Here is a 288358-nt window from a genome sequence, read left to right as displayed (position 1 = left end):
GCAGCTGTGCCCTGCAGGCATTATCCCGTGGTGGGATGGGAAGTCCTGGGTAAGGCAGCTGAAATGGTTGCTATAGGGGTTCACAGTGGGAATACAGACTCAGCTGGATGTGATCCTGATTGCTTATGCCAGGCATTTACTACTCAGTTGAAAGAGTAAACAGGGACTTCAAAGCCTCATCAAGCTGCCAATCAGATATATCCACAGCTGGAGAGAGGCTGTGCACAGCAGAGGATGGGAGGAGATGGGCAACATCAACCTGAGCACGGGTCTGAGGAGGAGCAGCTGGGAAAGGGGCTCATCCTGGAGAAAAGGAGCTCAGGGGGGACCTTCTGGCTCTGCACAATTCCCTGAAAGGAGGGGACAGCCAGGGGGGTCAGGCTCTGCTCCCAGGTACCAAGGGACAGGATGAAATGGCCTCAAGTTGTGCCAGGCAGGATTTAGACTGGATCCTAGGAACAATTTCTTCACTGGAAGGTGGTTTAGGCATTGGTACAGGCCCTCCAGGGAAGTGGTGGAATCACCATCCCTGGAAATTTGGATGTGGCACCAAGGACGTGATTTAATGGTGGGCTTGGCAGTGCTGGGTTGACAGCTGGACTTGATGATCTTAAAGGTCATTTCCAACCTTAATGAACCAATAGTTCTGTGATTCTAAGAGAAGAGCTGTGAGCATCCCCCCTCTGCACATGGATAAAGGGTCGGAGGAACACCCAGCCAGGTTTGCAATGACCTCCACAGCCAGCACCAGTGGCATACAACCTTTAGGTGTTCCTGTAAGTGGCCATGTTTTCTGAAGCCTTGGTGACCTGAGGTGACCATCAGTGTCACAGAATGGCCATCAGTGTCACAAAAAGGTGATTCTCAGGTGCTCTGCCCACACTTACAAATCAGAGCAGGGTTATGGTCTCCATTTCAACTCAATGCTCTTTGAGGTCTTTTCAAATTTTAATGATTCTGTGTTTTCAACCCTGACAAGCTCTGAGGACAGGTCCTGCTGTGTGGGGCATCCCATTGTTGTTGTCTGAGATTCTTGTGGGCATACCCTGTGATCTGCAGTTTTGTGGCGAGATTCGCAGCTTTGTGTCAGAAAAAAGTGTGAGTTGCCTCCAGCTGCAGTTTTTAATTTCTGGTGTCACCAAAAAGAGTGTCTTCTGGGTCTTTGTAAAGCCTAGGCAGAGAGAGGGACCCACAGGGAAGAAGAAAGCTGCATTTATATAGTTGGCATTCCCTGATGTATGAGCTGGGACGCTCATTGTAAGCGCTTTGCTCACAGACAGAAAATAATCACTAACAGGAACTTTTCCCCTTCAGCTCATCTGAAAAAAAAAAAAAAACCCAAAAAAGTGTGCCAAGAAAACTCCTATCCAGAGCCTCCTAGACACTTTCCCAGTGCCAGAGGATGATCTTTGAACATCTGTTACAGCTCTGCACATGAAAGGCTCACAGGCACATTAGTTTGCATGTCCAGCCATCCTATCTCCAAGGAGGATGCGCTCATGGCTGACAGAGCTATCTGCAGGATGTGATTGCTCATGCTGCACCCAGGTACTTGGCAAGTCAGGGCAGTGACGATGTTCTTGGCATCATCGCACCTGCCCCGTGTGCTGAGCCACGGGTGGGCGGGATTTCCACATCGCTGTCTCCCTGCCCGGGATCGGAGCGGCTGCGAGCTCACCGCTGCAGCTGGCCGAGCCCAGCAGCTCCGGAGGAAGGGTTTTTGTCTCTCCTTTCAAGGCAGAGCTGTGAAAAGACTCGCACTTGATGGGTTTTTCCTCTCCAGCTAGACTGAAGGTGCTCAGTGAAGGTGCTCACTTGGTGGTCTTTGGTCTTTGCTTCAGCTTCTGATGTTTTTTAGGTGAAGTATTCTTCTTCCCTTGGGGTGACTTGCAGGAAGTAACACAGCACCCTGACCCCTAAAATGCAGCTGTGGAGCTTTCCTGTTGATTTCAGAGCAGCCCCAAAACCACCAAGGCACTGTCAGGAGCTGGGCCCAGCTGTTCTCAGCTCCTGTTTGTTTGCTTTGACTACAAAACCCACCTTCACCAGAGCAGCATCCTCGCCTCCCTGTCTGCCAGCAGGACACCAGTTTAGATTGCTGTGAGTTTTACAGCCCTGCTTTTATGCCAAATTGGCTAGAAATCACCCCAGAAGGGTCAGCTGTCTGAATGCCTTGTGCTCCTTGTTATTTTCCCAGTCAGAGCTGCTCAGTGATCAATGCTCCCCAGGGCAGCTCTTACAGGTGAGTCAGGCAGGGTCATGATGCTTTGGTCATTTGTCTCTGCTCTTCTCTCTTATCTCCTCTAAATATTTATTTCAAAGAAAGTGTTTGGGCTGTTCTTAGGGCAAAGTTCAGTTCAGTCCCCTGGTATATCTTAGAGTCACAGACTCATTAAGGTTGGAAATCCTGCTAAGACCACTGAGTCCAACCATTACCCCAGCACTGCCACTGTCCCCACTAAACCATGTCCCCAGGTGCCCACATGTGTTTTGAACAATTCCAGGGATGGTGATTCCACCACTTCTCAGGGCAGCCTCATCTGCAAGTGCCTGAGCACCCTTTCAGTGAAGAAAATTTTCCTAATATCCAATCTAAACCTCCCCTGGCACAACTTGAGGCTGTTTCCTCTTTTCCTATCACTTGTTACCTGGGATGATCCAGCAGTGTATCCATCTTATACTTGGATTTAAGAATTTTTGCATGGTGTAAGCAAGGCAGAGAACAACACCTGGTTTCACACAGGGCACCAGGTAAATGCCACACCAGTGACAGCTTTTGGTCACCAGTGGTAAGGGCTGGGGTTACATCTCATTGCTGGGAGATAAAACATTTTTTCCTTGGCCAAATGCTGATCTGTGTGGTTGTGGGACTGCCTTCATCAGAACAAGGAAACACAGAGATGGGGCAAAACTGCATCCTAAATCTTACCACAGTACCAGTCTCTCTCTCTCTTTTTCTCAGCCTCACCCCGTTTAATTCAACTCTTACTTTCCAATTTGCAACAGTGCGTTATTTTTGTCTCTGCAGACACAAATCCAAATCCTGATCTCATTAATGTTAGTGGCAAAACTTCCAATAACTTCAACTGCACCAGGACTTGGCTCACTGTGAAGAAAATGTTGTTCTGAAGGCAATATGTAGTGCCACAAGGCTTCAGACATCCATAAATCCATCAGGCCAATGAGCATTTCCATCTGCCATCCAGCATTTGGAGTCGTGTGTGTTAACAATATGAGCTAGAGAGTGAAAGTTACCAGCAAATGCATTTCTGCAACCATTTCTCCCCCTCTTATTGATGAGGCTTTTGCATTTACTGGCAGAAGGAGAAGGAACAGCTTCCAGAGCACAGTAGTTTCTGTGTAGGTTGGCTCTTGGATGTCAGTGTGATGGACACCTTGAAAATGTTGTAGTAAGACCTAAAAAGGTTGGTTTGGTTCTAGGAAAGCTGAGCTTATTTCCCAGCTCTGCCACCAACCTCCTGTGCGTCCCAGGGCAAATCATTTGATCTCACTGTGCCTCAGTCCCTTTGCTGCAACATTTCTGTCCTTTGCCTATGCAAAATTACAGGCAAGGCTGTAATACAAATACAAATACAAATACAAATAATAATAATAATAATAATAATGATAATAATAATAACAATGAAAATCTGGTTTATACACTGCATCAAATCTCAGCCACCTGCACCAGGCCAGCTACATTCTGGCAGGACTCCCACAGCTGAGCAGCACACACGGGAATCCTTTAGCTGGGAAAAAAAAAATCTTTCCCTTTCCTGGTGAATAATTTTAGGACTAGACTGGTAGCAAAGCCAGAGTGCAACCTGGAGGCAATTTCACTGGCATTCCGAAATGAGTTTTATTTAAGTCCATAAATGTTTTTGAAAAGTCTGTTTTAATAGAGGCCAGAGTGCCCTGGGGTGACTCTCTTAAAGAGCTTTGTTTGGTTAATAATGGTTTGTAAATGCTGTCTGTTGGAAGTGCTGCTGCCACTATCTTGGAGAAGTCTCTGCTGGGGAACACAGGTACCCTGTGTTTGCTGAGGGGTTTTCCTTGTGTTTGCTGAGGTGTTTGAATGTTTTCCTTTCCAAAAACACCTGCCAGTGCCCAACCCTGTGTGGCCACAGTGGAAAAATGCTCAGCTGAATGGCCATGGATGTGCTACATCCACACACCCATTTCTTTGGTGGCACGTGGGATGTCACCATGGGAGAAGATGGCATTGCCCTGTGATTTGGGGTGCTGAATACCTTGGAGAACTCACTAGATTGTTTCTAAGGACAGGTCCTGGCAGATCCCTGCAACTGCAGCTGGATGTGCTGTGGTGTGAACAAAGGACCCATCCCACCTGCCAGGGGTGAGATTCAATTCATGGCACAGGGAGGGTCCTGCTGGGATGGTGAACAGTTGCCATGAGGATGCCCTGAACTAGGAGCCAAAGGCACAAATCCTGGCATTAACTGTTAGAGAAAGGACAAAATCAGTCATTTCAATCTCTTTATTTGTATTCAGTGGGAAGCAGGACTTCTAAATGACCTTGAGAAATACTCAGAATTGTACTTTCTGCTGCTACCTCTGCAAGCATGGACTGTGTGAAAACATGATGCCTGCTGTTCCTGCTAAAATCCCACAGTTTGGTTTCTCTGCAACCACTGGCTTCTCTGCAAGCCTCTGGGTCCTTTCAGAGGGCCCAGCTCCATCTTGCAGGGATCAGCAGCACTATTTCCACCCCTCAAATCTACTCCAGCAGCTTCAGTTTGGATAAAATTACAGCAGCCATCAATCCAGTGCTCGTACTCCAGAGCCGACGCTAATCACCACAGAGGGGAAGGAAGCAATTTTCTTCACACTTTGTTACTGTGCACCTCCATACTTAACAGATCTCAGTGCTGCTCTTTATTCTGCATCCTTGAGGAGCATCCATCACCACCCAGTGATGGAAGGGCTGACAGAAAACCAGGCTGGACAGACCACTGCACTGGCCAGGCAGGATTCACCTGACCTAACTGTGGCTGCCTGCAAGCCTGGCTGATGTCAGATATCTTTTTCTAGTTGGTGGAGAGAGTAGGAGACACTCAGGGGATGATTCATCCCATGTTAGGAGAGATGTCTGAGGCAGCCAGGATAAATCACCCTTCAGAGGCCCAGTTCTGTAGGTGGAGCCCATATGATTCACCCCTGTGAGATTACAAATTTCCTGATGGTTGTAGTGGACATAGGTGTTCCTCATCTCTCCTGGCCATGGGTGCTGTACTCCTGACCCTCTGCAGTAGTTCTTCAGATGAATGAAATTCCAGAAGATTTGCTTTTGCTTAATACAAAATTGCCCCAAGCATGCTGCCTCTTAGCAGGTTGATGCAGGACACTAGAGCAATATGGATGTGCCATGATAATAATAATAGTAAAAAAGATTGCTGGTTTGGAAAAGGGAAATATAACTGAAACTCAGCAGAAGGGGCCAGTGAGAAGCCCTGTTTCAAAATGATTGTGCACTGAGATGATGTGGAAGAGGAGGGGAAGTTTTATTAATTATCGTACTTAAACCTGAGTGCAACGGCAAACACTGCTGCTTTTAAAACTTCCCAGCTGTTCCTGCCTTTGTTCTGGTGACTGCTTGGAAGTTTGAGCAGTGATAAAAGCAAGGGCTCTTAAAGCAGTTTGCAAAGTTGTAGGAGACTTTAAACAGCTGGTATGATAAAACACCCACATTTCCCCTGACAAATGTAAGCTCCACCGGTAGCTTTTAGTACAGGGATCTGTACCAGAGCCATAAAAGAAATCAAATGGTTAAGTGTGGAGGTGAGGTCCTGGGTTTTCCCAGCTCAGTAAAGATATATCCAACCAGCCATTATCACACAGGTGCACGTATATCATTCAACATCAGACATCAAGCAAAAATAATCGCCTGGAGCGAGAGAGTAAAGTTCAATGAAAGTTTGAAAGTGTTACACACCAGCACTCCAGGAAGGATAATCACACACACACACACACAGAAAAAAAAAGAAAAAAATCACTCCCATGCTTTTGTTTGGTTGATGAGTTTGGGTTTTCTGGCTGCATCAAATGAGATCTGCAAATCCGTCTTCATTAGACTTCTTCTAAAAACAATTGTACATTTCCTGGAAGCTCATTAACACAGGAGCATTGCCAGGCTCTTATTCATAATGACCCTGATTCAACAAAGTAGTTGAACATGTGCTCTGGGACTGATGATTTATAATAGAAAGTATAAAAGGAACCCAGATTTCTTCTAAGTTGTAAAAAAACTAAGCCCACATTTCATTTTTAGTGAAAATTCTGGTGAATCCCTCTTTTCTTTGATCTGATTTGTTTTAAATAATATGTCTAATATCTACCTATCTATTATTTCATCACTCATCATAAATTCAGGCTGAGCTTGAAATACTTGATGACTCCATCTCAGTATCTACTGATTCCTCCTTCTCTCTTCTGAAATCCTTCAAATACTCTAGAGACTGGCAGGGCAGCAGCTGTTACCTGTTGAGCACAAGGATACAGAATCATGAATGATTTGGGTTGAGACAGGCTGGAAGGTTCAACTGTTCCAACCCCCTGCCATGGGCAGGGACAGCTTCCACTATCCCAGGTTGCTCCAAGCCCTGTCCAACCTGGCATTGAACAATTCCAAGGATGAGGTATCCACAGATTCTCTGGGAAACTTCTGCCAGGGCCTGACCAGCCTCTGAGTAAAGAATTTCTTCCCAACAGCTAATCTAAATTGCCCTCCTACAATATAAAGTCATGTAGGTAAAGGTCTTTCACGTAGGCTTAAATTTATTTTTTAATAGTTTAAATATCTTTTCCTATTGCAGTTACCTCGGCAGAAAAGATTCCCTGTTCCTGGCTGAACTGTGATCCAGCTTTGGTTCTTATTCCAACCACCTCCAAGGCATCAGCATCTGCTGCTTTGCCCAATTTATTGCTATTTCACCATTCCTGTTCCTGTAGGATGATAGCCCCAACAGTGATTAATCCCTTGCTACATCCTAAGCTCTGTACAAACATGTAGTAAGAGATTTACATCCCTCTGAGAAGCCTATAACCTAAATAGATGAAATAAATTAGGAGGTGAAGTGATTTGCCAGGAGGAAAAGCTGATTTTTGGATTTGCACCTGACGGCGCCAGGTCTTGGTGCCTGGTCATTAATCCCCCATTCCCCAGGGGAGCAGGAGTGTTACCTGCTGGAAGTCCTCAGCTGGAAAACGTTCCAGCTACAGCTTTCCTACTGCAGTTCTGCTGGAGACAGATCACTCCTCGCTTGACACATGGAGTTGTACGAAGGCTCATTACAGAAAATGTTTTATGCTGTCGATCTTCCAAAGCGTCGTCGCTGCCAGCAGGGCACTGGCTTCAGAATGGGTGGATTGTGCTTCCAAAAGCTAATTAAAATCATTAGTGGCTCCCTCAGATCAGTTGCCAGAAGCTATCCTTCATGACAGCAACCTCACATTCCCCTTGTCTGCTTGGGTACATTTAAGAGTTATTCTGAAGTTTATTATCTACCTTTTTAAAAATAATTCATGGTTATTTTATGGTGAGGGGAGACATCTTAAAATGATTATGTATACCCAGATAAGCAATAAAAATCACAGAGGTCAAGAAAGAGAGGGCCTGTTTTGAATGTTACAAGTGTTCTGTATCTGCTGCTGGGTTCAAGGCCAGAACCTTTGCCAAATCCCCTGAAGTCAGATATTTTTCCACGCTCTGCCTGTTACAAATGGAAGCTACAAAGCCGCTCAATGGGAAGGGGATAGAAAGATGAAAGGGGAAATCTCAACCAGAAAACAGTCACGAGACAGTATCACTATTTAGGATTTCTTTTTCTTTCCCCTGAATGTCTATTTCCCTCATCCTCCACCATTACCAGGTTTGTATCCTTTGGAAATTGATAGAAACAGGAGTTTCATGCAAGCAGGTCTGTAACGTGGATAGAAACTTTGACCAGGATTTATACTGCTTACCTGCATACCAAAGAGCAGAGCTGCATTAAGTGCCTGGACTGAGAAGGGTGGTTCAGTTCACTGAATACAGGCTGTGACCCTCAATAAATCAAAGTAATACTGCTCTCCTCTGAACCCTTTCTTGTCCTGTCTGTTTCAAGTATATTTTATTTTCCTTCCCCCGTTGGTACAGTGGATTCTCCAGGTGCTGACACAAGGCATTTCAAGATTTGTAAGCCATGTTACACCTGCAAAGTGCCTGGTGACAGCTGTGAGAGGTGCATTTGTTCCAGCTCTGCTCAGAGCTGCTGGCTACAGCCATTTGTATGGAATACCTTTGAGCTGTAGTTATGTAGATTTAGACATTAGGAAGAAATTCTTTACTGTGAGGTTGGCAAGGCCCTGGCACAGGTTGTCCAAAGAAGCTGTGGCTGCACCTGGATCCCTGGAACTGTCCAAGACCAGGTTGGATGAGGCTTTAAGTAACCTGACCTAGTGAAAGGTGTTCCTGCCCAGGGCAGGGGATTGGAAATGGGCGATCTTTAAAGTCCCTTCCAACCCAAATCATTCTATGATTTTGGCTGGGAAATTGGGTGTCTAAAACAAAGGATTTGATGCTACTGGGAGCAGTTCTTTGTGTGGCGGATTGCTTTCATGGACATGGAAACTCATGCTGGAAACATGGTTTTAATAATTAAATTCATTTGGATATTTTATGTAGAGTGTCACTTTAGCTTTGTAATAATAAATTCCAGTTCTTCTTCTGTTTGCAGCAATTTAACTCTTACTGGAAGAATCATTTCTGTTCTACTTCTGCTTCCCACTCAGTAATTAGCTCTAGTGCCAGAGATTTATCCCCCTACATAGTTTTTAAAAAGCACAGGATCACCAGTAAAATGGGGCTGCCCATTGCATCTCTGCTCAGGGCTGCCAGTGATTCCAGCACAGCAAAGAGCAGCTCTGAGTGGTTTTGTCCAAAAAAAGAAGATGGAAAGAATGTTTTTTGTGCTTGCCTCCTACAGTGAGCATCTTCCATGGTGATGAAAGCTCCTGGTCCACTTCCTGCCTTTCCCACCTGGAATGGCTACGTAACAAGAATAACATTCCCTGGCTTTAGCTGTGTTGCTGCTCAGGAAGGATTTGCTAAAATTCACTGAAATAGCCATTGAAACCCAAATATGAGCAGAAGTTTCTGCAAGTCTGATTTTTGCCATGCAGAAAGGCTGTACCTGTGGCAGCTGAGGCACCCTGCCCAGTGACAGCCACCTTTGCAGCCACCCTGCAGGGAAGCAGCAATCCAGCCACATTCATCAGTTCATAGTGAATGGCCACAGTTGCTCTGCACATCCCTCACCTAATGACAGGCTGCCTTCAAAAGTTTTACAGCTTTTTTTGCCTTTTTTGCCTTTATTTTCTTTTTTTTTTTTCCTTTGGTAGTAGGAAGCATCCTTCCAGTGAAAATAAGACCATTTGATGTTACAATAAACCATTCTGCTGGCTCAAATCAAAGATGAGGCACCGAGGTGTTGTAAAAATCTTTGAGTCAACGAAAGACAGCTGGTTGAATCATTTCCCAGATTTTCATATGACTCATAAATTTGTTACATAGTGAGGAAATTCCGTGAAAGCTTCTTGGCAGGCACCACCAGTCTGACCAGTAGCTAAGAAACACATAACCTTCCAGTTATAGGGAGGGAGCAGTGTGTGGAGGAAACAAAGAACACTCTGCCTTCAGGTTTGAGCCTGGGGTCACTTGGAAATGCATTTCTGCCACCAAAGCCACAATCCTTGTGCACAAGGGAACAGGACATTGAAGTGACAGCTCTGGGCCGTTATGACAATGTCCAGAAGAGTCTTGTCTCTTCCTCTCTCTCATTCCACCCCACTGCACTCGAGCACAGAAACACACATGTCCAGACTCCACAGCGGTGACCTGGTGGTGCAGATACTTGAATCAGCCAAAGACATAAAATTATACCTTATCCATGTTAACCAAGAGGTATAAACTCATAAATGTTTTGGGTTGGAAGGGACTTGAAATATCAACTCATTCCAATCCTCTTCCATGGGTAGAGACCCCTTGCAATATCTCAGGTTGCTCCAAGCCCCATCCAACCCAGTCTTGAACATTTCCAGGGATGTGGAAGCCACAGCTTCTCTGAGCAACCTGTGCCAGGGCCCCACCATCCTCTGAGGGCTAGTGAAACACTGGAGTAAGACAGGTAGCCCAAATCCTGTCTTATTTGGGCATCTAACGACAAAATTTGAGATGCTTCTGCTACCATGATCCACATTTATTTGGGTAATAAATGGGGAACATCTTAGAGAATCTCTAGAGGGAAAAGTCTGGCTACTGTGAGCAGGTAGGCTGGGTACTTGTGTTCCCTAAAAAATCTTCAAAGCTTTGTTTGGCTTTTTCACTCTCACCACTTATTGTGTGTGGACAGAAAGGTCTTGCTTCAAGGGAACCAATTAATTAGACACCTACAACCTTGGCACAGATTGGGGCACAGTGATGTGGACCCCAAATTAAGCTGTATGAACAAATACCAGTGACCATCTTGTGCTTGTGTTGACACAAGCATTGGGCCAAGGACACAGCTGGTACCTCAGAGATCATTTGAGCCTTTAGTTGTCTCCATTACCCCAGCAAAATGGAGTTTATTCACAAAACTCCTCCAACTTCGGAGGTTGCTGGTGCAGACAACTGCACCTGAATTTCTCAGTGATCCCTGCTCTGTGTCCAGAGGAAAAGAGGAACAGGTTCCTCTCATCCCAAGCTATTGAAGCTCCATGTGACCTCAGGCATCATGCAGATAATCTCACAATAATTTTCATTCATGTCCCTGTGATATATAGACAATAAACCCAGGACACACTCTTGAAAGTTGGGGTGTAGAATCATTGGCAGCTCTGCAGTAAAACTCAACAATGCAGCATTTGGTTGTTCTGTTGGGTCTCTAAGTTCTTCACCTTGTTATCTTTTGAGGAATCCCCAAGGCATCTGCAGGGGCTCTGCACATCTCAGGTTGTAGCACAGAATCTGAGGTGCTCTGGGGTGTTGGCAGACAGGTCAGCTCAGGGTTTTTCCCAGTCACTGGGACCAAAGCCACAAAGCCACAAAGCCACAAACCACAAGGAGTAATTGACTGCAGCGTGTTAGGTTGGGTGATGGAAGTGAGACTGTCCAGGTTAGAGAGTGTGAAGGTGATGGGGACCACCTTGCAGAGACTTGGGGACCACCAGAGAGGCGTGGGCTCCTGTTTGGGGCCCACCAGTGCCAATATTTTAACCAGTGCTTAAGCAGAAGATGTGTGACCTGGCAATTTGCCCCACAGAGTTTTCACACATTTAATTAATTCATCAGGTAATTCAAGAGCCCTGGATGATCCCAGATAGAAGTCCCACTGAAATCCCAGTGCATAGTGAGCACACACAGGCCCAAGCACACCTAATGGAATGCGGCTCCCAGCTCCCCAAACCCTGCCCTGCTTAAAATGGCCAAAGGAAACACAAATGACATTTTGTTTCTTCCCTGTGAAAAAACACTTGCAAAACCCTGACCGGCAAGAATGGATTGCATTTCAGGGACTTGTTTATTCATCCGAAGCTCAAAAGATTTAAGAGTTTAAATAAAACACCAGAATGAGGCTCTGAGTATGTGAGGCTCTGAAATGCTCTTTTTAAGAGACAGACGCCTGACGCCTTGGAGGAGCTCCTCGGTGGCAGAGAGGGGTTTAGCGGCTTCAGTTGGCTGCAATTAAAGCTGATCAGGGCTTCGAGCTGGTTGACAACACAGAAAATCATGTCCAGTTCAGCCCTCCAAAATGCCTCCCTGTGTCACATACTTGTCACAGCTTTAGCTTCAAACTGCAGCATGAAATACACAGCCCATCGCCAGGTTAGGGGTAAAAATGTTCCTAGGAATTCAGAAACTTTACCAAACCGTTATTCTGACTGCTTTCCAGATTAAGCCTCTTTATTTTTTTTTCCCTCTCCTTCTTTTGGTTGCTTTAATTTACTAGAGGAAGCAAAGGCAAATAGTTTAATCATAACCATCCCTAGGGGCAATTTAGAATCATTTTCTCATTAGTGCCTATAATATGCAGTATAAGTAATGTTCAATCAGATGGTGGCTACAAAGGCCTGTGCAGACAGTGAAATGAAATGTACTCCAAAGCCAGGAATAGATGAATGAGAATAATCTTGTCTTTTTGTATCTTGCCCCTTTGCTGGTGGATGAACAGGATTTCCCCACCCCCCCCCCCCCCCCCCCCCCTTTATTCTCTTTCTGGTTTGGGGAGGATGAATCAAACTTTCTCCTAAATAGTAAAATCAAGTTATAGAAGTGGAGAGATTCCAAGACTGTTAAGGCTCCAGGGAATTCAGTCACAGACAGCCAAAGGCAGGAAGTATTTGAAGGGGGAGAAGAAAATAAAAACATGAGGGAGCAGGAAATACGTGCTCCATAAAGATGACTTAAGTGGGAGACATGTGTCACACATCCATAAGGAGGATCCAACAGGAGTACCTGAGGCTATTTTGGGAGAGACAGTAGTTTCAAAGGCTTCTTCTTCCCCAAAAGATTCTCAACCTGAGATGCAATTTCTCCCATCCCCAGTTTCATCATACCACCTCGTGTGGGTCAGGATTGAAGTCAGATCATGGAAATGACTCCCATTAAAAAACAAGCTATGAAGACTCAAAATGGTGGGGACAGGAAGTTCTTGCACCATCTCTCCTTCCAAAGCTGGCACACATGGGATTACTCCCCTGAGTGTAGCTGGGTAGATAAGCAGAAGTAAAATTGTCATTATTGGATGGCCACCAGCTCAGTGGTTGCCCTTTTGCTCCTGTCGCATGGGATGTGCTGCTCAGTGACAGCTACGCCACTGAAATGGGATCTCATGGATCATCCTGGCCATGACGGGGAGCCCAAAGAGCACTGCCTGTGATTCCAGCACAGGCTGGAGCTGAGAAAGGTAAATTCTTTCCTCTTTCCAGGGAAAAAATCAGTAAGACTCTTAGTTGTGTTCCTCTCCGTATTTCTCGGGAGGCTCAGGGTGGTACCTACTGGCTTTGATGGACCTTGTCTGGGAGAAGGGCAAATTCTGGGATTTCCTGCTTTCCAGCTGGCCCAGGGTGATGACTGAGATTGGATATTATCTCTTGAACAGCTCTACATTAAAACAAATGTAGTGGCTTCACTTGTCTGTCTTTTATAGGTTGGAAGAGACACTGGTGCTGCTCCCACAGCATCCACAGAGATCAAAGGTATGAAATTGGACTCCATAGCAAGGGGTTTTGCAGATCGTTTTTCAGGATCATTCAATGAGGGTTTGAACCTCCCAGGTTTCACTTAATTCTTCATAACTGAATAAAACCAAAAATTCAAAGTGAAACTCAACCCAGAAATCCACATTCAGCTTGGATTTGGATGGAAACCAAAGGAAATCATTTAATCCCAACATGGTTTCTACCAGAAGCTCTGCTTTGGTCTGGGTTTGGTTGAAGCTCAGCTTTTGCTTCCCTTTGCTGAATAGTTCATGTAAACTATGGGATAAAAAGAAACAAATTCAGGAAATACTTGTGTATTTTCCTTTAACGGTTCGAAAATATCCCCTGAATTCTATCAAACACATCAGTTCCATGAAACTCTAGAAAATACATCAGTCCAAACTCTCTGCAAATTACAAAGAAGAGGAATTTGTCACTGTTTATCTTCAACACAAATACAGATACTCCAGCCCTGGAAGAACCTGGATATGTAGCCTGCATTTTTTCCTATAGGTGGGGAAAAAAGACAACTTTAGAAAAGATTATTTGATTTGATGAACAAAAATGAAAGATGAAAAAGCCATAAACAAGCTTTCCTCTCACTTTTACAAAGTCTGAAGCAAGCAAAAGCAGCAGATTTGCTGCTACAAGAGACTTGGAGGATGTTTTCCCCAAGATCACAAAAATGATGGTAATAATACAAATATCCTGTTGGGCAACAGGCTTCAAGTGATTATGGACAAGCCTAATTATTGTCTTATTGAATGGATCATGGCAATGAAAAATCTATTAAATAGAAGGATGGCAGGACTGTTCAGATAGTGAATAATGGGTATGGAAAATGGATATTTCTTATTTTAGCATGTGTTTGTGTAAGTCTGTGTAAGGCTTGTCTGTTTCATATCCTCTTGACCATGAGAATGTGGAGCTTCATAGGAAGGGACAAGAAACCATAATTTATGTTTATGGCATGAGCAGTTTTTTAGTTCAGCCAACAATTAGGGGCAGCCTGAACTCAGAAGATGAAGTTCTTGCTCTTTTGGGCTCACAGATGAATTGGGGTCTGTAGATCTGGATTATTCGAGGGCAGGTTGGACAAGGCTTGGAGCAACTTGGGATAGAGGAAGGTGTCCCTGCCCATGGCAGGGGTTGGAATAAGATATCTCAAAGGCCCCTTCCAGCTGAAACCATTCTGTGATTCTGTGATACTACTGTGGACTGGTATTCCCCCTTAGGCATTCTGGGTGGTAAAAATACTTGTTTACAGAGTTTGCGGTATGATTGTTGCTCCACAGGGAGCGCTGGGTATCTGCAAACTGTGCTTGGCAAACTCACACCCTGGAGATATTTCGTGGAAATTCCACTCACTGGTTTTTTGGTTGTTTCTCCACAAATTCCTCGTTAATACATTCTCCACTAATAAATCTTTTCATTGCTCAACCAGCTCTGCAGAAAACAAAAGTACTGTTGGGAGAACGTTTGATTGCAACATTTCTTTCTACAGAAATAATTATCATCCAATAAAGTTGGAAGGAGCTTGGCAAAGTAAAATCCTCCACTGGGATTGGATCCCCTTGAAAAGACTCAAATTAATTTTGCTGTTGCCATGATTTGATTAGATCTTGTTTCACATGTGGTTGAGCTTCAAAACAGAGATTTATATCTGTGCAGCTAACCTGTGCAACAGCACTTGTTGCTCCTTTTAACTTTATTTAATACATTGAATGCAGTACATAAGCATATTTTATAGCATATAAAAAAGCAAACCTAAGGAAAATATTTAAAATACTGACTCACACACATGATGTTTTGTGCTTCTCTTCTTACACTGTCTGCAAAAACATCATGTGTTTTGGCCAGGCCATTGTCAGAACAGAGATTAATTACTGCAGCCATTTGTTCTGTTACAGAAAAGATAAAAATAACTCATGAGTCATGACAACAGTGAACAATGTGGAGCCAAATCCTGCATCTTATTTGCCATTTTCTAGCCTCAGTGTAGAAGAAGAGATATGATTTTGAAAAATGACCTGATGGTATCTTCAATCCCTCTGTGGTATTTGCACAGCCAGGGAAGCCAGTGCCTGGCACTGCCTTTAGGGACACATAGATGTGGCTCAGGGGAGGCTGTCCTGCTGTGGGCTGTGGACTGAGCCCACACCTCAAATCCTGGGTCTAGTTTTGGGCCCTTCATGACAAGACAGACATTGAGGGGCTGGAGCATGTCCAGGGAAGGGAACGGAGCTGGGGAAGGCTCTGGAGCACAGGTCTGAGGAGGAGCAGCTGAGGGAGCTGGGAAAGGGGCTCAGCCTGGAGAAAAGGAGGCTCGGGGGGACCTTCTGGCTCTCCATAGCTCCCTGACAGGAGGGTGCAGCCAGATGGGGGTCAGACTCTGCTCACAGAGAACAAGGGACAAGACAAGAGGAAATGGCCCCAAGTTGCACCTCAGGAGGTTTAGACTAGACCTTTGGAAAAATTTCTTCATAGAAGGGGTGGTCAGACACTGGAATAGGCTGCCCAGGGCAGTGGTGTAGCCACCATCCCTGGAAGTGTTCAGAAATTGTGTGGAAGTGGCACTGTGGGACACGGTTTTGTGGTGAACATGATTGTGGTGCTGGGTTGATGGTTGGACTTGATGATCTTAGAGGTCTTTTCCAACCTTCATGATTCTGTGATTCTATAAAAATCCACAGGATGTGCTATAATAAGCATGAAATACATAAACATAACACACATGTGTCACCAGTGTGCTGGACCCAGGGTCTGTGTTGTGTGCTCCCTTTGCAGCATGGATTCCTAGGCTTTCCTCAGATGTTAGCAGGGGCCAGGGCAAATTTCTGTCATAGTTATCATCCTGGGAGAACCAATTTAATAAGGTCATGGGTATAATCCATGCAAGAGACAGGGATAGGTCCGGCTTAGTTTCTTGGCACAGATCATAGAATTGTTGAATCATAAAATTATGGAATTATAGAACATTCTGAGTTCAAAGGGGCCCACCAGGATTGTTGAGTCCAGCTTTTGTCCCTGCACAGGACAAACCCAGCAATCCCATCCTGTGCCTGACAGCATTCTCCAAATGCTCCTTGAGCTCTCTCAGGTTTGGTGCTGTGACCACTCCCTGGGGAACCTGTTCAGTGCCCAGCCACCCCTGGCTGAAGAACTTTGTCCTAATGTCCAACCTAAACCTCCCCTAACCTGGCTTTAGGCCATTCCCTCAGGGCCTGTCAATGATCCCCACAGAGAAAAGATCAGTGCCTGCCCCTCTCTTCCCCTCATGAGGAAGGTGTAACTGCAATGAGGTCTCCCCTCAGTCTCCTCTTCCCAGGGCTGAACAGACCAAGTGACCTCAGCAGCTCCAGACATGGCCATGTCCTGCACAGAGCTCCCTGTGACCTCAGAGGGACAGCCAGCAAGCAGAGAGCAGCTCTGGACTCCACACCCAGGCCTGAGGACTGCTCAGATATTTTTCATTTAACAGTGACTGGATCTAATAAACAAAGACAAATCTGACTGAAGTCTCCCAACCTCTTCCTTGATGTGTTCTTGCCTGTCTGGCTTGGGAAGAGGTGAAGAGAAGTTGAGTGCCTTGTTGCTACAGTGCAAAATTGGGCAGCTCCTGGTCCAGGCACTGCTCAGCAGCAGAGAGTTATGATGATGATGATGATGATGATTCTCTTCCAGCTGTGCTTGTCCCTTCCCTTGTTATTTACTGGGCCAAGTTCTCTGTTGAGGAGCTTGAGCCAGAGATGGCCAAAGACCAAATACGTCACCTGAGTCCCATCATCCCTGGGAGTGTGGTGATGCCAGACAGAAGGCATCTGAGGTCAGCCCTGCACGTGTTACATGAGCAGAGAAGTATCAGGACTCACTTTTTATTATTTTTTTTAAATTTTGCTGGCACACATCTTGCGTGTCAGGTCGTTCCTTCACACATGCACATGTGTGCACTTCATTACAGCTTCTTGTCTCCCTCCCTTCCTCCGCCTTGCCCCGCTTCCCTGCAGTATCCTCCTTCCACCCTGGGGCTTGGAAGCTGTGCTCAGCCTCTGCTGAGCAGGAAAACTGCTTCCAGCTGTGTGCTGTGACACGCTCCCAGCCGCTGTGCAGCTGTTCCCGGGCTCCTGCTCCCCAAACCAAGGGGATGGGTGGGGAAAGGCTGATCTGTGCTGCTGCCTGCCTGCCTTCTGAAGCCTGACTCTGGGTTTGGAGCCCACTCTGTGCCTGAGAGCACTGTCCAAATGTTCCTTGAGTTCTGTCAGGTTTGGGGCTGTGACCATTTCCCTGGGGATCATGTTCAGTGCCCAGCCACCCTCTGAGTGAGGAACCTTCTCCTAATATCCAACCTAAACCTCCCCAGACACAACATCAGGCCATTCCCTCGGGTCCTGTCACTGGTCACCAGTGAGGAGATCAGTGCCTGCCCCTCCTCTTCCTCTCCTGAAGAAGATGTAAACCACTGTCCTCGTGGGTAGGAAGGTGCCTCCCACCCAGCTGACATCCCTCAACCTCTCCTGGCCATGCCACTTTTTGTGGTCACTTTTTGCTTGGTGCTTCCAAGGCCATGTGTCTGCCTGGCCCAAGCTCCTCTGTGAACCCTTGTCCTTCTGGCTGATTCAGCAGTTTTTTCAATTACAGTCACAGCCACATGGGCTTGGCTGTGCTCCTGCCATGCCTCAGTCCTGCTGGAAGAAGGGGAGGCAGGCAGACGTTTGTGCATTCTCTGGTGATGCACAATCCCCATCCTGTGGTCACCGGGTAGCTGTAAAATTAAATCAGATCCTTGCTGTTAACCAAAAGGCATCTGCAATGAAAGGAAGTTAAATGCAGAGCTGGAGGGGTTGTTCTGCTGCTAACAACACATTACAGGACCTGCTAGGAAATCAAATTCACTGTTCTATCCTCACCCACATGATTAAGTTCACTCCCAGCTTAATGTGATTTAGGATTAGGTGGGATATTTTATATTGATTGTAGGTTCAAGGACCCCTTTTTTTTCCCCTGGACTTTGGTAACATTGCCATTATTAATGGCATATAAAATGGCCACAAGTTGCACCACAGGGGAGGTTTAGAGTAGACATTTGGAACAATTTCTTCATAGCAAGGGTGGTCAGACACTGCAACAGCCTGCTCAGGGCAGTGGTGGAGTCACAAGCCCTGGAAGTGTTCAGAAATTGTGTGGGTGTAGCACTGTAGGACATGGTTTAGTGGTGAACATGATTGTGGTGCAGGTTGGACTTGATGATCTTAGAGGTTTTTTCCAACCTTAATGATTCTATGACTCTATAAAATCCACAGGATGTGCTATAGCAAATATTAAATACATAAAATATTTTTTTCCCTGCTGTATAATCCTTCCATGAGGTAGAAAGTGGCCAGATACTCCCATCTTCCTCTCTAGAGACCATGCAGGAAACCAGAGACAAAAAAATTCTGCCTTCACCAGAATTTGGGTGTTTTCCAGGCAACACAGTGATGCTGGGGGAGGGCTGATCTCTGGGACTGGCAAAAGTGTGACCAAAGGTCCAGACCTTCCAATCCATGACAGGCTGAAAGTTTGGCATCTCTCCCAGAAAGGGGGGGGATGCACTTTGTCATAGTAAAATGACACAGTTGTGTGACTTAAATCTGCAGCAACAGGGACAGAAACTGCTCAGGGCCCTCTAAAGAAATGCCCAACCATTTATTATGTGGGGTGAAAGCACCTCATGGGTGTTCCCACCAAACTGCTGTTCCTGGTTTTGTCTTGTTTTCCTCTAAACTTGAAGCAAGATGATCAGCACTGTCTCTTTGCCACTAAAGCACCAGGAAAATGGGGAACAAAAACCCTGGAGGTCACTGTTGGAGCCAGGATGAGCTAAGGATGTAGAAGCAGCAGTCTGAAGGGAGAATATCTTTGAATAAACCAGCTGGAACAGGGAGGAGAGTTTCAGAGTTCAGGGTCTTATAAATATCTGGGTTCTCCACCTTTCTTATGAAAGACCCTACCTCTTCCCAGACCCTTGGAAGCACTTGGCATGAGCATAGATCAAGGAGGGAGAAGCCTGTTCTGTGCTAGAGATTCATTTGGTTGAGTCAGAATTAAGAAAAAAAGCGGGGGAACACAATCTAAGGAACAATTTAACTTTTATTTATAGTTATTTTATGGTCTGCCATGGAGCCTAATTAATGTGGTCAGTAAACTCACTCTTTTTTTAAGACCCAGCTACAGTGATGGCCCTGCCCAAGCCCTAAGATAATTCCTGAATAATTATAGATAAGAGAGAGACAGCTTTGAAATCAATGTTTTACACAAGAGCCAGATATTACAAAGATCAATGCAATAATTAGATTTTTTTAAAAATAAATATATCATACCGTTGAATTACTCCAGGGGTGCCTTTGTGTCTGAGGTTCAACCAGTGGATTCTTTTAATCAGAATTAGTTCTGGAATAGATTTTGCTGGCTATGGAGCTAAAAATGTAATCCTGGCTGGCTCATTCAGCTTTATTAAGCATTCATGACTATTTTTCAAAAGAGGATCTCTTTCTTCTCCTCACAGAAATGCTCATCAAATACAGAGAGGAGAGGAGAGGAGAGGAGAGGAGAGGAGAGGAGAGGAGAGGAGAGGAGAGGAGAGGAGAGGAGAGGAGAGGAGAGGAGAGGAGAGGAGAGGAGAGGAGAGGAGAGGAGAGGAGAGGAGAGGAGAGGAGAGGAGAGGAGAGGAGAGGAGAGGAGAGGAGAGGAGAGGAGAGGAGAGGAGAGGAGAGGAGAGGAGAGGAGAGGAGAGGAGAGGAGAGGAGAGGAGAGGAGAGGAGAGGAGAGGAGAGGAGAGGAGAGGAGAGGAGAAATCTCAGCTCTATTGAAGCTGAAGCCAAATCTCCCCTTGAATTCACTGGGGCCACAGTCTCACCTAAGCTGCATAACACACTTGAAATTGCTACTGGCCTGATAATTATACAAAATAGACCCCACATTTCTGTCCTAGGAGGGGAGAGGGAGAGGGAGAAGAGGGGAACCTAAGACACATCTGTCTGATCCTGTGAGGCATTTACCAGTAGCATGTACTTGGCAAAAGATGTGATGTATGAAGTGAATAAATAACAAAACAGTCTGTGTTTCCTTGTGTTGCAATTCCTAAATGCTTCCAATGCACATAAATGATCCTAAAAGATGAACTTGCACTTCCTTTGAGGAATCCTTGAGGAATCCAAACACATCAGCACCAGGGCTGTGACTTGGAAACCTGAAAGTCATTGAATGAGGCAGACCCTGTCTAATCTGATCTGTGAAAAACTTTTGACTTGAAAGCAAGACTTTTCTAACCCTGACACTGAGGCTTCTCACAATGAATCACAGTAAACCCAGACAACACCCCCCAACAACTGGCAAACAATCAAACCCACTATGAGTAATCACACCAGCAGCAATGATGCTGTAAAACTCTGCCATACCCACTTCTTTACCTTTTCACCTACCGTGTGCATCACAGTCATCCCTGAGGCAGCAGGAATTGGTTAAAGCCACCTCATTTAAATACATAAAAAGCTAATGAGGCTTGCCGAAGGGGAGATGACTCACCCAAAGTCATACAACCAAAGTTGCATGTAACCAAAAAAGTTAAGCTCCTCTTTTTTTCATCCACAGCTACTCCCCTTTGCTTCAAGATTATTAAAGTCTCAAAAGTGCTTACTGTGGAACTTTCAGAGGGTGAGGCAATTGCATGTGTTTAGGGGAGATACAGGGCTGCATTGGCTTAGATATGTGTCAAATGTGTCTTTTGAAGTCTTTTTCAGGGTCTGATCTCACTCCTAATGTCAGTGCAAGTCTTCAAGATCAGCAGAACCAGGTATTTTTTGTTGGTAAGGAAAGGTAGAAACTGGAGCCCTGGAAAGTCAGAGCACACAGGTCTGGAATCAGTTACAAGGACACTCTGCCTTGAGATGAGTATCTGGCTATTTTTCAATGTGCTTTTCACTCAGCTAGGAAAATGGGGGAAATGCTATTTGATACTCCTCTTTTAAATCCTGCTTGGGAGACAGGTGTTGCTTTGAACCCACATTATGGAAGATAACTGCAAGCTGATTCCAGAGATGAATGTGAGGCAGATTAAGTCCAGACCACAATAATCTCTCTTCTCCAGCAACATCACTGACCGAGGATACTGAAGGCAAGCCAAAGTTCACACACTGGTTTATGATACTGTTAGCAAGTCTGAAGCCAAAACGAAAGTTCAAACATGGGTTTTTATGCATTTTATTTAGAAATCTATGCTCCGGCCATGATGACAAAAAACAATGAATTTCCAGAGTTTTCATCAGGGGCACAGATCCAGCTGAGTCTGTCAGGGACTTAATTGTGGGTAGTTACCTCATGTCAGCTACTGGCCCTGGAGCACCCAGCCCATGTTTCACACTCACTTTAGGCAGACAATGAAGTGGGACATCCTCTGACAGAAGCAATCACAAGAATCATTAAGGTCAGAAAAGACCTCTAAGATCATCAAGTACAAACATTAACCCAGCATTGCCAAGCCCAAAGCTAAACCAGGTCTCTAAGCACCACATCTACATGGTTTTTGAACACTTCCAGGGGTGGTCACTGCTCTGCTTCCCTGTGCAGCCCATTCCAATGCCTGATCACCCTTTCAATGAAGAAATATTTTCCAATATCCAAGTTAGCCCTTCTTGGTGTAATTTGAGGCTATTTCTTCTTGCCCTATCACTGGTTACCAGGGAGAAGAGCCTGACCACCACCTGGCTGCCTCCTCGGGCCAGGGAGTTGTGAAGAGCCAGAAAGTCCTTCCTGAGCCTCCTTTTCTCTAGGCTGAGCCCCCCACAGCTCCCTCAGCTGCTCCCTTGTGCTCCAGAGCCTTCCCCAGCTCCACTGCCCCTCTTTGGACCCTATTCTGCCCCACTTCCACCATCACTTGCACTTCCTGCCTGGAAATGTGGCCCAACTCACGTCTGCTCTGGACAGGGGATTGGACAATCAAGCTGGATGAACATATTTGAACCCAAATGTGCTGCCCCAATGCTTGTCTCAGCAAACAAGGGTGCAAAAGGCAAACAAGCAGCAACAGGCAAAGACAAGATGCTCCTGTTGGCACTGGAAGTGTCTTTTTAAGGCAGCCAGAGAGCTCTGGTGTGTCTTGGCCACCGCTGGCTGCCGTGACTAATTACAGTGTTACACAGTGCTTTTTTCTCTGGAGATTTGCCAGGTTTGGAAGAGCTGGCTTCAGCTCTGTTGGATTTCTCACAGGGAAGCTCCTTTGCCTCTGAGGAGTCTCCCCCTTACCCTGAGCTCAGGATCTCTGTTATCTGTTGGGTATGGATGAGACACCCAGCTGTTATAATTTAGTCCCCTTGGCTTTCCCAGGTACTGGAATCCAAATCAATTGAAGTAAATGACAGCCTTATCAACTCCACAGACTTTGAAGCAGGCTCCAGCTATGGGATTGATCCAATACATAAATGCCAAGTTTGATTCCAGGAAGGGAGGAAAATCAGCAGCTGAAATTATTTAAAGGCTTGCAGATATATTTTGGCATGCTGAATGGAAATGGAGGAATTTCTCGGGGAGAATGTTAAATAATTCTCAAAATAATTGTTAACACACACAGCACAGCCCCCATCCCACCTCTGTCACACAGGTTAGAGCTTCCCCACTGTAGTGAAATGTTCACAAATTTGCATTGTTTATGGTTATACTTATTATTGTTCCTGGAAAGAAAGATCAAATCAGTGGCCGGCTCCAGAATTTTAGAATAAAAATTTGTTGCAAAGGTGTGCTGGTCACTCTTGTGTCCAACAAACATCTGCATGTAGCTACAGAGTCATTTAGACAGAGATTCAGGGAGTGCTGTTCAGGACATAAATTGGGCCTAAGCCCAAGAAATAGATCTGGCAAGCCCCAGCTCCATCATCACCTGCAGCTGGAAGCACTGGCATCTACCAGCATCCAAATTTGCTTGGACAGAATTCCTGAGCACTCCAGTTTAAGATCCCACACCTGAATGATCTCAGGATGTTTTATCCAGGCTCTGCTGCTCCATTCACGCCATTCTGGAACCAACAAATGCACAGAGCACCCTGTGTGAAGTTTTTGGGGTGATTTCTGCAGATCTATGACTGCCTGCCCTAGAGCAGGCAGCTGAGGGCAGGTAAAAAGCTAAAGCAGGGCACAGCCAAGCTCTAACTAAGGAAAGAGACTTTATTAGTTTTCTTTCATTAGGACAAAAACTCTGGTTAAAGACAGGGAAAACTGTGAACTTGCTTAAGTGTTGTGTGAACAAACTGTACTACAGAAACACTGAGCAAACCACCTGCAGATACTTCTCAAATAGAACCACCTCGTGCCTGCTGCAATTAATGACTGGTTAATTGCATACATTTCAAGAAAGAAAAGTCTTTTGTGACTGATCAGTCCTTCTGAATTTTTCATTTAAACAATTTAAGGCAGAGTATGAATACCTGTCTAGCTCCAAAGCTGTCAAAAATACAGGGCACATCAAAGAGGCTCTGCTGCAGCCCTAAAAAGAAAAGAAACAATTGTAGTTGTGGTATTGGTAAACCTACAAGGGTTTCTCTGTTAATACCTCCAGCTACCACACAACCACAAGAACTGACATGATTTTTCCTTTTGGGTATAACCATCCGAGCTAAAATACCCCATATGCTGCAAGATTGATGCTTAATACTTCATTCCAGATGTGTTCTGGCTCAGTTAAATATTTAACACATTTTTAGAAGAATGTAGTCTATAATTGCATTAATACTTCAGAAGAATGATGTCCTGGTGAGTAAAGGGAAAGCTATTCCAAGGCTGGCTGTGTCCCTACTCCTGTCAGTGACAGCAGGACTCACCCAGGTTACATTTAAAAAAATCTGATAATCATTAACCTCTATGGATGGCATTGACAGAGCTACACAGGCACAGCCCTGACAGTGTTCCCCAGTAACATTTCCAAGGCCTAAGCAAAATGACACTGCAATCTGGTGAAATTCCAGACAGCAAAATCCCCATCTAAATTTCAAATCTATCCAAGCAAAATTGCACGATGCATGTTACTGGATGCATTTAATTGCTGAATTTTATGCTGTTAACAACAGTTTTGCCTTTTTCCCTGTGCCTTTCCACAAACTATAGCTCAAAAAACCCAAAGTGTAGGCACATTCCCACCTTTCCATAATTCTATCCTTACCCTTCAAGACAAAGCAATGAGACACTTAAATCCTGTTGGGATGTGGTGAAAGGAGGAGAAAACACAGACCTTCTTTCCTACCCCACACCATGGGCCACAAAGCAGTAGATGATTTATAAAAATTAATACTTAGAAAATTTAACAGTACATTTTCTACTGAAATCTATGGTTCCATTAGGTATTAGGCCATCTTTATAAAATTTATCCCTGCATGGGTCCAGGATGGGGAGATTATGCCAGTATGACCATTAGAGCACCTAGATAAAGCTGGGAGTGTTTATTCACAGGCACAGAGAAGAGTTAGGAACATGGTATTTATTATCTGGACATCAACTATCCTGAACAGGTAATTCCTATTACAAATCATTCATGGAAAATAAAGGCAGCAGCAGGGGGAAGGGAAGACCAGAAAAACAAAGGAGGGCTGGGGTAGGTGAAGATTCAATTTTAGTCAAAAGACAGACATTATTACTTCATTGTTTTTTAACATTCCAGATTTATTCAAAAGACATTATTCTGCATGTATCTTACAGGTCTTAAGACTGGTAAAACACTAGGAATAACGTGATAACCCTAGCAAATGAAGACATGGCTAAAATCATACCAGAGTGATTTTTCTTTTCTTTCAATAAAATTTTGGACATTTCAATCCCATTTTTAACACTGGCCAGAGCTATTCATACCTAGAGCATTTGGAATAGTCCATTGAAGGAACAAAACTTGACAAGATGGAAACAGCAGACTACACTTGATTTCTGCAACTGCTGGCAAAAGCTGCTGGAGAAGTATCTGCACACTTTAGAAATGTTGCATCAGTGACAGATGGAATTTTGCGCTTTAATACTTTGCTTGAAAAGTCTCTTTATCCAACATGAAGTCAGCAAATCTCTGCTGGAGTTCCTTTTCTCTCTCCTGCTGTCGCTGCACATCTTCCTTCAGACACTGTAAGGAAAACATCATCAAACAACCAGTCAGTCAGTCAGTTTTCCACCAGTCACACCCATGAAGATCTTTACCAAAGGCTGTATTTTAGTTCCTCCAGAGGAAGAGCTCAGAATTAAGACACAACATTGCTGAAATTACTTACTTTAAATATAAATGTAAAACAGAGCAGTGGATGTAAAGTATCAAGAATCACAGTTATCTTATTTCAAATGTCAGGTAGCTCACCCTGTTTTTGACAGCAGCTAAGATCAAATGCTTCAAAAGGAGCGACTTCAAATTGGAACCTTGCCATTTACTAAAAACAGGTGCTATTAGCAGCTATCAAGTGATTTAGTATGTTTTAACTGTTATCTTTCAGTAAATCAATTAATCACTTCTGAGTCTGTAGACACGTCTATCAGCATTATCTAAATCATCTTCACAAAATCAGTTTTAAGAACTGATGCATTTTATCTTTTTTTAGCAAGTAGTTGAGAATATCTAAGCCTCAATGGAAGCCTCTGTTCTGGAGGAAAACCACATTACAATAAAAATTGTGCTCAGGTGAACACTTATTCCTTGGAAAGAAAGGGTGCTGCTGGTTCAAACCTAGGACTGAGTCTTGATTAAAGGCTGTCTCATTAGCTGAATAAAAGGAGAATATCCTGGAGATCCTTAAACTAAGAAAAGTGGCTCCAAGGTAGTGATTTCAAGTATATACCAGCATTTAGTCTGCTGGCTTTTAAGGAAGAAGGAGATTCTAGATAAGTTTTACATTTACCTAAAGCTCTAAGAGTAATTAAAACTGAAACAAACCAAATCAAGAGAGAGATGAAACTTGTGCTGATACGCATTGCAAAAGACTTATAAAATAAACCACACAAGGAAATAAAAAAACCCTAAAGTTAAAGAACACACTGCCAGATTAGTCCCAGCCTCTAATATGTGTATCACAGAATCTTTGATACTGAAGTAAAAGACAGATGAATCTGGTAACAGCCAAAAGTGTGATTTTAAGAGAGCATTAAAAACTTGATACCAACTCAGGCTGTTAAGGTCAGTGTTGGGGAAGATGAAACAGGAAAGCCTTATAAATATGATTGCCTGGCAAAAGATTTTGAGAATATGGAAACTATAAGCAAGATTGAAATGAAAGCAAGCTTTGAGACACCTTAGTTACCGAACAAGTGGAAAACAATGGTGTGCTTGCAGACAGGTCCAAGAGTCAGAGCAGACCCTACTAGCTTGGCAGAAGGGGTCCAATGAGTAGTTTTTAGGGTTTAAAATGTAACAGTGTGGTAATGTAATGATTCTTATAGGCTGTATGTAAATACAAATAGGATTTGTATCTTGTACTAGATTGCTTAGTGAGAATTAGAATGTTCAACACAGAAGAAGACTTATTGTATTGTAATGGGAACCTCACTCTCTTATCCTCTCATCCTCTCTCTCTCTCTCATCCTCTTTACCACTATCTTTACTTCTCTCAGGCCTGCTCTGAGCTGTGGCTGGCAGCTCCCAGCAGGGCCCTGCACCCAGGCCCTCTGCAATAAACCCCAAGTTCCACAACCTGGCTTCAGGTCTCTCTCGTCTCCATCCGTCCCGACTCTCCTACCCCCCAACGCTCCTACAGGTCAAAGCTCATGCCTTGTAAAAACATCTTTTCCACAAGGTGCCTGTGTGTGACCTCAGGTACTGGATTTTGGAATCTCACCTCCAGTCTCCGAGGGATGGCAGCATCCTCGTGTTTCTTCAGCTCCTCAAAGGTGCGCAGCTCCAGGTGGGCCTGCTCGATCTGGTCCCACAGATCGTTCAGCTGTTTGATGAGCCCCATTGCTCGAGACTGGTAACCACCAAGAAGGATCTTCAGCTTCTTCTCCATCTTGGCAGCCCTCTTGGCTTCAGTGGTCATGTGGCCTCTGTTGATCTGCCAGAAGGAACCCAAGAGTTGCTTTAGTTACCCAGAATTCAGAAGTCAAGAGGGGAAAAAATAAGTAAAAATGTATCTGTGGAATGGTGTTGAGTTGATAAAGTTCTTTGATCTTTGATTTCTATTAAAATAATCATATTGCACATTTTACAACTATCTAGACTTCTGGATTAAAATCTTTGTAATAGACATAATCCCGTAATAATAGACATAAAACTGTAATCCAGACAAAATCCATAAACAGACAAGTGGCACAAATTACAAAATTCTGTCACCTGGGACACAACACCAATAACTCAACAGCTCTGTGTTAATATGTTATAAATGTTGTATAAAACATTTATAAATACCAAAGGTAACAGAAGTCTTTGTGTATTTTTCCACCTGGGGTAAAATTATATGGGCACTAAAAGAATGAAATAGCTATCAGAATTTTTAAAGGCATCAAAGAAATCTTTAACACTGAATCCCAATCACAAATGGCCTAAAGATGAAGATTAAATTATATTAAATATTTGGAAGAAATTGTTGCCTGTGAGGGTGGGGAGGCTCTGGCACAGGTTGCCCAGAGAAGCTGTGGCTGCCCCATCCCTGAAAGTGTTCAAGTTTATGGTGGACAGGGCTTGGAGCAACCTGGGATATGGAAGGTGTCCCTGCCATGGCAGGCACTGGAATGAGATGACCTTCACAGTCTCTTCCAGCCCAGGCCATTCTGTGATCCTCTGAAACCAAGGAAGAACAAAGGCCTCCACCACTGAGCACAACTGTGGAGAGGTGTGACAGCTCACATCTCTCAAGAGGGGCATAAAGTTCCTTGTTGAGGCTTTTTTAATGATACCTCCTTAAAAAAATATAACCCAACAAAACAAAATTTTTTTAGAAAGGACTGTGTGAAGAATGCCAAGCTCAAGAAAAAACTGAACTTCTCATATTTTGATTTTTGCCACACTTAATGATATATTAGTGCACAACTTGAAATATGATATGAAAGTTTCTCAAGTATTAAAATATAAAAGACTAATTCAGAACCACAGTGTCTGAGTCACCAATCCTTGCCTCATTTCTTTAAAAATCAAAGCTTTGCTGGTGTATGTTCTCATATACAAAGAAATTACCAATCATCAACCAAAATGCAGCACCTTTTCACTGCTACAATTACTCAATATCTCATTTATTACCAATGAAACAGAACTCCTTTGGGGAGGAACTACTGAAGAGGGATCTGCCCTTCACAGTGATAACTACAGTCAGCCATCACAGTCTCACACACCAAGCTACTGCAAAGTGCATTTCATCAGCCCTCCAACTGCACTGAAGTACCCTCTGTTACACAGCTGCAGGTTTCTGTAACGGGCCCTCCTACTCCTTAACAATTTATTCACTCATTTAGAACAGTTTTAGCTGGTGGTGCAGAGATAAACAAAGTGAATGGTCAAGGGAGCAAACTGTTAATGGGTGAGTGAAAGAGAAATTTGACTTTCTGAGCTGTCTAGTTTGCTCCTGGGGAGAGCCATGCAGACTGCTACGCTTTTCAAACTCTGCTGGCAATGTAGACTTAAGCTATGCCCAAGGTGCTTTAAGCATACAGAAAGGCGCCTCTTTTTCAATATTTATATAAATCTAGAGAAAATTAAATAAATAGATTAGGGATTTGTGAGGATACTCTCTGATGGAAAAGTATGAAAGCTTTAAATGTCTTCATTGGTAAATAATATGCTATTACTGCAACAACAAATACAGCTGTGCGGTCAATGAACTATTTTCCAATTACTGTTTCTTGGATGAAAAATGTGTGCTGAGCACCACTGACATTTAGAGATCATGGAATAGATGGATGCACAGGCAAACAGAATTTTGTTTGTAACAGAGGCCTAATGTAAGAAAGATCAACTGTCCATGTTGCTCCCAGCATTACAGACAATGTAGAGTATGGCTGGTATGAAATGAAACTCCCATTGCAATGTTGCTCTTCAGAGAAGACTAAAAAAGACCATTTAGAGAAGTTCCACTCTTCTGTCATCCTGAGTGAAGATCTCATTCTTTACTGTGAGGGTGGTGAGGCCCTGGCACAGGTTGCCCAGAGATGTGTCTGTCCCATCCCTGAAGGCCAGGCTGGATGGAGCTCTGGGCAACCTGGGCTGGTGGAAGGTGTCCCTGCCCATGGCAGGGGGTTGGAAGGAGCTGAGCTTGAAGATCCCTTCAAGCCAAACTATTTTGTGATACCTTGATCGCTCAACAATCTGATTTTCTAACAAAATTTTAAACACTGAGTACCTGAGGGCATAAATAGAGTTATCAGCACTATCCCCACCATACAGAAAAGAGACTGGATCAGGGCACTGTGGTCACAAGCCCTGAATTATCCCCATGCTCCAAGTACCACCAGCAATGGCAGTACTGGCCTGGTCTCACAATTTTACACTCTTCAGGTGGGATTCACTTTGCTTGGCTTTAGACATGAACATCTGGGTTTGTCACAGGCGCTCTTTCTGTCATCAGGAGAGAAACTGGCAACTCCAGAGCATGGCTCATCTGATCCAGGGCCTTGGGACAAGATTAAACAGCTCAGTGAAGGGCTCTTCACTGATGGTGATGGGAGCACACACTGTCTGTTCAGACCCTGTTATCCAAGACCAGGTAGATCAACCCCACCCCAAGTGTGTACTATCTGAAAGTGTTAGATATAACAAAGCATTTTAAAATTTACAGCTTCTAACAAAGCCAGTTCAAGTCTAATACTTATTACAGTATCAGACCCCAATTATTTAGGCACTCTTGAAATTTTCAGAGAATTTGACTTAATATTTCTGAGTTGGTCTGGATATTGGACTCTTAACTACTAGAGCTCCTTAGGTTATATGTTCCTATATTGCTTTCCTACTCAGTTCTTTGTCCCATCTTGGATTATCATAGGCCTCACTGCTGTGAAAAGACAAAAACAAGAAAAAGAAAAGAAAAAAGCCTCCCAGGTTTCTAAAACCAGAAATAACAGCCCTTTCTTCCTTCTCTGCTTAGGGAGAAATGTGAACACTCACCACCTTTTCCCCTCCCTCCCAACTACAAAATTTTAGGACCTACTATGAGAAGGTCAAAAGGAGGTCTCAGCTTTTGTAACAAATACTATTTATTAAAAATTGCTGACTGCTGCATTAGTGCCAACAACTGCATATAATTTGAGTTCAAGCTTCATAAAATTTTAAGGCTCAGATACCAAGCTAAAAATTCCAAGCAGTTATGAAGAGGTGTGTTTAAACAGTAGTCTACATTATTTGCTTAAAGCAAAGAAATAGATTTGAGTAAAATCTGACAACCATTTCCCCCTGAACCTAACAGAAAGAGTAAAGATATTTGAAAGATTTCTCCACTTATTTATTTTGTACTGTTCCTTGGCCAGCTTTGGTTCTGCTGACTTTTATACCAGCAACAGCAAAATGAGAACAGCATGTACAGACACGGGGTAAGATGATATATGGTGTTAAGGCAAGTGTGAGAGCCTCATCCCATCCCAAATCTCCAATGTAAAAGCTTCCCTCATGACTCGTAAAGTGGTGTTCAGTTTTCAGTACTGCACTAGAGAACCAAGGAAGAGAAACCAAAACAAGCAGCAGACAAAAGAGCCAAAAGAGCAACAGACATAACCAGAGGTTTATAAAACATGATCTAGAAAAGGGAGACTGACTGGAAAACCAGGGTTTGTTTGATTTGTTTTTCCTCTGCCGAACAAAAAAAGAGAAAAAGAAGACACAACACCCTGCTTTAAATATCCCAAAGTTAATTGTGAAAAATTCATCTGTTCTTACTGCTACTGAGAAAGGAAGAGGGACTTAAATTTGGGAAGGAAATTTTAGATGTTAGTTGTAAGGTTTAACTAAGGACAAGAAAGGACAGAGAAGGACTCCTTATGAGAACAAACATCCACTGGGAAAGATTTAAGAAAAACTGACCCTGAGGAAGGAAGAGCTCAATTGCTTTAAAAACTTCATTTTCAGAATTCTCATCTCACCAGGTCTACTGAGGACACCCCTCCTCAGTTCCAAGGGTTTTTTGCTGTACTGACTGGTTTGTTTTCCTTCCCTTTAATGTGGAGCTTCTGGTAATCCCTGAACAGCATTAAGCTCTCTTGTCTTTTAATTGATCTTCCTAATCACGCTGGATGGATTAAACAAACATGGAAGAAAAACTGCTACATGTTCAGAGCAGAGGCACAGTCAAAGTAAACCAACCTGTTCCGTGACCTTGGAGAATCAACATCATCACAAAGCTGCCTCGCTTGTGCACAGAAATCCCCTGCCAGCTTCAGCCACGCGGGCTGAGCAGAGCACTCCTGGAACATACATAGGACTACTCTAAATGTTACTGCAACTTCCTTCCTCACCTCAGACCCACACATGGCCCTCCCAAACTCAGTTCTGCTGGCAGGAGATGGAGTGACTTAATTGGAATGGCAGGTTTGTGAGCTTGGCTCATGCTGGCTCAGCTGCAGTGTCTGCAGTGAGAGTGCTCAGCTCGACAGCAGCTTGTGCTCCAGGCCAGGCATTTCCAACCACTTCAGGGACAAGAACCTCACACTACAGAATCCTCTGGCCATGCTGGGGTAATCTGCCTTTACAAGCTTATGCTGCACCCAACAATAGTATACTTTAAAAATAAGTCATTAATTTCTCTACTTCAAAATGCTTTTTCAGTTCCAAGCTCTTGGACAAAATTCTCCATTTTTGGCTTGAAACACTGGTTTATCTGTCTAGAGTTTGACCAGGCAAAACTCTCTGTAGACCCCTGCCTGAGTTACCCCCAAGTTAGTAAAATATAAGTCAACTCTTGGAAACTGAGGCTTGGAGTTAGTATCAAACCAAAATTGCATGTCCAGTGTAGAAAAATAAGGCCTCAATCTATTAAACATTAGCTAAGCTCATTGACCAAAACCACTTCATGGGCTTGACACAATTTCACATTTCTGCTGTGGCACTAAAGATCACAGAATCAGAGAATGGGTTGGGTTGGAAGGGACCTGAAAGATCAAATCATTCCAACCCTCCAGCCACGGGCAGGAACACCTTCCACTAGACCAGGCTGCTCCAAGCCCAAATCCAAGCCCAAGCTGGCCATGAACACCTCACCTCCAGTAAGGTGCTCTACTTAATGTACGAGGGAGAATGAGGATCATGAAGTAAAGGTGCTGATCAGGGTCAGAGCAGTCAAAGAGGGACTGAGCTTGTAGCTGGTAAGAAAAAAAAGAAATTCATTCTAATTGACTGGGATCACACTAAATTTTTTATGGATTCACTTAAAAAAATCTTCAATTTAAGGCACTGCTGGTAAGCAACTACAACTTCCCAACTGAAACTAGACCAGATGTTCAAAGCTTGCATAGCAATATAAAGCTGCCTTTTCCCAGTTTACTAGGGGAGCCCCAGATAAACTCCTATATTGTACTTTGTCACGTAGATCATGTACCATTATGACTTAGTGATATCTGCAGAACACTGTTCTCTCTACTCACAGCCAAATTTAATGACCCAAGAGCATGCTCCCCCTGAAGTATTGTTCCAGAAATTATAATGACTTGTCTTCAAACACCCTGAGTCAGTGTGACTGTTGAGTAAAAACAATACGGGGTATATGAAAAGCAAGTGTTCCTACAGGGGCTCACAGCATCCAGCTAGAACTAGAATAATCTAGGAAAGTTACTGTGTAAGTCAGTAGTCTTTGCTGGTCTGCAGCCATGACATGAAGGTTCACTTTGAAGATTTTTATTTGAAAACTGCTTGTAAGACCAGCAGTTTTATGAGTGACACCCATGTATGCTCCCTACAAAGAAAGGAGGTTGTACTGAGGTGGGTGTCAGTCTCTTCTCCCAGGTGACAAATGACAGGATGAGGGGAAATGGCTTCAAATTGCATCAGGGGTGGTTTACACTGGATATTGGGAAAAAATTTTATTATGGAAAGGGTTGCCAAGCATTGGAACAGGCTGAACAGGGGAGTGGTGAAGTCACCATCCCTGTAACTGATCAAAAAATGTGTGGATATGGCACTTGAGGACATGCTTTAGAGGTGAACAAGATGGTGGTATAAGGTTGATGACTGGACTTGGTGATCTTAGAGGTCTTCCAAATTTAATGATTCAAGGATCCTATCTCAATCACAGCAGAAACATGTCTAGAAGAGCATAGTTTATGACGAAAAATGAATTAATTTATTTTTACTGAACTTTTTTGGAAACTCTCTACCACTCATTGGAAAGAAAAGCCTTGCATTAAGATCACAGACAGCAACACCCACCAGAGGCCAAGAGCTTTGATTAAACACAAGCAAACATGGGTCGCTGCAGTGTCTGGTGAGGTCACTGGGTAATTACCTTCAAACACCACTCCTGCACAACCAGAGTGCCTGCACTGGCCTCTTCTAGGGGCTGACAAGGTTGTGGAAGCTCAGGCAACAGAGGAGCTGCCAAAGAGCCTGGCTCCCTCTCAGTACAGCAGAAGCTCCATGGTGATCCTGCAGCACTCAGTTCTGGACAGTGAGGGTGTGCAAAGGCCTTTGCAATGAGAGCTTTGTCAATGCTGACCTTTACTCCTAAGCACACTAAGTTTGCAGGTTCTGAGCAATCTGACAGTGAAGACCCCTGATGCCTCTCTGCTGTCATCCTCTGGTGCCAACTACATTCCCAACAGACCTTATTAAAAGAAGTGTATTCTACAAATGCAAGACATTAGCACAAAATGAAACATGTGACCATAAAAGCAATGCTACTCAGGATTTTCACCGTATTTTAGTTTTGTGAGTAATTTCTCTTGTTCCTAGTCCTATAAAATCTCTTATTTTCTATGAGTGCTTTTTGAGTACCAGCACACCTGAAAATGCAAAAGAAACTGCAAAGTTTAGCACATAAACTAGAGAGAAATTAAAAGACAATCTCCAATAAACTGAAGTGATACACCCTGCAGCAGAGTGTACCATGCATCCTATAAAACTCCACCTAAGCAAGCTGTTTTTAATCTGAATTAATTCAGGGGACTTGGGCTGCAATTAAAAGCAAACATCAGCACTTTGATAAATGATCACCTTGATGTATCTTGGATACTGCAAAGAATAGTTAATTTACTAGATTTTGCATATACAGTGTATCTTGAACTTTTCCCCTGTAGGCTTTCAATAGCATTTATAATTTAGTAATCAACTGAAATGATAATGATAACTACAACGATTTTAATTAAAGTATTTGTATTCTGCAAGCCAACTTCATTAACTGTCTTCAAAGGAAAAGTAAAGATGGCAGGAGGTTTCTATGTTGTGAACTACAAAGGGAAGCAACTAGCTTGTTAAATAGATGCCTTTACTATCTCATTTCATCTTATAATTTTCCCAGTTTAACATATGTTAGTAGGAACGCTTTTCTTTATAAATGTATTGTTTGGAAGAGGAGGGAGCAAAAGGTATTGAAGAGAACTGAAGCCATTACTCAACACAACTGCAAGCATCAGAAAACTTCAATTTCTGAAATCACTTGCTCTGCAGCATAGCCTAACCTTGGAAAAATACTCTGGATTTCTAAAGCTACTGGAAAGATCAGAAAAATCCACAAATCTAAGGTGTACCAGAGCCACATACACTGAGGTCACAGGGATTCACCTGCACAGACCTGAAACTCCCCATCTGTAATGCAAGAAAGTTCACATACTAATCTTCTAACACTCTTAACCTACATTAAGTAACACATTCAAGGAGTCCAAAACCCTCAAAACAGAGCAATGAAAAGTTTTACTAATACACAGCAGTACATTCCAACATCAGAACTACTGATGAGCTGTGCATTATTGATGATGCCTGGACAGGATACCCAGCCAAACAGAAGCTCTTCACAACGGCTCCACTTTGCTTCCTCAAGTCCATCAATAATGGCACAAATCTGTTTGTGATATCAGCATCCATTTGAGAAAGATAAATGTCATGTCAACATAGAATGCCACGACTAAACCACTCAGGCAGTGAGAACAGGACAATTAGAGAAAGATGAGTGTGTGTCCACACCATCAATCCAGCCAGGAATCTCTGAGTGACAAAGACAGACCCAGAAACAGCTTGTTTTTTCTGCACAGGATCTGCAGGGTGTCAGCAGCCCCATATGGAAGTATTAGACAGTGACTTCCCCATGTGCAGCTGTGCCAAATATCACTACACTCTCATGGCTTTTTCCCTCTAAAAATCTTAGTGCACTAGAAATGGGAAGAAGCAGCCCCCAAAACTGACCAACATCAATTGCTGCTGCTGGTGTACTCTGTTTCACAATTTCTACTCTTCTCACAAAGACAGCTAAGAGTATGAGCAAGTGTCTTGGGGTACCGAAAGCCGATCTAATATCCCTGTGTTTCATTAAGCTTGCCTGATACTTCCCATTAAAATATCTATTTCAACTGATACTGCTTTCAGACAATTTTAATTGGAAAAACATTAAAATGAAGGTGGGTTTTGTCATTGCTGAGAATGGGGTAGGAAAAAAAAATCTGTGCTTTTTTATTGCATATTCATTTGTTCATTAAACTGCTACGCTTTTTATTTATTGTTTAAGAAATGATTCAGCAGGTGAGCTATGCTTAAAAAACCTTCCTTTTAGGAAGGGCCTTTTAGGGTCAAGTCACAGAGCTGCACTAAACTGCATTTTGCACACACTTGGGAGAGATTTTCAGGTCAAATTTAACTTTGCACAGAGTCCACCTGCACTCAACAACAGTGAGTTGTGAGAGGCAGCACAGTGCTCACTACACCTGCAGGCATGGGGCTCTGCTGGCCCCACTGGGGTGGAATTTTGGAACACAGGAAAATGGGAGAGCAGGACTGTGTGTGGAATTGCACTATGAGTCTCATCCAGCAGCACTCTGAGCTCCCAGGGGATGTACCTACATTAGTCAGAGTCTCATGACTGCAGTGACTGATAACAGACACAGGATGGGTCAGGTTGGAAGGGACCACAGTGGCTCCTCTGATCCAACCTCCCTGCTCAAGCACGGTCATCCCAGAGCACAGAGCACAGGATTGTGTCCAGACATTTCTGGAATATCCCCGGTGAGGAGACTCCACAGCCTCTCTGGTCTCTGTTCAGTGCTCAGTCACTGCACAGGAAAGAAGTTCTGCCTCCTGTCCAGGTGGAACTTGCTGGGATCAGTCCCTGCCCGTTCCTCTGGTGCCATTGCTGGGCCCTGGAGCAGAGCCTGGGCCCTGCTCTGAGCCTCCCTGCACACAGGGACACCCAGGCCTGAGGGCCCCTCTCAGCTGTGCCTCCTCTCCAGGCTGAACAGCCCCAGCTCCCTCAGCCTTTCCTCATCAGGGAGATGCTCCAGTCCCTCCATCATCTTTGCCACCCAGCACTGGAGCCACTCCAGGAGCTCCGTGTCTCTCTTGTTCTCAGGAGCCCAGAACTGGAAACAGCACCCCAGAGGTGCCTCAGCAGGGCTGAGGAGAAGGGCAGGATCACTTTTCTAAGCTTGATGGGACACAGCTAACAGGATTTTGTTATGTGTCTTTCACAGAGTCCCATGCAATGTTGGCAGAAAATAAAACCTTTCTTTTTTTTTTTTTTTGGCAAGACCTCAGATTTGTATTTTGCTTCCTGGGTGACTGTCTTATGACTGCAGAGCAAAGACCATTTAGAACAAACATACATGAGCTTGATAAATGATAAACTTGACCTTACTTTGCTTCAGTATCCTTAATATGCATTCCATCACCAACTACTCATTCAAATATTGGGAAGAGAAGGACAGAAATCAACAGCACAAGAAAGCCCACACAGAAGTAACCAATTTAGACTGCAGAAACAGTGCACAGGATAAAGGCACAGGGCCACACACCAAACAATTAAGAGAAAACAAAATATTCAAGAGCTACTCATTAAGCAAGTACCATCCACCCTGTGCAGTAAATGAGTCTGTGGAAAAACTAGGCTGCAATCATGAAATTAAAGACTGTCTCAAAAAGCATATGCACAGGCAAATTAAGGCTGTTCGTGCATTCCCTAACTTGGATTGTTTGACTTTGCAACTTTAATAACGCCCTTCTAACGTCGTTTTGGACCTAAGATATTTAAATTTCAAAAGGATTTGTACACAAATTAGGTGCAGCCCTCTGACTTCTGGCACGCTGCCTGCCAGGCCAGGCTGCTGCTGAGCTCCCTCACGGGTTTGGGAAAGCAGAGCAAGTGAGAGTCTGGCAGGCAGCGCTGGGCAGGGCAATGGTGCTCTCTGCTGGGTGAGCAGCAGCACGACAGGGGCTCTGGAGCTCATACTAAAGCCCTACTACCGGGATACACGCAGGTGAGCTGCTCCTGGCCCGGAGCTGGGCTAACAACTGCGGGAGCTGCAGCTGGGCAACGCCCTTGACTGACAGACTTCACAAAACACACAGTCACGTTGTATTTCATGTGTATGAATCAAGTGACAATTCAGCCTTTCTGGACTCTAGTTATTTCTGGGGTAGCAGCTGTTTGGGGAGGTTTACTTCTAGCAACAGTAGCTATGTTGATGTTAAATACAGAAAAATTTTGAAAAGTTTCCTTTCACCATGGGGAAAAAATAATCTGATTCCTGCATAATTTAGAGAGACTTTTAGGCTAAAGCAGTATTTTAGAAAACATTTATGACTTACTGCAAGTCAGAACAAACATGTTCTGTGGGAAGAAACTGTTTCAGACCAGCTTACTTGTTATTATGAACATTGTCTATTTTTGGTTTTTTGTATGGAGCGTTTGGGTGAAAATCTAGAGAGAGGAATGGGCAAAGGAAATCAGTGTCAAAGGCTCTGACAAAGAAAGTCAAATGGGATCACAAACATCCATTGTTCCCTTTTTTGGAAGGAATCTCTGGAACTGGAAAAAGATGCCAGCCTCGAAAGAATTCAAGACTATCTAACCTTCATGTATGTAATAGTCTGTCAAAACCCAAAATTAAGTTGGAAAGAGAACTTGAGAGGAACTTTGGCACAGAGATATTTTTTTAAGCATCATTCTCTGAGGTTTCTCCTCATCCTGGCCACAATCAAGTGCAAACTGAGGAAGATCTGATCCACTCACAGCAGAGATTAAGAAAACATCAAAAAATCCACATGTAATTAACAGACAGCAGAACCTGACCTTCTCTCCAGTAGAGAATGGAGTAGATGAGCTGTGCTACAGCCAACAATGCAGAGAGAAACTTTGTGTGGGAATACTCTGTGTGGGGATATTGTAAGGAGGAAGATGAGAGAAGGCGATTTAAGCACCTCAAGAACATCTACAAACTCCCTAGGAAAACTCCTCAACAACCAACCTTCTCAAATGAATCCTTTCAAAAGACCTGACTGAACTCCTACAAAGGAAAAAAGAACAAAAAAAACACAAGGAAACTCAAAAAAAGGAGGCGCAAAAGGCAGAAAGAAGTGACACTGACCTCGAGTCTCTTTTCAAGTGACTCTATCCTGTCCTTTTTGCTGGCCAAGTTAGCCCTTGTGTAGCGGCTCTGTCCAGGCAGGTACAGCACTTGGCTGTAACATTCTTCCCACACCTGGTTATAAGCTTCACTTGACAGCTCTCCATGCCCCATTCCTTGCTTTACCACCTCCATCTCTTGTGCCAGTAGATCCTGTGCCTGTTGGAAAGGATGAGAGAAGTTGCAGTTACAATACACAGGATACAAGGAAATTTCTCTTCTTTTCAAACCTTCAGTGTGCAATTCATGGGGGCAGCTTTTCTTTTCATACTCAAAGCTCACCATCAGGTTAAGCTAACTATGAAATCGAACACAGATGCTGTGGATTACAAATGAAACCCAGGCTAGAAGGCTCCTCACAGCACAACTATCCCTCATTTTATATAATTTGGCCAAACCTGACATCACTCTGGCGTGGCTAATGAAAGCTGTGGCACAGTGAGATACTTCATCTTGCTCCACAAGAACAGAGATAAAAGCAGGGACCTTGAGGGGAGGGAGAACTGTACAGACAGAAGCAGCTGTCCTATGAAACAAAAATCACTTTTCATTTCCTTTTTCTTGCCCTTCTCCACACAACCTGGAAAGTCAAGTCTAAACATTCCCAGGGTGAGCTGTGTAAGTTCTGCTGCAGGAAACACAACTCTGACTGCAACTAACACTGTTCTGTGGCTGAAGAACTGGTGATATATGAGTACTCTGTTGCTTACAGTTTAGTTTTCAAAGTTTACAATGAACTGAAAAGATTCTTGTTGGTCTCACAACTCTTAATATTTCTGACAAAGAGCCTGGCCCGCAAAACGAAACAGGCACACAAGTCCTTCTGATTTTATTAATAACTAAAAAATTAAAGCATCTTTGCCAGTCTTGACTTCATTGTTTATAAGAACATGTCCATCTCCTCTCTTTCAACAGCATTTACAGGTGCAGCACAAATTTCCCTATCAGCAGTAGCTATCTTACTGCAAGCAGATGTTATGTTTTGCAACTGCACACTGACCAGGTAGAAATTCAGGTATCACCAGATTAGATGATTCCACAGATACTGGGGAAGAGAAAATTAATTATTTGTTCTTGATGGTCAAGACAGATAAAATAGGAGTAACACAACCACACCTGACAAAGCTCAATGTTATAAATTTCAATTAGCCAAGATTAGTACACTGTGAGGAACTACTTGAGGGTATTTACTTGTGGCACCAGAAGTGTTTCCCAGCTCCAAGAGCTCAGCACACCCTACCCAGCACCACTGCTAATCCTTGCTAATCCTTCCCAGAAGAGAACTGCACATCAGGAAAAGAAAGAGTATTTTATGAAAGGGTTTTAGGATGAAGATGTTCTAAAAACAAATGAAGTAAAGCAAAATAAACAAGCCTCAGATGAGATCACAGAGATAGAAAAATTTTCTGGTTTGAACTGGATTTTAGACAAGAGGGAATATTGTGCTGAATGTTAGAGAGCAAGCAGGAGCAGGGATGCAAAAAAACTTCTGCCCATCAGTTAGGAGACAGAACTTCCAGGGACTTTGAAGAAAAGTTTCCAGACAAAAACTACTGGAGCGTGTAATAGTCTCTAAGGGAAGTGATAGCAAACCTGATTCTTGCTGCACTTCAAAACAACCAGAGAAAGCACTCAGAGAACATTCCTAAGGGAACAATCTGACACTTTCACTGGCAGGGCAGTGAAATTCATGATCTAACTGTATTTTCCATCTTTAACGTCTCCTGGTAAGAGATTTTGAAGTATAATTTTTCATTTCACAGCAAATTGGAAGTACATACTGTTCAGTGTTTCTCCTTTCAGGCTCTATATTCATTGGTCAGATATGGTCAAGGACATGGATTTAAAATCTGCTTGTGTATCTTTAGAGTCATCTTAAAGGTATAAAAGGGATTTAGGTGCAGAGATACAACAGATATTGTCAGAGGACAAGTCTAAAGAGACAGACAACTTGGTGGCACGTGATTTTGCTCTTTTCATTCATTTTTATTCTTTTAGGCATTTGGTCAAAGGTTATTGGCACAGCTTCATAGGTGAAGCTCTTTGAAAGAGCTAAACCACAGAATTGCCTATCTGTCACTTGGCAGCAAAAAGCAACATCTGTAGCTGCTTAAATAAATGAACACCCTGAACTGGAACCCTGGTCCAGAGAGGCTGTTTAACTTGGGATTACAATGCAAAACAGGACACAGTGCCCAGGCCGCCCACTCACTGCAGCCAGCCAGGGCCCAGTCTGCCTGCTCAGCACTTCTGGACCAGGTATGGCTGCAAGATCAGCTGCCACAGCCCAGCAGGCTCTGCACCAGCACAGCTTGCCTGGATTGAGCTTGACAAGCATAATTAAGCAACTTGATTTGCTGCTCCAAGGTACAAGTTGAATACCATTGTCCTATTCAGTCTGCACTGTTTTGAAGAAAATGCTTTGTGATTCTGGATTAATAAAATTCAGAGGCAGCAGAAGATGGGTATTACACCTGGTTAATGCCTCAATGATTTAACAGCAATTTACAGAAATGGCAAAGTAGAATATGGTAGCTGTTGGGGTATTATTCCTCTTACCCTTATTTAAAATGATAAGCAACCACAACTGTATCTCATTGACAATGTCTATGGGCAAATACAGCATCCTCATCATTCTGCTGAAAGCCCAGATTAACATCAGCTCACAGAAAGCAGAATGTGCACTTAAATCATCCTTAATTATTAACTTATCCTTACTTAATGCTTGGTAGTGCTGGGTTAATGATCAAATCTGATTATCTGAGAGGTCTTTCCAACCCCAACAACTCCATGACTATAGCCCTTCATACAACCCTCTGGAGACCTCCCAACTCAATTCTGTGTAGGCTTTTTCCTCCAATATTACAGAACTATGCCCTAAGGAGACTTGAGGTCTCCTCAGGCCACACAATTCTCACCTTCTTGAGATCCTCTTTGGAGAACTTCTCATAAGGATTTTGTTCCAAGTAAGCCATGTGCTCAGCGTTGTTGCTTCCAAATCCTGGGCCTTTGCCTTTCTTACCAGTAAACTGTTCTCCAAATGGATGATGTAAAAGATCAAAATGAAGCATGGTAATCATCTCTTTCTTTATGAGTTCTTCACTTTTCTGCAAGTCTGTTAGGGGTGGTTCCACATTTAAGGGTCTCAGTATTGTTTCGTTGACCTGTCCAGGAATAAAAAAAGTTCGTAAATATAATATACACCAAAGATAATATTAAATTCATGTATCTCCACTCAAGTATAAATTTTATGTATCAGCTAAACCCCACAGCAGAGGTGCCAAAACCCTTGTGACACATGCAGCAATCTCAACATCTGTGCAGATGAAATACCACATAGCAACTCTGTGGGGGAAGCCTCATGAAAATCAGCATAGTCAAAGATTTCACTCTCTCATGATTTCCTTTTACTGTATTTCCTCCTATAATGGTTAAAGCCTTTATTTTTAATTTTTGTCCCTTAACAGTGAATTTTGTTTCCACTTACTTCTGAGGGCCGTGGTAGATTCTTCTGCACAGCTTTGTGCATTCTCTTCAGCTCCTTGGCACGCTCTGCTTCTCGGAGAGCCTAAACAAACAAGCCAAGTGTTACTGCAGCCACTGTAACTCAATCAGATGCTGCCTAGGAATGTATGGGATATAAAAACTAATTGATTATTGAAGCAAAGATTCCTTCCAGTATATAGACCTCATGTTAGAAAGCCAGAGCTAAATAATGTGATGACAATGTAATTCACTGCCTCTAAAGTGAATGGGAAGAGCACAGCAGAAAAGAGATCTTCCAAAGTCATTTCCAGGCATCAAATTCTCCTTCAATCTCAACTGCAGCAAGATTTCGTTCTTTACACATTTCTCTATGTGTGACAGCTGCTCTAATTCTTCAGACATTAAATCCACCAGGAAAAGAAAGACTCTTAAATTAGCAGCCATGACTCTGTTTCTCATCTTCAATGACTTAAAGTACATATTTCACTAAACCAATACTTGTTAAAGTGGAAAAACATGAGATTTCTCTCTACAATACACTTTCAAGCAATAAATAACATGAAAAGCCAGTGTTGTCAGGAGCTTCAGGAACAAGGACCAACATCCTCCATGTTCTAATCCCAGCATGCAACATCACATCTTCTCTTGAAGGCAGGATGCTCTTCTCTTGTATGATGGTACAACTCAGATTCTTTCCTCTATTCTACACACATACACTACTTGTATTTATTCAGACTTTTTATTAGGGTATGTGTGCTCAAGACATACAAATACACGTATAAAACATGTTCCTCCCCAAATAGGACACATGAGGAATCAAATTCTGGGAAATGCTTATCCCAGTTAAAGATGAAAACATAGGATTTTTTAAAATATTTTGTTCACTTGTCAAGGCACAGCCATTTTCACAAAGTTCTCTGGACTCAAAAATCTCATTTATTTTTATGAAAAATGTGTATTTATATAAGGTATATAATAGAAAGAGATTTGCAAAACAAAATTTAGGCTTAGCAATAAATAGAAAAGGAACTGTTTTTAGAAAGATTTAAAGTGTCTCTGGTTACTAGCCAGTACAGCCAATTAACTGGCAGAATTTAGGCTTGTACTTTGTCCAGTCTTCCTTGATTCTAAACCAAAACACAACAACAAGGACCCATTCACAAATTGGCTGTCTGGGTAATCCTCTGGTAGTGGCCAAGGGTGCCAATTCCCTGCATGGCAGATTTTTATCTGTGTGCTACCAGCCTGCCCGAGTTTGTATACACCTGTCTAATCTTTCACAAACAGCAACTTTTAACCTTGAGAGAATAACCTGAAACTGAAAAAAAAGCACAGTTCTTATGTGCTTAAAATCAATCAAGTGCCATTGTAGAAAAAAGGTTTTAATGAAATATTTGTCTTCTGGGGGACAAACACAGCAGGCAGGACACAGGCACTCTGAGGGACTCCATGGTAGAAAACAATGTGATACATAACATTAAGAAATTAAGAAAATTATTTAGAGAGAAAACTGATTTGGCTTCTGAGTGTGTATACTCTGATAGCAGCAGAGAAAACAGGTAAATTTTACTTTGCTATCCTGTACCTCTCCATTGAACAGGTGTGAAATGATAGGAACCATACAAGGAACACATTTTATTTTACACAAAAAGCAGCATCCACATCTCACACACTGACCTGCTTGCGGGCTTCTATATCAGCAGCATCTTCTACAAAGGTTTCATCTACTTCATGTTCTTCAAGTTCCTTTTCAGCATTTTCAGGCAGAACAATCTCAAAGTCGTTCTTTGGAGCAGGGAGGGCCATGAGCCCCAGGCGCAGGTGCTCCCGAGACTCCCTCTCCTGTGGGAAGAGCAGGGAGATGTGATGTGATGCTTCTGGATTTATACCCTGAGTGCAGTGCAATTCCCTGAGTACAGCACAATCAGACTCCACTCATCTGCATTAACAGACAGAACAACACACTAATTATTCCATGGCCACCTTAGTCTGCTGCAAAGCCAGAAAGCACCAGATCTGGAAACCAGGGAAGTCCACCAGGGATTTGAAGCCTCAGTTTCCCTTCTAGCAGTAAAAAGTCCTTTTACTATAAAAAGGCTAAGAGAGAACCAAAGCATAACTACATTAAATAAACCTTCTCCTTCAAGCTAAGAGGAATTCTGGAATTTTGAAGTTGAAGAGTTATTTTTGTGAGAACATGGCAAACACTTAGAGTGGATATCTTAGCTAGGCCAAAAAGAAAACTGCCAATAGCTCAGGTGGGAGACATTCAAAGCTACAGTCAAGGCTGCAGAATCAGCCACATAAAAGGAGTTCCCAAAGTGCTACCTATTAGGTATATGCCCTTTTATACCATGTCTGATTGGCAGGGCCCATCTGGCTGAATCTCCAAGAATGGAAACATCTGTTGCCAAAGGTAATGGAAGAGTCTGGATGGGACTCAGATTTCTGAACATCTCAAACCCCAGTGCTCCTAACAGCAAAAATTAAACTCCTTTAGCTCAGTGTTGTCAACACGACAAACTGATGAAAAGGTCCTGTAGGTAAATCAGGAAGTCAAGATGATGAGGAATTTGAGGATTGTGTAGGATTGCAAGAAAAATTAATCTTTGCTCAAGATGCATTTCCTGCTCAGCTTCAAAGATAGAAATAGGATGGAAACTTAACTATGTCTTCTCCAAAAAACAGTTTTAGTGTGTTTACTGAGCACATTGAAAGCCATTCTAAGTGGCAAGACTTCTGTTCTTTTGAATAAAGACTGTATTTTATTATGTGATAAGGACAGACCCCTAGACAGGTGGAAGCAATAACATTTTATTATAAAATAAAATTATTTTCAGCAGATGAGAACTAAAACCCTGAAAATTGATAGAGCACAGATTTCCATTTCTTAAGTACTACTCACCATTTGTTTTGCATAGGATGGGTCACTGTAATCTGCCATTCCCTCTTCTGGGTTGATGTTCAGTTTATCCCGCAGGGGAGTTCTCCCAGGAGTTGTGCCAAGGGCAGGTTTGGGAGTCAGTCCTCCTCGAGGAGTTAAGCCCTCTGACCCCTGAGAGGGTGTTCTAGTGAAGTGCAATTAGTCATTAGTTTTTTACTAAAGAACTTACTTACAAAAGTCTGAATGTTGGAAAAAGTTACATAAACAGTCTATCCATTCAATTTAGAGTTTTTTCTTGGGAGGCAGTGAAACTGTAAAGTGTAATTACAAGAATACTAAGAAAAAATTATTTAAGCCTGTCAAAGTGCAACCAAGGTCCTATCAAGCTGAAATCTAGGCACATCATAATTTCAAGAGAAGCTTTAGGAACTCCACCAACACAAAGTCCCACTGCTGCTTTTGAGAGGAGCTTGTCCAGTCACCAGGCATTATTCTGGGATGCAGTAACCAGGGTTGAATTGCAAGCTCTAATTTCCCCACTACCTGGGTAAGTCATTTGCTCTGAAATCATCTGGCCCAGCAGCTGTCCCATGCTGCAATTGAATGGATCATCCTAAAATACCTCTTTGCTTTCACTGACTATTGAAGAAGTAATTACATTATAATAATTACTTCTAAGCATCTATGCTTAGACAACATGGATTAAGTCTTAGATTTTGTTGGCCCCAGTTGCTTCTCCTCTAGACTAGGAAGGAATATTGTTCTCTATTCCAATGACCTAGTACATGAATGAGGGGCTACCTCATGGATCGATTAATTTTTCCCTCTGCTCAAGGATTGGATTTTCCCACTGACAGCATTTCTGCAAGCAAGCCAAGTTGACCCACAGGTAACATATTTACATGTGCAAATCTGAACTTCAAAAATTAAAAAACACCACAAAAAAAACCCATACAACAAAATTAGAGCATCTCTACTTTTTAAAATATAAAATAACACAAATCAACAGGCAGATCACTCCGGGTCAAATTCTACGTTCATTTTGCACCACACTGACACCAACATATCTTCAAAAAAAGCACTCACTGCTGGAACTGCTCTTTTTAATTAAAAGATCGGGGCTTTAGCACACAGCTTCTGAACAAAATAAAGCTGCTTTGGAAAAGCAGCTATAAAGGTCCTTTTTATTTCATTCTCCACTTTTCCTACTAACATGATACAAGTAAAATTAGAACCTAGGTGGAAAAATCTGACACACAAAATGTACCAATTGTAAAATGTTTTAGCTGTATGTTATTTGACATTTGTGGGATATATATTTGTTCACTGTAAGAGTTAAACCAGCAATTCTGTACTATTTAGATTGGCAATATAAGAAATATTTTATTTTGGATATATATGGCTTATAAAATATTTACTCCAGCTTTTCAAAAATTCAGTGTGGGTTTGGCTGAGGGACCTCCCACATCTTTGATTCCAAGGTAATACTTTGAAAAGGCCAGGATCCACATACAGAATTGACACTCCAGCTTACTATTTATACTCTGCATTAGCCCAGAATAATTTATACTGCTCCAGACCACAGAAGGCCACATTTTGGATCAAAACTCCAGTGAGCTGTATGAACACAGATGAAGAGGACATGGCTGAGTTTTCTAAAGACACAGAGAAGGAGCAACTTGTACAACAAGGGCTTGAAATGAAAAGTGAGTTTCTTTTGAAAGTCTAATCATGACAGTATTTTACACATCAAAATCTGCTCTGTTCACCCATCTCCAAACAGACACATGCCCACCCAGGCACCCATCACAAAAGGAGTCTGTTTACCTGAAAGGTGTGGAAAGCACAGTATTTGGAGTCTGAACAACCTGTTTCTGTGGTGTTACCCCTGAAAAGTCACTTTCATGCAAGGGAGTATTAAGACCTCCTTTCAGGGGAGTATCCACATTTGTGAGAGCCATCAGATTCTGGGCCTCCTGTGTAACAGACAACACAAGCAGTGCTTCACCAAGACATTGACAGTAACATTTGACAGATTCAATTGCACAACAGCTACTGCAGCAGAACAGCAGAAGAGTTATTTGAATATCAGTTTGTGGAAAATGTTTAAAATTTCTTAGCTTTAACACCCATACACTGGTATTTATAAACCCTACTGTTCCACTGAGAGGCATTTGAACATCATTTCCAGTAAAATATGTTATAAACTGGAGTTGCAAAACTGAGTGTGTTACTCATTGTTTCAGCTTCCTTCAGTTTGCCAGACTCCATAAATCTCCAAGATCTGTTAGTGACTGAACACTCAAGTAATCCTAAGAATCCTGATTTTAAAAGGGAAGAGCACACTTGAACTCTGAAACCTGAATTCAATCAACTTTATCCAAACTGCACTTCAAAGACAATGTTCCAGAAGAGATGGTCACTATTCAGATTTTTGGTCCATGACTCAGCTGAGGCTTTTATGAACAGCCCCCTTCTTTATTTCATTTTTCCTTATTACAGTGAAGAATTAAGTCTTCCTAAAAGTGAGCTAATTATACGACTGCAAATAGCAAATATATTCCCAGAAGACCACTAATCCAGCTGTGCATATGCATAATGCTGTGGCATTTATAATAAACTCCATTTGAAGGTGGGCCTGACCATTCCTGCAAACATTGCACAGACTTAGGTTATGATTTGCAGAGCCAGGAACTTTCTTTTTTGTCCTATCATGGAACTGCTGAAATACAACTCATTGTCAACTCAGAGGGTTTTTGCTTTGGAGTGGGATTTTTGGGGTCTTGTTTTGTACTACACACTAGCTGCACTGATTTAATGTATCCATTTCCACATACTTAACAATATGTTACTCAACATAACCAGTTTTTTGAAAAATCCAGGCAGAGTTTGCAAAGGCAGGTTTTGGTTCACCTAAGTTTTAAGCCAATAAAGTGCTATGAAAACATTCTTGCATTGTTGCAGTTAATTACTACTTGCTATTTGAAATAAAAGTTGGACAACATAAAATACACTGTTTTAAGGAGATGAACTCATACATTTTCAGCACTGAGAGACACACAAGAAAGGGAAAATTATGCAAGACTCCAGGAGAATGGTTAAAAGCTTCACACAATATATGACTAAAAGAAAAAGAATCAGAATGTTTCGAAGCACAGTGACACTTGATTAAATAGAAGCAGGTCTGCTTTATGCTGTTTAGTGTGTCCTGAAGATTGGGATTGCTTCAAATCCCAACACTGCACATAATCTAAGGAGTATTTCTCTGGCACTTACACCTTCTACTCAGTTGAGTCCTGCTCCAAAACTTAAAACCCATCCTGTACACTTATACTCTACCTGCAGGATCCTGTCCTGGGCTGCTGGAGTTTTGGGAGTCCTCAGAGCTATGCTGTTGTTGGTTACATTATACTCAGAGAGAAGAGTGCTGGAAGCTGAGTTTGTGATTCCAGATTCCTCAGCAGTCTGCCGTGCAATCTCACTTGCTTGGCCAACTTTTACAACTTCTTCAAGTTCTGTATCAGATATCTTTGAAGGAGAAAATTCCAAGGCACAGTAAGATACAACGTAACTATGAGATCCATTCCACAAAACAAACAGCACTGTTTGGTATTGGCCTTATAAGTTGTTTATCATCAGTAAAAACCTCACCTGAGGAGCTGGAAGCACCAGTTTACTCCTTTTCTTGGTGAACTCTGACACTCCACTGGTCTGCAGAATAGCTGAGGGCAAGTCTGACTCTTTTTTCCGTTTCATGTGCTGCTTGTCCTTTTTGCGCTCTCTTCCCTCCCTCTCACTGTTATTATGGAAAACAGGATCATTTCAGAACACACAGAGCAGCTACAGAGCAAAGCAAACAAGCCAAGAGCAAAAAGGCTGTACCCTTTTCAAACACTGGATATGCTGAAATAAAACACTGCAGAAAGAGTGGAGCACCTTGTAGGTGATTGGATGTGATCTGCAGATCTTGAAGCAGAACATACTACAGGGCAGTGTAATGCTTTTAAATCATGGAATTAGCCAACAGATTTAGCTTTAGGCTGAAAAACTACAATAAACAGGGTCACTGGATCAATAAAAAAATGTCAGGTCAAGAATTTAGATAGTAAAAATAAGAGCCTCTTTTTCTCCAGCAGCTGCTAAGGTAAGGTGAATATTTTCTTTTGTGGAAAGTGGGAACCAATTTCTCTTCAGTCTTTAATAAAAATGGCATTTCCTTCAAACAGCAATGGAGGCAGTCAGTGCAATCATAACCTTCAGTCTGAAGCTCCTGCCTGACCCTCTGAACAAAGAGCCATGAAGAAAAATCAGTTAGTAACACCACGTGAGTTAATAAATCAAATTGTACTTGGCACTGAACTCAGTAAAATGCAGTTTTGGCAGTAATGGGAAATGCAACTGTACAATTAAGTATGTACCCAAGAGTGGCATTTAACTTGTCAACTAAACTTTTGGGGATTTTTGGGGGGGATGGGGAGAAATTAAGCATTTAAAGATACCAACTTAAGAACAACTCCATCAGAAGTAATACTACAAATCTACTCCTATAAGCAATCATTATAAAGTTATTATTTAAAGGACACTAAACACACAAACAAATAAACTGCTAAAAAATACAATCTCAAAAAAATAACATTTCAACTTAAATAGCAAGTATATGTGTGAGAAACATTATTCTGATAAAAGGTGAACTAGAGGAAAGAAAAGAGGTGATCACAGACAATAGGTGAACTAGACCTTCTGCAAAGACAAACCACAAAAAGCTGAAAAGGCAGAGGCCACCTGCACTTTTATCTGTCCCATGGAAAATACATTTCCCACCCACATTATGTTTCCAGGACTTAACACACAGACATATGGGTTGCTTTTTTTTCAGATACGCTGTTCCCTCCTGTTCACTTCTTATTCCAACACACACTTACGATCTTAATTCTCCATCCAGGTCTTGCTGACGCAGTCTCCTGAAATCTGCATCCAGGGACTGATAATTTTCTTCTGATGTATCATAAAAACCAGGGGCAGGCTTCTTTTCAAATGGAATTTCTGCATTGTAATCCACACCTCTCTTCTTTTTTCTTTTCTTCTGGATCTCAATTCCAGCAGCGCGAAGTTCTCGTCTTTTCTGGAGAGCAGCAAGGCGTCTAAAGAAACAGTAACACCACATGATTTCAAGTGTAGAGTAAAGAAAAGAAGTCCCAGGATATGAAACCAAATGCAAGTTTACCGAGCTTCTTCCAGCTGCTTCTCCCTGGCTTTCCTCTTGGCCTTCTTTCCCTGTGTATTTGCCAGACGTGCTCGAGCCTCAGACAGCATTTCAAGCTCATCTACAATAGCACAAATAAATACAGCAGTGAATCTGCACTTAAAAGATGAGAGTCAGGAAAAAGGTGACATTAAAATCAGAAAACCATCTTTAAAAACTCAATCAATCAATCAGTCACAGGCATTCTGTGTCATCACTAATCTCCAAGTTATTCCAATGTATTTACTGAATCACTGGCCAGGTGAAAAGAAGATTTTTAGGAAAAAAGCTTCATGTTGAAAATCGTATCAATAAGTATCAACACCAAATCAAAATATTTACATAAAGAGGCCCACTGACCACATTAATGAAAGTAAAACTTCATTTACATCTTTATCTGAGAGTATTTTCTTGAAACTTGTTAATTGCATTTACTTCCAGAGCCGAGAGTGCTGTTTTTGTGAACTTGTGACTGTTCGAAAACACCGACTGTCCATTCATGGAATTTTAACCATGTGCACTTTTCAGTTTACAACATTGCTTTGTGCAAGGGAAAAAAAAAGGAAGTCAGGCAGTCCTGTGCTTCAGCATGGGTTCATCTGAGAGGCGTGAGCTGATGGAAAATGATGAAGATAGAGAATGCAAATAAGCAGAGCAGTTGTCAAAGTAAAGAACAGCCAGTCATGGTAACAGATAAGGAGGCAAAAAATGCATCAAGAAAAGAAAAACTGGAAAAGTATAACTGACTGGCCAGATACAGAAATAAGACAAAATTCACAAGTAAATTAATGACCAGGTGGTGGTGGAAAAAAAAGAAACCAAAGTGCAATGGCTGTGTAAACAGAAAAATCAAACAGATCAGATTTCTGTCAAAAATGGAAAACACACTCCTAACTCACCTTCATCCATGTCAATGGGATCTGGCCTGGCAGGTTTGGTTTCTGGATTTGGATCAATTTCTCCAGGTTTCAGTTTCCGAGGATCATCAGCAGTTTCTTCCTCATTGTCTCTCTGAGCAGCTTTGTCCCTTAAAAACACATTGTAGGTATTTGTTTTCCAGCTCTTTGTTTTCCCCCAGACTCATAATAACCACCCCTTAAATGTCTCCAAAGACTGATGATAAAGCAGTACCCTTGTGCTCTGTACTATACAGTAAATCTGTTATACAATTCACAAATGTGGTACAGTTCCATAATCTTAAACAAGACAAGAGAAAGAAACCAACACAGTATTACATTACAACAATAAAATATTATATAAAATACAACACTAATACAACTAGTAAAGAAATCACCTCAGGTAATCTTTAATAATAAAAACAAGAATTCCAGCAGTGTGACAAAATTAAAAAATCAAGTTTTATATGATGTTTTTTCTACTCAACCAATTACACTAGAATTAAGAATGCTCACAAGGGAAAACATCACATTCTTTCTCTTCTCGTGGCCAAAAGAAACCCCTTGTAGGAGAGATGGTATCTGCACATTCAGCCATTTCAACATGTTTTATGTCTCTTTACTTTCTCACATACCCACTCCTGCTGATCAGCCAGTCAAAAAATGCCCAGACAGCCTAATAAAAGCATAAATCGAGGCAATCCCTTAGCCAGAATGACCAGGAACAAGAAGAGATACACCTATCTCTATCCAAGCTGCTCTCCAGGTTCCAGGAGCTTCTTTCAAGCTAGACACAAGTGACTGAAAACAATGTTTAAAGATTTGCTTACAGAAGGACTCAGTCAACTTGAAACCACCCTAATTTACCAAAGGAGAAAGGAATGACACACTGCTACAACTCCACAGATTTTTTGGGTATTCTTGGCTAGACTTTCCTCTAGACAAGCAGAAACTCACAGCAGAAATTCATAGTGTTCCAAGCACTGTGCAGCAGTTCTCCCAATGATGGGGGCAATGGTTCTCCACTGGGTTGGCATCAGCTTGGCCAGGTGCAACAGCTTCTCCTCCTCCTCCCGAGACCACTCTGTCTTTTTGATGCTTGGGTCCAGCCATTCGTACCTGTAGTAAGGGAAAAATTAAGGATGACAGATCCAAGTTATTTCTTAATTTGTCTTCAAGAGGGTTTTCATGACATGTGTATTTGAGCTTCAAAATGTATTATTTATCCAGTACTTTTCATACAGATACTGCCTCTTCTTCCTTTTCCCATCTCTATTCTGGCAAAGTAAAGAGTCACAGAATTTATCCTGAAAATAAAAGTTGCAACTATCAAAGATAGAGAAATGGCAGAATTGTTTGGTCTGGAGCCTTCAACAATTATCTTACAAATACCCAACTGTGCCAGTATTGTTATCTCTACGATAAGTATTCTATTAAATATGTACTTGAAAAAAGCAAGTCTGATTCTCAAATACATTTATGCTGCATCAGTATTTGCATCAGTATAAAGCTCCTATTTTTCAAAAAATACTAAATTTCACAGTGCAATTTCTTAATGTTTATTCTCAAGCCAAACTCCCATTACATGAAATTAGAAAATTATATGTAAGAGAGATTAGTATCTTACAATTTTACTTCCTTGGCAATATCCACTGATTAAAACATGTTTAAATAAAGGGAAAAACTAAGGTTCATAATTTAAACTGATCCTGCATTTGCTAACACTGCAGTCACTGGCAAACAGAAAATCTGGCTATTTTTTTTCAACTACTTTCAAGCAACAAAAATTTGAAGTTTCCATGATAAAATCAAACTGTTAAAACTGTTGTTGGTCTGTGGGCATAAGTTAGTCTGTGGTAACATTTTTTCCTACATTTCCACTAATTATGAAGGTCATATTCCCAGGCACAGCACCTCTCACTCACCATCTGGCTTTGCACTGCTTTGCTGATTTCCTGTGCAATAATGAGGCAATTCGAGACCACTGGTTCTTGCCATATTTCATAACAGCTGCTTTCAGAATTTCATCCTTGAAAAAACCATAAATAAATACTCTTATGGACTGCAAAACAGAAAGTCTGAGCTCAAACAAAGGAGAACACGGTAAATTTCATGGGCTGTCCCAGAGGAAACAGCATAACACACCATAACACTGTTACTTCTGTTCCATTTTATTCTCAAGAAAAATGAGGATTTGTATTTCAAAGGTCAATGAAATCCATAAAGATTAAATGAAATAGACACATGATTATTGTTCCAAACTTCATATAGCCAACAGAATTTACCAAATGATTATTTTCAATGCTCTCTAATGCATTAGTGTTTAAAGGCTCTGTACATCTTCCCTCAAGGACAGCAACTGAGGTAAGGAAGTGTTTGTCTGGTAATGACATCACAACTGGGAAAAAAGTAGAACTGGCAGATATTCCTGGCTCCTTGTTTTAAATAATACCATGAAATTATCTATTTTTCACATTTTAATACAACTGGAATAAAAATGTAATACATTCAGCTTGGGAGCCAGGTTGTTCACCTACAATGAAGTGTGCACTGAGTTTGATCAAAAGCCAGAATTGCAATCAATTGTCTGTCAATCCATCCATCAATCCCTCTCTCCCTTTCTTCTCTCCCTTTCTTAATAGATGGGTTCATTATTTCTGGTTTATTCAGAAAAAGTGGTATTTTAAATGCATTAAAACTATTCTTACAGCCCTGCCAACCACAGATGTCCCCTCTCCTGTACCCAGTGAGAGTTCAGTGAGTCTGACACTGACACCTCCCAGGGAACAATAGCTTTAACTGTGAGCTTATTTATCTGGCTTGAGCTGCTACAGGCAGCAATTCATGTGATTACTGTTCTGAAAATAAACAATAAATCCTCCCCTGTGTGGTTTTTTTTTTAACTTACTTGGTGCTCTATGGCACACAGGAGCTGTACCAGTGACATGAACAGGTTTTTTTGCCTGTAATGGGTCATTTTATGAATGACTTGGTATCACCTGATTCCCCTTTCTCTGTCTTTAATGCTGTATGTGTAATCAAAATGTTAAAAACAAAAAGAAAATCCAACACCTCTTTTATCTCTGGTACACAAAGCCCGGTGAACTAGGGATCTACTTGCCCACTGGAACAGGCTCCTCAGGCCAGTGCCCACAGCCCTGAGCCTGCCAGAGTTCAAGCAGCATTTGGACAACGCTCTCAAGCACAGCGTGGGGTTTTTGGGGTGTTCTGTGCAGGAGCTGGACTTGATGGACCTCGTGGGTCCCTTCCCACCCAGGATATTCTGTGATTCCATTTAATGCACTGCTCTTTCTCTTCAGCTGTCACCAAAATTTTTCAAGTATGGAAGACCCTAAGAATGGAGTGAAGACAATGTGAGTTTTCCTGTCCTCTGCTGACCCCAAATTTAGCTGCCTCCTGGCACACCACTGATACAGCACAAGTGCTTAAAAACACACACAGCACATTTTATCTTCTATTACTTTTTCCTCACTGTTTCCTGGAACCATGTACGTGCCTGGTGTTCACAGTATGCAGTGACAGAGTTCTGTATTGTACAGTGCCAGGTACGTCCTCTTGCTTTCAACATGCAGCTAATAAAACTGACATCCTTGATTTCTCATGTTATTTATTTCTTTTTCATGACCACCTGTGGTTCTAAAAGCTTGTGATAGAATTGGAGGGGGGTTATTCTTTTTTGGAACAGTAATTTCTGTGTACAGGATTCTTGAGGCTGCAGATGAAGAGCCCACACACATTGACAAGAAACACACTGAAGTTGCACCACGGGTTTAGATTAGTTATTAGGATTTTTTCTTTCCATGGAAAGGGTGCTAAAGCATTGGAACAGGCTGCTCAGGGTGGTACTAGAGTCACCATTCCTGGAAGTGATAAAAAACCAATGGATGTGGCACTTAAGGACAGGTTAAATGGTGAACATGGTGGTGGTGCTGGGTTGATGGCTGGACACTTGGTGATCCTTAGGTCTTTGCCAATCCTAAAAATTGTATGACTTTGCCTTTGTCATTTCCACATTTGGAAATATCTTTAAGGGCAAGAGACTCCTGCTGCCTCATTCCCCTAGAGCATAAGAAACCTGCCTATGCAGTACAGGTCACACTCTAGCCTGTGAGAGGGACATCTCCAAGCACAGCACAGCCCATGCTTCCACTCCAGGGGCAGTGGGAACAATTCCTCTGGGGAAGAAGGACACAACACACACATGGCTGAGCTTCCCAACCTGCAGCCCAAGGGATAAAACACCAATGTGACCTTGTGACCTTTGCCTACTGGAAGGAGGAAGGCACAGGTTATTGGGGAATGTACCCAACACAGAGCCAAGGAGTTAGAGAATCAGTTAGGTTGGAAAAGACCTCTCAGATCACTGAGTTTAATCTACATCTGATCACCACCATGTCAATGAGGCCATGGCACTCAGTGCCACATCCAGGCTTTCCTTAAACACCTTCAGGGACAGCGACATCATCACCTCCCTGGGCAGCCCATTCCAACACTTAATCATCCTTCCCTGCGAACAAATTCTTCCTAACGTCCGACCTAAACCTCTCCTGGTACACTCTGAGGCCATGTCCTCTTGTCCTGTCACTTGTTGCCTGGGTACAGAGCCCGACCCTCACCTGGCTCCACCCTCCTGTCAGGGAATTGTGGAGAGCCAGAGAATCCCCCCAGGCTGAGCCCCTCCATCTCCCTCAGCTGTTCCTCATCGGACCTGTGCTCCAGACCCTTCCCTGCCCTCGCTCCTGTGGTTCCCAACCCCTCCGATGTCCCGGCACAGCGGCTCCGGCAGCCCCGACCCTGCCCCGGGATACCCCAACCCCGGAGCCCCCGCGCAGGCGCACACGGCACCCGCCCCCTTCCCGCGCCTGCGCACCAGTGAGGGCTCCCCCACCCCCCCACACCTGCCCGGCCCTGAGGGGGGACGAGGGCTCGAACCCGCCGAGTCTTACCTCGGTGTTCCGCCATACGCCGCCTTTAATCATAATCCGCGGCATCTTGGCGGCGAAGGGAGGGGGGGACGAACCCCTGGAGCGAGAGAATGGAGAGGGGGCGGGAGCGCCACTGGTGTCAGCGGGGCCGGCCGAGAGGGCGCACGGTCGCCCTCAGCTGCGGCGGATGCCGGGGGCGAGGGAAGCGGGGCCGGCTGCTCTGCCAGAAAAGCGGGAAGCGGGTCCGGCGGCTTTTCCAAGGGAAGTGAGGCCGCTGCTCCTCCAGGGAAGCGGGTCCGGCCGCTTCGCGCATGCGCAGCCGCCCCGCGTGTCCTGAGGCGGCGCTCCGCGCTAGCGCCCCCTGCCGGCCGGAGGAGCGCACGGCGGAGGGGCCCGGGCGGCGCCGAAAGGAGGAACTGTGGGCGTTCATTAAACTCTTCAAATTCCCCCAGGGGACGCTAAAGGGACGGCGGAAAGAAATCACATCTCCCCAGTTTTTTGTTAATTTCAGGAAAAAGCCCCATGCGTTTATGTGTGGAATAAATTCCTGGCTGTGAGGGTGGCGAGGCCCTAACACAGGCTGCCCAGAGAAGCTGTGGCTGCCCCATCGCTGGTGGTGTCCAAGGCCAGGCTGGATGGGGCTTGGAGCAGCCTGGGATGGTGGAAGGTTTCCCTGCCCATGGCACGGGGTGGAACGAGATAATCTTTAAGGTGCCAATGTAAAACTATTCTGTGGTTCTACAAGAGAGCAACATTGATAGTGTTGCTCTCTTGTAGAACCATAGAAAAGTGCATTTGCATATTAACACACACACACCAAAGGAGTGTATATAAGCTACATACTTGAATTTGGGGAATTTTCATAGGCAGGTACTCATGTCACTCTCAAGAGGTGAAAGATTGAGTCTCAGGGAGTGGGGATCTCAGCTCAGGACCTGTCACTGTCCCTCAGCTGTGGTCCCCCAGGGATATCCAACCTGGGAGCTCTGTGGCTCAGAGAGGCTCCACTCAGAGGGAGGTGCTGGCCTCAGCTCGCTGCATTCTGGAGAGCTCACACGCAGGTCTAAAATACCCCTGCTTAGAGAGTCACAACAGACTTGGCTTTGCTCATAGCAATTTTCCACCCTGGCTGTAATTCAGGTTGATAACTTTCTCTGCAAGTTCAAAACCAAAAATGTTGTTCCTCCTGGGTGGTTATTTGGGTAAGAAAAATAAGTTCCCAAAGGCTCTTAAAACCCAGAGAGCTCCTTAGCCAGCCAAGTTCTTGGGAGCAGACAGTGTTTCAGATCAGCTCAAGAGGAGCTCAGCTCAACTTGTCAAGGCTAATGAGCATTTCTGAGACCACAGTGTGGCCCAAACAGGAGGATGCACCACCAGATCATACAGGTCTCACTCACTATTGTTCATTTACAAGTTTAACTTGTATTCATTTAATTAGCAGATGCACAGCACGTGAAATGAAAGCCTTTTGCTCAATTTGTCTTGTTACATTTCCTTGCTTGGTCCAAATTCAGGATATGTCCATGGAGAAAATTATGAAACCTTTTTGGTTTAAATAGGAAACTTCATAGTATGATTTAGGAAAGGCTTTGATTTTTGTTTAAACTGCAGGAATAAAAAAAATTACACTTCTAGCTACCAAAAAAAATAATTCCAACAGCAGCCCATGTCTTATTTGAAACTGAATATGCCTCAACCATTAAATTTCACTGACTTAGCAGACTGGATTACCTTTGAAACCCCAAAAATCCAGTGCAGTGCATAAGGAACAGAAAGCAACATCAGGAGTCATCGAACTGCTTATTTTTATTAGAGGCAGTGGCTAGGAATAATTATTTTTATAAAATCAAGCTCTAACTGAAAGTACCTTCTTGTTCTTACTTAAAACTTGAAAAAACTCACATTTACAAACTCTTTCAGAAATTTACTGCAGTTAATTTATCCCCCTAAACCAGGCTGTTTTCATCATTGGTGTACACCATGCTTTTAAACAACAGTGCTCTATCAGATTTAGCCTTTCTAGTCTCACCTAATAGAGAGGCTTACAATTCCTTCAGTATTTTTGTTTTCTCTTTGTACCTGTTCTTTTCAAATCAATGATCAGAGTTGTAACATAACACAGGTAAAAACGCCTCCAAGCTTAAGTAACCATTAATATTTCCCAGAAATGCTTTTCTTTCTTCATACAGGATAACATTCTTCTTTCTCACAACTGGATTAGGTGGCTCCAAGGTCTAAATCACCATGGTTCAGGCCCAGATATTGTCTGACTTTACTGAAGCTGCAAAGAACTAGATCACTTGAATGTCTTTGCTGATCTGGCCTTAAATACATTCATCTGTCCTTGAGTTTCAACCCATTATTGGAGAATTGTCCTCCAAATCACAAATGGCTGCAGGGGTCTGGAAGACAAGCCCCTGCTCAGGAAGGGCCACCCAGAGCTGGTTTTCCAGGATTATATCCAGATGGCTTTTAAATATCTGAAAAGAAGGGAACTCCACTACCTTTCTGGGCAGCCCTTCCCAACCTGTCTCCTATGTTACTCTACAAGACATCCGTATTTCTACAGAAAGACACACATCCAGAAGCAGAAAAAAAAGCACTGAGTTCCGAATTTACATTCTCTAAATTAAACCACAGGTTTGTTGTGCTGCTCCGTGGACTGAGCTGTAGCATTGGGACAGTTTGCACCAGGCCTTTGCTGTTGTCTTTCCTCACACAAGGGGATAACACACTGTTATTAAAACCACTTACCACACTCAAAGAGTTCCTAGCACTGCATAACTCCAAAACAAACAAAGATTTGTCTAGATTTGAATATAAATTGGAAGCAGCATCCATCTGGGTTCACCATACCCTGCACCAACTGCTGCATAGTACAATGGTTCTTACACACGATATTTTAGACTAAGAGTAAAGTTCTTAAACTAATTTTAATTTCAGATACTGTGAAGGTCTTCAATGTAACTAAACAGCATTCACAATTATTAGCAACTGCTCGTATTAACAGAAGTCATTTGGAAAGTGTTTCATCTATTTTAACAAACAACACAGTAACTACCAACCTGAGAAAAGGTAAGGCATTTTGTACTAGATTAACATTAGACATTCACATAAAATTGAAGAGTTAAAGATTCCCAGTATCATAAAATAGATGTTTCTGGACATTACCATTTCTGTTGGACTACTCAAAAAATTATCAAAACTACAGACAAGGTAACAGCTTAATAAACATCTTATATATACAGACACATGTCAAACATTTCAGTATCACAATTACCCAGTGATGACATGCATATTTTGTTTCTGTAATTTGGTGAGATATTATTTTCTTCCCTCTTACAAGTATTGCAAAAGCACCTGGGAGTAAAGGAGGCAACTTTCAGCAGATGGGAGGTAGCATTTAGCCTCCTGATGCACTGATAATTTTATATGAAAAGTTATTACTACAAAATATAACATGCCCTTCCTTCCCTCCTGTTTCACATTATTTCAGTTAGAAAAGAGATTTTTTTTTTCTTACTAAATTTTTACAAGAAAGTAAGTGGTGCAGAATAACTGCTTAAACACAGATGAACACTGGCCAAAATAACTGACCTCTACTGAAGCAGTTACTCAGGGATGAAAAAGTGTCTCCGAGATCTTCAGCACAGCCTGTGCTAGAATGGATGTTCCCAGAAACACCTGCAGCAAACCAGTACCCCAAGTGTCACTCTCTTGACCAAAATGCTGCATGCATCCATTACCAACCATTGTTCTGGGCACAGCAAAGGAACATAAAGCCATGAAAAACTCGGGACATGCAAACCTCTCCAAAACCAAGCAGCAGCTTCCAATTCTCAACCTCACATTCCAACGTCGTGCCGCTGCTTATGCTTCTCCAGCAGTTTTTTGGTGGGCAGCACCACATTACACTTTGCACACCTGTACTTCTTTTTGTGTGTTTTAATGTGCTTTTGGAAAGCTTGTTTATCCACCGTGGAGTACCTGCACCTCCTGCAGTGCAGCTTGAGGTGAGTCAGCCAGTGGCGCTTGAGGTGGCTGGAGGTGCGGAAAGCCAGGGAGCACTGCCCGCACTGGAACGGCTTCTCCCCCGTGTGGATCCTCAGGTGCAGCTTCAGGTTCCCGTTGTGGGCTGTGCAATAGCCACACTCCTCACACCTGTATGTCTTGACAGGCAGCTCCTTGTGCTCGTAGAAGCAGCCAGGAGAGGAGGTTCCCTCCCCGGTGTGCGAAGCCAGGTGCTGCTTCAAGGACAGCCATTTGTTGGTCGAGTAGTCACAGCTCGTGCACTTGAAATGCCCCACGTTCAAATGCGTGAGTCTGTGCCTCTTCAGGTGACTGGAAGTACGGAACTTCTTCTGACAAACGGGGCAGCTGTAGGGCTTCTCACCTGTGTGAGTTCTGATGTGGAGCTCCAGGTTGCTTAAAATGCCAGTAGCATAGCTGCACTCTGAACACTGATATAATAGTGGCTGACTTTGTGCTTGCACATCATTTGCTGTGCCCCTCTGAACACCTTCCTGAACTCCCCAAACTTCTGAAACAAGCAAGGAGCTGTTTGAGCCTTTGCAGGAATCCAAATCCCTTTCTGGGTATGTGCCTCTCTGGACTTCACGATGCAATTCAAGTTTCTCTAAACACCTCTCTGCAAAGAGGCAACTTCCAAACTCCTCTCCATTTTTCACATGAAGAAGGCTGTGTTTCTGCAAATGGTTTGATGTTTTAAATGTCTCATTGCACTCTTTACACACGAATGGTCTTTCATCCGTATGTATCTTTAGGTGCAGCCTGAAGTTGTTAGGAACAGCAGTAGCATAACTGCAGTGCTGGCATCTGTATGTTTGGAATGTATTTAAATTAGAAGGATGTCTATCCTCCAAGTTTTCCACAAAGTTATGAAATGAAGCATTATCTTGCACTTGTGAATGAGAGGTCTCTGACTTGAAGAAAGGCTCCTCTTTGTAAGTGATGGTGTCCATTTGGTAAGAGGTCCGAGGAACTTCTGATCTGTTTCCAGCAACAGCCAAGCTGTTGCTTCCTTGGCTGTTTTCAAGGAATTTCTTTCTAGGGCATATTTTCTTATTGTCCCACACATCACCTTCTTGCTCAAACTCCACTTCTGAAGCCAGGATTCCCCTACCCAAACAATCATTTTCTCTACCAAAAAGAGAGTGAGAAACATGTCCCGGAGAATCACCATCAGCTTTGCCTTTTGTGCTTGCACAGTATTTATTGCTCTGACTCCTGTAACCATCAGCCTTTAACTGTTCATGAAATTTCTTGTGAAAGCTGAGATGTCCCTTGGTGTAGAACACCAGGTTACATTCATCACATGTGTAATTCTTTGGAAGATTTTCAGTTCTCTTTCTCCCACTCAGGCAGTTGGGTGGCTGTGCTTGGCACGTTTCTGTCTCTGCATGTGTCCTCCTGTGTCTCTCCAACCCTGAGGTGCTGGTGAATGCTACCTGGCAGAGCTCACAGCAATATGGTTTATCCCCTGTGTGGACATGGCTGTGCCTCACCATGCTTGCAAAATACAATGAAAAGAAGGTGCAGAACCTGCACTGGTAGAGCTTATAGCCAGCATGCCAGTACATGTGATTTAACAGGTAGGACAAGCTGCTGCAGGAATAATCACACTGAGGGCACTGGTAAGGTGGTCTCTCCTTGTGTCCCTTCATGTGATGTATAAAACTCCTAGGACTGGATGAAACAAAGAAACAAATTCTGCAGGAAAAGCTAACTGGCACATCCAGAGGTGTAAAGTCCCTTTCAATCTTAATGAAAAATTTCTTGTATTTACTTTCTTTTTTCTTGGTCTCAGATTTTCCTTCAGATCCTTTCTGCCTCCCTTTCCTCGCACTTATTCTATTTTTTCTTGCCTTTTGCAATCTAGCAATCTTCTTATGAAATTTAAGGTGATTCTTAAGATTGAAAGAAAAGAAAAAAGTTTTTTTACAAAAGCAGCATTTATGTATTTTCTTATCTTTATGAGCTGAATAAATATGTTTCTTCAGGTGTGCACTGCATTTAAACACAGAACTACAAAACCTGCACTTGGAACTCGATCTTTCATTCTCCTTTGCAAAACAGGATGTTTTAGGAAGAGGTGTGATGGTCACACCATCATTCAGCCATGTTAAACCTTCTTGCTGGCTCTGGAACTCTTCTGGGCTTGCATGAGAAGAAACAACTTTTTGTTGCTGGTATCTTTTCTTAGGGAATGGTGTTAACATCTTGTAAATATGCTCTCCAGTAGTATTTGTTTCAGCAGAAGTAGAAGCATTCATGTCAGGTTTCCCTACATCTTCTACATGTTCCTTAAAAGTAGAACATTCATTAAGAAATGGATCAGGACAATTGTAGGTAAATTTCTCTTCTTCTTTCAAGCCATGTTCCAAAGGAGAACTCAGAGTTTCATCTTCAAATTTGCTTATTTCCCTGTAATCAATTTCATCATCTCCATTCTTTGAGGAATCAGAATCTACAAGGAGATATAAAAAGTTAACATTTCATACAATCACAAATATTCATTATTAATTCATAGTAATAATTCCAAATTGCCTAATGACTTGCTTGCTCTTCATTACTTTGCTTCCTTAGTTCCTCTCTCCAATTTTTTCCCTAATGCCTCTCTTCAAGCTCCCCTCTGCCCCCAACATTGAAATGTTGCTCCTAGTTAGAAGCCACCTTCTCTCCTACTATTTTCACTCAAGACTCTGAATTTCACAAGACACCATCACATTCAGAACACCTTCATGGCAGAATTCCTATCCAAGTACTAACACCAAACTTTTCTAATGCTCCATTCTCACAAATACCAGGCTTTTTCTGCATTTTTATTTTGAGAACATTTCCCTGATGAAAGGACACCCTTGTTCTCATTGGAGAAGAATGACAAAATTTTGTAGTTTCACTGCCTTTCACAGGAGTCTGTGAAAGAATTGAGCATACTCCAGGCAATATTCTCCTTCTGTTGCATTTATGAATCTAATTCAAAATACTTACTCTAAAAGAAATTGATTTCATAGCTTTTCTATACATTTATTTATTTCAAAAACTTGAGGTTTCCCGTATTTCTTAAACTCATGCAATAATCTCATTAATATATTACCTTCCATTTTAACAATTATCTCAAATTCCTTGTGGAGTTCTGCTTGTGTCTGTGGACTGCCGTCAAAAAGAACACTTGCAATACTGACAGGTTCTTCTTCATGTTTGAGTGCCACTTCCAATGTCTGCAAAGTGTCAGCTCTGTCACTGTCAGCAGAGGAGAGGACAGGAGGAATCCCCCGAAAGCCATCATTATCAGCACAATCTTCTCCATCACTGCATTTCACTATCTCTGGAAGCTCTGTTTTACAAGATGATGTAGGTAACATGAAATCTGGACCATATCTATCCGTGTCTGCATCATGGACATCACTTAAAGATAATTTCGATGTGTTACACACACTCTCAGCAAGCCATTTCTCTTCGGAGTACTTAATACAATTTTCTTCATTTGAAACAGTCTTGTTTGCATCCCAATTGCCTACACTGCTGCTGTCATTTGAAGGCTCCACTTCATTTCTTAGGCAAATATTGTTGTTTAATTTAAACTCCTGCTTCACTTCGGGAATGGACGTTTCCTGGTCATTATCATCATCCTGGAGAAAATCCTCATCGCTCAGCACCAAGACAGTGATTGGCAGCACAATCTCAAACACCTCGGGCTCTGAGAGGAGAAGTGGACATAAATATCGCAATTCCCCCCAAAAAAACACAAAAACCCCGAAACACCTGACGGCACCGCGTCCACCATCATCCCCACGCATGCCCAGTGCGCATGCGCACGGCCCGGCGGGCCCGCCAATTCCCCCCGCTCCCGCCGTCCCCACTCTCCGCGGTCCCTCGGGCACCGCCGCTCCCCCGGGAGCCGCGCTGGGTCCCTGCCCAGGCCAGCAGCACCTACCGCTGTCGGCGGCCGGTGGCGGGATCCGCTCCGCGCCCGCCTGCGCCACTCCCAGCTCCGTCGGCATCTCCGGGCCGCTGCGCCGCGGGACTCGAACCAGCGGCCGGGCGCGCCTGCGCAGGGGGCGGGGGCGGCGCCGCCGCCGCCTCCCGGCTTTGAGGGAAGGAGGGGGCGCGGCCTCAGGAATGTGTGGCCTGGGACTCGAGACTTTGAAATACGCCTTAAAATTCAGTTTTTAACGTGCTCATAAGTGGTTTTAAAACTCCATTTAATCACCCACCTGGGCTAGGGAGACCCCCCCAGCCCTGGGCAGAATTATTCGGATGCTCTGCGAAACCTATTCCCGGTTTAAGCAATTTTGATCGGTTGTTACTTCTTTTCCTGTAAAATTAGATCTCAGCTAGTACCAATCATACTCTTAAGATTGGAATTGTACCAACAATAAGGCGCTCCCTTGCTGGGTACAGAAAGAATCACAAAATAATTGCAGGCAGGAGTCACAAAATTCGTGGAAATATAAAAGAGCACCTTTGGTTTCATCCAGTTCTCCTTGGCTGTTCGGGCTGAAAGTGGAAAATACATGAACTTGTGTGCAGACATATTTACATTATAGAGATGTAGGTCTTTATATACATCTATAAATTTATATACATGCAGGGTGTCCCTGCCCATGACAGGGTGGTTGGAATGGTCTATGAGATCCTGTCCAACAAAAACCATTCTGTAGTTTTGTGGCTTGGGGCTGGAAGGGAGGTCTGGAGATCATCCAGTCCAAACCCCCTGGCAAGGCAGGGTCACCTGGAGCAGCTGACACAGGAATGTGTCCAGATGGGTTTGGAACGTCCCCAGAGAAGGACAATGCACAAAATCCCCGGGCAGCCCTCTCCATGCTCTGTCACCCTCAACGTAAATAAGTTCTTCCTCGTGTCTAGGTGGAATTTGTGTTCAATTTTACAGTCACTTCTCCTTGTCCTACTGCTGGGCACCACTGTAAAGGGCCTGGCACCATCCTCCTGGCACCTGTTTTGGAGATACTTACACAAATTGTTGAGATCACCTCTCAATCTTCTCTTCACCAGACTAACCAGGCCCAGTTCCTGCAGTCTGTCCTCATGAGAGATGCTCCAGAGGCTTCATCATCTCTGTGGCCTCTCCAGTAGTTCCTTGTCCTGCCATCCCAGGGTTCCCCCCAGCTCCCTGTTCCTGACATTATTTTATCCCCTCCCCCAGCTGTGATCCCACATTCTGCACTGCTAGAGGATTCCCAGTTTCCATTTTCCAGGCTCAGCACTCAGTAGTGTCTCCAGAAGAAGGTGGAATGTTTAGCCACTCCCAATGAGAGGAATTTTCCCTATTCCCTGTCTTCTTCCCCCAGTAAAAATCATGGAACCAATTATCTGCCTTAATTTCAGAGCCTTGCACTTCTTGTATACGGAGCTGCACCATTTGTAGGAACATTTGTTCAGTTTGTGAAATTTAGGTGGCATCTTTTTAATTTCAAGTAGAACTGATGAAGGCTCAAGGGAGGAGCATTTCCAAAATCCTCCTACCTGGGAGTATTGAATTAAGAACAGGTGAGAGGAATATTGGATTCTGTGTTTCAGCTCTGAGGGAGTTTGGGAATCTCTACAGAGTGAGAAGACTTGTTGGTGCTCCAAGGTGAGTGAAACAGATGCTGGGGTGAGCAGCATGTCTTGTGTAGATTTTGCTGCCTGAGCAAGCAACATGTAAAAAAACCAAAATAAAAGTCTCCTTCTGGCAGAACTTTCTGAGTCTCCCCCACAAGATGGCTCTGCAGCCACGGCTCTGCAAGGAAAGAACCTGGAAATACTGGCTATTTCTCTTTTTTTTCTCTCTCTAACATTAAAATAATCTCATTTGAAAGATATCTGCCTCACTAGAAAACCTGCAAAATTCTGTGAAAACTTTACAAATATGTCAATCCAAGCCTTTTTCTTCAAAAGTGGCTCTTTCTACTCTTTTTCTTAAAGCAACAGACTATTTGTTTTGCAAATTCAGCTTGCAATGGAGTGATCTGAACCTGCTGGCAACTGTGCTTATGCCCACATTCCTGCATGAAAAAAGTTGTGGAAAGTATCTTGTAAGGAATAGGAGGGGGGGGAGATGGCTTTAAGATGAAAGAGGGTGGATTTAGAATGGGTATTAGGAAAAAAAACCTCTTCCCTCTAATGGTGGCAGGGGTTTCCCAGAGAAGCTGTGGCTGCCCCATCCCTGGAAGTGTTTCAGGCCAGGCTGGACAGGACTTGGAGTAACCTGGTCTAGTGGAAAGTGTCCCTGCCCATGGCAGGGGCTTGGAATGAGATGATACTTAAGGTTTCTTCCAACCCAAACCATTCTGTGATTATGTGGAATATTAGATACTATGAGAAATTGAAGGAATCCCAATAAATTGTGATTATTTGAAGTGTGGATTTTTGACATTTTTATGGCCAGAATGGAGGCACAGAGTTACCTCAACTCACATAAGATATTGACCTAAAAAGTGTAACTTGAGAGTGTAGTCACTGCAAGTGGTTTTTATCCTTTTGCATTTAATCCTGTAGGTTGGAAGGGCCTGTGCCAGTAATTTTGTAAGGTCTTACATCAGTGTCCTTCACTTTACAAGCCTGGGCACATAAGAAAAAGTCAAGCTGGAAATATTGAACAAAAAGCCTGAAAGTTGAGGGATAAAAGATAATGTCACTTTTAGACCAGAGAGAGTCAGAGAATTGTTCCTGGGAAACTTATGTTGTGTAGGTGCATAATGTAAGTGCATTTGGTCTGGCAATAAGAGAAGTGGTAGCTGAATACAAATCCAGCTGGAAAAGCATAGAGAAGGCTCTGGATAAGTTGCAAATGAAGTTATTGATCAATATCAGCTACTATAAAGAGGGAAATATCTCCAGAAGGATTGCTCAGCCCAGTTTCAGGTGGGAGCTTTTTAACAGCCCGGATGCTGCAGTAACAAATCAAGGCTTAGTAACTAAATGGATTCTTTTACTGTAAAACCTGCTGGTTTGTTTTTCTCTTTCTCACACTGCCATTGACTCTTTTATTTTTTTTTGTCCCTTTTTGAAAACAGCTCCACTGAAGTCTGCTCCAGAGGGAAGAGAAGAAAACACATCAGTGAGGACAAAGAGCTGAGCAGCACTTAGGCACAGAGCCTTCTCACACCAAATGCCCACAGAGAGAGGCAGCTGAGGATTGAGAGTCACACAAAATCCCAGCACGCTCTTCTTTCCAATCCCTTCTGCCCCAAGCAGATCTCCTTATCACTAAGTTTACCTTGAACTTGTGGAAACTGCAAGACTAGGAACAAAATTCAGTCTTATGGTTAGGGCACAGGAGCCAGGAAGTTTGATTTCCATTCCTGTTTTTTCTTCAGATTTGTGAAAATCCCTATTGTTTGCAGAGTGTTTCAAGCTCTTCACTTTGCTATAAGAGAACAGAGCAGAGCTCTTATATGTTTTCAGCTCTCAGTGTTGGAAGCAGGGTTTGGTTTATTGCCATACACAGCATTTCCCTTAATCTGGAGACAAATATATCTAAGGTAAAAGTCAGGAAAACCTGGGAATACAGAGCCTTTTCTCTGGCAAATTGAGCAGGGTCCATTCTACTGATTTTGCTCTTTTTCTCTTCATAGAATGGTGGAATTGTTTAAGATGGAAGCACCTTTTAAATGACTACAACTCCACTGCCACAGACAGGGACACTTTCCACTAGACCAGGTTCCAAGTCCCTTCCATCCTGACTTTGAACACTTCCAGGGATGGGGAAGTTCCTTGTGCCTTTCTGATGTGAAAGGCAGAGAACTTCTGAATCAAAAAGTACTGTTTTTTATGAGGCCACACTGGTCTGAACAAAGTTAGCCCAAAACTGAGTTATGGAGTTTGTTGCCATTTAAGAGAGAAAAAAATGTGGCAAAGGAAATTTTGGCTTGAAAGTTCCAGCATAGCAAAATCTTAACAGAGGGTGTTAGTGCCTCTGCCTCTATAATAATTTGAAAACTGAACATTAAAATACTGACAGTAACAGAGAGTAATGATCCATTGCTTGTCAAAAATAACATGTAGGAAAAGGTCGGCTCTTTGGGAAAGGAAGTGCCTCTGTATTGACAAGGTTAATCATAAAAATAAGTTGTTGCTGCCAAATTGCCAGTTGCTGGGTAACCCACAGGTAAAGGGAAGGGTGTTTGCTTAGTGGCAGGAATTTAATGATTCACCATCTGGGTGAAGTTTTCTTCAGTGGAGTGTGTAAGGTTTTTATTCAGACAATGCAGTTTCAGTTTGCCTGCTCCATTTGACTGTCTCTAGACTCCATTGATAATATTGGCTGCAAGTTTAATTCACTTGTCTGAATGTGAATAACAATAAAAGGTCTCTTTTTGGTTTTTCTGTATCCCTAATGGACTTAACTTAAAATAACACATCCACACCAGATAAGATAAAATAGCACCATTAGTTTGTGGAAAAGGTGCTTCCTAGGCACAAGGTTTAAGACCAACCTGAAAACATAATAATTTTTTTTTTAATTTTTTTTTTTTAGAGCAAGGCAAAGGTGCCTCAGTCAAAACAGAGAATTTTCTATTTACTTTTAACTGGATGTTAATTGATTGTTTAGATGTTTTTTCACATGGTTTTTGCATTAAACTCTTCCCTCTGATGATGGTGAGGCCCTGGCACAGGTTGTATAAAGAAGCTGTGGCTGCCCCATCCCTGGAAGTGTTCAAGGCCAGGTCGGACAGGGCTTGGAGCAACCTGGGATAGTGGAAGGTTTCCCTGTCCATGGCAGGGGCTGAAACAAGGTGAGCTTTCAAGTCCCTTCAACCCAAACCATTTATGACTCTATGATTTTGTGTGGCTTTTCTGCAGGTTGGAGGCCTTTTGGTGTGATCTGGTCATGCCCTATTGTGAATTCTTTTTATCTTCCCAAACTGGGTGATTAGGGGCACCTTCCCCTAGCCAGGTGACTCTGACTTGGATCCAGGCAAACAAAATTTCCAGGTACAGCTTAGGAGTTAGCATGGGCCAGGGCTAATTTCCCAGAACAGAAATAAACAGAAGGAATGAGCAGAGAAGATTAGTGCCTGTACAAAATCAGATGAGGAACTCTGGCACTCATGATGCCATCTAAAAAGATGTTTGCTATAACATGCAAGTAACTTTTTGTGTGTTTCAAAAGATTTCTTAAAAAATCCCCCAAAACCTGAACTATATGGTGATCAGATGTAGTTTATGGAATTATAGTCAGTGTGGTTACTTGTCTGCAGCTGGGAGGAGTCTTTCAGCTAAAAGCAAAATAGATTAATGATCTTTCAACTGATTTTCAATTTTGTTTTGTATTCTGCAGCTGCTTCTAAATCCCAGCAAAAATCAACAATATTATTCATGCTGACAAGATTGAAAATAATGAAAAATTATGGAAAAGGAGAAGCCAAAGCTTTTTGTGTTTGCAACCTTTTCCTCAGCTAAACATGTCACGTCCCTCCTAGCTTATTTTTGTATTTTCCTTCCAGCTTAGATTATTCCATCCTAAAATATTTTAGGTACTTTTGCACTTTTAGCAAGAGCAAAACAATGTTTTTTGTCCCTGTAGTTTTGCCTTGCATAAGTGGCAGTTACACAGCACATTGGAAGTGATTGAGACATTCACCAAGTGGTATGGATTTCTCATTAAAGTAGGATCATTACCAGGGTGACTGATCAGTCTAAAGGCATTATATTTATATTTTTCCTGGTGAGGGTGGTGAGGCCGTGGCACAGGTTGCCCAGAGAAGCTGTGTCTGCCCCATCCCTGGAAGTGTTCCAGGCCAGATTGGACAGTGCTTGGAGCAGCCTGGGATGGTGGCAGGTGTTCCTACCTTCAGGAATCTCATTCCTTGTCTGAATTCATTCCTTACCTGTATTTCTTTATGGAATATTTAAAAAACAGAAATCCAGATCTTGCCCAAACAGGTCTGCATTCCTTGATAGAGGCTATGAATCCATACATCTCATATATGTCTGTTAAGTTCACAAAGTGCTCTGAGATTTCAAAATACAGCTATTATGGAAATAACCATTGTTATTCTTGTTTTTAATAGCTGCTGACAGTCAGAAATATTTTGAGGTAAGTGCCAAGTTAGAAGCTGTGATTCTGAATAGAGTTTTTCAAATACTCAAGGGGTCTGTTATGTTTGAGGTAATTTGTCTGGACTGTCATCCCAGAAACATCTGGTGGAAGGGGATCAGACTGGCACAACAAAGACTGGCAGTGGTACTCACATGTCCTCTTGTGGAGCCACTTTATGGGTTTGGTTGTGCTAAAGATTTTGAACACTTTGCAGGGCATTACTGAATTTTCTTGTGCTGTCTGAAACTCAGCATTTCCATTTCATGGCAAATGTCAAAGTTTCAAAGTATGTTTTTATTCTCAGTGTGAACATACCCACAAGTATAAAACCTTTCCTGCCCATTTAGAAAAATGTTGTTTTAAATACTAAATATATCTAGAGAAACTTCACTTTAAAATTAAATTACTAGTTCAAAGCTTATTTTGTTTTGTTTCTAATCTTAGGATGAGGTGTTGGTGCATGTCTGAAGAAGAACAACAGAGCTGGGGCAGGGTCTGGAGCACAGGTCTGATGAGGAGCAGCTGAGGGAGCTGGGAAAGGAGCTCAGCCTGGGGAAGAGGAGGCTCTGGGGGGACCTTCCCACTTTCTCCAACTCCCTGACAGGAGCAGCCAGGTGGAAGTTGGGCTCTGCTCCCAAGGAACAAGTGATAGGATAAGAGGAAACAGCCTCAAGTTGCACTAGGGGAAGTTTAGATTGCATATTAGGAAAAAATCTTCATTAAATGAATTATCAGTTATTGGAATGGACTGCCCAGGCCAGTGGTAGAGTCACCATCCCTGGAGGAATTTAAAAAACATGTAGCTGTGGCACATGGGGACATGGTTTAGTGACAGGCTGGGCAGTGCTGGGTTAATGATTGCATTCAATGATCTTAGAGGTTTTTTCTACCCTAAACAATTCTGTAATTCAATGATTCTCTCCTGACACAACAGTTCTAGAGGCTTAGGACATGGCCTAGCTCATCACACTGTATCCTGTCAGGATAAGAACCAGGTAAGGATGCTATTGCTGGGCAACCACGAGGGCAGTTTCTAGATGAGAATCATCAGCAATTACCTTATTTTAGGTGGCTGTTCTTGTGTCGTGACTACATTGGAGCTTGAAGGCCAAATTCCTGATTTGGAGAGGATTTTCTACAGCCAAAAATGTGTAGTCCAAGTTAGTCTTAAATTAAATACCTCTACTTAGACAACTGATTTCTTGTCTCCATTGCCTATATTGAGTCATTCTCCACTAAGCATAATGGGAGTCTGGACTGTTGTATCCATGTCCATAACCACAGCCATAGCCATTTAGGTTTGAAGTTGGTGCTGAATTTCCCCCTGTTCTGTTCACCAGTGGGATGAGAGCTTTCTGAGAATTCCTTGGTGGCAATAACTTGAAGCCTCTTGTCCACTTATTGTTATTATATTTATAATATGCATTATACCATTTTGGGCCTGTGATCCAGAACATGTAACCAGAGCAGGGTACATCAAAGTCTGTCTTGTCACTGGAATATTTTTTAGTTGGTAATATAAAATCCTATTGAGGCAAAGCTCTGTAGTTCATGAAAGGCAACTCAAAACCAACTGGGTTCATCTGAACCTGTCTCCATTAGGATCTTGTGTTGACTTTGTTGTTGGATTTAGCAATCAGCTATAAAAGACAACATTTTCAAAGCCAGTCTAATGAAGATACTTAGAGTGATATTCTTCCAACCACATGTTTGAATCTGAGAAAATTACTTCAGGCTTTATTCCCTTTATTGTTGATGGGAAGAAGCAGGAATTTAGATGTGAGTCATCTGACCTATTTTAGATGTCCATTTTGGAGTGATGAATTGCAGATGAAATGCTGATTTCTCCTTATTGGGTACTAGAGGGCCAGAGGGGGATTATCTGAGATGCAGGTGACTGATGGGATTGGAGAACTCATCCCCTCCTGACTACAGGGTACAACGTTTGGCCTTATCAGCAATGGCTTTATCACCCAGCAAAGGCCATGGCTGATATGGGATCTCTCCCAGGACAAATCTGCATGGAGATGAGACCAGCCACTGGAACTGGAGCTCCATTTGCACTTGAGAATTATTCACTGAGGTCAAAGGGAATCTTTCCACTGGCTTCAATGGGCTTTGCAAACCCCAGAGTTTCAGCATACAATTATTTAGCAGCTGGGTGCCACAATTTAGGATAACATCATTCTCCTGGGTTTTATTGTCAATGTTTTGTCAAAGGTCAGAACTCACAGCAGAGCTGGCAGACCAAAGTTAGCCACAGACCAATACAGCAGTTCACCTGGTCATAAAAGCCGCGCATGTGCTACTCCTAACAGAATTTTCTTTCCCTTGGTACCTGAGTCTCCTCTGCTTTGGTTTATCTAGTCCATAGTCTTCGTCATCATAGAAATCCATACTTAATCCCTCTGTCCATCTCCTCCAAGGCTGCCAGTGGTCTGTGGTTTACAAAGGGCAGCCTCCCCATCCAATCCCCACTCCCTGACATGTAATCTCTGTCCTTTCAGCCTTTGACCACCTTGAGGCTGCATCTCAGTAGCAAGTCTGGTAGATTAAACAAATCATTTCTGATAAAGAGGGAGCTGAAAGTACCTTTGTAAGAATTCAAGGTAGACAAAAAAAAAATTGGGGTAAAAGCTGGATGTTCTTCCTTTCTGTCAGGCAGGCAGAGATGTTGCTCATTTGAAGGAAAACTATTAAGAGAAAATTCAGTATTGAGTTGTATAACTGAAGCTTGAAACTTCATTAATTAAATAACTTGATTAATTAAATAACTTGAAAATCTATTATAGTTTTTGGGGTAAGTGAAGACTTCGGAGAGAAAACAGAAGAGTTTAAGTATTTGTCTTATTTTTGTGGCATTGTGGGTGCTTTTGCAATACTTATACTTTTACTCACCCCACTGCCCCAACGTCCTTTTCAGCATCTGGGAAAAATTATTCTTTTAGAGTCCATAGAGTGCTTCAGAGGACACATTATTGCCTTACCAGAAAAGCCTTACAGGTACCTACAATTTTCTGCACCAAATGAGGGGAAAACTCATGTTCACTGTGTTGGCCAGGTCAGTGTGATGTGACTTTCACAGTCAAACCCAGATCATCCAAATGCTAATAACATCATTGTCCTGGTTATGTTTCTACAGGAAGGAACTGGTAATTAAAAAACCTTTGGGAAAATAATGTTAAAGTTGGACAGCTAAAATACTTTGTTTTGTTTTAAATAGCAAGCAGGCTTTATGACCACTGCATGCTCTGAGGAATTTCAGTTTTGGCAGTAATGGGAACAAGGGGAATGTAACACAGTTGAAAGCCTTAACTCAAGATTTGAGACCATATGTTTCAGTTCATCCTTTGTTACAGGTTTCTTGTGTTTCTTAGAGTGTCTGTCAGGGCAGGATTAAAATCAAGCAAATTTAGCCACCTCAAATTGGGTGCTTTATTTAAGACACCTCTCTTGGCTCTCAGTAATCCCAGAATGGTTTGGGTTGGATGGGACCATAAATATCATCTTGTGGCACCCCCTACCCTGGGCAGGGACACCTTCCAATATCCCAGGCTGCTCCAACCTGGCCTTGGACACTTCCAGGGATCCAGGGGCAGCCACAGCTTTTCTGGGAAACTGTTCCAGGGCCTCACCACCTTCACAGTGAAAAATATGGTATTATTATTATTATTATTATTATTATTGCTGTTATTGCTATTATTAAATTTAATGTCATTAGACACTTCCAAATAACAACTGATCTTATCCAGAGAAGGTATTGATATTTCTCCACCAAGAGTGTCTTTCACTTCAGTGATCTTTCATTATTGACTCCAGGGGAAATCTGGATGACCAGTTTCGACCAGATCTGAAACTTTTACATGGTTTTATTTAGCTGAAATACATTCTCTGGTGAAGTTAGGGCTATAAAATCTATTTAAGTACATGTGATAGATTTTAATATAATTACAAGCCAATAAATGTTTGCTTCAAATGTTCAGGTTATAAAAACCATTTCAACATCTGTGACAGGAAAATATTTTAAAATACTCAGTTACAGGCAAAAGTAGATTGGTATTACTCTGTGAACTCCATGCATTAACATGGTCACAAGTCAATATGACACCAATGATGAGTGAAAAAAGGGTCATAATTATGGTTCTTTATTTACCTCATGGTTATTGTGCCTGTTGTATTTATGCTCTCAGAGTGTTTCTAAATAACCATAATGGATAGAGATAGCCTAGAATTTCCCCTTCTGAATGAATACAGAGTTTCTCTCCTGATGAGGATACAGAGTCTACAAACAAACAAACAATGTTTGCAATGCAGACTGAATAGAAAATGCAGTTTCACTTCCAGATAAGCCCAAGTGAGCCATGGGGACCTTTTTTCCCCACATCCTGATCCAGGTTCATTAAGCCCCCAGCACCAAACCTCGTGAAATTCAATGAGGCCAAATGCAAGGTGCTGCACCTGGGTCAGGAAAACCCCTGGTATCAACCCAGAGAATGGATTGAGAGCAGCCCTGCCAAGGAGGACCTGGGGGTGGTGCTCCATGAAAAGTTAGGCAGGACACAGCAATGGCTGGTCACTTCTTGCACTTGCAGCCCAAAAAGCCAACTGTGACCTGGGCTGCATCAAAACCAGCCTGGGCAGTGGGTCAGGGGAGGGGATTCTCTCTCTCTCTCTGTTTTGCTCTTGTGATATTTCACCTGGAGTGCTGCATCCAGCTCTGGGGGCACCAACACAGAGAAAACAAGCACATGTTGGAGCCAGTCCATAGGAGAACACAAAGATGCTCCAAGGGCTGGAGCCCCTCTGCTCTGGAGCCAGGCTGGGAGAGCTGGGGGTGTTCACCTGGAGAAGAGAAAGCTCTGGAAGATCTCAGAGCCCTTTCCAGTGCCTAAAGGGGGCTTCCAAGAAAGCCAGAAAGGGATTTTTTTACAAGGGTATTTAGTGACAGGTCAGGGGACAATGGCTTCAAACTGACAGAGTTTATATTTGGGTTAAATATGAGAAAGAAATTCTTCCCTGTGAGGCCCTGGCACAGGTTGCCCAGAGAAGCTGTGGCTGCTCCATCCCTGGAAGTGTCCAAGGCCAGGCTGGACGGGGCCTGGAGCAACCTGGGATAGTGGAAGGTGTTCCTGTCCATAGCAGAGGCTGAAATGAGATGAGCTTCAAGGTTCCATCCAACTCAAACCATTCTGTTCCCATGAATGTGTGACAGTGATTTAGAAGATATCAAAAAGAAAGCTTTTATTTGCATCCATAGTTCATTTCTGGGGCATTAAATCACAGAAAGATTTAATCCCTGGCCAAAAAGCAGTGACAGGAAGACTGTGGCAAGGCAAAGATCTGAACCCAGAATGCCCCAGGGCCCTCACCACAAGCCTTTTTTTTCTGAGGGTACGTTCATCTCCATTTTTTCAGTGTAATTGAGTGCAGGAAGTATTCACAGTCGCTGTTGCTGTTTTTAAGCACGGTCTGTTAGAGAATAATCTGAACCAGCCTCTTAGAAACAAGAAAATACTTTTCTGATGTACAGAAGATAACACGAGCAGCAAAGGAATTGATGTCATCCCTACCTGAGATGAAGGAGGCTGCAGTGATGCTTTTCTGAGGCTCTTTCTTGTCTTAGGAGTTTTTCACTGTAGAATGGCCCTGGAAGGCAAGCAGAGGGATAACTCAATATTAGCAAAACAAACTGAGCACTGTGTAAACATGGGGGAAAGAGCTGGAAGTTTTTCTCTGTGAATGCAGGGAATATCTACTAAATATGTAACTTACTCCCAGTTCTGTTTCCTGTCAAGTATCAAGAGCAATGAGCAGAGGACCTGGCTGCAAGTCAATAACACTTGTGGGATTAATTTTTTGCAAGTTTAATGATCTCTTATATCCTTGCAAAGGGCATTTCACACCACTGCAAAGGAGTGAAGTGCAAAGAAGTAAAACATAAAGCACTTTACAAGGTGTGGAAAATGCTCTCTGAAAGCAGCGTGTTGCTGCAGTTCAGTTAACCATGAAAACTCAAGCAATTAAAATGCTAGTGACTAAGAAATAATAATTTTGAGAAAGTAGTTTTTCTTCTTTCCCTCACAGTCCTACTCTGTGCCATATTTGCAGCCATCTTGAGCTGACAGTTTTGTACAGGGGGAATTAATCTCTACTTGGCCCAAAGTGTCAAAAGACCTCAGAAAGAAAGTCAGGACAGAACAGCTGTGACTTCTCTCACTCATATGATTATAATCTGAAGGCTGGAAAAGGAACCTGAACATGATTTGATGAAGAAAATGGCAGAGGGTCTTGACATGAGACTTCTGGTACTCTCCCTGCTGCTGGAGATCCTTAAATTCCAAGCAATGTCTTTCACTGGAAATTAAAATCCAGGGAAGTTGCCTCAGCAGTAGATTGCTGTGATAGTTGTCAGTCAGGCAGCTCTGCTCAATGCTGTCCTCAGCAGGGTCATTGTTAAAGAGCTGGTGATGCCACCACTGTTTATTGCAGAGCAGAAGCTTTGTCTTCCCCGTTCTACCTAATAAGAGATTTGATATCATCAAGCCTCTGTTGTGCCCTTGTTTCCCAATCTTTTTTCTTTCTCCATTAAACTCTGTGTTCCAGATTGAACAAGGAAACCTGCTCTTTCCCATCCAAGAGAAGCATCTTCATGAATTTCTACTCTTATCTGCCTCTATTTTTTTTACAGGATTTGGTCTCAGCTATTTTTCTTTTCTCTAAATAATAAGTTGTAATCCTGGCATTTTTGAATTCCCAGCATGGGTCTATTTAGAAATTAGTAAGAGTAATTCTAATATGAAAGAAAATTGGCCTTTTTAAACTATTGTTGTGTCACAATGGTGCTGAGAGGCACAAACCAACAACGGCACTGCTTTGTTACCAGGCACTGGGCAGAAATAGCTGGAGATCAGTCAGACCTTGGGAAATGTACAATTGCAGAGGGTCAGTCAGAGGCAGCAAGAGGAAGGAAGTGACTTGAGGAGTGTCACACAGAAGGCAGCAGCAGAGCCAGGGCAGTGACACTGAGTTCATCTGTAGTGCCATAGGATTGCACCCTTGAACATCCCCACTGTCTGTGTGGGATACACAGCCATGCCTGCTCTGGGATCACATCCCTGGGCTGCTCTATGCCTGCCTTGGCAGAGAAACTGGAACAGGGAATAGAGCTGGGTGCACCCAAACAGTGTTCAGAGAGCCCATGGTGTCAACACAACTGGGTTACACTATTTGGGTAAAGATTATCAGTCCCCAAAGGTTGTATAAATACCCTGATCTCATCTTCCACTCTGGTAACCTCTGACTACCTTTAAATAAATGTAAAAATTTTCCTTCAAAACAAATCCCCTTTCTCCTCTTCAGTGAAGCAAGGAACAGCAACACCAGCTGCAATCAGTGAACTCTTTTAGAGGCAGCACTGGGAGGATTTCAGTGTCCTCATGTCAGTGTCCAGGAGAGCCCTGCAGTGTTTGCTGTCCCATGTGACCCTGCATCCCAAACATCCCACCACAGCCTGCTTTGTCCTGTCTCCATTCTGCCAGATCCTAGTCCTGCTATCCAAGTTAAGGAGCAAAGAGAAGCACCAGTTTCACCTGTGCTGCTGGAGTGGTTCTCAGCATGGTTCTGGATTTCCTAGCAAAAAGGAGAGGGTTGAGTTTTGTTATTCAAAAGAGGAAGGGGTGAGCCCAAATCAGCACTAGGTCAAACGAAAAAAATGTGAAGGAGCAGAGCTGGGGTTAGTCCTGAAGCTGGGCAGACTCTGCAGAGCTGGCCTTGCTGCTCCTAGTGCTGCTGGAAGAATCTGGGCAGGTTTGGTCCCAAGCCCACACACTGTGGTCCCTTGTCTCCCAGCCATGTTTGCTGTTTTGCTGCTTCCAGAACACTTCTGATCTTAGGATCACAGACAATCACATCCTTGTTGCCATCATGCTACAGTAACACAAAACTGGAGAATCTTAAATGATCCAATCTGTTGAATCTGGCTTTTTAGAGGGTAGAGTGTGCTCCATTCTACAAATTGTGGGGGTTTTCCCCATTGTTTGAATGACACAAAGGAATCATGAATAAATGGAGTGCAGGACCAAAATGCAAAGGAAAAGTCAGTGGAGCTTGCTACCAAAACCTACATGTCAATAAATGGTTGGAAAAAAACTGTAAGAAAGTGTCCCTGTGTGATTACTTGTCCAATATCCAGCGTAACAGAGCATGGTTTTGTCTTTGAGCCCTTTAAAATGGAGAGTTATTGCTGTTCATACCAGTGTTAAACTGAGGTCTGGGAACATGGTCATCATATTAAATATGAGCAGCTTGGCAATGTCAAATTCCATACCATCACCATTTTATTCTTCTCTTTTCTTGACACAATAGTAGCTTTCATTTTATTTTAGCACCTATGGTGCCATTTCCTTTCCACTCTTAATGTATTAGTGTCTGTCTTCTCACACCCCTGAAACAGCTGTAGTATTCTTCATACTTTAATGTTGAATTAACCTCCAATCTCTCCTTTCTCACCTCCTGCTGTGTTTCTGCTTTGCCTTGTTTACTCAGATTAGAACCTTTCATTGCAAATTTGAGATGCTGGGGAGGAAAAAAAATTGTCCCTGAGAGGGAAGCCTATTGCCTGGTTTGTCACGTCAGGGACGTCTTTACTCCATGTGTGAATTTCCTCACTGCATACCTGGTATTTTTTTCACCAGTGCAGTGTGAATATCATGGTTCAACAAATAATGACTTCGTTTAATAAATGTGAGCTTCTGGCTTCAGTTCCACAACCTTTTCCCAGCTCCATTGCTCTTCCCTGGACACACTCCAGCCCCTCAATGCCTTTTTTGTCCCAAAGGGGCCCAAAATTGAGCACAGCAATTGAGGTGTGGCCTCAGCAGTGCCCAGCACAGGGGGCAGTCACTGCCCTGGCCCTGCTGCCACACCATGGCTGGTACAGCCCAGGTGTCTTTGGCCTTCTTGCCCACCTGGGCACACCTGGCTCATGCTCAGCTGCTGTCACCAGCACCCCCAGGTCCTTTTCCAGCTTTCCAGCCACTCTTTCCCCAGCCTGCAGCACTGCAGGTGTTGCTGTGACCCAAGTTCCTCACTTGGACTGGGTTTACCAACACCCAAGTTTTATGTATTAAACTGGTTGTAGTGAAAGAGCAAAATGTATCGATCAAAGGGGATTCTTCAGTTCCTGCCAAGGGAAGTTAGGGAGTTTAGTGTCCCTAGACTGAATTTAGACTTTGTAAATAACCCCTCAGGCAATAACATGCAAGTCACTGCAGGCAACTAGAAGAAAACAATTTAAAAATTACTATGCTTGAGGTTGCAAATACCAGCTTAAACAAGATTTAGTTGTTGAAAACATACAACTTCATCAGGAGACTGAGAATTCCACTTAAATGCTGGTTCTGATTTTCATAAATAGAGGTGAAAGCTAGAGAAGCTCAGCTAAAGGTCTCAGCTCAAAGATGAGCTTCAGAATTAAAACTGCAAAAATAAATGAATGTTATAAAGGAAGAAAGTTGTAGGAATTCCTGGAGAATGCAATGAAGTTGTCTCCTCCAAGGAGTTTGGAAAAGGTGGCATTTTTTAATCAAAAAGCCTGAGCTGTGCATCATGGCAGATGTGTTTTGCAGCAAGGAGAGGGCACTCAGAAGGGCCTGTCCCCACAAACTGTTTGCACACTCTCTGCTCACTCGAGATCTCAGAGTCTTTACAAAGAGAAGATCTGGACCCAGCAGCCAGAGATAAACAGGAATAACAAAGTCGTGTCCTCCTCTAAATGATACATGACTATTTTTGATAGACATTTCTGATAAGGACCCAGATTCATAGCCCTCCCCAGATATCAGGAAATATCAGTGATTTTGGTATATGGTACCAAACACAACCCAGTATTCATGTCCCAAACAGCTCCACACATTGAGACATTTTTCTCTCAAAATGAACCCCTACACAGTGGCAAACTGATAATTCAGACCAATTCCCTTGTTCCTACAGATTCAGAATACTTTTTATGTTTTTCCCTGTGGAAAGTAAAAATAAACACATAGGGAATTCTCACTTGGAAGCATCAAGTAATTCCTCAACTCATACCCTGTTTTATACCAGCAATGGGAACTATTTTAATATGTATGTCCATATTTATATCAAGGATATATAATAGTTTCATGATGAGTTCATTTTTTGCTTAAAGTTTCACATAACCTTTCAGAAATGAGTAGGGATCAACTTCATCCTTCATCTGCCTTATTTCATGACTGCTTTATTAAATCGAAAGTAAGCTTCACGAAACAATTCTAAAATATGATCCCCCCCAAGTCTGGGTCTGTCAAGATGTATAACCTTAGGCTGTTGTGAACAGATCATATGGCTTGATCTGATGTGCAGGAAGATGGTGATGAGCACAACTTGCTATTGTTAAAGTACACATGAATAATGCACTGGGTTTGGGACCTGTCAGCTCTTCTGGTTTTAATCATTCATTTTCTTTTCTTCCATTTCGTAACTGGGCTGTTGATGTAATCCCACCCCATGTGAATGCTAAGCTGAGGGTTTCACAATAAATGAAATGCCATCTAAACCAGCGTGAAAGAGCCACACAGTGTAATCTAAGGTGCCCACAAGAGCTGGCAGAGGACTGGGCTCCTGATGTAGCCAGTGGAGCCTCCAGTAATTAAATAATAATTAGCAATTAAATTATCAGCAGAATGTTTTAATCTTGCCCTTGGTCTCCTTGCTTGCCTGAAGAAAGGCAGTGTTTTATTTCAGTAGAGAGAAGATGGACCATGCAACAAGTGGGGAAGCAGGAGATCTGGCTGGGACTGGGTGACATCAGGCTCCTTGAACTGAGCCCTCTGCCGTGGCTTCACCAAGAAAGACCAAAAAGAAACATTAGGTGAGATGACTGCATAGTACAGGCCAGGAATTTTATCAAGAAAGGGTTTTATCAGAATTAAAAGCTCTATTTGAGAACTTTAAAACAGTCAATCCTCATCCAATGGCTTCACCTTGACAATCTAAATGTTGACACTCAAGAAAAGAGCAAAACCCATGGGCAACATCTGTGCCAGGGAACAAAACATTTTGTTTTCAAAGCTGATGATGTTACTGCTTGTGGGGAACAATCCTGGGCTCGTTTTATCCAATTTGAGCCTGGGAAGGACAGGACAGTGCCTGGACAGTGCCAGCTGGCCCAGCCCAAATCAGTGCCAGGAGCTGTTCTGTGAATTTAGCAAGGTGAGCAGTCAGATTCCAGCCCTCTTTGTGGTGATCTGGCATTGTTTAATTTACCAATACAATGGGTTTGTGTGCTGGATGAAGTGACAGAATGTGGCAATTTTCTGCTTTCTGCCACAGGATTTGTGTCTTTTGCTACACTATCAGGCATTTCTGCTTGTGGTTCTGCCCAGGTGCTATGGAATCACCTCCAGGTCCTGGCCACTGTAAAATTAACCCTGTCCTGGTCAGAACCAGGACACTCCCTCAAAATGCTATCGAATGGTAACCTCTCTTCCTTGCACAGACTGCACTGAATTGACCAAGCTGCTTGAAACTCTCCATACTGGGCATGTTTTTGAGACATCACCTCTTCCCTTTCTTATTCTGTTCTGATAGAAGAAGAACTTCCTCCTATGATTAACACTATATATCCTGCTTTCCTGTGTTAAATTGAGTCTTGCTTGTACACCCATGGCTTGAGAGCATTGCAACAACCACCCACATTCTTACAGCTGAATCTCCTCTGCTGAGGATGTTCAGTGAAGGACACTTGCCCTGAGCAGCTCATGATTTCATGAGCAGCTGCTGGATTTCATGAGTTGGATGCTGTCTTTGTTCCTGAGCTGTGTGAGACTTAGAGCAAAAAGGCACTGGAACAACTCTTGTGGAGTCTCCATGCTTGGAGATCTACAAAACCCTGCTGAAATGAAAGGCTTTTAAAGTTTCCCAGATTCCTAAGTTTAGGCTGTTACTGCTATACTTGAGCACCTAAATTCCACCTAAATCACACCTGAGATGCCTCCATACTCTTGTGAATTTTAAAATCCCTTACACAGTATCACAGAATGGTTTGGGCTGGAAGGGACCTTAAAGACCATCTTGTTCCAGCCCCCTGCCATGGGCAGAGATGTCACCCACTAAACCAGGCTGCTCATTATGGTGATCTTAGGCTCAGATATTATAAGGAGAAGGAAAACACAGAGGTGAGGTGTGGCTGTTGGCCAAGTCAGAACTTTGGAGTGTCACAGAGTGACCTCAGAGGTTGCTTCTCTTCTGGTACACTACACTGGACAGAGCATCCTCTAGTTCTGCACTGGAGTAGCTCACACAGTCCTGTCTCCAGCAGACTTTGAGTCTGCTGAGCCCCTGCAGCAAACACCTTTCCTCTAACACTTCCACTCAGAGACTCCTGCCCCAACCTCCTGTCTCCCACACTCAGCCATAAAGCTGGAAAACAAAACTCCCAACCTTCCTTCCCTTGCCTGCCCCCTCAGCCTGGCTTTATTTCCCAGGGCTGCTGGTGGTTGAAGAACAATTGGTTTTTGCTCATCTGAGGGGATTTGCATTGTGAATCTTCTCGACAAGCCAAGGAGCAAAAGGGTGGGAGAGGAGGGGTGGGAGGAGAGATGCTCTGCCAGCCAGGCAGGCGGGATCGCGCTGGCAGCGGCTCTGCCTGGCTCTCACTCTGCCTCCCGGGGGAAAACCCTTCCTCTCACTCCAGGCTTCTGCCCTCCACTCCACAGGCAGCACAAGGAGGCAGCAGAAGGGTCCCTGCACTGCCAGCACCCAGCACCAGCCCTGACCTGCAGCAGGCAAACCATGAGGACGAGCTCTTTGCTCCTGCAGCGCCTTCACCTTTGATTGAAAACCTTCAGGCATCTCCCCAAGGGACCATGGAGGAGCAGTACATTTCCAAACTCCACCCAGTAGTGGATTATGGAGCTGGGGTCTTTCTTCTCATCATAGGTGAGTTCACAGCCTGCTGGTTTGCTTGGAGCCAGGGAACAGGATACAGGGATTCCCTGTCTGTGCTGTGGTCAGGCAGCAGAACCTGGAGGGAAATGGCAGCAAGTATTCCCCACAGCTTCCCCTGCTTAGTGCCCTGGAGTTGGTTGGCAGCCAGGATTATTCTCCACTCTTGGATTTGGAATCTTGTTTTGGTGCTGAAGAATGGCCAGCACAAATTTGCCTCTGTGGCATCACCAGGGTTTGAAATAAGTTTTCTGTCACTTTCTGTGGCATCTGAGCCCTGAGAACTGAGCCAGGGCAGCTCCATCCATGGGCCTGGTCAGGGGGAAGCAGCTGTGGGCTGGCCCGGGGTGGGAGAGGTGTCATTCTGCTCTGTCTGGGCAGGATGCACTGCTACAGAACAGCAAAGGGTTTCCAAACAGCAGTTCTGGGGTTTGCAGCAGCCTGTTTGCCCTGCTGCAGGCAGATTGAAAATTAAATAAAAGTGGGGATAGCTACCAGCCCATTGCTTAAGTGTGTTCTTCCTTGTCTGCTTCTTGCATGTACACAGGCATTTTTTTTCTACCCTCGTGGATTTGGAGAGGAGTGGAACTTGTTTAGGCATACTTTCCACCTGATTTTTTCCTAAGAGTCCTTCCTTCAACTCTCTTACAAACTCAGTTTGACATAAGAAAGACAAACCTATATTTTCATGTGCTTTAATACTGAGGCTCTGGGCAGAAGTGCTAGACTTTAGCACTTCTTATTTCCTCTTGTTCTGCACAGCAGAGCACAACTCAGGGTGAGAAAATCCCTGTTTACAAAAAATGAAGGGCTTTTCCAAGTCAGGATGCCAGCTCCCATCTCTCAGAAATGCAGATACATAGATGCACTTAAGGCACAATGGGAAGGGGCAGCAAAAAAGGGCTGGGGGCTGGAGCTCCCCATGTTTGTGTCCCACCATGCTGCAGTCTCACACCTCTCCTAAAGGACTCTGAGGCACTGAAATCCAGGCACAGCTTCCAGCAGGGATCCAGAGCCCTGTGTGGCAGCCAGGTTCACTGCATCCTGCGGGGACTCTCAGAAATAAAGCAGTGAGCTGAACTGAATCAGGTGCTGTATTTATCCATAGCTTTGCCACTCACTGGGGCTGCAGGTTTGTGCCCTGAAATGATGTTTTTTATTAGGAACAAGGCCTGGGCATGGGTGGCAGCATTCACCACCAGCTGTTTGGTCACTGTCCCACAGTTATGGTTGTGTCCTGTGCCAGCCAGGCTGTGGGATGGAGGGGAAGAGCTTCTGTCAAGGGGAAGGAGGGACTGGGGGTCACCTCTGATGACAAAGCTGCTTCCTGCATCTTGTGTAAGGGCTGGGCTCTTACCAAAGAAAGTGAATTGGGTTCATTTTTCCTCCTGAAGCCTGAGGATGTTGTTTTGGGACCTTCACCGTGAGAAACAGAATGAGGGGCTGGAGCATGTCCAGGGAAGGGAATTGAGCTGGGGAAGGGTCTGGAGCACCAGGAGGGGCTGAGGGAGCTGGGGAAGGGGCTCAGCCTGGAGAAAAGGAGCTCAGGGGGGTCCTTGTGGCTCTGCAAAACTCCTGACAGGAGGGGACAGCCAGGGGGGTCGGGCTCTGCTCCCAGATAAGAAGTAACAGGACAAGAAGAAATTGCCTCAAGTTGCACCAGGGCAAGTTTAGATTGGATTTTAGGAAACATTTCTTCATGGAAAGGACTGTGAAGCATTGGAACAGGTTGCCCAGGGCAGTGGTGGAATCACCATCCCTGGGAGGATTTAAAAGCTGAGTGGATGTGGCATTTGGGGACGTGCTTTAGAGGTGACCTGGTCAGTGCTGGGGAGTGGTTGGACCCAATGATCTTAGAGGTGTTTTCCAGTCCAAAGGATTCAATGATTCCATGGTTCCATGTCCCAGCCTGTGGAGAGAGCTCTGCCCACTGAGCCCCAGGCTGCTCTGCCAGCCAAGCCCCCCTGGGCATCATCCCATGTGTGCAGACACAGAGACCTGAGAGCTCAGGGAGCCCTTCAAGGGCATCCAGAGGTGGCAAATGAAGGTGTGGGGTCAGAAAGGGAATGAAGGAGCGACAGACGGTCTCAGATTGGTGTCCCCATTTCAGTTTAGCCTTCCTCTTGACACCTCCGAGGATTTTGTACTTATGCCAATAGATTTATTCCACTTTATTGCATGGGCCTCTATTAACTCTTCTGTGGGCACTTTAAGTGGTACCTGTGGGCAAATGCAGCCTTCCTGCATTCACAGCCACAAGGGAACAGGACAGAACCTTTTCCTGTCTCCCTCTTCCACATCTGACTTTAGAGGACTCCTTCTCAGGAAAACCTTTCATCAAAATATTGCTCCAGCACCATGTTCACTAGAAAGAAGAGAGAAAATGAGTTGTTTGGTGCGTGTACTTCTGGCACTGCTGTCACCAGCACTTTGAAGCCCTGTGGCACAGCTGAATAATGTATGTCTGACAGCTCCTTTTGCAAAGCAAGCTCTGGGTCTGTTGCAGCCCCTGGCTAAACAACTCCCATGGCCCCACTGCTCTCAGAGCCACCAGAACAGTCATGCTAATTCTCAGGGACCAGCAAGGGCTCTGAGCTGCCCAGGCAGCACATGGCCACCACCCAGGCAGCTCAGAGCCCAGTGTTGGGGCTCCAGTTGGAGGTGAGGGGGTCACACAGAGGGAAGGCTTTGGGAAATGCAGGGGACAGGTGGCCAGGATGGCTGGAGTACTTCAGCAGGAAGGAGAAGGGAGGAGATTCTTTCTCAGTGGAAGAAATACGTGGACCTGCTAGAGTGGGTCCAGAGGAGGCCACAAAGATGCTCTGAGGGCTGGAGCACCTTCACTCTGGAGACAGGCTGGGAGAGCTGGGGGTTCTCTCTGGAAAAGGCTACAGGGAGACCTCATTTTGGCCTTCCAGCACTTAAAGGGAACTTATAAAAAAGACAGAAAGTGACTTTTCACATGGGCAGGCAGTGACAGGACATTCCAAACCCTGCCATGGGCAGGGACACTTCCCACTATCCCAGATTGCTCCAAGCCCTGTCCTACCCTGCCTTGGACACTTCCAGAGATGGAGAAGTCACAGCTTCTTTGGGTACCCTGTGCCAGGGCCTCCCCATCCTCACAGGGAAGAACATCTAATATCTTATTTAAACCTGCTCTCTTTCAGTTTAAATCCATTCCTTATCACTACATAATCTTATAAGAAGTCCCTCCTCAGCTCTGTTGTAGCCCCTCTCAGGCACTTCACAAACTTCCAGTGGATTTCCCAGGTGTGTTAACCGTGTGATATTCCTGTCTGTGTTGGTCCTTCCCTTTCAGCCATCCTGACAATCCTTGGGAATTCAGCCGTCCTTGCCACGGCTGTGAGACGCTCGTCCCTGCTGAAGCCACCCGAGCTGCTCACAGTGAACCTGGCGGTGGCAGACACTGGCATGGCCCTCAGCATGTATCCCCTGGCCATTGCATCTGCCTGGAACCATGCCTGGCTGGGGGGAGACACCTCCTGTGTCTACTATGCCCTGATGGGTTTCCTCTTTGGGGTCTGCAGCATGATGACCCTGTGTGCCATGGCCGTGATTCGATTCCTCGTCACCAACTCATCCAAATCCAACAGTGAGTAAATCACCGATATTGTCACCTGGTGCTGCTGTGTTTGGGCTGGGCTGCTCTGGGAGGTGCTTTGTGGAATGCGGCGTGGGTTATCAGGTCAGTAACAGCAGAATAAACCTCAGCTTTTAGTGCAGTGTCAAATCCTGGTGTTCCCAGCAGGACCTGATTAAATTCTGTATGAAGCAGTGAGGTTTTTCATTTCTCAGTTTTTCCAAGTGAAATTACCTGAAAATGGAGAGCACAAATGTTTTCCTTGACAAAACCGCCTTCCCTTCCTATTTGTATCCAAGCAGATACACTGGAACTTAAAGGAAGGAATATTCTTCTGGCTTTCCTGGGCTGGGACCACTGCACATTCAAGGTGAAATTGATCTGGTAAAGCTCCCTGCCTTTTTAAGCTCCAGATGAGCACTGAGGGCTGTGTTCAGGTCTCATCCAATCCTCTGACAATGCTTCTCTAGAAGCCCCAAGGTTAGGGACCTGCAGCAGCAGCCCAGGTGTGTCTGGAGCCACCATCCTTCTGTCTAAGGAGAAGTTATGGCAAACCCCCTTGTGGCTGGCATGGGATCCATTCATGCTTGCTCTTCCTCTTTCTTGCAGGTAGCAAAATCACCAAGAGCACTGTCTGCATCCTGATTGCTTTTATCTGGCTCTACTCCTTGCTCTGGGCCATCCTGCCCTTGGTGGGCTGGGGCTACTACGGCCCTGAGCCCTTTGGCATCTCCTGTACCATAGCCTGGAGCAAATTCCACAACTCCTCCAATGGTTTCTCCTTCATCCTGAGCATGTTCCTCCTGTGCACGGTGCTGCCTGCACTGACCATCGTTGCCTGTTACCTGGGGATTGCCTGGAAGGTTCATAAAGCATACCAAGAGATCCAGAATATTGACAGGATCCCCAACGCAGCCAAACTGGAGAAAAAGCTGACCCTGGTGAGTTATCCCTGTGATGGGAAGAGTGTGCAGTAATCAGGAGCTGGCAGAGAGCTGGCTCTGCTCATGCACAGCTCACAGAATCATGGGATTACAGACACCTATACAGAAATTCTGTGTGGAAACAGGATTTTAATAGATTAATATTAAGTATTAATATATTATTTTTTTTTCCAAATATGGACTTCAGTTGTGCATTTCTTGTGGAAAAGAAGAATTGATCCAAGCTTTCTAGAGGCCAGTCATAGAATCACTGAATTATTAAGGTTGGAAAAGGTCTCTAAGATCATCAGGTCCAACCATTAATTCAGCACTGACAAGTCCACCACTTAACCATGCCCCTAAGTACCATAGCAACACATTTTTTTAATATTGCTAATTACAGTGACTCTACCACTGCACTGGGCAGTCTGTCCCAATGACTGACAACCCCTCCCATGAAGAAATGCTTCCCAATATCCAACCTAAACACCCCCTGGTGCAACCTGAGGGCATTTCCTCTTGTCCTTTCAATTTTTACCTGGGAGCACAGCCTGATCCTCACCTGGCTCTAGCATCCAGGGAGTTGTAGGGAGTGATAAGGTCCTCCTGAGTCTCCTTTCCTCCAGGCTGAGCTCCCCCAGTGTAGGAGCATTGGGGGTAGGACAGTCGGGATGGATGGAGATGAGAGATCTCTGAAGCCAGGTGGTGGAACTGGGGTTTATTGCAAAGGGCCTGGGTGCAGGGCCCTGCTGGGAGCTGCCAGGCACAGCTCAGAGCAGGCCTGAGAGAAGAGAGGGGGAGAGAGGATGAGAGGGTAAGAGCGAAAAAGGGTAAGAGAGCCAAAGGGTAAGAGAGCGAGGTTCTCGTTACAATACCATAAATCTTCTTCTGTGCTGAATATTCTAATTCTCACTAACCAATCTAGTACAAGATACAAATCCTACAGCATTTACATACAGCCTATAAGAACATTACATTACCATACTGTGTTACATTTTAAACCCTAAAAACTCCTCTTTGGGCCCCTTCTGCCAAGCTGGTAGGGTCTGTCTGCTCTGACCCTTGGAGCTGTCTGCAAGCAGAGGGAATTGTTTCATCAAAAGGGGATTACCTTCAGCCAGCCACACCATTGTTTTCCAGTTGTTCAGTAATTAAGGTATCTCAAAGCTTTCATTTCAATCTCACTTATAGTTTCTATATTCTCAAAATCCTTTGCCAGGCAATTGTATTTAGAAGGCTTTCCTGTTTCATCTTCCCCAACATCCCAGCTGCTCCTCATCAGACCTGTGCTCCAGGCCCTTTCCCAGCTCAGTTCCCTTCTCTGGACACGCTCCAGCCCCTCCAGGTGTCTCTTGTCACAAGGGCCCAGCAAGCCCAGCTTTCGGTGTTGCAGTTCAGGTGTGTCCCACACACACCTCGCGTGCCAGGGCATCCAGCCCTGTCTGTCCAGCTGCAAACAGCTCTGTTCCCTTGCAGATGGCTGTGCTCATCTCAGTGGGATTCCTGAGCTCCTGGACTCCCTATGCAGCCACCAGTTTCTGGTCCATCTTTAACTCCAGCGACTCCCTGCAGCCCGTGGTGACGCTGCTGCCCTGCCTGTTTGCCAAGTCCTCCACGGCCTACAACCCTTTCATCTACTACATCTTCAGCAAGACCTTCCGCTGCGAGGTGAGGAAGCTGCAGTGCTGCTGTGCCTGGAGGGTTCCCTACTTCAGCTCTGACAACTCCATGGAGAATCCCGTGTCCACCATGTGGAGCGGGAGGGACAACGTCCGTCTGTCTGCGGCGCCGAGGGTGCAGAACCTGGGAACTGCAGCTCCCTGAAGAGCGGCCGTGGGGTCAGCCTGGCCTCACTCCCAGGGATGCAGCAAATGAGGTTGTCACTGCCTATCTCATGTCAATACAGAGGTTTAAGTATATATTTTTAATCTCAAATATTGTCTGTAAGCCTCACGGAAAAAAAAAATTAAAAATCTATTTTTTCCCCAAGAAATTCCATTTTAGGGGAAATAGATTTATGTACCAAACATAAAATCATGTAAATTAAACTTATTTTCAGGTAAAAAGAGAATTATTATTTTTGTTGATTTTTTTTTCCTATACTTTTGATTTTATTTAATGCAGTCTATCTGCCAACTGTTGGCCTACCAGTAAAACAGCCATCAGAGAAAACCATAGGTTGCACACAGTGTTACCAAATAAACACAGCTGAGTGTGTAGTTTTCCAGAGATTCCGACTGAAAACCATATGGGGAGCAAGAAATGTTCACTTCCAGGAAAAGGTGAGAATGTGGCTGCTCCCAGATGATACAGAGATCTGGGGTTCCTTGCTCTCCCAGAGGTGCAGCTCCAACTCCTCCAAGCACAAGTCCAAGGAGCTGAGCAGCCTTGGCTGGATGAGGTTTGGTGGGAAAGTGGCAGTCAGTGAAGGATGCCCTGTGTGTCCCAAATGGCACAGGGAAGGGAAGGGAAGGGAAGGGAAGGGAAGGGAAGGGAAGGGAAGGGAAGGGAAGGGAAGGGAAGGGAAGGGAAGGGAAGGGAAGGGAAGGGAAGGGAAGGGAAGGGAAGGGAAGGGAAGGGAAGGGAAGGGAAGGGAAGGGAAGGGAAGGGAAGGGAAGCTCTCAGCAGTTGGAACTGTGTTCTTCAGCTGTTGCTGGCTGAGGTACAACAGCTCTTCTGCCACAGAAGCTGTTGGAGCACTTAAGGATCGGAATTGTTAAGGTTGGAAAAGACCTTCTAAATCATGTGCAACCACCAACCCATCACCACCGTGTTCACCACTAAGCCATGTCCTCCAGTGCCACATCCATGTATTTTGGGAACTCTTTCAGGGATGGTGGGTCCATCACTTCCCTGGGCAGCCTGTTGCAGTGCTTCACCACCTTTTCTCTGCAGCTGTTCTCTGTAGAGGATGACACAAGGCATTCCCCAGGTGACCGCCCTAGCAGGGACACCCTGCAGATGCAGTCCTGGCTCTCATGGCTTCCATGGGAGCTCCTGAGATCCCAAATTCCCCCCTTGCTAGAGCACTGACATGACTGCAACTGAGAATATTTGCTGATTCAGTACAACCATAACACCTGGTCTGGTTGGTTGTTGTTTTAAGTTTTGAGAAGGTAATTTATGATCACATTACAATTCCATGGTTATTTCCTACCCAGGCCTGGACTGTGCTGTCTTTTGAGGATGCAAGCACTGAGTTCAGAAGCGAGTCTGGGCACCTCATGTTTGCAATCACCAGTGCAACCACCTCAATACAAACCAAAATTTAATCTAAAAACTCCCAACAGATCAGACCTCTCACATATTAGGAGTTTTCTCACCACTCTTAGGAGGTTTACAATGCAGACACTCAACCTGAGCCAGCCACCTTTGCCTTCTTTCTTTCCATTGAGGACAAATGGAGCTCCCTATGGAGCTAACTATAAAGTCAGATAATACCACTAGAACTCTGATTTGTATTAAAATAAGTTCAATTTCAATGCCTTACATTGAAAAACTTCTAGGCAGTGTTTGGATATTGAGGCATAGGAATAACTTACAGATTTTTTATAGAAAATTTCTGTTAATGGTCAATTTTCCATCTATAAAATTAAATGTGACTCACTTCAGAACAAAGATCAATTATTTGAGAGAGGTCATTATTCCAGAAGTTACAGCACAAGGATAACACTGCAAAGGCTTGGATTCCACCCCATTATTTTGCCAGTAATATTGTGCAACCTAAACTTTGTCTTGGGTTCTTCTCTCATCCACATAACAGATACAGTTTTGCTGCTCATGAATGTAAAACACAAGTTGTTTGATGAACAACTTCATAAAATCACAGAAACACAGAATCAGAGAGTGGTTTGGGTTGGAAGGGACCTGAAAGATCATCTTGTTCCAACTGCCTTCCACAATCCCAGGTTGCTCCAAGCCCCATCCAACCTGGCCTTGAACACTTCCAGGGATGGGGCAGCTATAATGTAACACTCTTAACAAAACTATAGGTAGATAAACCATCATTTTTGAATTTCATGGCTGAGTAAGATACAAATGGTGTAGATGGCAGTAGCCTGTATAGGAGCAGCTGTGCACTGTGCTCTGTTCCCATCACTGCCCTTCCCTGAGAAGCCACCATTTCTCAAACCAAAGTGCTGCTGGGTTCAATCCCATCTCTGCTGAATCGGTGATCCTGCCTGAAGACTTCTAGATCCACTATAACTGCCAAAAAAATTCAAAACATGTTTTCTGCGTGCAAAAGAGATCAGGCAAAAGCTGTTATTTTATTAATCAGTATATCTGGAAAAAAAACCCCAAACACACTTATTTGAATTCCCTTCACTTCCTGAAATCATAGTTCTAGAGATAAATTTTCTTGTGGGTACCTATATAAATAATCCTCAAATAGAACAAGCAGAGAGTTTAGAACTTTCTTAGAAAGCACAAAACACGAGGCCAGGGGGCAGTGGGAGCAGAGGTTTGTGGTTGGCCATCCCTTGCTGACAATCAGGTGGTCAGTGTAAGGCTGCTGAGTTGTGACATTTCAGAGTCACATGGATTGCTGCCTCTTCTCCAGGCACTTCTCAATGTCATCCAACACCTGCACTGCTGCTTTTGGAATACGAGTGCCTGGACCAAACACATTGGAAACACCAGCTTCGTACAGGAAGTCATAATCCTGTTGGAAAAGAGATGTAAGATTATAGTTAATAGTGAACAGAAAATGGGTAATTAATTTATAACTGGTGCATGCTCTGTCCTCTATGCTGGGCCTGAGAAAGCAACAAGTTCCAGAGAGAGGCAGCACAGCTTCAAGGAGATGGTTGGAAGTTAGAAGGTAGAAAAAAAAATACTAAAAAATATCCACAGGAAAGGGTTTGTATATTTATTTAGAATCAGACTAATGGCAATCCTTGGGAAGTATTCAAAAGTCAACTGTATATGAGTCTGAACAACCCAACCTAAATTTGATCTAACTTCTAATTTTGAAAATATTACTTTAAACAAGGGCTTGGAGCAGATGACTGCCAGTGGTCTCTTGCAATCTAGAGTTAATCGAATTTTATGACTGTCCTGAAATTTCAAAAGGACTTGGGAAGCAGTTCTGTATTCTCTCCTTCTTCTACATAGGATATATTACACCTTTACCAACCATAGAATAGTAGCAGCCCATTGAGAGATACTGGACAGACAGTATCTCACATTTTTCTCCTAGAAAAATACTGTGAGTTTTGTTTGTTCAGTTTATAATTCTGTCATTCCCAAATAGTTACCTGACTGCCTAGAAAAGGGAGAGGTGTGGAAAAAGGGAATAACAGGAGTTTTATGTGCAAAATCAGCTTCGATCACTATAGACAGAGAATGGCTGTAAGGTGATGGAGACAGGCAAATTGTGCATGAGCTAAGGAAAACTTAAAGATGAAAGCAAAGATCTGACTGCCAGGGAATTCAACAAACTGCTCAACAGTTTAGGAGAAAGCAGAGGGAATGAAAGGCAACACCTGCCTGATGATGGGGAAGGTGAGGAGAGGCTGAAAAGTGAGTGAGATGTGCATTCTAGGGGTGATGGGACCTGCCAGAGGCTTTAGTCACTGGCTGTGGCTATTCCCAACCATTGCTGTAAGTCAAAAAGTCTCTTAAGACAGAATCCAGCCTGGTGGCCAGCAAGGACTGCTGATGTGAAACAACAGAACTTAAAGAACATCTCCCTAAAGCTCATCTTTTCACAACACAGCTCCATATTCCATCCCACAAACACTCTAAGTTACACCAGGGCATGGTGTACAGAAAATCAGATGGGGGATCCCACCTTACAGAGCTGTGCTGGCCCTGCTGACTGTCCAGAGGAGCCTTCAGTGCTCTGACATTAGAGAACACAGGAAACAGCACACCAGCTCAGACAGAGATAAATCAATCTCTTAGCTTGATGGAAATGTGTGGAGACCCTGGGGGGACATTCCCTGGTCTAGGGAGCCACAAGAAGCTTCCCTCAAAAAGCTGTTAGACCCCATTGGCTCCTTCCCCTGTTCCTATGTCTGTTCCCATGTCCCTGAGCCACTCCCCCCATTCCCTGATTGGCCCTCAGCTTTGTACTGCCCGAGACCAGGGTCAGCCCCTAGGGCCCGGTAGAGAGAAAGTGCGGGTGCAGAGAGGGTGCTGGGACCGGATCGTCTCGCCTGGGCTGAATAAAACATTTGTGGACATTGTGCAAAGGTCCTTTTTGCTTCCTCACCCTGGGCTATGCCAGCAGCAATTCGGATGCTGCCCATACCTGGGGGGGGATGACTCCTCCACACATGACCAGGATGTCGGGCCGGCCCAGGGCATTGAGCTCCTTGATGAGTTCAGGCACCAGGGTTTTGTGCCCCGCGGCGAGCGTGCTCACCCCGACGCAGTGCACGTCTGCATCCACGGCCTGCTGCGCCACCTCCCGCGGGGTCTGTGTGCGACAGCGGTGGGGCAGGGCATGGGACACAGCCACGGGGGCTGAGCACGCCCCCGGGAGAAGGGATGCAAAGGCAATGAATGGATGAATGAATGCTCTGGGTGCTGCTCAGCCCTACCTGGAAGAGGGGCCCTATGTCCACGTCGAAGCCGATGTCAGCGAACCCGGTAGCGATGACTTTGGCCCCTCTGTCGTGGCCATCCTGGCCCATCTTGGCAACGAGGATACGAGGCCTGCGGCCCTCACGGTCCATGAACTTGTCAACTCTGGTGGGAAACACACAATCTGTCAGGGCAAGTCACTGAGAATCCTTGGAAGTATTTCCACACATAAAAAAAACCCATTTGCTGCAAGCGTAGCATAATTTCATAAAATAAAAAGATCTTTTAAGTCATGGTTTGGCTGTGCAGTCTGCACACTATGGTAATATTCATGTTCTGTTATTATTAACTCACTTCTTGTACTTAGCAGCCTCAAAAATAAAATATTCTTTATTTAAAAAAATCTTCCCCTATTCTTTTGCTTTCTAACAGGTAAAATACTCAATTCTCTGAGGGTTTAACAAGATGAATTACAACTCACCAAAACACATTTTTTAGTTTTTAAGAATAATTATGACCTATTATTTCAAAAGTACTTGCACAGAGATGGGTCCTGTATATCACATTGTGCATTATAATTCTACTGGGTAAAAATCTGTCCATGGAAGGATTATTGTATCTCCTATTCTGTGCATTCATTCCAATGCCTCTCTTTTTTGGATACTGGCAGTTCATATTTCTATTGTATTGATGCTACTCTGTAATCAGAGCCTCACATATTAACCTGTCATTGTACTGCTCATTATTCAAGTACCATCAGCATCTCTCTGTGGTTACAGGCTGATCTTGAAAGTCTTTTCCAACCTAAATGATGCCGTGATTCTATGTAAGAAAGGGAGCTACATCTTGATTTTCAAGGGGTTAGTTCAGCTCTCTTTCACATAAAAGCATAATTAAAAATAGTTAAATTTAAATAGTTAAATAAAAGAACAATGGTGACATTTCCTAGCACAACTAATTTCAAGTCAGTCTAATCATCACCACTGCAAAGCCATCAGTAATTCCCTTTCAGGAGAGCCTGAGCTCTGAAATGGGTAAACCCCAACACAGCAGGGACTGATTTGTGCTGCATCATCTCCCACAGCAGCAATTCAGGCTCTGTACCCCTGAGGGCAGCAGTAAAGGCAGAAGCTGAGAAAAGACCCAAAAGGCAACTGTTTTCACACATACCAACATCTAGGGATGCCTTCTCCATCGGGGTATGAGTAATACCCAAAGACTGGAGGCTGTATGTGGATATCCAGACAGATTTTAGCAACAATTTTAGCAACAGTAAGAGTGAAATTGCAGGAACAATTTATGGGTAGATCAAAACAAGGTTTTGTAGTATGAACTCCTGGAATCATTTTAAAGATGACTATTACACAGCCTTTAAAAGATGCAACCCAATGTACAGGGATTTCAGGCAATGTTTCTCAGCTCCTTAATCCTGTGGCTGCTTAGACTATATGAACAAAACTCTCAAATCATAACTTCACCTCAGTGAATGCTGTTTGCAAGCAAATACAATTTCAAAATTAATTAAATTTTGACTTTGTCTTATTGTACTTAATCCCTGTCATTCTACTTTCCTGTTTATGAGAGTGCTTTTGCAGGTCCAGGGATTCCCCAGGGATGTCACCCAGGTCTGGGAAATGTTTTTTTATGGCACAGTCAGTAGCACATGAAGCTCCTGGGTTAAATGTGAGGCTATTACGTGTTTGGCTACCTGGGAAGAGTTCTCACCTCTTGATGGCATGAAGGATTTCATCACTCTCCCCAAACTCCTGGCGATAAGCCCCGCTCACCATGCGGTCGCTGGCTTTGTGCTCCCCGAACACCTTCTTCATGGCATCTGTTATCTCCCCCACAGTGCACCTGAGACAGACAAAAACCATTCCTCTTATCAGCAGGTGGAAATGAAAACAGGACACAGACACTGCTGCACTGGCCCAGCCATTTGCCTTGCTGCTGGACAAATTTACTTACATTGGTTTCCCTTTCAGTGCTGCCACTCTGAAAATCCAGCTCACCCTACTGCCACCCACTGACAGAACGTGCACAGGCATTTTTAAGAAAATACTTTATTGCTCATGTGTAAATTGATTTACAATTGGCAAGGCAATGGGGAATGCCAAAATGATTCAGAAAATTAAATCAGATTTTCTGGATGGAGATTTTTTTTGGGGGGGCGGGGCTCAAACTGAAAGATCCTGCTTTGGGATTCATGCCAAAATACAAAATATAAATCAAGAGGGGACAAAAAAGGGAAGAACACACAGAAGAGACTGAAACCTAACATTTTAACATCTATTTACCTTTCCCTTGATGCTTTCATTTTAGTGTTTATTCTTCTCTACTCCTGACACAGCTCCTTTACTGACTAGATGCAGAAGAATCTGGGAAATTTATTTATGTGTAAGTTACAAGTTTTGTTTGCTGCTTGTGAAGGGGGAATGGATTAAGTTTGAAACCTTTTCCCATGTTGCCCCCAACAGGAAGGCTCCCTGTACATGTTCCCAGAGCTCACAATCCTCCTTCAAACTCTGTATCAGATGCCACAACAGTTTCTTTCTGGGGTCACGTCCCATATATAATTTTGGGGCAGAATTGCATTCTCTTTGGAACTTACAAAGTGAATCTCCAGTCTATTAATGTTTTTACAATTAATAAAAATGAGGTCACCAAGGAGAGAAACTAGGAGTTAACTGGTTAATTTTGCTACAGAAGATATGAATCCCTTGTAAATCCAACACTGCCCTCCTGTGACCTCCCCAGTTCAAAGACAGATGTAGACATACTGTTGGAGATTCCTGACAGGCTGTGGTTAAATAAATTTAAAATACAGTTATTAGGTATTCCAGGAATGGGAATGAAGGAATTGGAGACATGACAGTAAAACAGAGCAGCACCCCAATAAGGAGGGAATTTGGTTTGCTCATATTTGGGCCATTTAGTTAATTAAGGAACAGACACATAGGATCTATTCTAGAGACTGATGCTGACCTTGAAACAGGAAAGAAAACAGCCTCAAAAGCACTTTGGCTGAAAAAAGGAACTGTTCCACTGGACACTAAGGATGACTCACACTGCTCAAATACATTTCTTACAACTTTGCCTGATTTCTCCTTCAGCCAAAAAATGTTTTCACACCAATCTGTGGTGCAAGGAGAGAGGAAGCAACAGAGCATGATAAGACTGTGAATATCCATTTTCACATCTCAGACACTTCTTAAACTCCTTCACCCATGAAAGAGCTGAGTGACAGAGAAACTCAATTATGTCCTGGAACTGGTAAGAATATGACTTGTAAACAGCAGAATGTGTACAAACAGCCTCATTTCATATCAGATTCTTTATATCAGTAGTGTTCCTTGTGAGAAATCAAAGCATTGATTATTATATTACAACTCCTTAAGGAGTTTTAATATAATAACAGCGTGTCTTATAATTTGAAACTGCAGCCATTATTTACTTCCACCTCTAAAGAAAAACCCCAAAACTCCAATCTTGCTGACCCTATGCCCAAGAAAAGTCAAAAGGTGAAAATGAACCATCAAATTTTAAATAAGAACGGGCTGTCCAACCCCACCCCCAGTACCTGGCACGTGCTGCTTCCACTGCCAGAGCAAGTAAGTTGCCTTCCCCAGTGGCAGCACATTGTGTGAGAGCAGCCAGGGACTGCTGGGCTGCTGCTTGGTCTCTGCTGGCTTTCACCTAAGGTGCAGGAGAGAGACATTCAGTTCAAAGAAACCACAAAGTGAAATGGGAAGTCAAGTGTGGAAGACTAATTTCAAATATTTTATTCTGGATGTGGAATTGTCAATATCCACTTCCTATTTCAATGAGATTAGAAGTCAAAAGGCAGCTCAGACCTCAAAATGTGTACAAGTCCATAACATAACCCTAAACCAATTTTATCTATGTTTTCACTGATTATGAAAGGGATGTTGATTTCTGGTTCTGTAACCCTCAGCAGCACTTGACAAGAAGCCCCTAACAGTGAGTGATTAAGCAATGTCACAGGCTTTTAGAGCAAAACATTGCATAGATGGTTTCCATCACATTTTCAGAACCTGTAAAGCTTTCAATTTTTAAAGGTTGGATATACAGATATATATTCCAGTTTCTCCACTAAAGACCAGAGTGGACTCTAAGAAACTGGAAGGTAAACTTCTGGCAAGCTGCCTTTACTCAGTCTCTGTCTGCAATTACAGTAAGATTCATTTCCAAGGTTGTTCTCACCTTGTTGATTTTCTCAATCTGCTTGGCACGGACTACAGAGTTATCAATGGCCAGAACTTCCACTGCCTCCTCTTTCTCTAGCTGGTGCTTGTTCACTCCAACAATTACTTCAGACCCTATTTCCAGTGGAAACACCAGAAACTCAGAACACATTTGCAAATTACTGTGAAAAGACACAATGTTAGCAGGACAAGAAGATTTTGAGCATTATTATGCATTGCTTTGCTTATATATCCACATACATTTCAAATATGTAAAATCTGCTCTTATAGAATGGATTTAAGTCTGTATTTTCCAGATTTTATGATAAAAGACTAAATGCATGAACATTCAACTCAGTGAATACTGCAGCAGAAAAAAAAAAGAAATAGAACAATATTTATCTTGCAAACTGATTTAGTAATGAGTCCCTAAAATAGATTAGCTATTTTCCTCTTTTTAAGCTGACATAAGTGTGTCTGACAGAACTAAGCAGAAGTGCTGGTCTCCTGCTCTGCATTTACTTTTCTGATTTAACAGATAAGAAAGTGAAGTTCCTACCTAAAACTACTCCATGTGCATAAAAGTTAATTTATCATGTTGGAAAATTATATTTTAGGTTTGAATCATTATGGACTTATCAGATATTTTTATTTGTAGTGCCTGATAACATTAATACACTCTTTGAAGCAACATGAAGTAATTTACCTTATGAGAGAAAACATAGAACTTTACTGATTATTCTTTATTGGTCTTAATTAAAATCTGCTTCAAATTTATGCTCCATACAAAGAAGTCCATGTAAGTCCTTTCGTGTTTGAGTTATCCCTAGTTTCTGTTCCTGGATTACTACTGGAATGCAGATTACAAAAAGTGGAATAGAGTTTTAAGCAGACATGTATAAATATCTCCACAAATACTGACTCTATAAGTATATACACATATGTACAGCAAACAAGGAGCTGTATCATCCTCTGCTATGATTTGACCATTCAGGAAAAATGGGCAGCTCTCCAGAAAACCCAGGAATTTGGCCAGCTACGGTGAGTATCGCCATCTGGTGGCATTTCTGCTTTTAAACTCAGGAATCACAGCTTAAAGCTCCTATAAGAAATCAAGCCATTCACTACTGAAGGCTCCAAACACACTTTTAAAATGGTGTTTCTACTGCTTTGCCTAATCTAATCTTGAACATGTCAAGCAAGACTGGTACTGTATTTTGTACACTCTGTCTCTTTCCAGAGCTTTCACTGACATAAAACCATCACCATTCATTCTAGCACTCATAATCTGCTACTCCTAAACTGAGAAATAAAAAACCACAATGAACATGTGAGTAAAAAACCTTTATACTGAAGTATTCTATTGGCAGTTTGCCCTTCTTTCATCCCCCTGCTCTTACCAGAGTCAATCCTGGCTTGTCTCCGGGCTGCGCACTCTTCAATACGAAGTTTGGGGATCCCCTCAGCAACAGCTTTGGCCATTCCACCCATCTCTTCTATCTCCTCAATAAGCTGAGACATGAAGAGGATTGAGATACTGAGTAGGAGCAAGGTTTAAAAATTGAGCTTTGTACTTGTGCTACCACTCACATTTTCATTATACTTTTTTTATACAGTTTTGTGCTCTAAACTGTATTTTGCAAAGCTAATTTACAAAGACATCACTGAAGTGTAAAATAATTCCTTGATTAGAAGTTACCAATTTATCAAACAAAGAAGACATTAGAAGTCTTTCCCTTAGAAAGACATTTCTCAAAACTCCTATCCCTAAAAGAAAGACATTTCTCAAAACTCCTATCCCTAAAAGAAAGACATTTCTCAAAACTCCTATCCCTACAGTTTTCCCAGAGAAGGTTTTGCAAACTGACCTTTAAAGCAGCTTCATAGACTTCGTTGGTGAGGCACTCCATGAGGTAAGATCCCCCCCAGGGATCTGCCACTTTGGGAATCCCTGATTCCTCCTGGATTATGATCTGTGTGTTGCGGGCGATGCGAGCACTCTTCACTGTGGGCAGCCCCAGGGCTTCATCGTAGGAGTTGGTGTGCAGAGACTGCGTCCCCCCGAACACCGCGGCCATGGCTTCGATGGTGGTGCGGATGACGTTGTTGAAGGGATCCTGCAAGGAAAAGGGGAGCTCTGAAGCTCAGTGGTTCTGCCACTGGTTAGTCATTATTGCAAAGAAACAAATACAAAATTCCCCACTGAAATGCTGTAATCAGAACAAAAGCTGAAAAAAACCCAAATCAAACTGATTTATCACTTGTCGATATCCTAACAAAGAGATTAGTCCATAAAGAAAGCCAAAATGATCACTGTGCCAGTAAACTGCTCACAGTAACAAATCAAAATCCAGAATTCTTGAAGCAGTGAACAGTGCATGTGTCAGACAAATTACTAGTCAAGATGTGTTTTGGAATTAAATGTGCTTAAATATTTTCATTCATGACAGCATCACATGTGATTTGGATAGGTGAGAATGTAAAACATAATTTATGGGTAGATACCTATCTAAAGGCATGTTAAATATATATGCCCTCTGAAACCTACAAGGAGAAAATACTGCACACTGAGAAGCTATACTAAGATAAACCAGTTTGTTTAGGCAAAGAGTTATGATCTAGCCAGAAATATATTTACACTGGACATTGCAAGACAATTGAATATAGTTTTGGTAAGAATTAACATTTTTGCACACCCACAATACTTTTAATTGGAGGACCCACAAAAGTCACTGTTCAGAAAATTCCATTGTTTTACTTTTACTGTGTTGTTGTAATGTAAGTAAACATTACATTTATTTTAAAAAAAAACAAACAACCCAACAAAAAAACCAAGGCGTGGAAGTCAATACTTACAATCACAACCTAAAAATAACTCCTATTACATGACTTTGATTGAGCAGCAGGCCTTGGGATCAGAGCTAGGACCCAGCTCTGACCTCACCTGGGAAACTGTGTGCACTCCAATGATTGATCTCCTTGCTGCAAGGTAAATCAGCAGGAGGAGCAGAGAGTGCACCCAGTTTCAAAGGATCAGATGAGCTGTAACCATTACTTCTCTCTTCAGCACTGAGTGTCAGTGGTGTGAAAGACTCCCTTGGCTGCTGAAATGAATTCTCAAGCCAGTGATGCTGAGAAAAAAAGTTCCTCTACTTGCTGACTGAACTGCATTTTGGAAGGATAACTCACCAGACAAATCATAAGAGAGCTTCATCCTCTGAGTCCTGAATTGACATAAAGGTGTATCCAGTGCCAGTGTGTGCATTTGTCAGAGTGAGAGGACAGTGCTGCACCTTTGTGAGTAACACCAGCAGCCCCCTTTAACACACACACCATAAGAACACCTTTAAGTAAGGAGGTTGATGAGAGTCCAATTTCTAACCTGCTCAGTGAGTGACCAGCCCGAAGTCTGACAATGAGCTCTCAGCAGAAGAGATTTGGAATTCTTGGGCTTAAACATTTTCTCAATCAAGTGAGCCCACAGCCGCCTCCCAGCTCTCATCTTTGCTATTTCCATATAGAAGTTCATGCCAATTCCCCAGAAGAAAGAGAGCCTGTAATAGGAGAACATGAATAGAATATAACATTGAATCATTCAGGTAACTCTGGATCGGTAATGGAGAAGCCTGACAGCAAGGTCTCTGATTAATGTCAGATGATGGGAATGTTCCTCCTTGCTTATATGTGTAAAAATACTCAATTTGATATTAAACTCTATAGAGGTTTTACCAAAAGTGAGTTTTATACTAGCAAATTTCTTGAGCTCACCTAGGTGCAAATTCATCAATAGTGAGGCCAGCTTTAAGGCCAGTTCTGCAGTACTCCAAGCCATCTGCTATGGTATAAGCTAATTCCAGGATGGCATCAGCTCCTGCCTCTTGCATGTGGTACCCACTGATGGAAATGGAATTAAATTTTGGCATATACTGAAAAAAAAAAAAAGAGATACAACAGGATATAACAGCAGAAGAGAGGATCAAATACTTGTTCTATCACATTAACACAGAATCACAGAATGGTTTGAGCTAGAAGGGAGTTAAAGGTCATCTGGTTTCAACACCCCCTGCCATGGGCAGGGACATTTTCCACTATCCCAGATTGCTCCAAGCCCCTCCAACCTTGTCTTGGACACTTCAGGGATGGGGCAGCCACAGCTTCTCTGGGCAGCCTGTGCCAGGGCCTCCCCCCCCTCACAGGGAAGAAAAGTTTTCACTATTGGTGTAAAAGTTTACTCTCAATCTATTTTATAAACTTCCCTTAGTTACATGATACAACGAGGTTTTCCTGGAGCCTTCCCCAGGCTGAACACCCCCAGCTTTCTCAGCCTGTCTCCAGCCCATTCTCTGACTTCCTCGTTGACTGCAAATACAACCCATCTCTATGAAGATGTGTTTGAGTCGTGGTGCTTGAAATTTGAAGTTTGACTCAAACTTCAGATTTATATTTTAAATTATGTTGGATCTTAACTTTTACTGGGCCTTTCCACAACCATATTACTCTTCTCTATGACATGTCTTCCAATCTTTCATTTGTTCTCCAAAGTGACTCATAAACACTTAATAATAGAAGTTATACATTTAAACAATGAATACCTTTGAGGTGTACTGGAAGATGTCAGCAATGATCCTCATGGATGGTTCTGGAGGGAAAATGTAGGTATTTCTGACCATGAACTCCTTCAGGATGTCATTCTGGATTGTCCCTGTCAGCTTGGCCTGAGGCACTCCCTGCTCTTCCCCAGTCACAATGAATGTAGCCAGCACAGGAATGACTGCCCCATTCATTGTCATGGAAACTGACATTTTCTCCAAAGGAATTCCATCGAAAAGGATTTTGGTGTCTTCCACTGTGTCGATGGCAACTCCAGCCATTCCAACGTCTCCTCGAACTCGGGGATTGTCTGAATCATAACCACGGTGGGTGGCTAAATCAAAAGCAACTGATAATCCCTGCTGGCCAGCTACATGAAAAAGAAAAGAAAAAACCCAAAAAACAAAAAAGAGGGATAGGTGGAGGTGTTGAACAGACTTGTATTAGTATGGGATTTAAATTTATTAACTCTATTTTACCTGATTCAGGCTTGAATGGCAAACTAAATTTTGATGTTAAACATTGTTCCCTCCCCAAACCCGTTCAAGGTTTAGTAGTCTTAAACTTTAAATGAAGAAGTTTTTAACTGGGAGAAAAAAGCCAAAAGGGTAATCCTTACTGTACTTTAAAAACTGCTGAATAACAGCTCACCCACAAGTCGTAAATGCACCTAGATAGGCAGTATAAGAGCTTATACACATAACTCAGCTTGGCTTAGCTGGGAGCAGAAGTGTCATAAACTCTGTCACGTTACCTTCTCTTTATCACAAACTAAACACCACAGACTGTTCCCTGGCTCTACTGACACATGTTGTTATTTGCAAAGCTGCAGTAATAGAAAATTATTCATATAAAGCAGGGAACAGGACAGCCAGAGCGCTTGTTGCTGCAACCTGAAAGCAGAACCCAAAACCCTGCTGTCCCCAGGCATTCCCCTCTCTGACCAGTGACTGGGCTGTGCTACCAGCTAACCCAGATTACCACTTCTGCTTCAGCTCCATGATCTCAGCTGCTTGAACTCTGGGATGGATGCAAATTATGTCTATGTTCTATAGTGCAATAACCAAAACCAGCATTTAACACATGTATTCTCCACAGCAAAATGAAACAAAGGCATCCCCACAAACAATTCAATTTCCCAGTAACAAAGAAAGACAGTGCCACTGGGAAGACCTTATCAGAAATCCAAACTCACAGTGCAGAATAATCACATTTGCCATGTAACTGACTGAATTCATGTCCCCCATTGCTTCACAAGGCAGTGCTGTTTCCCAGATCAGCTGCCCCACCTTTGATGTTGTCCTTGTAGAACTTGTTGCTCTCCTCCACTGTACTGAACCCAGCGTACTGGCGGATGGTCCAGGGCCTGTATGTGTACATGGTGGGGTAGGGCCCTCGAGTGAAGGGCTTCATCCCCGGCAGCTCCTCAGGGAAGTCCTCCGTGTCTCTTTTGGAGTATAAAGGCTTGATGTCGATCCCCTCTGGGGTGTGCCAAATTAAATCCTTTGGGTTCTTGCCTTTCAGCTGCTTCTGAGCCAGGGCAGCCCACTCGGGGTGCAGGGGCTGCCTGTGCAGGGCGCGCCGGGCCAGGAGCGAGCAGCGGCGCGGCCGCAGCCGCAGGACGGCATCCCCGGCCCTCAGCATGGCTCTGCTCACGGGGTGGGACCAGCTGGACAAAACAAAAACGTGAACTTTGCATTATCATAGGCATCTAACAGCAGATGTGAGGATGGAGAGGTCATGCAGTTTGCTAAATCCCAAACAATCCCTCAGGAGAAAAGTGAAATGTGTCATTCACGCAGTGATGTGACAGACAGCCCTTCCTCTTGCCTTTCAACCAGGAAGAGAAAAATCCTACATTCAAGAAAAATCCTACATTTTTCTCTAACCAAGGAAAACATTTCCTCAACGTATCTACATTCACATCTGAGATGTGTAACTTATTTCAGTCGCTCAGCATCACTGTCATTAATCAGTCACTGAAAAGCCAGAATGAGGCATGAAGATGGCATGGCCAGCTGCCCTCTCACCTTCACATCTCTCTCATCTAGGAATTCCTTCATGTCAAAGAGTGATGCTTTTCCAGGGATGGGGCAGCTCAGCTTCTCTGAGCAACCTGTGCCAGTGCCTCACTACCCTCACAGGATTTCTTCCCAGTATCCAACATCAAGGAGGCACTCTGCAGGAAGTGAGCTGTCAGAAAATTGCTGATATAATCATACACTTTGGAAAAGATAACTTGGGCTGGATGGAAACTAGAGATAGGTAGAAAAAGAAAGGAGAAAAAAAATGCGGTATGTGAGAACACAGGGACAATACAAGCTGCAGAGCTTGTCCCACTGTGCATGAGACTGATGGGGGGCAACAATGTGAACAATTCCCTGTGAGGGTGGTGAGGCCCTGGCACAGGTTGCCCAGAGAAGCTGTGGCTGCCCAATCCCTGGAAGTGTCCAAGGCCAGGCTGGATGGAGCTTGGAGTAATCTGGGATAGTGGAAGATGTCCCTGCCCATGGCAGGGGTTGTTATGAGATGATTTTTCAGGTCCGTTCCAACTCAAACCAGTCTGTGAGTGCGGTAACTTCTAAAAGCTGTAAACACCTTTGCTTCTGCTCTCCATACCCTATCCTTGCACTTACAAAAACAAAATGTTTACAGCTTAGCTCCAAGGGTCAGTCACTTCCTCACTCTCTCATCTCTTTCACAACTCCCAAGAAATACAAACTTCCCTGACACCTTTATGAGAAATCCTTTACAAGATACAGGAAAGCACCTGTACCACTGCAGCAACACCCTCCAAACATTTGCTTCAATATATATGCTAAGTGTGGTATGCCTATAACTGAGGGGCACAGAGGAGCTCCTGAGGAGCACTCATGCCCAGTGGGGATGTGATGCTGCAGCCAGGACAGAAGGCAATCTGGACTCACACCCCTGCATGGGTCACAGGATGGGTCAGGTTGGAAGGGACCACAGTGGCTCATCTGGTCCCTCCTCCCTGCTCAAGCAGGGCCATCCCAGAGCACAGGATTGTGTCCAGACAGTTCTGGAATATCCCCAGTGAGGGAGACTCCACAGCCTCTCTGGTCTCTATTCAATGCTCGGTCACTGCACAGGAAAGAAGTTCTGCCTCCTGTCCAGGTGGAACTTGCTGGGATCAGTCCCTGCCCGTTCCTCTGGTGCCATTGCTGGGCCCTGGAGCAGAGCCTGGGCCCTGCTCTGAGCCTCCCTGCACACAGGGACACCCAGGGCTGAGGGCCCCTCTCAGCTGTGCCTCCTCTCCAGGCTGAACAGCCCCAGCTCCCTCAGCCTTTCCTCATCAGGGAGATGCTCCAGTCCCTCCATCATCTTTGCCACCCAGCACTGGAGCCACTCCAGGAGCTCCGTGTCTCTCTTGTCCTGAGGAGCCCAGAACTGGACACAGCACCCCAGATGTGCCTCAGCTGTGCTGAGCAGAAGGGCAGGATCCCCTTCCTGCTGGCAGTGCTCTTCCTAACGCACGCCGGGATTATTCCTTTCCCTGAGCCGGACGCTGCATTTACCCGCGTTCAGTTTCGGACAATTCCTCTCTGCCCATCTCCCATCCCCGCCCTCTCTGCCCCCCTCCACACCTCTCTCTCCTCAGCACCCACAGCCGGACACGAACGCTCCGCTCTCCGTGCCGGGACAGCGCCCGCCGCTCCCGCCCGCCCCCAACACGCCCCTCGGGCGGCCAATGGGGACGGAGGGCGGGGCCGGGAGCTGGGACAGGGGAAAAGGACAAGGACAGTGGCAGGGCTGGGGGCTGCGGACATGGACGGGGCCATGGAAAGGGATCGGGATCAGGATCAGCGATGGGATCCCCCCGTTACCTGCCACCGGCCCCTCCGTCAGCGCGCGGCCCCCGCGCACGCGCGGTGGGCGGGAGCGGCGTTGCGCGTGCGCCGCGGGAAGCGCGGGTTTGTTTGGTAACGTCCCGGCCGGCTGAGGCGGGGCCGGCGGCAGCGCTGAGGAGAGGGAAGCAGTGCCGGGAAGGTGAGGCTCGGGGCGACATGAGCCCGCAGGGGAGGAAGGGTTTTGTGGAGTGTCGTCCATGATGCTATCCGGCAGCACCGGGGAGCGGGCATTTGGGGATGTGAGGGCGTATGGGTGAGGACTACAACTCCCAGAATGCACCGCGATGGAAGAGAAGCTCCTAGGCGGCGGCGGTGGGGAGCGATCCATGCTGGGAGTTGTAGTCCATATCTTATTTTCGGTTCGCTGCGAAAGCTGTCCCACAACCATGGGTAGTTATGGAAGAGGGGACATGCAGGGCTTATTTGCTTGTTTTAGGGCTTATTTAGCCGATGTGGAGTTTGTTTACCTGGTATATGGTTTATTTACCTGTTTTAGGCCTCACTAGCCCTGCCGGGCCTTATTTGTCTGCTGTCAATTTCGACACTTGCCTGGCGAGAAGTGACAAGACCTGAGTGAGGAAAGAGTGGCCTGAGGGGGTGAGTGAAAAGCTGAATAAATTTGAGTCGTGATGCTTGAGAGACGAGAAGGGTGGTGGCGTTTGTGGCTACTCCCGTGCGACAGCTTTTCCCTCTGTTTCTATGGTAAGAAAAGAAATTGTAGACTTAAACTGGATCAGAGGCCACTGTGCTTATGTGCTAAGGTAAAAAGTTCTGCTAATTGGATGACTGTGCTGAAAATTAGAAAAATGAATCACAGAATGGTTTGGGTTGGAGGAGACCTTAAAGATCATCTATTTCTAACTCCCTGCCATGGGCAGAGGCATTTTCCAAATGGGGATGCCTTTTTAGTGGTTCTGCATTTGGGTAAATTTACAGGATTTTGGGCTCTAGCTTAGCAAATATTCAAACATTTAGTCTCATTTAGGCTCATTTGGGGCTTATTGGGTTGAGCTCAATTTCCTTTTTTTCGTTGTTTTTAAAGTATGGTTTGCTCTGTATGGGTTATAATTACTGGATTTTAATTTTGTCTTTGTTTCCTCCTGTTCCCACTGGTTTACAGATAATGAAACCCCGCCACACACCTTCCAATAAAATGGGGAAGCCAGCTGGTGGGAGATCAGCAAAAAATCCTTCTAAATCACAAAATCAACAAGGGCCTTCTAGCAAAAAAAAAGGAGCAGATGAACAAGGAAGAAAACAAGGTCAAAAAAGACAGGTATTCATTTTATTGGAAGGGGAAGGGGAACAAGGTATTTTTTCCCATTTTTTAAATTGGAATTTATAGAGAATAATTCATTGACTAAGAATAGTCCTCTCGAGGAAATGCCCAGTGTGAAGAGCTCTTTTGAGCAGCCTTCAATAAAGCTTTTTGGGCTTTTTTGTGCTCAAAGACTTTTGTCAGACACTGGCATAGTGAGTTCACAGGAATAGATGAATGATTGCACAGCAGAGGATGCCTCAAAATTGCCACATTTGCTGTAAATTTTTCCCTTCAGCAGGTCCCTCAGACAGGCAAAAGGGGAGTTAAGGAACTGAAAGACTCTTCCCCTGCAGGTAGGGTCCTGTTCTTTGCTGTTAAATTTGAACTATTTTACACCTTTGACTCCAGTCTGACTGAATTGAGTCACAAAGCTCTCTGTCCAGGTTTGACAAGTCATATTTCCTATTTTTCCTTTGTGATAACAGGAGAAAATGGTTCTTCAAAAAAGGTGAAGCTGTCCAGTGCTACAATAAGATCTTGGCAGCCTCTCTCAGAGAACAGTAGGCTGTTCCTGGAAAATATAGTGGAATCAGTAGTACTGTAAGTACCAAATACTCTGGTGGTTCTTCTTTATTTCCTCAAGGAACAAAGTAAAAATCATAATATTACTTGAAGTGGAAGCCAGTGTGGTTTTTGACGTGTTCTCTGTGCTTGCATACTTTGTGATGGAAATTCTGCCTGTATTTTCTTTTCAGATCTGTTTTGTCCCAACAGAGAGAGGGAAAAGATGATGTTCAGAAGCACCTCAATGTACTAAAAAACAGGTAAGAAATTATAAATTAAAAGGAAAGAGGGAGAGAAAAGATTTCTTCTACCCTGTTGTTTTGTACCATACTTTGAGGGTGAACTAAAGCTCTCCTCTGACATATATATATATCTAGATATATGGAGAAAGATGTATATCATGTTTCATAAAAGCATTTCCAGGTTTTACTAAAATGATCATCATTTGGAAGCAGTTAAAAATCCTTCTCTTAGAACTTAATTTGAAAAGCAGAAGGGTCAGAACTGGGAAAATATTAGGAAAATATTAATTAATGCTAGTTTATAGTGAGGAGTATAGAGGCCAGTGGAATATAAACCACAAAAGGCCACTGCAATAGAAAGCATGAGAATTTTGGGATTTCTTGTTCCTGGTTCTTTCCTTGGACACCTACTCCACATGATTTTGGAAAGTAATTCAAGGCAGTTTTTCTTTCCCTCTGCAGTCATTTACTTCACTGGCAGCATTTAAGTTTAAAACTATAGTGAGATTAGTTTTTCCCCAGAATTTTCTTTTTGCTTTGCATAGAACTCCAAACAAGTTATACTTTTTTTTTTCTGTAATTAAAGGGTGCTGAGAAGTTTCAAGACTTTAAATGTGCCTCCAGGGAAGCTGGCCAACCTGAAGAATATCCTGGGCCTTCAAATGGCAGAGAAACAAATGCTTGAGACAAATGAGGAGTCTTTGGTACAACTGCAGGTATGAAAAACAAGGAAGGGAAGAAATTACCTTACCACACTGCTGATCGTGCCTGTGCTGTTGTGGAGGAGTGTCCAGTGTTCATCATTGTCAGCCACCTTTGCTGCAAAGCTCTGTTTCTTTTTGGATGTTTTTTCAGTGACTCAGTGTGTTCTGTGGGAAAGATTCACCATTTCTAAAGTAAATTTTCATCTGGTTTTCTCTTGTTTTTGTTTTAGGAAGAAATAAATGAAGCAGAGAGATCGGCAGAGCGCATTGAGGAAAATATACAGCAGCTGAAGTACAAAATCCAGGTGCTCAAAAACCAGTTAGAGGGAGATGAAAAAGATGCCAGGAAGGTATAAAATAATAAATGAATAAATAAATATATAAAATAATTACTTGTGTACTCCTATAATCTAGAGGAATGGGCTGACTTCCAGAGCTTTTTCAAACAAGCTGTTTCTCAGGTAGTGCCATTTAAGGAAGGCCTCGTGCTTTTGGGAATGGATCTTCATAATCTTTCCAACTTCAGTTGCAGAATTAAGTTTGGTTTCAGAAGTTGGACAATGACAGACAGGTTAATTTCCTACTTGTGTTCCTGATATTTGGGGGTTTGGATTGTTTCTTCATTCTCTTCTTCTTTTTCTAGGTATTCCAGGAAAATGGCACTGGAGCACTCCAGCTTCCAGAACTCCCCAAGTGCAGTTTGCAGGCACCCACTTTGCAGGTGAGTGTGGAATATATATTTGTCTTTTCAGAGACACTTTGGTTATGAGGAGGAAGGCAAGAGAATGTGCTTTTGTCCCTTAACCTCTGCCACAGGGGGCAATTCTGAAAATTCAGAAAATTTGAATAGATTTTCATTTTCTGTGTTATATTTTTGTGATTTTATTTTTCATTGAGAACTATATACTTCTGATTTAAAACCAGGACAAAACTTTAAAAACCCTCCTCATCCCTGGAAGTGTTCAAGGCCAGGTTAGATGGGCCTCTGAGCAGCCTGGGATAGTGGAACCTTGTGGGAGGCAGAGGCTTGGAACAAAGTGGTCTTTAAGGTCCCTTCCAACCCAAACAATTCTGTGATCTTATGATTTAAAACATCACCTGTCTTTTCCTAGAAACCCTATGGCCCTAGGGAACTTGTAATTTCTGAAATATATCTATAATTGCTGGAGGGAAGACTCATTCTGTGACTTTGAATCCTTTTTTGTTTAAGCCGTAGCTGGCCTGCATGAAGATGAAATTCCTGTTGTACTTGATAAAAGCTGTTTTTTTATTTGTTGTCTATGATTCTTTCCTTCTTTAGGAAGAAATTTTGAAAGTGAAGAATCAGAAGGATCTTTTAAAGGATATGAATGCTATTCAGCAGTCAGCTGACTTGAAGAACTTGTTAACCCTTGTTGAAAAGACCTATGAGAAGGTGGATTTGCTTTGAAAAGCCAAAATATGGAGTCTCCATGCTGAGTTTGGATGGAATCTGCTTTCTTCCTAATGGCCTTCCTGTTGTGACTGCTGCATTTCTGTTAAAACATTTTCTATTAACATTGGTATATATAAATGTGTAGATACATTTTGGGACTCAAGTGATTTAAGTCATCTGTCACGGTTCTTTGGGGTTTTTTTGACCTATGATGAGTTCTAATGATGATATATCCTGTCATAGGGAAAAGGAGGGAAATGGATCCTGGGTTATTTGGGTGTTTTTACAGAATAAGGGAACTATTCCATCCTATTTGCACTTCTTTATCTGTGAATCACTGAAGGCTGTATCTTCTACCAAAGTAGTTTCTATTTGGGAGTTTAAACCTGAAACAGGTAGTAAAAATAAGCTTATCTAATACTCACTTGTAAATCCCCTGTTCAACTTTCTTATTATTTTTTAACAAAAACCTTCCATTGAAAAAATGTAATAATTTTTATCAAATGTACAAAATTGCTTTTACATTTTTGTCACTTAATACAAAAACCAACATCAAACAGCATGAAATACTTTTTCAGGTAAATTACCTGCTGAAAGATAGCAGTGCTCTTTACACTGACTTGCTTCAAAAACTCTTGTTCTTCTGTTTGTAAGCTGCTGCTACTCTTAATGAGACAAAAGCTAATTATCTCTCTTCTATGAGGGCTTGAAAGCCTCTCTGGAGTTATAATCATGGAACATCTCAAGTTGGAATGAGCCTGTAAGGATCTCTGAGTCCAGCTCTCTACTCCTCACAGGACTATCTAAACCATGTAGGATCAGGAAAACCAGACCAAGTACTTGCTTTATACTGAATCACAGGAAAAGGAATATAATTATTTAGAAGTATTTCTCAAATTTGTTATCACTTGGCAAGGGAAGCAGTTACTGATATAACCATTACCCCAAAATAATTTAATCCTGAGCATGGGTTAAGGATTTTCCTGCATGCCAGGAAGAGGTTAAGTAAAGATATACTCCTTTGCTTTCATTAAGGTGATTTATGTGTGGGTTCTGAACTTCCTGAACCACATAGAGACCTTTGCCTTTGTGAAAGTTTTTTATTTTTAAAAGAAAGTGTAGAGAAGGGCAGTGAGTAGGAGTCAGATTCAGCTTCCATGCAAGGAGGTTGAAATAGTAACTGAAGAATGAGCTGCTGCATTACAGCACTGGATAGACACAGAGGCAAGTCATAATTACTTTCATTTAATTTTTTTCCCCGACACTGGGTGATCTATGATAGGCTGGCTGTGAGTGTTGTTACTTTGGGGTTGTCATGCACACATAAACAGGGTAACATGAACCAGGGAACATAAATCCAGACATTTAGGAGGTGGTCTTAGCTCGACTTGACAGTGGATGCCCTTGGACAGAGTTGCAGAATGATCAGATGGTTGGTTTTGATGAGATTTGAGGCCTCTTCCAGAAGGTTCACTGTTGATCTGTGTGTGTGGAGCTGTGACCACAGCTGTGTGATTTGACCTGGGAGCACCTGAAACTTCAATTTCACAAACCTTGGCTTTAAGTAGGTAAGACATTTTCCTCTGTGCGTGTATGCTTTATGTACTGAGTCTATCCATTTAAGGAATACTCAGGGAAAATCTTAAAGAATTTCTGAATTCAGGTCAGCTTAGCTTAAGGTTTTGCCTCAGAAGTGACCTACAAGTACAGAACTATGATTTCTTTGCATATGGAAATGGAGTAGGGAGAAGAGCCAAGGGAAGAAGCTGCACTGAGGCACTGGGGGACATCAGGATATCCAGTCCAGCTTCAAACCCAGCTGACTGCCAAAATCAAACAGCACTTCTGTTCTGACAGCCTCAAACTCTGAACATCCTGCATTTATCTCCTTGTACAACCTAAGCACAGCTTCATAGTCCATATGTCTTTGGGAAAAACCTGGACTTGGGAGCACTTTTTGAGATATGCTCTCAACAAACAGTGAACATGGCAGCAAGAATAGGAAAGCTGAAGGCCTTATTATTTAGCCAAGATTAGGTGATCTAAGAGATTAATCCATGAACCATCAGTTACTTCACACTTCTGGTCCATTTCTGCCCTCTCCCAAAAAGTAAAAAATAAAAGAATACTACTTTGGTTTAGAAGTACTAGAAACCTTAATTGAAATATGGATTGTTTTGGTAAAAGAATTAGGAAGACAGAGGCCATGGAAAAATGATTTAAACATTTTAAAATCACAATGGATTAGAGCTCTAGGAACGTGCTACAGCACACATTTTATAGGGTTTGGGGATGACATTAAATGAAACAGCAGGGCTGAGGTCCAGGTCTGAGTTGGAAACTCCAGGTGGAGGGAGGAAGTTGAATCTCTGCAGGAGACTGGTGAAGAAGAGGAAGAGCTCCATTTTGGCAAGAGTCTCCCCAGCACAGATCCTCCGCCCTGGAACAAAGGCAAAAGCACCACAAGAGAATCAGTGAGCTGCTTCTTCAGTATTGGAAGAAAAAAAGCCCTTTTATCAGCTCTTAACCTGTAAAAGGTCAGTGGAAATCCAGAACATTTGCATGTTATATCCTAGGTATGAATAAGGACCACAGATTTTAAAACTCTTGGGTACAAGTTAACAGAGAAAGAGGAATTTTGATCTTCAGAAGTATCATAGCAAAGCCAGCTGGTGATGGTTTTTTATTTTCCTTTGTCTAAATGCTTGCATTTGGAGAGAAATGTATGGAAATGTAGTCTGAATTCCTTAACTCCAGTTTTCAATAAAATCTGAATTTTTATTTCCTTTTCACAATTTTCTTCTACTTGGCTGAATTTTTGGATCCCAAACCAACTGGTTTAGTCTAGACTTTAGGTCTGTTAGTCAACTCATAGGCACTTTTTTATACTAAAATTTGTCAGCAAATTCCTTGAAGATTCACAAATGCTGGCCAGTGGGCATGAGAAGCAAGGTGGAGGAGATATTCTGTGAATATGCAAAAGTGCTGTAAATGTAAATTCTGTTAAATCCAGTAGCTAGTAAGCTGCCTTATTCATAGCATGATGATTCAAGGCCAGAACTAAGAAAAACCTGATCTAAAATATGGTGTTAGCACCCTTCTGTGATGGAAATGGAGAGCTATTGCATGGCTGTGAAATGAAATAAACTCTCCAGGGAATGCCCAGACCTGACATTCCCTGGATGTGCTTTCAGCTGGGACAGCTAAGCTTAAGTCTGGTAAAGAAGACCTGAGAAGTGGAAGTGTCAGAAGTTCTTCTAAAAAGAAAGAAAAAAAAAATTATGGTGTACTGGATGGTGAGTATGACAAGAAAAAAATCTTATTCAAAGATCATACAGAGTTGAAAAAATAGGGTTGATAAAAAAATGGAGAATATTGTGGATATGATAGATAAATTAGCCAGAGACTGATGTATGGGAACTTTAAAAGAGCAATTACAGAGCCTGCAAAGCAGGAGAAATGCCAGAGAAGGAGCAGGGTTGGAATCTCCCATGTTTTGGCAAATGGTGCAGGTGTGTAAATTCAGGTGAATGTCACACTCTGGGGAAGCCCCTTCTTTCCTTTGATTTTACACAGAATTTGGGTGTTTTTTTGTTGTCACACTATATGAAAACTTAACCCAGTTGACATTTTTTGTGACTTTTTAAAAGGAACATGGAAAAATGAAGCAGGAATGCACAGAAGCATCTTTGCTGTGTGTTCTGTGTAAATATAAAAGAGAAAGCACCTGCTGAGAAAGGCATGAAAGCATCTCTCTTCACAAATTTCCCATTGGCATCAAGGAAATGCTCAGGGTAGAACATGTCTGGTTTCTCCCACTGCGACTCGTCTTTCAGGACTGAGGTCAGTAAAGGGATGATGTAGGTTCCCTGCAAAAAAAGGCCAGAGGAATGAATTCCTGGACAAATTCAGAAAGAAGAAATGTTAAAAAAACCAATCCTGTAGGATCCCTCACCTTGGGGATGAAGTAGCCTTGGAGGGTGACATCTGCAGCAGTCTCATGAGGCAAATCCAGTGGCAGGATATTGGCAAACCTCTGAATTTCATGGATGACAGCATCTGTGTATGGCATCTGAGCTCGGTGCTCGATCCGCGGGGGGTTGGAGCCTATAACTTGCTCTATCTCATCTTGGACCTTTTCTGAAGAAAGAATCAACTCTAAGATGCAAGGACTCATTCACCCCTGAGACACAGTGTGCTTTACTCATGTAAAGTGTGATAGATCTGGAGTACAAGCCATAAATTCTCCAAAAACCTTTTTTTCCTTTCAGAAATAATGGGAGGTGAACAGGACTACAGTGTTTGATTGATTCTTTATCAACAAGAAACCTTAAGACTTTTTTCTTTCTATCTCTACTGTCTAAAGATCCATGTTCTGCCTGAGGGTTGTCTCAAAAACCCCATTTGACTCCAAACAACTCTGTACCATCAGCTGGAATGGAGATGCCAGACAAAGGCACTTCCATGAATCTTCTCAGGCCCCTAAAGCCTCAGTACAGTTCATTTAGCATCTGTGCAGACCTTTAGTTTATTGACAGTTTCCGAGGGAAACCTGGAAAAGAATCATTGACCAACACAGGACATCTCTTTACTTACTAATTAATGAGATTTCCCCAAGCAGAGGGCCTGGCCTGTATGAACTCTGCCCCACTGGGTCTGAACCAGAGGGCACAGAGACAATAATTGGCTGGAAATCTCAGCTTTTTGTAACTTGGCCTATTAACAAATGTGTTGGTCCTCCAGGTTCCTGTTTGGTCACTAATTCCCTGAGTGTAACAGCATCTATCATTAAACCACTTACTCTGGATTTCAGGGTACTTTAGCATCAGCAGAAAGCCCCAGTTTAGTGTGGTGGAAATGGTCTCAACACCAGCAGTAAACAAATTGCTCACCAAGCTTAGCAAGTTGCCATTATGGAAATACCCATTGGTAGTGGATTTCTCCTGAAAAAAGTCGTTGAGATAAAAGGATGAAAACTCAAAGCTTTCTACGTGAAAATGCAATTTATCTAGATAAATATTTGCTAAGATATAAATCCTATATTTTAAAAAAGTGTGAAAGGCAAGGAAGAGCTTTGGGCTTGTGCCTGGAGGAGAGTGCTGACCTATCTTTGTATTACTGGGACCATCTGCAAAGGGAGCTGCCTTCCCCATGGGGAAGGTGACCCAACCATATCAGAGACCCCAAATAAGTCCCACTTAAGCCCAGGCAGTGATTCCATTCTGTTATGTTTTATGTTTTCAAAAGAGCCAGAAGAACTGGGACAACAGAGAGAGCAGATAAAAAGAAGCAGCCTTGGTAAATATATTTATACAGTCTGAAGAAAATAAATAAGGATAAATGTTCACTGATTAAAAGAGGTTGGAATTTCAACAGCATGAAGTATCTGTTCAACTCTACCACTTTGTCATATGTATTTTCTCAAAGACAGCTTCCCTAAAGAAATTCAGCTGTAATTGTAAGGACTAAGAGAAAATTCCAAATGTCTTCATAGAATCATAAGAGATGGAATCAACAAGAAAATACTCAGTTACCTCCTGCTGTTTAACCAAGAAGGCATCAATAAAACTTCTTTGGTCATTTTTGTCCAGGTTTTTGAGGTTCTCTACAAAAGTAACTCGTACAAAATCATGGAATTCATCTCTGTTTCGAAGGAGAGCCTTGTTAGCCCTTAGGAGGAATCCAAGGTATGGGAAGATATTGTACATCTACGAGAGTGGAAGTTGTTAGAGAGAGTTTATCAGCCAGAGCTCTGAAAACACTACCGAAACAAATTAACAACATTTGGCCTTCCTTGCAGATACAAAGTCAAAAACTTAAGATTAATATTTTGTTTTTAGGAATGTGAAAAACTGAGTGGATGACTTGTGGTAGAAAATTCATCAAGGACCACCAAATAGAGGTAAAAATCTTTTAAAATTACTATTTTTCAGGAGTAGTGTAGGTGTCAGGCTCAGACAGCTTCAAGCTGCCACCAGGCAGATGGAAATGTTGGCCAGCAACTTTTTTTATTGTTTTGGCCTGCTCTTCCCCTAACATTTTTTTTTCTTTTTCAAAACCTAGATAAGCATAAATCAATCCAGAGTATGGCAGCATTGCATGCAAGTATCCAAAGGTATTTTTCACTGGCTAGCACTCTTCAAACTCTATCTTAAATATTTTTTTTGAGAGACTGGGGTCTTGAATGTTGACTTCATGATTCCCAAACTGTCTCTCAAGGGTTTTTTGTCCAAGAAACTGCTTTGTAAACCAATTATCTCTCAAAGTCTCAGATTTTCCTGTTTAATAGAAGAAACTGATCCCCAGTATTGCTATTGGTGTGCAGTGGAACAGCAACATAAACATGTGAATCATTACCGTGACCAAAGGTTTCCCAGCAAGCCTCATGTTTTCATTGGTCATATTTACAAGTCTCACAAATCTGGGGTCTTTGTAGTCAAATCGTTTTCCAAGCAATATTGACACAATTATATTAGCAACTGCTGCATTAATTATTTTGCTGGCATCAATGGGATTTCCTAGACAAGGAACAAGAGAATTTGTTACATTGTAATAAAGAGATGTAATTTGTAAATGTAAATTTATTATTCAATATTGTTATTTATTTGTTATGATTGATTGCTATCATTGATTATCATCCAGTGTCAGAATACCACAGCAGGACGCAAAAATGCCAGAGGAGCCAAATTCATCAAACTGATGTACATTTCCTAAAAAGGTCTGAACATGAGAATGCTCAAAAAGCCTTTGCAAAACCTTAGAGGTAGTGAGGCCCTGGCACAGGCTGCCCAGAGAAGCTGTGGCTGCCCCACTCCTGGAGCTGTTCCAGGCCAGGCTGGACAGGGCTGGGAGCAGCCTGCGTAGGGGAAGGTGTCTGCCCATGGAAGGGGCTGGAGCTGGATGAGCTTTAAGCTCCCTTTGAACCCAAACCATTCTGTGACTCTGTGATTCCATGGGTTTGCAGAATGAAAAGCCCACCTGTCGGAACCCAGGAAATTCCTCTGGCTGCCCTGGAGGACTTGAGCCCCTGCCCAGGGGGCTCAGAGACCTTGGCACAGAGCCCAAGACCCCTGTGCCTTTGAACTTGACCCATGGAAAAACAATTACCAACCTTTATGTGAAGAATTACAAGTCAAGAGAGTTTAAGTAGAATAATAGTTTGTCACAGGGTGAAAAATAGATTTTTGGGGTTTTTAGAATGGGGGTTCAGAAGGCAAGATGGAGGAATCTGGGCGTGTCCAGTCTTTTCCTTCTTCTTCTTGGCCTCCATCTTCTGCTGTGATGTTGGCACTTCTAGATTGGTTTAAGGTAGAAACTCACTGTCTAACATAGGTGATAGGTATGGGGAAGTTATGGTAAATAATGCACATGTAGATTTTAGTATAAAATGATAACACCACCCCAAGGGCAGCCAGTGTGCCTCAACCCAGCCTGCCAGACAGACCTCAGCAGGCCAGAGAAAGATTGTTATAGATAAGAAATAATAAACAACCTTGAGAATGAGAACAAAAGAATCCTGACTCCTTCAACAGCTGGGCTGGGAAAAAGAGACTTGCACATATCTCAGAGTCACTGTGAGCAGCAGAGGCTCTGAGAGCCACCCACCTTCCTGGGAGGCGATGGAGTCTGCCAGGTGCCCATACTCCTCCACGATCCGATCCTCAATGGCCTTTTTGCCCATCCCAAAGTCTCGCAAGGCTGTGAGGGCAAACCTTCTCATCACCTTCCAGTTTTCACCATGGGCAAAAACAACCCCTGAGACCAAAAGAACATTTCAATGGGGCACAGGATTTTAAATAATTTTGTAAGCATAGAATGGAGCTGTTTTGTAGCAATCACTTCTAAAACAAGTTAAACTGCATCCAGATGAGGAAAACCACGTATCTGTGCCTTAAGTATTCTCTATCCTCAACAACAGGTTCATTACACAAGCAAAGGATAAATATTTAAGGTTTATTTAATCAATCTTAAGAAGAATATATATACTCAAAGACACTTGCCACTGAAAGAAAGCGGACATTGGAAGTTCAAGTTCAAACTGCTGGTCATCATAGTTTGGAAGTGGAATTGAACTAAGATCTCTGATGACTGCAAGAAAAAATTAGGCAGGAAAATACATCTTAAAAGTTATGTTATGTCTTAAAATCTCCACCATCAATTTTTTTTTCACTGTATTTTTTCTTCACACATTTTTTTTTTTTCATTTAACTGATGACCTCAGCTATGTTTTTTTTCCTAAATAAAAAAAAAAAACAAAAAAACAGTGAAAGGTAAACTTCTATGCAATAATATGATCAAAAGATGCAGCTGTTAAAATGTTCACAGAATTATTACTGAATTTTTCCAAGGATCCTTGGAGACATAAATATGAAATTCTTATGCTAAATTAGAATGAAGTGTGGGTGTGAAATTCTTATTTTGAAACCCAGCTCATTAGAGAGTATTTTCCTTTTTAAAATAAATTCACAGTTTTCTATGTGCTACAGGCTATCTATTGTCACATTCTGAATTTAAAAGCACCATTTACCACTTAAATGATGAGCAACAGTAGAATATTAGTTTCAGAAGAGTTGTTCTATGCTAAACCCAAAACCCCACAAGTTCAGAGCCGTATCATGAGAGCTAGAAATGCTTCTCTGGCAAGGATGCCCTGTTCTAGAAGGATCCTGGAAGTGTGTCACTATCCATTTTCTGTTGCTGTAGTTTAGAGTTATGGTTGTTTTGTTGCCACTGTCAGTAGTTTCAAAGTTGAATAAGTGTGCTAAAGTCAATGAAATTGCTCCCTCTTTCCAATGCTTTTTGTGATCTCTGATCCAAAGTGTTGTTCCAGCTCCTGCTTTGTCTATAGGGGGAAAAAAAAAAGAGTAGGTCAAGCTGATAAGGAAGAATAAGACCAACTTACCATTTCCTTTAGTCAAATCTTCAAAGATTGGGATTTTAGGTCTCTCTGCAAATGCATCTGCTTGGTTTACAAGAGCTTCCTTCACTGTCTCATAGCCAGAAATCACTACAACTTTCCTGTGCCCCATCTGAACACTGAAGACTGGGCCATATATTTTGGACAGCTGTCAGGAAAAGAGAACAATGATTTACAACTTCTACAGCCTACAGAGAAATTCATTACCTGTTCCAGGGCTGCTTATTTTCTAGTCCTGCCTCTGGGTTACTCGCCTGGTGGATATTTTCCTGACTACAGGGAAAGGCACTTGATTTAAATGATGGGAAAGTGCCAGACATTGTGGTGGATAATGACTAAATGGAATAGTTGGGAGAAGAGTTCTATTGTGCTAAACTGAACAGGAGTATCAACAGCTGAAACCCCAAGTCAGCAAAGGATGCACTGAGAGTTGCCCTCAGAAACCTTTTTAAATTCAATTTTTGACTCATTTTTTCACACTTAGCTCCATGCTACTGTGTTTCTTTTGTGCACAGGCTACACCTGAACAACATGTTCAAATGTTTGGTACCATTATTTTATTAAAAATAAATCCGTCTGTTTCTGGGCCAGGATTTAGCATTAGATACATTCAAACTTTTTATACATGATTACATGCACCATGAATCTGACTCAGAGACAATGTGGTAGTTTTTTAGCTGGTACAGGTAGATTTATTTTTATGTAACTCAGTGTTCCTGATTCTTCTGACTGCTAGAGAGGGGTTTCCTGACTGCGCTCATTTTCTAGTTGGTTTTCAGAGAGAAACAGAAGGCATCTATTTAGCATCAAGATGCAAAATGTCCAGCAAGTGGTAAGCAAGTACAGCCAGCTGAAACAACAGAAGCAGACCCATATCTGAATTGTGCTCAAGTCAGATAACCAGCATCCAGCATCAGAAAGGAATCACTGAATTACAGCAGATACATGTTGGTTCTGCTGGCCTGAACTTGCTTTTGTCAACACAATTGTGCTGTGTAGGAGAGCTACAGTGATATTCCAGATATTGCATCTAAGCAGTCTTTTGATCTGTGGGTACAACATCCATACAGGTTTGTTGGTGCAAATATTCCTTTCAAAAACATCAGCAGGGAAGATGTGTAATTTTAATGTCTAAGCAGAAAAAACTCTTAAGAAAGGAGCAGGTTCTATGAACTCTTCTCACTCAAAGTCAGCAAAGCCCTGCAATAAACTAGGTAAAGAAAGCACTAGAAGAAAACTGAAAGATTTATTATTTTGGCAAAGGTTGGCCCTGAATATTAAGAGCATATAGTTATATCTTCAGCTTTTGGGGAAGAGGAAAGGGAGATGAGAACGTTGATAAATCAGTGAGGCCAAGATGCTGCAGTCACAGATCAAGGTACATCAATCAGCTGAAGGCAGAGAGGGTTACACCACATATCCAAATAATTCCTGTTGTCTTTTTCTCAAAACTACCACCAAAATAAGGTGGATTCTTGCTATTAATTTGAAAGTTGTGGAAGGCTGAAACCTGGATAAAATATCACAGTAAAGAAACCATGCTACATTCAACATTTTCTGCTCAAATAACCATCTCTGGGTCCCTGGCTAAAGGCTCATGCATGGATGCAATACATTGGATGCAACAGGAGAAACTCTCTGACATCTTGGCCTATGGGGCTTGATTGATAGGACCAACAGAAAAGAAAATGAGTACCTGTAGATAAGTCCTGTAGGGTCTCTTCAAGTCAAACAAAAGAAGGTTTCCAATTATAGGTAATGGTCTTGGACCTGGAGGAAAGTTCTGTCTTTGGTCATTGTTCCAGAAACCTGCTGTTTTCAGAATGGAGAGAAAAGCCAGGATCAACACTAAAACAGTGGAAGTGCTGCTGTTCCAGAAACCTGCTGTTTTCAAAATGGAGAGAAAAGCCAGGATGAACACAAAACCAATGGAAGTGCTGCTGTTCCAGCCCATCTCTACTCAGCTGAGTATTTGCCACGGAAAAGAGAAAATGTGGACTCTGGATTTCTGTCCTCCTGAGATTGTGCTTGAGAGGCTCTTGTGTTAGTCCATAAACCTCTTTTGTATGTTTTAATCGTGGCTGGTGACCTGTTCTCTTCCCATGTGCTTCCTAATGAATCCTCAGAAGGGTGCAGGGGCATATATATGCTTGCTAACCAATGTAACTGGGTGAGTATGGGTCACTGGGCAAGTGTGAAAGTCCAAGAACAGGGATAACTTCAGGTCATCAACCTGACATTTGCTATAAAAGCCATAAATTCTGCACGCTGTCCAGGTTACTGATTAATCATGTTTTTGCCCTTAGCACAGATATCCTCGATACCCCTGAGGAATCAAAATTCCACTGCCCAGGAGTGTAGTGCAAAGAGATTAATTTTTTTTAAAGTGTGTGATGTATGAATGTGAGACACAAGCTGAGAGCAGATGTATCTGTTTTTGCAGAGTTAAGACAGTACATATATGCTTAGTGTATGAATGTGAGACTCACAAGCTGATTCATCCCTAATGAACCTGTTTTTGCAGAGTTAAGACAGTACTCACACACTTAGTGTGAGAATCTCTGTTCAGTTCCTCACACATAACCCAGTTGCAGGCCTCTAATAAACCCATCAGCCTGACAGTCTGTTATTTTTCTCAAGGTTTGAGGAAATAGGACACCTTTCCTGATTTCAGATTGTGTAATTGCTTTCTCCCATGCTTCCCAGGCCTTTTCACAGAACTGTTTATGGGTGGCATAACTTTGATTCCATTGAATTCATTGGGAATTTGAAATCACAGAACCACAGAATTACCGAGGTTGGAGAGGACTCTGGAATTTGTCTGGTTCAATCCCCCTTTCAAGCTGGGTCACCAAGAGCCACTTGCCTCAGCCGATGTCCAGACAGGTTTTGAACATCTCCAAGGACCTAAAAAAATTATATGACCCTAAGGAGGGAGACTCCACATCTTCTGGGCAACCTGTGCCAGTGCTTAGTCACTCTCACAATATGAAAATGTTTCCTGATGTTCAGAGGGAGCCGCCTGTGTTTCAGTGTGTGTCCATGGCCTCTGGTCCTGGCACTGGGCACACACTGAGGAGAGTCTGGCTCTGATTTATTTGATCCTCCCCCCAGGTGTTTATACTGATAAGATCCTGCTGAGCCTTCTCTCCTCTAGGCTGAACTCCCACCTCTCTGTGTTTCCTCATGTGAGAGATGTTGCAATCACTCCAGCACTTTTGTGGCCCTTTGCTGGACTCTCTCCAGTCTGTCCATATCTCCTTGGTACTGGGAATCCCAGAACTGGACACAGCACTGGGAAAAGACATCTTCTGTTGGCTGAGGAAAGGGGGCTGAGGTACAGCTAACTCGGGTGTCTCAGAGAGTGAACAGCAGAGGAGGACGTGTTGAAAGAGCAAGCCAAGGGCAAGACTGGACAGAAAAGTTGAGTCACAGCCCACAGAACAATGTTTGGAAGAGTTTTCTGGCAGAAATCTTGAACATAAGTTGCATGTGGCCTTGAGGCCAGAACCTGAAAGTTGTGTGAGGTGAAGTGCCTCAAGGCTGAGCCCCTTGTCCTCCTCTCCCAAAAGTGTCAGGGTCCCTGCAGAGGCATGGCCAGAGGCAGAGGAGAGGAGGGAATGGGGGCATTCCCCAGGGAATGGGGCAGCAGAGACCTAGAAGAAAAGAGCCCTGGCACATGGCTGGGAGCCTGGGAGAGGGGCTTGAGCAAACCTGGGAGAGGGGCTTGAGCAAACCTGGGAGAGGGGCTTGAGCAAGGCTGGGAGAGGGGCTTGAGCAAGGATGAGACAGGGGCTTGAGCAAACCTGGAAGAGGGGCTTGAGCAAGGATGAGACAGGGGCTTGAGCAAACCTGGAAGAGGGGCTTGAGCAAACCTGGGAGAGGGGCTTGAGCAAACCTGGGAGAGGGGCTTGAGCAAGGCTGGGAGAGGGGCTTGAGCAAGGCTGCTCTTGGCCTGGCTCACCCTGAGCCTGTTGCTGACCCCAGGGGCTCTAGAGGAGACATCAGGACATTTCACCTACCTGGAAGATATCCTGGAAAAAGTCCATGGTCAGCGTTCAGCTGTGCTCCAGTTTGCCTGATTCTACTTGACTTTTCCAGAGTGGGTAAAAAGGCACTGAAAATGTCCAGTTTTCCACATATATCTGGAGTTTAACTAATAGCAAGGAAATGAGAGGAATCTGAAAGGTAAACAGTTTGCAGGAGGCTTAGAAGAACAGGGAGAGCTCTCCTTTGGCAAGAGGAGACATATTTTGTTATATATATTTTGAGAAATAATATATAGAGAATATTATATTTGAGATAATATATTTGATAATATATTTTGGGAAAAGGTTGATCCCAGTAAGAGAGAAAGAAGACACCCCCAAGAAATGTTAAATAAATACAGTTGGCCATCTGATCATTCAATTAACCCATTTATTCAGCAGCAGATTTGAGCACAAATGTTAAAAGGAATTTTGTAAGCAAATATTCAGCCAATGGCTTTCAAATACATTTTCTTTTCATTAAGGAAATACTGCTCTGACAGAGGTAGGAATGGAGAACTATACAGCAGCCTTCAAAGCTATGGTCACCCACTGGTATTCTGAAAAGGGTTGACAAGTAAGCCTGACCTTTAGTTAGTTTAAAGTGAGTTTGACCTTTAGTTAGTTTAAAGAAGAAATCATTGAAGTTTTACTCATTAAAAAAAAAAAAAATCAAAAACAACAACAAAAAAAAAACCACCACCCCACAACACTTTATTTAAGCTCTCTTAATGTAAAAAAAGTCAAAGTAAGAACAAAGGTATGACAGGAAGAGTGTTGAATGGTTGTTGGAAGGGATAAAACATTGCCAGTCTTTTATGAGAAAGAAAAGAAATGCTGATGATCATGTGCCTCAAATTTAGGGTAGTTGTACTTTAACTTTTGTTGACTTTTCAGTTCCATCCTTTAAGCTCATCCTTCACTCCATGTCTTGTTTAACTCTTACTTTCCTTTCCTGCCAGTGTAAGGCTTCCTCGTGGAAGAACAAAAGGGTTTTAGTAAAATAATTTCAGCTTTTGTCTTTTAAGCATCCAGTCATGTATTGCACAGAAGTTGCAACTAATTATTAATGAAGCTTTGCTGATTCAAGGTATTCAAAGCTTTGATTAATTGAGAAATAACGAATCAAAGAAAATGCCCTAAGCCAGAGAACCAAATGCTACTGGCATTTGCAATGTGGATGTGAGCAATTAGGGTAAAAAACCTTTGGAGAAACACGTAGTATACTTCAAGGGCACAGTCACATGGAAAAAAACCAAACATTTAAAGCTCTGGTTAAACAAAGGGATTCATCTCCTTACTCCATTTTTTGAAAGACCCTAAGGGACTGATTTCTCTGGGAGAGGAATCTTCTGAAAAAGAAGTTTGGGGACAATGAGTACTGAGAGGATGAGGGTATGGATTACTATGGAAAGATTATAAGGAGAACTGGAGAACAAAAATGTACAATTCATTTTTTCCCTTTTGGATTTTAAAAGAACCCCTAAATGCATTATTGAGGGCATCAATCACCAGGGAAGGATTAAGTTGGATATTAGGAAAAAATTATTCACTGGAAGAGTGGTTAAACACTGGAACAGGCTCCCCAGGGAAGCAGGGGACTCACCATCCCTGGAAGTGCTCTAGAAGTGAGTAGACATGGCATTCTCAATGTGGTTTACTGGCCTTGATGAGAATCCATCCAAGGTTGGACTTGATGATCTTGGAAGTATCTTCCAACCTTAAGGATTCTATAATTCAAATTATTAATTTACTGCCAGTGGGTGATGCTTCCTCACTCAGGTACTCCTGTGTGGTCAGCACTCAAAACTAGTGAAATTACCTCACCTGCTTTAAGGTGAATGAAAGACCCTCTGAACTCCCAAGCAGGAATTTGAGGGGTGAAATTCATGTATTGAAGATGAGATTTTTACAGGCTGATCAGAGATGGAATATTTTTCAAGTACTTCAATACTTCATAAAGTATGCACAAAATACTTCTAAAATTTTTACAAATGCAATATTTACATTGTTAAATGCTTCCCCAATTTTTACAAAAATGAATGTGTGACAGCTTTGAGAGGATAAAGTTCATCTTACAGCCAACAAGGTAGAAAAGAGTCAGTCATTGCACATCTGCAAAAGAGCTTATCTGGACTAAAGTGTGATACAACAAATGTATTTTTATTAATGGATAGAAATCTGACATATGTAGCAGTATACAGCAGGTATAACATATGGGACAGCCCTACCTAGTATCTTTCTAAAGATTTTCAAGGAAAAATACATGAGCAGAAATGAAAATGTATGTGCCATTTTATATGGGAGGAATTTTTCCCTTAAGTCTGATAAGTAAAACTTGAAATAAGATCCTAGTATTAAAAAAAAGGTTGAAAGTTCACCCTCTTTGGCCTGTTATTCAGACATCAGCAGTAGCTTCCCATGAATGATGGATTGAGGCACTGTGTTCCTTCTGCTTGAGTTCCACTTCCCATCCATTGTCTCTCAATGGATTATCCCATGCACCAAGGCACCTCATGGAGTTCCTTCAGACACCTCAGTTTTTGTCTCTGAACTGAGCAGCTGCTGTCACCACTTCTCTGATGAAGTTAATTTCCCTTAATTTAGCTTCAGTTTTCTTCTTTTTGCTTTCACTTCTTTTAGGAGAAAGAGACTTCAGAGTCAGTGACTCGCCCCATGGAAGCTCTCTGCCCAGTCTTCTGCAGGTTGAACATAATTTCTTTCCAATTAGTTCCAAACAACTCATGTTTTTCTGGAGCTGGCATTAGTTCAGGTTATATTTCTTGACATTAACACTGCTACAATCCACTTATGACTGTTGAATAGAATAAAACCTATTATGCAATCACTTGGTTTTCATAGCTCCTACTCAGTTCCCTTATTATGTCCTTGAAACTAACTAAATCTATGACAATAAATAAATAGATCTATGACAATAATGAATTTTTTACAATTTCACTTTCTTTTCCCTTTCAATAAACATACTAACAATGAATCTTGATACTCATATTGCCTTATCAATCACTGTATTCTGTGCTTTGACATAAGAATTATTTCAACATTTTGCTTCCCGTCATAATCAAGCTTCAAAATACAGCATGCTTTCTCCTCCATCAGAGAACAGGACAACACACTTTCTCAAAAATGTAAGCTGGGATACTCTGGTGAAAGTTTGTTCGAGTCCATATAAAAATATCAATTAATTTCCTCTTGATTACACCTATACAGTTGAAGGATGTAACTCAGAAGTCTCACAATTAAATATATTGTCCTGTAATAATCTCGAAACCCAAAGTTTATTTAAACAGCTATATTGTTGTCAGCGACAACAAAAGATAAAATATAGATAATTTTAAAGAGCAATTTGTGGTGCCTTTTTCTGATGAACAAGGACCTAATTTATTCACCTGAGCTTGGTATAATGACTAAGTAATCTAAAATCAAACTTGTTTTCTTTTACAAAAATATACATATCTTCAGCCTTTCCTTGAAAATCTGGTGTGGCTGGGACAATACTTGGATGTTGTTTCATTGTTTCTTAGCATTAGAAACAGAAAAGAGCATCATTAGGACAAATACTGCAGATTAATTATTTTTCTACATGGCAGCTTCAAATCTGCTGTGCTCATCACGGTGGCTGGAGTGAATTTCAGGCACTGTCTCCTCCTCTGGGACCTGCCATGAAAAACAAAGAAGAGCTCAGTTAAGGATATATAGAAGAGCTCAGTTAAGGATATATAGATTTGCTTTTGCCATAAAAGAAGACTAAAGTGTGCCAAAAATGTAATTCTATTTGTATATAATATATGTCTGTTTATTAACATTGACACAGCCTGACATGAGCCATCAATTCTGGATACTGAGGGATGAACTCAGGGTTTTTCTTCATAGAAAAAGGTGTTTAATTCATTGAAAAAAGTGAATAAAATTTCCTTTAACTTCACATTTTATTTACAAGGAATGTATATTATATATTCTTCCCTTGCCTTTTTGGGTTTGTCCTGGCATAAAATGATAAAGTTCAGATTGCCTAAATTAAGAATATGTCATCAGTCTCTGATAAGGAAGAGGATACCTGATACAGTGAGCACATAAGAGAGAGATAAAGGCCTCCACTGTGATATCAATTTGTTGTCTCTATTTCTGCTTTTTGTTCAAGGTGAGTCCAATACAAAAGGCATAATTACCTAAGAAGGCCAAAAATTATCCTGAAGGTTCGCCTGGCCTTGATAAATTCACAGCCTGAGGTAGAGCAGGATTTTTGAATTTTGAAGAGGCAGCCTTTCTGACTCATGTGTGCAAACCACAAAGCCCAGGAGAGCAAGGCTGCAGTGACTGTACATCCTCCAATATAATGAAAATAAAAGGAGTTGTGTCTTACCTCCCAATAAGCAGAGTCATCAAAGCAGTTCTGGTCAGATACTTGTCCCAAGAAGGGGATCTTTAGAATAGCACCTGCAGGAAAACCAGCATCAGAGGTTTAAAAAATGAAGAAAATGACCAAAGAATGTCCCTCAGATGTGCCCTAGACATCCAGATAAATTTCCTGACTGATTTCCTCATCTACAGAAATGCTTAACCATCCTGGGGACATCAGGTCAATTACTCTGAGAGGTGATGCAGATTTCTTCATACAAACATAAATAAGAGCATAAATAACAGCTTGCTTTTAATTGACCAGATTACAGACCAAAATTTTCTATTTCAGCTTGATTTTCTGTTTGTTTATTCACAAACACATGGAAACGTGTGACACCTCATTGAGTAGGTCTTGATCTCAGACTAGTTTCTGTTCAGAATTTGAAGTGTCTGAATCTGGAGAAGAATTCCTTCCAGAACAACACCTTTTTATTCTTATAAATATAAAACCCAGTATCTTCGGACCATGTATTCAGTGAGATACATAGAATCACAGAATCATAGAAACATTTAGGTTGTGAAAAACCTCCAAGATTATCAGGTCCAATCCTAGTCCAAACACCATCTTTGTCAACCAGACCAGAGCCCTGAGTGCCACATCCCGTCACTCCTTGGACACCTTCAGGGATGGGGACTCCACCACATCCCAGAGAAGCCCCTTCCAATGCCTGACCACCCTTTCAGTGAAGAAATTCTTCCTGACAAACCTGAACTTCATTTGAAGATGAAAACATTGGAGAGCTGTTTTTCCATATTTGAGTTTCTGGCATTGGGACCCATTATTTCAATTTTGTATTAGTCACACAAAATTGTTGATACATTAAGTTCTCCATGGAGAAGCCTCTAAATTCACACATATTTTTAGTCACTATAAGCATCACACTGACCTGTGAGTGCTCCTCCCACAATTGCAATTGCAAGTGTACTTCCCAGGGCAGCAGCCTGCATGGCAGGAGTAAGAGCGTGACCATTCCTGAAAAGGGTAGAAAACCAAACCATTGCCCATCAAAAAATTGCTACACTTTGAGACTGATGATCAGTCTCAACTTGTACTTGCTGCATGCTGGACAAGGTGACTGATAGGAAAATATCCTAGAATCTTTATGGTTGGAAAAGATCTCCAAGAACATTGAGTGCCACAAATCCTGCCATTGCTGTACACAAGACAGAAGTCATGACTTTAACGTTCTTTTGGGCTACAGTTGAAAACAAGTTCTTTGAGAAGGTTATTAATGTCCTGTAAGCCATTAGAGAATACTCCCTGTTGTCAAAACAACCAGCATTTCCTCTTTTTGGAGTCTTATGAGCTAGTGGAAAAAAGCCATTTTGCCTTGATTTTTTTTTAAATCTTACAAATACCAACAGTGCAATTGTAGAGTCATATTAAAGGTTTTTCTATGTTTGAATGGTTCAGTGTGCTGTTTCTTTTTGATTATTTAATTTATTTATTTTTATTTGAGCTTTTAGTCTGTAACAAGCTTGGCATTTAAACATTGTGTTAAAGGCAGGAGATCAAGAAGAATGCAAATTAAATGAGAATACAATGCCTGACATCAAATCAGTGATGCATTTCTGAAAAAAAATCATAATCCAAATAAGGTAGCAAAAATAATAGACCTTCAAAAATCAAAAAACTTTTCTCTCTTCTCTCTATAACTCACCTAGTTTCTGTTTTTATCGCAGTCACTACAATGCCAGCAATGCCCCCCAGAATTCCAGGTAGACCATGTAAGTTATGAACTCCACAAGTGTCTTGAATTCTCAACTTGGATGCCATCACAGGCTGAAATGAGGGGAAATAGGAAGTTTATAGTGAGTTTATGGTTTTCCATGATCTCTGGATGGTATGCAAAAGAAAGAGCAGAAGTACGAGAATCAAATCATTAATAAAAGTCACCATTACCTGGATTCACTGTATCTATCCTCCCTTTGTAGCAAACCAAGGGAGCTCCAGGAAAGCCAAAGAGAAATAAAAAATGGGAGCAGAGCTGGGTCCCCAATACTTACAGTCAGGAACTGGAACCCAAGGACAGAGACAATTCCAGCAATGACGCCAATGAACATGGCAGAAAAAGGGTGGATTTCCAGGTCAGCACAGGTACCCACTGCCACACCTCCTGCCAGGGTGGCATTTTGAATGAGAACCTGCAGAGGGGACACAGAGCAAGGCAGAGGTGACACAGGAGGAGCAGTGGCTTGCTTTAGGGCTGAGTGCCTCTGAAGGCTCCCTTGCACGTGCTGGGCTCAGACAAATAACTGCAGCTGCTGGAAAGGAGTGGATGAACACTGAGTTGGATTTTAGGGCAAGGGGACAGAAGCTGATTTGGTTTTGTCTGTTGTGGCATGTCACGGACATATTTTATGAAAAATCCTTTTGCTAGGATTTTTCTCCTGAGAAGCTGAGAGGCCTCAGAAACAAAATGTAAACAATAATTTTCTGCTGCTGTGGAATGCCACAGGTGGATCTTTGATTGGTCTCATGTGGTTGTTTTTAATTAATGGCCAATCACAGTCCAGCTGTCTCGGACTGCCTGGTCAGTCACGAGATTTTATTATCATTCAATTCCTTTCCTTGCTAGCCTTCTGATGAAATCCTTCCTTCTATTCTTTTAGCATCGTTTTAATATATCATTTTCTTTTAATATAATATATATCATAAAATAATAAATCAGCCTTCTGAAACATGTAGTCAAGATTCTTGTCTTTTCTCTCGTCCTGGGACCCCTGTGAACACCACCACAGTGGAGATGCACTGAGATTGCCAGGGAATGGCTCATTTCCTTGAGAGACCTATTTTAGCTGTTGTAATAAGGAAACTCAAGTAGAAACTTTGGAATAAGATTCAAAAATCCACCTGAACACTGGACTAATGTCTCTATGGTCTGGCAGGTTCTGTGAACGAGAGAGAATCATCACAGAATCATTAAGGCTGGAAGAGACCTTTGAAATTAATAAATCCAACTATCAAACCAGTACAACCAACATGTTCCCAGTCCACTACACTGCTTTCCAACCCTTTCTGTGAAGAAATTTCTCCTAATATCCAGTCTCAATCTGCCCTGATGCAACTTGAGGCTCATGCTGTCATTTGGTATTTGAAGAAGAGACCAAGTCCCACCTGGTTGAACATTTCCTCCTCAGGGAGTTGTAGAGAGTGAGAAGATCCTTCCTGAGCCTCCTTTTCTCTTAAGCCCCCCCAGCTCTCTCAGCCACTTCTAATTGGACTTTAAAGGTTTTACAAGTAAAATATCTCTAATTGTGACCATAGTATGAGGAAAGGCTCCAGATAGCCTGGACAGATAGATGGACACTGGGAATCTGCCTAATCATCCTTATTGGAGAGGGTTGGCTCGATTTAAGAGGGGTTATGATGTGATTCTTACCATACTGAATTTGCCTCTTTTATCCACCAAGCTGGAGAGGGCGAATGTTACGATGGTACAGGCAGCCAAGGAGTAGTAAGTGTTGATAATGGCTGTAACCTGGGCTTCTGCAATGGCAGAGTTAAAACTGGGCCAAAAAAGCCAAAGGAACAGGGTACCTGCATGAGTAGAAGTCAAAACAAAGCAAAAGCTGTTTAGTCACAAGGGGAAGTATATCAGAGCTACAAAGAAATGAGGATGACGATTAATGAGAAACATGGAATAGCCAAAATTCTGGAAGAAATAATAGAATATGCAGAAGCTTTTCTGACACTGCAGCTGGGATATTGACACATGGTCTCTTGTCAAGTCTTACTGGAAGGCTTTAATGACCCCTTGTAATGCCCAGTTTTGGTGAGCACTGTCAGAGCTCACCACCACTGTGAAACCCTGGCCAGAGCAGGAGGCAGAGGCAAAACAATTCACATGCAAATCCTTTATCATCTATCAATACAACTGAAAGTTTTAGCTGGTGAATTGATCTATGAACAGTTCTCATGGACAGATAGATATATGGTTTCTGATATTCATTACCATGACAGGCACAACTCAATCATTTTAATTATGGACAATTTCTTTGGAAGTACTGCTGAAAAGTACAAGATTTAACAGAAAGGAAGTCACCACTAATGCACAGTGAAAACACATATTTTATTTGATCTTTCCATCCTTGGAAGCAAGGAAAAACTGTAAAAATATGTGTGCCACTGAAAATATGGTGCATGCATGAGAGTAAAAGGAAAAATTTGTAAAAGTAAAGTTTGAGTAAAAGTAAAATTTGCCTCCAGAAGTGTACTTAGGAAAAATAATGTAGCATAATAATAAGTAATCAGAAAAAAATAGGGATGGGAGAGGGATGAACAGCTGATCAGCTTTTGATATTACTTCACTTACCAATCATGGCAAACATGTCTGAGTGATAGGTGGATTCATCATTATCATGTTTGTTTGTCAGACCAGGACGGTACAAGACGAAAGCTGCAGCCAAACCAAAATAAGCTCCAAAAGCATGGATAGTCATCGAAGCTCCAACATCTGTGGCCTGAAACAGGGACCAAAAATAATGCCAGAGACTTTTTACAGCATAAAGACAAGGGTCTGATGAACAAGAAGTCTGGAGGACTTAATGGTTTAATTCTGTGGTAGAAATAAGAGCCTAGCATAAGAAAATTGGAAGTATAAAAAAGTGAAAGCATTTGTTATAAAGAGAAAACAATGATTGCTAAATAGCTGTACCTTGAATACTTTGGTAACTAGATGTTCATTGCATGCAAACATTGTGATCTCCAGAAGAGTCAGGATCAGCATCTGAATGGGACTTGTTTTCCCCAGGAGTGCTCCAAATGAAATCAAAGCAGTTGCTGTACTGAAGTCTGCATTTATCATGCTGAAGTTAAGAAAAAGAAAACAAAAACAAAAACCCAAAACACAAAAATAAAAGAAAATAAGTTTAAAAGCTGTTTAATACCTAACATGCCATTAAAATGATATCATTAAAATTATAGAGCTTTAACTCTTCAGATACAAAATTATCAGGTTCATCTTCATGGATAAAAATGAAATCAAACCTTCCCAAAAGGATTTGTAAGGATCTTACCAGCCAGTGAAGGGTAAGTGTAGAAGGTTTCTTCCTGCATACACCATGTGCTTAGCTGGTTGGAATTATGATGCAAAGGCAGAAGAGAAGCGTATGGGGATGTGCAGGGATGTCATGGAATCACAGAGTCATTTAGGTTGGAAAAGGTCTCTGGGACCATTGAGTCCAATCACAGAATCATTTAGATTGGAAAAGGTCTCTAAGACCATTTTACCCCGCACTGCCAAGTCCACCACTAAACCATGTTCCTCAGTGCCACATCTGCAGGTTTTTAAAAGCACTTCCAGGGCTGATGACTCCACAGCTTCCCTGGGCAGCCTGTTCCAATGCCTGACCACCCTTTCTGTGAAGAGATTTTTCCTAATATCCAACCAAACCTCGCTTGGTGTGATTTCTTCTTGTCACTTCAGGCTATTTCTTCTCGTCCTGTCACTCATTTGTGCAGAGGGAGCAGAGCCTGACTTCCCCCTGGCTGTCCCCTCCTGTCAGGGAGTTGTGCAGAGCCACAAGGTCCCCCCTGAGCCTCCTTTTCTCCAGGATGAGCCCCTTTCCAGCTCTCTTGGCTGCTCCTCATCAGACCTGTGCTCCAGACTCTTCTCCAGCTCCTTTGACCTCTGACATGTTCCAGCCTCTCAATTTCCAGCCCTGACTGCCACCTAGGCTTCAAAGATGACAGTGAGGTCTTTCTTCAGATGGTTTATATAATCCTGGAAGCCTTGCACACCTGTCTGTCTCTGTGCATCATCTTTGCATAAGCTGTCAGGCAGGACCAGTGTTAATGTGTTTTGGGGATTGGCAAAGGTAAATTAAACCAGAAATTGATCAAAAACTTAGAGCACAGAGAGGCACTAACCTGTGGGTCCCTCTAGAGATGCCTGCCTGTAAGCATTAGGAAGCTACTTGTATCATTCCTTCTTTCCCCTCAGTAATGTTCTGACGCTGTTAGTTGCAAAAGTGTTTACAAGTTGTCTCAAAAAACAGAACTGCAGATGTGGAAAACACTCTGAGACCTTGGTAGAGGCAGGACAGGTGAAGAGGAGGGGCATTAAATGTGCTTAGAGACATTGCCCATGAGGTCTCTAATTCTGTGATTGGTGTTCAGACCCTGCTGGAATATGATGCTCATGGACATCCTTCCTTGAGAAGTAAGAGCAAACCTTGTGAGTGCACAGACTTGCTGCTCCAGCCTTTCTTCTGTGACCCCATGTGTCATGGAAAGACAGATCCTTCCATGCCTGCTGGGTGCAGGATGTGCTGTGCTACTGCTGGAAATCTTCCACAGCTTCAGAGATTCAGAGCAATCTCTCTACAGGACCCACACCTCCCACACACAAGGTAACACCTCAAATTTCTTCACAGACTTTGGCCCAGTGCACCAGGAGTGGTCCCCGCAGAGGTGAAGGGCAGAAGGATGTGGAGAGGTACACAGTAAGGCTTAATGAAATTCAGGTTAAGTCTGACCCCATAGATGTTGTGATTTATGGCTTCTCCTGATATCTTTAGGCATAGAAATATCAATTTTTGTGAATTCACACATACCTTTCGATGTTAACAGAAATTTTCCCTCTTTCCATATGCCAAAATCCTTGCATCAGGATTCCCCACTGGAGACCGAAGGCGGCAATGAGCATGTTGAAACCAACACTGCTGAATCCGTATTTCTTCAGAAAGGTCATCAGGAAACCAAATCCAACAAATATCATCACATGGACATCCTGAAAGTCTGAAGGGAAAACACATCTATGTAGAGACTGTGAAGAGTGACTGAGAAGGGTGAGAATCTGGGGACAAAGGCAGCTTGAGTAGACAAGAGTTCCAAACTCCAGTCATGCTTGTGATCCATTCTTCCCACTTCATCACCAGTCTGCCAGCTGAAAATGGAATGTCTGGAAAATGCCGCACCTAATTATTGATTATATTGATTCCTATATCATTATGGAAAGCCACTGGATCTCTATACTTGCAAATTTACTTGTGTCTGTCACTGTCCTCTCTTGGTGAAGCTGCCTGGAACATCATCACAGATTCATGTCTTTACAGGAGAGTTTTGTTCCCCTTCCAATCAAGGTGGTCAGAGCCAGTGTGTTCTGACTAACTCCAAAATTGTACATGGGATTTGTTTGGGTGAGTGCTAGGTGTCCCAGTGCCAAGGAATCCTTGGAATCCCTAAAAATTACTGTCAGAGACATTGATCTTTTTACATGGATAAAAGAAAAGTTAATTTTAAGACTAAGTTTAAATTTAAAAATTAATATAGGTAATCAACACACCATTAGTCTTCCTTCAAATATTTGGTTGTTTTTTGAAATATGAGTTTTTTAAAAATATGGTTAGTTATTTTTCTACTTTATAAAGTTATTACTTAAATTTTGTTCTTTATGCTTTTAGAACAAACTGAGTCTATCACCACAACATGGATACTTTATATTTTAAAATATTTTTTTACTTTAAGGCCTTATGTGATTTAATTGACTCTAAACCAGACAGGTTTGAGTCCAATTACAAGACTTTTTTTTTTTAATTGCAACTTTTTTCTATTGCAACTTTTTGTCTGATTTCACTGTTAGTAAGAACCTCCAGTGTAGAGATACTGTTTTTAAAAATTTGTATTTAATTGCTCTTGCATGCCAATAAGCATGAGAAACATGAGCTGGTTAGTGTAACTTTTGGCTTGAAGTTGCAATTCCCATTACTTGAAGTATTCCTCATTTTTGCATTTCCAAGTTTGGCCAAAAGAGGGCCCAGAAGTATAAGAATTTAGTGGGGATTCCTAATAAACTCTTTTATATTTGCAGTGTCATATTCCAGCCCTGCCCTAGCCAGTAAGAGCCTTTACTTTGCATTTAAGAAACAAAATTGTTGGTCGGCTTGGGATTAGGTGATAAACTTTCAGGTCCTTTCCAACCCAGGCCATTCTGTGATTCTATAAAAATGCAGGTGGTTCACAAACCTCTCCAGCCCTTTTGCTTCCTCTTCAGGCTGGAAGCATTTTAAAGCTGTCTGGACTTATTCACATAAATGGTTTAAAATCCTGGTTAAAACTAGGTTAATTCATGGGTGTTGAGAACAAATTCCTTCTAGTTTAGCCTGTACCTTGAACTTTAACTGTCTTTTATGTATGATTTTAAAGAGTATGTCTGGCGTGACTTTAAATGATGAAGAAAACAGATGATTTGAACTGAACTGTTTCAGTAACTAGTTATGTTTGACAATATCTGGTACTTCTGGGAGAGAGGAAAATAAAGATTGGGAAAAACACTCCAGCAGATCCTGGACAAAGCCACTGCACAGAATTCTGCAAGGCTGGCCAAGAGCAGCACATTACCTCCCCTGCAAGGTGGTCAGTCTCAACACAAAGATGCTTGTGACATACTCTAGAACTGATCTGGCTTGGCCTAGAGTTGTAAACCATAGAACCCTGAACAAGAGGCATGCATAAGTTTTCCTAAGCCAGGAGTCATGGATGCTCACAGGACAATGCAAATAGGATGCCAACATGAAAGAAATCCTCTTGCAGTGCTCTAAGAACCATCACACCCTTTTGTTCTCCCATTCCAGTGGCACAAAACACCTGAAATTGTCCATCCAGTTTGCCATGCCAGTTTTTGTACCCGCCAGAAATAGATAAAGTGCAAAGCTGTGCTTTGGGAATGATCTCAGCTTAGCCCTCCTTACCTGAGTGCAAAGCTATGCTGATCCTCCACTATTATTTTTAGTTTTCTTCTGTCCAAAACCACTGAAACAGCTTGAATTCATGCTGCTGAGGTGTCTAAGGCATACAAAGTGCACTACTTGCACTGTAGTCCTGAGAATATAAATTACCTCCTGGATGAAAGAACTAAATCTCTGAGATACAGATGGGATAACATCCTAAGGCATAGCATGGGAAGAAGTTTGAACCCATCATTTAGGGACTCAAGGGAAGTTCTGGCTCAAGATACTTCCTAATACACCTATACAACCATAGCATTAAATTTCTGCCAAGTCCTCAGGGAAACTGTATTTCTGTTTGCACTTTATACAGGTAAATTTGAGAGTAAGAGGTCCTAGAAGTGAAAATATAGGTATTGTGAAAATCTACTTTTTTCCCCAGTCTTTATTGGAGATGACCTCTGTGAGGCCAATATCTAAAAATTCAATATGACATCAGTGGTGTTTGCTTGGTTTATGTATCTACTGGTAATCTGAACAACCTGGCCAAAAGAAATATATGTTCTTCTCTCCTAAAACACTGTTCCCACCTTAGAGTAGTCTCTTATCCATGCTATTCCTAAAGCCAGGAGGTCAAGGGGCCAGTTTGCAGGAGCCCAAACCATTCCAGAAGGCTGCTCACAGGTCAATGGTGTGGGCAGCCAAGGGACAAGCATGCAGGAATAGCACAGTCATACACTGTCTGTGCAGGGAGATGTGGGAGACAGCAGGAAATTCCTCCCACACTTTTTAGACACTGATATTAATGAAGAAATAAGCATAGGTGATCTCTAACTGGGTAGGTTACATTTGAAGATCTGTATTGTAGTGTTAGTACCATTACCTGTGCTGTCAAACTATTCTTGTGGGTTTTGGCATAACTTTTACCTAGGCCAGCAATCACCTCCTGGGTGACAGTGGACCAAGAGTAATTCCCAATACACTGTCTAAACTTAATTTAGGAACTTGGATAGTTCAATACAATTGGGATAGTTTAATATGACTCCAGCTAAGAAAGATTCATTTGTTCAGCATGGAGAAGAGAAGGCTCTGGGGAGACCTTAAAGTACCTTCTAGTACTTAAAGGGGGTTATGAAAAAGTGTGAGAGTGGCTTCTTAAATAGGCAGGTAAAGATAGGACTAGAGGAAACAGTTTTAAATTTAAAAAGGAGAGAATTACATTGTGTATTAGGAAGAAATTCTTCCCTGGGAGGGTGGGGAGGCCCTGGTAGAGAGTTCCCAGAGAAGCTGTGGCTGCCCCATCCCTGGAAGTGTCCAAGGCCAAGTTGGATGGGGCTTGGAGCAACCTGGGATAGTGGAAAGTGTCCCTACCTGTGGCAGGGGGTTGGAATGAAGTGATTTTTAAGATCCCTTCCAACCCAAACTTTGGCCCTTTGGCCCTATGAACATCATTGACATGGCCAAACTCTCACGGAGAGTGGGCTCTGGCACAGCCCAAGGTGCCATAGCTCAGGGATACTGCCACACCTCAGTGGGGATAAACTAAGTGTGAGCAATGAGCCCCTGATGTCCATCAGCAGCCTTGCATCTGGAGCTGAATAATGCCCTCATTTGCTGTTCTCTGACCCAGGCAATGCTCTCTGTGAGAATACACAACACACGATTACTCCAACCTGATTTCACATGCCCCTGTAACAGCCACTGAAAGGACAGTTAGGATGAGAGAAAAAGAGGGTTCAAAATGACAAAATTACATTCAAAATTACACAGGTGCTACCTGCAGGCAGGGAGTTCTGTACTCTATGGTCCTCATCAAGCACATTGCAATTGGGGCTGCAAGTCATTGAGGCCTCAGAGACATAAAACTGAACAACAAACCTTTAATACCACCAGGAAAACACTGTTTGCAGCTCTCTTTGCTTTCTAATAATTCACAATAGTCTTATCTTTGCATGAGAGAAGTGAGCAACTTTCTCAGGCCAGGAGCTTTTTCTGATCTTCACCAAGTATTTGCAGAGCAACAAATCAACAGAAACATTCTCAGGCTAAACCATTGCTCCCTAATGGAGCCACTGCTTTGGAAAATGGCAGGGGCTTATCCACCTTGTCACCAAAACTATGGCCCTTTTTGGAGTCCAGGTTTCACAAACATTTTATAGCAGTTATGCATATGCAGCTCAATTTCCATTTCTCATAAGACACCTTTTCCAAACCTGGATGGTTGCAATGAAACATTCTATTAATTTTAATTATTTAATACATTAATAATGATAGAAGGTCTGGCAAGAAACACTTCCATCTGTCTCTGGAAAATGCTGGACTCTTTCAAAGCAATACACAGTTCTCCAAGTCTTAACCTGCTGTGCAAACACCAGAACTATTTCTCAGGTTCTTCTCTCCCAGAAAAGTAAACTTCTCAGCAGTGAGGTGCTTGCAGAATTTTGTATCTGCTCAATTTGGATTTGTCTTTGAAGCCTGTTGCTTTCACACCTCAGAAAAATGTGCTTGCCCCAAAACACAACTTTCTTTTCCAGCTTTGTCAGTAGGTCTCATAAGTTATTCAGAAACCTTGCTAAGGATCAGTTTAAAGAAATTTCAGCTTCTATAGATCTTAGACAGAAATACTTACGTGGGTATAACATTCTAGAAGGATCTGAGTCATAATCCACAAATATCCCATACAAAATGATGACAATCACTTCCAGAAGAAGCGCCAGGATCGAGAACTTGAACTTCATGTTGGTGTCAAAGTCTGGAGGCATTGCTGGAGAGCAGGTGGCTGTGAGAGCTTGATAATGAGTGTTTGCCTTCAGAGGAGCTGGCTAATTCCGTGGATCTGGGTGATATAGTAAAAAAAAAAAAGAAACAGAGACGTGAGCACACCGTCCCACCCACTATGGGAGGGAAAAAGTGCGGGTCAATATAGTGATTTCGATTTCCCAGGGTGCTTCTGTGTCTGAAATGCTGGCTTGTATGTGGGTTTTTTTCCAGTTTGTAATACAAACCAGCTCATTCAGCCACAGACATACTTCTCACTGCCTATATGCATTTTAAAAAGGAAATAGCCTTTAAGAAAATCTCACAGAGCCTGGTTTGCTGCACACAGTAAGGAGCAGTGACTTTCAAGTGTGTTGCATGTAGTCAATAATATTTTCAAGTTGTAGCTCTTTTTCCAAAAAGTAAATAATTTTGCATTGCAAATAAAACATGGAAAATCAACTCTCTTCATATAGGCTGTGATAAGCCAAGAGAATTTCTTTCAACAATGAGTACTTCATTGCACTTATTTTGCAGTGAAGTACTCATTCTCAGAGCACAAGTTCTCATTGTAAAGTTTAATTTAAAAAGGAAATTATTGTACTTATTTAAATGTAAAAAGGACATTCATAGCTCTTAAAAAGGAAAGCTGCAATTACTGAATAGAGGAATTTGAAGAGAGCAACTCCGTTTTTCATTTTAATGATTGCTTTTTTTTTAACATTCCCCTTAGCTAAGACAATGGAAATAGGTCAGAGACCAAATCTATTATATGGTTTAAAAAGCTTAGTTTGTAAACTTTCTCACAAATGGAGGAGAAAATAGTTTACTGTTGAATGATCTTTTGCTCTTGAGAGTCTAATTGCTTCTCTAATATAGAGTTAGACCATTATCCAAACGAAGTTCAAAGTTCTCACAGCTTTTTCTCCTTGAAAATGAGTTTTTGCATTTGGAAGGGAAACCAAAATATTTAGCAAGAAAACTCTTGTCTATCACATAATCAAGGCTGCAAGTGGCAAAGCTAAAATAAGCACATATGTGTTTTTTCCTTCATAGCAACTGTATTTCATCAGAGCAGCTCAAAGAGAGGAAACAGAGCTTTGTTAAAAAGTGATCATTCATCCTTGTTGCATCACAGGATAGGACACACAGCCAGCTTTGATTGTGAGGACCTGTGAGCTCCTACACTTGCTCAGAAGATGATTAAAAATGGACAAACTCATGAGCAAAGTTGATTGATTTTTTTTTTTTACTCATAGCTGAGCCACGAATATCCCATATATTCATTGCATAGAGGTTTTCCTACTGAAGATCTCACATGACATATATGCAATCCTTATTGCACACTGAGATGTTTTAGGGGTGCAGAAAAGTTTCCTTGCTGGAATCTTATCAGGAGAAGAGCCTTTTAATAGTGTTTAGATTCTAAAATGGGTCAAGTCCATTCAATCAGGACTTTTTCTGAGGTTATTATTTTATGTCTTAAATCTCAGGCAGGTATGTACACACACAGAGGCACACAATCTGTATTGGAAGAGTGTTTATCCATGTCTTTTTCCTTTTTCCTTGGTCAGGAAGAATAACTTAGCTATTTTCCCAGTGAGGTCCAGCAGCCACAGTATCCCTAGACACGTACAGATGATTTACACACAAAGAGGGATACTGAAGAAATTATTTTCCAGTATTTAGGCACTCTAATATTTGTTCTTCTAAATAAATGAAACATTTCTCTCTCACCACTAACAAGGCTGAATCTGTCACAAATTATCTTCAGGTATTGCCAGCTTTAAGCTAAAAGGGCTGACAACACAAACTTCCAGAAAGAAGATGCTTTATCCAAGGTTTGGAGCTGGACTATTTTCCTCACTGGACCTTTTGGGAAAACCCAGTTTGGCCTGAATTACTGTCTCAGTTTTTGTTTGCTGATAATTGTGAATATCCATACCCTGGGTACACACACACCCAGTCACAGCATCTGTGGAGAGCACAGAATGTCTGTCCTGTTAAATCATGAAAACAAGATCTGGATCTTTCAGCCCTACATCACAGTGGAAACTCTGTACACAGGAGGTCCTACATTTGGGTCTGATGTATTTCCCAGCAGAATCAACTGCCATGTAATTCCCATTTTTTTCCTGAGGTCATTCCCATTTTTTTTCCTGATTGCCTTGTTTCTGACACAGCCTTTCCAGGTGATGGGGAACAGCCACTTCCAACATCTCCTTTCAAATGCCTTTGTGTGTCCATCCAGCTGCTGCATAGGGCAATAGAAATACATACAACTTGAATTGTTCCTCTTTAGGAAATTCCCTTATGTCTCCTTATTTGATTTATCCCAATCCTGGTGGCTATTAATGCAAAGGAGTGAGGGTGTTTGACAAATATTGTTGTATACCTTTATCTACTAAATAGCTTCACAAATTTGTCATTTAAATAGCTGTTGGATTTTTTTTAATGAAGCTTTCCATCTAAATAGGGTGTTGGTGACATATCACAAACTTTATGTAAATAAATGTGAGCAGTTATGGCAGAGTTTTGAGCTTCTGAAATGATAAAAGTAAGAAATAAAGGGGTTCCTTGGGCATTATCTGACTTAAAGAATGAGAAAGAATGTTCATTTAATAATCTTCCTACAGAATGCCCTCAAGCATCATTAGGAGTGGCATTCAGCTGACCAGACACACTCTGCATTTCTGTGTCTGATCTAACCTGCAGTGTTTTCCTTTTAAATCATGGACTCATGGGATCATTGAAGTTGGAAAAGACCTCTAAGACTGTGAAGTCCTACCCTTAACCCAGCACTGGCAGGTTCACCACTGGACCAGCACCACCAACTATACTCCCTCAGCACCATATCTGCAAGTGTTTTCTATTTATTTTCCAGAAGAAATAGAAACTTCCAAGAGCAATTGCTTTCATGGTAAAGGAAGTTCCCTTAAATACATGGCTAAAGAGGCCAGGTGAAAGAAAGTGCCCTTTTTGGTCATGTTTGTTGGCTGACACAGTTTAAATTAGGGCCAGGATGTCTCCTAGAAGAGGCTGATATTATTTAACACTCTGAGCTCAGTTCACTGAAGTCTGAGCTACAAGGATTCCTCAGTCAATGTGGATTTACAAAGCATGACTTGGGTGCACATTAATCTTCAGTTTTCTTCCTTGGTGTGTGCTCTTCTTGTAGCCACAGTTGTGGAAACCAGGGAGGTGGAATAAGGTGCATATTGCCTCCACACTGGAACGAAATATTTCTTAGATCTCCTGAACTTTGAGCTAAATTTTCTTGAGAACATTGACATTTATCCCATTTCTGCAGTGTTCTGGAAGAAACATTTTTTTCATTAAACATTAACTTCAATTCTTCGAGTCAGCAACCCTTGTCTCTCCTCAAGTTGAAAGCTCATCCATGAAAATGCAGTTTGTCCATGCAGTCCTTAAATAGCCTCCTTCACATTAAAGACAGAAGCAATATTCAGTGGATTTTCAGACTCCTTAGATAGCAACAATAAGAATCACAGACTGGGTCAGGTTGGAAGGGACCACAGAGTGGCTCCTCTGGTCCCTGCTCCCTGTTCAAGCAGGGTCATCCCAGAGCACAGGGCACAGGATTGTGAACAGAACAGACAGTTCTGGAATATCCCCAGAGAGGGAGACTCCAGAGCCTCTCTGGGCTCTATTCAATGCTTGGTCACTGCACAGGGAAGGAGTTCTGCCTCCTGTTCCTGTGGAACTTTCTGTGCATCAGTTTCTGCCCATTGCCCCTTTGTCTTGACTGGATCCATATCACCCCCACCAGTCTCTCAGCTGATTTCTTGTAAATGTGGGTTGATATTGCAGTGTCTCTTTCTAAAATAAATGTGGGTTTTTTTTTCCATTTGAAATCTCACAGACTTTTTTCTCTAAGACCTTACTTGATTACTAGACCATATTTTTAATCTTTCCAGAACATAAAGAACATCAATAGAAGGTAATACTAGAAGGAATGATATTTTTTTCTTTCCTCTAAATAAAATAGGCCAGATAATTACATCCAGTTAGAAAAAAAGGATATTTTTTTCTTTCCCCTAAATAGAATAGGCCAAATAATTACATCCAGTTAGGCTGTGTTCAGCTAAAGCATGACTTGTTGAAGAGGAGCATGTTTCACTTAAAAACTTCACTCTTTCATTTCTGCTTTTATTGCATGAGTGTTGCAAAACAGGGGTTAGATGCTGAAACAGAAACTTTTGGTGGAGGTGTATCCCAAAGCAAGAAAGCTGTTTACTGGAGATAACAGGGTTCTGCTCCCTTCTACAAGGGCCAGCCTCTCTGAACTGCTCTTGTGATAAAAAGGAACCTCAGCTAAGATGGATGCTTTGCAGAACACCCAGGAGCTCTACCTATTATTTTATGAAAGCAAGAAGAAATAATAAGATGTCTGTGTTTCAGTCTCAGATGGTGTCAGTGGTGAATCATGTATTTTTATTGACTTTTTTTATGTTAATGAGTTTCTCTCGCTCCCCATCAGTCCTCTGTGCTTACTTGTAAGAGGACATTTGATGTGGCTGTTGCTGCCCATGTGAAATCACTCAGAGTCTGGTTCTAAAGGCAAGCAGGTATTAAGGTTCTGAAAAAGCACAAGGAGGTGACTTCAGACATGGCAGGCAATCATCTCAGTTGTCTTTCCTTACAGAAGGAATGTCTGCCTCTAGGTTTGAAAATCCACTCCACAGCTGTGAGTACACCTGGATTTGTGTTCACTCTTTGCATCACATCAGAAGAGCACTAGGAAAGGACACTTGTAAAGGAAGGTTGTCACCCTTGAGCCAGAAATGACACAAATTCATTCGAAGGCTGGTTTGCAGGAGAAGATTGTTTAACACAAAAAATCCTCTCTTTTAGAGATTCAACACATTCTACTTGATTGGCTAACAAAAACATCTTTCTCACAAACAGTCCTTGAGAAGAGTAGAAAAACAGAGTAGGAAAACACCACCTGCAGGTTGTTTATACTAACAAGATATCATCGTTTTTCTACAACTCCATAAAAGGTCTCATAAGTCCTCTGTGAGAAAATGAAGCCTGCTTTCTCTTTTTCTGAGCTGCTGCATCCACAGAAGGTGAAGAGAATTGCATTGAGTCTTGGATATTAGGAAGAAATTCTTCCTTCTGAGGATGGTGAGGCCCTGCCACAGGTTGCCCAGAGAAGTTGTGGCTGCCACATCCCTGGAAGTGTCCAAGGCCAGGCTGGACAGGGCTTGGAGCGACCTGGGGATAGTGGAAGGTGTCCCTGCCCATGGGAAGGCATTGGAAATGGATGTTATTTGAGGTCCCTCCCAATCCACACCATTCTGTGATTCTATGATTCCATAAGTCTTTTGTTCCTCAGGGACCTTTCATGATGCATTCCTTACTTAAATCAGCAGGCACAAACACAGGTCAATCTGAGCAATCCCAGAAAACCTCCTGCTCAGTGTGGCTCTTCCATCATTTGTACAACCACCAGCCTCTGGAGGCTGAGCTGGGATGTTCTCAGTGGTACAGCATCAGGGTGTGGTTAAGTGGTAGCATGAAATAGTTGATCCACAAAAAAATCTGTCAAGCCAGAAAGAGACAGTAAATACAAAATTTCTATGACTCAATGAGTGCTGTAAACTCTGAGCCACAGCACAAGTTAAACCCCAACATAAACTGTGCCTTTTGTCCATGTGTTTACACTGACCCACCAATTCTAATAATTTTGACCTTGGCACCAGTTGCAAATGTGGGTAGAACAATTAGTACATAACAAATTCCTATAAGAAACTCCCATATTGTTTGTTTTTCCTGTGTACAACTAACATCTCCTCCAGCTGGCTGAGGAGGTTAGGCAAATGGGAACTTCTTTGTTTGCAGCTTAAATGCTGACCTGATGGAAGACATGATTTGTCACCTTAATAATTAATTTACATGCCTGTTTTTTAATTGCCAGGAAGTAGGTGCTAAATCACTGAATATCCCAAAGTAGTCCTCTGCTATTGAGCTGACAAGGTGAATTTATTATTTCCTCACAACGGGCCAAGGACAAATTCAATGAACAACTACAACTTAACTTACTATCTAAAATACAACACCCCTTCCGGGACAAGCCAACACAGGAGGTACTACAATGAATTGGGAGCAAATAAATATGAGTATGGAGGGAAAAATTACCTCAGTGGAAAAATCCAGTCTCTGAAATGTTCATACCAAGCTGTGAGAGGCACAGGTTTTTGTGCTATAGCTCATTGGATGCTACATTCTCCTTAGAAAACTCTCATTTACCTCTAAAACATGCAGAGAGTGTTAAATAACTCATATAAAGCTGGATAAAAATCTTTATACTGGTTTGCACAACTGATCTGACTAGATCTGCAATGACTCTAGTGCAAGGCTACTGGAATAACCTGAGATCCAAAGATTTAGGCTTGGTTTATGACACATTATGGTTAATATTATGTCAAAATGGTCTGGATTGGTTTTCTGTTTCCAATGAACCCATCCTTATATTTATTGATTACAGAAAAGATGGTCCAAGGCTTATCCAGGAGGCTTGTCAAAAAGCAAGACTAGAGACAGATTGAGCCAAAATGGTGCTCCTGGGCCATGGGCAGGTGGTGGGAGAGGCTTCAAGGAGGCTAAAACCTCCTCAGTGCTCGTTATTAAATACTAGACTTGGACGATTGTTGATATTTCTGGCTTTTTTTACCTGTCCAGCAAATTTCCACATCTTTGGGTGGTTTCTCCCTTATCACAAGGTTTGTCTCCCTGCCTTCACACTCTGCATCTCATTTTCATTTCACCTTTCCCCTCCAGGTTCTTTACAAATTTCTTTTCCTTTGCCATTTTTCTCCTTTCCCATTTATAAACTGAGTTCCTCATGAACACTGAGCCGCTGTTATCTGTGGAAGAAGCATGATTACTGCTTCCAACACCTAATTTATTATGACTGACATTTTCTACCTCTTCAATCACCCAGCATTTGTCTCTTCAGCAGCATGGAATTTTTAGGTCATTGAGGACTTTTCCTGTAATTGTAGGTAGGTTACCACATAGTACCTTCAAGAAATATTTTGCTTTCTATTTGTAAAATTTTTATGTCCTTCTTCATTCAAGTGGAAGGCTGCTGTTGACCTTTCCAGTTTCAATGCTTAGAAATTGACTTCACTAAATTTGACTTCACTACAATTCTTAATGAATTATATATACACACACACACACATATATGTATATATATATATATTGTTTTTGTGTAGAAAATAAAGAAAAAAAATGCAAGATGTTGAGAAATATCTCCTGCCATAAGAAATAGTGGCACCTGCACAGGAGCCACTCCTAGAAAGAAACCATCAACTTAAAGAGTCTCTTTTAGGAGGTATTTTCTGGTGTGTTGTTGGGTGAGAGTGGAAAATCACCTCCATCATCTGACTGGAGTTGCACAGCCATATTTACAGAAGAGGTGAATACATTCTTGGGTTGAATTTACAGAAATTCTGTAATTTCTGTGCTTCAGAAACAGTAGTGCTCAGAAAATGTCCCTGACTTCTCAGTGTGTCAGTCCTTTGCAAAAATCACAAGGGTTACAGTTCAATTTTTACCAAAATAAGCCTCTTATGACCCTTCAGCAATCACTTTGTGGGAAACTTATCATATGTGCTTGCATAAAGAATGCTGTCACTAAATAAAAAATAACACATTTAATATAAGATAACACTTCCTTTTTTATCTTTAGTGTAGTTTTCTGGAATTTGTTTACATTGGAAAAAGACGTTTTAAAGAAGGTAGGTGAATGGTTTTGAATTCCCTAAAAAACCCTGATGGCTTAAAGTCAGTGCTTGAAATAAAAAATCTTCTGGTTCATTCAACAAAATAAATAAAAGCCATAATTGGACTTTAGTGTGGCACACAGGGCTGTTGTCTTTCAGCACTTCATGGAGCAGTGGGAAAAGAGAAGAAAATAGAGGAGCGTTAATGATCAAATGAAAAATATAATTTGATTTCAAATGGTCATTTCTGTGGAGAAAAACCCAAGCATCTGATGATAATGATTTTTAAAAGTAATTTCCAGTTACGTGTGTCGATCTTGGGCTCTCCATCAGTGACTGAATGAATATTTAACATGGCCCTTTTCCATGCCAGCTTGCTACCTCAAATTTTCCTAAAATTTGCCTTTCTTCCAGCGTTGTCATTGATGCTGGTGCCAGAGTATCTGTCAGTCCTGGGCAGCAGTCTGGGGCTGGCATTTCACAGAGCCCAGGGCAGAGGGCTGAGCCCAGTGACCAGCCCATGAACCTCAGACGTCACCGGTGGGTCAGGAGGGAGTGTCACATCCTCACTTCTATCTCCCACTGCCCCCTGTCCCCTTTGCCTTGTGGTTAAACTGAGATATAATTATGCTGGAGGTGTGGCTATCAAATGTGATATTATAATTTACAGGGCCTAGTGCTTTGTGGGCTCTTTCTCAACGTTCACTAATTAATCTTCCTTGCCCTGGCTGCGTGGGTTTATCTCTGCCTTGCAGTCGGTGAGGCTGAAGCTCACAGGTCAAATATCTTGCTTAGAGTTAAAAGTCTTGCTCACAGCCAAGAGTGGAGACAGGAGCTGTCAAGAAAGTTCTTAATCACAGAGCTCATCTCCTGTTTTTCACAGTTTAGCCATGGCCTTTACATTTAGAGGAATCCCATTTTTGGCAGCTTGGCCTGGATTGACGGGAGCAGCCCAGGGGTGGGGAACATCCTCTCCTGTCCCTGCTCTGATGGACCTTGTTTGCTTGGCCTTGCTCAAACATCTTGCCATGAATTTATTTTATGGGAATAAATTGGATATTCTGACAATACAGGTTTCTGATGTCATGTGCCTTCTTTTTAGTATGAGGTTTTGAGGGAGTAGCCTCAAGTTGTGCCAGGGAAGGTTTAGATAGGGTATTAGGGATAATTTCTTCATGGGAGGGGCTGTCAAACATTGGAATGGGCTGTCCTGGGAAGTGGTGAAGTCACCGGCCCAGGAGGTGTTTAAAAGGCATATGGAAGTGGCACTGGAGGTCATGGTTTAATTGTGAAGGTCTTTTCCGACCTTAATGATTCTGTAATTTCATGTTAACCTGTTGGTAAGATTTGTCAAGAATAAGAGTGAGGCTAGTTTTGGGGAAGATTTGTTCTAAAATAGCAATAGATGGGGAAAAACAGGGAAGATACTGGCCCATGGCACTCAGCAAGACATTGGGATACTGAGAGTGATGACCTTCCCTTTAGCCCAGAGGCCAAATTTGGCCATGGAGCTGCTGCAGTTGGTGCACTTTAAATATCAAAAATATTCTTTCTTCAGAAACTGTCAGACTGCTAAGTTACTTCATAACCTTTGTTCAAAATTGTGTTTAAGGCCCTTGTCATGTCAGCTAACAGCTGAAGAGCTCTTACACCCCTCTCCACAGATAAGGCCTAGACTTGTTCTCTAGTACTTGCTCTTATCATCTCTCAGCACATGTGCTTCTTGTGAACCAGAATAGAAATTGTAAGAAATTCCTGCTGATATTTGCTTCTTGCTTGGACTAACACCTAAAAGGTAGCACAATTCAGCACAAACCAAAAAGCACATCCTAGTGTCAAAAATGAAGCCACTGTCAAGACATCAGTGTGAAAAATAACTTTGTGACAGTACAGGCAAGTAACAGAGAGAAAAGTCATTTGACATGCTGGATCCCAGCAAATGTCATATTGCTTTTACCCCATCTGAGTGTGATGAACCCATATTCAGCAGCATCTCAGCTTTCACAGGGACACGAAGTGAAGTATCCCAAGCACTTCTTGATGCCAGCTTTGAGAAACAGGAGCACCCAGGCAGCATTTCCAGCATTTCATCTCACCTCCTATTTGTTCTGTTCCACATTAGTAGGGAAGCAGAACCTTTTGAAATCTCCTTCAAAAGCACAAAGGTTGTGCCTGGATACCCTGCAGTAACCCAGAAGGGTGCCTGGTGCTCCAGGGTGGCACCTCAGGTTGTAGGAGATCCTTTCCAGCTCCTGCTGCTGCTGTGCTCAAACGTCACAGCTGGATATCCAGAGCATGCAACTTGGCTCTCCAGGGAGGGAACTCTATCAGAAATCTCTAATAATAAACTAATTCCTTGTTAAATATTCATTGGCCCAGATAAAAGGGGAGGAAAGAGGAAAAACTTGGAAAATAACCCAGAAGACACCTGAGAGCTTTGCCAAAATTATGCATCCCCCCATAAGAGAATTGGGGTTTTACAGGTTGGTGTTTTCTGAGGAAAACACAGTTTTTAAAGGAAAATTTCAGCTTGAATTACTCCCTAAAAATCATATAATCAAGGTTTGGGTTGGAAGGGAGTTTAAAGATCATCTTGTTCCACCCCCTGCTATGGGCAGGGACACCTTCCACAATCCCAGGGTGCTCCAAGCCCCGTCCAACCTGGCCTTGGACACTGCCAGGGATGGAGCAGCCACAGCTTCTCTGGGCAACCTGTGCCAGGGCCTCCCCACCCTCAAAGCAAAGAATTTCTTCCTTATATCCAATTTAACCCTGCCCTCTCTCAGTTTGAAGCCATTTGCCCTTCTCCTACTGCTCCATGCCATTGTAAAAAGTCTCTCTCCAGCTTCTTTGGAGCCTCGCACAGTGGCAGTGGTCATGAGGGCAAAACTGAGCTACAGAAAGGTACAAAATCAAGGCTACCAGAATTAATTTATGTCCTGGAAACCATAAATTTCCCTAATTCGACATTCTCAATTGTTTTAATATGGTGGTAATTTGACCAGCAGAAACAGGATGAAACAATAGAGGGGAGGAAACCACTGCTAAACTGTTTCTATATGTTTTGATTATTTATTGAGCCAATATTAGCTAAGAAACTTTGTGCAAGTGAGACTAGGCCCAGAACTTCAAAATATCGAATGAAAGGGGATATCCTTTATACAGGTAGAAAAATATAAAAAGCAATGCAGGTTCACGTCTGGGTAGGGCTCACCCTCTTGTGTCTTTATCTAGAATTGCAGTCTTGTGGAGAAAATTATTTTTACTGGTCTGAAATAAGAAGGGAAATTGGTGAGTTCTGCCCTGCTCAAGGCTGGTTTATGTGGCTCAAGGGCTATGGAAAACCAGAATCCTTTCAGGAGCAGCTGGAGCTCTGGTGGGACACCCAGTGTGGTGCAAGGTCAGTGGGAAAGAGCCACAGCAATAAATTTATCATTCATTTATCACCACAGGCAGATGTAGCAGAATTTTTGTGATTAAGTCAGAGGAAAAGTTGCAGATACAACGTGTGCCTATTATTTTGCCTGTACAAAAAATTGTCTCCCTTTGTGCTTTATACTTCTTTTCTTTTCTCATCCACACTCACATGAAGTATAAAAGAACCTCAAAATATCCATAAGGAATTTTCCAAATTAAAAAAACCCCACCCCTTTATTTATAAATAACTTTAATTAAAAGCTCAGTTTGTGAACTGGTGGTAGATCATGTATTTATTTAGCAGGAAGACATTCCATTAACAATGAAAAAAAAGTTAACAGAAGAAAACTTAGTGGCATCTAACAAATTATGCAAAAAAACCTGAAGTGTTTTAAAAGTGGGTTTCCTATTAAAAAGAAATAAATCAGTGGCAGATCCACTTCAAAGAAAGACACAAAGTAACACATTAGTAACTTAAAACATGATTTCTACAAAACCTAAAATAACATGAGAGGTTATTTTGAGCTACTATCTAATTTAAGACTGAAGTAATGGTCAGATTTCAGATAAAATTATTACCTACTGGTCAACCTGAGCAGATGCACTGAGAGTGAATACACTTTACAGTGGGCTCTACTCTTTCCTTATAATCTCTCAGCAGCTCTAATGACACCCAGCAGGACTTTAGATGATTTGAGTGGTGCATTTGCAGCTTGCAGGACACTTCTTCTTCACCAGTGAGTGGCTACAGCCAAACAACATTTTCAGATTTTTGCAGTTTCCAAGGAGGTCTTGATACTTGCAAGGGTTGGCTGAAATAGAACAGAGAGAAGCAAACACATGAAATATTTTGTGAAAACTGAGCTCTGGTTTGATGATTCTGCATTTTCCAGAAATTCCAGCTGTTCATGTCTCTATAAACTTTGTACTTTGGCTCTGCTATTAAAATGGCTTGAAGATTATAGAATGTGGGTTTTTTTAAGGAGAATGGAGTGACTTACTGCAAAGTCCTTTGTCACAGTGGCCAGGACAGTCAGCACATTTTGGTCCACTTCTGTAAGGCGTAGCTATTTGCATTGGGTTATTTCCTCTGAAATTTGAAAGAATTACAAGACAAAACAAGATCAACACAAAGCTCTGAGCCATTAACAGGAGTTTGTTATTCATTGCAGTGAAAAGCATACAGAAGGTTTTGGATAAAAATATTTTCATAGGCAGTCATGTTTTAGTTTCAGATATTTATAGAATAACAAAAAAATTGATTTTAAGTAAGAGGGACAATAAGGTTTAGAGAAACAAATGAATTGATTGATTGTATATGTATAACATTATCTGTTAAAAATAAGTATGTGCTTCCTAGCTCTGCTTCTTTAATGGATTTCAGCTGATTGAGGTAATCATAAAATCACAGAATCACAGACTGCTTTGGGTTGGAGGGGACCCTAGAGATCACCTAGCTCCAACATCCTGCCATGGGCAGGGACACCTCCCACCAGACCAGGTTGCTCCAAACCTCAGCAAAACCCTTCTGAAATGCAGTTCTTTACCTCTGGGAATATTCATTTGCTGTTGGTTTCCACTTTACATCTGATTTTCTCCTTTGTGTTCAAAATTACAGCATGATTTGTGCCTGATGCCTGATTCTGACAGAGATAAACCCTTGTTCATCTGCTAAAAATTCCCTAATATCTCTTTCAATGCGAAATAAAACAAACATTGATATTCAGCATGCTGCTAAACCCACGATTTACACTGGTATTTTCAAAAGTATCAATGTTTAAAGTAGATTGCATTCATTTTATCTTATAGCCAAGGATGTTTTGGAAACACTTCCAGAATCACCACAGCTGAGTAAGAAGGCAGTACGTACGCAGGGCAGTATTGGCAAACATAAAAGTACTTGTAGGGGCCCATGGGGCAGTAGGAAACTCCACATCCCACCTTGTAACTGTTGTACCAGATAAGCTGCAGATCAAAAAACAAGCACATTATTTCAGAGTGAATTCTTGTAAAAAAAAAAAAACCCAAAACCTCACAAAGTAACAGAACCAGAAAATAATTTTTCTCTTTCATTTTTTTTCTAGTCAGCTTTTAAATTTAAAGTTTAGCTGTCATAAAGAATACATAGAAAAATGAGTTTCCTCCAATTTCCAAATGTTTTTCAGCACAGTTTCTGGCAGGACACTGAAGCTGAAATTCAAATATTTTCATCATAGGTATTATGCTTTGACATTTCTTAATCACATATTTCTATCTCTGTATAAAAAATATTTATTTCTAAATTAAAGGTTTTTCTACAGACTGTTTCCTTTCTGGACAGCTCTTCCAAAATACTGGTTCCATTGCCTCCTAATTAGATGAAAAAGACTTTTAGCTTATAATTCATTTTTGGATCAGAGTATGAATTATAGATAATAGTATGATGACATTGATAATTTTTTCCTGATTATAAATAACTCCCAGCTGGCTTAAGTGTACTCCTGTGATTCTGGTGTATCCCTGCAGTTTGTTTCAAGTCTCCATACCTGAGTGTAGCTCTCAACATTGACATTTTTTGAGATTGCTCCATATCCATACTTGAAATTGGAGGACTGACTGAACCACACTTGAATTGCATCAGCCCATGTCCTTGGGTAGGATGACAGTAACACATTCTCACCACAGGTGACACCTGGAGTAGAGGTAAATCCATTTTATTAGGAGAGAAGCAAAGTATAGGGCAGGAGATGGGACAGAGAGGCTGTAGCTCTATGCTTAAAAAAATGCCTATGATGCCATTCACTTTGCCCTGTGATTTTAAGGACTTGCAAAAAGTTATCTTTCAGAGTGTTCATCTGACAAAAATGATGTTTTTGTGTTTAATAATCACAGAATCATAGAATGATTTGGGTTGGAAGGGACCTAAAGATCATCTTGTTTCAACTCCCCTGACATATACAGGGACACCTTCCATCTAATAATCCTAAAAAGCTCTTCTACAACAGATTAAAGTAATGCTTATTTCTATTTCACATTCACAGGGGTCATCTGCAAACTGCTATTAACCCATCAGCTGAGGCTCCATGCTTGTCAGTACCATTAATAACTCTCTTGTCTCTTGGACTGACTTTCATCCCACACTGATTTGCCCATTTCTGAGCATTTTTGGCAGTTTTCTCACTCCACACCTGAAAGACACAAAGGAAGAAGTATTCAGGTCACAGATAGGTTAGTGCAGCCCATGAGATGGAAAAAAAAAAACCCAATAAAAATAGGGAATGGCTTGGGTGTTGAGCACTGAATGCTCCCACAGCCCTCAAAAGAAAGGAGTTGTGCTGATTTACTCTCCTGGGGCACATTTCTTCAACTCCTAAAGGTTTCAGAGCAGGTTATCCTGCACAGTTCTGTCACACAGTCCTGATCTCCAGATGGTGCTGATTAAGAGGGTTTTTATAACATAATACTGCTTTCCTTCAGCTTTGTGTCCGAATGGACACTGCAGGGTGCACTGGACTAAGTGGTATAAATCTGATTTTCAGCCCAGGTGCAGCTGAGTTGTGGTGATGAACATCAGCTGGGCTTTGAACCTGGGGAATGTTTCAGGCCTTTCTATGCAGGATGAACCACAGAGCACTGACCAGCTCATCTGCTCGTGGGACAGGGATAACCAGGATATCAGGGATGGGAGAAGTTTTGCAGATCTAGGTCTCCTTTGCCCTCCTGACAGTGTGAGATTCAGAAACTGCAGCTCCCCCTTTGCTTTGCATGCTCTTTCCTTCATCCAGGGTTTGGTTCTCTTCTTAGATTCAGAGAATCAGAGATAGTTTGGGTTGGAATGGACCTTGAAGGGTCATCTAATCTAAACCCTGTGCAATGAGCAGGGACATCTTCAACCAGACCAGGTTTCTCAGAGCCCCATCCAGCCTGGTCCTGGCACATCCAGGGATGGGGCAGCCACAGCTTCTCTGAGCAACCTGTGCCAAGGCCTCACCACCCTCATCATAAAAATCTTCCTATATCTAATTTTAATCTACCTGCTTTTAACTGAAAACAATTAGCCCTTGTGCCATTGCAAGAGGCCCTGATAAAGTGTTTTTCCTCATTCTTATAGACTCCCTTTAGGCACTGGAAGTGGCTCTAAGGTCCCTTTGGATCCTTCTCTTCCCCAGGCTGAACAGCCCAGCTCTCCCAGCCCGGCTCCAGAGCAGGAGTGCTCCAGCCCTTGGAGCATTTTGCCGGCTCATATTGAGTTTCTCATCCATGAACTTCTCCAAGTCCTTCTTATCAGGCTGCTCTTAATCCCTTCATCCCACAGCTTCCTTTGATGCTGGGTTTGTCCCATCATTTCCTTTAAGGGAAAAGCAGGCTGGCTGCAATTCATAGCTCACCATCTTCAGCATGTTCCTGGCTGTGGGAAATACAGATCTCCGTATTTCATTGTGCAGCTCAAGGATCTGTTTTTCATTTTGAGATTTAAAATGAGGAAAGGAGAAAGATTTCACACTTTTAAATGGAAAACCCTGGAAAAAAATAACAGTGAAGGTCCCAGTTAACAGAAGTATAATAAACAAGAGAAATTATGATCTTCTTGTCACTTTTGTTTGGTCAACTGAACCTACCCAATAATTGGTCTCATAAAACTTGTTTAACTTAAGACATTTATGGTGGTAGAAATAACATCTCAGCCAGTAGTTTTAGGCTGCAGCTATACTCAGATAAAGGAAAGTATCAATTTCCAGCATGGTTCACCTCAGATTTATTGAAGAAAATTATAATTTTCTTTCCTAACGTACTTGTTTCTTTTCATTCATTAATAAGATCTTGATAACTCTCATGCAAGTCCCTGCATAGCAGGTATCTTACAAACCTAATCCTCTCTAGGAGATTTATGAATCATATTTCTGAATCTTAAATTATTCATTTATTTATGAAAAATATATTTTTAAAATTAGGTCCATGAAGAGTATTTTGATAGGCAGAATGATTTGGGTTGGAAGCTCAAAGAGCCAGTAGCTCTGAAGCACCTGTCTTATACAAGGACAGCTTCTTCCACTAGACCAGGTTGCTCAACCATAATACTAATACTAATACTAATAATAATAATGAATCATCTGTACAAAATAAGAGTTCATCTTCAATATGTTACATTAACATATTAACAATACTTGCACCCCATAATTCTAAATCTCTAGAGACCACAGGATCAGACTATATGAGGTCAGATTTCTATACAAAGGAGTCAGATATGGGTGTTTTGAACAGATGAATGATCCTACCTGTCCATCAGATTGGTGTAGCAAAGCAGCCAGGAGAATTATTGCAGTTAGTAGATCCATTTCTACAGAGGGAAAAAAACCAAAAACAAACCCCCAAAACCCATTAGTCTCCGTTGCATACACTTTATGGCATAATGTGATATGTGAGCAAGATACAAAACTGCTGCAAAGTAAAGCCTGCACAAATAAGTTTATTTTAGTTGATCCTGACTGTGGATGTGCTGAAACTGTGCATGGGCACCACTGCCTCCTACAGAGAGAAGACTCCACATTGCACGCAAGCAGGGGCTGTAAATAGCATAAAGTTTTGTGGTATTTGGAATAGATGGATCAGCCCCCTTTTGACTTCTTTATTCAAGATATCTTCAATTTTTAGGATTTCCCCTTCATGTCTGCCTCCCTGTATATAAAAAAGCCCATTAATGTGTTCAGTACTGTCACATCAGAGTCCTTCTCAAGTGAGATTTGGTGTTTTGGAGTGGATCACTGAACATAGGGACTATAGTCTCCATTTCTTCCCCACTTCTCTGTTTCCTCATTAAATCAGAATAATAATGGCTCAAGCAAATTGTGGTGATCACTCTCATGTTTCATCTAACACCTAGACATAAAGAAAAGGTTCAAATATGATGTTATTAACAAATAACGTTGGCTACTGCATTCTGACTCCTGAGGCACCTCATGCAGGTGTACACAGACACTCTGAAACCCACTCATATACACAGGATGCTTTTTCTGCATATCAAAAGTTATATATCTTTGTATTGATGATGATATATGGGGAAAAGTTCTCTTTGGTTATTAAAAAGAGAGGACAAAATCCCAAGGAAGACTAGCTTTGTGTCAGCAGGTTGCCTTAACCCAGATAGGCAAGAGGGAAATAGAGATAACAAACCTCAACAAATATAAAATGCCTTAGAGCTGGCCTCTCAGAAAAATCCATGGTATGAGCAGGACAGGTCAATAGAAATCTAGGAAATTCTGCTTGATAGGGAAACTACCACTGGCAAAAAATAAAATGTCCCCCCCTTTAGTTTAGAATCACTAATCCTTGTCCTATCATGTAATTCAGATGTTCAGTCTTTGTCTTGTTTTCCTGTGATTTCATAAGGAAATCATTTGCATGAGGTAGAGGCAGGGATCTCACTGATATCAATGAAGAATAAATTCTTAAACTGCAGGGATATTTTTAGACACAGAGGAGTTGTCTTGCCCTTCCATACACACAAATCTTTTTGGGACTTCCCAGATTAAATTCTGCAACAGGAAACAAAATATTTCTAGATCCAGAGTTAAAGTTGATTAAATACTACTGCACATCTTCAACTGCCAGACTCTACCATCAAATCTCTTGGACTAAATGTGTGGAACCATCATCAAAGGATGAGGGTTCCCAGATAGAATTATCCTTCCTTGTCAATAGTGCTCAATCCACTAAATCACTTCTATGCTTCTGAAAAACAAATGCCAACAATGCATTTTTAGGCAGCTCTACTTCAAAACCTGAGGTTTCATGAAAATTTGATTGAGTTTAAAAGCAAATAAAATAAACATTGACAGCTTAAAAACTGTAAACAAATTTCTATTTGAAAAATATAGTTTTTATGTTTAATCCTGGTGTTCCATTCCTCAGTAGAATCTTTCTCCTGCCATCTGATACAGCTTTCAGGGCATAGCAGGTTTGAAAGTTTGGCAGAGTGGGAATATTTGTCTTTTCACTTTGATATATTTTTTCTCTACCTTGTCTGACTTTGCCTCTTTAAATTTCATTAAAGTAATAAATTCACTGTCCATTAAGAAAAGGTAATCAGCTTATTACATACTATAATATATATTAGGCATTTCAGCAGCATATATACCTGGAAAGTTTGGACACATAATTAACATTTAGACATGACAAAATTCTGAGTTCAGCTGCACTGATCCCAATACTCAGGTGAAACAAATTTAACACCAAAACAATTCAAAAGGCATTAGAAAAGCATTTCCCATGACTGATAACCCTATGCAAAATGCAAAAATTATTTCATGTTCACATTTGTAGAAAGAAGCAAGTGGGTCCAAGTGTTGCATTTTGATCTAAAGGAATACAGGAATTAGACTCCACTGAAGCAACTTTTCATCCCTACTCCTGGGAGGTGTTTTTCAGAGAAGATATGTTTTATTTTACATTCTTTCTCTGAGATATTATAAGCATAAATTTTCTTTCAATTATCACGCTATCAATTATTGGTAAAATTCAGCTATTAACTGCACTAAAATTAGAAGCACAATGAACAAGACACTATATGGATAAAATCTCTAAGGCTGAAATTCAGTTCTGCATACATTACCTTCATCCACCAGAATCCTTCTGCACCTGAGGAAGTGGCAGGAGAGTGAAAGGCTCTCCCCAGCCCAGGGCTGTATATATGTACATTTCCCCTTTTTTTTTTTTTCCTTGTCAATATTTATTGCTGATAAATGACACCAGCTTTGGGGCTGCCCATTGTGCAAAGAAGAACTTTCCTTAAGGAACAGGTGACTGAAAATCCACCAATCCAGCTACATAGTTCTGGATTTTTTTTTCCTTGTCTCCAGGGTAAGGAAAAAGAGAAGACAGAAGACCTGTCCTTTTGCAGAACTTCAACTTCTAGTCTGATGTAGATACAGTGCTAATGTGTTCACAAAACAAAAGCTTGAGTTCTGAGCTGGTTGTTTTGCAGTTGTCTTTCCTGTTTCTGGCAAAAGAGTGGGATAAATATTTTGAGGCAGAGATATAAGTGAGCATCTTAGCTGTACACAGAATGACCTGTACTGTGGGCAACCCAGTGTTGTTTTCTTCCAAGTGGTTCCTGAACTTCCATTTGCTGAATAAAACTTTTATTCCATTAGCTCACTGAGGCTGTGGCACTGGGCATCACTTTTTACCAGCACATGTAGTGATAGGACAAAGGAGGATGACTTTAAACTGAAAGGGGGCAGGTTTTGATTAGATATTAGGAAGAAATTCTGGACTATGAGTGTGATGAGACCCTGGAAGAGGCTGTCCAGAGAAGCTGTGGCTGCCCCATTCCTGGAAATGTTCAAGACAAGGTTGGATGGGGCTCTGAGTGACCTGGTCTAGTGGAAGGTATCCCTGCCCAAACACAAGGTGATCTTTAAGGTCCCTTCCAACCCAAACCATTCTGTGATTCTGTGATTCTGTGATTCTGTGATTCTGTGATTATTGTACACATAACTCACCCCAGATGTCGCTCAAGATTAAGTTACTGCAGAATGGCTGCAGATGTTTCATGTCTTCAGTCTGGAGAGATGTGTGGCATGTGCTCTGCTCTAGGGCAGCATAAAATGGTCAGGGTTGAAAAGACCTTAAAGATCTCCAAGTTCCAACCCTCTGCCATGATCAGGGGCACCTTCCAGTAGTCCAGGTAGCTCCAAGCCCTATCCAACCTGGCATCACTCTGCTCATCCTTCCTTCTTGCAGGTTCTTTGTTTCCACTCTCTTATAAGGTAAAATATCACAAAGGCAGCTTTGACAGGTCCTCATTGCTCAAACACAACCTTTCTTGCTTCCTTCCATGCAGTCTGTTGGCTATCAGAAGGCATAAAGCATCTGCACATCTCCCTATTCCTTTCCTGGCTCCCTTTCTCATCCTTTGCTGTGGTGTGCCGCACACTGAGCACCCTTCTCACCACACTGGGTGCAGGTTGCTGCCCATGCTGCCAAGTCAATATTGCCTCACTGTTTCCAGATTTCTGCAGAATTCCTGCAGCTGCCTGCTGTTGCAGGAACTCTAATATTGTATTATAACCCCTGTGTTGGAAAACAAAGCTGCCTTTGTTCTTCCTTTGTACAGCAGGCAGCACTCACGGGAAGTTGCCTCTGATAAGGTCTCCCATATCCTTCCATGTTCTGAGATAAGGGCACAGTTACTTTTTTATCTGAAGTGCTTGTGGCAGTTTTGATGAGACCAGGGTTATCACCATCAGAAAGCCTCACGAGACACCTACCATAGTTAGTGACTGCATTTCTATTGAGGGGAGGCAGCCCAGCAGCTCCAGATTCCCAATGTCCTGGGAGATAGTTCCATTCTTTTACCTCATCCACCCTACTCAACAATTTTCATTCATTCACTACGGTCATCTGAGCTTTATTTGTATTGTTAAAATGAAATTATGATACTTAGAGTATTTCTTTAAAGCGTGCCCCACCTGTTTGAATAGTGAAAAACAATTTGTTCTCTAAAGAATGACTGTCAGATATGCTACATTTCATGGTCTGTGGGTGAAATAATTGGGAAGAAAGAAAAGATTAATAAAACTGACATCCGGATCCATGGTACAAAGAACAATTTAGCATAGCAATTCCCACTTCCTCATCTGGATTACCTGAAAGGGTGGGGTAATTAAATTAAAAAATAGAATTTATTCCATGGAGTTCTGCAAATGTAAGAATATTTTTAAAATAAATCTATGGAAAGTTCTTAAAAAAAGATCAGCTTGAATGATTTGACTGTGGAAGTTCTCCTCCGGACCTGAACTGCAGGAATCTGATTTATCTCAAACAATGAAGACAAAAATCCACGTTCTTCAATTCTTTATTTCCACTGAAGTAAATGAGAGTAGAAGCAGAACTTTAGATTAAAATCCACGCAGTTCTGTGTGGTTCAGAACTTTGCACAGATCTTTTTCTTGGCTGTCAGAACACCTTGCAGACTTAACTTTGTTTGGCAAAAAGGAGCATTACTGATTTCTTCCACACAACCCAACTCACCTTTCACTCTGTATTATTATTATTATTATTATTATTATTATTATTATTATTATTAGTATTAGTGAGCAAAGCAACAGAGTCAATCAATCAAAAAGTTGCTGTCAGAGTAACTGTACATAAGCACAGTAGAATGGAATAATGGAAAAACACCCAATTGTTGTCCAGAAACTTTTAGAGGCCCAGTCCTTCTCTTGTGCTCCCAGAAACTGATCTGCAAAAAACAGGCTGCTCCTTAGAGGTGTTTTTCAATATTTTTCTAGGAAGTTTGCAACAAGGAGATTTCGTGGTTTCCTCAGGTGAGGAATATAATTCTTTCATGGTACTATTATTCCAGAGAGCTTTTAAAGTCTAACACATAAAATTGCAGGAAGGATTTTGTGCATATGTGTGAAAGCCATTCTCATGAAGCCCAAAATGGATTAGCAAATGATTCAATCAGAACAATCATACACTTCTCATATCAAAGTTCAATACATGCCTGTGTTCTTTTCAATCTTTGCTGAAATGTGCCAAAGCTGAGCACTGTAAAAATGCATAAGTGTCCTTTTTTAAGCATATAGGGATTGTTAATTCAGCTTCCCTTTAGATCTAGTAAGTCACTAGAAACATTTTCTAAATCTCTGCTGTGGGACAAAAGACTGACTCCAGAAAAGAAACGTGGGGTAAAACTCATTCCATCTCCTGGGACAACCCAATAGTGAAAGCACTTTCATTTCAGCTCAATTTTTTCTTGCAAATAGATAAAACACACCTCTGAAGTCACCGTTGGGAAGCAACATATCTAATATATTTAAAATGTTAGATTAGAATAAAGAGAAAATATCAGATACAGATCAATGAGAGAGATGAGGTTCATCACTCCAGTCATATTTCTCCCATAAACCAAATAAACCAATGCCTGTTGTAAGTGTGGAAAGATACACAGAAAGTGAACAGAGAAGAACAGAGAAGAATTCTGTGTGGAAACCATTAGAACAACACCATTTTTTTTCAGATATGTCTTTCTCTGTGAGAGTCAGGTGTAACCAAACCAAAGCCCAGCTGATTCTCTAGAACAAATCCCTTATTTGAACTAAATCTGGCCAACAGGAAACAGAGCAAACAAACCATAATGACTTCTCTTGGAATTCAAACTGACTTTTGATATAGGTGATTTATTAATTTTTATTGTTATTTAAAGGAAGTGAGAATACACCCCTTCCTCTCTAACTAATAGTGAAAGACACAAAGCAATGCAGACTCAAACTATCACAGATATCTCAAATGTAATGATCACCTGGAGGCACTTGTTTATTACTCATGGATAAAACAGGTTTTATGTTCAATTTACATGGTTAATAACTTCAGACATACTTGTCTGAGAAATACAGGCTACACAAATTGAAGTTTTTCATGAACACCCCTTTGTTTGCTGCATGTATTTGCTGGAAAAAGATTTTCTGTAATTTAGCAGTAGTGACAGTGTGGGGCCTTTTACTGTGAAATCTTTTAAAAAGTGTGGGTGTGAAATTAATTCCTTAAAATGCTCATATTTCTTAAATTCTTATATATGAGCATTTTAATGTTTTCATGGACCTGGCATAAAAGTAAACCAGAGCTGTTGTAGAGGATGCAGAAAGAAGGTTGATCTTCTTGTAATGGTGTCCAGTTCATAAAAAATACTTTGAACTGTTGTTGCAACAACAAATAATGTTAAAATTTGTTAGAAAACAGGGAAACCTGATTTCCAAGTCAGGGAGTCTCACACAGAACATTCTTTTGGACTGACTGCAGTAAGTAAATGAGAAATATTTGGAGCTGTGAAAAGAGGTATTTATAGAAACTCCACTTCAAATCCTAGCTTGAGGAGTCATTTGGAAATTATATTGCTGATTAAATGCATTTTGACTCGTAATAATTCCTGAACCAGCTGCATTTGGCCACAGCCAGGCTTCTTTGTGGAGTGACTTCTCACCTTTTTTACAGTCTGAAGCTGGAAATTACTTGATAGAAGATGAATAGAAGCTACATAACCAGAGAATATTTTAAATACCCATTCAAAGGATATCTTGACTGACAGGGGTTTCCCCACACTTTGCTGAAGCTGAGCCTTTCCACAGCCTGGCTTCCAGGAGCCACAGAGCTGCTGATAGGGAGAAAGGGAAGAGGGGGCATTAATTTGCTGGGAAAGGCCCTGAAAAAAAGGGTTGCAAAGGCAGACGCAGATTCCTGGTTTCTGCATTCTGCAATATTTTTTCCTTTAGAGAGATGTGATGTGATAGAAAATGTACACAGAGTCCAGAAAGATGAACCTAGAACACACTGCTCTGTAATGACCAGCGGAAAAATGATTGCTAAGGAAAAAAATATTTCCTGATTGAAACTGATACACAACTTTTACAGCTTTCTGCCTCTGGAAAGTATCCAGTTGTGCACACGAGTATCAATGGTATCTCAGTATGCATGCTTATGTTGGTGCTTTTCTATGCCCAAGTCAGGGAAGAGCAAATACAGTGCTGTTTTTTATCAATGAACAAACTCTTTTGAGGTAAGTCATAAAACAGAGTTGAATTATACAGTTGTCTAACTAAAAGAGGGTATCTAAAATGTAGGTTTTTCCTACATTTTCTACTTACATCTAAGTAAGTTCTCCCACCAGAAAGAGAGAGATCTTCTAGGTTACTGAAGACCTAAATCTCAAAGCAGCAGCCCATAAAGAGACACTTGGCACCACCTCACATAAACCAAGACACCTTTGCAGTGCTAAGGAGGTTGCAAGTGCATGTGGAAGAGTTGTGCCTTTCCAGATTTTATCTGGAGCCCTGGCTGGATAGCCTGGGGAATGTCAGGAACTTGCAGACTCACAACTGAACTAAATGCTTTGAGGAATATGAAAGGCTGAGAGAATTGGGATTGTTCACTCTGGATAACAAAAGGCTCCAGGGAGACCTTTTAGACCTTTCAGCACCTAAAGGGGAGCCAAGAGAGCTGGAGAGGGACTTTTGGCAAGGGCAGGGAGTGACGGGACAAGGGGTGATGACTTCAAACTGACTGAGGGCAGGGTTAGATTAGATGTTAGGAAGAAATTCTTTACTCAGAGTGTGTGGAGGTCCTGGCACAGGCTGCCCAGAGAAGCTGTGGCTGCTCCATCCCTGGAAGTGTCCAAGGCCAGGTTGGACAGGGCTGGAGCAACCTGGGATGGTGGAAGGTGTCCCTGCCCATGGCAGGGTGTGGAATGAGGTTGAAAGGATCTTTCAGGTCCTTTTCAACCCAAACCATTCTGTGATTCAGCAATTCTGTGATTCTGGGTATATTAGTCCACTGCTATGCAGGCATTTATGTGCAACCATGAAGCTGTTAATTATATCTCTGAAATGTAAATTGAGATTTAGATCTACTTTCAAATTACAATTCTATAAATACTGTGACCCAGTTATGTTCCACTCACCCAGACAATGATCTCATGAAAAGGATGATGGATTTCACAGTGGGTGGCCCTCAGCTGTCCACAGGTTGGCATCATTGATGTCTGTGCATCTCCCCTTATTGCCAGATGATTCACTTCCTAATGTTCTTTGCTTCTGTTCTTCATTCTCCCATTTTCTGAATTACAGCCCATCTCCTCCCTTCCCTCTCACCCCTTTATCTCCTTTCCTAATTCCATATCCCCCTCTGAACCTAGTTTTGCTTACAGTCTATCCAAACCATGATATTTCTGAGTGTTCCTGTGGCAATCTTGTCCATAAATGGCATTACTGACACAATAAGTGTGAGTCACTGCAACCCAAACCTGCTCTGCCATTTTCCATCCCATATTTATTGTATTTACCTTACCATACCCGACCACTTGATGTAATTATTCTATTTTAGTCTTCATTCTTTCAGCTGAACACAAGAAGTTGGCCACCAGTGTGCATACTAGAGCAGCAGAGTAACAGTTTCACATTTCTGCTTTGGGTATGTAAAGAGAAATGTAGAAGTTCCCTTTTAAGGACTTTGCTGCCATGAGGCCTTTTCATCTCATAGGCTTGCTTGATGGAAGTTTGAAATATTAGATGTGTTTTGCCATCAGCACAGCTTCCATGGATTTAGGCATTGCTTTTTCAATAATTTGATTCACAGTTTTTCCCTGGATCAGATGAGGTCAGTAATTCAAATGCTCTCTTGGTTCCCTTTTTGGGCAGAAGTTCCATATCCATTGTCCCAATTCTCTAAATGACTTTTGTGTGATGATTGTCTTTATGGATGTGGATGTTAAAATCACAGAATCACAGAATTGCAAGGGACCTTAAAGACCATGTAGTCCCAATAGGCAGGGATGAGACCCACTAGAACAGTCTGCTTAGAGCCTCATCCAACCTTGCCTTGAACCTTGATCATGGCTCAAAGATTTATTCAATTGCTTCTTTAAGTATTGATGGAGAATTTTATCAGCCTCGACTCCCCCTCTGTCACCCCACTGTTCTATTGTAGTGAAAACCATTTACATGGACATTTATTTCATTTCCCTGTGTATGAAAAGGGGTTTAAATTTCACTGCCTGGATTATCTCCATGTCTGTGTGGCTTTAGAAGATAAATATAAAAAAGTTTTTACATTGTGGCATTCTCATATGGCAGACTTGCAGATTTTAGTCTCACAGACCTTTTTCTTGCTTGTCCTTTGCTCTGTGGAAAGCAAACACTCTGGGTCAGTGAGGTACCACTCCCACAGAGCCAGAGAGTGTTTACCAGGAAACTTGCCATTTGTCAAAGTAATTTTTCTTTAATATTCCATATTGCAAAGGCAGGACATTTTTTCATCAGCTCCAAGGATACTTTTAGTGCCAAGCAACAAATCAAAAGCTCTGTTCAGGTTATTAAATAATCAAGTTAATGTATATTTACCTTGAAAGAACGTCATCATCTGAGAGCCTGAGTTTTTTAGCAAATCACTACTTCTTTTCTTTCAATTTCTTTTCTGCTCTGCTGTGATACCAATTTCCACCAGCTCTATGGACACAGATGGCTCTGATAGCACACCCAAAAACCTGGAGATTCCCAATTATCTCCTAATCCAATTTCACTTTTCTGGCTTTTTAAAATATTTTTTTTCCTTTCCACATTTAAATGTTGATGTTTTCCTTTTTAAATCATTAAGCTACTAATATGCAAATCTTAACAGTACTTAATTTCTCAGTTTTTACTTTGCTGACCCTCTGCAAACTTTCCTATTGTATTTGGGTTTCCCCCAAGATGAAGGAGGGAATGAATCTGTCTCCATGTTCTCAGAATGCTGATTTGTTATTTTATATTAAAGATATTATATTAAAGAATGCTATACTAAACTATACTAAAGAATGCAGAAAGGGTATTTACAGAAGGCTAAAAAGATAATAATGAAAACTTGTGACTCTTCCCAGAGTCTTGACGCAGCTTGGACCCAACTGGCCATTGAGTCAAAACAACTCACAGCAGAAACCAATGAAACAATCACCTGTGGTAAACAATGTCCAAACACATTCCAAAGCAGAAAAACACAGGAGAAGCAAATCAGATAATTATTGTTTTCCTTTCTCTCTGAGGCTTCTCAGCTTCCCAGGAGAAAAATCCTGGGCGAAGGGATTTTTCCAGAAAATGTGAATGCCACATTTTCCATCTGCTCCTTCCCTGTAGTAGGAGTCAAGGGTGAGTGCTTGAGCCCTGGGTATCAGAACAGAGGCAGCCAAGCCCTGGCACACATCTGGTGTCTGCCCCATCCCTGGAAGTGTCCAAGGCCAGGTTGGACAGGGCTTGGAGCAGCCTGGGACAGTGGAAGGTGTCCCTGCCCATGGCAGGGGGTTGGAACCAGGTGATCTTTCTGGCCCCTTCCAACCCAAACCATTCCTTTGATATTTTCACCAAACCACAGCCCCTGGTTGGAACACCTGGAGCCTCAGGGCTCTGAAGACTTCCTTGCAGAATGGCAGAGCACAGAATTATGAATCTGGCCTTGAAATATTCAGTGATGTAACTAAAACCTTTTGGTGTACCAGCAAGAAATGGATATTTTCATTTGAGGAAATTGCTTATTTTTAGTGACACTGGAGCTTCAACTGCTCAGTTTTCCACCAGAGGGCACTCCTATATTTTCAATGAAGCAAGTTTGGGAACAGGACTGAGCAGTTTTGTGCGTGCAGTACAATTCCAGCTGTGACAGGGCAACAGGAAAAATGCAGGAGCAGAATGACCTTGTTGCACATCTGGCAGCACTGCCCATCATCTGGGACCCTCCAGTGCCACCTGATGGGGCACAGCCAGGCTTCAGAGCCCCCTGTGTGTGTCAGGCTGATGCACACAAAATAAATAACCAGTTCATACACACAGTGTTTGATATGGCCCAGTTTAATTGGGGGATCTGTGCCTTCCTCCTGAGGAGCATCAAGGCCACTTGTGTCACCAGATGTGGTACCAGATTTCAGTATTTTCCATGGAATATTCCATCCCATACACAGTCCTGTGGTTTTATCTTCACTCAAAAAAATACACATTGTTATAAAAATTAAATCACTTCCACAGCTGATGCAGCTTGGGTTGATTGTGTGGTTTTGGTATTCAGGAGTTTACATCAAAATACAATGTGAAAAACTATCTGCAGTCAAATCTGTAAAAACTGAAGAATCTGTTGGTTTGGCTGGACTGTGTCCCTGTCAAGATATATATTATGTATATCCCTATGTGTGTGTGTATGTGTATATCCCTATAATATATCAAAGAGTTTTTTAAACTATTTTTTAGATTTTTTAACTTAGAATGATTTTTAGTAATTAAGGTAATGTACTCAAATGAACAAAATCCAGGCACTTTGTTTATTGATGGCAGGAGAGAAAGCATAATTTTGTGGAGATAAAAAAACCCAAGGCTCTGAATAAAATGTTTCAGAAAATTAGTATATTGCTTTATAGTAGTATTGTAGTATAGTAGTAGTAGTATAGTTTTATATATATATATTTTATTAGTAGTTTGCATACAAGAGTAAACAAAATTTCTGAATAGGCTCTCTCAAGTCTGAATTACTTCCTAAATATGTATTTAATCAAGTTCATTCTTTAGTTACTGCAATAGTTGGAAAAGACAGCTTAAGGAAGAAATAAGATTTTCTGGTAATTTGACCAAAATATAGATGAACAGGGTAAACAGAGATTGGGATTATGATACATTGAGCAGTTTAGAGGTTCTAGCACCTAAAAGTGACAGATTCTCACAGCTACTCATAAACTGATCAGGTAAATACTTTCCCCTTCTTAAGTCAGAGAGGAGGAACAGCCTGAAATCAGCTCTGCTCCAAGGAAACATCTCTGTTAAACTGCACCCAGATGAGGCAGCTCAGGGCAAAGCCAGGCTGAGCTAACTCAGGTGCAAGAATGTGTCATTTTTCCAATCCCTCCTTCTCACTTGTATTTTTCCTATGGATGCCTTTGGCATGGTTCTTGTCTGCCACAGGCTTTTTTTCCCCCTCCAGCTGATTATAGCTCTGCATTCTGTGGCTGTATAAAGGTGACTTTGGCTGCTTGGTTATGTGGTGACTCCTCTCCCTTGTGCTCCAGCAAATTCATCAGCCACTGTCTTCTCTGGCCAAATCCATCATTCCTAATGTAATCAAAGATCAAGAATATGGATCTCTTAAGAATGTGTGGTGTAGCAAATGATCTCTGTGCCTTCAGGATTTGAATGTGGGCAAACTGGTTCCTCTAATGGAAACTGATTCACTTCAATTCTCTGCAGTGTTTCGTGACTACTTATCTTAAATATTTTTTAAACTTCTTATTTTGACCCACAGCAGAAAATGTCTCAGTGCTTAACTGACTGCATCTCCACTATTCACTTTGTGGCTTTGGATCCAGAACTTTTTTTCTCTGCAGAGCCCTCACCTTCCAGCTCCACCCCAGCCAGGTGTGCTGTCATCAAAATCAACCTCACTATAGCTACAGGTTCACTTGAACCTGCAGATGGTGAGGAAAACCTGTCCCAGCCAGAGCATGATCCAGACTGCTAGAGTGGCATTCATCTCACCAGAGCTCTACTTCAAAGCCATTCTCCTTATGCTGCCTTTAGAGGTGCTTCAGGTCTTTATTTCACATTTTCTTCTTACAGCAGATGCCTAAGACAGGCTGGATGAGCAGATAAGGTAAATGACTGCTGTCACCCTGGTTTTTTAAGATTTTCTAAGCCTTCTGATGTTGACATTCTTGTAGTGAACTTTCTCACACACTTTCTGTAAATAACTCATTGTTTTGCATTCCTTTATGGAAGAAGAGAGAGTTGAGAGACTGTTGGTTTAACCAGTGTCATTGGAGAGGTGTCACTGTCACCCTCCAATCCGCTGTCACTTTTAGAAAACTATAAATGTTAGAGTCAAAAAATAAACTTCCCTTTTTTCCTTCACCTTGAGAACAGTAGTGTGCTTGTGTTCTTTTGTGTCCTATAGTGACAGACTGCCTTGACATCACCAAGAATTTTTAAGAAAGCATTATATGAGTCAAGTCAGTCACTATTCTATATCTCTTTCCAGGTAAGGTTGAGGAAAACAGTTGTTTGGGGGAGATGTAATAATATGGATGGTGCAATTTTTCTATGATAACTTTTTGGGTCTTAAGGCCACTGGTTTGGCTCTGGTCAGTAGAGCTGAACTCTGCTTCTTGAACCATGTTTTCCAAGATGCTAAAGGGCCCTTGGCATTATTAACCTGTCAGACATACCAAGGCTTTTCTGGAAGGTAATGCTATTTGGTCTAAGCCAAAATTGTGTCAAGGACTAAGATTATGAAGGCACGGAAAACCTTTTCAGTGCTCAGACCTGTGTTCTGACTCTGTGTAGCCTGTCACTACAGACAGACATGAAAAAAAGAATGGATGGAAAGGTTTCAGCAGAAAATCTATTTAAAAAGGCCTGAAATTAAGAATTGACTCAAGTCATGCCATGGAGAAAGCATTTACTTATCCTCCTGTAGAATGCCATCAATCATGTACCAACAGTGTGCAGGTATCCTCTGAAATACACAGGGAAGGTGTTAGACTGCAATGGACACGATTCATCTTCTCATCAGTGTTTTCCCCTTGGAGCCTGTTTGATGATGTCACCACAGGGTCTGCAGGAATGATTAAAATGGGCTGTGTTTCCTCTGTGAGAAACAATGCAAAATCACACCTCTCCACTTCTTCTAGCTCTTAGCTATCCCAACACCCTCATACACATGTGCACATGTATGTACACACAACTCCCATTCCTGCCTGGATCTCGGGGCTATTTTGAGTCTGCTCTGCAGTTCTTGATGTGTTTCCTGGTCATGAGGAGGGACAACAGTGAACACACCATTATTCCATATATTTGGAATATTCAGGCATGCTGCACAATTGCTGTTTTATCTTTGAAACGCACCTGCTGCTTCCCCAGAAATGAGTGGAGGCACTAATTCATTTTGATATTCCTGAGGTTTTCATGGGTGTGGTGTTGTGGGGTCCCCAGGATGAGGTGAGAGATGAGAATTTGACTCCAAGTTCTCAGAAGGCTGATTTATTATTTTATGATATTATATTAAAAGAAATTATGTACTAAAACTATACTAAAGAAAGAGAAAGGCTACATCAGAAGGCTAAACAAGAATGAATAATAAAAACCCGTGCTTGACCAGAGTCCCGACACAGCTGGACTGGGATTGGTCATTAAGTTAAAACAATTCACATGCTGGGTAAACAAGTCTCCAAATCACATTCCAAAACAGGGAGAGGCTGAAACTTCCCAGCTTCCCAGGAGAAGAAATCCTGGTGAAGGGATTTTTCATAAAATATCACGGTGACATATGGGCAAACTCATTTGCTCTGGTTGAACCTAGCAGCTCTGTGGTCCATCTTGGCTAAGCAGAGCCTTCAGAGCTCAGCCTGTACAATCTTGTTTCATTCTTGTTAACTGGTAATGGGGTGGCATTTATGGTTTATCTAGCTAGCTGGCAATTATGGTTTATCCTAAATGGCCTTGTCATTTGCTGCTATTTCCTTAAATTGAGCAGAAAGGCATCCTATGCATTGTGTATCACCTCCTGGCAGGATGAGCCTCTTGCTCCCACCCACTGCCAGCAAAGCAGGTCTGATGCTGCAGTTCCTGAAGTGAACAAAGCCAGCAGGGGCTCAGGGGAGATGCTTTATGCAGAGGATAAGATCAGGCTCAGACACCGAGCTGCTTGGGGCGATGCATTATTAAATGCTATCTACTGCTACGCTCCTTCTGTAGAAGCCGATTAATGACATCCCACTTTATTATTCCCTGTCTTTTATCTCCACCTTGTTTCACAGATGTAGCCAGCAGTACACAGCACTAACCAGAGACCCGTGGCACTCATTAGATGGTGGCTGCTCCTCACAAGTGCCATCAGACGTGCAATTCCCATCCCTGATTTTGCTAACGATGCTGGTGAACACTTTGCTGTGTCGCTGTTCAGGCAACCTAGACAACATGGTCTTGTCAGTCTCAAACTAGCTTATCTTTTACTTATTGCTTCCTTTGACACCCTCCTCTGATAAGCTGGGAGATAAACACATGACAGACCCTGCAATGTATTCCCCTGGCACTAAAATCTTAGCAGTAGCTCTGTACAGGGGCTTCATCTAACGAGTGCTTTTTTGACCTGTTTTCTATTTTATTCAAGTGTTGCAGCTGCAGATCTTAAGGCACGTTTAAACCAGAAACACAATCTTGTTTAGCTGCTCCCTGTACCTCAGGAAGTGTTGTGTCCTTGTGTGAATGTGGGTGTTTAATTCCAGAAGCTACATGATACAGGAAAGTCAAGCACATCCAGTTGCCTAAGGTCCTGCTTTTAGCTTTGAGACTGTGATTAGAGGAGAGCAGTTACCCCCTCTAAGAGAAAACTGACCAGAGGAATATTTTTCTGCTGGTTTAGTGTCCTGGTTTATGTTGGCAAGAGTTAATCAGGCACAAGGACACTTTTCTTGTAGATAAAAACTGCCTTGGTTACTTATCACAACCAGATGTGGATTTGGTGAGGAGGGAGAAAAGGATGGATTGGGGAAAGGTAGCATCTTCTTAGTACTGGTAGCAATGGTGTGAGTCTTCTGTGACCAAAGACTCAAGGTCAGTCCCTCATCCTGGAGGCTGCACCTGATCCTGGGAGCTCTATGTTCACCACCAAACTGTGGCCATAAGCACCACATCTTCACATTTTTGTGATTCCATCATTTCCCTGGGCAGTCTGTTCCAATGCCTGACCACTCGTTCAGTCAATACATTTTTCCCAATATCTAATCTAAACCTATCCTGGTACAACTTAACATAACTTAACATTTCCTCTTGTCCTGAATTGTCCTGAATTATTTCTTTCTGTGGCTGTCTGTCTCAGTACCAGCCAGGCTGTAGATCATTTTCTGCCAGGTTAGGAAGTGAGATCAGTTCAGTAAGGAGGAAATGTAGTGGTTGCACTGGGAATGGCCTTCCTCTTCCAACCTGTGCAACCCACCTCGGGTAACTTCACTTCTATGGTGAACATTAACAGCAAAACTTACGGGAAAATTGAGAGCAATTTTTTGATACTAAATGATAACTCCAGAAAACTATGGGCAAATGTGTTAAAGGCAGAGTAATAAACAGGCAGTGCCTGCCACTTTAAGCTGAGGAAGTAAGAGGGTTTTTATTAACATATTACAGCGAGTGCTGGTTTGTGGACAGGCTGAGACTGAGATTAAAGGATCCCCACAGACAGCTCAGGGAGAAATACAGCTGCTTAAATCCAAATGTGTGGTCCTAAATGCCTCTGATAGCACTCTGCCATGCCTAGGGAAATCTTTAACCCTTGTGTATACCCCAGCATGGAGGGAGGAGGAGGATTAAAACTTTGATTCTTATTAAATTGAAATAGGTCACTTCTTGCTCAGTCATTTGTTGCAATTAGCATCTAATTTGGAGACACTTTCCTCTTGTGTAAATCACTGTGTGGGCAGCCTGGGTGCCAAACAGAGGATTTTGGGTGCCACAGCTGGATTTCAGGGTGCAAACCATCGGGTTCTGGAGCATTTCTTGTATCAGCTGGGGCACAGATGTTCTCAGGCCCCTCTGTGATCTCAACGTTCATCTCCTGGGTACAGACCTGATGTTTTCTTTTCCAGCAACAAAATGATAAAATGATAAACTACAAACCTATAAAACTATCTATAGATTGTTTCTGTTTTCTTTAAATTTTATCTTTCTTACCTGTTCAGCAATCTGATACAGCAGAGCAGATGAACAGTGACATAAAGTCAGGAAATCCATCTGAAAATGGCCCAGTTAGAGCTAGTACAATGTTCATTTCTTCATTGTGTAACACTTGTCTGAAAAGCTTATCTGTGGCTAAATGTTGCAGAGAAAATCAATAAGGATTATCTCCATACAAGTAGAAAAGACAGCACCTTTCTGCTCAGATGATTAATATTTCAAGTGCAACAGTCCCATTTTTTAAGGTCATTGTAAAGGACATCAAATCTAGAGGAAGAAGAAATTCATTTCTGCCTGCCACAAGATTTTTCCAGCTGCCATTAAGGAAGATTTTCTTTGTAATGGCAAGAGACAGGACACTGCCTTGGCTGAGCTGTCCACATCACCGTGTTCCTCTTAAACCACTTCACAAATGAGATGATTCTTGCACTCAGAGAAGAACTTATTCCAAACTAATCTTTGGTCAGGAAGTTGCATCAGGTAGGTCCCCTCTAACTGGATTTATCCTATCCTATCCTATCCTATCCTATCCTATCGTATCCTATCCATCTTGTGTACTTTTCCACAATGAACCAGGAAGTTCAACATGCAGGACATAATTCAGGCCCTGTCCCAGAGCAGCCAGCTCTCTGCAAGGAGCTCCCTTAGGAGTAGGTGAGAAGGAGAAATGGGGAATAATCCCTTTCCACAGGCCTTCCCATGGCATGTCCTTGTTTGCTCTGGACCCTTGCTAGATGTAGGCAGGGTTATCAAGGGTTTCTCCTTGAAAGGTGGAAGGAAGCAGGAACAGGATGTGCTAGGAGGAAAGCTGCTCTGCTGTGGGGATCTCAGTGATGACAGGAGCTGTTAGAGACAAGGAAAACTGCCTTCCAACATGTTAGGAAGTGTATTTATAATGGCTTTAAAGTCTTTTACCAGCACTGATTGCAACATGGCCCTTTGGTGTCATAGTCAGTCACTAAATATTTCCCATGCCCTAGAAACATCAATATCTGGGCCTCACATCAAGCAGTATTTTTAGAGCACGTGGCACAAGATTGTGTCTCCAGACAGTTCTGGAATATCCCCAGTGAGGGAGACTCCTCTGGACAATCTGTTCAATGCTTGGTCACTGCACAGGAAAGAAGTTCTGCCTCCTGTCCAGGTGGAACTTGCTGGGTTCAGTCCCTGCCCGTTCCTCTGGTGCCATTGCTGGGCCCTGGAGCAGAGCCTGGGCCCTGCTCTGAGCCTCCCTGCACACAGGGACACCCAGGGCTGAGGGCCCCTCTCAGCTGTGCCTCCTCTCCAGGCTGAACAGCCCCAGCTCCCTCAGCCTTTCCTCATCAGGGAGATGCTCCAGTCCCTCCATCATCTTTGCCACCCAGCACTGGAGCCACTCCAGGAGCTCCATGTCTCTCTTGTCCTGAGGAGCCCAGAACTGGACACAGCACCCCAGATGTGCCTCATTGGGTCTCCTTGCTCACAGGGCACACTCCTGGGTCATGGACATTTTGTCATCCACCAGGACCCAGAGCTGCCAGAGGTCTCTGTCTCCTCTCCCAGCTCAGGAGCTTTCATGGATGTGTGTTCAGCTGCATGGATGTGCTGTGCTTCAGTACTTTTATCTGAACTACTGAGTTTGTTACTTAAGCCATGACAACATCCTCTCATCTGAGTGACTCTCTGAAGAGAGTTTGTTTTGGCAAAATCAATTAATGAAGGATCCATGCTGATTTTTAATATTCTAGTGGTTACAAAATGGTAGGGAAGAAATTTGTTCCATTATCTTCCTGGAGGTCTAAATTAGGCTTATGAACTTTATGCCCTGGGTCAGATGTATGATGATTGATTTTTACATTATTACACAATTTTTTTCCTCTCATGAGTGACTGAGAAATGCATTCTTGTGGTTTGGCTTGCAGAAATCATTACAGGGAAGATATTGAGGGAACTGGAGCATATCCAGGCAAGGGAACAGAGCTGGGGAAGGGTCTGGAGCACAGGTCTGAGGAGCAGCTGAGGGAGCTGGGAAAGGGGCTCAGCCTGGAGAAAAGGAGGCTCGGGGGGGATATTCTGGCTCTGAACAACTCCCTATAAAGAGGTTGTAGCCACGTGGAGGTCGGTCTCTGCTCCCAGGTAACAAACAATAGACAAGAGGAAATGGCTTCAAGCTGTGCCAAGGGAGGTTTAGATTGGACATTGGCAAAAAATTTCTCCACAGAAGGGGTTGTCAAGCATTGGAACAGGCTACTCAGGGAAGTGTTGTTCCACATCCCTGGAAGTGCTCAAGAAATACTCAGTTCTGGTTTTAGGGACATGGTTTAGTGACGGCCCTGGCAGTGATAGGTAAATGTTTGGAGTTGATGCTTTTAGAGGTCTTTTCCAGCCTTAATGATTCTATGATTTCTTGACCCATTATTCATGGTAAAGGAGTCTTTTGTGAGTGAGGGTAATGGTTCTGCCCACTTCCTTATTGGTAACAACACTGGATTAACTATTGCAACATAATCATTCTTACTTGGACCTGTGCTAATTATTTCAGAGTGTGTTAAGTCATGTTCCAGCACTCACACCTCTGCCCTGGCATTGCTTAATTTACTTTTAGAGTTGTCTCCAGCTGAGAGGGCAGTGTGCCACGGAGGGGAAAAGTGCTGGAGATGAATGAGGAAAAATCCCAACCCAAATAACAAGCACTTTGAGTTGTGAAATTGAACTTTTAACTTAATACTTGTCTTTCACACTAGAAGAAACGCCACTGGAATGAAGGAGTCAAATGTGTGATGAAATTATTCTGTGCCAAGGGCTCTGGGACTTGCAATCCTAATTATGACAGCAGCTTCTGACTAAAAGGGGACTGGAATGTGGAACCTTTGTAAGGTGAGACTGAAATGATATTTAACCCCATTGTTAAATGCACAGAAAAACACCTGTATCCCAAAGGTCACCGAGCGGGGATTGCAGATTATTTATGCTAATTGTTATTTCTCTCTGAAAGGGAGTCTGATGGAGGGTTGCTTGCCTGACTTCTGTTTTTGCTTAGGAAATCTTCTCACACAACCTGATTCTGCTCATGCTGCTAAATATTTAGGCTCCCTTCAACACCTAATGCTAATAAAGTCACAACTTTGGTGAAGTTTAGAGAATTTTATTTCATGGTAATAAGAAAGAATGAAAATTATGATGAACTGGTCAGTGAGGAATGAGTAATTTAATGACTGATACAGTGAAAGAACATACTAAAAAAATTGAAACACATGTCTACTTGTTATAAAAAATAAAGTTTCCAAATGCAGGGACTTTTCCCCTTTTGACTATCTGTTATCGTGAATTAAGCCCTTTTCTCAGACAGTCCTTTTTCTTTGCAAGACAGGTTTTGTTACCTGTATTTAAATTTAATCTTACACTATAGACAGGATTCTTAAATTAAATTAACTACATTTGGTGTGTTTTTTGGGGTATTTTTTTGTGTTTTTTTCACAACTGAGCATTTTACAGTAGAACATATGTCAGCAACAGATTCTAAACCAGAATAGATCTACAGGAAACTGCTCTGCTCTCCTAATTTCTTTTAAGAATTACATGTTTCAAGCAATCCTGCTTATCTTCTGGTCCTGTTAACAGTACAATAGTTTAAATTTTCAATCAAGTTAAAATCAAGCATGACCAAGCACTATCCATCTATTCCAAGAATATAATAAACATATGGAATGACAGACCTTTAAAAAATGTTTATTCAATAACATTTTGGGAAAAGAAAGATGATAAAAGCTAATAATTAAATATATCTGGCAAACAAACAACAAATTTAAATTAAGATTTCTACCATGTTCTGGACCATTATATAAATAGAATATGTACATCATCCTACAGATTTTTTTTTTTGTATGAGTCACTGTACTGAAGTCAGTCCTTCTGCAAATGTTGGAGAGGCAGGATGGGATCAGTGTTTGTGGAAGAATTCATTAAGGAGATGGATATCCAGGGAGGTAAAAGTTGAGCCTGTTCTTTTATTCCAGTTTTGCATTGACAGGAGCAGAGCAGTGGCCTTGACGAAGCTCTGGGCACATCCTGGACACTTTGCCAGGAATGTTGGAAAAAAGTCTCTTCAAACTTTCAGGGTTTGGCTGAAAACGATTTGAAACACGAAATTAATCACGAGTGGGAAGTGAAAACCTTCACTACGTCCTTTCAGAATAATTTTTCGTCAACATTATTTTCTCTCTAATGTTTTCTTCTCTGCTTCCATTTACTCCCCAGCAGCATCCCAACCACTAATTTGACCACACAGAGAAAATAGGTGGCTTTCTCAAGGAGATTTTTTACTTATCCATAAAGGCATTGGAAAGCTTTCTTTCTTTATGTACAGCCTGTGATGAGAATTTGGTTAATTCAATAATAGCAGATATTAACTAAATCTTGCATTGTGAGACTCAGCCCATATGTTTTTATTTCCTATCAGAATTCTAAAATCTCAGGTTTGCCACTTGCTCTTATCAAGTGCATTGCTACTTCCATTTAATCTGCCACCATTGTTTAGAGGATGAAGAAAAAACAAAGGTAAAGAAATCCCCTCCTTCCCTAGAATTTCTTAGGTTCAATGATGAGATTTATCTCTCCTGGGCATGAAAAGGTGTTATTTCACCTAGGTAAAGCAGACAGCATGGTGAAATGTGATTCTCTGATAATGCTTTGGGCCTAGTATTTCAGTAAATAATTTTTTTAAAAATTTAGTTTGCATGAATTAGTTGTTTAGGGTTTTTTTTTTAAGCATCAAATTTATCCATGTCACAATTAAAATGCTTGGAACTTACTGCATAATCCATCCTCACAAGCATTGGGGCAATCCCCACAGGGCTCTCCTTCCTTGTAGGGTGTCTTCATTGAACCTATTAGGTTTCCCCTGAAACATCAATGTTGCCAACATCATCTATGAAGTCACTACACCATATCTGTGAGGAAAACTAAATTATAAAGATGTTTAGATTTATACTCGGTTACTTGTGTAACTCACTGTTACATTTATGCTTGGTCCTTGGTTATATGTCAATTTTTACACGTGTGCTGGGTATATGTCAGTTTTGACATGTGTGCTGGGTTTATTTGGAAATGCTTTGGCAGTGGGCAGAGAGGGGGAGGAATTTGCAGGGGTGGCTTTTGTGAGGAGACACCAGAGGCTGTCTCTGTTCCAGACAGGGCCAGTGTTGGCCACTCCAAGTTGCACCCACGGGATGGAGATTGTGGCTCTGTGATAACACATTCAAGGGAGGGTAAATTCTGCATGCAACAGCAACCAGAAGAAAGAAGTGAGGATATGTGAGAGAAATCACCCTGCAGACACCCAGGTCAGTGCAGATGGAGAGGGAGGAGGTGCCCCAGACACCTGAGCTGAGGTTCCCTGGTGCAGCCCATGGAGAGGCACCAGGAGCTGTGCCCCTGCAGCCCATGGATGTCCAGGGGGATGCAAAGATCCACCTGCAACCTGTGGAGGACCTCCAGTGGAGCAGGAGGATGCCTGAAGGAGGCTGTGAGCCCATGGGAAGCCCTCACTGGATCAGGGACACACATTGCAGCAGTCCAGTCCTGAGGGAAGGCAACCATGGAAGGAATCCATGCTGGAGGATCTCAGGAGGAACTGCAGCCTGTGGCAGGACCCACACTGAAGTTCATGGAGGTCTCTGTCCAGTGAGAAGGAGCCACAATGGAGTGGAGGAAGAGCAAGGGGAGGAAGGAATGGCAGAAATGGCAGGAGATGAACTGAGCAGAGCCCCCAGTCCCATCCCATTGTGCTGCTGAGGGGGAGGAGGCAGAGAAAACCAGGAGTCAAGCTGAGCTCAGGAAGAAGGTTATTTTCCTAAGCTGAGTCTCTTTTTTTCCATGATGGTAAGTGGTGAGTGAACTCCCCTGACCTCATCCTGACCCATGAAATTTTTGCCATATTTTTTAATTACTCCATCCTGTTGAGGAGAAGAGTCAGAGAGACTGGGTGAGCTACTGATGATCAGTCAAGGTCAACCCACAACAAGATGTTGTGAATGTGGAAATTAATTTTAGGCACTCTTTGAAATCATCACTTTACCTTACCATTCCTGTTAAAGTTTTTTGGTATTAATTATAGTCTTCACTGTACTGTATATATTAGTATGCCTTTCTGAACTGACATTTCAAGTAGAATGTCCAAAATATTTATTTTTAATTAACTATTATGAAAATTAGGATTTTTAGGCAAGAGATATTAAATTTGAAAATCAATGTCCCTTTTATATATTTTATGCTTTTTCTTGTTTGATAACTCTTTTCATGAGTGTGTTTCTGTCCTCTCATATCCCCAATGCAGTCTTCAGACCCATTTCTCAGCTACTGGTGATGTGCCCTGATACAAATTTCACCAACTCCTGACTAATTTTGATGATGCAACAAGTACCAAAATCAGAATCAATACGTACGCAGGGCAGTACTGGCAGACATAAAAGTAACTGTACGTAGTGTTGCTGCAGAAAGCAAAACCACATCCAATTTTATAAGAATTGTGCCAAACCATCTGTAGGTATAAGAATAAAAATCATGGGAGTTTGGAAAATATACATTTGAAAATCATTTAAATACAATATACATCAATGTTTGCAATGAGATTAAGTCACTTTATTTACCTTCTATAATAAAAATATGATCCCCATTTTACTGAAAATCTGCTTCCTCACCTATTCAGCCAAAGGATATTGGGGCTATAACAATAATAATTCAAGACACATGTTTATAAAAGCTTTGATTTTGCATTTATGTTTTCATTCAATTGAAACTGTTAATGTAGGAATGATGATGTAAAATTTTGTGTCCCGTATTTTGTGCAGGTACTGTAGTAGTTAAGGATAAGCCATTGCCCAACTGCTCTGAGTCAAAAGAACTCTGTTGACTGCAGCAAACCTATTTATATTTCCTTGCTGATACTTTAATAACCCTGTTTTTCCACCTTCTGGGTAATTCTCAGATGTCAAACAAGTTGCTGCTTCCTGAAGTCTTGAAATACCAGTATCTTTACTCTTTATTCCTACATACACTCAGACTATTATTTTCATTTTAATTTTGTTACTTTACCTATTATTTTCCTTCTAATTCTGTTCCTTTGAAATTTTTCATCTTGTTTTGTTAAAATAACTCTCAGGTCTCCATTGTATTTATTTCCTTTAAAGATGAGAGGGTAAAACTTTCACAGCTAACGTTTATTTGTTCAGCCTGAAATATAAATATATATATTAAAAATACATCTACCTGGGTGTAATGGCCAAACATAGCACCTTTTGGTTTTGCCCCAGTTCCATATTCGAAATTTTTCTCCTCATTGTACCAGGCCTGAAGAACATCTGACCATGAGAACGGGACAGAGGACATGAAGAGATTTTCACCACATTGTACATCTGAAAAGAGAAGGGTGCTGAGAAATGCACAGAGAATACACACATGAAAATAAAAAAAAAAACAAACAACAAAACAAACCAGCAAAACCTGGGATGATTTTCATAGAAATTCTCATCCTAAATGGGGCAGCAGGATGTTGTTTTTTTCCAGTTGAGCGACATCATCTTTTGTAAATACTGAAGGGGTCACTTGGCCAGTTTGCAGCATGGCCTGTTTGGCCTGTGGCTGGTTGTTACAGACATTCTGCATGACTGCAGGAACACCTGCACAGGTGCATTGCAGGTTCATGGCTGTAATTTTGCTATTTGGAAGTTGCCAACATAATCATTACCCAGGTCACCACCCAGTAATCTTGGGAAAATCCCAATAATCCAAGTTTTACTCTGGGCACCTACAAAAGTGTCTATACTGCCCTTATCTACTGTTTTTATTCAGGTCTAACCCCACTGCATTGGTCCTCAAGTGGGATTCACCATGGCAAAAACAGAGGATTTGGATTTTAGGAAAAAGTATTGACAGGACTGTCCACATCTTAGATGTGGTGTGGGTAGAAGTCAACCAGCAACACACTGGGCTGTTAACATGGTACAGCTGTAAATTCAATATCCAGTGACTAACTGAAGTGTTAATCTGAACCTCAAAGACAGTTTTAGGTTGCAATTTGCCAGGGAATCTAAAAACTTTTAAGTCTGGTCTGAGAAACCATGCTTAGCACCACCAGCCAGTTTTACACCTTTGCCTTTTGCCCCTTTCTTCCCAGACATTTCAAACCAGCATAAGTAAACTGGTTTATGCATTAGCTGGCTCTAGATCTCTAGATTCCCTTCTTTCTGATGGATATTTTAGGAGAATGTGCTTTATCACGATGATTTAATTTTTTTTCATCTGCTGTGGAAATGGGATATACCTATGTAAAGCTGGGATGAGAATGGGATTGAATTTTTCTCACTCACTGGGCAGATTTCTACCTAGAAATTTCCATTTGTCACAAGACCAAAAAAAACCATATGGAATTAAAATTGCATCTCATTTCCCCCCAACAAGCAAAACCCCAAACTGGCCACATCAATAAGGTGTGATGCTGTTCAGCTCCACTCATGCTGCACTTACTGGTTCTCCTCAGGTTAGGAGGACTGTGCCTCAAAGTACATTGATTGGCCCAATTTTGGGCATTCTCTGCAGCTGCAGGACACCATTCCTTAGTGAAAAAAGAAAATATCTGTCACACACCCATGAAAAACCCCTGGTACATACCCCTCATAAAGGAGCAACATTTAGAAATTACATTTAAATAATAAAAAAGTCAAATGTGAAATCCTTTTCATGCCATTTTTTGAGGGGAGAGGGAGGTAGCAGCAAATTTACTGTGCACCAAGAGAATAGAAACTGTGAAGCCTGATGAAGAATGCATCAGAAAGAAATTAATTATGCTATGGATCTTTCTGCTTTTAATTTTACTTCAAAAGAGACATTACTGTTGATACACCACCAAATTTTCCAGTTTTTTTCTTCCACCTGCCCAGCCTTATGTTTCTCTTGGTGCTGGCTGTGCTCAATCCTTAGGAAAGGTCTGGAGAAGGAATTTGTGGCTAAATAAAATAATGTGACCCTGCATACAGTGTTGTATCTCTCATATAGTCCAACCACTCATTAAAAATGGATTTACAGCACACAACTTACCATCTTCATCATGTTGCTGGCAGTTGGTTTTACTCCTCTCCTGAGGGCATTATGTCTGTCAACAATCAACTTCTGCTGCTCTGCTCTGCTGCTTGACAGAGCACTGAGAGCTGCAGTTTCCTAAATTGAAAAAAAAAAAAAAGAAGAAAAAGCTGTATTTCTGTTTTATTTGAATGTTACTAAATCCTGCATCCTGTGCAGGAAATATTAAAATATCAAAATTTTATTATCAACCAAGGAGATAATCCGGGTGGGGGAGGAAGGGCTGTGGTCCTCTTTGTCTCCTAAGTGTCTCCAGGGGTGCTTCCATGTGGAGCAGCATTTCAGTGGTTCCACAGTGTAGAGCTAAGGAGCAATAACACAGATTCCTATGTTGTATCTCCCAACCCTCTGTGGAGGACTGAGATATCCTGGAATGCCTTTGTGCCTGTAGACTCACATTTAGGCAATAGAACCAGACTTATTTACCAATATTATAATGTCCTAATGATGTTCTGTGGAAAGAGGATCTACAAATCATCAGAATGTATGAATTGTTTTTATGATGTGTTTCTCTTCTGTCTAGTTTTAAACTTTCCTATCAATGTTTTTCTATTGAAGAAATTTGTTTAATCACAGGATCATCTCAGGCCTCTTTGGTATTTCATCAGGATGTCCCACTGAACAGAAAATGTTTATACCTTTCATGCCATAGATTTTGTTCCAATTCTGTCATAACTGATACAATTTCTCATGCTTTTCACATGTTCTCTAATTAAAAAATAGCCACGTGAGGAACTCAGCCTCCTCTTTACATCTGTTCTCAACTACTCTGGACTGCAACATTGAGAGCAGAAATTGAAGAATTAGGGGGAAATGCAGTCAAGCCATCAGTCATGTGATGCAGAAACTACAAACTACAGATTTCAGACTAAGTTTGGGTTGGGAGGAACCACTCTGTGAGTGCATTCAGGGTGTTAATTTAGCTGTTTGAGGGAAATCAGGGATATGGGCTGAGTGGACGTAACTGTGAGCAAAGAAAGAGGCAATACCTCAGGACCTGTAGGATGAGAAAGGAAGAGAGGTAAGTAAATTATTTCTATAAACATGTGTGGAATTAATGAGAAAAGTAATCAATCATTAGGAGCTCTAGATTATTGGATTTGTGTGTGGAAACCTCTGGAAAATACAGTAATCCCTGAGCCAACTTACAAGTACATCTTTAGATAGTTTTTTTGTGCAAGTGTAAAACCAGAAAACTGCTTTGAAATGAAGCAGACTTCGAGGATAAATGCTTTCCAGATCCTCTATCTATTACTTAAGAATAAATGCTTTCCAGATCCTAAATATCTCATCAGACTCTTTCTGCATATGTTTGGTGTGCATAGGAAAAACCATTTTCAGTTGCTCTACAAATGCCTCAGGGCCCATCCAAATTTTACAAAGAAGAGATATGTATTCTACCTGTCCAGTGGATGGAGGCAGCACAGCTGTGAGACACAGGAACGCTGCTGGCAGAATCATCTCTGAAAAGGTGAGAATGAGGAATTAATTGTCTTTTTACAGAGCTTTCATTTCTCTGAATACAAAATACATCTTTCTCCTGTGTGTTTGCTGGCTTTTGCTCAAATTCCTTCCTTCCTTCCTTCCTTCCTTCCTTCCTTCCTTCCTTCCTTCCTTCCTTCCTTCCTTCCTTCCTTCCTTCCTTCCTTCCTTCCTTCCTTCCTTCCTTCCTTCCTTCCTTCCTTCCTTCCTTCCTTCCTTCCTTCCTTCCTTCCTTCCTTCCTTCCTTCCTTCCTTCCTTCCTTCCTTCCTTCCTTCCTTCCTTCCTTCCTTCCTTCCTTCCTTCCTTCCTTCCTTCCCATCCATTTTAAACTAAAATAATAAAATTAATTCTCCCTCTTTTCTTCCAAATGTCTATGAATTAGCTGCTTTTTACATCTCATACTTCCTGCTGTAACCCTGAAGGAATATGCTCACAGGTATTCACAGGTAATTTTGCTGCCCTTCTGGCAGGAAGCCTATTGCTCATTTTCAAGCTGCAGAATGGAATGGGATGCTGCTCTTAGCCTGTTCCTGTGTCCAGGTGAATCTGAAAGTTCCCCTGTTCCCCTTTGCCTGCTCTGACTGGAGTGCTTTGGTTGAGAGGGGAATTAGACACTGAGTCCATCTGATCTCTGCTGTTGGGTGTAAGAGTCTTTGATGACCAGCACTATGAAATCTTGCATGTGAGCTGGGGCAGACTGGGAAAGACCTGTTTCAGGAAGATATTTTTTGGTTTTATTTGTTTTAAAACAAGTCTTGATTATATTACAAATAATAAGAAATGACAACAGAAATTAGAGCCTTCTCTAATGTTGTGATTCTTGGTATTTCCTATGCAGGGCCAGGAGTAGGACTTTGATGATCCTTGTGCATCCCATCCAACTCAGGTTATTCTACCAATATCTGATTCTAATTGAAGAAGCATCCACCAGACCCTGGACTCCAAGACTCCACTTGCCTGGGAGGCTCAAACACCACTCCAGTGACCAAGGAGGTCACTGCAAAGTTCAGGTATCTGCAATCAGTCACACAAGTTACATTTAGCTGGTTTCTGCTCACCTACCTCTGGCAGGGAAGCAGGTGACTAGAGTGGAATTTACTTGTTCTGGCAATTTTCCCAACCTCCCACTCTGAGGGAATTTATGGGCATGTTACCACAGAGGTATATTATTAGCTTACTTTGTTTGGTTTTGAGGGGCTGCTGATTTTAGTTTTAAATTATTCTTGGGGAGAGGCCAGTAGGGTTTGCTGATCCTTTCATATTCAGCAAAGCCCCTTTGCCTGGAGGCAACCAGTTTATATAAGACACAGGGTGCTCTGGAGGACGCTGGTACTTGTGGAGAACACGTGGTTAAGAAAAAAATATCCTTTTCCAGGTGTTACAGCAAGGCTCCAGTTCTGCACCAGGCTCTCACCTTGCTCTGGGGGTGACCTACATGCCCAGCCTTAGGCAGGGATGCTGCTCCAGCTCTGCTAAACAACAAAACCCATGGACCCTGACTATGGGCAGCTGGAGCTCAGAGGCCAAAAAACTGGGAAGACTGGTCACATCTGTCCAATTAAAATCTCACAGCCTTCAAAATAGGGTGGCTTATTCCAAGAACTTGTATTTGAGGGAAGATCCAATTGATCCAGGGGAAAACATATGGATGATTAACAGAGTAAGTAATTGATGTCCTTTTCTTAGTATTGTTTTATGTCCCTTACTTTAAATTTTAACATCACCTGTGCCTCCTTGAAGTGCTTTAGAATCACAGAATGTTTTTCTTATTAACTTCTCTAACTCATATTTCTCAGAGCCATTACAAAACTTTGCACTTTGTCTGACTTAGGTGTTTAGCAACAAAAGGTTATGCTCCCAATATCATGAAAAAATATGCTTTTCACTTAATTTCTAACTAGAAAGTAAATAGAATTTGGGCTATTTTTAGCTGTACTCAAGTTACAAGCAAAAATATGTCTTTTGAGTGCAAAATATGATGAAATGCAAGTAGAAGGCAACTGGTTTTGCACATAAAACACGTATTAAAGGAAAAAAATCTTCACTGACATTATGAAGCTTTCTAGTTTGCAAACCAAGCTGAAGAAGCTGACTTAGAGACATGGGAAAAGTATTCATTCACTGTAATATTTTCTATGAATTAACTTAAAATTAAATATAATTGGTAATTTAATACATGATATGAGTTTCAAAATGCCATTGGAATGCTTTTTAAGACCCAGTGGGTTTCCCACTCCAAGATATTAACATACTTTTGGCAATCCCACTGATTTCAACCAAATGCTTACAGTTTATGAGATGTAAATTTAATTGCTCTGCATTAATTTCTAGGCACCGGTCCTAAAATCAGTCTCTCTGTCCCCCTCCCCTGCTCCCCCTCAATCAAACATAAATCAGGACATGTGCCAGGTCTTACTGACTTTCCTGCAAATCCATCTGTATACCAGGATCTGCCACTGAAAGATGGTGCTTTAGCATCCCTAGTTTGTATGAGTTTGGCAAACTCATGAGAATATGTTTTTCCAGTCTCTCTTTCTAAAATAAAAAATAAAAAGGTGTATCCTAAATTATTCATTTAATTGGATAACCATTAACAAAAAAAATCCCAATTATTTTTTATTACCCTTTAAAAAGACCTGAAATAGAATAAAGTTTCTGTCATTGCAATTGTACAGCATTATTGCACAAAGGCTACTTAGCAGCCACTTTGCAGAACAGGAGTCAATTAAACAAGGTGGTAATTTTCCCACTTTGAAAATAGGTGGTGATAGAAACATGAACCAATAGAACTTACTAAACTGAATGTCTATCCCATTCAATGTATTTTACAGTCTCTCTGTCCCTTTCTCTACATACAAATAATTTACTAAGATGCTGCTTTCTTGGTACAGGTGGCTTTTCTGGTATTTTTGATTGTTCATCCATTTTCTCTACCTTTTTGTTTTAGCTTGTGTTACACTATTGCCTATATAATCCTTATTTTTCACTGAATAAAATCCTCTTCTGTGACTGTCCTAAATTTTTCAAGAAGTCTTCTGATGACAGGTTGTATTTTGATACAGGAAAAAAAATCACAATAATTTAAGCCAATGAATCAAGGCGAATCCTACCTTTTGTTTCCACGAAGATCAGAAGTTTCTTCTGTCCTTTTTCAGGTAATTGTGGAATTGGTTGGAATTCTTCACAGGAGAGTGATTTATAGCTCTCCTGTTTCCTGATAGGACAAGGTGATTCAACGTCACAGGTATTACAAAATTCATGTAGTGACCAGATAGAACAACGGCATATTTTTCAAGCTTAAATTAATCCAAAAAGGAGATTGTTTGTTTGTTTTCCATTTTAATTTCCTCTTACTTTTTGTACTGGAATAGATGGAATACTCTGAAATGATTTTTGGATGTGTTACATCTTAAATTTGAAATTAGCAGTCAATGGGGAGGCCAGGTACAAAGCTCTCTGCTAATGATTGACACATCCAGTTGTAGTAACATTTGATCTTGATCTCCAGCAAAGCAAATAACCTCACCTAGCTACTGAGTTGTTTATTATTATTATTATTATTATTATTATTATTATTATTATTATTATTATTATTATTATTATTTAACAATGCCTCCAAACTGACATTGTTGTAACCAAGATGGAATCTTGCCCATTGATTTTTCCATGGGAGTTTAAAAAGCCTTGGGCCAAGTTCTTGTTCATGCTGTGGCTTCTTTACATTGGTCCTATAGTGTAAAAGCCAAAAAAGAAGACAAGGATGTTTCTGTAATTTATCTATTTAATCAATATTAGATAAAGATTGAAAGATTACTGTGTGCACTAACATTAAAACCTGTATTTTTTTTGGCATTTCCAGGTACATGGGGTGAGATGGGATGGATGGGAACACTGCCATATCAGAAGGGATTTTGTGTGTGCACTGACTGCTTCTGTCCATGTTCAGTCTCCAGTAATTGCTGACCAGAGCAGTTGCCATTGTCTGCTTTTATATCAAATGTTGGTGTTTTTCTATTTAAATTCAGATCTCCCTTCTTCCTAGTTACTCAGCTCCTCCCTGAGAACTCAGGTTGTGCCTTCAGAACAGGCTTTTGCTTTTGCACACCTGGGAAAGAGAACCTTGGCTCTGCCAGATGAGATGACTGTGGGGTTGTTGATGATTTGTAATTATGTGGAGAGTAACACACTGTCAGCAAGTTTGGGGTTGACACCAAACTGCAGGGAGCAGTCCACATGCTGGATAAAAATGCTGTCATTCAGATGAACCTCAAAAAGCTGGAGCTGTGATTTGACAGAAAAGATCTGAAAGCAAGCAATTGAGACACACCAATTGTTGAGGAAACAGCTCTACAAAAATAAATTAGGGGTTGGACTTGATCATAGAATGGTTTGAGTTGGAAGGGACCTTAGAGATCATTTGCTTCCAAGCCTCCCACCATGGGCAGGGATGATCTGAGAGGTCTTTTCCAATGTAAGTGATTCTATGAGAAGTTGCACAAGAGTCATCATGAACAATGAACTGCACTGGATTAGCCACTCCATAGTGCACTAACTGAAAATAGTGATTAAACCCAATTTTGAGCAATTCTGAAACGGTGTTGGGACTGCTGTGGCCAGTTTTAGAGTCCCCAGTACAAGAAAGGCTTTAGCAGAGTAAGCCCAGCAAAGGGCTACTGTGTTGGAAGGGGAAAAGGCAGAGATTGACTCTTCTACAGCACAGACTTGAGATTGAACATGGTGTTGGACCAGATGAGCTTCAGAGATCCTGTGCAACCAAAACTGTTCTAGGGTTGTGTGATTTTTATGGTGCTTACACTGGAGGGGAACAAAGTGAGACTTGTCTTATTTTATTTGTCGACAGATACAGCAGTTCAACACATTACAGTGGCAAACTTTAATTGCTGTATGAGAAAACAAGTGTAATTAGCATAATCATTAGAACCATTGCTAATGAAAAGCTCTATGCATGTGATCACTGAGCAATGGATCACGAGGTAAAGATTGTATCCTATTATGTTTGTCAGTCATCCCTCTGCCTAATATACACTGAGACCTTGTGAATCAGCTCCCCACTCAAGTGTAAGAGCTGCCTAAAAACCCAAGAGAATGATTCACAACAACAGCCTATCCCCCAACAACATTTCTGTGAATATTCTGTCATGACACCTCATAAGTTGTTCCCATAGTTTATTTTCATAGAATCACAGAACATCTCAGGTTGAAAGGGTCCTCTAAAGATCATTTCTGCAGCCTGTTGAGGTCCCTCTGAACAGCAGCTCCACCACCTGCTGTAGGAGCCCCTCCTTTCAGGTTTGCATCACCTGCAAAGTGACTGATTATGTAAACCTCACTTCTCTAGCAAATCCCTTAAAGTATAAATCAGGCATTTATAGTGACTCTTTTTGCCTGGCATTGCTAATAAGAATACAATTCCTTGTCTTTAAATTTTCATGCCAGCTCCAACTCATTAGTCATAAGCTACTGTTTCCATTTTTCAGGTATGAAGAGCCCCTCTTTGTCTCCTGACATTCACCTTTCATCCAGTTTTCAGATTTTGACCATGACTCCTTCAGCACCTGGGGATGAATTTAACCTGTTAATTGGTATATTTTCAACATCTTTAGTTTTGTTATGGCAGAGGGATCAATAAACATTTGCAGTTCCTTCTGTATTTTCTTAGTTTTGATGCCTACAAAATATTTCAGTGAGTAAGCTAGATCTAGTCTGTGGATATTGTCTTATATATAGATCAAACCTATTTTGTTTTTATTTTCTCCATTTACTATCCCTATTTATCTATACCCCTCTTTTCTTTTGTATCCAGCCATTCAATATCTAGGAGAAAAAGCATCTGCTCCTTCTTATTTCTACAGCATTTTATAGAGTTCCCAGAGCAGGGTCCCTGAGCCTATCACAGCAAGAACAAAAAGCACTAATAAACTATATAAAGAATTTACATTCCTCTATCTTTAGATGTCCAAATGATACATATCTAACACAATATAGGTGTCCAGATTCTCTCAATATTCAATAGACAGAGACACTTTTCTGTTTTCCTGTCTTAGACACCCATCTTAGTAACTTAACTTCTGAAAGCATTGTTCTGTTCTTGTTGGCCACACAGTGACCCTGACTTAGAATAAATGTCACAAAAGCCTCTGAAACTCCACTCTGCCAATTTATTTTTGTATGTGGGAGGCAATATCCAGATATCTAAATGGTCCTGGTATTTTCTGCTTTGTGGTTGAAGAGAGAGAATTAGAGGTAGAAGAAATTAGCTTTTTTTCCAGTGGATGAAAAAATAATTTTTATCATAGATTAAGATTAAGCTAAACAAAATAAATCAATCTAAAAATTATTTTTAAGTCTTTAAAGTGGTGGGTAACCTCCTGGTTAATTTTAGAGACCAACCTTGGGTGACACCCCTGTTCACTGAATAAAGCAGAGACCTGAATTAAAGATGTCAAAACATTAGAGGTATTTACCTTCAAAACAGCATTCTTCCTTTCCTGTTCTTCAGTCCTAAATGGGTGGAGTTTTCTCATTTTCTGTCCACCACAAACTGAAAACCCAGATGCTCAGCTGGAGTTCCATTCCTGTTACACAAACGGAATGGTCAATAAATTTATTGCTCTTAAAGACCTTCTTGGCAGGTTTCCCACTGGAATTTGAGATATAATCAGCTGCATTCTTTTCTCATATTCCATATGATAAGAATTTTCTCAATTATTAGAGCATATCATTTTTTTATTAGCCTGAACAAAAGTGTGGCTTTTTCCTGTGTATCATCTGCATTTATCTCGGGGAGGTAATTCAGTGCAGCCTCAGATTACATGGCTTGATAATTATTTTGAGTCCATTACGGAGATTCCAAACTATATTAATAATCCTTAAAGAAACCTAATGCCTCAGCTTTTATTTCTATCTCAGTTTTGTGTTTCCCAGGGTTTTAATTCTCCAAGGAAACTGATGGAAACACTGAAAACTTTGGAAAACAGCAGCCTGAAGGCTCCGCTGTGTATCTCTAGGAATAGACAGATTGCAAAGGCAATCACTGAGGTTTGGTACTTCCATCCTAAAAATTACACTGGTTCCTCCAAGAGTCAATGGTTCTTTCATCCCTAACTTCAACTGAGGGCACAGATCTCAGGCTCTTCTGTAGCTCTTCCCAGAGCCAGTAACTCTAAGCCAGCAGGACTCTGAAGAAGATTAATTTTTTAGTATTTTCAGATTTCTGCCATAGCAAATGCATTTAGCAACAGTGCATTTATTTAGAAGGATTCTTTTTCAAAGATTGACTCGACCAGGCAATCACAAGAGAAATGCAGCTAAAAATGTAATTAAATTTGCATAATTTATCTGAAAGAAGTGTCTCTGTGTTTAGGGTGAGATGTTGTTTGCCACTATCTTAGCAGTATAGCAAGGCTGTGTGACATCCTTATACCATACCACACTTTTCTATAATGTCTCCTTTAGATCTTTGGTGCAGTTAATTCCCAGCATGCCTGCTGTTACCAATTCTGATTTTGAAATGTCAAGAAGAAAATGTTAGATGTCAGGGAAGGCAAGGTTTATGATAAGGTTTTTGAGCCTGGAAAAAAAAAAGAATAGAAGCATTCTGTGGATTTTTATAAATGTATAAATGTCTGGTATATATTTCATACCCTTTTTTGAGCATGGATCATTGAAGTACCCCCCTGGAAAAGTTCCAAAATTCTGTTTCATCATTGATTGCTGCACTGAACTAGTGGAGTCCTCGTTTCTCTTCTTTCCAATGTGATTTTTCAGGTCTTTAGCTTGACCAAATCCTGAGGTCATCTAAAACAAGAGTCCTTACAGGAGGCAGTGTCTCGTGTTTAACAGTAGTGATGTACATTATAAAGAATACAGAATTAGATTTAAAAAAATTACTCTGATAAGGTGTCTAAGTGGCAGAAAAATTTGTTGCCAAATTATATTTCTGTTTTTCTTTATCCCTTTGTGTGTTTATTTAACTGTTCTTGACTTGGAGAAGAAAATGCATTGGGCAAGGAGAATTTTGTTCACAGTGCAAATCTGGTTTTCCCCAGTACTTGTAGCTCTCCAGGCACTGAACACATTTAGGTCCTCCTTAATGTCAGTGCAGAATTACACCTTGTGGCTTGTCACAGGAAGGAAAACTCCCCAGACCTTTTTGATCTGCCTCCCACAAAAAGGCCTTGTCTTAACACCATGCACAGGAAATGTTCATGCACAAATTTTCCACTGTTGGAGAGCTTAATAATTATTTCTATGAATAATGTACTTCCAGTTTTATTGAGAAACTCCACAATATTTGGGACTAATTCCCTTTTCTTCTAAGTTTGAAATTTTGAAATCATATCCTGCTATCAAGTACCTGGACATAATCCCAAATGGCTTTGAAGTAATATTGTCATGCTAAATCCTATGCATATAAAGATAACAAAAAATAAACCTTCTTGGTCAGGTATTCTATGTTAACAGACACACAAAGTGCAATAAACTTTATCAACCTACGGATCTAAAGAACTTCTGTGTCAAAATTAAGTTATGATTACAGTGTAAAGAAGAAATAGAAAAATTCTACCAAACTGTGCATTTTGATTTTTTAAGAAGTATTTGCAATCTATACTTTATGTCTGGGGTCATGTCCTACATTGATAGCTTCTATAGTCACATCTCTGTTGAATCCACTTAAAATCAAATTTTACCAGGAAAGATGGCAAGACATTCTGAAGAAAAGAATATTGCAAACACCATTGAGACCACGTTATAAAGGTCATTTAGGCACCTGAAATGGATTTAATTAAAATAACCATGGGTATCTACATTTGAGGAAGGCTCCCTTCACAGACTTTGAAAATTAACAGGTATTTTTGGAACATGTTTCATTTGATCCCAAAGTCAACATATTAAAAAATTCATATATTGTCCTAGAAGTACCTATAATCACAATGTTATGTTTATTGAATGGCCTTATTAAAGTCTCATATATTTTTAATTCTGTCTTTTTTTAAATTATTTGTATTTAACTTATTAATGAAAAGGATACTAAAAGCTCACCTTATTGGGCTAAATGTGTAGCAGAAGTTGAGAAAATTTTGGTGAAGGAAGGGAATAACTCATGAACATCCCTGGAGAATTCATCTTTTCTGTTCTTCTATTCAGAGAGAAATTCTGCAGCTCCTCCCTGGTTTGTGTGGTTTCTCAGGCTGGGGAAAGACACACTTTTAAATTCTGTGATCACTTTTAAAGACAGACTGAGAAAAGTTAGAATTCAGTCAGAGTCCGAGCAAGGCAGAGAGAATACTAAATGCTAAATTGTGGAAGAGAAAGCAAACTCTATTATTACATGAAGGTTGAATTTATGGAGATGAACTGGGGCTTCTTGGTGCTCATCACAAAGAAAACTAAGAAGGAACAAAGAGGTGGAGAGAAGTGAGGAAGTTCAGTACTATCAGGAGGAAACTGATTATTATCTCTCTGTCAAGACCCCAAAGAATTCCAAAAATTTCAGTGGTAAAGATATTTCTGGACATATTTGATAAGAATCAATGGATGTGCCCCCCCAAGTAATCTCAGAAAAGGGGAAGTAATGTTAATTACAGGATGAGATGGAAGGAAATAAGAGGAGAAGAGTTGGTTGTCACATCTAGGAAGGTTGTGGCTCAGTCACAGATGGAACTCAACTTCTGCACACAAAGCCAGGATTTCCTTTCACCTTTCCTTGAAAAAAATGTCATTATGGGGAACTGCATGATGCAGATCTCAACCTATATGCTGAAGATGCACCAGAAGGGTCTGAGCATCCTCTCTGGATATGTCCTCAGCATTAAGTGTAGAGAACACTGAATAAGCTTGGATTATTTGCAAGAATCATAGAATCACAGAATTGACGTGATGGAAGTTGGAAAAGACCTCTCAGGTCAACAACCAGGACTGCCAAGGCTGTCACTGAACCATGTCCCTCAGTGCCACATCTGCACATCTCCTAAATTCCTCTGGGTCTGGTGACCCCACAGCTTCTCAGGGCAGCCTGTTCCAATGTCTGACCACCCTTCCAATGCAGAAGTTTTTCCTAATAACCAATCCTAACCTCTCCTGGCACAATTTGAAGCTACGTGCTGTTGTCCTGTTGCTGGTTACTTGGGAGGAGAAGCCGACCCCCTCGTGGCTGGAAAAGAAGGAACAAATGTCTCCATTCATGGAGCCATGTGCTCCCTCTGCCTGGGAATGAGGGTATCTTGGATTGCACACCAGACTGCACTGCTCTGTGCCATCACTGGCTGACACTCCTCTGTGCTATTTGGGTGACAACTTGCAAGGTGGGGGTCTCCAAATGCTCAGGGAAGTTGGAAGTGCAGGCGCAAGAGAGGATTTTGTTGCTGAAACATGGACGTCTGTTGCCAGTTTTGCTGTAGCATATTTGAGACATATGCACGGTACTAACAGGTATTACACAGCACTTATGGGAGACTCCCCTTCTGGAGTGTCAGATGGAGGCAAGGTAGGACATTCTGCAGTACTTAAAATAACCCTAAATGTCTGCATGGAGGTAAGTGAATCACATTCCCATTATTTCATGTGTGGTAAGACAAATTGCCTGGCCTCAGCTATGCTTCCAGCTCTGGGGATTTACCAGGCATTGTCTGCCAATTGCTCCCTTTTTCTCTGTGAGTATATTCAGGAGTTAGTTGTTCTGGTGTTTTTGCCTGCCTTCCCCTTTTTTAGGGGGTACATGATACTAAACACCAAAGTTTGGGCAGCTGAGTTTAGCCCACTGTTTGATTCAGTCACTTTCCTTCAAATTTGATTTCATTTGTCTCCACTTCAGTGCCTGGCACTGTAAAATATTGTGCCTCAACATTAGCTACTGGTTCAGAAAGTTTGAGTTTCCCATTGATGTTTTGCAGTATCTGACAGCCCTGGGTGGCTGTCTCAGACTTGACAGGACATCTCAGAGAGCCAAGAATACCCTCAGGGAGAGGAATGGACACTCAGCTGTCTAAATGGCAGCCATTTAGTCCACTTTAGGGCTCAATGAAGATGAAATTCAGACACTTCTATCAAATTTATGTTTGACATGTTTTTTCTCAATCTTAAAAAAGGATGAGCCACCCACTGCAGGTGCCTTAAACTCTGCAGTGGCAGGGAGTGAGCCGATGGCAGGACTCAAATTCACACACCTAATTGTAAATGTCTACACTTGAGGAACATGTCCTGACTCCTGTAATTCCTGGCAGTAAAATTCAGTTTTCTACAAGTATCCAGAGATATTAGGAATAGCTTTGAATATTAGACATACTCATGTGGGCCATGTTTTTTGTTTAGATTTATAAATTACATTGAAAAGGTCCTGCAGCACAGAGGACCAAAAATATCTCTCTCAGAGTCAAAAAGAAACCAAGGAGTTTGTGTCACTTGTATACTCCAGCCCAGATGGTCTATTTGGTGAGATTTTTGACAAAGAAAGCTTTTCAGGATCTGATCTCAGACTGGATCAACCTGGGATGTTTCCTTTGGTTTCCCTGAGTATTGCATTGTGTTTGCAGGGTGCTGTAGGAGAAGACAACATTCTTTTTGTTATTGAACGGGGCCCAGAGAGGATATTTCACTTGGAGAACAAACTAAAAAGTGATCTAGAATGATCCTGATTAATCAGGGAAGTTGGAGCAGGTGACCCATTGTGCCCCTTTCCAACCTCACCCATTGTGTCTGTGATTCTGTGAAAACCATAAAATATGCCTTCTTTGTTTGCAAGATCTCAGACTTATATAGAAGCACTCTCTCTCTAGGGGTTTTTGGGGGGGTTTGGTGTGTTCTGTTGTTTTTTTCCATGCTTGGACATGAGCAGTAGCCAGTGATGGCTGTTTCTCTCTCTCTATGTGTGTGTGTGTGTTTGTGAGCCCAATGCCATATTTGAAGTCTTTCACCTCATGCTTGTCTGACAGCTGACCAAGTACTGAAAGTGTCTGTCACAGACAGATTTTCAGTGCAGTTCACAGCTCACATAACAGAGGGAGAGGGGAGGGGAAAGACAGTTCACAAAATGTATGAGGAAACGTGTCGGGAAGATGCAGGATCTCTGTGCAGACAGAGTGTCTTTTGTCTCTCGGGCAGAATGACTCCCTGGCTCAAAGCCCACCGTGAAGCAAATAACAGAGCACATTCACCATGCCCTAATGTTGCTACATAGCAGTATATTTGGGACTTGAGTTATAGACAAAGGTGTGCTCTTTCACTGTTAATTTTTTGTGATATCGCTTGCTGTTGTCTCACCATTCAATAGGTTCTTTGTACTGACCAGACCTGCACATGCAGCCCAAAATTACCTTACTCAAATAAGTTACAGTTGCACTGAAAATTGTTTCTTCATGTTAATTTTCCCTCCATTTAGAAAAGAACATGGGTTTATTACTGATCAGAGTTATGCAAAACAGATGGTATTTTTCTTTTTTATATCAAAGGATAACATAACCATATTTATGGTATGAATGGTGAGATAATTTTTCAACGAAGTTTTCTTATTTTAAAGCCTGGTGTCTGGTCTAAGATAATTATATAGATGTCCTGTAGTGACTAAACTGAAAAAGACATCATTAGAGCAGGATTTAACCCACTTGGACAACTAAAGACCAGACCTACTGCTTTTGGAAATGCCTGCACTGCTACATTGATGGCAGAGCTCTAGGACACAAATGTCTGTTTTAAAAATCACTGAAGTAAAAGACCATAAAAGACCATTTCTTTTGAACTCTCAACATTTTGACTTTCAAATGAAATTTTTTCCTTCTACTTAGGTTTGGAGAGGTTTCGTTTGTTTGTAGTTTGTTTTTGTTAAACCCAGATGAAACTCCTGTTTATAAAAATTTTTCCTGAGTAATTAATTAAAACTTTGAACAAGGTTATGAAAAAATCTGTAAACAGAGAAACAAAGAACAATCACAGTCATATTAAATAGTTGTGTCAACAATTTTTATAGTTATTTACAGGTGGAATGAAACATTTTTCACCATTTTTCTAATCTAATCCAATCTAATGGTACTGTTTGTACCATTTCCATGCCAGTCCTGCCAGCACTGATAAATGCCCTCTTTTCTTCTGAGGTCCTTGACACTTTCTGCACATAATTATTTGCACAACCTTGTGTCATTCAGCTGCAATGTAACAGTGAATTATTTTAGGAAGCAGTGGGTCTGCTCAGAAATAGTTCATAGTTTCAGTAAGATAAATCTCCATGAGATTTGATATGTCAAGGGGAGCTCACTTGGTTTTACAACTATTCCAGATGACTGATTTCTTAAATACCCAGCAAAATCTCAGGAATTGCCATTGATTCTGCATTGATTACCACAATACCTCTGACTCTTGCAGGTGTACAGGAAAAAATACACAAGGGAATGGTAAATTGAGGTGGGACAAAGAGATGTGAGGAAAAAAAAGGTCCCATCTCATGGTTTATGTATTGTGTGAAGCTTATGAGGAAGGAAAATGAGATCTTCATCAGCATTAATATTGTGGAAGAGAGTAATTCCCTACACTGATAAGGGAAAGGTTCAGTAGCAGCAGAAACACATTGGTCATATATTGGTCATGTATTGGTTTTCCTGAGGAAACTAGAGCACCATGGCAATCACAGGGGGATTGATATGAAGGATTTGGGTTATTCTGCCTTTTTTCCATCCCTCTCTTTCCTCCAGATATCTTGGGGAGAGATTGATTCACTTGATTCTCTTGCAGTCTAGAGATGTTCACAGAGGATGAGATCTTCTGCTTTTGTTTGTTGTTTTATTTTTTTTTTAAACTTTATCTGCTTGAATAATTCCTGCATTTCTTTTCAACATTTTCTACTTTTCATTTTTCTGACTTTCTTACTGCCAGTGTGAAACAGCTTTAGTTACCCAGGATAACCTATTTGGCAGTGCCTGTTGGGGGCACACATATGGTCCATGATGGAAACCTCAGGTTTACGTTCTTGAAAATTTCCATACTCTGTTAACTTTTCAAGCTGTCCCCACCTCTCTTCTATGTAAATGCATGTCCTAAATCTTGTCATTTCCAGATCAATGGAGCAACTGTCTGAGTGAAAATCCTCTTCTGCCAGTTGTTAAAGAGTGCAGCTGACTTAAAACAGAGAAGCTGATTTTCTGAGGACTGCTCAAATCATAATGTTAAATATTCCTTGCTGAGTGGGTTCACATTGACTATGACTGTAGGCAATTAATATGAATTTCCCAAATGACAGCCATTTTCTCTTGGTAGTTTCTTCTTTTGTTGTTGTTGTTGTTGTTTGTTTTTGTCTCAGGAACAATTTCACTTGGGCAGACTAAGACAGGTTGCTCTTGTGAATCTGCTGCAATGCTTCCAGGTATTCATAACAATGTTTGCATTGCTAAGTGCTGTGAGGGGAAAGTATCAAAGTTAAGGGATTATGCTCTGCTGAAGCTGATTAAACAGTTCCTCCAGTTTGAAGAATTATGACAAATGAAAACCTCTTACACACAAACCTGAGTTATCCAGGTTGTCTGTTAATGAAACAGATGTCAGTTTGCTTAAATACCAGGCTTCCTTTTTTTTTTTTTTTCTTGTTCTTCAAGTCTTTGAATTTCTGCCTGAGCAAAAGTTAGGAGTGTGCTCCTTTGCAACATTTGTCTATATGGTACAAAAGTTCCTTAATTTGATTCCAGAATTAAAAAGACAATATTTTATATATATTTAAAGAATTTTTTTGAGAAATTGGATCACATTTCTTTGCTCTGGTTTTCATCTGATTCATAATTAATCCATTGAAATGCAAATATACAGTAGTTCAGCAGAGGGTAGAATTGATCTGACCCAACTTAATCTCACATTAAATGTCCAATTTAACAGGTTCTGTAGGCTCCCCATGGAGTAGATGAAGAGAGATGGACAACTGCAAGAGGGCTCCACATCACTGCAGGTGTCTGAAAAGTAGGATAAAATGTTCTCTGCAGTAGATTCTTTTGATCCAGGGAAAATGAAAAGGCTACACTGGATCATCTCCAGAAATCTCCAGTTAGGCAAGATACCTTGAATTTTTTTAGGTGTTCAGAAACCTGGAAAACAAGACATTGCAGATTCTCTGATAATTCAATGGTGATTAAAAGCTGGAAGCAACTTTGTAACAGTAGCATCTTTCTTGAGTTCTCTCAAGTGGCGTCAAGGCAAATAACACTGAGGAAAAAAAAAAGATTATGAGGGTCTATCTATATCAGTAAGGAATTAGATTGGCAAGGAGATTTGAAGGGGTTATATTTCTAGCTAATAGGCAGCAAAACTAAATTGCAAAGAAAGGCCAGCTGGAGGATTATAATGTAGCCATAGTGTAACTGTAGAGTAAAGCAGCCATAATTTTTATAGATTTGGAAATAGTTTTTAATACAGATAATTTGCATTGTACCACAAGAACTCACCTCCTGTATGCCAATTGCATAGCACTCTTAAAGCAAGTGTTTTTCTATTTGTGATGCACTTACAGGAACCAGTACAGTGTTTTCAGACACATGTGTGGTTTTACTTCACAGAGTTCTGTTCTGACAAGATAATTGGCAAAATATCTGCACCTGCTCCACTGAAATTGGCTCATTTGACTCTGCTTTTGTAGCAGTTTGGCCCTACTTTTGTACCAGGGGTGTAACCCCACAGGAGTGATCACATTTGGGAAGTGGGAAGCCATTGCATTCCCAGACATAAAATTTACCCCTTACCACTTTTATTCCCTAAAGAGATATAAACTCACATATTTTCTGCATTGAAAAGGCCATAACAGTACAACCCATCTCTTTTGACACATCTGCACTGAATATGAAGACATTTGGTAATACAAACACTTGTTTTTTAAAGCAAACAGGAAGACAAATCCCCTTCCCTGGACCTGTAATGGATTCACCAGCTCAACACTGCTAAAACCACATCAAATATCCACAAAAATTCCTTTCAACTCTTCACTTATTGCCTAGTCCATTGTTGCAAATGTGAGAACAGTTTCTGCAGGGGGTTCTTTTGGGGCAAGGAGTGTAAGCATAGTTAATTATTTACCCTTTGAAATTTTGAATTCACGTAAAATGGAACAAAACCTTTTCTTCATATCTGTTCCAAAGAAGACAAGGAATCTTTTCTCTGGTAAAGCAGCTGTATCCCAAAGAGAGAAACTAATATCCAGTACTTATCTAATTTACAGACAGCTGAATTCTAACTTCCATAAAGTGTTGGGACTGGAAGAGAAATTATGATCTCACTCATTTCCATGCCTTATCTGTTGTAGGGAGAGCTTAACTATAGCATAATTCACCAAGTACTGAAACAAAGTGTAGGTATTAATAGTACTTAGTAGCACACAGCTGTTGCAAAGTCAAAAAGGTTTGGCACAGCAAAAGGTTTCTTCTCCCAGTGCAGGATAATTTTTGTAGTTCAAACAATATCTGGGATTGATTTCTCACTACTGTCCTGGATGTTATTGGTCCATTAAACATGAAGGTTTGAGTTTCACCAAACCAGTCCTGGATTGAAGAAGATCATGAGGTGTGCTCACTTGCAATTAAGGATTTTTAGCCACATGAAAAATACAGATGATACATATTATGAGAGTTTTCTCACTTTTGTCAAGGAAAATTTCTGAAATCGTTGAGACCCCTCCAGAATTGAAGAGCATAGCATACAAGTGAGACAGAGCAAATGTTTCAAAGTACCATTTTGGACACATCTCAATAATTCTTCTCAGCATGAGGCTGATGGGTCTTTCATGCCTATATGTACCTTACACACTTTTACTCTGCTCAAGCACCGTAAGTAATCCAGAATTCTTGTATTTTTGGAAATAATGTCTTTATACTTCTGCTCTTCTTTTCCCTACATGCAAAAGAAGGTCAAGAATCTGAGATAAGTTAGGGATGAAAACAAACAAACAAACAAACAAACATATTTGTATTGTATTGCATATTTAAAACTACAAGATAAAGTGCACTTCTCTGCTTAAGCTTGAACATTCTTTGCAGAAGCATCATTTCATACATCAAGAAAATAAGGGGTAACAAATGCTGTTAATTCAAACAATAAAAGAACCCACTGAAGGGATTTTGTCTCATTTGGTAGCTTTACCTAAAGTTGAATATAAAAGCTGCTATTTTTAATAGCTGCTGAGAACTGAGTCTAAATCCCTAGAACCTGTCGCATTTCTTAGCCCAGATATGTGGACAGACCTTGTCTGCAGAACAAGTGCTTACAGTTTCTTATATTCCTCATGGAAACTGCATTTCTTGGGATCTATTAAACTGGCCACATAATCAGGTTTCTCACTAAGGAATTAGATCCCCAAACACAGATATCTAATCTTTGAAAAGAAAATGTTCTCAGTCACTTAGTGTACCAAATGTCTCATGAGATATAATGATAAACTTTTACCTTTAGCTAGCTGATTGAATTTTTAGTTAATATATACTGACCTAAAGCCACATTCCTCGGTTCCTTGTCAAACTGGTTGTTGTTTTTAATTCAGTACTATTTGGGGAACTGCTTACTGAATAAAGAAAACTTCCACAGAAGCACAAATTTCCAGCATTATTGGCTAATTAAGGCTTTGTCTACGCTGGCAGCTGGGGACTTTAGGCAATCTCATGCCCATATGCACTAACCATTTTACATTGTAAATCTCTTGGCTGGGTCTTAAGTGACAGTCTTGCCTGATGCTGCAAAAAATGTTGGCACGAGGCTGATCTGACCCCTTCATACCATGTGCTTTGAAATTATCTGGGCACACAATCTGTAAGCACTATAAATCGATCTGCTGCAGTCCCACAAGTCCTTGTCTGACTTCTTGCAGTTCCTGCATATCCTTTCTTTTCCTTTTGTCACCCATCAGCACAGACAATCTCAGAAAAAAAAACCCAGAAAATTCACAATCAGCTGCTAAAAAAGCTCATTTTCACATGTTACAAAGGAAACTGATTCACCTAAACATTCAGTCAAATAATATGAAGCAGCAGATCCATGGTTTATAATCCTTGGGAATGTGGGGGAAGCAGTCAGGTTCACTGTAGATAATGCAAAATTGGCCATAAATATCAGGTAAGATTTCCCTTGTGCATCTTGAGGACAGTGCTCCAAGGCAGCTCATGGCAGAGGCAAAACATTTAACAGGATATCATAAAATTTACCTTAGAAACTTGTTTTATGCACAGATTTTTCCAAGGCTTTTTGCAAGAATCTTGCTTTTGTTAAATGAGCACCTAAGAGCAAATTGAGCCTTGTGTGCATGCGCAACACATATTGAAGGAAAATATTTTCAGGCTAATAGTCTTGAAAACTCAAGGTAGGCTGGAATTCTTCCGACCACTCAGAAAGCAGATTGGTTTTATTGAGTCCAAAGCAAGGGGTTGTTGTTTTTTTTTTTTGGTTTTTTTTTGTTTTTTTTTTTTTTTTTTTTTTTTTTTTTTTTTTTTTTTTTTTTTTTTTTTTTTTTTTTTTTTTTGTTTTGTTTTTGTTTTTTTTTTTTTGCCACTCAATATTTTGTTCAGTGGCTAACAGTAGTTTTGGTCCTTCATTTCCACAGTTCCTCTCCTTTATTTTTCTCTCCAGATTTTCTGCATTTTTCATCATCATCACTACTATTTATTCTTCTAATGAAAAGGATCAATGATGATTTATAACCTCTGTCTTCTTCACCTTTTTCAGCTCCATAACATCATGCATACATATGTAGTATAGCCAGCCTAAATCCTGCTTAAATTTGTGTTATATCTTAGATTTTTTTTTCAGGAAGTCTTCCTTTTCCTAGGAAGAAATGGAGGTGCTCACACTGGAGGAGGTAGATATTTACACTAAGAGAACTGCGTCCTTACAGGAGTGACTGAATTTCCAACTGGAAAAGGAGAGCAGGTGGGATAATGAGAGTGGATCTTCCCTGCAGAGGCTTCAGTGTGAGCAACCTTAAAGGTGGCCTGGTTAGAAAGGGAAAATTATTGAGCAGAAGAAAATTTCTGCTGGAAAATACTGGCAGAGATATTCCCAGCCAGCCTGGCAGCTGTGAGCCTGGGAACTAAATTTTCATACTACAAACATCCCTGGCAACTGCATCTGGGCTCCTTCAAGTACAGCTGGGGTTCCCAGAACCCAGAGACATCCTGAGATAGCATCAATAAGCACGAGAAATTGTAACAGCCACTTATCAGCTGAAAAAGTGGAAACAGCCTGGGGACATGATCATGGTCTGAAAAATCAAAATTATCATCATCATCTATTGGCTAGTTCGGTGAAAAATTGAAATTAAAAAAATCCATTGGCTCCTTGTAGTGGTGATGTCCTTTGCCTTCTTATGTCTCTATGTTATAAAAAGGACTTAATTTTTATCCAAATTGGAGCCTCTGTTTCTGAGAACTTTTTGTTCTCTATACATTTCCTTTCCTTTCCTTTCCTTTCCTTTCCTTTCCTTTCCTTTCCTTTCCTTTCCTTTCCTTTCCTTTCCTTTCCTTTCCTTTCCTTCCCTTCCCTTCCCTTCCCTTCCCTTCCCTTCCCTTCCCTTCCCTTCCCTTCCCTTCCCTTCCCTTCCCTTCCCTTCCCTTCCCTTCCCTTCCCTTCCCTTCCCTTCCCTTCCCTTCCCTTCCCTTCCCTTCCCTTCCCTTCCCTTCCCTTCCCTTCCCTTCCCTTCCCTTGGATTCTCAACAGGGATAACTCGTGAATTCCAGACTCCATGAGACTCAATACATTGTCATATTGATCCCTCTTTGGTTCCCCTTTTAAGATCAATTTTAGGAATTGTTTTATAATTCAACAGGTGTTATAATAGTATAAATATGAATACAAGGGAAATGAGCAGCCATGTAGTTTGGGGGTCTGGAAGATGCAGAATCTTAGAACAGTTGGGGCTGGAGAGGACCTCTGGAGGTCCCATTTCCACCCTCCCTGCTCAAGCAGAACTATCCAAAGCCAGTTTCCCAGATGTTCAGATGGACTTTGGATATCAGCAGGTCATGGTTCCTGCTGCCAGCCTGGGAGAGATGTTTCCCAGCAATATTTGAAATTTTCCATGTCTCTGCTTCAAGTGTTTCTCATGGCCATATGTTGGGCTGCCTCAAAAGTTGTCTGAGGACGAGTTTTAGCTGTCTGATAGGTATCTCAAATTTGAATTTTATACCTGTGTGATGTAGAAGAGATCCAGAAACTGGCTAGATGAACACAGGTGATATACTCATCTCTGAAAAGGAAAAAAAAAATTGAATTCCCTGAAGTGTTGCAAGTTGCATCACCTGGAGAGCTTCCATAAAACCCTCTGACAAAGGCATATAATTAATGCATCAAAGAGTGCAATTTTATTGAATAACTAATAAAAAAACATATACAAATGCAGGAAGGGATTAATTATCTAAATCTTGGCAATAATTTTTGACTGTGGAGGTTCATTCTGAAATGCGCCAGTGAAATGTTACAGTTGGCTTTTTGGGCAGCCAGCAGCGTGGTGGAAATCTCCTGTTCTTCCTTCAAGATGAAGAGGGCCATGAAGAGAAGATGACAATGTTTGGACCCCAGCCATATCAAATAAATCTTCTGATATTTCATATTTTTATATTTTTTTATCTAGTCTTGCCTTTGATGTAAATTAATATCAAATTCTAATCCTAAATTGATAGATATGGCTTTTCCAACACAGTGTATGATAACATATAGTTTACCCCATAACCAGGGCAAATGTGTCCTATTGCTTAATGCTCCATTCTTAGAGATGATACCAGACATGGATATTTATAAGCCATAAAATCTCTGACAATATTGCAGAAAACTACTGAATGCTTACAGTATTACTCCAGTGATATTGGCTACTGAAACCATTAATTTCTTTTAGTTGGCACTGAATGCACCAAATGATGATAATACAATATGTGACCTCTCCAATGCTTATAAATATTATAGATGCTTCTGCAGAAGTTTCAACACTGTGTCAAAATATTTACTTACTTATTGTGGAATTGGGCTTATAATGAGCTGAAGGATCCTGCCTCATTCATCCAAAATAATTGAAGAGATAATTGAGTGAAAGCAATTTCTCCCAGCCACCTGCATGAGGAGCATTTGTTGAAATTGCCTTTTCTCTGTAACCAATTATCATGTTGGTTACTGACAGTATCACATTGAACTTCATTAACCAGCAGCTCCTGGATCCTGCAAAACTGAACGGGCTTAATTATAATCCCAGTCTACTGTGCTTATTATAGCAAATGCATCCTAACTCTAAAAATTAGATTTATCAATTGCAGCTTTAATGCTGAATGAAGCGATAGCACAACTAGATTTTTGTAGCTTGTGTTTGGCATGGAGCTTGTGTGGCTGGGCAGGGAAACACTATATTGACAACTGAAGGGGGTTTTTGTCACCTTTGTAATATTTCTTAAAACTGAGGGTGATATTGCTAGGTGACAACTTTGTCTTGCAGCACTTTCACTACTAAACAACAATTTTGGGAGCAGTGGAGCTGAAGCAGTGGATGGGATTTAGCTGGCACATAAAGACACCTATATGTCATTTTAGAATAGAATAATAGAATAGTTTGCGTTGGAAGAAACCTTTAAAGGTCATCTAGACCACCACTTGTGCCATGGGCAGGGACAGCTTCCATTAGATCAGGCTGCTCCAAGCCCCATCCAACCTGGCCTCGAACCCTTCCAGGGAAGGGGCAGCCCCAGCTTCTCTGGGCACCCTGTGCCAACCTTACCCATTCTGCAGTTCTGTGATTTATCTGTGTAAATACTGCAGACTTCATCAAAAACAGTGACATCATCACAAATAAAAGGAGTGGGATAAAATCACTTGAATTGGAGCAGAACACAGCAACAGAGCTCACAAAGTATTATTATTATCTGTAAATACAGATGCCTGCCTCATAGTCGCTTGATTTCTCTTAGAAGTGAATCAGAAAAAAGTGTCATGACCTGATTCTTACTGGAGATTTTAGTATTTCCTGAAGGATAAAATGAACTGAAATCTAGAAATACCAATTTCTTCTTTTGACCACAATAGGAAGACTAGTAGGCTTCCAAAGGGATTTTCACTTTGTTGTTTTCCAGAACTGCAGGAGCTGCACCTTCAGCTTTTACTTCCATGGGCTACTGTGAAAGCAAATTACTTGAAGAGTAGCATATAAGTAGAGAGCAATTATTCTCTTGTGCTTCCCTCTGAATCACATAGCAAAAGGACAGAAGTTTAAAGAACAAGCTGTTCTTTTTTTCTATAAGAGAAATTTCTTTGTACATCATCCTGCTAACTATAAATTAAATATAGTCATCAGTATGTCTGTGTGTGTGTATATATACTCAAGTATATACACATACATGGAATTTACAGTTTCCTCTTTACTGACATTTTAAAGGGGAGTTTTTGTCCTTTTAATCTCAAATATTTTAGCTCAAACATTACTTTTCTTATAAAATGTAACCACAAAAGTTTACAACCCTCACTCCCCCCCCCCCCCAAAAAAAAAAAACACCAAAAAAAACCCCAACAAAACCACAAACTCCTCAAATCATATTTTCAAGATAATTTTTGCCAGGGACTTACTTTCTTTCCAGATTTACCATCATTCTTCATTGCCTTAACATGGAGAATAGCTCCTGCCCAAACCTGCCTTTTTTTTGGAACTGGGGTGCAATCACTGCAACGACACACATAGCAAAAGGCCATTCACCCTCATGGCAAGAAACTTTTAATGTGGGAAATTTTTAGATGAACAAGCACCATGACTCTTGATTTAATTTAATTTTTTTTTTAATTTTATTTTTAATTCTGCTGCTACGAAGAAAGAAAAAACAAATTAAACCCCCACTAAATTGATATATTTCAGAACTACCAGTGCCACTCCTTATAAAAAAACCCAAGAAAACATAATTTAAAAGGAGATACCATCGTCTGTGTCAGCAACGTGGTGCTCCTAGGACACAGGAACAAGTGTGAGGTAGGAGCAGTGACTAAATCACTGAGGTGGAAAAGGAACATCAGATATCCTGGCTGACGTCTTGCTTGTTTGGATGAATGTTTTCTGGAGGTATTGACACAAAGAAAGAATTCTGGAGTCATATAATCCAACCTCCTACTCATTGTGGAATTGGGCAGGAATTTTCTCAATGAGAAAAGTTAGTGTCTGACCCAACTCTTGGAGTTCTTGACTCTAATAAGGCTTTAAAAAAACTTTAATAATGAGTTATTTTGTTTAAAAATTGATTTATTTAGTAAGATAGTATTATTTTTTTCCTGTTTCTATATACACAGAAATAATCATCCACATATTTGATATCTGAAGATCCTCAAGATATTATGACATTATTTTATGTAGGAAATGAAATATGGTTGAGATCAGTGTTTGATAACCAGAACAATAATGTCAGGGGCTAAACTAGATGAGTTTTAAAGGTTCCTTTTCTACCCAAACTATCCTGTTGTTCTATGTTCAAAACTAACAGCTTTTACTACCTGGATAGGTGTGTTCAAACCTTCAAGGTAATGACAAAAATGCCAAAACTTTTGTTATCCTGGTCATTGAATTTAGCTCACCTCAGTATTGACCATGCTTTTAACTTTGACCAGTCAATGACTTTGAGCAGGAAAACATAAATTTTGTCTATTTTTAAGTACCAACTTCGTTTTGACAAAGTCAGTGCAAGGAAAATGGAGTCTTTTCTTGCTTAATCACACAAGAAAACTGCTTGGATAAACCTCTCCAGCTGCAGACTTATATGATTTTTTTTTCATATGAGGAATTTCTTCACTGAAAGAGTGGTTAGGGATTGGAACAGACTGCCCAGGGAAGTGGTGGAGTCACCATTCCTGGGAGTGCTCAGAAAATGAGCAGATGTGATATGGTTCATGGTGATACTCAGTCCAAAGTTGGACTTCATGATCTTGGAGGTTTTTTCCAGCCTGAATTATTCTGTGATCCTCTTCTATAATTAGAACTAGATGTTTTAAGGGGTTTGGTCCATTGCAACATCTTGGTCCACAGATAAAAATCTCATTTGTGTTTTAAACAAAGCCAGTGGGTGTTGGCGCACACTTTGTTTAACTGAGGAAGTATTTTGCATATATAAATTGGAACTTACAAAAAATCAGTGGTTATATTTTAAAAAAATTCTGTTTTCTAACTCCTCTAGTTAACCCTAAAGTAATTTCAGAGCTGTAGATGTCTCTGCTTTGTAACAATAAAATTCCCCAGAGGCTGGTATACCATAAAACAAACAAGCAGATAAATGTCCATTTCATAGAATCACAGTGTTGGAATTCCTGACTAGGTTCAGGTTTGACTCACACAAATGCCTTCCTTTGCCCTGTCATTTAATGAAGCAGACCTCCTCATCATCCTCTGAATGTGCTTTATGTGTAACACAGAGACTACTCCACAGGGAATCCTGGGTGCTATTTTAATGAAATAAAGTGTAATTAATGTAATAAATATCAGCAACAGAAGCTCCTGGATGCTGCTGGCAATGTTCCACTTCCCCATGGTGCTTCAGTGACTAAAATACATTGAAAAAAAAAATGTGTAGGGAAAGGGCTGTGTTTCTCTTCCTCCTAAATGGAAGGTCAAATGTTTGATGTTTTCAACCCCAGCATAAACAACTTCTGCTTTTGACTCCTGATTTCATTTTCATCCTGGTATCCCTATAAAAAATTGTCCCTTTGTTGCTTGCTCAGTGCCCAGCTGAAGTGAAAGGGATTCAGTATTGCAGTGAGGATGAATAAATTAACATTAGCGAGGTGCTCAGCAGAGTGGGTGGATGTTAGGAAAGAGAGGGAAATATGGATCATTGACCAGGGCTTCCCATTTAATTGTAAATTTTGGTTAATCTGTAACGACCTTCTCCTTTCTGGAAGAGCTGCTTTATTTTAATGTCATTTTACTTCCATGTAGCCATACTATGCTCTGTGCCTATGTCACTCCCTATAGCAACAAACTACTATATATATATACATAAATATATATACACACAGAGAAAGAGGGAGAGCAAGAGAGAGGGACTATTTGACTAGAATTAACTCAACTATTTCTTCAGCACAATGAAGTCTGGATGAATGGTTTTTCATGTTAAATCATTCTAGACCACCTGAGCCTCTAAAAAAAAAGGAACCAATATGTTTTATTGTTATTAAACCAGAATATTAGCAGTTCAATCATGATTAAGTTTAAGAAAAAATAGTCAACTAAAGTCCTCATATCCTATGACTGTGGTGATATTTCTTCCACCCTCCCATTTTTCTCTTATTTTAACGTATGTATGCTACAGCTAAATTTCAACTCATATTCTTTTGAGCATATTTTAAAGCACATATCCCTGGTATAGAGGCTGAGAATTGAAGATCTGGAGAGCCTCTGAAGGCAGGATCCATTTCCTCTACTTTAGACATGGAGTGTAAAGCTCTTTTAAGTTCTTCATCTAGGCTCTTTGTACAGTCAGGGAGAGAGAACTCCTGGTTGCAGTTAATATCATCCTAATTGGATGATTAATAAAGTTTATGTACATCAATTTAAATTTTCTCTCAGTTTTAGTTCAGCCCTGTGGACTGGTTGCAGTATCACTGTGAAAGGGATATTTCCTGGAACACATCTGATTTTGTTTCCCGTATTTCTCTGTCCAGCTGCAGAAAATATGTCTGGAAGACTGAAAACAAAGGGGATGAGGAAACTCTAATTTTATCAACCATATTTCCTTCCAAACTGAGACCAGTCCCTTTTTCAATGAACCCACATGCATTGATCTGGGTTTTGTCATAAAGAGGAAAGTCAAACAGGTGCAGAAACCATCACAATTTAATTCCTTTACTACTCAGTACTTAATTAGAAAGGTAAGACAAGTCTTGGAGCAGTATCAGTCTCTGCCACGTGGGCTGTATGATGCACCCCACTGTGCATGCACACATACAAATACAGATGTTCAGGAGCACTTGTACTCACTTGAAATCCTGTGTTTGCAACTGTTAGTGATTTCTCCAAGGCTGTTGTGGCATCTTAAATCTTTTTCCTACGCCTTGTACGCAGCTGATTTGACATGTCTTAGGCAAAAAAATCACATTTTGTGGCTGTGACAGAAGTGTGGAGGTTTTTATGGAGATCGATGTGATGATGGGTGACAAGAAGGATCAGTGGGGTTCTGAATGAAGATGTGGGTTAGCAGGAAGTTTCAGAGATGTGAAGGGGGGCTTAGGGGTGAGATCAAGAAGTTATGATGAACATTTGAAGAGCAGAGAATGACTTCAGGAAGTTATTTCATGGTAGAACTGCCTTTCTCCCTTCCTTTCCTTTCCTTTCCTTAACTTCCCCCTGACAGCTGATCACACTGTGAAGGTGCAGTGTGACCACAGAACACTCAGGACACTGGCAGTCTCTTTGTCTCCAAAAAGCACCTTCTACTCTAACATTCCTTTATAGGAATGTAGACTCGTGGTATGATTTACACTGCAAAGGACCTTAAAGATCATCAAGTGACAGCCCCTGTGCCATGGGCAGGGACACCTTCCACTATCCCAGCTTGCTCCAAGCCCCATCCAGCCTGGCCTTGAGCACTTTCAGGGATGGGGCAGCCACAGCTTCTCTGGGCACCCTGTGCCAGGGCCTCAAGACTTTAAGTTTTAACCATATCTTTTTCATATTTCATCTAACACTTTCCTCTTTCAGTTTAAATCAGTTTCTCCTTGTCCACTGCTCCTTTTCCTGTCACTAGAGGCCCTCATGAAAAGATTCTCTCTGACTTTCTTATAGGAAAAGGACCTCTGCACCACCCCAACAGGTCCATGTCTTTCCTGAACCAGGGGACCCAGATGTGGGTGCAGTGCTCCAGGTGAGGCTCTCACAGGAGTGGAGGGTGAGCATCCCCTCCCTTGACCCTCTGGCCACACTTGTGGTGTAGCCCAGAAGGCAACCAGCCAGGACTGACTCCCTGGGACTCTTGAGCTTCCATCACTCCAGGAAGGCTGGGACAGGATCTGCCTGGTCCTGTCTTAGGACAATGGAATGGGGAGAAGGGTTGTAGGCAAAGCCTGGAACAGCCCTGGGAAACTGGGCTCAGGGCAGGAGAAGGCACGGCAAAGACAATGGCACTGCTGAGAGGGACACAGAAAAGTCTCTAGACACTTGTTCTACTGTAAGGCAGCAGAAAGAGAAAGAGTTATTTGGCTCAGAATTCAAAATCTGGTTTTTTCCTCCATAGTCTCTACTTCCAAACAGTTCAGGAAGCTGAAAGCCTACTTGGACCTGATAAACTCAAAAATCTACTGCAGTTTGTCTGTTATTCAGTGGGATCTGATAAATTGCATAATAAGAAAATAATAAATCCCAAAAGTTTCATTGCATTCAGGACTACAGCCTGGAAATGACAGCAAACATGGCTCAGGCTCCTGGTGCAGTAGGTGACCTCAGCCCCATTACTGTCCTCTTAGGTGAATCTTGACAAAAATAAAAACTTGGGCAAAGGGGAAAGATGTTTGTGTTAAGCTTTTCCCATAGTGCCTTCAGCTGAAAGACATGGAAAGCTTACATTGAATAACAGGAGACAAGGGAGGCCTTCTACAGAAGATCAGCCCTGTAACTCAGAGAAAGATAAAGTTAAAAACAAACAAAAAATAAACAAATAAAAACCCCTCAAACAAACAAACCAACAACAGCAAAACAGCAAAACCAACAAAAATCAGCATCTGGAACTATTGTATGTCTGACTCTTTTAAATGGAGGAGGCCGAGCTCCAAGGCCCAATATGTCACATACCAAAGCATTCATGTGTCCAGCTTCACATCATGGGATCAGAACATGGATATGTAGCCAGATTCCTGGACTATTTGGCAGTGGTAGTTTCAGCAGCTTCCACTGGTTCGTTTGCTTTCAGCAGAGCCAGATTAACCAGCAGTGCTCACCCAGCACAAATCCATGGCAGATTAGGTGATGTCTTCATCCAGCACTGCTCAGGAGCCACAGAATGACAGATCAGACAGCTGATGGGCTTCTCTTAAAAAGGTCTCAGAAGATTTGTTGCAATACCCATATTTCAAATTCCACCTACCACTGATGTCTTCCAGCCTTGGTTCACCCTCTTGCCTGTTTCCATAGCCACTGGAAACCAGGACACAGCCATTTAATACTGAAAATGTGGTGTAGAAAGTTGTGGAAGCAGCATTGAACTGAACAGCTTCAATAACAGACACACCCAAACAAAGGGAGAAGATCCAGTGTGGAATCACAAAATCACAGAATGGGTAAGGTGGGAAGAGACCACTGGTGGGTTTATCTGATCCAACCTCCCTGCTCAAGCAGGGCCATCCCAGAGCACAATTCCCTACTCATTATTGTCCACTTCACAGTCATGGGTTCCATTTCTTATTTGCATCACATTTTGATTCAAATTCTGCCAAAGGCAACAATGAAGATTTCGTATCCAAGGCCAAGGCCTCTGATACACAGACCCCCTCGATGAAGGTCTTGTAATTACAGAAGGCTTTTAAATACTCTTAAGTCACTTTTAGGACAATAAAATTAATGCCCAAGAATGCTCTGAGATTAACTCATTCTTAGTTATCCATTCCTCAGGGAATGCTGGGCTAAGTGCAGTGGTGTGGAATAAGAAAATCCGTATTCAAAGACTACACATACGTTGTTTTATGCCACACCATTGTGCTTAATCCTCTGTTCAGTAAATCACACTGCAAAAATAAATTGGCATAAAATAAAATATATTCTGAAAAGAAGTAGGAAGTTCCTCCTGACTGACAGCGGCTTGCAATGCCAGGGCTTGTTCTATATTCATACTTACAAAATGCAGATTATATTTCTCTCATGCTGGCAAGCCAATTTATAAGCTTCACTGCTTTTGGCATTCACTAGATTTTTGTCATACCTCCCTAATATGCCTTAAGGGTACTTGTTGATACCAAGAATTGAAACAAAGCTTATGCTTTTGGTTGCCAAGTCACTTCAGCCAGATGGAAACATAAATCTGCAGCCAGAAAATATTATTACTGTTATTTGAATTTGGAATGTAAATGGTGGCTTTGTCTTTACCATGTAAATGTTTCTTCTGTTGTAGAAAAGTCTAACATGAGAAAATATCTATCTCCTTCAGGCTTCCTTTGTTGCTGTCCTAGCAAGTTGGCTTGAATATGTTGTGAGGTCTATAACCCAGTTATAAAATAAATAATAAATGAATGTTCCACGTTCCTTTATGGAATTTATTTTCTCTTCAGCTGAGGAAGGAATAACAATGAATAAAGGGTCCATGACAAAGCCAGACTAATCACAGCAGAGCACTGCACATGTATTTAACACAGAAGGATGAACATCTCTAATATTTCATCTTGGTGCCTTTAAATCAGTCTGTCTTTATGGAATATCTATTCTCATGCAACTTCAGGGGGGTTTAGGATAATACAGTGGTACATTGATATTGAGATATTACTGCTGTACTGCACCAAAGATGTCAGAAATTGTAACCATCCCTTTATAAATCTATAAAATTCCAAAGTCAACAGTAAAGGTCTTCATTTGTTGGGATTGTGCTCCAGGCACCTGTACAATAGCAGTACTTTCTGATTGTTTGTGACCTTCTGATAGAAATGTTATTTTTCTCCATATTTTCCCTTGGAAGGTTTTATGAAAGGAGAAAAGTGATGTGAAATGGAGAGCAACCTATCACTGCAACAACTGAACTGCTTCAATAAAAGGAGTTGTTTCCTCTGTTTGAAATAAAAAAAAAGACTGGTGTACTGTTCTGAACATCAAGAGGTCTTTTTTTTATATTTGCTCCTGAGACAGGAAATGAAAATTATCTTCAAAATACAGTAACTTAATTAGCCAATGTATACCATTGTGATACATTCCAATCTCAAAATCACAGAATGGTTTGGGTTGGAAGGGACAATAAAGATCTTTTATTTCCAAACCCCCTGCCATGGGCAGGGACACCTTTCATTAGGCCAGGATGTTCCAAACCCCATCCAACCTGGCCTTGAACACTTCCAGGCATGGGGCAGACACAATTCCAGTGCAATGCTGTGTATTATTTAACAGAATTTAAACAGAGCTAATCTGATAGTAGACAGTGTCAGCTGAGGAGGGTGGAGCCTTTAAGCAGCTGGTTTTACATCAGGGTAGTCAGTGCAGCCCCATCCTGTTGCAGCAGAAGCTCCTTATTCTCTCCAGGAGGCATTAATCAGATTAAGCTGACAATTCCAGCCATTCTGACTACAGTATCTGCTTCACCTCTTTTACAACAAGCAGCAGTGAAATAAACAGGATTATTAAACTTTCCCCAGTGTGGGACAAGTCCAGACTTCTTCTCTGCAGAGGGATGGCTCTCTAGAGAGGTGCCATATTTTCTTCAGATGGAAAATAAAAATTGATGGGCCCACACTGTAGGAAACACCAGCCTCCTGATCTAAACTGGAAGTAAAAACTGATGGACCCACACTGTAGGAAACACCAGCCTCCTGATCTAAACATTGCAATTTTATCTTCTGTCCAGCCCAGTGAGACTGGAGAGCAGCAGCATCAGCCAGGCCAGGACACAACCTGAGAGAAGAAGTGAGAGTTGAGGAGAAATCAGTGATGCTTTTACGTATCCCTTGCCAACTATAAAATAAACAGCACTGGAGACTTTTCCTAATGCACAAGCATCCCCAGGGATGGCTGTGCTGCTCGGGACACCTGGTGGTTCCGTGGAGGCTCTGGGACAGGCTGTGTCCCCAGAGCTGCCCAGCCCCTGCATCCCGCTGGCTGCTGTCCGAGCCGGGAGCCAGATGGTCTGGGAGGCTGCAAAAACACAAGGACGGGCGGTTCCAGGGCAATCTGTGTTCATGCAGCCTTTCCAGGGCTGATCCGAGCCTTTCCAGCCTGAGCAGCCCCGGTGGAGCCCGGCCAGTGCCACCGCCAAAAGGCGCTGCTGTGACAGACCAGATTGTCCCTCGCTGCCAGCAGCTGCCAGGGTGCCCGGGGACCGATATCCGATATTGCTGAAAATCCAACGCAAAGCCTTTTTTTTTTTTTTAAATTTTTATATTTATTTTTTATGGCTATATCCGCGTTTCTGGCTGTCTGTCTTCATGCAGGATAAGTTTTCTGTTCTGTGAAAATCCCTGTTCTCCGAAGCTCTGGAGTTCCTGTGTGATTATGCACTGCGGGTTTTAGCAGCTAAAAGCACCATCTAGTGGCGCCGGGGAAGCTTACGGGAAACGGAACAATTCCGGTTTGTTTGGAAACATAAAATCGTCAACGTTTGAAAAGGCCTCTAAGATCATCGAGTGCCACATCTACATGTTGATTAAGCACTTCCAGAAATGGTGACTCCAACACTTCCCCCGGCAGCCAGTTCCAATGCTTAACCACCCTTTCAATAATGAAAATGTTTCCCATATCCAATCTAAATATCCCTGGTACAATTTGAGGCCATTTGCTCTTGTTCCTCTTTCCTGTTCTTTGGGACCAGAGCCCGACCCCCACCCGGCTGCCCCCTCCTGTCAGGGAGCTGCAAAGATGAAGATGATCCCCAGATCTTTGTTTCTCACAGCTGAACAGCCCCAGCTCCCTCAGCTGCTCCTCCTCAGACCTGTGCTCCAGAGCCTTCCCCAGCTCCATTCCCTTCCCTTGACACACTCCAGAGCCTTCCCCAGCTCCATTCCCTTCCCTTGACACGCTCCAGCCCCTCAATGTCTGTCTTGACATGAGGGGCCCAAAACTGAACCCCGGATTTGAGGTGTGGCCTCAGCAGCGCCCAGCACAGGGGGCAGTCACTGCCCTGGCCCTGCTGCCACGCCATGGCTGGTACAGCCCAGGTGTCTTTGGCTGTTTTGGCCACCCAAGCACACCTGGGTCATGTTCAGTCACTGTCACCAGAACCCTCAATCCTTTTCCAGCTTTTCAGCTACTCTGGCCCAGCCTGTAGTGCTTCAGGGGTTGTTTTGACCCCAAAGCAGAACGTGGCACTTTTCCCTGTTGGACCTCATCCAATTTGGAGTTGATAAACTCAAGTCAGAGACAGCAGAAGTTTCATCACCTTCCTCTGGTGTTTCTCTCCATAGGTGCTGTTGAAAGATGCTTCCTTCATGAAGGAGAATCTTGCAGGATGCACAGAAGAGCAAACCCTGCTTCATTGCAGATTCTACACCTTGCTGTCCCCCACACCACTCTTTTGCATCCTCACAAACAGGTTAGTGACAGTTTCATGCTTTTCTCCCAGAAACTGCCAGTAAATGCTTCGGTCAGAACTTAGATACTGCAGAGAGGAAAGGTTTCAAGCCGCAGTACCTGTCCTGCTCTTTTCTGCCCACTCACCACTGTCTGATCACGCATCCTCCCATCGTCCAAGACTCAGTCAGTCATGAAATCATAAAACCAAATATCAAATTAATTCAGGACAAAAAAGGCTTCCAAGATCACAAAGTCCAACCTTCATCTTAGGCTTCACAACAAGATATGATATTATTGGTGACAAGACACATCTTCAGACACAGATCTCAGCTTTGGTGTGGACCTTTCCCCAGCTGGCAGCCTGACTGACCAAACCCCTTTACTTCTACCCCAACAGACTTATGGATTCACCTGTCTTACAGGAGACTCACTCTCTAGAAACACAAATGGAATGGTTTGGGTTAGAAGGGACCTTAAATAAAGTTGTTCATCCAGTTCCAACCCCCCTGCCAGGGGCAGGGAGAGTTTCCACTAGACCACCTTGCTCCAAGCCCCATCCAAGCTGCCCTTGAGCCCTTCCAGAGATGGGGCAGCCACAGCTTCTCTTGGCAACCTCTGACAGGCCCTCACCACTCTCACAGGGAAGAATTTCTTCCTAATATCTAATCTAAATCTCTCCTTCTTCAGCTTAAAGCCATCCCCCTTGTCCTATTGCCATATCACTGTATCTGTCCTGTCATGGTGTCTCATTTTTATCATGTAGGATTTCCCACCCATTTCCCATTCCTGCCTCTAAACTGATGCAGGCCTAAGGCACCTAGAGATTAATACTGGAATGATGAAACTAAGCAATTGGGTAGTAGATTAATGATGGAAAAGAAGGGCAGGAACCAGAGGCCAGGCCTTCACCACCCGAGTTTGTGCACACTGCTTTGACAGACTTGAAGGCACATGCATTAAAATTTCTATCAAGCAGGCATCCCTGTCCACAGAACTGATCCATCTCCCTGCCCTTATCCACTTCCCTGGATCTTGTATCATGCATTGTCCCTATTGCCTTTTATTACCAGCCTTGCTTCCTGCTGATTGCAAACATCAAGGGTCAGCTTCAAATGTTGAGATCATTAACAAACCTGCAATTGGGATCATTATTAAGCTTGTGAGGTCTCACAAATTCCCTTTCCCCCTCTCCCCTCTGTTCTCTGATGCATTTTCAAGTACTTATTACTGTATTCTGTGCAGGAGAAATGCAAAAGGATTTCTGCTTGGAACTGGAATGCTGAGAGTAGTGGTGAAATCCTTCTTCTAACAAAAGTATTGGCTATGGGGTAATTCCAGTTTTTCTCCCAGTCATTTCAGTCTCAGTAGGTGATCCAGCACATTCCTCACCTGATCACACAGAGCAGTTTGGAGTCAGCCTCATTTCAATGGCTTGGGCTTAACTTCTTCAGGAAAAAATGTCAAAATCTCATGGAAATCATTGGTCTCACCAGTCCAGGGAACTTCTAGTGCAAAAGAGTCTTCTTTTCTGTAATCCATGTCCAGCTAGTGGGCTAAGAAAATTTAAGGGTAGTGATGCCCTTCAGGCCTGACAATCCATGAATTTTGATCCTTGCCTGTTGGCTGCCCCAGTGATAGCTCAGTTCCTTTGTGATGTGATTTGAAATTGTGATAACAAAATCAGTTGTAATAAATGACATATGTTAAGAACAGAAACAGTCCTTATTTTTCATATAAAATGCAGGAGGAATATACCTTGCTTGCCTTCTAATTACAAAAAAATATTTAGAGTTATCTTAAATCTAAAAATATTTAAATAAAATATTTCTGTCCATATGACTTATATAATTACAACAACACATAGTTAATACTTGGACAGATTAACTTAATTGAGCAACTCCTGGTAATATATTTTTTAAAAGTTGTATTTACCATAAGCTAGAGAAAATTATTTCCTTTTCTCTTTATAATACCTCATATCTGGTAGGTGAGTTAGGTTTTTGGCCAGTTAAATATAATCAGCAGTGCAAAAATCAGTCAAAAAAACAGTCAAGGTACCTTTAATATAGTGAGACGCACACACTCCTTGGTAATATAAGCTTGGCCAAGAGGCATCTCTTAAGCTTCTTGTAACTCTTTTTGGGGTGAAAAAGCAGGTCTTGGAGCATAAACAACAACATGAGTAACAGTAATTAATGACTGTGGTCTCTAAGCCCAGCTGGAAGTGTGAACTGAGGCGACATTTGTGTGAAACAGCAGCTCCTGCCTTCTGCTGAGTTACAGAATCAGCGAGAGCCAGGGAATAAAAGGAGCTTGAAGGGGTAAGGATGGGGTGGTGAGAGAGGAGAAAGGGGGAGCAAGGGACTCAGGAAAGCATTTTGGTGGAAGGACATTCCGGAGTCAGTAAGGACAGTAATGTTCCTGATACAGTATTTTTTCACTGGCTTTTCACTGGGAAAGATTGGATATTTCCCAGCTGAACTGCTTTCACTTGTGCAGGAGAGCAGTACCCTGGTCCCAAACCTGCTAATATAATTCAGGAGGGAGCAAACTTGTTGTTCAGGAAAACAACCTGTTCCAAATCTGTGTTTGTCTTTAAGCTGCTGAGGGTGACAGCATTAAGCACATTTCTGACTGGGGAGGTGCACACATCCTTAGAAACATACGTAGATCTTAGATTTTGCTTGAATTTTTCCTGAATCCAAGTTTTTGGTTTTCTTAGTACTGTTACAATATCACATGTGTGTGCTTTACAAAGCAAAGATGAACCTAGCACAGAGAAGAGAGAAAAATCAGAGCAAAACGTGAAGATCATCAGTTCAATGCTGACTTCATCTGCAGAATTTTACTTAACACTTAAATTGAATTAATCCTCATTCTGGGTAGTTTAATTCTTGTGATCTTTGCCTTAGCAACCCTTTCTTTCCTTTTTCATTCTGCTTTCCCATTGTAGTGAAACATGCAAATTCTGATACAGAGCAAGCTGATTTCTTTGAAACCCTAAACTCTGCTGACAAGAGAGGTTAATGCTGATTTGTCAATAGCTCATATCTGATGCATGGAGAAAATGCAGATATAAGATAAAATGTGATTGCTTAAGAGAAAGATTGAACTTAATCTGTTCTGTCTGGGTGTACAGACATCTGAAGTTTCAAAGTGCTCTTTCAAAAACATTTCTCCAGACAACACATAGTCTTTAGAGGTGTTAAAATAATCAAGGAAAATATTGGGAAATTAAAAGGAGAATGGACTTAATATAGCTCAACCATAAGCCACAGAATAGTATGAAGTGAGGTGGGATCCTTCTACAAGAAACATCACTGCAGATGAGTGTGGATCCTCTCTGGAATGTGCTAAAATCAGGGATATTTAAAGTATGGACAAAAAAAATTTTATTACATACAGACTGGCTAACTGTGCAGGTTGGAGTAGAAAAGATCCTGTGAATCCTAAAAAAGCAAAATGCAGAATTAGCAGAGAAAAAAATCGCTTCAGCTGCTCCTCCCATCATCACTGCCCAGCATCACGTGTATTCCTACATCACATCACACACTGGTCATAAAAACACAGGAGCTTTCCCTATGCCAGCCCTCTCCCATATTGTCTACCCATGGGCTCTGTGGACAAAGAATTGACTCACCAAAATTAATTTAATACTATAGTTAAACTACAAAATAAATTTTTTCTTTGGAACGATGAAGGGTATGTGGACATAACTGCACCAAGTTTCACAACTAAAGGCCATGAACCAGGGAGTTCTCTCTCAAAAAGAAAACCTGTGATCTGATGGATAAATTGACTGATTGGTCAATTATTCATTTTATGTGCAGCTTTGTTAAGAAAAGAACAGCAAATGCTTTGTCCTGTCAGCACTCAATCTAGGATTCTGACTCTTAGAGGGTTTAGGCACTTGACTCCTCTACAGTTGTTGGAAAACAGGAGCTGGAAACAAACCTGAGTGCTAAACACCTGCTGAGTATTTGGTACTTGCATAGTTCAGGGGAGGAATCTGGGCAGAAAAGCCCAGTTTCAAAAAGGAGCCACCACAGAAGTTGAATACTATTTTATGGGGAAGGAGCTATCTGACTTGGCTTCATTACAGATTCACACATTCAATCACACCAACATCACTTTTCAAATACCATCTCTTACAAATGGATGTTGTTAACTTTCCCCGACAGTAAAGGCACAGCATGTGATTTTCATCCATCAGAGGAAGCTTAATAAATCAACCAGTACATTACAGCTTCACGCCAAGTTAGCACCTTCATCATGGAATGAAATTAGCAAAGCAAATACACTGGCTAATTGTGAAATATGCTAATTACCAGCTCAACCCGTGAAATAAGGCATGAGTGATGTGTGACGAGCTTTGTACAGAGTCGTGAACGCTTGGAAATGCGACACTTAAATAAAGTCTAAAACTGCTTATGCAGAGAGAAAGGAGAACAGACAGGGCTAGGGAACAGGCATGGTGGAAAAATATTTTCATAAGAAGTTTGAAACCTTTTCGCTTCTGCTACTCTCAAGGGATTAAAGGCTGGGAGTAGGGAAATGCACTGATAACAGGCTACAGACCATTTTCCATCTATTTCACACCAATCTGAATCTATTCAAGGTCATTACCAAAGAGAACTGAGCTACCAGTTTGGGATGAATTCACAAGTTGGCACAGTTTGACTTGAAGTCAACAGCATGGTGGTTTTCCATTGGTAGAGAATTTGTCCTTTCATTTGATGAATTCAGTCTCTTTTGCTCACCAACCAGGCACTGACAGTTGGGTTTTGCAAATGTCTTCATTTTTGAGAACAGGAAGATGATTCACCAGCCTAGGGCTTTCTCTGCCATTCACCTTGGCTCTTATGGAGACTCTTAATTTTCATTTCTACACAAATCTCCTACTTGTGTTTTGTACTTGTCTTCTAAATTATGTAGTGTTTTCTGTATTAAAACTCCTCCTCCCCAGATTTTCATCCTGCTAGAGGAGGGGAAAAAAGGCTCTGAGAGGATAAAGTCTTACTGTGGCTCATCAACAAGGGAGGATTCAGGGATGCAGAGAATGAGCCCTGTTTGATAAGGTTTTCCATTTAATGCCCAAAAGTTCTTCCCCTCTGCTCTGCTCTTGTGAGACTCCACCTGGAATACTGCATCCAGCCATGGGGCCCATGCACAAGAGGGATGCTGACTTGCAGGAATGAGGCCGGAGGAGGCCATCCATATGATCAAAGGGCTGTCTCTGCTGTGGGGACAGGCTGAGAGAGTTGGGGTTGTTCAGCCTGGAGAAGAGAAGGCTCAGGAGAGAACTTAAAGCCCATTCCTGAGCCTAAAAGGGCTCCATGAGAACTGGATAGGGACTTTTTGCAAGGGCATGGAGTGACAGGACAAGACCAAATAGCTTTAAGGTTTGGATTAGATACTAGGATGAAATTCTTCCCTGTGAGGGTGGTGAGGGCTGGGCACACACTACCAACAGCAACTGTGGATGCCCCTTCCCTGGAAATGTCCAAGGCCAGGCTGGATGGGGCTTGGAGCAACCTGGGATAGTGGAAGATGTCCCTGGCCATGGCAGGGGGGTGGAACAAAATGATCTTTAAGGTCCCTTCCAACCCAAGCCGTTCTGTGATTCAATGATTCCATGGTAACTGTTATCAACTCCTTCCATGGAGGTCAACCCACACAGTTTACTCACATGTAGGGTTGAGGTTCAGAGCCAAGCCTTCAGAGGCTTTGAAAATGTCTGAAAATGTCCTTATATTTTGACTTCTGAGTATGGGATTAAGCCTTATTCTGTAACAAACAAGAAAATTCTATATCTTTGAATTCAGAAAATTAGTACCTGAAGCATTCCCAGCTATCCATTAGATTCTCATAAATTCTCATGCAAGCTTTTTTTAGAAAGGTCACCTGAAAAAAAGGTAGTAACTCAATGATAACTTTGATTTATACAGCACAATGCTGTTGCCAGAACATCTTATCCCCAGCCTTTTACACTCCCACCCTCCCTCATGCCAATATGTGTGTGATGGGCAATAGATTGTAAACTGCAGTCAAAGTGCAGCAGCTCTTTGCCTCCAGAAACCACAGAACAAAATAATGGGTGACCACGATAAGTGGAAAGTAGCTTGAAAGTTGTGTGAGGGGAGGTTTAAGTTCAATATTTGGAAAAAAGTTCTTCACCCAGGGGATGGTTGGGCACTGGAACAGGCTCTCCAGGGAAGAGGTCACGGCCCAAGGCTGAAAGAGCTCAAGAAGTGTTTTTACAACACTCTCAGGCACAGGGTAGGATTTGGAGTGTTCTGTACTAGGCCAGGAGTGGGAATCAATGATACTTGTGGGTCCCTTCCAACTCAGCACATTCTATAAATCTATTCTATGAAATAATAATGACCCTGTAGGGTTTCTAGCGAGGCAGTCTGAGAGGCAGAACTCTGGCAGGAGTCAGTTGCTGGCTTATCCCAACACAGAATGGGTCAGGCTGGAAGGGACCACAGTGGCTCATCTGATCCAACCTCCCTGCTCAAGCAGAATTACCCAGAGCACAGGGCATGGGGCTGTGTCTGGAATATCTCCAGTGAGAGAGACTCCTCTGGACAATCTGTTCAATGCTTGGTCACTGCACAGGAAAGAAGTTCTGCCTCCTGTCCAGGTGGAACTTGCTGGGATCAGTCCCTGCCCGTTCCTCTGGTGCCATTGCTGGGCCCTGGAGCAGAGCCTGGGCCCTGCTCTGAGCCTCCCTGCACACAGGGACACCCAGGGCTGAGGGCCCCTCTCAGCTGTGCCTCCTCTCCAGGCTGAACAGCCCCAGCTCCCTCAGCCTTTCCTCATCAGGGAGATGCTCCAGTCCCTCCATCATCTTTGCCACCCAGCACTGGAGCCACTTCAGGAGCTCCGTGTCTCTCTTGTCCTGAGGAGCCCAGAACTGGACACAGCACCCCAGATGTGCCTCAGCAGGGCTGAGCAGAAGGGCAGAATCCCCTTCCTGAGCCTGATGGGACACGGCTAACAGGATTTTGTTAAGTGTCTTTCAGAGTCCCATGCAATGTTGGCAGAAAATAAAACCCATTTTAAAATTATTTTTTGGCGAGACCACTGATTCACATTTTGCTTCCTGGGAGATTGTATTGTGGCTGCAGAGCAAGGAGCACTTAAAACAAACATACATGAGTTTAAAGAATGGAAGAACTAGTTCCCAATTATTTTTTTTAAATTATTGTTGCATCTTGAAGGATTAAAATAACTGAGCCAATTTATCAAAAGTTTACTGCTGGATCCTAGAAAGCTGTCCCGTCCCTGGAAGTGTTCAAGGCCAGGCTGGATGTGGTTGTAAGCAACCTGGCTTAGAGCAGCATCCAGCTCATGGCAGGATGTTGAAAAGAGATGATGTTTAAGGGCCCTTTCAACCCAAACCATTCTATGACTCTATGCCTCACCCTGTCATGAAAGGATATAGATGCTGTGTTGCCTCTATCACAGCATCATTAGAATTAAGACTGGAAAAGAACTTTAAGATCATGCAGTCCAACTGCCAGGCTGGACCACCACCATGTTCACCATGAAACCATGTCCTTAAGTGCTGTATCCACATCTTGTCTGAACACTTCCAGGAATGGCAACTCCCCAGCTTCTCTGGGCACTCTGCTCCAGTGCTTTACCACACTTTCTATGGTTTTTTCCTAATATCCAACCTAAAACCCCCTTGTCACAACTTGAGGCCTTTTCCTCTCTTTTTGGTACTTGTCACATTGGAGAAGGGATTGACCCCCCCAGCTGTCCCCTCTTTTCAGGGAGTTGTGCACAGCCAGAATATCCCCCTTGAGCCTCCTTTTCTCCAGGCTGAGCCCCTTTCCCAGCTCCCTCAGCTGCTCCTCCTCAGGCCTGTGCTCCAGAGCCTTCCCCAGCTCCATTCCCTTCCCTGCACACGCTCCAGCCCCTCAATGACTTTCAGAGAAAGAAAAATGAGATCTCAAACTCTGCTAAATTGTGGAATTAGACTATATTAACCTCATTTTCTTCCCATTTGCTGGTGGCCTAAATCAGTCACTAAAGTCATGCCTGCATGAAGCTGATCAGTCTGACAGGAGACTTGGGCATGAGATTTTAGCATTTGGGATTTTAGGTGTATAAGAGACGTGGAGGGGGAGAAGGGTGATGTAAAGGGACCCAGTGTATTTAGAGGAACTTACATGTTCCTCAGTACATTTCCCTTGACAGTTTGCAGAAATACAGTGAGTCAGCTGTCATCATATAATATATTAGTATAAAACAGTGTAAAAAGGGACAATATGCTTAGGCACTGATTAAAGAGAAAAGGGGAAAGGAAAAAAAAAACCTCCAAAGAACCAAGCTCTTTGTTAGTGAAAGGGAATTGTGTGAAAGTTTGGAAATGTGCCTCTGCTCAACTTCAGGAATTAGTTTTCAATTAGTTGGAAGTATTTTCATTCTGGCTGCAAACCAGCCCAAAGACCACCTGCTGTGAAATAAAGGAGCACAGACCAGCGGTTATTATAGCAATAGCCATAAGTTTATTGCTTATTGGTACTAAACTTAAATTTTAGTAATTTTGAATTACTGAGTTAGCTTAGATTTATGGAGATGCAGGATCATTTAGAACTGCAGTCATTCCAGAAGGGTATATTATCTAAACCAATTTTCTTATAGTGATGCAGTTGCAATACCATAGTTATGGTTGTATCAGCCTTTCCATTACAAACTCCTATTTTCAGGGGTTTGTAATTTGACCGTAAAAATTCACTCCTTGTTGAAACGTGGCATACAAGGTCTGAGATGAACATCTCTTTTTTTTTTTTTTTCAAAATTTGAAGACAAAAAATTAGATCTGTTCAGCCACTTCTAATGCTCCAAATCTACAAACAGGAAAAGTGACCAAACAGAGGTTGGCTGTTTGACATCCTTCAGTGTCCTTTTACCATAATTCAGAAGAGAATCTTCTTGGCAGGTAGAACATGGCAAATTCTAGTGAAAGGTGTTCCTGCCCATGGCTGGAGGTTGAATTAGGTGAATTTTACAGTGTCTTCCAAGCCAAATCATTCTAAAATCCTGTAATTCTATGAAATTGCTCCTGTGGTGTGATGGGCAGGAAAACCAGTCATACACATTTTTGGACCCACTTGGGGGAAGATTTGCTCTCCTGTGTAGCTTCTCTAATATGTGTGTATGAGACTTCAAGATTCATAAAACAGTTACAAGCAACTTTTTAAGACTTTTTAGATGCAAAAAGATGGCAAAAAGTTTAGAAATCTTTAGAAAGTGAAACAGTTCATGGAAATCATGGGCCTTAAGAAAACACTTCCTCTGGTTTATTTTTGGTCTTTTAGATATTTTGATCAGAAGCATTATCAACCCCTTTCTGCTAAAAAATTCCCATGACTAACTGAGCTAAAATATTAATGTTAACCCACATTATTTCAACATTGATTCAATTTATTAATTTTAATTCTGATTTATTTATTAGCATTCCCTCATAAATCAGTAATGCTGATGTATTAGCTCAACCTGCTCATTTCAGCTGCCCCTCTCTATCCACTAGAAGGCACACCTTACATTCTGATTAATGTATTTATAAACTGGAGACTTATTCTGAACCATGTTTAATAGCTCTTCTCTTTTTCCATCTGATCTTACAATAATGCAGATAAGGTCTGACATTTCAACCAACACAAAATATTTTAGTTTTGGCTGTAGCATTAAATGAATCTAGCAATGATTATTTTGCCTCTGGCTGCTAATTATTGCTGTGCAGTATTTGAGAAATACTTAAAACCATGGACTGTGTAAACCTGCAGCAAAGTTTGCCAAGTCACAGTTGGATGAAGCACCTGCACAGCAACTGCTTGGGAAAAGACTTTTCTTAATCTCATGGTGCATTTGGCTGCAACTGAGACTCTGGAAAATCACCCCTGTGTAAGCAGTTCCTTGAATTATGAGAAGGATTTGTGGTTTTGTTTATGTGGTTAATAGGCCATAGAAATGGAAGGGTTGGGTTAACCTCGGAAAGGACGTCACACACAATTCCTTGAGGGGTTTATCCAATGCTCAAGGAATTCAATGGCAAAATGCCCACTGATAGCAAAGAATTGAAATTAAATCAACAATAATAATAAAAAAAAGCCTCCACAGTGTATTGTATTCCTAGGAATCTGGACCTTGATATGATTTAGAAAGTAGAAATGACATGATTCAGCTTTAGATACACATTTTATACCTATCTAAAATAAATGTCTCTGATGAGGAATAGGAATAGGTGTCAGCCCTAGATCTAAGGTACAAATCTCTGTCTGATTTATTAATTATAAAATAAAGTATTATAAGTCAGTATTTATTAATGTATAAAATAACATTCTTTTTCTATTATTGAGATTTTAATCTTTTTTAAAGCCTCTAAAACTGACTTTTATTTAATTCTGTAATTATGAACAAAGTTGGCAAAAAGTTGAAGTAGCATAAAAAGCTAGGGGTAGCACCAGGATTTATTTCTGCTGGCATCTGAATCTTTGAGCTCAAGCACTTAAGCTTTTGTACTGGCCAAACAATTTACAGTGCTTACAGTTTACTTTATTCAGCCAGAATATCTCAAAAAACAAAACAGAAGTGTTGTATGGAAAACTATTCACCATCCATGGAATCTTGAAAAGTGCTGCTAAACTGTGTGATCATGGAATTATAGAATCACTGAATGGTTAGGGCTGGAAAGGACCTTAACAATTGTCCAGTTTCAAGTCCCTTCCATGGGCTGGGCCACCTTCCACTGTCCCAGGTAGCTCCAAGCCCTGTTGAATTGGCCCTGAACACTTCCAGGGATGGAAGGGATGTTTTGAAAGAAATTTTTCTGTAGACTTAAATACATAACTTTAATCAAGCAAACTTGATAATCTTGGTTTAATGCTGAGCTGGTAAAATATTTTACAGTTATCTTTTTAAGTTTGCATTATGAGCTTTATAATAGATATAATTAAACATTTCTGTAATTGTATTTGCATTGGTGTCCTTGAGACTGGGCAATTATTGAAGGTCAGCTCTGATGACAATATTTTTCTTAGAATATAAAATACTAACTGTAGGTGAGGTCAAGGAACTATCACCTTTTCTATCTAAAAAATCAGGGCTTGGAAGTACCACAAATTGGAGGCATCCTTCAGATTTAGAAATGAATTTTACATCCAATACAGTTCTGCAGGGAGAAAAAATGAATTAGATATTCAAAGAAGTTGGTTGGTCTCTCTAGATAACCCAGAATCTCAAAGAAGCAATTCAGGATTATTTGTCTCCCTTACACAGGGGTTATTTTGATGATGGCATGAGCAGAGTTTCAGCTTCAGTGGACTCTGGTCCCAGTTTATGAAGTGACCCCTCCATGAAAAACCCAGGAGGAATTGTCCAGCAGGTGGAATTGGTCTGCACTTTCCTAATTCCATATAGAATTTATTGAATCCATATAAAATATATTGAACATTTAAGACTGCAATGGGGATTTTTTTATGTTCTCTCTGATGGCAGTGAGACAGAGGTGAATAATTCAAAATCAGAACTGGCAGAAAAGTGCCTCTAAACCATGATAATTTTAAATTATCACACTTTTTTCCCAATTCTGGTACAAAATGTGAGAGGGAAACAGCAAAGATTTTTTACTAGACAAAATAAAACAAAATAGATGCTATTTTGGATCAGGTCAAAAACAATGTTTGTTTTCATCCTTTTAAAGCATTTTGTTTCCAAAGCAGGTTTTTTTTACACATTCTTAAGTGGCAAGTTAACTCACAGTTTGGAATGCTCCTGAGATAGAAAAATCCTTGCAAATTGTACTTTCTCACGCACTGAAAAATTTGTTTCTGTAAAATTGGCATATTCTAATATTCTTCTGAGGGGGGAAAAACGAAAATGTTCAATTGGAAAATTTCTGAACATAATCAGTAAAAATATATAGCTATTAGGAAAAGTGGCAAGCAAGGTTTGGATGGCAGCTTATCTTTGCTGTTGTTTTTTAACCCGGTTTTGGTTTGGTCACTGTCAGTGAGAGGACACTTGGCTTTGTCAATGTAGCTGTTGTGTTCAGGTATTCCATCTTCATTTCTAGAACTGCCTGCTGCCTTCTTCCCACATGGAAGATTTATTCACACATTCTTCTTGCTTCACAGCAAAACAGGGACCTGAATTCTCATGGGATCTCACCTTTTCAGGTCTGATGTCTTTTATTCTTGCTTTACATATTGGGCATGAACAATAGTTTTATTTTATTTCATTTTAGTATTCTTATCCTGAAATTCATTGCTCTAGATTAAAATCTGGGTTAAAAAAAAAAAAAAGGGTATAAAAAAAAAAATCTGGGTTTAAAAAAAAAAGGGTGACAGCAATGACAAAGACAACCATGTTTATGAAACACAAGCATGGGTGTTGGGAATGGATGATCTTTTGGGTTCCTTCCAACCCAAACCATGCTGTGATTCTATGAATTGGAGAGTTGTAAAAATTCTTGTGCTTAGTTCAAGCCAAGCAAAAAAAAATCCATTGATTATGTAGAGAAAATAGGATCATCATAAGCATAGACATGGATTTATACTAAGGGATGAAACAGTACCAGCAAATAAAATGGACCTTTCACCAGAGGAACGTGGCATTATGGAATGGTTGTTGCTTCCAGTCAAAGCTTTGCTCAGGAATCTGCTAACAAATGGTGGGAAGACTGTGGGACCCAGCTCAAATCTGTGCCATGGAGCTGGTTTGCTTGTTTGTATAGATGGAGTCTGGGGAATTGGGTTTTGTTCTTTTCTATTTTTTTTTTTTAATATATATTTTGCAAAGAAAGAAAACCTCAGTAAATACGCTCCACCTTCTTATGTATGTTTCCCTGTTTGCTAATGGGCATAAAAATCCTGACCTCTTTTGCAAAGATCCTTGAGATCTGCTGACATAAATGCTGTATGTCAGCAAAGTTTTTTTGTCAGCATTATGAACATAATCATTTCTAAGGACAACAAATTTAGATCACAAAGTCATTGCTGGGAGTGAAATGACTTTGGCACCCCTCACTGCAATGTAGAACTATTGGTGTGATTAGGGCCAATAAAGTTGGGACAACTTTGGTTCTTCCAGCCAAAACTGTGGCTAGCTGGCAAGTAAAAAACTGCTGAGCCTCTGCCAGATACTGCATGCACAGCTGTATAGATTATGTGCCATTGCTTTTCCATCAGTAAAACAGAGCCACAAATCCAATTTTCATGACTGGAGTAATGTTGTAAGGGAATTTGTTTGGGATAAAAAAAAGGACATGACCTATATCTTGAAACAAGAGCTTAAATATTTTTTTTGTCAGGTTATCTTCACTGCTTTTTTTTTCTTCATACAAATCCAATAAAGTGCAAACTAGTAGCATTAGTTTACCTATTTCTATAGGGATCAAAAACTCCTGTTGTGATCTAGAACTTTACTGAGACATGCAAAAAAAATGCCCCAAAACCAGAGAATGAACTAGAGTGTGTTCAGTATTCTAAGGAACTAAAAAAAGCTCTCAGGGAGTGACATATCCAGGGTGCAATATGTGCCTAAGAGCACTGTTTTAGGGAAGCACCAAATATTACTATAAAAATATTCTTTTTCTTTCTATTTCTTCCAACCAAGGTCTCTAAATGACCATGGAAACAAAGACAGAATCCTCTGGCATTTCCCCCTTCACCTCCTGAGACCCAGGGTGTAAAGACAAAAATATTCTAAAAATCATGGGAAGGAAAAGTTTAGAGTGACTGGAAGATACTGGGACAAGACAACTACAGTAAATAAAGAGAGTGTAACCTGATTTCAAGAAAAACATTTTGGATTTTCTTGGTGAGCTTTCCAAAAAGACTCAAAAAAATATGACTCTGGGAAGTAGTTTTTGAGGTATGACTGAAGAGGTTAATTGCAAGTTCCAAATTCATTTAGTGGAGGGTTTGTGAGTCAATTCTGAATGGTACAATAAAGAACAGTGAAAAATGAACTTCTTTATTTATGAAGTCAAGTGTGATATAACTTTATGCTGAGTGGTCAGATGTATCATTAACATGTTCCAGCTTGTTAATTTGTTATTCTTTGAATAAAGATCTGAATTTGTAATGCTAAGTACCAAAACAATCTGAATTAGAGAGAGACCAAACGTTCCTTGTAGTTGTAATGTGTTAATCTTTAATCTTCACTTCTTTCAGAAAATATTAAAATTTATAGCTCAGACTTTGAATAATGGTTTTGAATAAATGTTGTGGTTAGACACCACAGTTAGTGGCTGTAAGGACAAGCCAGCACTGGGTGTCTTGAACTGTCATGACCAGGTACCCTTACCTTGCCTAAATCATTGCTTACATTGACAGTAGCCAAATAGACCAAAAAGCAAAATGAATGAACACAAAACAGAGAGTGGAGTCAATGTAGATTTCTTCTTTGAATAAATAAATAAATAAATAAATAAAATCTGTTGTTTCCTAGGGCAAATTAAATTTTCTTGTTCGGCTTTGACCATTTCACCAGTTTATGTTTGTTCTCTTTCAGTGTACTTTTATTGATAACTCAAAATTAAATTTTCTTTCAATGAGCTCTCAGTGTTCTGACTTAATTGCAATTTCCCCCAAATTCAGTGATCTTTTTTCCTGTCCACTGATTTTGCCAACCTAAACTGAGGCATTTCTTCACTAGAACCAGCATGCCTGTCCCTGTTCATTTTTGTTTCCCTCTGCTGAAATCGTTATCCAACCAAATGTGCTGTAGTCCCCCGGTTTGAGACTCACTTCACTCTGAGTCTCTGGGATTTTTTCCACCATAAATTTAGATTCAGAATTCCCTGCCCAGTAGGAGAGGGAGGAAAGATGCTTGCTGGTCATTTGCATATTTTAACAGACGGAGCTGCTTTTGCTGTGCAGCTGTCGATGCAGAAGAAATATTCTTTGGGGTAAAGCACTAGGCTGGGCAAAAAAGCTTGTGAAGGCTTCCATCTCTTCCACTCCTGCTTTTCCACCAATTGGAACAGAAGAAACTTTCATGGTATAAGATTATCTACTCTCCATTGTCACAAGGACAGATATTCCTGGTGGCTCCTGGAAAGCTCAGCTCTTCCACACACTAAAATCCTTTCTGTTTTAATACTCCAAGAGCAGGTGATTGTGCTTTTGCTAATCAAACAGACTGGATTCAATTTTGCACTCGATCCATAAAGCATAAAGATTTTAACTGAATGGTCAGCTGTGGCATCTGCTGCAGCAAAACTCCACATATTCTTCCTGGGAGAAATCAAGGCTTAGGACTGCATTAAATTCTGCTTCTTTTGCAAACTAGGTATTTGCTAGCATAAAAAATAATAGAGATTGATAAAGAAAGGAAAAAAAAAAGCTTTAAATCTGTTACTGAGATGGTAGAATGGTAGGATTTATCTGTGTATTTTTAATTGACTGAAATTCAGATATGCAGGAGTGTTACTAATTCAAAGTATATTGATAACATAGAGGTCTGAAAGCTAAGCTGAACATGGACGTTGTCAATGGGGAAAAATAAAAGCCATCCTGAGTGAGTTATTCAGCATACCACAATACATAATATCTAATGTAGAATATTCCCCTGAAGCTGTCCCATTTTATTAAAAGTGAGGAAATATTGATGATTAGCTTATACTGAGCACACAGGTATTAGAAAACTAAACATGGATGTGAATATTCCAGTGTGACTGGATTTACTGAGCTGAAGCAATAAGGATTCATCTTGTCTTTTGGTAATGGTGCCTAATATGTCTGATTTTCAGAAATCTTCCTTTATATTTATGTTTTTCAGGTTTCAGGTTCTGAGCATGGTGATTTGATGTGCCTATTCAATTAAACTGTGTCCAAAATTGCTATGAGGATGGAGGCAGTTCCTGAGTCAAAGGCAATAGCACCCAAATATTGACAGGAAAATTTAAAAAATAGGAACAAAAGACACAGAGGGCAAATAGTATTTTATATATGATGGACTGCAGGGAAATAGCAATGAGTCAGTAACTCTCTCTATGTATCCAACCTTTTGTTCTGATCATTGCTGTGTGACCCAGAGCATATTTATCAACCTAGAAAGTTTTAATTTAACTCTTATTTCAGTTCCCCGATACATTTGCTGAGCTACATTTCCCACCATGCTCTTTGTTAGAGCATAACCCAGTTATTTCATATTCTTCACTCCTCAGTGCAAATGCCATGTCTTTTTTTTTTTTCTTTTCATTTATTTTGTATTTTATGAGCTCTGTCCAACAATACTGCCCACATATTTTAAAAGTGGCGACATAAGGAGTTATTTGCAAGAAGTCTTGAAGCACCATCAAGGACACCTGCTTGCAGGATTGTATTAAATTGAGATCAGCCAACATTACAGTGTATTTCAGCACTGGAATCAGCCAAAAATATGTCCCTAGCAGTGCTATTTTCATTATTCAGACCTTCACCCAAAATCTGTGTAACTGCCTCTTAAATTAATTTTCACACTTGCCTGTCTCTATAACTAGCTGCAGCAGTGTGCTGTGTATTTTAACTACAAGGAAATGTTGCAGGTAGAAGATTTCTCCCTGAAGTCTCTCGAATCCTCCTTAAATTCAAGCCACGGTCTCTCAGTCCCATGCTTGCAGTGGGGGGCACCTGTCATCTTTTTCATCACAGCAAGCTGTGCCCTAGATTCTGCACCCCCTCCCCTTCCCACCATCCAGGTACGTGTGAGTGTGTGTTCTTTTCTCACTGAATTTTTTATTCAATAAATAAATAAAATTTTCCTGAAGTTGCTAAGGTCTCAAAGGTGCAGGAACTTGTAATATGAAAAAAAAAATAAAAAAAAAGAATAAAAAAGAAAAAAGAAAAGAAGGGGAAAAAAAAGAGTTCAAAGAAAGACAGCCAAGGTAGAAAGGAAAATATCAGTTCTGTGGGACATGACAGGAAAATGGAGTTGTTCCAAACTCACATCAGTAGAAGGGATGGGAAATACTATTAAAGTTCAAATAAATGTCATCTTGATCTTATTCATTTAGGTGAAACTTGTGTGGGTTTGCTGCAAAACCTAGAAAGAGAATCTACATTCTTGGGGGTGTTGGTGCTACAAGCTTTTACTGGTAGCAACATACAGATTTTCCAGTAAGGGAATAATTAATGGTACCATAAGGAAATTATCTCTTTCATACCAGTAAGATGCAGCTGTACTGGGTTCCTCTTCCTCTTAGCTGATGTGTCCACTGGGCTTTACTAATACATTAGGCATGTCTTACAGCTCAGCATCATCTTTTCCTAAAATCAGATTAAATCTCAGAGTTTTCAGTGTTTTCACAGAATCACAGAATCATTAAGTTTGGAGAAGACTTCTAAGATCATAAATTCTAAACATTTATCCAACATCACTGTCCAGCCCCAGACAAAATCCTTAGGAGCCACCCCCACACACCTTTTGAGCAGTTGCAGGTGACTCCACCACTTCCCTGGGCAGTCTGTTCCAATGCCTGAGCAATGCTTTGCCCCTCTTCTGACAAATCCTGTAAGTTGAAGCCACTGCCAAAGTCTCCTTTATTATATGGTACATCACATCAAAACCTTTGGGACTCAGTGCCAACATTCTGTATCTAAAGGTCTCATGTTTCTATCTCAGCAACCATGAGATGTCTTAGAAGCAGAGGAAAATAATTCTGAGATTATTTTCTACAAGTAATTTTCACTTTTAACTTCAGGCTTGGAGCAATTTGGTCTAGTGAAAGGTGTCCCTGCAGGGGAAAAGAGGATCTTTAAGGTTCTTTCCAACCCAAACCATTCCTCAGTTCTGTGATTCCATCTAAATAAGAATCAACAAACAGAAGCAATTTATCCCTACCCTGCTTTGAGTAACCTCTCCTCTCCACCTTTCTGTGTGGAGCACAGATTTCACTCCTTCACAAAATGCTCAATCACTGCAGGCCAAATATTCAACATCCAAACCTTTTGATTTTTGATTTTGATTTGGAGTGGGAGCAGCAGAGGATGGACAGATTTCCATTAGTAAACCTAGGATGCATGAAGATGATTTCTTGAAAGATGAGGAAGTCTTATACATTAAAATTAACAGTTTTATATAAGAACAGCACTGATGCTAAAATGAGTTTTTGTTCTGTCTCTGTACTGATAAAAAAATCAGCTTGTTTGTTGATATGGTTTTGATTGTGGGCCAAAAGTAAGCATTTGAAATGTGTCTGTGAAATGTCTCAAAGGGATGTTGGTAGGCAGCCAGTGTCAAGGATCTCCTTGAGATTTATTTTGAGCCCCTAAATAATTCCATTATTAGGATATTGCCTGGCTTAAATTATAAGTGCTGATGCTTTTAAATAAATAGTTTAAATTAGAAATAATTTTATCTGAATTAAATTATAAATAATTTTCTTGGAAAGGACAGATGTCCAAGATGGATAACACTTCCTTCTAGCCAATCTTTAATCACAGTCATCTTAAAGCTGTGCCTGGGCAGAATTCTCTCAGTGGTGTTTCTCATACCTTCCTTATGTTGTCAAATTCAGATGGCTTGGTGACCCCTTGCAAGGTGGTTCAGGAGGATTGTTTAAAGTTGCTGATTTATAGCAGCCCAGTTCAGGAGATGTGGCTTCTTTTACTCACATGTTTGTAGCTTTGGGTGCTACAGGTCACCTCAGGGATTTCTTCTCATGCTGGTTTCTTGATTAAAACAGGAGGGTCCTTGGGATATGAGCTTTTTGGACAGTGCTGAATGCAGTGGTGCTGGAGTTCATGTCCTCAAAATGTTTTCATAGCATGAGCAATCAGCAATAGCAGGCTCAGGGTGTACAGGGCTTACCCTGGGCTTCTGCAAAAGGGGAATTTGGCCTGCTGAAAAAACCTCATACTGAAGTGAAAGGAACCTCAGAAACCTGATACTGCTATCATACTTCCAGCACACACTAATTTATCTTTTCCACCCTCCATGTGGCAATTTTCCAGATGAGATTTCTAAGGCCATTGTCTTTTGCCAGATATTTAAATATCTTTTTTAAATTTTTTCTTTTGCATCTGTCTTAATTCTACTGAACTCATGAGGGAACTCAAAACAAACAAAAAAATTTAAAAAGAATGAGACAGAGAAAGAAGTTTAAAAAAATAGACAAACAAACCCATAAAAATGATAATTGCTAAGTTATCATTTGCTTGCTCTTTTCCAGTCTAGCTGCTGCAGCAGCTCCTCGCTCGTCTTCCACTCCGCCTTAGCTCCCAAATGGTATCAATTATCCACAAATCTCACAGGGCCTGCACCATCTGAATAACAATTCATTAACCTTCACTTTCCTCCTGCTGATTAACTCGCCCCCACCACCTCCCCGATGCAGGAGACAGCATGTCGGAAATTCAGCCAAACTTTTTAATTATGCAAATAATACAATACCCGGAGATAATTATTTAGCCCAGGACTCAGGCTGTATACTCGACACTCTGCTCTGCTCTCACAGGCTTTTCAGCTCTGCTCTCTTCCTTACATCATCTTGGTTGTGTCAAGGAGAATGAAGGATTTTCAGTTTCGCTCAGTGCAGGTGATCACTCCCAGAAGCTGCGCGCAGATGTGCCAATACTTGGGGAAGAACAGGCTGCTGCAAGGCTGGCCAGGGAATACAAAAAGCCACTTTAAGTTTTCAGTATCTATCTTTCAGCTCCAGCAGCATCCAGATGAACCCTGCGTGGATCCAAAATCTCTCACTGCAGGGCTGAGTTTTGCATCTTACATCTGGTAGGATCCCATCTGCGCAGCTCAAGTCTTTGCACTGCTCGTGTCTGCTATGAAACTGCTGAGCACTCCTCACTTTTTAGCAGTCAAACCCCTCTCTTTTTCCAGGCAAATTTAATAAATGAAAATTGGAAATCAAGTTTAAACCTCCAAACTTTTCTTTTTGACAGAGACAGCTTAAAAGCCAAACGAATTTATGACCAGAGTTTTGTTTTGTACAGACACACACAACTTTCACCCAGAGCTAACTCTGGAATGGCAGGATGGATTTGTTTCCAACTCTCTAGCACGCTTTCTGACAGACACATATGGGATTATTTCTATTATGCACAGGGCAAGCTTCTGAGCACATGAGATTTGGAACTTGGGTCTGAAATCAGTTCACCTCTTGGCTCTGACAGAATCCCATAAATACATCTTTGCACCAGAACAAACTTACCTTTGGAACTCTGGCTGGTCTGTTGAGTTTATTTACCCATAAATAGGGGTGGCATTGCTTTATGAAGAATTTTAAAATCTCTGAACTGGAACTTTCTTAGCATTACAGATCACATCGGCAATATTGAATTTTGCCATCTGCTACATTCATCTGACATCATTCCTGTTTAAAGAAAAGAACTGATTTTGCCTGATAACCAGCTTCAAATATAGCAGCATAAACAAATCTTTGTGAGATTAGACAATGCAAAATTCATGAAAAATTGGCAAAAATTTATATGTCTCAATTTAACAGTGTTTAAATTTCAGGTCATGATTATGTAGTCAATATCTCAAATTTTTTGCAAGGAATTTTTTAAAAGTTCAAGATTTCAAACACATTTAGACTGATTTCACTCTCCAGGATGTATAAGAGAAAACCTTTGATTATAGACATACAAATGACTTCAAAATAAGAAATAATAATGTCAGACCTTTCTTTAATCTGATAGTTCTTGTTTTCTTAGACATATCAGAGTAGCTGAATATAATTACTTCAGTCTGGTGAGAGTGACAGTGAAGATACAGGCAAAATAAGGCCTTGTTCTTAAATAAGTTTTTAAGCTCAAGTAAGAATTGCTAAATCAGACATGGACTATGAAGAATTTTTTCCCAGCTGCTTCTTAATGGAAGTCCACTCCTCCTTGATATCTTGATTGTTTTTCAGGAAAACCTCCTTTTTTCAGTGAATATGAGCTACTCATATCATGGTGCTGGAAGGTTCATCACCTAAAATCCAGTATTTCACAGAAAATACACTGCCTAATCTCTCCTGTCAGTCAAACTCAATCCACTAGGAAGCTGAAAGAGCTTGGGGTGACACAAAATGTGTAAATGTCCATATGACTAAGAACTGTGAAAACAGATTCATTTTCCTCTCATTTTCTTAGTCTTGCAGGCAGTCCTTTACTCAGGCTATTCACTTCTCCAGGGCTCATCCTTAGGTATTCAGCTGTTCTCATACTTTGTACAGGAAACCACCCAGAAGAAAGATGTGACAATAAGAAGTCCAAACTCAACCTTTAGACCAAATGCCAAAAGTTATTTAAGAACCTGGTGCTTATGGAAATACCTGTCTCACAGATTTGCTGAAAACCTTTAGCCATTACTGACCACAATGGAAGAGTCAGATGCTCTTACTTAATTTGTTATGTGTGGTGCTGCATAAATAATTTCAGGCACCCAAGTTTTAGCACTTCAGTCTATGCAACTGGAGAAGATCACACTGAAAAGCAGAGTCAGTGAAGGAAAAAGCAGCCTTAGCTCTCTGGCCCACATTGCATTTCTCTGATTTTATTGCTTTATATCAGTGCTACCTGTGAGCAACTCTTTGCCTGCCTAGGGCTTGCTTCTGTCCTTTACAGTGGCCAGAAAATGACAATATGCAGAAATCATGTTGAGAAGGTAAACAAAGAACAATGTCTGATATTAATGAAGCATTTGGGACACAACATCAGGTCTCTGCCAGGATTGCTAGCGGAATGGGTTCACCTCCCCAAAGGTTAGAGAAGTGCCCAATAAATATTTTCTGTGAAGGCAATCACTGGGAGAAGGTATAAATATCTAGCTTTAAAATGTATCCAGGACATCACTATTGCTAAATCTCCAATCCATGTGAGCAGACAGGGTTTGGTTTTTCAACTGATTTAATAATATTCTAATACCTCTGGATTGTGTAATTCCACAAAGGGACCTGGGCTGGGTATCAATATGGATACACTGGCAACATTCTTCCCAATGGAGCTCCAAGACCATGCCTTGCACCATTCTGAAAGTCTCCACATTTCTGGGTGCACATTTATCCTTCAAATTTTCTTCTTTAAGCACGTGTCTTGTCTTTTCATTGGTACAAACCTATATTCATCCTAGGCCAGGTTGGATGGGGCTCTGAGGAACCAGATCCAGTGGGAAACACATTTGCCCATGGCAGAGGGTTGGAACTGGATTATTTTTGAGGTCCCTTCCAACCCAAGCCATTTTGTGATTCTGTGCTGATGAACTTTCGGATTTAGAGCGGGAATAAGGTGCTCAGGTACAAAATAACTGCTCCTGACTCTGTCCATTTGGACTGACCTTCAAAACTGAAGTTGGAGAAGGACTCAGGTAATGTATGTCTACAAACTTGCAACTTGATTTTTATATAAGTGCTAAGCTAACTCTGTTTAATTGATTTTCCACATTGTACACTGAGAAATAGGATTTTTATGGCTCTTGAATAATTCAGAACTTTGATTCCTAAGGCAAAAAAAATGGGCAAGGAATAAAAGCATAATTATCATTGTAGCAGAGGTCAAAAGGACAAGCTGGCCATAAGTTCATAATGTGCTTGTGCTCTTGGACTCATTGTGGACTGTGGAATATTACCTTGTTGAAATCTTATTACTTAAGGAAGGGGAAAAAAAAGCACACAGGCAGTTAGCTGCAAAAGAAATGGAGGAAGTGTTAATTTTTAAGCAAGTTTGACAAAGATTGAGTTTCATATGACAAATACTGTCAGCAAGACAGGATTCTGTCAGTGGAAGAAGTTTAAACATTAACAATTTCTGTCAGGCTGTTGACACAACCACGGCAGACATTTCCCAAGATGCTGAGATGACTGCTGGCATTTGTCAACAATCCTGTCACAGTGACAGCAATAAGACCATGTCTGGAAATGTGACAGTTTTGGCTTTGTGTTCCCCTGAGCATTGGCCCAGGTGTTCAGAGAAAGTGTGGGAAAAACCCGTATTTCTGCATTGTCATTCGAACGCGGAAAAAACACAGGAGGAAAATGAGCTGTCACTGCAATTCCCATGATGCCTTTCTGCTTAGCATAACTCCACTCCACGGCCCAGGGTCCACTGGTCCATACTCTGACAGATAATTAAGAAAGCAGCAGCTTTTTCTAGACGGCTCTTCCTCATGATTTGCATTTTAGCCAGAGGCGACCAGTTATAAAAAAAACATGATGGAAAGATGGTAAGAAGCCAATTAGATGGATGGATGGCTGACTGACAGCTCTCTGGTGTTATTACTCCAGATTTCATTGTATGTAGCCTGGCAGTTTTCAACAAGAACCAACTTTTGCAGGTTTGTGGAGCTGTTAAATGAAGGACTATATATAGAATGCAATGGTTTTGCACAAATCTTTTACATTTTCCTGAAATAAACATTTATTACTTCCATTCTAGTTTAAGCACCATAATCTTTTTTAGTTAATCACAATTTACGTAGCTGCATCCAGAAATTTTGGAAGACTTTGTATTAAAATAGCTCTGTTGATGCAGCAATGATTAAAAAATGAGTTGCAAGTTAAACTGTGACACTCCATGACACGGCAGCAATTAATGTTTCTAAGGAAAAAGCCTGTTTTATAACATTAAGAAATTACACTAATTCACTTGTAGAAATAAAGTATTTGAAAAAAATAAAGAGAAATCTGAATTTTGTTGTTGTGGAGGGAGAATTTGCTCTAGTGAATGTTTCCTTTGTTCTGGGGATTTTTTTTTTCTGCTGTTTTTCTCAGAAAGAAAACATTGTTTTGCACAGGACTTAACAGTTTTAAATATGAAATAGCTTGTAAATTGCTGCTTTCCAGCTCATCTGTGCAGCTCCAACAGCTGGTAGCCAATCAGAAATATTCTTCTCTGCTAGTGCCTGGTGGCTGTATCTCACTATAAAATTTAAACATTAGCAGGGCTTTTGTTACACTCCTGTGTTGTTTGTGGATTTATTTTTTTGTTGTGAATACCAAAGTTAACAAAGCACAGCAGCATTTGCAGTTCCAAAGCTACAACTGCCACCCGATGAGTAATGGCCTTTGCCAACATAAAACGTCCCTCAGCTTTCTTTGGCTTCTGCACGTTTATCCAGTGCTGGCAATTATCTCTTGATGAATGTTTGGTTGTTTTAGCAAAGTTTCCCTCAAGCCAGTGCTTCAAGGGATATGACTTTGTGCATGTGAGTCATCTGAATTGTTGGGATCATGGGGAGCTGAAAATGTTATTCCTTCCTTTTTCTTCCTGCAATTAAAAAAAAAAAAAAACAACAAAGCAACCCCATTGGAATGTCCTTGTTCAGACCTTAATAGGGTTTTTTTTTTCTCAGATAAAAAAAATAAGATAAAGATATAAATCAAATTCACGACACGTTAAAGGGCAGGTTATAGTAATGCATGTTAAATAGGAATCTGTGGGGTTTTCTCTGCAACAATATAGACTGTTCATAGAATCACAGAATCACAGAATGGTTTGTGTTGGAAGAGAACTTAAAGGTCTCATTCCAATCCCCAGCCATGACCAAGGACACCTTCCACTACACCATGTTCATATTCCTATTAACAGAGTAAGTGAATTTATAGTGAATTGCTCAGAGCTTGTAGAACTTCTGGAAGACTAAGACATTTTCTCCCTGTATTTCTTTTTGTCTCACTTCTTTTTTTACTACATCCCCATTTTTCAGATTCTAGGAAAAGCCTGAACTGCAGGCTACAGGACATATTGTGAAACCCCTGGGGAAAAAAATTTACTCCAAATGCCAAAACTTGAAAACCTTCCCATAAAACAAGTCTCCACTGTGAGATCCTTCATCTCCTTTTTATCATGCAGCAACAAAAACTCCTTTCCCACATGATCCACTATTACACTTAGCACAATAGATGGCCTTTACAACTCCTCATTGCCTTTTCACTGTATCTGAAATTTTCTGCTGTAATTAAAGCTTCTTTTTATCCTGAAACCCTTAGTCTCAGACTTATTTTACAGTAGTAGTACTGAACCGCCTCTGTATTAGTGATAACACCAGTATAGCACACATTTACACAAAAGATATCATTGCTTGGGAGCACTGAAGGCTAAATACAACACAAAGCAGAAAACTGGGTTATCTAATTAATTTTGCCACCTTGGAGGGGAAACATGTTAACCTGTGATAGGAGTCGGGAAACTGGGACAATTCTGAAACAGACTGTATAGGAATTGTGATGGGCTGCTCAGGAAGTCCTGTGTAGGTGAGGAAAACCTCATTCTACTTTTGCTTACCTGATTTTAAGACCTCAGAAGCTGTGACAAAAATCAGAATGCAGGCTTAAATCTGTATTCATACCCTTTGATAGGAATTTGCCACATTTCTTTCAAGTGGCAGGAAAGATACCAAGATGCTGCTCAGACCGTCTCTAAACAGAAATTTCCATTTGCGACTGGAATGGCAAAGAAAACTTAGGACACAGTATTTCCAAACAAGCTGAAAAGTCTGCTAATTCTGTGTTTTGCAGATCATTTAAGTATGCTGTTCTCCATTAGACTTATTTTTTCCATTACTTATTTTAAAATATGATCTGTGAATTTTGTATAGGAGCTGTTCATGAGAATTCCTCTTATTTAAGCTCACCTTTATTCCTCTCAGTCTTCAAAATAAGAAAATGAAAAAAAAATTAAACCATCATTTTGAGGAGCAGAATATTTTAATGACATAGAGATCTAATTAAACCAAAAATTTTTTTAGCTTGTCCCAGAAATCATGGTGTATATATAGATATATGTAGATATATACATTCACAAATATGCACATGCATACATTCAAAGGGAAGTTTTTTGCAAATAAACCCAAAATTAAAGATCTTTCTTCAAGAAATTTGTATGCATTTCAAGAGAAACAAGATCTGGAAGGAATATGAGAAGGTGGAGAAGACGGAAGGAGGGATGTTAATGTAAATTTTCTATTATAACATTCTTCCAATGCTTATCTACCTATTTAATGATTTACTTTTAATCTAAGAGTAGATTAATTTCAATCACTTGCTTATTTTCAATCAGAAATGCTTATGGAATTTATTTCTATCAGTGAGGAAACACTGATCCAAAAAAATCCATGGTGAAAATTAAATTGGCTTGACTTACCACTACTAGAGAAGAAAGAAATAAATAGACATGGTAAAACTTTAAATTTTTTCATCTGGAAACACACTAAAAATGACAAAAGAAAATGTTGCTAACATTGTTTCCTTGAACTTCTTGTTTTATTTATAAAACAATATTTAATTAATTAATTAGTTAATATAAAATTTTAAATTCATTTATTTATATTTGGATTTCTGAGAGTGGGAGGACAGGGAATTAACTGGGAAATGACACAATCATTAAATGAGGCATGGAAGGAGGGATGATAATTTGTGTTTCATTAACATTTCACAGATGATTTTTATTTTGCCAGGCTGAGTGATCTCATTTGGAACATGAAATGACACCTGAAACCACTTTTATTAATAAGATTTATGGTGGAAAATACCTTTTCCTGACTAAAAAACTTAAACGTTCAAACTAAGTTTGATTCCTCTGATGTCAGATTGAAAGAGTGGATCTGGGGATGATCCATCCTTTTCCAAGAACAAGTGTCTTGATACTTTGATTATTTATTTTTATAAGCACTAGGAGGAAGCTGAACCTCTGGTTTAAGGTGGTAATTTGCTCTTTAGGTTAGTGCAGGACAGAATAGATCCCAAACTCCCTGTACACATGGCTGTGCTTTGGGATCTCAACCTTACCCAGTTCTTTGCTTTATCCAGATCTGTGAGTCAGGATATTGATTGGCTTTGACACAGTGGCTGCTATTTCTTTAAGGAAAATCCAGAAATTTCTGTATAGGTCTTTTTTTTTTTAGTACTCAGGCCTGTCCATCTTCTTAGAGTAATATTTTATAAGCCTAGCAATGTTCTAAAACTAACTTTCTTTGTTCTTTCAATCTAAGTTGCTAGATGGGAACTGCTTTATTATTACTGTTATTATTAATACATAGTGAAAATTATTATTTTTGCCTTATTTGCCCCTCAGCAGTGATGAAAGATTATATATGAATTAAAGGCAGAAGACAGAGAAGGTGAAAACTGCTTTATTATTCACCACTATTTATTATTTCCACTATAATAGAAGACTAACATAACACTTCATATATAGCCGGAATAATTTAGGGGAAAAATTTTCCCCAAGATTTTGAAGCCAACACCAGCATAATTTAATGATTAGATGGATGTGCTGAACATGACACAACACCAGGCTCTTTAATCCAAACTAACAGAAATTGCGAAGGATGAAAACAACTCATAAAGTCAAGCTTAAAAGCAGAGCAAATGTTAGAAAAATTGCAATATGTCTTAAGGTTTGACTAAAGACCAAGAAAAAGAAAATCCTTCCATTTCCCTCGTGGCCTGGAGAGCAGGTTCAAAAAGCACAGGGCACAGCAGCAAAAGGTCTGATCACAGAGGGGTTTAAAACCCAAGAGGAAAATCACAAGTATTCCCTAATTGGGAGCCCAGAGAGAGCAAAGGTAAGTAGCTCTTTCTAAAATTCAGAAACAGGAAGAATGAGGAAGATGAGGCATTCACTGAAATGTCAAGATAAAATCGATAAAGCATTTTCTGGGAAATCAATGCAGAGAGTGCAAGACATTGGAGATAACAGAGAGGCAAATGCTTTCTCTGGAGCAGATGAAAACTCCAACAGTGGCATTGAAAACAGGTGTTGTTTTCATAATTAAAACTCAAGGGAAACCTGCCTAAAGGGAGCTATAATAATGAAATAGGGGGAAAAAAATACCCATGGAGAACAATGTCTCATTAGGAGAGATAAACTTCACATGTGAACAATACTGAGTTAAATGGCAAATTGTTTTTCTTAATGGCACTCTGGTGTGAGACAGGTTCAGAGGTTCTGCTTGTTTTGCTGCAAACTGGTGATTAATGACTGCAAAGGTTTCCACACAAGTGTGAAAGACAGGAGTGGAAAATGAAGATGCAAGTTGTCTCTCCAAAGGGACACTTTACAAAACCAGTGTCTGGACAGAAATAGGAAAGCCTTTGAGAGATTAGAAAGCCCTTCTAATAACTGGCTGTGGAATGACCCAGTTTAGTTATTTTCTGTTTGGTTTCTAGTTAATACTGTTTTCCCCTTGTAACCAATGCGCACTAAAACCTCACGAATAAGACCCTGAGGCAATTCTGAAATCATCTGCAGTGTATTTTCTCAGAGATAAAAAACATCAGCAACTCCAGTCCCTCTGACTCAGCTTGGTGTGCAGGTACCATGGAGTCAAACGTGGTGCAGACAGGCAGAGCATTGCTGGAAACCCTCCAGGAAATCTGAAATGTCTGGGTGATTCCACACTTGATTTTCCATAACCTTATCGATATTGTCCCTCAAATGGGGATGCTTGAAGAGGGAGAGAAACTGCTGATGTCAAGAGGTGGCTTGTAGGGCAGAGGAAAACTACTTTGGTCTGAATAAAACTCTTCTGCTACAAACTGTTTTTCAGAGGTGCAGTGCAGCACAGGGATTTCTGATAAGGGATTTTTGGGATAAATGTCTGCAGCAGATCCAATGTTCTCAGGTTTCAATGTGCTTATTAGGCACAGCTGGGATTCAGGAGCTGTTACAGTTGACTAACTACCTGCTGCATGCCCAGAAGTACCAAATAAACCAATAAATCCTCAAATCTGTAAGCAAGCAGAACTACTATTCCAGCAAGTTCCTGAGTGGAAAGAAAAGATACACCATAAAGAATTCTGTGAATTGTTCAGAGGTAAAATAACTTGCAAGTACAGTGACTTGAAATATTCAGTCAAACATGCCTATTCAGCATCAACATGTTTAAAATGTTTGGTTTCTAATTAATACTGTTTTATTACATATAATAAATAGTAACTAATGATACAAAATTAAGTAACATTAATAAATGATACTAAAAAGTAATAATAGTAGAAGAAATGTAACACTTCTAAACATGAAAGCTCTGTTTGAAGATTTGGTTCATCATCTGCAAGCAAAAAAAATTAGAAGGGGTGAGAATTAATAATCTTCTTACATATGTAACATAGGGTCAGTAATGAATAGCAGTGAATTTTCTCCAAGCACGTCACTGGAGAGATCAATACTTTATTGAGTTTGGATCTCTGGACATTAAAAAAGGATATTGGAAACCTGAAAATCATGTGGAAAACTACTGCCAGCACTGAAACCCTTGTGTTGGAAAACTTAAGGAGTTCCACCTCTTTTAATGCATCTCCAAGGCTAAACAGTGGCAGCCCTGAATTTGTATTTCACATGCACAGAACCATATCAGGAACCATAAGAATGTTCTGCCTCATAGAGAAAAGTTCATGACACTGCCTGGAATTAAGTGTAAGGCAAGTTGACATTAGGAAAAAAAAAATCTTTTTTCATTCGGAGCTATAAATAATAAGAAAAATAACATACGGAATTATAAATTTTTTAATGGAATTTAATAGGGACTTATGTTACCCATCATAGCAACAGGGTATTTCTATAGGGTATTTCTATAAAAGCTACACCTCAGTTTGAAATGATTAAGCTGATATAAATGTTTTAGAAGATATAAAGCCTTCCTGTGATCTCAGATCATCCAAAGATCTTTTCCTGAAGGGGGCACATGCAAACACAGCATTTTCCAGTGTATGGAATTTAAGAGTTAAAGAACTGTAGTACACATCCTTCTGCTCTGCCAGAAAATTAACTTTATTTTGGGAGTCAGTGTGGCAAACATGAATCACAACTGAGCAATGCCCCGTGAATTCAAGGGGGACACACATCTAAGCTTTTGCAATTAAAATTGCCCAGGGAATGGGTAAAGGTGAAATTGTAATTATCAAACTGGAGCCTTGCCAGAAAAGTGAGACATCCTTGTTGTCTTTGTTTGCTGTTTCAAACTTTTCAATTTCAAAAAAAAAACCATTTAGGATGCCTTTCCAGAGGCCTTCTGCAATGTCCTCATCCAAAGCACTGCTTTGCAAACTGGGATTGATAACAATATTTCCTCTTCTGAGCCAGGACTGGGACCCCCCCATCTCCTATCCAGAGAGTGATACAAGTTATGTTATCTTACAAAGGGATTATTTCTGCTGAAGTATTTTAGCCCACCAAAACAAAATCCAAATAAAAATATGTTTCTGTTGTTTTTTTGGTTGTTTTTCAACCGTGAGGTAATTATTGATGTGAATTGGGAATCATGGAATCATTAAAGTAGGAAAATATCTCTAAAATTGTTTGGTCCAATGGTTCCCCCAGCCAAGCCCTCCACTAAACCGTGTCTCCAACTCTCCATTAACACATCTTTCCAATCCCCCTAGGAATGGTGATTCCACCACTTCCCTGGGCAGTCTCTTGCAATGCTTGACCACTGTTTCTGTGAATAATTTTTTCCTACTATCCAATAAACTTCCCCTGGAAAAATTCACAGCTGGATTTTTACCTTTTTTTTTCTCTATTTTTTTTTTTTTTATATTTCCATTATGAATAACAGAGTTAATGGGTGGAAATTTTTCTACATGGAGAAGCCTTGACAGGAGGTGCAGGTAGAAGGTCCTGTCCTTGCCTGTGGTGGCATAAACTCTTGGTCACCTGATCCCAGTGGAATCACTTTCCCCTCTTCCAGATGCCCCTTTGGGTCCTGAGCAACCCACAGATGTGTAAAGAACAGCAGGAGTCTCTCCAGGCAAAATATTTTTGAGTTTTGAAAATCTCTTTCTGTTTTTATTCAGGATAAAAATTCTGCCATAAAGGAAATATCTGTATTGGGTTGGGTCCCTTTGGCTGTTCCATTCCAAGCATCTGCAGTGAAATAACTAACTTTTCTCTACATTCTTATTGCAAACATTTCAACAGACCCTCTTCTAAGTCAGGGCACTCTTTCCCCTAGGACAATGGTAATCAAATTATGCCGATCACATTCCTTTGTCCTCTCCAGAAACCAATTCTGTGAAGATTATTGGTGCTATAAACATGACAGTAGTCCAAAAGTCAAGAGTCAAGTTCAATACAATCCTACACATTTTAAAAGTAAAGATTAAATATTGTGTGAGCTTCTTTCACTTTTTTGCTCACATTTTATTGTTTACTTCAAGAACAACACACAATATTAACTACTAAGTACTTTATGAATCTATATATCTATACTCTATATATAGAGTAAATGAAGCAATAATTTTTAGTCTAGTGACAGTAAAAATGGTTAAGTACCAATTGCTTGAGTTTTCTCAGTTTTCTTATGAATTTATGTTGTAAAAGAAAAAAAATTAACAACTTTGCTGGAGCACTTACAGTACAGCAAGAAGGGCAGTTGCAACCATGGATGTCAAAGAAGTTTCATGAGGAAAGTTTTCAAGTGCAGCTGTGCTCCTAAGGCAAAGCCAGCCCCAGCCCCCAGCACTGCCTTGTGGTAAAATTGCACTGTCCATTGCTGGAATGACTCCTGGACTCGTTTTTGGCCCATTCCAAACAGCAACAACCACAGAGCATCTTGGGGTTTGCACACAGGCATCATGGCTGGTAGAAAATTCAAGTGCAATTGTTGGTTGTGGAGGGTGAGAAAGCTGATCTGGGTGGATGTGAACGCTGTCTTGCATCAGGGAGAAGTCCCTGGCTAGTTTCATAACCACAGAATTATAGTAGAGTAATAAATTGTTATTAAATGTATAGTATAATGCTAGTATAATCATAACAGGTTAAACTTAATTTATTACTTTTATAATCAGACCAAATATAGTTGGAAAGCCTGCTGCTGGGTAATAAAAGAGTCATGAGAAAGCCAGAACAAGGCTGGTATTTCCCCAGTACCTGCCCCAGACTCCAGCAGCTGAAGGCCTGGGGCATTCCTGACCCACTGCTTGTCTGATGTACCCAAAACCCTTCCCTGCTTCTGGAATCAGAGCTCTGCAGAGTCATTCAGCTTCTGGAGATTCACCTGTCCATGAAATAACATTTAATTGGCCAAAGTAGCAGCCAAGTCTGATGCCAGGTAGTGCTTGAGCTGTGGAGAAAGCAGAGAAGGGAGATGTGCTCTGTCTAACAGGAATGTGCTGTGGTGAGGATTGTGCTGATAGCCACAATCAGCATTGGAGACTTTGAGCTCTGTGCACACACAATAAAAAGAAGGTTTTGGGTTTTGTCTGAGGAAGGTTAAAAGAGGAAACAATAATAAGAAATGCAACACAAACAAATAATAGTATTCTGTTCCTGTTTCTAGGCAGTGATCAGAGGCATAAAGAGAATAAATTACTTGCCCCTGCTTGAACAGAATATGTGAGTCCTAAGCAGAAACTTTTTTTCCTCTGCTTTTGCCTTAGATTTTCTTCAACCAGTTTTGTAAGATTCAAACTGCCTCCCACACTGGCCATCAACACATAACAATTTGTAAGGAGCCCTGCAAGTAAAGCCTGTGTCCTAATTTCTGACTGGGCAGGGGGACTGGAGGTCTGCAAGAATTTGGAGGAAGGATTTGAAAAACCACAGAATGAGGTTTTTGAACTAGACCCCAAATGCATTTTAAGGCATAGGAATATAAGGTATATTTGCAAAAGTATATTAGCAGGAAAATGCAGTGACAGCAAACCCCCTGAATCAGTCATCATACACTCATTTTAACAGATCTGCCAAAACTCCTAATTAAGGCCTCCCTCAGGACTCTTGTTTTCTATCTCATTATTCTGATAAAGTGGACACCAATGAGTCCCTTAATGAGGATTAAACTGTAGGCTTTCGTTGAATTTGCATCTCACATTTTCTATCGATGAGACTCTTGAAATACACCAGATACACCTGCCAGTTTCTAATTCAGAATTCAAAATACTGTACGAAAAAATCTGGTAATGGAATTCCACTTCTTTACCTTACAATTGTCCAAAAATAAGAGATAAAAAATGTCTGTTTTGATAAATACAGCATTTTCCCATCCACAGGCCAACAGTGTGTGTCATATTGCTGTGTATGTGGCTTAAAAGGGACAGCTGCTCCAGGGATCTGGAAACACTCTCTTTAGTTTTTAACAGAAGGAAAAACTGAAACGGAAGCAGATGTTTGTGACTGTATCATGTGTGAGATAAGGCCTTTGGAGATTTATTTTTTTTCCCCAACAGCAAGTGTTTAAAGTCTTGTCTTCCTTAAAGGAATTTTGATTTCGTGCCTGAACCAAGAAATATGCTTTGTGTAAATTCACATGACAGAGTTCCTTGCTGATGGTTTTAGTCAACGCTGGGGCTGAGCCATTAGGATGTTCTGAACACAGAGGTGATCCATGGCCAGGTGGGAGTTTGCTCTTCTGCACCTCCTCCACTGTCCTGCTCTTACTGTGAGGTAGCACCACCAAAGTCCACGTCCACTCAGTGGCCAGGAGCCTCAGAGGTCCTGGGAGACAGGACCTACTAGAAATCAGACCAAGAAAGGTTTGGTTTGTCTTCCTAAAATCTGCAAGTCCAGAATGAATGTCTCAGTTTATACAGAATGTTCAACAGAACTTAATTAACACCTTCTAAATTAAGTTTATATCCATCCAGCAGAGATCTGCAAACCAAGAAGCTCATTTCTTTCTGAGTATTCCTTGCTCTTCAAAATGAACAAGGATCAACACTGATGCTCGCAGGAGGTTCTCATCTTCTTACCTCAATCTAATCATTGACATATGAATGCAGATTGGTGAGAAAATGTATGCTTCAGAAAAGACAAGGACAAGGGAGAATGGTTTTAAACACCAATTGTAACCCCAATAAAAACAGTGACATTTGAAAGGAAATCAGAGACCTCAGGCAAATCCAGAGGAAATATGCAGGAAGAACTTCAGTCACAGAGGCAGATTTTTCCCTACTTTGGCATCATTGCCCATAAAATGATGTCAGAGATAGTTTTTCTTTAAAAAAACCCCTTATTTTATTTGCCCATCCAGCAACAGCTGCCATCACCAGAATTCTGCTCTGTGTCTGCTATGATGCCAAAGCAGTTTTCAGCTCACAGTGGGGATTTCTGTTCAAAAATGTTCCCCTCTACACGCAAGAGCAGTGGTGGCTATAGGGGTGCCCAGTTTTATGTATCTTCCAGCAGCTGGAGAGAAGAGTGGTTTTGACACAAGCATTTTTCTTTTTTCCAAGAAACTCATTCAGCAAACTATGTAAGTTTTTCTTTTAATTCAGTAAAAATGGATACACAGGAGAAGGACAACAGTGATCATGGTCTTGGGGCAAGAGTGAGGTGTATCCAGTGAAAGAACAGATCAGAGATTTAAAACAAGCTGAGATAAAGTCTTTCATCATAGAACAGGCGGCCAGCCCATGGAATTCCCTCTTTCCAGACACTGATATCAGATATTGCAAGGGCTTAATCTTCTGATAATTTCAAGTGTTGCCCATACAGCTTTGTATACAAGAAGTTCATGTTGTTATGTAAAAAGCAGGATTCTTGTGAAACTCCTGAGCTGGAAGTTATTGCAGTCTGGGAGAGACTTCTGAAGAAATATTGTACATAGACATTAATTTTTGGCTCCTACTGGAGACAGGATATTGGTCTGATCTAGTACAGTGATTTTTTGTTCTTAAATATCAGCATATTTCACTTGGCCTTACAATGTGCAATATTTTGTCTTCCAGTCCTAAACTCCTAAACAAGATTTTTTTCCCCACAGAATTTGAAAACAAGAAGGAAAAAAAATCAACTTTGTTTTGTTCTTATTGATCCAATATGACTTTAATTTTGCTTTTATTTTTCAACATTACATTTGTAAATATGTTATTTGCAGTCAAAGATAAGATTTGCTTTTTTTCATTTAGTCACTTACTCATTTGGACTTGAATTTAAGCAGGTTTGCATAATGACAGTCTGTTGTGCTTCTTAATTTGGGAATTAGGGATCTTGGAGGAACCCTACTGTTTACCAGCTTCAGTAAAATATCAATTTAAAATTCATTCCAATGGGTTTGGATTCTGCTCTTCCCTGTGGAGAAGAACACCTCATTTTATGTGGTAAACTGATTCCAGTGGCACCCCCAATGCTGGATAACCCAAATCTCCTGTACCCCACAGAGCACACCTCTGCACATGAGACCTCACTGCTGAAAGTCCTGAGATCTGTTTATTTGGTGACCGTGGTAAAGAAACTGTTTTGTGTGAAGGGACTGACAGCTTGGAATTTTCTTCAGCCCTTTTCTAATGGTTAAGGCATTTCTGCAAATCTTGTCTACACAAAAATATTCTCAATGAATCTGCTATAAAAAGGCAACATTTTGAACTGCACTGAATAAGATTTTCATGTCTTCTTCCTTAGTTTAGCAAGACCTATCACATACGAGTATTCTAGCATTTCCAGCTTGAACTGTAACAGTTTAATTCAGGTTATTCATTCTATTCTGTGAAATGAGGACACAATTGTTAATGGTCACTGTCATTGTGCTTGGCCTCTTCTTTCTGAGCAGCCTTGTGTACTAGGACTGAGATGACTGAAGTTCATGGGCAATCAGCATATTGACATGAAGGAATTTTTAGTCATAACTCTTGAGGTCAGAAAATGGTTTGAATATGGTCTTGAGTCTCAGAATGACACTGGGAAATAAATTGGATGAGCTCATCCTTACCTGACTTTGCAGTAAGTCATTTACAGCAATACCTGCTCTGAGTGGGATTGACCTGGTTATGTTTCCATCATTGAGAGAATCAGAGAATCATAGAACAATTTGGATTGGAAAAGATCCTAAAGATTGTGTAGTTCCAACTCCCTGCTATGTCTTGGAAATAAATCCCTTCATTTAGCAATGATGAACCCCAACCTGATATCTTCTCTACATTTCCTTAATATTCAAATCTGGATATCAAAGATTGGTTGAGATGGGGCCTACTCTATATACTCTGAATTCAAGGTACAGGAAAGTACCTGTTTTGCTCCAGTTTTGCTTTAAACACAGATTTTCCCAAGCTCATCTGAAAAACAAAGCTTTGTTCATCTGTTATTTACACAAATGGAGGTTATGGTGTGATGACAAAGATCTCCTCCATATGACAGAGAGAACCAATATCAGATAGGCATCATACCTATAACGATAAATTTCAGAACACCAGAGGTATTTCAGAGAAGTCACATTTTACCATGGGTTAGTCTCTGTGCAATTATATCTCTTACTTTTAAAAGAATGGAAAACACATTGTAAAAGCATTAAAAGGAATATACACTCCTTCTATAAGTATCTACAAAGTCATATATGGAGCTGAAAGCTTCCCTTGCCAGTTTTCCAAGGCACATGATGCTTTCTAAAGACACCAAGTTGCTGCTTATTGTATATTTCAGTATGGGACCAAAATCTGTCTCCGATGGTTTTGGACACCTTGTTACATCCCATTCCAAAATCTGTCAAGCATGTGATGACAGCTGAGGCACAGAGGAATACTTCTCTGGTTCAAGAACAAGAAGGCCTAGAAGGAAAATTTGCTGATTTGCTAAACTCTTTAAGTTTGCAGATACAGCTGTAGGATGCTGAGCATGTCGCTGTAAAGCATCACAAATATCAGGACTTTTGTCTCCATGGATTATTGAGCCAGGCAGCTCCTATCTGAACTGTCCCCATGTAACTTGGGCACTGCCAATAGATTAATCCTGAAATCTCATGTTGACAGATAGAGCTGCATTTGGATTCATCCAAATCCGAGTTGCCTAGAGGTTTTGATGGAACAACATTTACAGGAGATTTCAAACCTTGTGTTTTCTATCATTGTACAGACACATCTTGCCTCAGAGAAGCAAGAAACACAGTTCTGTGTGTATTTTTATTAGGGTAACTGATAGCAGTAAGGGTAACCACTCCAAGAGAGTTATTTAATATATCCATGCTGGTGTTACAATTAATATAATTGTTCAGTGAGAAAGCCTACACAAGGGGAAGATGATTAGGTTTCACTTAAATTTTGTGGTATAGGTATTCCCCAGAATGTTGTTCCCAGCTTAGTACCAATGAGACAATAAGATGTGGTGTTTTATTTTTTAGCACCAGATACCTATCTTCCTCAGAACCTTTGTAGACCAATATGACTTTAGCTAAAGCACCTTGTCTTTGGTTAAAGCCCATCTGGGACTTCACTAAAATGGTGCCCAGCATTGGGACAGGCTGCCCAGGGCAGTGGTGGAGTTACCACCTCTAGAGGGACTTAAAAAATGTATAGATGTGGCTCTTGGGGACACAGTTTAGTGGTGGCCTTGGCAGTGTTTGTCAATGTTAGATTAACAGTTGGACTTGATGATTTTACTGGTCTTTTTCTACCCTAAAAAAATTCTATGAGTCTATGAAAACAATGTGACAGTGCCCAAAATTAGATCTTGTATGAAAATGTACTGGTGATTTAAGTGACTTTTGAAATCTTTCTGTGTAGGAACAGTTCAAGAGCACAGTCTGCAGCCAGTCCATTTCAATCTCATTTCCACATTTTTCCTGCCAGGAATCTCCCTCCTGCAGTGGACCTGGAAATATGCAGAAAAGGCAGTGATTTCACTTGGCAAAATCTCAAATCAATGCAGTTACAGTGAGCAAAACTTTTAACCTTGTCCCCAAGACTCTCTAGAATAGATGTTCTTATGTTGTTTTCTTTTGGGAATAAAATCCTATCTCTCCCCTACAGGTATCTTTTCTCTCTTTATAGTAGCATAGTTACCAGGATCCAATTTAAAATGTTCAAAACCCCAAATTCCTCAAAAGGCAGTGTGAAACTACACCTCACACATCACTACAAAAATAAGCAAGCTTTGATTTATTTCAGTAGTGGAGTGTTCCTGCACTCTCACTAAAAGTTTGTTGTACAGGAGAGGTGTTAGACTGTCTAAAATACATGGTTATAAAGATTCTGATTATTTTCTCAGCTTTGTTGTAATCTATGAGTGTAGAATTACAGTCACCTTACCCAAAATACTCACCTGTGAGTCAGACATCCATTCAGAATCCCTGTGGCTCCCTGGACAATGAGCAGAGACAATGAAAACACAGAGAGGATATTTATTCTATTTATTACAATAAATATTGATAGACACATGCTCATCAGCAAATATGTTTATTATTAAATCAAGGTTTTAATAATAATTTCTCATGTAGGTTGGATGTATTTTGTTCTGTCTCTATTTACAGGAGTCTAGATTACCAGTTTGGATTTTATTTATAGCTTTAGAGCAGATAGATTTCAATATGATTAACTCCAGTTTTTTTTTTGAAAGTGTGCAGTTATTGCATCAGTTTCTCATCTCTTGGGAGCACTTTACACACACTTTAACCAAGCTGGATCGCCCCCAAACCTCACTGTATTTCTTGCAGCCTGTCCACTCCTTTAAAATACAAGAACCTTTTTAAAAAGCTTGTTTTGTGCTTGTTTAGGTTGCTAAAACCCATGGTTTCCCGGGCCCTGGCTGAACTGTTCGGCGGGAGCACTAGGTGGCAATGCTGTTACAGCGAAAACTCCAGCAGCTCCTGAAGCGCAGCGATGCCAACCACAGGCTCAGAGAGCTGATGGCACTTCTGCAGTGGCTGTGGGACAATGTTTTGATTGTCCCCGTGTGCTGGGCACTGCTGAGGCCATACCTCCAATCCTGGGTTCAGTTCTGGGCTCCTCATGACAAGAAAGACATTGAGGGGCTGGAGCGTGTGCAGGGAAGGGAACGGAGCTGGGGAAGGCTCTGGAGCACAGGTCTGAGGAGGAACAGCTGAGGGAGCTGGGAAAGGGGCTCAGCCTGGAGAAAAGGAGGCTCAGGGGGGACCTTCTCACTCTCTACAACTCCCTGAATGGAGATTGTAGCCAAGGGGGTGTTGGACAAAAGAAACGCCCCCAAGTTGTGCCAGTGGAAGGTTAAGCTGATTATTAGAAAGAAATTCTTCATGAAAAAGGCTGTTAAGTCCAGAGTGCCCAGGGAAGAGGTGGCATCACCATCTCTGGAGGCATTTAAAAGGTGTGTGAATGTGGCTTAGTGGTGGCCTTGGCAGTGCCAGTTTAACAGTTGAACTTGATGACCTTAGAGTCCAATCTAAATTATTCCATGATTCTGTGGTTTCACTTGCCCAGGCTTGCTCTGAGTGAGGAGTAGGTGGCTGATTTGTTTCCACTCTCAAAATAATGCAGAGATTCTGACGTGACATTTAGCACAAGTTTGGTCTTCCCCATGTAATTTCCAGTGATTCCAGGGAATCCAGGGAATTCCAGGGATTGAATGGCAAATATTGAATGAGGGATACACAGGAATGAGCTGACTGTCCTACCAGGCTGAGGTTCAGCAATCTTACTGGGGAAAGTGAAAACTCAACCTGATCCTAATAATGTGGGTGAGATCATAAAAAGCCTTCAGTTGTGCTTCCTCTTTCCCAGGTACATTGGAATGAAATAAAAGACAACATTCCTGACATAAAATCTTGAATGTGTGTAGCTTTTGCTAAGATAAGTTCTTTTGAAGACAAAAAAAGCCAGTGCAAGTGTTCTACAGCTACCAGTTCAGAGCAGCACAGCCAGAAATCTGTGTTTAATTGACTCCAATACAATTTAATACAGTTAACCTGTATTATCAGTTCATGATTTTGGAGGCCTCTCCACACTTCCAGTATTTATTTTATCCATTTTAATTAATATAATTTACCATTGTCATAAATTTTGTGAATTTCAGCTATGGATACCAGGAGAATAAGGAACTGTTCTGGTCTGAGTTTATCCCATCACTACAGGAACTTGTTTTTAATTTATTTTTATGGAAATACTGCATCCTGTTGATAGCAAACTGCTCTCAGTATAGAAAACACCTCCCCATGTTCCAGGGTGAGGAGAAGATTAATCTTCACTATTTTGGTCTTAAAATGCTTTTATAGTTTTATGTACTTTATATGAAGGTTGGACTTGATGGTCTTAGAAATCTTTTCCAATCTTAGTGAATTTATGATTCTTTTCCAAATGTAAGGCTAAGTAACAATAAATAAATAAAATGAATGGATGCACATCCATGGACTTGTTAGAGTTTTACATGAGTGTGTGTAGCCAAATATGTGAGGTTGTTTCATGCATTCAGACTTGAAATGCTAAATTTAGACTTTTTAGAAATTTTCTAGCAGGAAAAAATGAGTAGTGCTGCTAACCTAAAAGACAAGTACATTTTCCTTTTTAATACTCCCATTTATATAGATTTTTTTCCTCACCAAAATGCATTTAGAATATTTTCCACAAGCATGTAAATTTAGCTACTCTGGGTGGAATTGGTTTTGTTTTTGGACCTGCTCATTGATCCTGATTTCACAAATGATATAAACATGAGCTGCCCCAAAAGGATTCCTGCTTTTTCCCTGTCTTATCTGACAACCTTTTCCTGCCCCTCCCTAATCAGGGAACTCTCCTGCAGTGTGTCAGAGCAAGGAAATTGAATGTTTAAATCCATTTTTTCTTGTTTGTTGGGAGAAATCCAATGGTCTGGTTGATAATTGAGGAAATATACTGCAAAAAACCAACCAAATAAATGAATAAATATATCACATCCAAAAAGTAAATGCTAGTCCTGAGTTTTGTGGGTTTGGATTTTGTTTGTTCCCTTAATATGTCATCACAAGATGGGAAGGGAAACCCAAAAAGGTTTTATTGTAATTATGGAAAGAGCAGTTTATTTTTCAGATTCAGAGCCATCTATTTAGACCAGAATAAAGACAGGAAAGAAATGAGGGATTTTTGCTGGTGTTGAGCCATGTGATCCTACACAGGCTTTGACAGCACAGCAAACTTGTACTGATATCTGAAGAAAAATCGGAAGCAGCTATAAGGTGGAAAGTTTAAAGAATTGAAAGGATGTGCATTTCTGGCCTTATTCATGTCTCATTAGCTTCTGGCACAGTTAATTGCCTAGACCAGCAGAAAACACTTGTTCTTTTTCTTTTTCGATGCAAATTTTTGGGTAAAAATTTGTGATGTCAGGGAAAAAAAGGTGGTGCCCAAAGAACAGACTGGACATAGCATTTTTTCAAAAGTATCAGCTATGACAATTAAGAGTTTATCTCCACCATCCCCCTTCCCAAAAAGGTGTATCTCCCCATAATTCCCTTTGAGAATTATGGGGAGAAACATATCAGCAAGTTTTCAAAAGTATATTCTTGCCATTGGATTCTCCATGCTTCTTTGCTCAGTCAATAAATCCCTTTGACCAGGACAGGGATATGAGAACAACTACAAAGGAATTAATTTAACTAAAATTTACATAATGAAATTTAATATAATGAAATCAATAGTGTTGGGATGATGCCTTTTTCTCATTACATGCCTTACTGGGAATTTCCAGAGGTTGTTGGATGCTGAAATATGTGGCTAAAATTTCAAGCCTTTTTCAAATGACCCTACACTTGCAGACACCAAAATATCTCTGATCTGATCCCATGGATCACAGTGAAGAGACAGCCAAACAAACACCCCAGCAACATCCAGAATTTCCTTTTCCTTATTGTTCCAAAATGAATGACTCCAAACTCCCAGATGAAAAAAAAAATAGGGAAGAGCAATGCCCTTTCTCCTTACCTGGGGAAGTCACCATGACTCAAGAGAGGCATTTTAAATGTCACAGGGCTTCCTTTATGCAGAGCATTTGTGGTTCCTGTGTGATTTACCTCCTACACTCTGAACAGAATTCCCAAGGAGGAACCCCAGTGAAGAAATTTAAGATTGAAAATAGGCACATGAGCCCAGTCAGACATCCTGGAATTGGCCAAGGCAATCAGATCATTAGAGCAGCTGGAACAATCCTGAAAAATGCCATACTCTCTGGGAAACTTCTAGCTGGAATGTGAAAATTAATTTCTTTTTTTTTTTTTTTTTTTGGTTTTTCAAAAAAGGACTTCCACCCACCCATCCCCTGCCTTTGAACCTGCTTCCCATTAATTTTCACGCCCATATATATTTTTAATACAATACTTTGGTAAATGGTGGTGTTTGCAAAAAGCCATGACAAAAAATCCTTTTATTTATTAAAACTGAAATCTATAATTAGGAATATCTCTATGATTGTTTCAACACAGATCATTAAAAATACATATTGGAGTTTTAAAAACTCAACAAACCATGGACCAAGACATATTTTGTTTCTCTTTTAATGGTACTTTCTTTTGAGTTCAGAGCAAATATCTTTCAAATAAGCAGAGAAAATTCAGTGACTCACAGAATCATGGAATGGTTTGTGTTGGAAGGACTCGATCCTCTCAGCCTTCCCCCACAGCAGAAGTTCTCCACCTCTCTGTCTACTTGGTGGACTCCTCTAGATCTGTCCCAACAGGTCCATGTCCTTCCTCTGCTGAGCATCCCAGAGTTGGATTAAATTGCTAAATATACATGACATGAAACCATTAATATATGGTTTCACTGTGCAGTTTCACCTATGGTAATTCCAATCTCAGACAGGCAAAGACACACATTACAGGGAAAGACACCATTCTTGATGCTTCTTGCATCAAAATCAGTGTTTTAAGGGTAACCTGGGCCTTCACAAAGCCCACTTTGTTTTGTTATAACCGTTAAGGCAAAACTGGCTGTGAGAAAGATATTAATTCTGGCACAATGACTTGGAAAGTTTCATACCACAGTGCAGCATAAAACAGTAATTAGATGAAGAAAAATTAAGTAACTCCTTTTGTTTTAATGGTGATGTGAAGCCTTTCAAAGATGCAGCTACACAGTCCATGACTCTCCCCAGACACATTAAAGCAAAACCTTCATTTTTCTGCCCCTCTCAAACCCATAAATTCTGCTGGATTACACGCCAAGTTGATTTAAAGTGGTTGCTCAATGAAAAGGAAGTGTTGACTTTAAATTTCAATGCTTCATAATGTTCTGAAGGAAGCTGCAATCTTCTTTCATGGACAAAATGAGACTTTCCACTCTTCAATTCAGATTGCAAAGTTTTTATTACTGGTATTATAGGATAATCACTGCTTTTAGGTTTTTTACCTGGTTGCAGTTTATCTCTTATTTTTTAAAAAGGAATCACTGATTGCTCCAAGCAGAACTCACTTCATGAATGAGTTTTTTACCTGGTTGCATTTTTTTTTTAATTTTTAAAAGGAATCACTGATTGCTCCAAGCAGAACTCACTTCATGAGTGAGTTTTTTACCTGGTTGCAGTTTTTTGGTTTTTTATTTATTTTTTTAAAAGGAATCACCGATTGCTCCAAGCAGAGCTCACTCCATGTGCTCTGGAGTTTCTGTCCCACCTGTGCAGATGTTTAGGTCATGCTGTGTGGCTCAGACCTGTACAAGGCACAGAGGGCTGAGCCCTCCACACTCTGGGCACTTGAGATTCCCACTGAAGCACTGAATGCTGGATTCAGCCTTCCACAGCAAACATATGTCAATACACAGATGGTCACACTGCCAGAACTTTCCCACAGACATTTGTTCGATATTTTTAAGCAAAAAATGTTTTCCATGTCCTCAGACCTGTTGTTCACCCAAGTATTCCAGGCAATTTAACCTGCAGGCAGTTTGGCTTGGTTGTTTTTTTTTTTTTTCCTGGAGAAAAGCACGGGGATACAACAGTAAAAAGAATGCTAAGAAAATAAGCTAGGAAGGAGATGAATGAGGCAGATGGACAGAGGGACTGATAGTCTGATATGCAGAAATAGTTTACTTGTAGAAAATCCAGAAGGATGTTTAGAGAGCACAGACTACAGCTTGTAAATGGGAAGAGTTCAAAGTGGGAACTGGGTATTCCAAGACAGGCTTGTGTGGGCTGGGAAGTAAATGTGTGTGTGACACACAAAAGCTTACTTCTCAAAAGAAAAAAAATCTCTTTTCCTCTCTGAAAAACAAGCATTTTAACTGTGAGGTAAATGTAGATGGGACTGGGACACACTGAATAACAGGAACATCCACAGGAGGATGAAGAACCTTCTGGAGAGATTTACCTCCACAGACCATGGCAGAAAATCCAGATGATTAACTGGGGTAAAGGGTTATCTTTTACAAGATCCCAGTCAAAGACTCCCAAATCAACTGGTCAAGGACAGTTTTAGCAGGCTTGGGATACTGCAGTTCCCTGTAGGCTGTAGAGCCCTGTCTCGAAAGAAAAGCACTTGTGCTACTGAAGTCTCAATGAAGCGTGAAGCAAAGCACAGGACGAGATGAAGGACAATATAAATTAATCTAACTCTCCTGGGAATGGTACCAAGTGGGTAATTTGTCCTGAAGGAACAGAAACAGTGATGGTTCTGTTGTACAGAAACTGGAGATTTCATTAACACCTGGCTGTGGATGAGCCTTTGTCATGAAAAATCTAGAGACCAGGACATGATTCATTCACTCAACTTTCTTTGAGTTCCAGTGCATGGGATAGTCCAATGGTCCTGCTTCACACAGTGTTCTGTAGATAAATATGTATATTACTATGTAGATATGAGACATTCTTCAGAAACAGTGTGGTCAATGACCATTTCCCCCCCACCAAGATTTCAGCATCTAAATAATTGCATTTTAAATACAATAACTAAATAAACTAAATAATTGTATCTCTTCTCTGTCCCACTTGAGAGATTCAGAGAAATTGTTGGACTGCTTTTTCTGACTCAGTTTTATGGATAAAACCAGAACTGCCAGAAGATACTGTACTAGTGCAATAAATGTAAGAAAGTGTCCTTTAGCCCTTGTTAAATTAACTGATCTGTTCAGTAATTGATTATTGGAAGGCTTAAAATGATTTATCTCTCCCCAATACACTTTCAAGCACCCATTATTAAATTCTGAGTGGCTTGAAAAATTAAATTTCCTCTTTCAATACCCTCATGTCTCTCCTGCCCCTTCTTTTAGATTTCTAGCAGGCTCCTGTGGCTATCAGATTTCTCAACCCTTCCCTTTCTCTCCATTTTCTCCTGCCTGTCCACAGGCCTGATTTCTCCAGGACCCCACAAGTTTGCACCCTGCTCTGCTCTTGCTCTTATATACCTCATCTCCATCTTCTTCTCAAACATTCTAATGTCTGATCTAACACAGGCTCATCACCCTTTGCTGTGCTCCAGTGGGAATGATATCCATGGGGTCAATCAGCATCTCCCTCTTGCCTTCACTGCAGTTATCTCCAATTTACACCAGCTGAGGATCCAGCCTTCTGCTGCCAAAAGTACTAATGATTTTGCAGAAATATGGGTCTCTCTCTCCCTCTCTTTCTCCTTTTTTTTTTTTCTCTCAGCATGAAAGATCTAATTACAAATTGCTGAAGGCTTGCTACAAATAATTTTTTTTTAAAAAAGGAGAAAAAATATACCCTTTTGACTCTGCATTGTCTGTAATAATTTACTGAAAGGAACTGGATCTATGTTTTCACCCAAATAAATATTTCTCCTCATGAATACTGAAAACAACTATTCAGTGAAATATCTCCATGGAGAGGTTTAAACTTATTTTAACAGCTGTGAGTTTGTTCAGGCTGATGTCACTGGATATCAGTACTCTGAATGATAGTGACATTACCATGGTATAATGTGAGCAGAACCACCCAGACTGGCTTCCTGCTCCCTGGAAATAACAATTATCCTACCTCCCAATATCTTCAATCCAGCGGGTGGGATGTGTGCCATATTTTTATTTTTTATGATTTTATTAAGGATGACAACACAAGGAAGGCTAAAGGTGACATTCCTATTGGTAGGATGAACAGTGTGTGAGAGTCTGTCTGAATTTTCCCTCATCTGCCTCACGATCATCATTTGGGGACCACTGAAGAGAAGACCCCCCAGTCCAGAATCTCTGGCTCTGAAGGAGAAAGCCACATGCCAACAAGGCCCTGAGACCTGAGAGCATTGCTAGGTTATTGTTTTCACAGGTGTTGTTTGCTGTATGCTACACTGAGCCCAATGAGAAGGAGGCACTGCGCCCTTTTTGCAACAACAGCCTTGGGAGCTGTCCCACCTCTAGGCCTGGCTGACTTCTCCTGAGTTCAGGTGGTCTCCCACAGAAGATCCTCATCTACCTTACAACCACCGTGACAGACAGACAGACTGAGATATAAGAAGCCTCTCCATCAAGGGCTGAGACAGGAAACCCCCATGTGAAAAGGCCCCTCTCCTCCTTCCAAGGACTGGGACTGAAACCCCCAGCCTGGGGCAGGTGTGTGGGGGAGGCAAGCTGACCAAAGCAAGAAGTTTGCCTGCAGGTGTGACCACTGGACCAAGAATGGCTCTCATTTACTGCTGAGAACATGGACTACCTGTTACATCTATTCCTTATTGAATCTGTTTCCCCCCCCTCACAATTTTCAATAGAATTATCATCATAAAAACCTCTGAGTCAGCTGGAGATTTTGAAATCTCCTCAATGTAACAGGACTGGACCAAAGGACTTTGTCTCTACGTTTGGTATCTATATCCCCTCTTTCTCTCTCTGTCTCTTTTCTCTCTCTATCTTTTTCTCTCCCTTAACCCCTCTATCACATTTTGCTGTGGTCATTCAATAAAGGTATATTGTTGTGATTATTACTGCAAACCCCCTGTGCTGTGTCGGTTTTTTTCACCCTGAGATCAATCCACGAACCATCAGGAAACCTGTTCGTAAGGACGGATCGTGACACAGCGTCAGGGCCTTTTCTCTGCCCCTGGGGCCAGCTGCAGCAGGAGCTATCCTGATTTCTCCTGGGACCCCTGTTGAGGTGTGCCCTGGGAAAACCAGCTGGGTCATGGCAAAGGGGTCTCTGCTTTGTGATGCTTGATGGACCCAAAATCTCTTGCAAAGAAATGAGACATGGCGACAGTTGGTGCAGAGAATGCTCAGTAAAAATGAGACTCCTATGGGATTCAGGTGGTGAAGAAGATACAAGAGCTCTAGAACTGTTTCTGCCAGAGGCCTCCAAACCAGCTGCTGCTCCATCAGAGAATGGTTGAGGTTGAAGTGACCTCTGGAACTCATCTGGTCCCTCTCCTCCCTGCTCAAGAAGAACAGATCACCCAGGACCACATCTCCATCTTGAGAAAGAATATCTTCTTTCCATAGCTGGACTTCAATTAACAGCCCTCTGATGGTTACAGAGTCAACAATCTCCACTGGAACATCTTCCTCGCCCAGTTATCATCCTGCATAACTTACAGTGCACTTTCTGCAACTAGCTGGTACCTAGGAAAGAGTAGAGGTCCTGCTCACATAACTAGAAATAGTTCCACCCCTTTCCTGTAGGCATGGAATGACCTTATTCTGTCTTCTGAAAGGACTACTTACCCTTAATTTGTAGTCACTTACTCCTGTAAGATCCCAACAAAACAAAGGTGTATAATTGCATGTATTCTTGGCAGAAGTGCAACTGACAAAATACAGTAAAGGTGATGGCAAAGTGGATTCAGTAAAGAAGTTGGGGAGGCAGCATGTGCCTCAGCTGCCTAAGCCTATGGACCATGAGCTTACAGGATTCCTGAATCCTTGTGCAGATGTGACTCAAGGCAAGGAGGGCTCATTGAATCATACAACAGCTTGTGTTAGAAGACACCTAAAATATAATTTAATTCCAACTCCTCTGCCATGGGCAGAGACATCTTTCACTCGAACCAGGTTGCTTAAAGCCCCATCCAACTTAGCCTTGAACACCTCCAGGGATGGGGCAGCCACAGCTTCTCTGAGCAAATATTTCCAGACATTTCTGATATCCAGAGTTGCTCTTGGCTCAGCAGATGCACTGCACACTGGGTGGCTTAATCTTAAAATGAACCTTCCCCAAATGTCTCAAACCATATCAGTCACCAAAATTGTGAAGAAAAAAAATTATGTTTTCTGAAAAGAACACCTTCAAGATTTACACCTCCTCCAGCACCACTACTGACAGCAGCATGGTGCTCCAAAACTGGAGTGAAACACTAGCAGTCACTAATATTAACAAATTTGTTTATACATTTGGTTTTATGGTAAGTTCCAGTTGGTTAAATATGGTCATGCAGGGACATTAGAGGCATCTTGTGATGTATGCCCAGAGTGGTCTGGTCTGGCACTGGGTTTGCAGGAGATCTGTGTCCTTGGGAGCTGCAAAGTCCTCCCAAGTAACACCAAAATAAAGAAACTGAGCCCTGTCTGCAATGCCCCTACAAAGAGCAGGGGCACAAACAATCATCTCATTGCCTTTTTCTTAGAAAACTCTCTGATATCTGTAGAACAAGCACCTGGAGACTGTTCACCTCCTGCCATGAAGAGTTTGTCTATGGTTAATCAAACAACCCAGATTATCTACAGAGAAGCCAACAGATTTCCTTAATCCTTAGCAGTGAGCCTGCTCTTTCCAGCCCCTGAACATGTTTTAGTTCAGCTGATCATTGCTCATCCTCTTATGGTTTACAATGCAGGTCATGAACTTGGAGTATAATATTCCAGCACTTACGTTTTTAAAGTGCAATCCATGTACCGTTTTAAGCAGAGAAAATACTCAATTAGAAGGCAGCATGATACTCCAAGTACAATGCTATGTGACAGGGCAAACAGGAGAAGTAATTGTATTTGTTTAATTCTAGAAATCAAGTGGACAAGGGTATCCAGACCTTTCTCTTACCCTTATTACTTGTTTCAATATTGTTGCTGGTATTTTTTTCCTCCTGTTTAATAGGCAAGGCAGCTGACAACTGAATTAGTACTCTTCCCTTAGTATGCCACTGGCTCATGACAATAGCCTTAGGGGTAAGATATAGATAACTGAGAAGTTTTCTCACTGTTGTGATATATTTTTTCATATGGTTAATAAGGCAATTGAAATGACATCCTGTCACAGTGGTAGAATCCCGTGAATTTGTGATGTCCCTTGCGTTGCCACTAGGAGGAGATGCACTGTGCTCTTATCCCCCACGCCTTTTCTTGGAGAACACGTTGAGAGGATATGACAGTCTGCAAGCTCAAGCGTCCTTTAGTGTTGCTAAGGATTAGCTACAGTGTTTATTATCACTAATGGAAAGGGCTTAGGGCTGAATTGTTGTTGCCTCATTGCAGATTTCGTTTCAAAAGCCTCACAAGAGTGCCCTTATATTCCAATCAGGGAGTTTGGCTAAAGAAATACAAATAAGAGAATCATCAGCAATTAATAAAAAAAAATAAAACATAACTATAGTAATGGCTAAATCTGAATAAGAAGAGAGTTAGTTGCTTAAGAGCAATTTCATAGCTTTCCTTATAACAGAGCCTATCAAAGCATGTTGGGCCTAGATAATTTCCAAAAAAATCAAGTTAAGGTCCTGGTGCCAAGTCCTGTTATTGCCAGAGTAAATCAAGGAATTTACACCAAAGGCCAGATCAGCTGAAGCCTCTGCTGGGTCTGTTTGCATCAGGGTGCCCTGTCCTGAAAGGTGTGAAAGGCAAAGTGAGGACCCAGCGCTGAGCACCTTGTGAGGGCAGGGCTTTTGTCAGCACAGATCTCCATCAGCACCAGGCACTGCTCTAACACAGTAATTGATTATTTCCCAAAGGCCTCTGCACCATCAGCTCTGATTCACATAAAACCAGCACCTCCTTCCAAACCTCCATGGAGGCTCCAGTGGCTGCAGGGGAAGGAGGTAATCGGAGTGGCAGGGAATGCCCTGTTCTCAATGGATGGGCAATTGCCCCATGGCCAGGCAGAAGTGGAAGGTGGATTTATGCACAGGCACATATTGTTCAAGTGGCCCCTGCCTCTGAATATGCTGTCTGCACTCGAAGGGCTCCAGCTTGAGTGTTTCAGGTCCTTAATCTGATCAGTGTTTAGGCACAGAGCTTTCAGCTGGAGCTTGGCTCGCTGCACACAGGCCATTAGAAACCATGTTTAGCTCACAGCTCCTGAACTTGCAATTGGAAAACTCCAAGGATGTAAATAAAAGAGTAGAATTTTCCCTTAATCATTAAAATTGAGGCACAGCGTATTTATGTATATATGTATATTTCTTTTTATATATATATGTATATTTCTTTTTTGTTTTACTGTTGAAAGCTTTCAGAGATCTGGATTTCCATCTTTTCTCCCCAGCTTTGAGGATCACTACGTGCTCAGATCTGTCACATCCCATGCTTTGGGAACGCTCTGTATTTATTTGGTCCTATAGAATTACACCTCAGTTTTCAACCACTTCTTCCACTGTGTGACCTCTCTGGCACTGTTTTCTTTTAGCCAAAAGCCAGTGGAATCTGGAGAATGGGTTGGAGACAGTGGTGGTAATGAAAAACTTCACTTTTCAATATGGGTCCTTCCCAGCAGATGACCCAATGTCCCCATCTATGGAGACTTAATGATCTTGAAGGTCTTTTCCAGCCTAAACGATTCCATTCTACGGCCTCATGACCAGGCCCTGCTCTGCAAGCTGAGTGTTGTGAGCTGATTGACCAATACAGTGATGGTCATGCAGCCATGCTGGACACAGCTCCAGGGTGTTCAATGACGCTGGAAATGCCAACTGCTGCCCTGCTGCTCCAGAAGGGAATGGGTGTCTGTAACCCCATTTCACTCTTGGTCATCCTTCTAGGTGGCCTGGATGTTCTGAGCGCTCTCAAGTAGCACTGGACCCACTGTACAGGGATGGGTCAGCTCACTTAGCCAATTTCTTCCCTTAATTTTTACTTATTTTTCTATTATAAACCCCTGGACTTTGTGCAAGTTTGTAGCTGAGCAGTTCAGAGGCAGGAACTACTCAATTCTGCATTTTCCTGGAAGGAACAAAAATACACACAAATTCAATCACATTTTTTTAATAGTTTAATTGAAATAGAGCTTTAGAAAAGACGAAACATTAAATGACTTGGCATAGACTTTTCTTTTTCAAGTTAAATGTTTGAACTTTCCACTTCAGAAGGATGTTTTATTTTAAAATCAACTTATATTTTTAAAGGGAATAATAAAGAAGTGATAAATTAGACCAAGATACTTTGCTATTTCAGCCCTTACTGACAGGAGCCATGATCCTAGAAGCAGGTATGCACAATTTAAGGACTCTCTCCAGATTTTCCTCTCTGCTTGGGTGCTGAGAAAAACACAGGTATATTTTTTTGCAGGATAGAGGCCCAGCTGAGTTATATCTGATATTCTGTATTTGGAAGCAATGAGTGTATGAATAATACATCTGAATAGGCCTGAAGATTTAATGGCATGACAGGAGGGGTTCAGAGTACTGTGCAGCAAATAGCAGATTTCCAGTAACTTAAAGGAAATTTAGAGTTTAATAATGGCATATGAGGGTCCAGATAGTGATCAGAAATTCTTGATATTTTGGCAAAACCAAATTCTATGAGGCTACATGGATGGGAATTCAAAAGCAAGTGCTTTTCTCACATAGGTAGTGCTATGCACCTGAACATCAGAGAACATCAGAGACAAAGTAAGTTTGTTGGAAGAAAAGTCCTCTGCATCTGGACTTTGTTTTCTGCTATAAAAACCCACACATGTAACAAAATTATCCAATCTAAACTTCTCCTGGTGCCACTTGAGGCCGTTTCCTCTTGTCCTGTCACTTGGTACCTGGAAGAAGAGATCTCCCCCTGAATCTACCCTCCTGTCAGGAGTTGTGCAGAGCCACAAGGTCCCCCCTGGGTCTCCTTTTCTCCAGGCTGAGCCCCTTTCCCAGCTCCCTCAGCTGCTCCTCCTCAGGCCTGTGCTCCAGAGCCTTCCCCAGCTCCGTTCCCTTCCCTGCACACGCTCCAGCCCCTCAATGTCCTGAACTGAGGGGCCCAGAACTGAACCCAGGATTTGAGGTGCGGCATCACCAGTGCCCAGCACAGGGGACAGCACTGCCCTGGCCACAATACTCCTGCTGCAGCCCAGGTGCCTTTGGCATTCTTGCCCACCTGGCTCATGTTCAGCCACTGTCACCAGCACCTCCAGGTCCTTTTCCAGCTTTCCAGGCACTCTGTCCCAGCACTGCATGGGACTGCTGCAACCCAAGTGTAGGAACTGGCACTTGGCCTTGACAAGCTTCATAAAACTTGCAGTCAATGAAGTGAAGGCACAGACAAGATTTATTTTCTGTTTCAGCTTGGGAAACTGGGCTCTCCAGGATCCTGGAGAGTCAGGTACTGCATCAACCCAGAGCTAAAACTGCAGGAGGGGTTACAGCCCAAGGAGGGTGTACATTTATTTGAGCATTATTGAACCTGATGGGATCTCAAGCAGCATGGTTTTGGCAAGAGCTCTTTTGCAGAGTTTGCAGGTGCTGGCTTTTTTCACAATACTTCTTTTTTTTTCACACCAAGATTTCAATGGAGCAGCTCACCAAAAAAAAAAAAAAAAAAAAAAAGAAAAGAAAAGAAAAGAAAAGAAAAGAAAAAGTGTAACAGAATAAGAGCAAATAGAACAGACCTGAACCCTTTGAAGGTTTCTAGAGCTTGTGCTATTGACAGTTTCTTTCTTGAATTTGCTTTGTCTTTGTGCCTGGTGAGTATCTGACTGCTGTTTTAGGGACTACTAGCATATTCTACTGAGCACTAAATTTTACAGTACCCCTACAGTAAGCTTAATACCTTTTATCTTGAATACTGTAGTGCATGTACCTTTATTTATAATGCATTGTACAGCCTGTGATGCTCACTAGTGCTGTGTTTTTACCATTAGCACTCCAGGAAATGAAAGCACTGTAGCTTACATTAGGACAGGGGCAATTCATGGCAGTCTTATTTGTCAGGGCAGCTTTCATTTAAATTGAAGCCTGAAGTGGTCTACAGGAATAGGGAATAAACAGCTACTAGGCCAAAATACTAGAAAAAACTCAAACTGAGAAATAAAAACCCATAGAAAGTCATAATTTTTGCTTTTCAGTTCATTTTTGAGATGCACAGTGGAGCAGAAGTGGAAGGATATGAAGAGTCAGGAACTAGCGATGGAAAGAAGAGACCTCTGCTACCTGATGGTATTAAGAATGGAGAGAAAATGTAGGAAAGAGTAGAAAGAACAAAACTTGAAAAAGAAAGGCTTAGAGAGTAGAAGACATAAACTAATTCATGGCTTCAAATTTAGGAACATGGCCGTTGCCTAATTTAGTTGTACAGCACCCACTGAAGTTCTTTCCTTGAGTTCAAGGGGAAGTTGAGATTTCTGCCATCGGCATTTGGGCTCCATTTTCTCTTCAGATGATGGAAAAGCCTCTAAAAAGGAGCCAGTGCTCTTGACTCAGAGTGGGATTGAAGTGAGAGGACCAAACTGAGTGACACAAAGCCTCTGGGAGATAGGAGAAAAATATCTATTGAGGCCAAAAGTGAGATGGAGGGAAGGAATAAATGCATGTGGAGAGTGGAGGCAGGTCCATCATGTCCTGTGACTCCACACCACAGGGCTGTGTGTCTGCTCAAGGGAGAGGCTGTGCTGGTTTTGGCTGGGGTAACATTCTTCACAGTAGCTGGGGCTGTGTTTGGGTTTTGTGCTGGAAATAGTGTTGGTCAGGCAAGGATATTTTTGTTGCTGCTAAACAGGGCTTGCACAGAGTCAGGGTCTTTCTGTTCCTCACCCTACCCCACCAGAAAGGAGGCTGTAGGTGCAGAAGGAGTTGGAAGGGGGCAAAGATGACCCCAACTGACCAAAGGGATAATCCAGAGCAGATGGTGTCCTGGATGGCAATAAAAGCTGCTGGGAAGAAGAAGGAAGGGTGGGGATTGTTCAGCTTTATGTCATTTGTCTTCTCAAGCAGACCTTACATGTGATGGAGTCTTGTTTCCCTGGATGTGGCTGAGCACCTGTCTTCTCACAGAAAGTGGGGAATGAATTCCTTATTTTGCTTTGCCTTTCCCCACAGATTTTACTCTACCTATAAAACTGTCTTTATTTTCCCCAGCAAGATGCCTCATTATTACGTCTCTGATTCTCTCCCTCTTTGAGCCAGGGGGAGGTGAATGAGCAGCTTCCTACAGGGGTTAAACCACAACAAATGGTGAGACCTTGGACTCTAAGGTGGGCAGTGCAAGGCAATGCAACCCAGAGTTTCCCAGCTGGAGCTGAATACTCTGGAGCTGACCAACCCCACTGGAAGGTTTGTATCTGGACAGAGCTAAGAAAACTTTCATCATCTGAAGGAAGGCCCAGTACCCAATGTACTACCATTTTTTAAAATTTATTTTTGCATTAGAACCCACACCTTTGGGAAGAGCACTTTTTGTTATCTACAAAACAGATTACAAGGAATGCAGAGGTCCTGATCCCGCTGACAAAGCGCGTGCTGCTGATCAATGACAAACTTGTATTGACTGAAACACCATCAAGCCCAAAAGATGAAAGCAAACCAGGAATGTTGTGATCTTTTTTTTTTTTGCATGTTTGCTGGCAATGAACTACGCTACAGTAGAAAAATGGGGTTGATTCTGCTTTCTCTTCCCAATGTGTAAAAGAGGAGTAATGCCATTGAGTTCAGTGGAGTTTGTGTGAGTAAGTGGAAAATCAGATTCAGGAGCTCTATCGAACCCAGCCCCACATCTTGTAAGATTCTGCATTTCCCCTTCTTTCTCACAGGAGCTCTTTGTTTGTATTTTTCCCCTCTGTGTCTCTCTTTATTTTCCTTTCCTTTGAAGTCTTAAATCCTAGAAGTGACCAATCTTTTATCCATAATCTGCAGCATTCAAATTAAAGGGAATGGTCTATAGATTCTAGGATTTTCTGCACACTGTGGCTAAATCCTAGTGGAGTCCCCTACGAGCTAAGAAAGACTGGAGAAGAGTGTGAAGTTAATTTGATCTAATCAATGTGCCACATGCAATCATGTTGTGCTCATTACTAGTCAACAAATGAGCAAAAGCCCTACATATATTTCTTCTTTTTAGTAAACTGTTGTTTTATCAAGTGATGGGATGGCCAAACATGTTCAGCAATCTTAGTAATTCCTGCTCTTGTTAATCATTGTGAAGCCTTGCAATTCCCAAGATTCCATAAATCTCCTGCAACTGAACACTTCTTAAATCCTGTTTGTGTTATTGCAGTAATAAATATGATCATTTTTCATAGCAAACCTGTCTATTGCTTTAAAGAAAATAGATAGACTGTAAATAAATGCATTTTCCTGCAGTAACATTAAACAAAAAGGTTAAGCTCCTACTGACAGGAAAGATGTATTTGCAAGTGATTAGTTATATTTCTACCATAGCGCTTGTCTGTGTTCTTCTTTTGATGTTTAAACAAAGCTCTTGAACACACTGGGTTGTAGTCTCTGATGTTGATTTATAGGTAGGACTGCATTCCAAACACTGAACTCGTAGGCAGGCATTAATAAAAAGGAGAGACTTTCTTCCTGCTGGTTAATATGTGACTAAGCTCTCCTGTTTTAGGCCTCAATCTGTCAAGAACAGGTGTATAATAGGGGAGTCCTTGAGGCGCAAAGACTGGAGCTATACACAAAGGGTTTTGTTCAGCTGCACTCAGGACAAATGTTGAAACACCAATTTACAAAATTGTTTTGACACAGAATTATTTTATGGCTATTATGACACAGACATAAAATTATTTAGGTTATCGGGGCCCAAGAGGATTGGTGGGAGCTCCAGGTGGACCTAACTAAACTACTGTAGGTAATTGGGCAACACAATGGCAGATGAAATTCAACACAGACAAGCGGAAGACAAAATGTGTTGGGAGAAGAGTTTAAGTGCTAAAAACCCCATAGACTAGAGGGAGGTCATATTCTTGAAGAGCTGATAAGAACTGAACAAATCTCACTCAAAACACCCAGCTCTGTGTAGATGGCAAGCATGTAGAGAACAGGGATCAAAATAATTCTGTCTTTTATATCTTGTTTCTAGTGTCAAACAGCCTCTTACGTTTCGAGGAAAGCAAATCATCAACAGCCAAGATATTCCCTCAAAAAAAAAATTATCTTACAACAAATATCAGGCTAAAATTCAGAAACATCCTCTCAGTGCCAGGGAATTCCATCTTATTTAAATAAACTGTATTTATGTAAACTTCATCTTCCAGACATGAGATGTTGTTATGCTCTTGTTAGCAGGGATGGCAAGTTCCCTGCTATCAAACATTTTTAAGCACCTTACACAGTGATCAACTCACCTCTCTACTCTCCCTTTGATAATCTGAGTTGAGCTCCTTAAGCCTGATATTGCAGAGCTTGTTTTCCAACCCAAGGATCAGTTTTGTGGCATTACTTTGAACTCTGTGTAGTGCATCCCTCTTCTGAAAATTAGCTACACCCTCTTAAGGGTGTAGTTGTTTATGGTCACAACATTCCCCTGTCCAACTTCAAAATGACGTGAAACATTTTTATAGAGGCAAATTATTTCAGGTCTTTTAGAGGTGTTTGGACTGAGTGTTTCTGTGCTCTAACAAAGCAAAATGTTTGCATATCCATCACATACTTAAAGTAATAGCACTTTAATACTTACTTTACTCCAGCTTTTAAAGTTTGGGCTCATTGATCTCAGAGGTCTTGTCCAACCAAAATGATTTTGTGGTACTTGGCTATGTACCTGTTTGGTGTCTCTGCTAGGGCTTCTGTCAAAACAGCATCATGTTCCTAAATCTGTTACAATTAGGTTTGCATAGAACCTCTAAGGTTTTCAACTTTTTTCTTAAACCTTATTGCTGCCTTTTACACAAGACCCCTCAGTGATTCAGCACTAGGCAGAACAAATCAGAGCAGGTCACACAGAGCCAGCAATGCATCCATTGTATCACCCTTGGGCTGCAAAACTCTCTGGGGCTCACAGGCAGAGGGGTGACTGCTCTGAGAGCATCCACTCAGACTGGGTTTCAGACGTCTGGCCTTCTCCCTTCATATCCAAAATTATGGAATTTCCTGAAATCTTGAATCTTCTGCAACTTTATTCCTGAGCATAAACATATAAATGTGTATATATACATGTATGTGTATGTGTATGTGTGTTTATTTATTTTTAACTTTTATTTCATTTTTTGTCTGTATGTATCCTTGTGATGCTGATCCTGATACCTGATCCTGATACTTAACCTTGTGATGCTGATGCTGAGCTAGAGCATCACCAGGGTTGGAATAAAAATATGATTCCAATGATTTCAACTGAGCTGAAGAAGGTTATGTAAGATGAGGATCTGTAGTATTACATTTGCTTTTTAGTGGTATAAGATTTTCTTAGTGATGTCAGAGCAACTAAGATCAGTGAGTCTGTAGGTTGCAATTGTATTGTGATCTCTACAGCTGAAAGAAATTGCTCATTTAATTAAAAGTGGAGTAGTGTTGGGTTCCTTTCTCAGAAAATAATTCAAGTAGATTAAAAAGACGCCCAGGAAACATTGTCTTCAGTTCACTTTTTATGCCTGTGTGCTACATTAGTGAAGGGGAACAATTAGATGAATTCTGCAGGGCTGATTGGGATTTTGCCTGAACAAATGTGTATCAGGCGTTGCTCCAGAGATGTCAGCAGAGATAAAAAACATCAAAACAACACATAAATCAAGCAGTGAAATTGCTGCAAATGCAGAAATGAAAGTAAGAATCAGTATTGTCTTCATCAGAGTGTAGAATTTTTCTTTCCCAGTCTGAATTTTCCCTTCTGCAAATAATTTCATAGCAAAATATAATTGTCAAAGCCTTATCAGATAACAAACTGGAACAGAATATTACACTCCCAGGCTCTCACTCATTCTGATATGGAAGAGAAAAGAAGAACATATCAAAACCATAACCACAGATCTAAGAGTATTAAATGTCTTTTTATTCTGGCTTAAAATTTCCCTAAACTCTGTGCTGGCTTAGTATAATACCTTCCCCCAAATATTTCTGCAGCTTTCCCAAATAATTCCATAGGGAATAATTTAGAAAAGGGAATAGCTTTAGGGAAAAGGGAATAGAATAATTTAGAAAAGGGAATAGAAAAGGGAAAGAACACATAGGCAAGAAAAGAGAAAAAGAATGCCAAACTTCATGAAAAAAGATTTAGCTCACTTGATCCTGTGCAGCTTTCTGTGGTTTTGACCACATTAAACTCCACAGTGTTTTCCATGATGTTGAATTTTTGGGATTACAAAAAACCAAAACAACCAATACAAAGGAATTATTTAAGGAATTTTTGAACTTAATGAGAATGGAAGAAAAATATTCTCCACCCTCTTATGTGATTGACACCAAGCCCTCATGTTAAAGTTGCTACAGAGTTTTTCACTACATCCAAAGGGCTTTAAAGCTCACCCAATAAGCAAAGTGATCCCTGTGATTTGCAGTGATTCCTGAGAAATCTGTTCTAGTGGAAGGTGTCCCTTCTCATGGCAGGGGGCTGGAATGAGATGATCTTTAAGTTCCCTTTCAACCCAAACCATTTGTTGATTCTATGAACTTTAACCAAAAATGACATCTGTGAGCTGCAGTCAGAGCCAAGAATTGAAATAAAAGAATTCTGGAATTGAAATTCTGGAAAATTAAAAGGAATTTAGAAAAAACTAACATAATCTGGGCCAGTCTAACAAAAAAATGAAGTGGATTTTTAAAGTACCTTTCAGCACTAAAAAATTTGCAATCACAAGTGAAATTGTGAAATTGATTTCAGTAACAACATAAACCTGTTTGCATTTTTATATATAATTGCTAGAAAACTCAACATACAAAACACATAGCTGAATGCAGTCCTTGAGGTCCCTGTGTCTTGTGACTGCAATCCCCCCCTTTCTGTTATTAGAGTAGGTGGGGAGGGGACTTGGGACTTCTTAAAAGGACACAAGAAATATAACTGTGCTGGGGAAAAAATAATAATAAGAAGAAATCAGGATGCCCTACTGAACAGCCAGAGTCGTTTTATGTGGAGTTTTCCCCTCCAGCAACCAAATGGAACCCAAACAAGACTATTTCTCTGAAAACTTGTTCCACCCACTATTCCCCAACTAAAATACATTGTAATAATATCATAAAACAGCCGAGGATGAAGAGTTTATTCTGATGGACTGCTCAACATCCTCAAAGAGTGGAAATTAATATACCTGGGAATCTCACAGTTGAAGCATTTTAATGCAAACTCGCGGTTTGCGGGGAATTGAAATACTCCACCTAAATAATTTATATATGTATCTGTGTATATTAAAAAAATGGAGAAATGAAATTTCATAATAGCAATAAGTCTGGGGATGTTGTTATCAGGAGATAATCACATCCCATGGGGGTTCTTGCACTCAGCTGCTCCTCCTCTCCCTTCTCTTCCCCAGTCCTTGTCTCGCCCCTGAGGTATGATTTTCCTCCTGATAATTCTTATTGTGCCTCCGTGGTTAGTAATAATAATTAAAATAAAACACTTTATTCACAACTTCCCTGGGTGCTCAGCATACCATCCAACTCCCCGCCCATCCTCTGTTTTCTCTGCCTCCACTATTTGATTAACTGCCTTGGAAAGAAGAAGAGAAAAAAATTAAAAAATCCAATGAGAAGGGTTCTGTTTTCTGACAGAAAATGCAGAAGGCTGTTGTGGCTGTATTGATCGGGCTGGGAGAGCGGCATTGCAAACAAGCAGAGCTCTCCTGAGAAATATACACTGAAGATCCATACGTTCATTGACATTTTATAAGATGTCTAGACTTGCTAATCCACTATGAAAAATGCAAGCTTTGTAGTATAAGAGGATGGAGAGGGGGCCGTGTCTCTTGCTCGCAGGAGCAGCCCTCTCATGTACCAAATTACCAACAGTTTAATAAGGAGGGAAAGCAGGTCCAAATTAAGACTTGGTTTCAATGGCTGGGACACCCCCTGTATTTCCCAGAATGCAGAGCTGCAATTAGCCTCAAGCCAGAAAAAGGTTCTGAAAGGTTGGTTGAGATGCTGGCTGGATTTTGTCTGTGTATGGGGAGGAGAAAAGAGCTGTAGCTGAAATTTTATAAAGTCTGAAAGTCTCTGTACTAAATGTTCCGTTCCAAAGTCAGACACTTTTCCTGCTCCATCTATTCACCTTTCACAGCAACTTTTTTCCCCTGCAGACTGGTGGAGGATAAAGTAGTAAATACGACAAGTTCTCAGTGCCCAGCCATCCCTTTCTACCAGCCTCCACGGAGACTTCTGTAGGCAAAGATGAAAATGGGTTGGCAGAAACCACATCTAGAGGCGACGGCAGAAAATTTTCCACCCCAGAGATGGGAGGAAGAAGAGAACTCTAGGTCACCTTTGTGGCTTCTCATATTTACATTGTTGCAGGGATGCCTTAGAGAGATTCGAGCCTGGCTCAATTGCTCCAGCATCTTAGGGACCAAAACTGAATTTCTGCTGTCTGGCAGCTTGTTACCCTTGGAAAGAAACCCTCCCTGCCCCCTTTGCAACAGCTTCCCCTTTGCAATAAAATTTGTCTGGCAATGTAAAATAAATGTGTGGGTTTTTATCAAATTAGAGAGTGTTTCTTGTGTAAGGTGAAGGCAAGGGCAGGATACTGCTGTAGTTAAACTAGAGGTCTGTAACATCTATAAGGAAATTAGGTTAGAACTAGTAGTTTGTCCTGAATACAAATTCAAGTGCACTAATGTGTTTTGTGTATACAGTTAGTGCTGTGGCAACAGGTACAGCAGAGCAGTGAAGGTGCAGGAAAGGATGTGGGATTTTTTACTACTTGGAGTAGCATGACAGCATTCAATGAAACTAAGTCACATACCCAGAAGTTCAACTACACAGAATGAATAGAACAGTTTGAGTCGGAAGGGATGTTTTAAAGCTCATCTCATTCCAGCCCCCTGCCATGGGCAGGGACACCTTCCACTATCCCAGACTCATCCATCCAAGCCTCATCCATCCTGGCCTTGGACACTTCCAGGGATGGGGCAGCCACAGCTTCTCTGGGCAACCTGTGCCTCCCCACCCTCACAGGGAAAAAATTATTGACCAAGAACAATTGCTATTAAAATTACCATTCCTTAATTCTAAACCCCCTGCACTAACTCTGACTGACTTCTTGAGAGATGCTCTTAAAAACCTCTCTGAACGACTTTCACTGATGAAAGAGAAATGCACTGGATTCATGTTATAAATTTTAGTCAACACTTTGACACTTTGATCACTCACAGTGCATTTAGGATCTGTTGGAGAAAATACTCCTTGCCACACAGAAACAGAGGATCTGTAAGTAAGGTTTAAACTCCCCAGCAGTAGGAATGCCTTTGGTAAAAATACTGTTAGGCAGGAAGATTCAAATTACAATAGCTGAGAAAGGATTTCCCTCGACTGCATGGATCCAGCACTACAGTACAGTGTAATGTGTGTGTATATATATATATATATATATATATATATATATATATATATATATATATATATATATATATATATATATATATATCTCCAGTAGTATGATCTAATACCAATCATATTTTTTATACATGTGTATATATATATATATATATATATATTTCTAGCAGACTAATATATAATATATACCCAATGGAAATGAAAGAACTCTTCCATAACTTGGAAACTAAAGCCAAAAATTATTTGAAGGTGGTCTACTGGCCTAGGGCAAGGGTGAAATCATTGGTGGGAAAAAGATGGGATAAGGTATTATATTCAAACTCTATTGAAGAGAGAGAGTAGACAACCCCAGGCTTTGGGGGATCTGCACAAGAACCTTATTATATGATCCAAATACAGAATTCCAAACTTACAAAAGAGTTGGATTTTATCTTCTGAGAAGCTACAGAAATCCTATCACCACTTACCCAGAATTAAGGTTTTAATATTTTATGGATAATGTGATCTGTTCCAAAGGGTGCAGGAGATTCCAGAAGTGCCCATCTCATTGCTCACATAAGGCCATGCAATAATCTTCCAGAACAGAAATAAATATATTTCCTGGCAAAATTTTGCAAAATTCCTTTATTATTATTTTCTTCTGGGTTTTTTTTCAAATTATTAAAGAGCGTTGGAGAGCAGTACCTCCAATCAGAACACCGTGTTTTTTAAAACTAGAGCTTGGTAACAGAGGAGGAGGTTTTGCCTGGAATTATGTTTCAATCTATGAGATAAAAGTTTATGTCTTCTGTAGCAATTTTCATTGTTTAATATTGTCATTCTCTAGCTAGTATTAACTTTATAAAACCTTTTGAAAAAAAAAAAAAAACCTCACTCAATTTACTAGTCATCTTTTATCACCAATATTGACTGGATTTTCACCACTTGAATTATCACAGAATAGGTGCTGAATCAGGTCTAATGATAATGTTCAAGGGATGAAATAGAAACAAATAAAAATCCCTCTCTCATCTCCTGATTATGAATAGAAATTAGCAGTAAGCCAAACACATTTAAATTCTTAAGACCCTTTGTGCACCTAAGATTTTCTGATGAACTCAAAATGCTGGTCTCAAAATACCCAATACAAAAGAAAAAAAAAAAGCATTAATAATTTCTTCAAAATTTGTCTCACTCATGTTGTTTTAAGGAGGGAATTAAAAAAATATATAAAAATATCAGCAGGAAGTTCAACTAATAACAAACAAGTCTGAAAAGACAGATCTGAATACTTTAAAAAATCAAGATAAAATACTCTAGACAATTCTTTAGTTATGGAACCACCCTTTAGCTATTTCTCAGTTCCACCTGCCTCAAGGAGCAAGTGAAACTGAGAAACCACTTTTTTAAATAATATTTTCTGGAAGCCAAGTAAAGTATTCCAGGAAGTTCAGCTCTGTGAGAAATTTGCGACTGCTTTCCTTTTTGATGTCCCTCCAGTGACAGGAAAGTCATTTGCCCCAGAGTGTGTATATAAATAAGAAAGAATCACGGCAAAAGAAGATATTTTTTTCCCTTTCACAGTTCCTATGGAAAAGGGCATTAGTCAAAAGAAGTAAAGTATGCTGGATCGTGACTCGTATTCATTACAGCTTCCTCAAAGCCAGCTTGAGTTCAAAACCACATATTTTTAAATTAATAGGTATGGGATCAATATTTTTTTTTTCTTTTTCCAGGATTAGTGTCCTGGCTTCTGACAGAGGAAAAAAAAAAATAAATCTTGGGTTTCTCAGTACAAAATCGAGAGTCTGTGACTTGCATATATAGTTAGCCTTGGAAACTGAGATAAAACCTTTGTAATGCAGCTTGGAGTTACATTGACTTCCATTGAGCTCTTGGCTGAAAAAGGGATCAAAATATGGCAATTCTGTTGTAGATGTACAAAGAAAACAGTGAACTTGACAAAGGATTTTTTTTTCATCTAAATGCTGCAGTTAATTTGACTGACTCTTTGTTTTGTTTCTAGGCTCAGGCTCTAGATTATCAGTACCACATATATGTTAATTCACTACAGGGAATTCCCAAGTGGAGAAAGAAAAATAATTAAGTCATAGAACCATTTAGGTTGCAAGGAATCTTGAATGATCATCTGGACCAGACCCTTCTTCAAAGAAGGAACATTTCTGAAGTTATATCATATTGTTAATTCCCTTGCACTCCTCACATCCTGGAGCAGCTTAAAGGAATAAGAATTTTGCAGGCTAGACTTGCAGAACTGAAATTTGCCTCTTCTATTTCCTACTGATATAAAAATATAGTTTGCAACAAGTCAGTGTTTCTTTCATCAGCCTTCTCAAGAGTACTGGTCATGGGCAAAGTTTTTTATGTGCAACATACTGTAAAAAACACAAAACAAAAGTTCATTCAATTCACAGCACAGAACTTCAAATGATCTTTCAGACTTCCTAGGTTCCCCAATTCCACCCAAGATTAAAAAAAACATAATTCCAGCAGCATGTCTACTACTATTGGCACTGTACCACAGAGTAGGGCAAGCATCACAGAATGGTTTGGTTTGGAAGGGACCTGAAAGATCATCTCATTCCAACCCCTTACCATGGGCAGGGACACCTTTCATATCCCAGGCTGCTCCAAGCCCCATCCAACCTGCCCTTGGACACTTCCAGGGATGGAGCAGCCACAGCTTCTCTGGGCAACCTGTCCAGGGCCTCACCACCCTCACAGGAAAATTTTGTAATTTTATTCTCCTTAAGGCTTTAAGGATATAGGAGGTATACCCCTAAACACCTTTTAAAGAAATCTATGAAATAATAACATACTAATAACACCACCAGAAGAGAGTAACAAAGGCCAATTATATTAAATGTTCAGGAAAAATGTCCTAACTGTCTTTACTGATGAACAAATTAGGAGTTCACCAAGGACTGACTCTGCACTGACATTTGGTGCCATTTGAAAAGACCAAGGATGGTTGAAACACCAACAGGGTGGCATCTGTGGTGCAGGACATGGATGGGTTTTGTACTCTTCAGCACTGATGGGTGGAGGAGAAGTAGAACACTGTAAGGTATTTAGAATTTAATTAGAGGCATTGATGTTTAAGAAACTTAACTGAGGCTTCACATCTTAGCTTCGAAACTGTGACTGTAGATTCCTATTATTTGGTTATACTGCCTCAGCAGCACCTTTCTGAGCTGCTTATGAGAGAGATTAGTATGAATGTGTAGTGGCATGAAGTGTGTCAGCAATGATGTTTTCCATCTGGATAGAAAAAGCAGAGAGAGAAAAAATACTCTTTTTTTTTTCACCTTGCAATTATTTCTTAATGGTAATAAAGCAAAAGAGAACTAACAAGGCCCATAGCTCCTAATGGCTTTTAGGGTTTTAGAAAATTTTTAGGCTTTTTGGACTTCTAGAAATTTTCATAGGTTTTGGCATGTTTTAGCATCATCCTAAGCGCTTCTGAAGCAAAGTCTCTCACCCAAAGTCTCACAGGGCTGAACCAGGGGTTCAGCACAGTCATTCTGATCTGCATCAAATGCTTTACGCATGAACCTGCCCTCGCATTTTTTCAGTCGAGTGGGAGAAGGGTTGATCTCATTTCTCATTTCCTACAAGAGTCACACACTGTTTCCCTGGAATCCTGCTGAACACCAGCCTCAGGTGCCTTGCTAGCCTCCTGTGTGTCAGAATCAGTCTGTGGAAGTCACTCTTCTGGGAAGAGCACAGTGACTGAGGCTCACCTAACACAGCACGGACCAGGCAGGCGACAGGAGCAGCAGCCCAAGCTTGCTGTCAGATGTAGGCCATTCCTCTTGTAGCTGAACCATCTTCTGTGGACTGGAACTCAGGAAGGCTGTGCTTCTGGGTGAAAAAATAATATATAGTACATGGCTGTTGGTTAAATTATTCATTTGTAAACCTTAGAGAGAAGCTAACTTATATAAAAAGTCCAAGCAGATAAAGACATACTGGATCATTATGACAATGAAAATAGTGTAAGGATACAAGAATGAGAAATACATTACAAGGTGTAACATATGCTTTATTTTTTGCTTGATTGCTTAAACGAGGTAGCAGTGGGAGACCACTATCCTGTGACAATGTTATGCTCCATTGACTTTATAAACCAAAATAGAATTACCCCTAACTAATCTGAAGACAAAATTGCTCTAGAGTAACCGTATAGATATTGCTCAGTGGAGGATATAAATTCATGTGCTTAGTTTGCCTATAACCAGAAAAACAAAATTCTGTTTGAATTTATGAATTTATGCAGTTATTTTTCTCATTCTGACACCCCCTATACCTCAAACAAATGTGAATGTCAAGAAGTTTTTCATTTTTCTTCCATTTGTTTGCATCAAGCTTGCACTCTAAATTCCATTCTGGATAAGGACATATATATGTAAACATATTTGCATCTAGGTGGGTATACAGAGACTCCTGCATGTCTGTCTGTCCTCAAAATCCACCCTGGCCCTTTCCCAGCAAAGCCATGGCTGGGATCTAACTTGCACATGGGGATTGAAGAACATTTGGGAGCAGTGGAGGCAAAGCCTCCTCTGGCAGGCAGTCAGAGAATCATTTAAAGCATTTTGATGGAATTTAGGGCAAATTTTCTCCCAGTAAACTGAAACTGCCAGATCTTCCTCTCTGGCCACATTTATTAATGTCTTTTATCTTTCAAAATAGACTGGTCTCACCCTTCTGCTCCTCTGGAATAGTGCTGAGACCAACCACAGCACTCTCTATTTGAAGGGGGTGAGTGCAAACTGGTCCATGCCAAAAGATACCAAGGACCACTCTATTTATATATTTCTATAAACAGGTGATTTTGGCATCTGATTCCATTGCCCTAATTCCATTGTCCTACTAATTTACTAGCAAAGGAGCAATCTGCAGGTATTAGCCCCAAGGCTGATGCAACTTGATGAGATAGGGGGGAACAGCTCCTTCCCGTGCTACCCAAAACACACATCATACCAGGAAATTCTTGTGCCAAAATCATGAATGAGTTTTCACAGGAAACCCTGGAAAAAAACCCTCTTCAAATATAAGGAAAGCAGGAGGTGAATATGACAAGATAAAACTGGCTCAAATATTGAGTATTTTTCAGAGCAGAACTGCTTAGTTTAGAGTATCAGCCTAAGGTGACATCTTACAGACAGAAAAACAAATAGTGTATAGTAGGAAAATGTTTTGATTAAGAGTTTGTAGGTGTATGCATTTAAAATATAGCATTTTACACCATTATTAAGAAATCACAGATTCATCGTCTTGTCTCGAAACAAACAATATGTCATACAGTCTTGTGTTCCTCATCTTCCTTCTCCTGGAAGATTTTTGTGCCCAAAACCTATTTTTTTCCAAGAGATATGGGTTATTTCATGGCTGAATGGAAAGAGAAGGCAATCCTAAGAATTTCTTTTACACTAAATCTGCTTTGATTCACAAGGCAAGAAGCTTTTTGGAAATGAGATTTGACCTTAGGCTTTGATCCTGCTAAGAAAGTGTGTGTAGAAGCTTAAATATTTGCTCACATACATCCTGTGAATTCAATGGGACTTTTCACATGATGAGAAATACAGAAGAGTGTGAAAGATTTACTTTTTACTTCAGTGGAAATAGACCATGGAAAAATGTGCTTATAATTCATTTAGCAAATTAAACACTTAGTGTTTGTGGTGCAGGAAAATTATTAATTGAGATACCTCTTTTTTTATGCAACCTGACAATTTATTTGTGGTTTTAATACCTGTAGCACATTAAGAGATCACATAATCATAGTTCTGCCCTTTCTCATGTCTCTGGTGGGTCAGGACAGAGCTGGATTAATTCTGATTTACACCTCCCTCAAACACAGAACCCTGGTGGTTACTCAGTGAGGGACTACACACTAGAGAGACATTCCAAAGAAATCATCACAGGAATTTACACAAGCAGCAGAAGAAAATTGGAACAGTTCTCTTCTTTGATTACACTTAAAAAAAAGAAAAGGGAAGGAAAAAGAATAGCACTGTAGGTTTAAGTGCTCCATCAGGATGGAATACCAAATTCCATATTTTTTTTTAAAAGTGCTCTGACAAGGAAAAACAGGAGAGGAAGGGTGCTCCTATACACTTAAGTGTGGAAGCATGAACATAGAAAGGGAGGAGGGGTTTTGGTGGCTTTTCAAGAAGTAAGTGTACCTGAATATGCAAATGCACCCTCACTGCTTTGGTGTTTACACCTGATTCAAATGTATACAAACACATAACAGACAGGCCATTACACATTTTTGCATACACATGTATTTATTCATGTGCACACAGACACACCAAGGGTGTGTTTGACAGATCTAAGGAAAAACAAGGCTCTGACTCACCCAGTATTGTTTCCTCTGTTGATGCCAGATTTCCTTTTGCTGTTTTGTGTCTTTTGTCAGTGGTAAAGATGCTACTACACTGATAAAAGTGGAAAAGCAACAAATTTTGCTTGTCCTGTTTACACTTTAGCTGCTGTTAGGGTTCCTTATTTACAAGAGTTTTAAACCAATTAACTACATTTTCCTGCACCCTTTGGAGATCAAATGAACCAGTCAACAATGAGTTTAATATAAAAGTCAATCCAACAGACATACAAAAGATAGATCTACTTCTTTACTCTTAAAAAAAAAAAAAAGCCTGGAAAATGATGCTAGGATTTTCCTGATTCTTGCATCTGGGTTAGAAATCCAGAATCTCAATGTTTGACTCACACAGAAAAATAAATTAATTGTCACAATCTTGCTGCTGATATTTCCCATTTAAAGGTAACTGCACTGCAGCTCCCAAAAAAAAAACTTTACTCTCTCTGATGGTTGTCTGTGGCAAACTTTATATGAATTTCAAAAAGTCAGATCTGGAGATGTTCTGCTTTGGTTTAGCAAAAAACACCTCGCCATAAAATTGCAGAAAAAAACTTGTAGAACCTCAAAGATTGTCTTTTCTTCACCAGTGTCACTCAATGTAATTCATGAGACAGTGACTTGATCACATGATTGAGCAAGACAGTACAAGGCATGGAAGTGGCATCTTTTAATCCAACCTTGAGATCTAAAGTGGCATCTTCCCTGAATTTACTTCATTCTTGACCCTTTCATGGTCTTTTCTGAAAACTTAAAGGACTTCATCTCATTGTCTTGGCCATGGTGAAGCTTCAGGTAGGAGGCAGAAAGCTTCTCTCTGAAACTGAACTTCTGCAGACATAGATGTAGCTAATGGTAAGGACCCAGAGATCTTGTACAAGGGCAAGGGAATTGGATATATACAAAAGAGAAAGCATAAACAGACATGGAGGACAGGTAGATTTATTGATATTTAAATGAGTTTTAGCCAGACCGAATTATAGAAACAATCCATGCCCAGCAAAAGACCGCAAAAGAGGAGGTGGAGGTACAGTGTGTTTAGAGTCACATCATCAAAATAACAATATCTCACTGCAGAACACTGTGAGAAGGAAGCCCTTACTGGGACTGTGGCACACAGTTTTATTTGATTTTCCTCAGAGGTATTAGAAAGCATTGCAAATATGATGAGATCCACTGGAACATGAATGAACTAAAATGATTGCCATTGTGAAAGCATTCCCTGCTGGATGTTTGAATCTATTTGTCTTTCCAGAGGGGTCTGCTTCCAAAATCTTGGAGTGTACACACACATACACAGACATAAACAGCTGCAATAAATACACACACGTATAAAAGGAAGATGGAACTTTTGCAGTTTCCATTTACAGGTCCATTAGGAAGACATCAAAGGAATATTCTGACATTTCTGGTCATAATCTCAGGCTATGCTCAGAAAGAATTGTTAACTGTGGTGCTCTGGCTTGATTCCAAGTTATATTCAGCTTATCTGAAAAAGGTACTTTCAGGTGTAAAGGTTATCCTTCATTCCCTCTCCAGGGACCCAGGCACATGTTGAAGACAGAGTGGCTGCAGTGCTCTACCTCAGAAGTGGCTGTTATTTCAGAGGTGAGGGAATAATCCCATTCGTTCAACTCCTGCCAGTGGATGTGCACTCATGGGGGAATCAAACTTTAAAACTGCAGGCTGGAAAATGCTTTGGGACTTTCCAGAGTAGAAAGACAGATTTTAAAATAAAAAGCAAGGAAGGCAAGGAAATAGGGAAAATGAGGAATTGATAAAGAGTGAATAAGGATGGTAAAGAACAGAGGGGGAAAAAGAAATAGGAATTCAGAGTACAAGAATGATTTGAGATTTTTCTAGCTGAGCTCCAGGGAAAATCTGAAATGTAGAGAAGCTCCTACTGAAGAAATGTACCCAGCTGGTGGCTGAGCTTGGTCTTATGATTCTGGCTAAACCAAAGTAATTTAGCCATAATGGAATGAGTCTGCTTGTCAGAAATCTTATTATTCCTTCTGGTACTTTCCTGGATATTACAACCTATGGCAGAGGCTGGGAAAAGCAAAAGCTTGGCTCTTACTCTTGCTGATTTACAGAGAGGGAAATGAAGTCAGAATGTGCTCAGATTTAACTGTAATTTTTTACTTAACTAAGAGCCAAGCAGACTTCTTGTTTCCTTGCCCTCGGTAGAAATGATTGATAGCTGAACAAAAGCTGCGGCACCAAGTTCCAGATGATTAAGGAAATTCTTTCAGCACAGGGTCATTCACGAGCCCAAATGGTTTTGACAGAACAGATAAAATTGATTTAACTTAAGAAAGCCACAATTTTTTTCTAGCCAGACACCCATCAAACATTAAATATACAATGCAGAGGTACAGTGATCTTGAGCCAAAGCAGACTGTATTCTCTTAAGAGACCTGACTGGTCTTTCAATTGTACAAAGTGCATCCTCTATCTGTTTAGGAGGCTGCCATGCTTTATTAGAGTCAGATCAGCTGCATGATGGTGTGAGTCAGGCAGAATTGTTTCTCCCTGTGCATTGAACTGTCAATATCCACCAGACCTCTGCAATTTAAACTTGTGTATAAACAGTGTCTAGAAATGCTCCAGAAGTCCACACACCCAGAGTTCATCTATGAAGAAGATGCATCATCAAGCAAAGGATGTGTGTGGCATTGAGGAGGTATTTCCAGGCTGAAAAGGGGTTGAAAAAAAATTTTTATTGTGCATTTTAATTGTGTCTGGGTCTTTTGCTTATTGAAGTCATGATTGCTGAAGGACATAGGTGATCTTCCTGGGCCTGTGTGCTTGTCCTGTCCTGTCCCTGGCATTGTGGTGTCTGATTTATGACCATCTGCTGGTCTTTGAAGAAAAACATGCATGGGGTAATTTTGGTATACCTTTTGGGACTACCTAAAAACAGCAGCTAGACAAAATTAAGAGAATAAAAAGTAGTTATATTTATTGAAGGGCCTTCAGGTACATTTAGGGCAAATGAAGCTCCCCCCTTCCGCCAGGGGCTACACCCAAAAAATGGTTTTGGACGATGGGTCATGGGTTTTCACACTTTTATAATTTTGGTCCATTTGCATCTTAATCTTCCAATTACAGCTGCAGGTAATGAGGCCATTTACCCCAAGTTTGCTGCACCCCAACCCACTTTTTTTTTACATTTCTCGGGGCCTGAGGCAGTGAGGTATCCTTGATTCCCTGGCCTAGAGAGGAACAGTTTTGTCTCACCAAAATGTGAAGACGGTAGCTAAGACTCTACATGGAGTTTAGAGCTATACACTAAAGAATTGCAGGATTACAAATATATGAAAAATATAAAAGCTAAAATCCTAAGGCAGATCCTGCACCACTAGGATGTCCTGATCCAACATCGAGGTCGTAAACCTTCTCATCGGTACGGACTCTGGGAGGAGATTGTGCTGTTATCCCTGGGGTAGCTGGGTCCATTGATCAGTTGTATTGGGTCTGGATGCTATTAGCACGTTGAGGGGTTGCTCTCAGTCAAGAGGTATGGTCTAATTTTTGGAGGTTTTGTTTTGCTCCAAGAGATTTGAGGGAGAGTTTTATCCTCTCCCATTGTTCTCAGTCTTCCCCCCATCCCATCCCATCCCATCCCATCCCATCCCATCCCATCCCATCCCATCCCATCCCATCCCATCCCATCCCATCCCATCCCGCCGCCAGAGGTGCCACCATCCATCCTCAGCGCGGTGCCCCAGCGTGTGCTCATTGTCATTCCGCCCGTGTCCCCCCGTTCCCTGTGCTCTCCAAAGGTCAGCCCGAGGTCTGCGCTGGAGCGATAATGGGCGAGGGGAGCTCGCCAGCAGCTCCTGCCGCTGCTCCGGCGCTCGCTCCCCGCACATCAAGGCGCACACGCTCCGTGCTCCCTCGCCCTCCCTCCCTCTCTCTCTGCCTTGCAAATGACTCTGAGGAGCAGAGGCTGGTGGATGATTTAGATCGGGGGGGGGTGGGGTGGAAAAAAAAGCACTCAATTTTTTTTCCCCCCCCTATTTTATTTTTTTTACTTTTTTTTTTTGAACTGGGCTCCCAGAGAGCACTCAGGGCTGCCACGCAGTGCAGGACGCCTACCTGCTCAACTGCAGGGAAACAAGCTTCTGAAGGCTTTAATGGGATTTTGCCCGAGGCTGTTTTATTAAGATGTCGGCTTTTTCTGCTGCCTCTGCAGCTGACACCATTCACTGTCAGCTGCCCCCCTTCCCCAGTCCCCCTCCTCCCGTCCCCCCCAACAATGCACCAAATTACTCGCTTCATTTAGTGCTCATGGCTCAGCACAGGCAAATAAGAGGAAAGAGTTCGACTTGACCAGATGAGTCTCAGCGAAGGGAGGTGAAAAGACACTGCTGCTTAACTGGGGGGTTTCAAGCAGAAAAGGGAAAAGATCAATACCACTGGGGCTTACTCCCACTCTATTAGAAAGAATCATATTTCATATTAACATAGCCAATTTAGGAGCCACATTTACATTCCTAATTTGCATCCTGGCTTTAAAAGCTCATTTGAAATGCATTGTATAATTATTGATGCCTTATATGTGAATATACCACACAGTGGCAGGTTGGAAAGGGGAGGAAATGCCGTCTGGTTTCAATAAACAAACTAGTTACAAGTTTTAATGAATGTTAGTCCGTAATAAATGAGTTTTTTCTTTTTTCTTTTTTCCATCTCAGATTAAAAAAAGAAAGAGTGGAGCTGGACGAGCTAATTAGGGGCTGTGTATTTCAGTAGCAAGAGTAAATGAGATACGGCACAGCAGTGGAAAATGTTCTGTGTAATGCCCCTTCCTCCCTTGTTGTGCCTGAGTGGTACT

General features: G+C 41.3%; 8 protein-coding genes and 1 long non-coding RNA gene across 12 annotated transcripts; 3 read left to right on the top strand and 6 right to left on the bottom strand.

Annotated features, from left to right (window-relative positions):
* Positions 1–24724: 24724 nt before the first annotated feature.
* CDC5L (cell division cycle 5 like) lies at positions 24725–56510 on the bottom strand. Its single transcript, XM_054629696.2, has 16 exons — positions 56212–56510; positions 53170–53273; positions 52202–52363; positions 51248–51375; positions 50331–50430; positions 50029–50247; positions 48758–48902; positions 48446–48634; positions 46934–47082; positions 45128–45290; positions 43900–44064; positions 42224–42304; positions 41655–41900; positions 38698–38895; positions 27063–27275; positions 24725–25366 (listed from the first exon to the last, which is right to left on the bottom strand). The coding sequence occupies exons 1-16, from the start codon at positions 56254–56256 to the stop codon at positions 25262–25264; spliced, it is 2412 nt and encodes an 803-aa protein (XP_054485671.1). The 5' UTR covers positions 56257–56510; the 3' UTR covers positions 24725–25261.
* Positions 56511–57978: 1468 nt separating this feature from the next.
* Positions 57979–64263, bottom strand: LOC129118927 (uncharacterized). Its single transcript, XM_054630552.2, has 3 exons — positions 64148–64263; positions 63308–63910; positions 57979–62677 (listed from the first exon to the last, which is right to left on the bottom strand). The coding sequence occupies exons 1-3, from the start codon at positions 64212–64214 to the stop codon at positions 60036–60038; spliced, it is 3312 nt and encodes a 1103-aa protein (XP_054486527.2). The 5' UTR covers positions 64215–64263; the 3' UTR covers positions 57979–60035.
* Positions 64264–83142: 18879 nt separating this feature from the next.
* On the top strand, positions 83143–89705 carry LOC129118952 (opsin-5-like). The gene is made up of 4 exons (XM_054630603.2): positions 83143–83215; positions 86544–86837; positions 87435–87766; positions 89225–89705. Exons 1-4 carry the CDS (start codon positions 83143–83145, stop codon positions 89570–89572), a joined length of 1047 nt encoding a protein of 348 aa, XP_054486578.2. The 3' UTR covers positions 89573–89705.
* A 2292-nt stretch (positions 89706–91997) lies between these two features.
* Positions 91998–107022, bottom strand: MMUT (methylmalonyl-CoA mutase). 2 transcript variants are annotated; one of them, XM_077176498.1, is made up of 13 exons: positions 106923–107022; positions 104364–104743; positions 103077–103444; positions 102253–102410; positions 101867–102038; positions 100353–100601; positions 99885–99996; positions 98504–98619; positions 97860–97975; positions 96005–96136; positions 94297–94444; positions 94005–94172; positions 91998–92411 (listed from the first exon to the last, which is right to left on the bottom strand). In XM_077176498.1, exons 2-13 carry the CDS (start codon positions 104716–104718, stop codon positions 92283–92285), a joined length of 2223 nt encoding a protein of 740 aa, XP_077032613.1. In that variant the 5' UTR covers positions 104719–104743; positions 106923–107022; the 3' UTR covers positions 91998–92282. The 2 variants fall into 2 exon arrangements, with proteins under 2 accessions (XP_077032613.1, XP_054485023.2); XM_054629048.2 differs by lacking the exon at positions 106923–107022 and adding an exon at positions 106683–106816.
* On the top strand, positions 106970–111294 carry CENPQ (centromere protein Q). 3 transcript variants are annotated; one of them, XM_054629044.2, is made up of 10 exons: positions 106970–107085; positions 107443–107543; positions 108067–108222; positions 108503–108560; positions 108693–108807; positions 108963–109031; positions 109600–109729; positions 109948–110067; positions 110361–110438; positions 111018–111294. In XM_054629044.2, exons 3-10 carry the CDS (start codon positions 108070–108072, stop codon positions 111144–111146), a joined length of 852 nt encoding a protein of 283 aa, XP_054485019.2. In that variant the 5' UTR covers positions 106970–107085; positions 107443–107543; positions 108067–108069; the 3' UTR covers positions 111147–111294. The 3 variants fall into 3 exon arrangements, with proteins under 3 accessions (XP_054485019.2, XP_054485021.2, XP_054485022.2); XM_054629046.2 differs by lacking the exon at positions 106970–107085 and adding an exon at positions 107251–107336; XM_054629047.2 differs by lacking the exon at positions 106970–107085 and having other exon boundaries at positions 107349–107543; positions 108506–108560.
* Positions 111295–113377: 2083 nt separating this feature from the next.
* On the bottom strand, positions 113378–122024 carry LOC129117978 (cytochrome P450 2K1-like). Its single transcript, XM_054629049.2, has 9 exons — positions 121745–122024; positions 120034–120196; positions 118737–118886; positions 117489–117649; positions 116666–116839; positions 115933–116074; positions 115087–115271; positions 114859–115000; positions 113378–113571 (listed from the first exon to the last, which is right to left on the bottom strand). Exons 1-9 carry the CDS (start codon positions 122000–122002, stop codon positions 113384–113386), a joined length of 1563 nt encoding a protein of 520 aa, XP_054485024.2. The 5' UTR covers positions 122003–122024; the 3' UTR covers positions 113378–113383.
* A 4194-nt stretch (positions 122025–126218) lies between these two features.
* RHAG (Rh associated glycoprotein) lies at positions 126219–139990 on the bottom strand. The gene is made up of 10 exons (XM_054629043.2): positions 139795–139990; positions 135054–135237; positions 133154–133304; positions 132812–132959; positions 131879–132036; positions 130503–130640; positions 130157–130278; positions 129383–129468; positions 128458–128531; positions 126219–127751 (listed from the first exon to the last, which is right to left on the bottom strand). The coding sequence occupies exons 1-10, from the start codon at positions 139925–139927 to the stop codon at positions 127674–127676; spliced, it is 1272 nt and encodes a 423-aa protein (XP_054485018.2). The 5' UTR covers positions 139928–139990; the 3' UTR covers positions 126219–127673.
* Positions 139991–151780: 11790 nt separating this feature from the next.
* On the bottom strand, positions 151781–187174 carry LOC129118634 (cysteine-rich venom protein kaouthin-2). The gene is made up of 8 exons (XM_054630092.2): positions 187012–187174; positions 183820–183881; positions 182377–182496; positions 181807–181894; positions 180550–180695; positions 179727–179821; positions 178095–178183; positions 151781–151908 (listed from the first exon to the last, which is right to left on the bottom strand). Exons 2-8 carry the CDS (start codon positions 183877–183879, stop codon positions 151781–151783), a joined length of 726 nt encoding a protein of 241 aa, XP_054486067.2. The 5' UTR covers positions 183880–183881; positions 187012–187174.
* LOC143693675 (uncharacterized) lies at positions 183749–185549 on the top strand. The gene is made up of 3 exons (XR_013181609.1): positions 183749–183889; positions 184740–184911; positions 185277–185549. It is a non-coding gene; the product is annotated as an uncharacterized LOC143693675 (long non-coding RNA).
* Positions 187175–288358: the final 101184 nt, after the last annotated feature.

This window comes from Agelaius phoeniceus, chromosome 3 (assembly GCF_051311805.1).
Source record: "Agelaius phoeniceus isolate bAgePho1 chromosome 3, bAgePho1.hap1, whole genome shotgun sequence".
Taxonomy (NCBI): domain Eukaryota; kingdom Metazoa; phylum Chordata; class Aves; order Passeriformes; family Icteridae; genus Agelaius; species Agelaius phoeniceus.
The sequence above is the reverse complement of the archived record's forward strand: the minus strand, read 5'-3'. Positions and strand labels throughout refer to the sequence as shown.

Excerpts from the sequence above, each read along its gene's own strand:
- CDC5L (XM_054629696.2), bottom strand. The coding sequence starts at position 56,256 with ATGCCGCGGATTATGATTAAAGGCGGCGTATGGCGGAACACCGAG. Across the intron at positions 53,274-56,211 it reads GCGTATGGCGGAACACCGAG|GATGAAATTCTGAAAGCAGC; the intron begins GTAAGACTCGGC and ends GGTTTTTTCAAG. Across the intron at positions 44,065-45,127 it reads CATCCTATGCAAAACAAATG|GAGAGGGAGTCTCGGGAGCA; the intron begins GTGAGTAGTACT and ends CTCTTCCCACAG.
- LOC129118927 (XM_054630552.2), bottom strand. The coding sequence starts at position 64,214 with ATGCCGACGGAGCTGGGAGTGGCGCAGGCGGGCGCGGAGCGGATCCCG. Across the intron at positions 63,911-64,147 it reads GCCACCGGCCGCCGACAGCG|AGCCCGAGGTGTTTGAGATT; the intron begins GTAGGTGCTGCT and ends TTCTCCTCTCAG. Across the intron at positions 62,678-63,307 it reads GATAATTGTTAAAATGGAAG|ATTCTGATTCCTCAAAGAAT; the intron begins GTAATATATTAA and ends ATCTCCTTGTAG.
- LOC129118952 (XM_054630603.2), top strand. The coding sequence starts at position 83,143 with ATGGAGGAGCAGTACATTTCCAAACTCCACCCAGTAGTGGATTATGGA. Across the intron at positions 83,216-86,543 it reads GGTCTTTCTTCTCATCATAG|CCATCCTGACAATCCTTGGG; the intron begins GTGAGTTCACAG and ends CTTCCCTTTCAG. Across the intron at positions 87,767-89,224 it reads TGGAGAAAAAGCTGACCCTG|ATGGCTGTGCTCATCTCAGT; the intron begins GTGAGTTATCCC and ends GTTCCCTTGCAG.
- MMUT (XM_077176498.1), bottom strand. The coding sequence starts at position 104,718 with ATGCTGAGGGCCGGGGATGCCGTCCTGCGGCTGCGGCCGCGCCGCTGC. Across the intron at positions 103,445-104,363 it reads CTACAAGGACAACATCAAAG|CTGGCCAGCAGGGATTATCA; the intron begins GTGGGGCAGCTG and ends TTTTTCATGTAG. Across the intron at positions 94,173-94,296 it reads ACATAGGGCCCCTCTTCCAG|ACCCCGCGGGAGGTGGCGCA; the intron begins GTAGGGCTGAGC and ends TGTCGCACACAG.
- CENPQ (XM_054629044.2), top strand. The coding sequence starts at position 108,070 with ATGAAACCCCGCCACACACCTTCCAATAAAATGGGGAAGCCAGCTGGT. Across the intron at positions 108,561-108,692 it reads GAAAGACTCTTCCCCTGCAG|GAGAAAATGGTTCTTCAAAA; the intron begins GTAGGGTCCTGT and ends TTGTGATAACAG. Across the intron at positions 109,730-109,947 it reads AGTCTTTGGTACAACTGCAG|GAAGAAATAAATGAAGCAGA; the intron begins GTATGAAAAACA and ends TTTTTGTTTTAG.
- LOC129117978 (XM_054629049.2), bottom strand. The coding sequence starts at position 122,002 with ATGGGCTGGAACAGCAGCACTTCCATTGGTTTTGTGTTCATCCTGGCT. Across the intron at positions 115,272-115,932 it reads AAAGTACCCTGAAATCCAGA|AAAAGGTCCAAGATGAGATA; the intron begins GTAAGTGGTTTA and ends TTCTTTCTTCAG. Across the intron at positions 113,572-114,858 it reads TTTCATGCCTTTCTCAGCAG|GGCGGAGGATCTGTGCTGGG; the intron begins GTGCTTTCTCTT and ends CCTTTGTTCCAG.
- RHAG (XM_054629043.2), bottom strand. The coding sequence starts at position 139,927 with ATGCCTCCAGACTTTGACACCAACATGAAGTTCAAGTTCTCGATCCTG. Across the intron at positions 132,960-133,153 it reads TAGTTACCAAAGTATTCAAG|GCCACAGATGTTGGAGCTTC; the intron begins GTACAGCTATTT and ends TCCCTGTTTCAG. Across the intron at positions 130,641-131,878 it reads AAAGAGGCAAATTCAGTATG|GTTCTCATTCAAAATGCCAC; the intron begins GTAAGAATCACA and ends TCCCCTCTGCAG.
- LOC129118634 (XM_054630092.2), bottom strand. The coding sequence starts at position 183,879 with ATGATTCTGCCAGCAGCGTTCCTGTGTCTCACAGCTGTGCTGCCTCCA. Across the intron at positions 180,696-181,806 it reads TCCTAACCTGAGGAGAACCA|ATGTACAATGTGGTGAAAAT; the intron begins GTAAGTGCAGCA and ends TTCTCTTTTCAG. Across the intron at positions 151,909-178,094 it reads TTGTGAGGATGGATTATGCA|CCAACCCTTGCAAGTATCAA; the intron begins GTAAGTTCCAAG and ends GTTCTATTTCAG.